This window comes from Erpetoichthys calabaricus, chromosome 1, assembly GCF_900747795.2.
Source record: "Erpetoichthys calabaricus chromosome 1, fErpCal1.3, whole genome shotgun sequence".
Classification (NCBI taxonomy): Eukaryota; Metazoa; Chordata; class Cladistia; order Polypteriformes; family Polypteridae; genus Erpetoichthys; species Erpetoichthys calabaricus.
Genome location: NC_041394.2, coordinates 318,197,926 through 318,486,283, shown reverse-complemented (window position 1 = coordinate 318,486,283; position 288,358 = coordinate 318,197,926). Strand labels below are relative to the sequence as shown.

Genomic DNA, 288,358 nt, shown 5'->3' with positions numbered 1-288,358 from the left:
CAAAAATAGTGTGACATCTCAATATCTCGGTGGCCAGGCCTGACTCCATGGAGTCATTTAGCTATGCTAAGACAACCCAAATATCACGTCAACCCACCCAAACACACACTGTCAGAAACTGAAAACCGCTTGTTAGATATTTGAAAGATCATCAAACCACATCCTACCCTGGGCGCACACCCCTTGTCAATTTGATCTGGAGCCGGGGCTGCAAGCGGCTGACATTCATTTACAATATTTTGCAATCTACCAGAGCCTTACAATGTTTTTGTGTTATATTGTTGCATTTTTATGTTAACTGCCTTGTCATGCTGCTGACAGTGAAAGGAGCTGAACCACTGGGCCTAAAACTACAGTAACCATTTGGCTATACCTGTCCCATCTAAAAATCTAACCATCTGTTTCTGTAGCCCACTTATCTGGAGATGGGTCACAGAGAAGCTGGAGCCAATCCCAGAAATCATTGGGTGCAAGCCAGGATGAACACCTGGGCCAGGCACCAATTTAGCATTGACAATCCACCTAGCATGCATATCTTGGGACTGTGGGAGAAAACTGAAGCGCCTGGAGAAATCCCACATGTACATGGTGGAGAACATGCAAACTCCTTGGAGAATGCACCTGGGATCCGAGTGCCCTTGTTGCAAGGCAGCAGCGCCACCACTGTGTGCCAACATACTGTGAAAATGATTCTACATATTAGGTTTTGTTGTACAGCCGTGATAGTATACATACTGTAATATAGAAGACTACCTGGCCATTCTCCTGTACTGCATTCTTAATTATAGGCACTGGTGGCAGCATGAAAGACCCTTCTGCATGAAGATAAGTGACGTGATATGATATTAATCTTAGTGTATTTTTCGTGTCTTCTTTTCTTAGAGTATCTTGTAATTTCCACCTTCAAGAGAAACCCCCTGGAGCAAGCCTTTAGAAGACCAAATGCAAACATCACATCCAACTATTTGATAAACCAGTACTGGATTGCAGTCAGCCATAAGGCCCCAGCGCTGATTTATGACTTTTATCTGAGGTTATGCGGACAGAAGCCCAGGTATGATCTCTTTACCTTTCTTTTACAAACATCCCACTTTTATGTACTGTGAATAAAAATAAACTGTGTGTTTATTTTGATTGTAGAGCAGCTCTGGAGGTCGGCTGCCGCTTGGTCTCAGCCTGTTTTTTCTCCCTACATGTCTTTGTGGGATTCTCTAACCCCCAATACATTGTGTGTTAGGTTAATTGCCAGCTGTGGACTGGCCTGGCATGAGGGAGTGCGGGTGTGCACTTCAGTGTACAAGAATAGACTGGCATGTGTTGTAAACTGCTCAGATGGTAGTGGACCAACAGATCTAGAAGAAGAACAGATCAGGGCTTAGTCAGGCTTTGCATAATGGCCATCAAAGAGTTTTACAGTGAAATAAGAAGAAAAGTCAGAGTGACTGGCTAAAAATGATTACCCAGAGATCAAGAGGACTAAATAACCAAAACTAGAATGCTAACCACAATTAACAGTCAATGTACTTTTCAAAGGCAAGATCGAACAACACCCTAGTAACACTTTTGTTTCTTTTATTTTGAAGTTTATGTAAGCCGCAAGGTCATTTGCCAATCTGTGCGCCACTTTCTGTTGCAGTGCTAATGTGATGACTTCATGTACCACGTCACCAACAGCCACCTTGCTACTAAAGGGCATCATTTCCATGAACAGTATGGACAAAATGGCCATGCAGTGATGTCACAAACTTAATACCACCAAAAACATTCATACTAATCCGAAATTAAATCAAAAACATTCCAGGGCAATATTTTTCTGTACCATGATAGTAGTGAACACCAACCCCCTTTTTACTAGGTCTAAAACTGCTTGCTTTGGACACAGACAGGTTAGTGAGTCGTGGGCAAGGACTGGCATGGCATCCTTGTGATTTTTAGTCCATTTGCTTAGTCAGTAGACTACGTCACAGTTTTAATTTCCACAGGCTGCTTTTCTAAGAACTAAGCAGTCCATCAGAGCACAGTAAGCACACTGAGATTTTTTTAGGCAGCTGTATTTGAAGAATTACGTACGATTTGGGGAGACAATAACATAAAATGAAATAAAAGGTTTACTATCATTGGCATGCCTGAATGTAAACAGCTCACCTCAACCATAAAGGAAGGGTTTGGTCTCTCATGTGCTTCTCGGCCTAGTCAGTTGTTATTTGCATTACTTATGAGCTCCAGCCGACCCTGAAATTACAAGTGTGAGGGCTGGACGGCCACTTGCTTCAGCGCTGTTCTTTTGTTTTTACAGGATGATGCGGATTTTCAACCGACTTCACAAATCCATGATGCTTCTCGAGTACTTCAGCAGCCAGTCATGGGAGTGGAATTCCGATAACATGAACATGCTGATGGCTCAGCTTAGTCCTGAAGACAAGAAGGTAGGCACATGATGATGTTCACTCACTTAGACTATGTTCAGACTAATTTAAATGGCATTTTTAAACTGTGGAAGAAACCGCCCCGAGGAAGACAGGAGTAGTTCAATCAATCAGTCTTCATTCAGTCACAGTTGAGTACATGGATTCCACGTTGCAAGGGAGAAGAGCAAAGTTCCATTTTTTGATTGGCTTTTTATATTTTTTTTCTTCCTCCCCCTTCCCATTATTTATCAAAAAAAAAACCATAATATTGTTTACTTAAACATTTTATTTTATTGCGTAAATTGGCCAACCGTTTCTGTTTTGTGTATGTGTCGGATGGGGCCCTAAAGATCGTCTTGTGTCAAATAGATGCATTCCTAAAGAAACTGGAAAAGGTCCTCGGTCAGCTTACTGCACTGTCTTATGACATACGCCTGTATGAATAACCTGCTGTTAGAGCTGTTAACCCTAAGTAGCTTGCAAGCAGTTAATTTTTCTTTCACAGAACAAACACAATCTTTGGTTATAATAGCATTTTCACATTTTTCATAAAAGTACAGTATATCTGCTCTAACATTACAATAGACTAAAACACAAATGACGTTACGGTTCACCTACACAGAGCATGTGCACAGCAGTGGATACGGGAAGTGGACGTGTCCTCCACACTAGACATTCAATTGCAGCTTGTGTTTACACGTAGAGAATAGAAATGTCAAATAAGACCAAAACACTTGATTGGAGTGACAATGAGGTGGAATTGTTATTGAGAGGAACTCACAAGTACAAGGCGAGCAAAGGAGCTGAGAAACTATAATGAACAGAATCTAGCAATCAGGGCGCGATTAGAGTGCGTTTTCAAAGCTTTCTGTTTTCTCCCATAGAACTGCAACACTGAGCTGATGCTTTCAGAAGTCTCCATTTTCAGGTTTAAAAACGCAGGGGTAGTGTGGACGAAAGGTGAAAACAAAGACTAATGTCACCGTTTGTAATTGAGAACAAATTAGTGTGGCTATGGGCTCAAGTTCATTCAGAGGAGAACAGCAGTGTGTTGGCCTCCGATTAATTATGAACATTATATTTTTAGATTGATAATGGCAAGTTGGTCGTTGATGTCATTGCTTTTCACTTAGTGTGCTCGTCAGGGCCGGATTAAGAGCTTTGGGGGCCCATAGCACATTTCAAATTTGGGGGCCCTTTTGGTCTGCATCATCTGAAGTTTAGATTCTGAACAGTTCAAACCGGACTAAATAATTATTTTACTCTCGATTATAAGAATCTTATAATATTTATGTGAATTTTATGTGTTGGGCCCCTAAAGTTTTGTTGTGTAAGAAATTTACAGTTTAAAAAACGTAAAGATAATATTTTTAAAGACCAGTTTTTCAATGCTACACTTTTTCATTAAATATTGGGTCCACCATTTGGGGGCCCCCAAAATTGCGGGGCCCGTAGCATATGCTACATGTGCCTATTGGTTAATCCGGCACTGGTGCTCGTCTTTCTGCTCCCTTTGAGTGCTGGATGATAGACTGAAGTGTGATCTCTTCTGATTATCCATCCATCCATCCATTTTCCAACCCACTATATCCTAACTACAGGGTCACGGGGGTCTGCTGGAGCCAGTCCTAGCCAATACAGGGCGCAAGGCAGGAAACAAATCCTGGGCAGGGCGCCAGCCCACCGCAGGGCACACCCACACACCAAGCACACACTAGGGACAATTTAGGATCGCCAATGCACCAAACCTGCATGTCTTTGGACTGTGGGAGGAAACCGGAGTACCCGGAGGAAACCCACGCATACACGGAGAGAGCATGCAAACTCCACGCAGGGAGGACCTGGAAGCGAACCACTGCGCCACCGTGCCGCCCCTCTTCTGATTAGCTCAAGTGAAAATGCTAATGTACCTCTGAGAAATGTCAAAGCAACAAAACCCATTTCCTCAAAACAACATTAAGAGAAGCGAGATTGCCTTAGTTTGGACATGTGCAGAGGAGAGATGCTGAGTATATTGGCAGGAGGATGCTAAGGAAAGAGCTGCCAGGTAAGAGAAATAGAGGAAGGCCTAAGAGAAGGTTTATGGATGTGGTGAAAGAGGACATGCAGGTGATGGGTGTGACAGAACAAGATGCAGTGGACAAAGATATGGAAGAAGATGATCTGCTGTGGCAACCCCGAACGGGAGCAGCCGAAAGAAAAAGAACATTAACATTAATAATTAATGATTCACTCGCAGTTGCCTTGTTGAACTTCTCTATAGGCCCTTTGTTACTACTAATGTTACCGTGTGATCAGCAGGCCCTATGTCAACACTCATTAATAAGTAAGCGCTGCGGCGGGGCTGAGGTGTGCACCCCGCTGACCTAAGAGTGATGCAAAAGAAATCTTCAATCTAGTCAAGAGACAACTTTTTAATTGGTGTTACACTGAAACATCAGTCAGTCAGTCATTTTCTAATCCACTTTGTCCTGAACAGGGTCACGGGGGTCTGCTGGAGCCAATCCCAGCCAACACAGGGCACAAGGCAGGAACAAATCCCGGGCAGGGCACCAGCCTACCACAGGGCACCCACACACCAAGCACACACTCTGTGCAATTTATTATCGCCAATGCACCTAACCTGCATGTCTGTGGGAGGAAACTGGAACACCCGGAGGAAGCCCACATAGACACGGGGAGAGCATGCAGACTCCTTGCAGGGAGGACCCGGGATGTGAACCCAGGTCTCCTTACTGCGAGACAGCAGCACTACCCACTGTGCCACTGTGCCTGCCCGCACTAAAAGAGTCATGTCCTAAATGGAATACTTTGAGTTATTAAGCGTCCTATGGCATCTGATCTATGCTTCAATAAATTGTAAACTCCGCAAATGACAGCAGAGACGCTCACTGAATCAGTCACTGAGAGACGCTGCACCGTTTAATTGAGGTGAACTTGCCGCATTACCGTGATTGTCGCTCCTCCAAATTCAAAGCAGGAGTCATAGCGTAAGAAGGTAGACATTCACCCTGCAATTTTTGGCTCCTGCAAAATATGCAATGAGATGTCAAAATATTTGACTCTCCACAAAGAGCCAGCCATTTTAATGACAGACTCATTTGTGACTGCTGTACCGAGAAATCCTCAGTTGTCAGTTTACTTCTGCTAGCACACATTTTTTTTTTTACACGTTGATGCTTGAAGACATCTTAGTGTGTTGTGAATTCATGTGCTTTTAACTTGGGTTTATTATAATGAAAGTTACGTGATTGTCTTGTCTTTGTAAGGTGATTTTTTGCTCTGTAGAGGTGCAGTGCTGTATATTACTAAGCTAACCGGATGACTGATTTTAAGCTTAGCTGGAGTTTTTTTTATTTTTTCTGTCCACTTGAACTTATCATCTTTTAGAAATTTAATTCAAAATGAATTCTATATTTTAAGGACTATATTTCTCTTCTGTATCTTTCTTATGTAATTGTTTATTACTTATGTATGTTTTGTATACTGTTTATCGAAATTTATTTTGTTTTTCTTTGCATGTAACACTTTGTGCTCACGCTTGTTCTGAAAACGTGCTATAGAAATACATGAGTGGCCCGTGATGGCTTATGGGTTCTCTGTTTAAAAAAATGCACCCCAGTCCACTCTGTCCATGTTTCCCAGAAACCTCCTCATCTGCTTCTGCAGCAAACTAAAACTTACAAAGAGACGGAATCAGAAAGACTTGGGGGGTCTACCACAACTACACTTCCTTGGTCCAAGTTCTCTCGCCAGTGTTTTGACTTCCTGTGAGGCTTCATTTGGTATCGGTAGCAGTTATAACGATTAGATAATCAGCTACCCTTCATGTCCTAATCAATGCCAACCTACACCATCTTATATCGAATGCCCAGGAAGAAGCGAGACAACCAACTGGTTGTGGTGAGATACCCCCAAAGTGCTGTACAATTGAACTGTTCAAAACAAGACTAAAGACTCCTTTCTATTCACTTGCTTTCTGTGACCTTCAGTAGTACTGATGGTTTCCTCATTGTGATTATGTCATCTTACTTCTGTTTATTATTTATTTTTATTTATGTTCATATATTTTTAGGGCAGCACGGTGGCGCAGTGGGTAGCGCTGCTGCCTCGCAGTTGGGAGACCTGAGGACCTGGGTTCGCTTCCCGGGTCCTCCCTGTGTGGAGTTTGCATGTTCTCCCCGTGTCTGCGTGGGTTTCCTCCGGGCACTCCGGTTTCCTCCCACAGTCCAAAGACATGCAGGTTAGGTGGATTGGCGATTCTAAATTGGCCCTAGTGTGTGCTTGGTGTGTGGGTGTGTTTGTGTGTGCCCTGCGGTGGGTTGGCGCCCTGCCCAGGATTGTTTCCTGCCTTGTGCCCTGTGTTGGCTGGGATTGGCTCCAGCAGACCCCCGTGACCCTGTGTTCGGATTCAGCGGGTTGGAAAATGGATGGATATATTTTTATTTCTATTTATGTTATTTGTTTGTTTTTCTTTTATTCTTTTATTGTAAAGCACTTTGGCCACAGCATTCCAATGTTGTAATGTGCTATATAAATTAATTGACATTGCTTTTTTGAATTACTGTGGGGCCTAGAGATGTATTTTTTGGAAAGATATTAGATGATTTTTTCCCCTAACATATTCATACATTGCAGTTTACTATTTAAGAGCTAAAAGCAGGGGCTAGCAATGCATCCTTCTTTTTTCCAACTGGCTTATCCAGTTCTTGAGTCACAGGGCGCCTGAGCTCATCCCAGCAGCATGAGACACAAGGCAGGAAGCAGTCCTGATTAGGGCGCCTGATGTTTATGTCTCAGTGTTTACGTTTTTATATTTGCATGTGCATACTGTTTATTAAAGATTATTTATAAATGTGTGCAACACTCTTGGCATTGTCAGTTGAAAAATATAAAGCCAACATCATTTTCTCAGGCCTGGTTAGGCCAATTCAGGATCGGGGTGAGTCAGCGACTATCCCAGCAGCATGTGAGGTAAGGCAGAAAGCAGCACTGGACAGGACCCCAGCCCACCACCCACACTCGCCCTGGCAGTTGCCAATTCACTTACACTTTGGGGGTGTGGGAGGAAAACTGGAGTACATGGAGGACAATTGATGTACACAAAGGGGAAATGTGCAGGGCACAGGAATCAATCCCAGGATGCCAGATCCTTGAAGCAGCTCTGCTACCCAATATATAAAAATATCTAAATTGTCAATGCTACTGTGTGAACTGAAAATGTGACTCAGTGTTTATTTTCTATAAATCTATCACATTACATCCATTTTTTTTTTACATTTCAATCAAATCCCTCCAAGGCTGTCTTTTCATGATTGCGATGTTGAGGCCTGACTGGCTGATGAGATTCCCTTCATCCTCTGCATAAGTGAAAGAGAATTCAGCGCTCGGGATTCAGATCCTCCTTAGGATTCCTTTAAGAAGAGAATTTTGGTTTCTCCTTGTGCTCCTCACTCTGTGTCTAGTGCAGCCGAGCAGACTCTAAATTCCTGCTGCTCTTGGCGCAACACCCTCGTATAAATTATCCAAAAGCCATCTGTCCTGACACGGTCTGAAAAGTCTGCTTGTTGAGCAATTTTGCTCTTGCCTGTTAACAGACAAGCTAATAAAAGGCTGCTAAATGATAAAAATGTTTAATTAGAGTAGCCATCTGCTTTAAACATCTTAAAGACTGAGCTGAGCTCAGAAAACCAAAAGTGTGCGTGGAGTCTGGTGCTCCTGACGACAGCGTTAGAGCTTCAGCGTATGCCACTGCACCATCGGGGATGTCCAGTGGCTGATTTAAAACAAGACCAAAGATAAGTGACATGGAAATGTTGCATTTGTATTCTTGGTTACAATGCAAAAATGGCTTATGGGGTCCAAAAAAATGAAAATTCATTGATAAAGACAATCAGATTAAAATTCCTAGGATGTCTGTGCCCAGATGAACCCCAGCACAGCATATACAGCAGTGGATTTCACATTTTCATTTATTCTTGTTGTTCTGCTTATAGCTGACACCTGCTTTATCAATGCAGTCTATCAGGAAATACTGCCTTTGTGTACGTTGAGTTTGGTATTCATTTTGAGTTTTTTTCGCCTATTTAGAGTCTCAACTCCTCTTTATCACTAAAGGGGCCATATTCTTGAGGTGCAGCCCCCTGGTTTGGTTCTGTAAAGTGTTTCCCCCCCCTGCAGCTTTGTGTAAATTCACACTATACAACTTTCAAAATCCCAGAATCCTTCATGATACACCACATTCTCCATTCCTATCAACCTTCATGTCCTATCAACATATACCCTTGGGGGGATCGCAGACTGACCCTGAAACTCCATGGTCTCTCAAAATAATGTGCTTAAAGTGAAGGTTTCTTTATCGTGTGACTTTAACAAGTAGAGTCACTTTTCAGTCGTTCCTGCCTCACCACCATCCCTGGTTTCTCAGGTGCACCCAATAGCCATTGCTTTCCACTGTTCTCACTGCTTGTCATGTGTCTGCTCGTTTTATTAGCAACCCTTTATTTCTTAGTCTTATTTCATATGGTAACAGTTGGCACTGTAACCAGGGCAGAGAGTTAGTACAGCGGCCTCATAAACTAAGAGCACTGCTTTCAACATTTCAACCCATTCACTCTACCCAAGTCTGCTTAGGTTGCTCTCAGGGTGCACTTGTGGTAAAGTCACCTCACTCAGTGCATGTGCCTTCGATCCAGATGAGCTTACTGCCTCTCAAACTCGCTGATGCTCTGTGGCTAGCCCCGGCTTGCTGCACCCCCATATCTGGCAGACGTGTGATCATAAGAGCCAGATGACCAGGACCTGTCGTGTGGCCTCACTGCTGTCCAGAACAATCAGGCAAAAACAACAACACTTATTTCTATAGCACATTTTCATACAAACGATGTAGGTCAAAGTGCTTTACAAGAAGTTAATGTTAAAAGAAAAGAAAAACAACACTGGTCAGGAATATTAATGACTAAGTAACAAAGACAAAAACAAATCTCTACTGAACTCAGTCCATTGAAGGCTATCATGTCTCCACGGCCCTCGAACACCATGTGCACATTTTCTTCTTCTTCTTCTTTTGGCTGCTCCCGTTAGGGGTCGCCACAGCAGATCATCTTCTTCCATATCTTTCTGTCCTCTGCATCTTGTTCTGTTACACCCATCACCTGCATGTCCTCTCTCACCACATCCATAAACCTTCTCTTAGGTCTTCCTCTTTTCCTCTTCCTTGGCAGCTCTATCCTTAACATCCTTCTCCCAATATACTCAGCATCTCTCCTCTGCACATGTCCAAACCAACGCAATCTCACCTCTCTGACTTTGTCTCCCAACTGTCCAATTCCACTCTCTTTACTTTCCTCCTCTCCTCCTGCCTCCGGACACGTCTCCCCCCTCTTCTTCTTCGGCCAACAGTAGCCCTGTTGGCTAACAGTACTGGTGGCAGACGTTGTTAACCTGGGGGCTCGACTGATCCGGTATGGAAATTTGTATTGTTGTCCGCATATTGATTTGGCAAAATTTTACACCGGATGCCCTTCCTGACGTAACCCTTCCCATTTATCCGGGCTTAGGACCAGCACAAAGCCATGTACACATTTTCTAATTTATTTTATTTCCACATCTATCTTAAAAATAAACTGCTCACACTAGCTTTCTTATAGCCAAGGTCTTGGCTCAACCCTCAGTTCACCCAGCTAACATGCCTCATCTTGATGTTAACATTCATAGAAATCCCAAAGAGGCAGGACTCTCCCTGCAACGTCCCGAGACCACCAGGCCACAATATCGCATCACTCCTTCTGTGTTCTCTACACCTCCCAGAGCAGGCATCACAGGGACATAAAGATCAGATACCCAGACCACATTAAGTGGCTCCCCTTCATTCAGACCTGCGGTGATGTTCCTCTGATGTCTTCAGGACTGTCATGCTTGTAAAAAACCTTGTGTAGCAACTTCCTACATTTGACTAGTATTAAGTCCCCAAACTTAACAAGGCAAACTTGAAACTCTAAAATTGTGTAATGGAAATATTATAAGAAAAGGAAAAGCTTGGGTTGCTGATGGAAGAGGTGTAGGAGAGGCTAACAGAGGGTGGTATCCCTGTAGTCTGAATGTGGATCTCAATGTCCCAGTGTAGAGATGGGAACACTGTGCTGTCCTTCAGATGAGATGTAAAAACGAGGTTCTGACTTTCTGTAGTCATTGAAGATCCCTGCTGGGTATCCTTTTGCAAGGAGTAGGGTGAATCCCAACGTTCTGGCTAAATTGTCCACCTTGGCCTGGTAATTCTTTCCCCTTAATCTTCCCCTGTTCCTAACTGTCCAACTGTCTCTCTCACCCTTTCACAGTTTAATAGATAATGTGTGGTGAGGTGTCTGGCCAAAAAATGGCTGCTGGCACATCATCTAAGATGATGGTGAATGTTGGTGGTGGATTTAGGTGCTTCCCACTTGCCATGTATAGTGTTTTGAGTTGTAAGAAAGCTCTGTATAAAATGTGAAGAATTATTATTATATATTAAATTGTGATATTGAACTTTCAGATATTAGTTGGTTAAACACATATGCTCTGTAACTAGTTTTAGGGTCTGCAGTGGGTTGGCACCCTGCCCAGGATTGGTTCCTGCCTTGTGCCCTGTGTTGGCTGGGATTGGCTCCAGAAGACCCCCGTGACCCTGTGTTCGGATTCAGCGGGTTGGAAAATGGATGGATGGATAGTTTTAAGGTGATTTCCGCTACAATACAAATGCAGAAATAATATAATATTATATAACATAACTAGGGGCGGCACGGTGGCGCAGTGGGTAGCGCTGCTGCCTCGCAGTTGGGTGATCTGGGGACCTGGGTTCGCTTCCCGGGTCCTCCCTGCGTGGAGTTTGCATGTTCTCCCCGTGTCTGCGTGGGTTTCCTCCGGGCGCTCCGGTTTCCTCCCACAGTCCAAAGACATGCAGGTTAGGTAGATTGGTGATTCTAAATTGGCCCTAGTGTGTGCTTGGTGTGTGGGTGTGTTTGTGTGTGTCCTGCGGTGGGTTGGCACCCTGCCCAGGATTGTTTCCTGCCTTGTGCCCTGTGTTGGCTGGGATTGGCTCCAGCAGACCCCCGTGACCCTGTGTTCGGATTCAGCGGGTTGGACAATGGATGGATGGATAATAAACTAAACTTTTTTATTGAAAGATCTAGCTAAGCCATTTGTTAATTTAAGATATTGGGCTTTTTTAGCGAAATGTGGCCTCAGCATCCATATCCACCTCTATATGCACACATCACCCTGTGCCAAGATTCTCCACTTCACACCTCCTGTGACAGGAGCAGCCACTGAGGGGTCTCCTGCTGGAGGTCTGAAGCCAGACCCTTCTCGTTCTTTGTCTCTACACACTACTGTGTACGCTAAAGGATGATTTGGACATCTTCAGTCTCAATATGAAGGTTGAGACACGCAGTTTTAGAATTCTCAGGGAGACCTCCGACATACAGGTGCCCTCGAGCAATGCCACGTTTGCATACCATGTCTGAGCATGGCTTTCGAGTGCAGGGATATTTGATTGGATCTTCTATTGAAATAAAATTCTGCATTATTTATTTGTTTATTTTTGCAGACTTTTAATTTTGATGTTCGCCAGCTGCATTGGCCTGAGTACATTGAGAACTACTGCATTGGGACTAAGAAGTATGTCCTCAATGAAGACATGTCTGGACTTCCAGCTGCAAGGCAGCACCTCAAAAAGTAAGTGGTGGGTCAGTCCTTCAGCTTTTCAGAGAAGTAAAATTTTTAAGTAAATGTGTATTAATTTTGAGTGAAAGCTGACTGTGGCTGCCTTATTCTCCATATCGAAGGAGTTGACAGAAGGAGTAAAAGGTTCAGGAGACAAGAAATGAAAACTGTGCTCACTGGGGGGCTCTTTATTGATGTACTGTATGGGCTGCAGAGAGGAGCTGAATGCCAGGATCTTGCAGGACAAAATGGTATCTGAGGAAAGAGAGGCAGAAGTCACTGCTACCACTTAACACAAACCTCCAAATATGGCAGTAGACTATTTGAATTTGGTTGATATTAACACGTCACAGAGCTAAAGTAAAGATTCAAAATATCTGGCACTTTTCTTAGTGCACCGTGTATATTTTTCCCAACACCTCACAAAGCAAAGCAAATCGTATTTTTGGTCAGTGCAAATTTTTCAGTTAATGATACCATTTTAATTAATATTACAATTGAAACACATTTGTTTAGTCATTTCATTTATATTGTTACTAGTAAAAAGTTAGGCATTGCCATGTTAGTCAGTTATATGAAATTGTTCAGTTCATCTGAAATAAGTTGTTGGTCACAGTTGGCTTGAGGCACATTACAGTAATCCCTCGCTATATCGCGCTTCGACTTTCGCGGCTTCACTCTATCTCGGATTTTATATGTAAGCATATTTAAATATATATCGCGGATTTTTTGCTGGTTCGCGTATTTCTGTGGACAATGGGTCTTTTAATTTCTGGTACATGCTTCCTCAGTTGGTTTGCCCAGTTGATTTCATACAAGGGACGCTATTGGCAGATGGTTGAGAAGCTACCCAACCAGAGCGCGTATTACCTATTAAATAAAACTCCTCAAATATATTGTGAGCACGGGGGCTCTTCGCACCCCTAGAGGATACGGCCGCTCCTCAAAAAACGCTGAAAGATTACCTTCACATTGCTGCCATCCTTGCTGGGCTTACATGTGGCTGCTTTGTCAAGCGATATGCTTCCCGCATGGTGCTTCGCATACTTAAAAGATCAAACAGCACGTATTGATTTTTGATTTTTACTTTTCTCTCTCTCTCTCTTGCTCTGACATTCTCTGATCCTGACGGAGGGGGATTGAGCAGGAGGGCTGTTTGCACACCTAGATGATACGGACGCTCATCTAAAAATGCTGAAAGATTATCTTCACGTTGCTCCCTTCCGTGCAGCTGCTTCGTGAAGCGACATGCTGCGCTGTGCTTCGCATACCTAAAAGCTCGAAGGGCACGTATTGATTTTTGATTGTTTGTTTTTCTCTGTCTCTCTCTCTCTCTCTCTTTCTCTGCTCCTGACAGAGGGGGTGTGAGCTGCCTCATTGCAACAGCTTTGTGCCATGTGGTGCTTCGCATACTTAAAAGCCAAACAGCCCTATTGATTTGTTTGCTTTTTTCTCTCTATCTCTTTGACATTATCTGCTCCTGACACACACTCCTTTAAAGAGGAAGATATGTTTGCATTCTTTTAATTGTGAGACTGAACTGTCATCTCTGTCTTGTCATGGAGCACAGTTTAAACTTTTGAAAAAGAGACAAATGTTTGTTTGCAGTGTTTGAATAACGTTCCTGCCTCTCTACAACCTCCTATGTTTCTGCGCAAATCTGTGACACAAGCATGACAATATAAAAATAACCATATAAACATATGGTTTCTACTTCGCGGATTTTCCTATTTCGCGGGGGATTCTTGAATGCAACCCCCGCGATGGAGGAGGGATTACTGTATTCCAAGCCCAGCTGACATCTCTACTAAATACATGTACAATTCCATGTGGTATACATACAGTATTGATAGATCATTAATGTGCATTTTCACACAACATATATTAATTTATTTATTAAGCTTTTATATACAATAGTAGCATTTATTTATATAATTCATAGCATCAAGAAAGCAGTGGTGTAGCTAGGAAAGGACGGTCCGCCCCAAGTGGCATTATTGGCCAAAAGGCTCAGAACACTTCACGTGTAAGCAGCAGGGTTCGGAAAAATACCACTCATGAATGAAAAAAGTAAAATTCTCTCATTTTTATCCACAAATGTTTCAAAAACAATTTTTAGACTGTCCTTCTATGACGGCATCAGACACAGCAGTTGAAATTTCTGAGACAATAACTAAAATAAACATAAACATTACACAGATAACAATTTCTAGGTTAGATAAACAACTAATTTACAATTTATAAATTTCGTTTCGTTATCAATCCGAATGCGTTTTTGCTCTGCGCAGATAACATCCCCACCTATCACTTGTACACTACACTGGTTCTGGTTTTCGCAGCATAATTATATTAAACTAATAATTAGAACATGGCTTATCAGTGTGTCTATACTATATTCTTGTCTAGTTGATGCTTATAAATAATTATATGTGGAAAATTAATGTTGTTTCTCTATATAGGAATACATCAATGCAAAATTTATCGTAATTTTTCTCTATACACCATTTTAATTTTCTATTTAGATAGGTTAACATATTCAGATATGTTGGAGGGCAGTAAGTTAAAGCATCGCCCCGCCCTGAGCGGCACGAACTCGAGCTACGCCACTGCAATAAAGTATTAAATTGTGCACACAAACACGCCGGTTTATCCATTACAAATTCTTGTTAGCACACAGCTACTCAAATAGATTTCATAGTAGGTATTTATTTCTCCCTGGTTTGAACTGACCGCCGTGGAGCAAACACAGGACAAGACGAGACTTTTTCCTACTTCCTCCCTGTTTTAAATTACCAATTTTCAAAATTCCTATCTTGCCAAGCCTGCTTAATCCAATGCAGAGTTGCAGGAGGCTGCAGCCCACATGAACTCACAAATTGGGTGAACCATCCAGCACTGTAGGCGATATTTATAAAGGGGTACACTCACTTATTACACACAATGCCCATACAAGCTCACGTAAATATTAAGGCACAAATATGCAGAGAGAAAATCAAATTTCCCTTTTTTGCTTGCATGCAAAAATGTACATGTTTTGTAATAAGACATATTTAAGGTTTATATGTTTTCCTCACATTTTTAAAATACTAGTAAAATGGGGTTTTTTTGTTTTTTAATTTAAATCCATCCTGTAAGTATTTTAGTTCAGCTGTTTACTGCCTGTGCCTAGATGAACACCTCTAGCTCTGGAAGGAAAGCAACCACAGGCTTTTAAAAAGCAGCAGGCATCTCATCACAAGACACACAGCTTAATGCTAATAATATTTAAACATGCAAAGTAACCTTTTTGTTGTTTTGTAGTATAAATATCTGCTAAACCTCTGAAGCTCTCCACACATAACAAGTAGTGATTGAAGAAATGTTATATTATAAAATCCACCATTCATTTTAACACATTTTACCTACCAGTTTGCGGGTCTTTGCATACCCATGGAGGTATGTCTCCACTTTCAGAACCACTCGTCTAACAAACACAACTTTATGTCCAAGTCCACAGTGTACTGATCAGGCAATTGCAGACATCACCATTTTCCAGCCGCCATCTTGGTCACATCCCCTAGAACTCTGGTTTGAAAGGAGCAGCGCACATTCCTTCAATGCAGACTGTTTGAAATCAACAATGTGCAAAGTGTTTAGAAAAAGGCATGCTTCTAAAATATTGTAGGGATGTAATTCTTGAAAGAAGACTTACATAAAGTGTCAAAAAACAGGACTACCAAAAACTGCGGGTACAAATTCAAATTTGATGTTTCAGTGTTGATGCTATTTTACATTCTCTTTTTATTTATCTTTCGTACTGGGTAATATGTCAAAAGTTGTCATTAGCAAAAGGGATGTCCTTGCTTTGGAGTTTAGAGCCTGTTTAAAGGCCCCTACTATACAGTCATATGAAAAAGTTTGGGAACCCCTCTTAATTCTTTGGATTTTTGTTTATCATTGGCTGAGCGTTCAAAGTAGCAACTTCCTTTTAATATATGACATGCCTTATGGAAACAGTAGTATTTCAGCAGTGACATTAAGTTTATTGGATTAACAGAAAATATGCAATATGCATCATAACAAAATTAGACAGGTGCATAAATTTGGGCACCCCAACAGAGATATTACATCAATACTTAGCTGAGCCTCCTTTTGCAAATATAACAGCCTCTAGACGCCTCCTATAGCCTTTGATGAGTGTCTGGATTCTGGATGGAGGTATTTTTGACCATTCTTCCATACAAAATCTCTCCAGTTCAGTTAAATTTGATGGCTGCTGAGCATGGACAGCCTGCTTCAAATCATCCTATAGATTTTTGATGATATTCAAGTCAGGGGACTGTGACGGCCATTCCAGAACATTGTACTTCTCCCTCTGCATGAATGCCTTTGTAGATTTCGAACTGTGTTTTGGGTCATTGTCTTGTTGGAATATCCAACCCCTGCTTAACTTCAACTTTGTGACTGATGCCTGAACATTATCCTGAAGAATTTGTTGATATTGGGTTAAATTCATCCGACCCTTGACTTTAACAAGGGCCCCAGTCCCTGAACTAGCCACACAGCCCCACAGCATGATGGAACCTCCACCAAATTTGACAATAGGTAGCAGGTGTTTTTCTTGGAATGCGGTGTTCTTCTTCCGCCATGCAAAGGGCTTTTTGTTATGACCAAATAACTCAATTTTTGTCTCATCAGTCCAAAGCACTTTGTTCCAAAATGAATCTGGCTTGTCTAAATGAGCATTTACATACAACAAGCAACTCTGTTTGTGGCCTGAGTGCAGAAAGGGCTTCTTTCTCATCACCCTGCCATTCAGATGTTCTTTGTGCAAATTGCGCTGAATTGTAAAACGATGCACAGATACACCATCTGCAGCAAGATGTTCTTGCAGGTCTTTGGAGGTGATCTGTGGGATGTCTGTCACCATTCTCACAATCCTGCGCATATGCCGCTCCTGTATTTTTCTTGGCCTGCCAGACCTGCTGGGTTTAACAGCAACTGTGCCTGTGGCCTTCCATTTCCTGATTACATTCTTTACAGTTGAAACTGACAGTTTAAACCTCTGAGAGCTTTTTGTAGCCTTCCCCTAAACCATGAGACTGAACAATCTTTGTTTTCAGATCTTTTGAGAGTTGTTTTGAGGATCCCATGTTGTCACTCTTCAGAGGAGAGTCAAAGGGAAGCACAACTTGCAATTGAGCAATTTAAATACCTTTTCTCATGATTGGACACGCCTGTCTATGAAGTTCAAGGCTTAACGAGCTAATCCAACCAATTTGGTGTTGCAAGTAATCAGCATTGAGCAGTTACATGCATTCAAATCAGCAAAATTACAAGGGGACCCACATTTTTGCACAGCCAGTTTTTCACATTTGATTTAATTTCATACAACTAAATACTGCTTCACTAAAAATCTTTGTTTGGAAACACCCCAGTACTCCTAGGAAGTGAAAGACATACCACTGTTATCGTTTTTTGTTGAAAGAGTAAATTATTATGCAGGCTGAGAGGGGTTCCTGAACTTTTTCATATGACTATAATAGAACATTCATGCATACTGACCATCTGCTCCAAGACTGGGTGCCCCTCACTCACTGAATGACCCTCAATTTGACTAAAAGGAAAGGTGCTATTAATAAAACCAGTGAACGCGTGTTAAAGCCTTTGGTGACGGCTTACTTTTAACTCAGTTTCTTTATTCTTGTTTTACTTCCAGGTTGAGGAACATTCGCTATGCCTTCAATACCATCCTGCTGGTGTTCATTTGGCGCATCTTCATTGCCCGATCGCAGATGGCTCGCAATATATGGTACTTTGTGGTCAGCCTCTGCTATAAATTCCTGTCCTACTTTAGGGCATCCAGCACACTTCGGCACTGATGGCTACCAGGACTAACAGAACCTGCCTGCCAGAAACCATTGATCCCTTTTCAAGCAGATTTCTGGACTATCTGTGCTGTATCCAGTCAATCACCATCCATTTCCCCCCCACCCCAGCAGGAGATGCTTGTCATTTTTCAGAAATAAAAGGTTTAAACATAATGGATTCTTCTAAAGTAGAAAAAAAGAGTGATATATATATATATATATATATATATGTTTATATGTATATATGTCAGCAGCCATAAAATGGCTTATGTTCAAGGATCCTGCTGTGGTGTAGTTACCAAATTTGTGATTATTTAATCCCATGACAAACATTTCCTCTCATTTTTTTATACCTCTTTTTAATGGAGTTTTTAATTTTAAAAAACAGTATATGCAAGAAATCGAGATCTTTAATCCAAATTCTCCATGTGTTTGTAATTAACTTGTTTGTTCCTAAATGCCTCGTTTTGGAGTTGAAACCACGTGCCATAAAAGGTTCATCCTTGCTCTTTCATACATGACAGAATCCAAAGGGATCGTCCCTATTGCACGCTGGATTTATTGCCTTTTCTAATTTTCATAGGTGGTCTCCTGGTGCCTGAGAATTCCGTTCATCGGGAGTCCTTTATGTCCTGGCAAAAATGGCACCACGCCAGGTGGATTCCAAGGGAGCAGGCAAACATGTTGAAGCTTCTGTTGTATTATTATGCTGCACTCCATTTCGTCCCTCAAATTTTTACCCATCCAACATCACACTCTTAGTAGCCATCAAATTGTAAAGAACGGCAGAGGTGTAAGAATCGTTATAAATATTCTGGCAAACCTAACCAGAAAAGAAAATGTGCTTCCCATTCCCATTGCCTCCCACCCAGTGGGTCGAGTCCCGAGTTATTTTTGAATCCAGGACAAAATGTGTTAAGTTGTATTTGCCAGAGTGTTGTTTAACGATTCCTAACTTCTGGACATCGATTAGAACGCCGATTTGTACAGCGGGGGACTTCACTTCTCCCTCTTGCCTTGGCCTTTCCGCTATCGCACACTGCAGGCTACAAAGGAGCTGCATCCATTTCCCTTGCCGCTTTCATTTTGTGCAGTTTGTCAACATGTTAATGTTTTGGGGGACACAGTTGCATCTGACAAAGACCCAAAAGGCAGTGCATTCGTTTTTTTCCACTGCCGATTGCAGTATGGGCAAAACCCTCAAATGTTTTCTTCATGTTTGTACTTTTCTCTCAGTGTAGCACTTTCCAGAACTCGTGGACACTGTAGCTGAGCTGTGCTGCACTCAAAAGAATTTATTAAGAAAAAACAAAACAAACAAAAGTTTCAAAGTATAGGTGTAGAGTGCCTAAAAATTGAGTATGTGCTTTACTCATACAGATGTTTGTTCGTTGTTGTATATACAAAAGAACATCTCTATTTTTTACAAATAATTTATGTATTACAAGTATTTCTTTTGTTTCGCTTTTTTAACGTGTATTACAAACATCTGAAGTGTGTACTGTGCAGTACGCTTTTTAAAGAGAGACTTTACAGTTCTGCAAATATCTGCTGTAGCCGACTACACAACTGCCTAATGGACACTGTGGAGTGGTGACCTTCCTTCAGCCTAGTTGGTTAAGTCGCTGGTGTGCAGGAGACCTGGCGGAGGGAAGGGACGGTCTGACTTCGGACCTTTCACAGTGTCTCTGACTTCACAAACACACCAGCAGATTGAAAGTGAGGATTGCCTGAGAAGTTAAAGGAAAGCTGCTCTCATCCCAAAGCCGTGAGCGATGTCATAAAGAGTCCACCCCAAGTATGTGCACGCGTGCGTATCTACTGTATGTGTTCAACCACGCACTTGCACACGCAGGCACAACACAAATTATAGCTAATGGACCGCTAGAGCTCACACAACGGTTAGACGAAATCTGCAAAGCGTCACGTCCTCCATTAGCTGGAGTACAACACCACCCACAATCCATTTTCATGACCGCTTCTTCTCTCTCCGGCGCTTCATTGAACTTGGAAGGAAAAGGATGGACTTGTAAAAGTCTGGACTGCAAGAAATGAAACCTTCTGAAGCATCTCTCATGATAACTGATCTTGAATTTTGCACAATAGTGATTTTCTATTACTTTTGATTAACGTATCAAATTGACTCGCGCCCCGTGACGCAAAACTGGATTAAGCGGGTTTGTTCTTTGTGATATGGTAACTTCAGATAGTTTTCTCTCAAGTTTTTTTAACCAAACTATAAAAGTTGTCAAGACTGAAGTGAAGCGTGCTCTTCGTAACTTCTACTTAGTTCATCATGTATTGAGGTATTGTATGGTCCAGAACACACCCTATTAAGACTTTATGGTTTAATATACGACGATGGGACGGAATTTGGTCAGTTCTGTATGGAGCAGTGGGCCTGCACACTTCCAGGTAATCTGAGAGATTCCTTCATTTCTCCAGTAGTTTACTGCATTGCAAGTTAAAGAAGCAAGGCCTTGCATGCAGGTTTCATGTAAAGTTGTTGCATATTGGATCATTTAAATTTTTTTTTTCTTAATATATCTTTTTTCTGTCTTTGGAGCTGCTTGTTACATTATGGAACTGCAGAGAGCCAATGGAATGTCCGGCCATAGCAGCACACATTCGTGCAACCCACCCACCCTCACTCACTCACAGAGGGTCAGTTAGAAATAACAAGCAGAGTGGGCCGAGAAAACACACGTGGACGTGAGGACAGACGGTCAGGTGACTGGGGCACAAATGAAAGTCTGACCCCTGTCGGCAACACTAAGCACTGTGACTGAGGTGGCTCCTGTCTGCTAGGGTGCGGAAATGTGCTAAACCATAAAATCTTAACAGGGTCGTTTTTTTTTCAGAGACAGATGGATATATGTATATGTGCGAGTCTGTCTGTGTGGATATGCTGTTTAACTGCCGTCCATAAAGTGCAGTGCGTACACGCCAGTCAACGTCCGAATACCTGACAATATCCTATGCAATATGCAGTATTCCTCTGCAGGTCCCTCGTCTTCGTGTCATTCTGTATGTAGCACCTTAGTCGAGGCCCCACCTCATCATTCTCATACCCGTGTGTTTCTTGGGTCTGTAATCGTGAATTGGCTCCTTGTGGTCACACACAGCCATCGCAGACTGAAGTGGTTACCATTATGGCATCTGTGTGTGTCTGAAGAGCGTCGGAAGGCTTTGTTAGAAAAAAACTGCACTGTGTGTGATTAGCGTCACGTGACCCGGAACACGGGGGTGGTCTTGATCCAGCAGTGGTACCAGTCTTTGTTTTGATGTTGATGAGTCTCTCCTGTAATGTCATTCACACCGATTTGGGTCTCTCCGTCTGTGACTATGAAGTAGTTTACAGGAGTGTCCACCTGTCTCTGGGGCCTTACAACATCTGCTCTTGGTTGGAGTTAGCCTGACCTCATGGTATGAAATGTGTATTATTTGTCAAAAAATAAATACGGCCCTTCCAAATTATTTGGATTTCTTTGTCATGTTTATGCTATGCTGCATATAGCTGTACTCCCGCTGCCACCCTTCAGGAGCCAGATGAATGGGCACAGGCGTATCGGATTAAACTTGTATGCATACATCGCGGACAGACATGCGGTTTGCGCAGATCTGCATGGGTTGCCCACACCATTGTGGGTTTCTTTGGTACTCCAGACAGCAGAGAGCGGGCCTTGTGATGGACTGGCACTCCTTTCTATTCCAGTGGTCCTCCAAAGTAGTGTGCAGCACAATGGAGGGGACATTCAGCAGCAGTGGTGAACAGAAGAGGAGAAACAAGACATCTTTATACGGTGGAAAGGTTTTTAGTTTGTACCATTTATTCTGAAGTGAGCCAGCAAGTTTGATCCAGAGAAGGTAAGTAGCCATGAGAAAGGTGTTTGCTATCTACTAGTGGGGTAAGTCTGTGAGCTTCATTTTAAGTGTTCCTTGTAGATCTGAGGGTATTGAATTCAAATCCGGCAATGGAACTGCTCTACCTCATCCAGTGTTTCAGAGATGGAGGTTACACGTATCATTCTTTTAAATACAATTATTGCTTACAAAAAAGTAGTGTCTTGGTAGTGATTTTCATTTTATAATCCTCTGAAGATGTTTCACAGCGAAATGACCAACAGGCGTCTGTTAACACAGCTTTCTCTCTTCTGGACAGTAAAAAAAGGGCGTCTTTCTAACCTTCTTAATATTCATTTCTGGCAAATTTGAAAGAATAAGAGAAAAAAATATTAATTTAGAGCAACAAATGTGCAGCTAATACTTGATTTTGGGTTGTTTCCACCTCAACTAAAGTCCACCATTTTTCAGCTCAAAATATACTTTAGATATATTGTCTTTCAAGCTCAGAATATGATGCCATAAAAGAAACTTATTTTTTTTAACAATCAACAGTTGAATAATTTTCACTAAATCTGATATCTCGTGGAAACAATGTGTGCTAGAGACCAAAACCAGAGTCGGCACACACCTAAATCTGGAAATTGCACAGATGTTTTTGTGCAGGAGTGTAATAAGAACTTGACAACGTCTTCATCTATAAATGCATGTAAACGCGGTCAAATATGACTAAATGTGTAAATTACAAAATGAATACATCATATAACAATAAGCAAATCTGAAAATCAAAAACAAGTGAATGAATACTTGAAAACTGCCTTAATTTGTTAATTAGGTAAATTGTGTGATTATTCAATGAACTTATTAACAGGTAATAAAAGCAAACACACTCAACAATAAAGGATGTTGTTAGGTGAGCTCCTAGGTGCCCACGCCATTCGCTGATTTGGTAGATTAGCCGCACATCGGTGGCACTTGTGGCTCCGCTCTTTCTTTTCCAAAGCCTTTTTCAAGCTCACTGCAAATGTCCGTGCATTTGGGTGCAGGGTTCACCTCTGCTTTGACAGTTGTCATTCACAAAAGAAATGGCCGGTCCCAGGCAGGTAGCGGATTTGAAGGCCAAGTGCCATTCATTTGCCTGATGCCTTAACCAATGAAGGCAACGCTGAGAGTTAACACTGAGACTTAGTGGCACTCATTCACACTCGGCGAGGTACTTCGGTTTTCTGATGAGTTTTACCATCGAGCACAGCCTCAAGTGATGGCGTATGGGCCTCTGCTTTGATGGCAGGTGACATTCAACGAGATGACTTACAACTACACAACGTAACGTAACTGCACAATTCTCCATAATCCAATGCAGGGGCTGGAGCCCATCCAGATAGCACTGGAAGCAAGACCGGGACCAGGTCATCACTGAGCCCACACACGCTCACATTCCCATCAGGCCAGTATAGAGTCAGCAATTAACCTAACCTACTTGTTTTGGGGTGGATGCTGGTCCACACAGAATAACACCAGGCATAGGTTTCAAACCCAGGATGCATTACTAGCTTCTATGCCACCAAATAACAAATTTCACAACTCAACAATATTACATCGGCAGCCATGTTTCTCTTCCATCACACAGGACAGAGTGCAGAGATCCTGCCATTTTGGATGAACCTTTCATTATAGTGAAGACTTTCCACCTTCCAGTATGGGTAACAAAATCAGGAATTCCTACCTGATCGTGGCTATGGGTTTGTACATTCCACGAGAAGCCTACAGATACATTTGTGTATGTCAAGCCAAGGCAATATTTAGGCATACAGTATCTTAGTATCTCAGATACGGTGAAATGCACTAAAGCTTTTTAGATTTTATCTTAAAATCAATTCTTTTACATTCAAAAGCATCTACAACATGTGTCAAGATATCTCAAATACATTTTTGGATTTCTCAAAATAACTTCCTGTGCTTTGCAAATATATCTTAAATCCGTTTTGGGAAATCTCACATTGACCATTGATGCATTTTTAAGGTCTCTGAAACGCATTAATGATCTCCTGTTCAATCCCATATTCTTTGTGTGTTTTAACATATTTTTGACATGTGTCTGAGATATCTCGAAATCGGCAGCAAGTTATTTTGAGATATCATGAAATGCATTACCAATATCTGAAAAATGGATGGGATGTTATTTTGCAGTTTCTGGAATTGGATTTGAGGTATCTGGAATTATCTTTCACATAGCAAACATTCATTTACTGTATCTTGAAGCAGCCTCCTGTCGTTTTAAAGATATCTTGGAATCCATTGATATGTGAAATGGAGCAGAGAATGAGCTATCATAATGCAAGTCAACGTGAAGTTATCTGAAATGCATTTTAAGATGCATTGATTATGTTTCCATACATCTGAAACTAACATCTGGACTGTTAGGAGAAATCTGAAATGCGCTTCAAGGTATCTTACAACAGCTTCCTGTGCAATTCACGATTCACAAAGGGCAGGAAGTCTCATTTTTACAGATAGTCATTTTAAGATGTATTGATATATTGGTATATTCAGCTATCTGTACTTCATGTTAAAACGCCTTAAATGCATTTCCCGATATCTTCTGATGCATTTTGAGACATCAATAGATGTGAAGTGGACTTAAAACCCAGCTAGGATTCACACCGTCGATATGACGGTGACTTATTTACTTTTTCAGAGGGGATCCCAGGAACGCACCCAGCCTTGGCCCGACTCACACACACACTCCCTCACAGAGACAAAAAAGCAACCGGTAATAAAATAGAAATAGAAGACAGTAGTAACCAATAATCAATGAAATATAACTATACAAACTATAACAATCCCAACCCAGTTCCCCTTACGGCGATACACAATTATCACAAACTCGTCAATTACAAACCACTAACAAAAACCACACACTATGAAGTCCATGAAAATGGCAACTGATGAAGTGAAATGCTGGAATTAGATTGTCCAGAGATCAACACGCTGTATATGAATGTAAAGGTCAGTCCTACCGGTATTTCCTGATGAGATGATGGCGTGTGAATGGGATCAGGAGCACTCCTTTCTTCACAGGTCCACAACTAATCCTCAGACAGTACACATGCAGCAGGGAGACACCAGACGGTCCATACACAGAAAACAGGAGACGATCCAGGACACAACAAAACCTGAAAAATGAGAAGGCAAACAGACAGGCAACTCAAGACACAAAACAACAAAGACTTTCCTTCCTGCAGAACTGGCCTCCTTGTCCCCAGCAGCCCCTGCAGCCTCAGCAGATGACCAGTCAGAGCCATTGCTAGGAGTTGAAGCTTTCACTCCACAGTAGTGCGGCTACAGATGTCACTTTGGCTTGCCAGCATTTGTGTCCCAGATCTCCTGTCAGGGGTCCGAGAGCTCAAAGCAATGAAGAACGAGGACCTGTCCTGAGACCAATCACATTGCTAATTGATCAAGGCACAGTGAAGCTCTTATTGGGTGAAATGTAACCACCAATTAATCTGATATTAGGGGGCCAAAAAAACAGAAGACCCCCACAGACAGAGGAACATCTAAACTCCATTCAGTGAGTGTGAGAATTAAGTAGTTGTCCTACAGTAGCACTGCCCACTACACCTCCATACTACCCAAAGCTTAACTTAACACTTGAATTAGTCTTCATTTTATTTACAGGAATTCATCAGCCTACATGTAACTAAGAAACGAGCAAAACCTGTTTGGCCATCACGAGGCACCAGAACCGTGTCCAGTTGAATAAGTGTCTGGAGATGGGGTGACATCATTTGGTGTTTTTTTGATAGGGAAACACTGTCTCTGGTTGTGTCTGTGGGGTTATGGGTCCACAGCTCCTTTAGCAAAGGCCAGTTTGTTAAAAATAAATAATCACCGTGCCCGCGGCTTAGCAAGGGGGCGTGGTGACTGTAGCGAGCCACAGGGCGATCTGTGGTGCGGGCGTTTCTCACCTAAGTGCACAGGTGAGAGACTGCCCACATCCGTGATTGTTCCTGTGGCTAATGGGCTGCAGCTGCTATGTCCTCTCTGCATATATAGAGAAGCCCGAGACGGTTAGAGGAAAAAAGAAGTGAAAGAGAAAGAAAGACGGAGGTTACAGGAGGAAGCAAGCAAGCAAGAGAGAGAGTGTGCGCCGGTTCGAGTGAGTGAGCGAGTGAAAGCAGGCTCGCGGCAGCTGAGCAGACAGCCTGGGGTTAGGCCGACACCCAGGGCGTAGTAGTGGTTGTCGCTCCCGCAGAGTTTGTTTCAGGAAGGACGGGAGTGACCGGGAGACGGGTGACTCTCCACATGATGCCACGGATGGCAGCGGGAGTCTGGACATGGGATATGGTGTCCTCCACGTGAGAGCCTTGGCCGTGGGAGGAAGTCCCAAGTTGTTATCTGGAGGAGCCGACCGGAGCCAAGGATCGGTGAGGCAAGTCTGACAACAGTAGCAGGAGAAGTAGGCAGAAGGTCAGCTGAAATGAGAGCGTCTCGCCTGTTGAATAGCCCAGATGGGAGTAGCAGGGGAGCCGCCAGAGTAACAAAGGACGCCGGGCTTAGTGGTTTTAACAGATTGCTTCCTGTGACATTTTACCTCGTTGTTTTTAGAGGATTTTTCTATTTATTGATTTTAACCTTCACTTTTCTTATGGATTATTTATTGAACTTTGCACTGCTGCACTTTGTTTGAACACTTGTTTTGTTTGTTTAATAAAAGCACTTTGCACATTTATTACATCATCCCCTTGCTCATTGTTATTGCCTCACTGTCTAGCTCATCGGTGACATTACCAACGGTGTTGGGTTCAAGGGCTCCCTAACAGCCGATGGGAGCACGGAGCTGAACCCGCATCATCACAGTCTCTCCAGAATGTCACATAAATGTTCATTTCAGTTCAACTCTCAGGTCTAGGACAGCCATAGTGTACAGTTAGCACTGTTGTCAGGCCTTTTCAACCACCCATTGACCACTGGAGTCCTATGGCGGAGCTTATTGTCCTCTTAGAACAGGGGTAGGCAACGTCGGTCCTGGAGTGCCACAGTATGTGCAGGTTTTTGTTCCAACCCAGTTCCTTAACGAGAACTCAATTATTGCTGATGAAGCACATATTGCTTAAGTGACATTTTAATGCTTCATTTTAGTGGTCTCGCTTGTTAAGGTTCTCCAACCTTAATTGCTTATTTCAATCTTAAACTGCTGCATTCAGTGTTTTAATTGCTCCTTATTAGCAATAAGATGTAAAAGACAAAGCAGCCAGCAGTTCTCCAGCTAGCTTTTTTCCAATTACATCTGTGTGTGTTCATCATGCACGGTTTGATTTAATAAAACACTTAATAGAAAAATGTGACAGACTAAAAATGATCTGTTTTAGGCTTCAAATCATTTGGATGATATCCTTGGAAAGGAAAAAAATCTACGATATAAAAGCCTTACATTGCACAGACTAACAAGCCATAAAATTAAATAAGGTCTGAGATTGGCAATGATTGGTTTCTAATTAAGCAATTGGGTTGAATGAAAACCTGTAGCCACTGCAGCTCACCAGGACCGACATTGCCTACCCCTGTTTTACATCTTATTGCTAATAAGGAGCAATTAAAACACTGAATGCAGCAGTTTAAGATTGAAATAAGCAATTAAGGTTGGAGAACCTTAACAAGTGAGACCACTAAAATGAAGCATTAAAATGTCACTTAAGCAATATGTGCTTCATCAGCAATAATTGACTTCTCGTCAAGGAACTGGGTTGGAACAAAAACCTGCACATACTGTGGCACTCCAGGACCGACGTTGCCTACCCCTGACTTAGAAGATTCAACTACCATCAAAAAAGAGATGCTCAACCATAACATGAATGTGATCACTCAGAACAATCAGCATTGTTGCTGCATTTTGTTGTGTGTCCCCCTTGTCCTCTTATTGATTGCTGTGTGAAGGGTCATTCCTCAAAGCTGGATGAGTATTTTTTACTACTTGCGTTTTCTGCACCGCTTCACTGACAAAGCACATCTTTAAGTGTCCTAAAAAGCCTGTGCACCACAACCTGACCACCCTTGGACTGTTTCTGATGTAAATCTCTTCTTGTGTTGTAGTCAGCTTATCCAGAGTTCTTTGCCCGTACCACTGCACATACATTGAGGAGGATGAGGCTTTTGTCCACAGTTGCCTCTTCAGCTAATCATCCTCTGCCTTTCACTGCACAGGCCCAAAGCACCCTAGTCTGTTTCTCCTCAGCCTAACACCAAGTCTTCATGTTCATTCGGCTTTCCTCTCACCCTCCAACACTCCATATGAGAATTCACATCCACAGATTGATATATCTGATCTTCCAGTTTTGCTGCATGTTTCACTTTCATCAGCCATATCTCACTCCCATTGAGCACACGACCTCTCACAATATTTTCTTTCAAAGCCAGAGAGGCTTGTATAAGAAGTCAGAAAGAGGGTTCAGCTCCTGGAATATCTTCCATGCCCCTCTCACCCTGACAATCACTGCTGTGCCCACACCTCCATCTGCACTCAGTATATCACCTAAGTAGCAGAACATGGAGCTTGATCCTTCTGTTCTCACAAAGAATATCATTATCCCATTTCATTTCTTTATTCAGCAAGTTCTCCATAACCTCCCAGTTCTCCATAATCCAGTTCCTCTAAATTACGATGTTCCCTTCAGGATTTTTCAAGCAATTTGCCTCAGCTACATTCTGTCTCTTGTCATCTGCTCCATGGTCCTGAGGACATTTCTCTTTTCCTCGTCATTCTGAAGGTCATTTGCAGACTCCAATTGTTTAACTGCTTTTCAAGCATTGTGCTTTGCTTCCTTATAGATTCTCCTTTGACCTTCCGCTGTTTTCTGCCATTCCTTATAGCACTTTCTTGTACTTCTCAAATGACATGTCAACCTCAGCCTTACAGCACCAGGTTTCCATGTCTCTCCCAAGCATAGTCTTCTTTGCTTGTTCTCAACTTGCCATTCACAACTCAGGATTCAATGTCAGTTGCTCCTGCTACCAAAGCTTCACAATACCTACTTCTGACGCTTTCCTCCTTCAGCTTACACACCTTCTGTCTCAGTACATACTTCAACTTGATCACTACAACCAAGCATCATTATGATACACAACCTTCTACAGATACCACCACCATATTTTTTATTATGTCCCGATCATCTTTCCTCAACAACATGTAATCTATCATGGTCCTTACACCACCAGAGTCCATCCATCCATCCTTTTTCCAACCCGCTGAATCCGAACACAGGGTCACAGGGATCTTCTGGAGCCAATCCCAGTGTCAAATGTTACCAGTTTGGTTTCCTATTTCTTAAACATGGTATTGCACACAACCACTTCTATTGTGCATCAGTCTTCTCACCCTCAATATTATTGGTACTGAAGCTAAAGAGTCCATGGAGTCCCTCTTAACAGCAGCACTGGTGTCTCCATGCCTATTCAAGTTACCCCCAATACAATCAGCTTTCCGTGAGGCACCCCAGATTTCACCAAACCATGGGGCGTATATGGAGCTAAAATGAACCGGTCCTTTATCAATAGTATTGTCCAGCGTTTCACTTCTCTCCTGCCACAGAAGCGTCCACCTTCCATTCTTTTTCTCCTGCACACATTTTGTCTCAGTATTATTATATTACTTCCATTTAGCGTCCTTCACACCTCTGACTCACCACCACACCTTCATCAGTCCTGCTCCTAAACTGGCCTCCCCACAGTGCCACCATCACAGATCCGTTTTCCTGTATCTGTAGGATGGCCTGTTCCCTGGGTTTCTTTTTGATGGGGGCACCCACAGGGCACTACGGACTGAAACCCACATATAATTTGTAATTTTCATCTTTCTATTTCTTTTAAGAGGAGACTTTATCCAGTCTGCAGTAGCCCACTGCCAATATTTCAAGGCCCTTTTGTAATTTAAGGAATGGCTTTCTTACTACCACTCGGCCTGTCAAACCTGCAGCACAAAGTCTCCTCTTCACAGTACAAACAGAGACTTGTTTTTTTGACCACTGTTAAGCTGTGCTTGAAGCTGTTGTGCGGTGAGGCGCCTATCAAGCAAGCTGGTGACCCTCAGAAACTTGGCTTCTGATTGGGTGGTGACTTTGGGTCTGTCAGATTTCTTCCAGTTTCCAATTGTCTTTGGATTGTGTACGACACCACTGGACTCGATGACGCTTTGATTTTTTTCTGCAATTTCTCTAAATGAAAGGCTTACACTTCTAAAGTAATAATATTCTGCCTCATTTAATTTGTTAATTGCTGTTTTCTTGCCATTACCACTGGAATTTACAACTCTCTACAGTGTAATGTTGTTCAAGTATTACTTCAGAGGGTGTAGTAACACAGTCTGTTCCAGCTCTGCTTTATGACAGGCAGAATGTTTTTAAGTAATCAACAGAAGTTGGGACACCTGTGCAAATTGTTTTCGTCAACTTGCAAGGCTTAATTTACTTTAACTGCTGCAGAACATCAGTAGGTTCTAATCTATTTGTTGTTCCCTGAAGAAGGCCTATTTGTAATATTAGAATTTTTCCTTTTTTCAGTCTTTGCTAACCTAAACTTTAAATTGAAGCCTTTGACAGTTTACTGCTTACCTTTTCACCATTTTAGATCATTCATTGCAGTTCACTTGATTAAACATGAAGAAAAACTGTAGTATTCTAAAACTTTAACGAAACACACCAGCAGAGTGTGTGTAAAAAAAAAAAAAAAAAAATGATATATATATATTTTTTACACACACACATATACATGTCTCATATCACACTTGCTCTTCAGTTCAATGAAAAATGAGTAATAATAATGCTGGCTTTTGAATCACACTGCTACAGACATTTCTCCTATGAATGCTAATACATTTAAAATACAAATCCTACCAGTGTCTAGACATTTGTCACAACAGAACAAGAGCTATCAATAATAATGGCCTTATTAAAATATATTTCCACATCTTCCCTGATGTTGACCTCATCCTGAAATTCTAAGAACAAAAGAAAAGCAGCAGTTATAATTAACATTCAACTCAAACCTCTCCAGGGTGCATTTAACTAGATTCAAAATTTGAAATGAGACCTTTCTTGCTTTACTATTCACACGATACACAATTGGATTTCCCAAGTCAAACAACATTTACAAGAAATACCTCAAGGGCATTGTGCTTTTTCCAGTGAGCATTTCCAAGTATCTGGTCTTCCTTGACTACCCCATACACTGCAGTGTAACATTCACAAATCCATGTACGGTAATCCTAGGTCACAGAGCTCTGAGAGGGAACACTCTTCTTCAGGTTCAACTTATATTAAAAGTCTCTTCAGACTTATAAGACATTTATTTAACAAAGATACCTTTGGAGCCCACCAGTCCAACCATTTACTCCAGTATTACAACAGTCCTGAGACAAAGGCTTTACAGGAGAACATCCAGCATGTAGCTGATAACGCGATGATCAGACACCAGACGGCTCCAGCTGTGGAACATCAGGTCCTCCTGTGTTGGGTCACATGGACACACCTGATACTTCGTTCCAAGTCTTGTGTGACCCTGAATTCCTGCACACTAAGAGGAACTCGCCCTGCTCACAATACTTGAACACAAGGCAATATAACTAAAAAGCTTAAACAGGCTAAAAATATTACATAAAGATTTTCTGCTACAGCGTCAGTCCATCGCAGGGTATGACTACCTACTCAAAACTCTGCAAATAAATCCATCCATCCATCCATTTTCCAACCCGCTGAATCCGAACACAGGGTCACGGGGGTCTGCTGGAGCCAATCCCAGCCAACACAGGGCACAAGGCAGGAACCAATCCTGGGCAGGGTGCCAACCCACCGCAGGACACACACAAACACACCCACACACCAAGCACACACTAGGGCCAATTTAGAATTGCCAATCTACCTAACCTGCATGTCTCTGGACTATGGGAGGAAACCGGAGCGCCTGGAGGAAACCCACGCAGACACGGGGAGAACATGCAAACTCCACACAGGGAGGACCCGGGAAGCGAACCCGGGTCTCCTAACTGCGAGGCAGCAGCGCTACCACTGCGCCACCGTGCCGCCCGGTACAAAGAATAAGAAACAAAATTAAAAAATTAGTAACGGCAACCGTTCCCACCAAGAGTGAATCTTGGGCTTGTATGAGATGCTAATGTGTAAAACTATTGCATCTGTTAAGCTATTTTTTTTTTTTTTTTGGAAAAAAAGATGGGACAATCTATATATCACAACTGTACACTCACCGTATACTCTAGGGTCAAATACCCTATAAAACTCAGTAAAGTAAATGTTAAAAGGCCATTACTTACTGTAGAATGACAATGATCCTTCTGCACATTCGTCCACCCACTCACCGACTCGCACACTGCCCACCACAGCTGGGAACTTTAAGTCAGACAAGCAGCCAGACATTCACCAATCAGATCATAGCTCCTCCCACTTCTGCACTTTACAGGTGCATTCACATTTAATGCAAAAGGCACCTACTGCAATAGCCATGTTGGTCTGTCTGTCCACCTGTCTTTTGAACTCTGGTACACTTATTCTTGAAGGAAATGTGTTGGGACAGTTAATGTGCATTGAGATTTCTTGCATACAGTGCACCATACAAAGCACTAGAGAATCTGTGAACGATTTTATTTCAAAACAGAAGAAGACTCACCCGTCAGTCACTCAGGTCCTCAGTACACTCCAGTGGAGTGCAATTGGCCTAATTGTTCTGTACTGATGCTGTCCTGCCCACGAAAACATTTAGGGTGTTTCCAAATCAGAAACCGTGGCTGGACAGTACGGTGAGGTCCCTGCTTAAAGCCCGGGATGCTGCACATAAGTCAGGCGACAGGCTGGCATATAGCAAAGCCTGAAAAGAGCTAAAAAAAAAATGGAATAAACCTGGCAAAATACAGATACTAACAGCGTATCGAGGAGTATTTTGATAACAACGACCCACGGAACATGTGGAGAGGCTTGAAGACCATAACGGATTATAAGCACAGCGATCAGCAGGTCAGCTATGACCCTAGTCTCCCTGACACCTTGAACAGTTTCTTTGCACGCTTCGATGCATCTAGCAGTAGAGAGACTGTACATCTCCCTTGGCTGGAGGAGCAGCATCAGCCTCTAGTCCTGCAACTACACCAAGTGAGTTCCACCCTGAGGAGGTTCAACACCAACAGAGCTGCAGGACAGGATAAGGTGTCGGGTAAGACACTGAAAATATGTGCTGATCAATTGGTAGGAGTCTTTCTGGACATTTTCAACCTTTCTCTACAACTTGCAATGGTCCCTATCTGCCTCAAACCCTCAAATTGTGCCAGTGCCTAAAAAATCAGCGGTCACCTGCCTTAATGATTACCGCCCCGTGGCTCTGACCCCAGTAATAATGATGTGTTTTGAGAGAATCCTCCGAAAGTTCATCAAGGATGCCATCCCTGCTGGATTTGACAACCATCAGTTCGCCTACAGGAGGAACAGATCGACAGAGGATGCTGTCGCAATAGTACTTCACACAGCCCTGACTCATCTGCAGTGCCCTAACACAGGGGTAGGCAACGTCGGTCCTGGAGTGCCACAGTATGTGCAGGTTTTTGTTCCAACCCAGTTCCTTAACGAGAACTCAATTATTGCTGATGAAGCACATATTGCTTAAGTGACATTTTAATGCTTCATTTTAGTGGTCTCGCTTGTTAAGGTTCTCCAACCTTAATTGCTTATTTCAATCTTAAACTGCTGCATTCAGTGTTTTAATTGCTCCTTATTAGCAATAAGATGTAAAACAGGGGTAGGCAATGTCGGTCCTGGTGAGCCGCAGTGGCTACAGGTTTTCATTCAACCCAATTGCTTAATTAGAAACCAATCATTGCCAATCTCAGACCTTATTTAATTTTATGGCTTGTTAGTCTGTGCAATGTAAGGTTTTTATATCGTAGATTTTTTTCCTTTCCAAGGATATCATCCAAATGATTTGAAGCCTAAAACAGATCATTTTCAGTCTGTCACATTTTTCTATTAAGTGTTTTATTAAATCAAACCGTGCATGATGAACACACACAGATGTAATTGGAAAAAAGCTAGCTGGAGAACTGCTGGCTGCTTTGTCTTTTACATCTTATTGCTAATAAGGAGCAATTAAAACACTGAATGCAGCAGTTTAAGATTGAAATAAGCAATTAAGGTTGGAGAACCTTAACAAGCGAGACCACTAAAATGAAGCATTAAAATGTCACTTAAGCAATATGTGCTTCATCAGCAATAATTGAGTTCTCGTTAAGGAACTGGGTTGGAACAAAAACCTGCACATACTGTGGCACTCCAGGACCGACGTTGCCTACCCCTGCCCTAACACTTATGTTAGGATGCTATTCGTCGATTTTAGTTCAGCGTTTAACACCGTAATCCAAGCTGGTGGACAAGCTGGTACAAAAGCTTTATAATCTGGGTCTGCCAACATCATTGTGTCTCTGGATCAGGGACTTTCTCACCAGCAGACCTCAGGTGGTTAGAATTGGAGATCGTACATCAGCCTCAATGGTTTTGAACACAAGCACGCCACAGGGTTGTGTGCTCAGCCCAGCACTCTTCATGTTATTTACACACAAATGCTCTGCCATCCACTCCACAAATATGGTTGTGAAGTTTGCGGATGATACAACCGTGGTGGGTCTCATATCAGATAATGATGAGACTCACTACAGAGAGGAGATACAACACCTAGCACTATGGTGCTCAACCAACAACCTCATCTTGAACACCAGCAAGACCAAATAGGTCATTGTGGACTATAGGAGGTCCAGAAGAACAGAACATGCTCCTATATTCATACATGAGGAGACTGTAATGTATGTGGATAATATCAAGTTCATGGGTATCCTCGTCACATCGGATCTGACCTTGTCTTTGAACACATCTCACCTGGTAAAGAAGGCCCAACAAAGTCTCTTCTTTCTCAGGTAGATGAGACGTGCTGGATTCTCCTCTCAGCTGCTCACGAACTTCTACAGATCTGCTATAGAAAGCATTCTCTGTCACAGTAATGACAGTATGGTACGGCAGCTGCACAGCACAGGACAGGAAGGACTTGGCATGGGTGGTGAGAACAGCACAGGGGATTGTGGGAAGTCCTCTCCTAGACCTGGACTCTGTATATGCTGGAGGGGTGCAGAAGGGAGCCAAATGTATAGCTGCGGATCTCACCCATCTAGGAAATGGACTGTTTGTATCACTGCCTTTGGGAAAGCGATACAGAAACATAAAAACACGTACCAGCAGACTGAAAGACAGCTTTTTCCCCAGAGCTGTGAAGTCCATCTGCCCCTGCTGATACACACACATACATCTACATCTACCTCTAGCCTGCCCCCCTGTAGACACGCACACGCACTTTCCCTCGTAATCAAACACACACACTCGTATTCCTCCCCTGCAGACCCTCGCACACAGATCACTGGTCTCTGCAGGCGTACTACCTCAGGAAAAGTCTGGTCTTGATAACAGGTGGCGCAGTGGTAGTGCTGCTGCTTTGCAGTAAGGAGACTGTGGAAGATTGTGGGGTCGCTTCCCGGTTCCTCCCTGTGTGGATAGCACTTTGAGTATTGAGAAAAGCGCTATATAAATGTAATGAATTATTATTATTAATGTTTTATTGGTGCTGTCTTTTATAGTAATGATGTTTATTTTATTATTTATAGTGTATTGTGTATTTTAAGTATTCTGCCTTGAAGCAGAGTCCTACCAACAAAAAAATTCTTTATGTGTATGCATAATGACAATAAAGAATTCTATCTATTTAAAAAAATGTTTGAAATGATAAAAGCAGACATAGATAAATTCATAAACATATCAAACAAAGACGTCTCTCTGCTGGCACAGCAGGTTCAGATTCAGTTTTGCTTGTTAATAAGGAGGCTAGAAAGTGAAGTCACATATGGAGACCCTGAACCAACTGGGCCAGTTCCATAAAAGCAGTCAAAGGCAGGGTGTGTGCTGACTCTACGGCGATGTACGCGACTGACTGGCGTGCTGATGCTCTAATTCATTTATGTACTATAAGTGATTAAGGCAGACATCACAAGCTGGTGATTTACGGATTTCATGGATACAGAAGACCTAAACAAACTGCAACCATTATGAGAACTGAACACACAATGATAAGTACAAAATATGTACAATAAATGTGAAAAATCTACTATTTGCAAAAACATACGATGCGCTAAAAAGGCACAGAAATGTCATAATCAGGGGTGCACTTTACACCATATAACTCAAACATGCCTGTCTGATCTCCTCCACTTGCTCATTACCACCTACTGATGTCCACAATGTGCCCATGAGTGGCACTGAACTCTAAAGCACAAGCTCCTGCTGAGTCTCTATGATTAACAGGAGAAAATCAGTTCAACCTGCCAGCCCAGCAAGCAGAAGGCACAAGGCAGGAACAATCCTGGACAGGACACAAGTCCATCGCAGGGTTAACACACAGACTCACCTAACCAGCATGAGGAAAGCAGGGCACCTGAAGGAAAACAACAGACACAAGGACAGTACGTGCAACTCCACGTAGGGAGGACTTGGGATGTGAACCCCAGCGTCCTCCATGGGAAGCAGCTACCACTGAGCCACTCCTGAAGTCATACATTAAATTGTCAAAACATCTCAATTCAATTTAGTGTCACAGGGGTCTGAAGCCTGTCCCGGCAGCACTGGGCAGAAAGCAGGAAGCAAACCCAGACAGGGCATCAGTCCGCCACAGTCCTCGCTCACATAACTGGGCAAGGCCAATTCGGAACCACCAGTTAAAATAAACATCTCTGGGGATATGGAATGAAAGTCATTGTATCAGAAGACGAGGAGAGAACTTAAAATCCACAAGGGCCGGGTTCAGAATTTAAACTAAGGACACTGGATCAGTGAGGCCCCACACTGCTTATGTACAGTAGTTTGCTTGATGTACACCATCCCTAAGCCAATTTTATACCCAACAACTGTGAAAAAATGGCAAGCCCTTATCAGTGCCAAAATAATGTAAGCCTATTTGGGATTACAAGCTCATGGTGGAGTTTTTATGAGAACTATACAGTGACATGCAAAGGTTTGGGCTCCCTTGCTTAAAATGTCTGTTACTGTTAATAGCTAAGTGAGCAGAAGATGAACTGATCACCAACAGGCATAAAGTTAAAGATGACACATTTGTTTCTACATTTTATGCAGTATTAGCGTATTGCTTTTGTTTTGTACAAATGTACAGTGATAAAAAGGAAAGGAGTACCATGCAAAAGTTTGGCCACCCTAAGATATTTGAGGTCTCAGACCTTCATTAGCCCGTTAGGACTACGGCTTGTTCACTTTCATCTTTAGGAAACCCCAGTTGATGCCAATTGCAATTCTCAGACTCCTCAAACCTTGTCCAAACAATCAGAAGCCATGGGCTCCCCTAAGCAGCTGCCTAGCACTCTGAAAAATAAAAGAATCGATGTTCACAAAGCAGGATGCGGCTACAAGAAGAGAGCAAAGCAGCTTTTTCCTCAGTTCATAATGTTATTAAGATGTAGCAGTTAACAGGAACAGTGGAGGTCAACTTGAGGTCTGGAAGACAAAGAAAACTTTCTGCTCATTGGATTAATAGAAAGGCACATTAAACCCCCTGTCTGACTGCAGAAGACCTTCAGGAAGATTTCACAGACTCTGGAGTGGGGGTGCACTGTTCTACTGTACAGGGTCACCTAAACAAATATGACCTTCATTTTAGGGTCAGCAGAAGAAAACCTTTCCTGCATCCTAGTCATAAACTTCAGCATCTTACAAATGAACATCTAAACAAGCCTGATGCATTATATAAACAAGTCCTGTGGACTGATGAAGTCAAAATAGAACTTTTTGGCCACAATGTGCAAAGATGTATTTGGAGAAAAAATTGTGTCAAATTCCAGGAAATTCCAGGGGTGGATTGATCAGGTTTTGGGCCTGTTCTGCAGTCAGTAGCACAGAGAACAGGTCAGTGGTAGAGGGAAGAATGGATTCATATAAACACCAGTAGTACGAGGGTGTTGTACCGTGTTAGCCATTTTGAATGTAGTGAAAAGTCAAGCAAAATGACACCTTTAATTGGCTAACTAAAAAGATTACAATATGCAAGCTTTCGAGGCAACTCAGGCCCCTTCTTCAGGCAAGAAGATGTCTTGATTACTTGCCTGAAGAAGGGGCCTAATTAAAGGTGTCATTTTGCTTGACTTTTCACTATAAACACCAGCAAATTCTGGAAGCAAACATCACATCTGTAAATAAACTTCTGCATGTCACTGTAGCAACCAACTTGGGAATTTCTTAGTGATAAATACTTTACACTGAACTCAATTTAACACTCATTAGCTAATTATGCAAATTCTAACAAAATGAGGTGGGTCATACCAAAGGAGGAGGTACCACAATGTACTAAGATTCCACACTGTTACTTCAGAATTTGAGAACAAGCAGGGGGTGGATGAACAAACAAACATTCATCTATCCATCCATTCACCTCCTAACCTGCTTATCAAGGGCAGGGACTATCATATTTAGTGTTTACAAGTACTGCAGTAAGAATATCAACAGATTTATACAAAAAGTGGGTCTCCAAGTAGCAAACATTGATAAACCTTCATTCCCTTAAAATAAAGTCCCACAATACACAGAACAAACAGCAGAAGTCAGAAAAGCTCAAGTGCTAGGTCTTTTCATAAAGGAGTGTTTAATCAGTCGCTCTAGTGCATGGTCTGTATTTTTCTAGTTATATTCTTGTATATACAGACATACAGGCTGAACACCTGGGCTACGTGATGCCAGAAGAGGTGTGTGTGTGTCTTGTCAGCAGTGGAATCTTTTTTATATATATATAATTTTATTGTAATCATTCATACAAATCGATCAATTTTTACAAAAAATAGGATTGAAAAACAAGTCGACCCCCACCCTAGCGAGAGAGAGCATGGCCAACGGGGTAAAACTTAAGGCTTGTAGACATACCTAAATTGATGAGTTTAATAGACCAGCAGAGATGAATGGAGAGGAAAAAGAGATGCGGAGATAATTGCTTCCTCGGTGCTTTAAGAGCTTATTCTAAAATTTTATTGATTATATCCTGCCAGGTTTTAAAAAAATTCTGTACAGAACCTCTAACTGTATATTTGATTTTTTCCAATTTCAAATAGTATAAAAACATCGGTTACTCACTGACTTAAAAGAGGAGCGTTAGGATTCTTCCAGTTCAGCAAAATAAGTCTGCATGCCAAAAGTGTAGTGAATGCAATCACCGTTTGTTTGTCCTTCTCCACTTTAAAAGCATCTGAAGAACATCAAACACAGCTGTTAAAGGGTTAGGTGGGATTGTGACACCAAGGCTGTCTGCATGAGAGGCACTTAAAAATTTTGGTCCAAAATGATGTCAGTTTGGTGCAGGCCCAGAACATGTGACCCAGTGAGGCTGGGACTTGATTGCAGCGTTCGCAGGTTGGATCTTGCCCTGGAAACATTTTGGACAGTTTTAGGCAAGACACATGTGCTCGATATATAAATTTTGAGTTGAATAATTGTAAGCTTTGCGCATATGGAGCTCGAGTGAAGTCTCTGCATTGCTGTTTTCCACTCCCTTTCTGATATATTAAGAGATCTTTTTCCCATTGTCCTCTTGGATCTTTGAATGGGAGGGACTGCAAAATAATTTTAAATATTGCAGAGATGGTATCTAAGTCCTTGAAATTGAGCAGTATTTTTTCCAGCATGGACGAGGGTGCAGGATGAGGAAAATCGGGCAGGTTCTGTTTAACACAGTTTCTAATTTGAAGATAGTGAAAGAAATGTATAGCTGGAAAGTTAAATTTGGAATGTAATTGTTCATAGGATGCAAAGATGTTGTCTATATAAAGATCTCTGAGCATTTTAATCCCAAATTTTTTCCAGATATTAAAAACTGCATATGTTTGCGAAGGTTGAAAGAGGTGGTTCTCTTGCAGAGGTGCCACAGATAAAAGCTTCTCCATCTTAAAATGCTTTCTATATTGGTTCCATGTCCTGAGTGACTGAAGCACATTTGGGTTATTAGTATATTGCCGATACCTTACATTTGTTGGGGCACAAAGCAGGGAATATAAAGACGTACTGCAGGATTTTACTTCTATTGCGGACCAGACCTGTGTATGTTCATCTATTTGTGTCAAGGTTTTTATAGCTTGTATGTTTGCTGCCCAGTAATAAAACTGAAAGTTAGGTAGAGTCATGCCACCTTCTGCCTTAGGTCTTTGTAGGGTCGCTCTTTGGATACGTGGATGTTCTGAGTTCCAAATAAATGAAGTTATTGTTGAATCCAATTGCTTAAAAAAATATTTACTGATGTATATTGCAATGTTTTGAAATAAAAAAAGAAGCTTAGGAAGAATATTCATCTTAACAACGTTAATTTTTCCAGCTAGAGTGAGATGAAGGGTTGACCATCTATGCAAATCTTGCTTAATTTTTTCCATACAGACGGCGAAATTTTGTTGATAAAGAGCTCTGTGTTTACTTGTGATGTTTACCCCTAGGTATTTAAACTGATCTGCAATGATAAAAGGTAGGGTGTCTAATCTAATATTATATGCTTAAGAATTCACTGGAAAGAGTACACTTTTATTCAGATTAATTCTGAGACCAGAGATCTTTTGAAATTCTGTAAGTGCTGTTAAGACCGCAGGTACAGAATTTTGTGGGTCTGATATATACAGTACCATATCATCTGTTCAGAGAAATTTTCTGTTCCAGTCCTTCTCTGATAATCCCATTTATCTGATCAGCATTTCGACAGTGAACCGCCAGTGGTTCAATTGCGATTGCAAATAGCAGTGGTGACAAGGGGCATCCTTGTCTGGTACCACATTCTAGTTTAAAGTAGTCTGAACAAATGTTGTTAATACAAACTGAAGCTTCTGGATTGGTATACAGTAGTTTGATCCATGCACAAATGTTCGGGCCAAACCTAAATTTCTCTAATGTAGTGAAAAGGTATTTCCATTCAATCATGTCAAATGCTTTTTCTGCATCCAATGATAATATTGCTATTGACTTTGTTGGTGAGTATATTACATTAAACAGGTGTCAAAGATTGGAGGATAAGTGTCGACCCTTGATAAATCCAGTCTGATCTTGTGATATTACCGAAGGCAGCACTTTCTCCATCCTTCTATGATTTTTGAGAGTATCTTAACATAATTATTCAGAAGTGAAATTGGTCTGTATGATGCACATTGTAATAAGTCCTTATTTTGTTTAGGAAAGACGATGATTAATGCTTGGCGAAAAGGTTGAGGTAGAATTTGATTGTTTCTAGCTTCTGTAAATGTTGCTAATAGGAGGGCAGCTAGCTGAGCGGAGAATTTCTTATAAAATTCTGCAGGGTAGCCATCAGGGCCTGCTGCTTTCCCACCTTTAAGTGACTTTATAGCATCTAGTAATTCTGATAGCACCAGAGGTTTATCCAGTTCCTCCGCACTCAAAGTATCTATTTGTGGTAGCTGTAATGTATCCAGAAATGCATTAGATTGTGTGTTGTCTTCTTTAAACTCAGTAGAATATAAGGATTTATAGTAGTTTCTAAATGTGTGCATTATATTTTTATGGTCAATGATTTCGTCTCTGTTCGTGTTGGTGATTACTGGGATTGCATTGCGAACTTCTTGCTTGTGGATTTGTTGAGCTAAAAGCTTATTAGCTTTCTCTCCATGTTCATAGTAATGATGTCTTGATTTATAAATTAGTTGTTCAGTTTCTTTAGTTGTCAAGAGGTTGAGTTCTAAATGCAGAGCCTGCCTTTTCCTATGTAGAGCCTTGCTTGGTTGCCTGGCATGTTCTTCATCTATTCTAGTAATTTCGCTTTTTAGTTCTGATACTTTCTTGGTTTCTAATTTATTCCTGTGGGAAAGATATGAAATAATCTGTCCTCTTAAGAAGGCCTTTAGAGTTTCCCAGAGTATTCCTGCAGAAACCTCTGAGGATGTATTTGTCTCTAGGAAGAAACTGATTTGTTTGGATATAAATTCTGCACAGTTCCCGTCTGCTAATAGAAGCGGGTTAAGACATCATCTACGAGGTGAGTGTGTGGGGCATAGTGACTTTAGCTCCAAGATCAGAGGTGCATGGTCGGAAATAACAATAGCATTGTACTTGCAAGATTTAATCATAGACAAGAAATTATTATCTATAAAGAAGTCAGCAGTGGAATCTCACAGGAAAGACACAGCACTATTATTCACAAAAAGTTCATTGAACATGTCCCGTCTGAGGTTTAAAATGTTGTTCTAAATGTTGTTTCAGGGCTCACCTTAATAAAAGGAGAAGTGTCTGTGTGTGTGTATCCACTTCAGTGCTGTGTCTCTGTTATATGCCATTTAGTATGGGGTTTGAAAAAGCAGAGCTAATGTTTAAGATACGCCATCTGTTGGACTGACAAATGCAACGCATATACTAGATGCCCTACAAAGTACCTTCCAATAGTCTGTGCATCACAAATGTTACTGCGGAATACACTGAGGTCTACATTGAATAAACAGATTTTCAACACTTCTTAGATGGGTAGCACAGCGAGCCTCATACAAAAGTTTGATTTGGCACAGATCTGTCAAATGAAAAAAAGAACAGCATAAACACAACGTCTTTACCATGCTAGCAAATCCATGGGTGAACTCTTGTGCTTTGAGAAGACTCATCTTCCAACGTGGAATGCTGCCACACAGGGAGGAAGGTCACATGTTCTATGGTGAGGAGGGAAGCAGTACACACAGTATAGAAATGGCACTTCGATTAATTTTTTTTAAGCACACAGCATGAAGTGGCTGCATGTGTGAAAAACACACAACTGCTTTCTTTGCTCAAATTCCACAGTTGCATAGAAGTTTCAAATTTTGATATTCTTCGTTTCCTGCCTTTCCTAAAGTGTCATGCACACTCTTGCAACTATTTCTTGTTGAGCAAGTCTTCTGCTCAAAAAGTTTGTTTGTTAAGCTTAAGTAGTTCTCAACTAGGATTTCCATAACCTCCATACATCATCCGAAACGGCTTTCTCCTGAGCAGGATCATATCCCAGCAATCCTAGGGTGCAAGGCAGGAACAATCCCAGAACAGGGCACCAGTCCATCGCAGGGTGGGCTTTCCTGTAACATAATCAAGATAATCCCAAAATAAAACAAATACACTTGATAACTTCAGCTTATCCCAAAAATAGTCACAAGCACACAAAAGGGAAGAGGGTGGGCAGAGAACCACTATGGATATTCAACTCACATATTGAGTCAGGAGAGCCAGTTTAACTTAATTACAGCCAAGCAATATATTGCTTACAGAAACTGTTTATGCTTTTTTAAAGATTGCTATTGTATGAACTGCCCTGCTACAATGACATCCATTAAAATCATGTGAGTAACCTGTATTTACAACGGTTACTTCAAGGTCACAAAAACACACCCAGAAAAAGACCAATGAACTTTTAAAATTCGTTAAAAACAGCAAAAACTCAAAATGGCTTTAGGTAGGCATACATACCTGCTGAGTGATCAGAGCTGTAAATGCGCTGTTGCATAAGCGGCCATGTTCTACGTCACACAAGGGAGCTGAGAGGCCCGACTGCCAATGTTTCTTTTAAAGTAGGTGCGTGTGAGCCCACTGGGCGTACAAAAGCTCTTTATATTTCAGACAGCCACATTTTCCTGCAGTGCACAATGAAGCAAGTGAGGAAGTTCATGAAACCCCACCACCTGTAGAAAGTTTACAAAAGCAAGGAAAGACAGCATAATGACCTTCCTCCCAAAATCAGTTATTAAAACTTATGTCTGGAAAGTCCACAGCTGAAATCTTTGAAAAGTGACATTAAATTGTCCGTTTTCCCCATGGCCAATCTGCATGAATGTTATTTGTTTAGAAGTAGGAAGGTCAGATTAGCCAAAAACACTCTTATTAAAATCAAGCAAATATTGAAAAGGCTAAAGAGGGTTAATGGATATTTCCATGCTGAAGAGGAAAGAACATTAAAGACACATTTGAGCTGTATAGCCTTCATCAAGCCAAAAAGCTGTGTCTTTAAACTCCTTTCCTTTTCAGTGTGGAAACATCCTTTAAGATTTTTTTCTTTACAGATGTATGCTGATGCGCAAGTACTGTATATACATTACAGTATTTGAATATATCCAAACATACCTTAAACATTCTTGTACACTGTTACATATACACATTTGAACCATATTTGATTTTTTTATTTTTACCTACAATGTATCTGCAAGGATTGGAGTTTATATGACTCATTCATAGCTGCACAACAGAAGCAGGTAAAAACGGAACTACAGCCTTCAAATGAATGCAACTCACAAAAATAGGATTCTCTGGGCATCAAAAGTGAACAGAAAGTAAAATGGGGTACAGTTCTGATTGTGTCCATGAGAAAGCACATAGAAACCCAGAGAAAATCACTGCTGATAGCTCAAACATATTAAACACAGTCATTCGTCAATGTCTTTTTGATTGGTCTTGATTAATTGTAGTTTTGGGAGTGCACTGCAACTGCCTTCAACTCTCTAAGATTATGAAAATGAAGTTTGCAGCTACAAATCATTGGAAAAGTAATGTGACAGGACCCTCAGAGTTATTAGTTATCCTGTTCCGTATCAGGTGTAGGAGAAGAACAGGCATACCAACTGGGAAGAAGGATGGTTTCTTACACAGATGAGAGAGGCCAGAGAGGAAGGACAGATGGATTGGCAGACAGGATGAAAAAAGAACTGTGTGCCCAGCCAGTGTGATAAAAAGGATGGACCAGTGCTAGCCAGGAATTGGGAGCCGTTCCATCCCCAATATGCCAAAGTGCCAGTGGTCCTTGTGTGACAGCCCAGTTGGGACACTCGCAGAGCTACTTGGAAGATGGAGTCTGGATGTGCAACCCTTTTGGGAAGAAACCTCCCTACTTTCTATATGGCCAGGTAATGTTTCCAGGAAAACACAGCATGGCACCAGAAGCATTCCCAGGTCCAGTTTAAAACAAGAGCCCGCTGCCTCACATTGAGGAGTCAGAGTCAGGTGGCAGCAGGCAACACTCAACGGGAGGAAGAAAGGAGGATTGGAAGGGTCATTTGGAAAAGTACTGAGGTTTAATAAACATCTTATTTACTGCTACAAGTGTGTTGGGCTTTACTGTGTCTTGTGTTTGGGGGCCAGTGGCACCCCCTACTAAAGATAAAGCTTAGAGAAGTGTTGTGGACTGACAGTTCATTATATACCTGATCAATGAGAAACAAAACCTTGGGTAAAGGTTAAAAGGATTTTGTTTTCTTGTTTAAACTGAAGAAATGGTAAAAAATTATGAATAGTTTAGCAGCTAAAGTATCCATTGAAAACTGCAAGAATGAATGTGCATTTAAATGATCTCATTTGATATCACTGTGATTTTTTGTCAATGACAGGATTTTTTTTAGCATATTAAATGTTGCTGCGTTTTTAAACTATCGTTTAAAATAATCTGATATGTTTGCAATAAAATGTGAAAAGCATTAAAAGCTGCAATATTAATTGAAAATGCGAATAATTATAATAAAGTCACATTTATTTTATGCCATTCATTTCCAGTGCTCTTCTATATCAAAAAAAGTAAAATGTATAGTGGCAAAATTACAGAAAAATCTGTAAATCCCTAACAGTAGCACTGAGTGTACTCCTTTATTTTGAAACTCTAAGTGGGAGCTCACATACTGTGTAGTGGTTTTAAACCACCATCACAAATAATGATTAAAGTCCATTTATATTTCTGATAGAAATGTTGTGACAATATTTACATATGTATTATGTGATAATAAAGAGTAACGCATTATACATTAAATAGATTCATTTACACAACCTCAAGAAGTAATTGCAATTGACCACAGTTCAAATGGTTCTTTTGTCACAAGCGAGATATTAAAAATACAAAATACTTTGCAACTGAAGACCTGCCAGTAAAATAGAAACACTCATTATAAAAACTGGCAAGTTTTGCCCAGTACTCATAAAGATGATTTTCACACAGATGTTTGCAGTTACATTCAATGTGTATAAAGTCTGTTTGCGTTCAATAACCTTGTAGGATCATCCATGTCATGCCCATTCCTTGAAAATCTAATGGATGAGGGAACTCTGATTGTTCATTGGGGTTTTACATCATCAGGAAAATACAATGTTAAAGGACAGCACATATTGCTTGGTACTATACATACATTTGACGTCAACTGGATCTTCTTTGCATCTGGCTTATGTACGGAACTTGCAATGCAGAAAATCAGTGAAAGGCATTGCTGTATCAGGAGGTTCACAGAGCATTCCTTCTGCTAAAGCAGTTTTCTTGTCATCATTCAACCAAGGAGTGTGTTTTTTTTTGCACTGGTAAGTAAAACTATTTATCTATCTAAAGTTTTACCAGTGACAACAGGCTTCTCAAACATTTTAGGCACAATTGAATGCAGTCATGCAGAAAATAGCACCACCAAGCTCATTAGAGGCAGACAATGTAAAATATACATATCATTCCATAACATCAATGTTCACGTAAGTAATTTAAATGACACTGACAGGCATGGCCAGTCAAATTGTGCAATCAGCCATTCTGTTCAAAACAAACTCCTCAACAGGAATGACATTTAAAATTGCCACCTCCTGCAACCCCATTGATTTGTACTGGTGTGCAACCAGCAGATGACTAGCTTAATATTCAGTGTACTCTGGCCTAGAACAGAAAAATACGAATGACAAGCAAGACTTTTAAACTAAAATAATAAAAAAAAAAGATAAATATTAGTTTTCCAATTTATTAAAGAAAAATGTCACTGTTGGGCAGATTCAGCATTATTTAAACATATGGCAGTTTTTCCCTGGGCATCAGCGCTCACAGAACTCAACAGAATAGATCAAAGAAATTTAGACAAGTTATATAAGCTCCAGGTCCCCAAAAAGAGACATGCTTCTCATAAACAGTCATGTTCACACTGCTGAGCTACTCTGGTGACTGCGTCCACCCCAGCACAGGGCACTAATTAAATTAGGAAATGGCAGTAAGAGTATGGACTGCCAACTGGCAGCTCAGAGAAGGAGTGGGACCCTGCAGCAGTACTTACTAAAAACGATGACTTCTTTTGGACAATGAGAAGAAAGATGATGGTCTCAGAAATATACTGCAATCTAATTAAAGTTATCTGATGAAATTAAATAGAAATTTGATATAAACGCACATTGGTTTACATAGGTAGATGGTATTCAGTTGGGATGTAGAAAAGACACTGTCAATAGATTTTTCTGTAGAAATTTGCAGACAAAGGGAAAGACTCACACATATTACCCCTTGTAAGGAATGACGTCAATACCAGTTCCCCTCCCTCAAAACTCACCCCAGCACCATTTAGGAGTTTAATAATAATTTGAATACATTTCTGGGATTGTGCTCCGGAATGTCTGTTCAGTCTTGTACTTACTGCAAGTTTGCAACCGCAATGCCCTCAAACTCTGGAAGTCACTTTTATTAAGCATTACACACAGCTAAACACTTTCAAATTTGAAAGATGTTAGTTGAAATTTTGTATGTCTTTTTTTTTTTTTTAATTTCTTTTTAATAGTTTTAATAGTGTTTTGTTGCCTTTAGACATTTTTTTGTAACATGCATTTCTATTCAAGTAAAATGTCTTGCACAATTAATGAGTACTGAAATTAAATCTTAGGAGGAAGGCCTGATCTCATCTCCCAAACTACTAAGCAGCAGCAGGTACGGCAGACTGGCACTCCTGCCAGGCACTTTAAATGTATACGAGGTCTGAGGAGTGTACTGTACAAAAGCATACATCATCATCATCTAGTAACTGTGGCCAGTCACAGAAACACCTTCACACTTCTTTTTACTCAGTGGGTTTAGTGTAAAGTCTCACCTGGTTATTAGAAGAGATCCTGCACTATTCCAGATGGCAAGTTTACATCAGTTATACATATCCCTTCGAAAAACTCACAAATCATAGATACAAATATACGCACACACAAGGAAATAAAGAGCATCAACCCCATTTGTATTTATGTTATTACTGTCAACATGAAGGATGCCTGCTTTTCATATCTTTAATTTGGGGAGGTTACATTAAAAAAAGATATCTGAGGACTGAAGTCCACAGAAATTTCAGAGGTCATACAGGCCAGGAACCACTGAAAAATAAAAATAGACATCATTCTTGAATTCTGAGATTTCCAAGATTTACTAATGAAATATTCATATAAATCTTTAAATAAAATTTGAAAACTTTTCAAAAATAAAAAAAATATTTCATCATTTTCATTTTGTCAAAAAGTGCAGATGTACAATCTTTAAGTGGCACTCTTATAACAGATAAAAATCAATCACAAAAGTGAGATTTGCTAGTGTCACTGAACGCACAAAAGCCAAATAATAGTTCACACCTACAAAGGACTGTCTAATACATACATCTATCCAAAGCCAAGAACCAACAAAACCAGAAACAGGAAGGTCTGCGATCTGCTACTCACGTGCTGCTTCACTTTTAATTTTACTATTGCTATAGGTGAGTGAGAAAGACAAGAACAACAACAGGTGTTTGGCCTTTAGAGGACACAAGGTGGAGAGATTAGTGACAAAAAAGCTCCTTTTAAATATAAAAATGAGTCCTTGGTATTTGTGTTTATCATTTGAACAGTAGACCGATTTAAGCAGTCTTACTAAACACAGAATTCACCAAGGTTACATTTACGATTTCAAATAAATATTCTGCAAATTCTTCACATCTATTGGTTTTAAACGTACGTAAAACAAAATTCTCAAAATATTAAAAAGACATGAAAAAATTAAGCCCTGAATAATACTGCTGCATTGTCAAGTAGCAGCTGAAAAATTTGTCCAATGTGGTTCCAATTTGAATCAAGACGCCTCCACAGGTCCATTTCATTCTATTGCACTTTTTTATATAAAAATGGGAACATTTTCTCCAACAAGACAAAATGGACTGCTAGTGTTTGCTGTTGTCATCTGTAACTAGGGATGTGTGATTGTTCATATGACCATCAAGGATGCTCACCTATAAAGAAAAAACATAGACAAATAATTAAAAAAATTCCATTTATTAAATTAAATGTAATACATACTAAATACATTAATATTTGCTCATGTTTCTCTGGGAACTCTGATTTACTGTTTGTTCAAAGAGACACTCTTAGGTAAATTAGTAACTATAAATTGACCTGGTGTGAGTGTAGGTAGTACTGCATGTCCATCATCCTGCAAAGACTGGCATTCCTATCCAAGACTGGACTATATTTCTCATAAATTAGAAAAAGTATCTGCAGACTTCACAATCACTCTGTAGAGGAGATGTTATGGTTGTGTAGACACTTAACAATGTTGTTTGTCATCCATTTTTTTAGGCATGTACTGTAAACCATCAGGTCCCTGTCACTTCCCAACACTGTCTCTTTCAGTAATCCTAAATTGGCTACTTAACTCTCAAGACTTACACTTAAATAATATAAAAATAACCAAACTGTGTGAGCATCAGTTAAGCAAATGTTATTCTAACTGGACAAATATTTTGGTCAATAAATGTCCAAATCATTCTTTTCACATATGCAATAAACTAAAATAATATGAAAAAAAATTCTACATTTTTTTCTCTTCAAAATGAAATATATTTTTTAATTGAGGCAACAGTGCTCTCCGAGTATAACTTTGGTACTTGAGGTCCTGTATCTGTAAACTTTCAAATACCCAGAATATATACTGTAGTAAGAGCTAAATGATAATTTATTCACTTTATGGACATTCTTTGGTTCAAATTAATGCATTGATTCTGCTACTAGGCTTTAATGGAAAATCTTAGTTGTATCGATTTCCATTTGGGAATGACCTTGTCAAACAGTAAGTGCTTTAAATGAAAGCGTGTGCAATTACTAACATTAACAATGACACCCATAAGTGTTAAGAACACAGGAATGTACTTTAAAAAAATGTTTACCAATGACTTAAAATAAACTTGTTACTCTAGGAAGGCTCTAGGAACAGAAAACAATACAATATATACTATACAATTTTCATCTACAGGAAATAGTACCAGGAACGCTTGGACCAATTCATGTTGTAACGCAAGCATTAACGTGCCCTGCCACTGTCTAACATCTATACTAATGCCTAATGTAACCATGAGTTAGTCATTGCCACTTCTCACAGTACAAAAACTGACAGATAATTCAATTCTACAAATGTGACTTGTACATTAATATGGATTAAACCAACAATTAGGGAAATAAAAAAATACAATCTGAACAAATTAAGGAATTCACAGAAGGAGTTTAGGAGATTCTAAGTTAAAAATTTGCTGTAAGAATAAACAGATATTACTTTAATACTTGGTGAATGCCTTAACCCAATACAAGTTACAAGATATGGGGTATCTTATAACTACCCATAAAAAAATGAAGTTTATTGCTCAGTACAAGTGAGTGGAGGGAACTAGCTGAAAGTCCAGCATTCTAGTCACTACACTCCACAAAAAGCATGTTCCTTATACATTGATTTTAATTATATATTTAAACTTCTCTAGTTCCAAAAGTAGAAAGGAAAATATTTCAGTTCAGTTTTACAGTACAATGTATAAAGAAATCAAAACAAACTTACATCTTTAGGCTTGTAAACACCCAATTTAAACCGACAGCAGACTATATCAACCAAGAAACCTACAAGTCCATGTAGCATACCTAAAATAAAAAAATAATTTAAAAGAAAAAAAAAAACGAAAAAAAAGTTAGACTAGTACAATTGTAGTAAATAAATGTGTGCTTAATTTATGATACAAGTTAGATGCCTAATCATGCAATAATGTTTTTGGAACCTGCAATAAAAATGAGAGAGCAAGAAGAGAGTGACAGAAGAAGAAAATAAAAAGAGGAAATTTGCAAGGAGAAAATCAAAGTGATGTGAATGTATGTGGCAACACCCAATGATGGTCATTACAGTCAAAGGATAAAGGACAAATTTTTATATGAAAGCAGCTTTTGGTCAAGGACTGGTTGCTACGAGTAATGATCAAATGTATGTGAGGGGCTGATCAACTAATAGTAATTAGGACAAAAGGTAACACTGAAATTTTAAATGTTAAAGAAGGTGAACCCAGGAAAAACCATAGTGATGACTGAAGGCTAAGGAATGAAAGTGGGCTGTATACTGTGTAGACTCCGTTATAATAAAAGAACTCTGATAGCAATGAACTTATTATTTGAAGGCAGAAACAAGCCTTTAATACGCAGAAGTACAAATGCACATAATAGTACCTATTTATAGTGAAGATCATCCCACTACACACATTTTGCATGGAAAAGTTTGCAAACCCCACCTCCCCCAATTTAACCGAAGGCAGTTTAAGTGACTTACTCTGCGTCACACAATCAATCTTTGTAGGGAGTTAAGAGAACAAACATAGTCCTTAAACACACAGCCTGTAGTAGTGACAGGAGCACTAATCAGGGAGACATTAACTTTAAAGCCCATATGAGAAACCAGAGACATTTTAGCACAGTATCTGTGAACTCTTAAGGAGATTAGCAGTTTTGCTTGTTTCTCTCTTGCATTTATTGTAATTGAAGGTAAAGCCACTCATAAAAGAAGAATTTTAAAATAATGATTTAAGGAAGCACACTTGGAAAAGAAAATAGATGAAAGGGAATGCAAAAAAAGTACACATTAAACTAGTTAACTTGAATGCTGCCACACTGAAAAAACAAAATTTAAGAAAAAATGAAAGTGAATTATCCAGATTTTGTTTTTTTTCTGGTTTGAAATTCTTATTAAATTGTTAATTCCTCAAGAGTGCTAGTGGCTAATTCCAAAAAAAAAAAATTAAGTCTTCATTATAATCTTTTTGGATTTGCTTTTGACAGGCCAGGCTGAATCACTTAATCAGAATGCTGTAAAACAAACATATACAATTACAAATGACTATTGTGTGGGGACATATCAGGAAAAAGTACTGTAATACATTTCATATTTTACCCTTCTAAAAATAAATTACAATGATATTCAACTAATTAACAAAAAATTCATCACCCTTGACTAACATTTAACATCAGGTATCTAAATGCAGCAAGTATCAGTTTCATTACTACTACAGCTTGATTACTAATATATTTCCTGTCTCCAATTAGAATACCTACAGTATATTAAATTCATTTCCATTTAAAAATGAGCCTAGAAAATCTGCCTTTCAAATTCAATAACAAGTGAGTTTGTTGCTTCACTGAAAGCTTATGACTCATGTGGGACTACACATAAACACAGGAGCCAGTAGAAAAAAAATACAAACTGTGATAAAAAAGAATTATTACACAATTTTACACCTTTCAGTGATCAAACATTTATCTTACCATTCATTGTTCTCCGTTTGTGATATAAACGATCTGAGCACAGATATTTTTCCACATGCTCACAAATACAAATTTCTGAGCATTAATATAGTGAAAAGTCAAGCAAAATGACACCTTTTATAGGCTAACTAAAAAGATTACAATATGCAAGCTTTCAAGGCAATTCCGGCTCCTACTTCAGGCAAGATGTAATCATTAATTGCATCTTGCCAGAAGAAGGGGCCCGAGTTGCTTCGAAAGCTTGCATATTGTAATCTTTTTAGTTAGCCAATAAAATGTGTCATTTTGCTTGACTTCTCACGACATTCATAATGGCTAACATGGTGCAACACCCTAGTACTATGAGCATTAATATAGAATTTTCTCCAATAATATTTGCCATCAATAGTGCAAAAATTAAACCAAGTGAATGAGGCTCTTCTTTTTCTCCTTTCATGCATGCCTTGTTGCTTGGCGCACACATTTTCCAAAAATTGTTATAACCATCCCTCCTTGAACCGCCACCTTATCGTGGTGGAGGGGTTTACGTGTCCCAATGATCCTAGGAGCTCTGTTGTCCGGGGCTTTATGGCCCTGGTAGGGCCACCCAAGGCAAACTGGTCCTAGGTGAGGGATGAGACAAAGAGCAGTTCAACAAACCTTCAATGATGAATCAGAACTTTGGACGACGTTTTCCCTTGCCCAGATGCGGGTCACCAGGGCCCCCCTCTGGAGCCAGGCCTGGAGGTGGGGCTCGATGGCGAGCGCCTGGTGGCCGGGCCTGCACCCATGGGGCTCGGTCAGGCACAGCCCGTAGAGGCAACGTGGGTCCCCCTTCCCATGGGCTCACCACCTATGGGAGGGGCCAAGGAGGTCGGGTACAGTGTGAGTTGGGTATTGGCCGAAGGCAGGGACCTTGGCGGTCTGATCCTCGGCTACAGAAGCTGGCTCTTGGGACGTGGAATGTCACCTCTCTGAAGGTAAAGGAGCCTGAGATAGTGCGCGAGGTTGAGAGGTTCTGGCTAGATATAGTCGGACTCACCTCGACGCACAGCTTGGACTCTGGAACCAATCTCCTTGATAGGGGCTGGACTCTCTACCACTCTGGAGTTGCCCCCGGTGAGAGGCCCCAAGCGGGTGTGGGCATACTTATTGCCCCCTGACTTGGAGCCTGTTCATTGGGGTTTACCCCGGTGGACGAGAGGCGTATGCGGCGAACAGCAGTTTGGAGTACCCACCCTTTTTGGAGTTCCTGGACGGGGTGCTAGAGGGCATACCTTCTGGGGACTCCCTCGTTCTGCTGGGAGACTTCAATGCTCACGTGGGCAATGACAGTGAGACCTGGAAGGGCGTGATTGGGAGGAATGGCCCCCCAATCTGAACCCGTGCGGTGTTTTGTTATTGGACTTCTGTGCTCGTCACGGATTGTCCATAACGAACACCATGTTCAAGCATAGCGGTGTTCATATGTGCACTTGGCACCAGGACACCCTAGGCCTCAGTTCAATGATCGAATTTGTGGTCGTGTCATCGGACTTGCGGCCGCATGTCTTGGACACTTAGGTGAAGAGAGGGGCGGAGCTGTCATCTGATCACCACCTGGTGGTGGGGGAGGATGCCGGTCAGACCTGGTAGGCCCAAACGTGTTGTGAGGGTCTGCTGGGAACGTCTGGAAGAGCCCCCTGTCAGAAGTAGCTTCAACTCCCACATCCAGCAGAACTTCGACCACATCCCGAGGGAGGTGGGGAACATTGAGTCCGAATGGGCCATGTTCCGTGCCTCTATTGTTGAGGCGGTTGACCGGAGCTGTGGCCGTAAGGTGGTTGGTGCCTGTCGTGGCGGTAATCCCCGAACCCGTTGGTGGACACCGGCGGTTAGGGATGCCGTCAAGCTGAAGAAGTCCTGCGGGAGTCTGGAGGCAGCTGATAGGTACCGGCAGGCCAAGCGGAATGCGGCTTTGGTGGTTGCTGAGGCAAAAACTCGGGCGTGGGAGGAGTTTGGGGAGGCCATGGAGAACAACTTTCGAGAACGGCTTCGAGGAGATTCTGGTCCACCATCCAGCGTCTCAGGAGGGGGAAGCAGTGCAGTGTCAACACTGTATATGGTGGGGATGGTGAGCTGCTGACCTCGACTCGGGACGTTGTGGGTCGGTGGGGGGAGTACATCGAAGACCTCCTCAATCCCAAACATGCCTTCCAATGAGGAAGCAGAGCCTGGGGACTCGGAGGTGGGCTCCCCCATCTCTGGGACTGAGGTCACCGAGGTGGTCAAAAAACGCCTTGGTGGCAGGGCCCCAGGGGTGGATGAGATACGCCCGGAGTTCCTCAAGGCTCTGGATGTTGTAGGACTGTCTTGGTCGACACACATCTGCAACATCGCATGGACATCAGGGACAATGCCTCTGGAATGGCAGACTGGGGTGGTGGTCCCCCTCTTTAAGAAGGGGGACCGGAGGGTGTGTTCCAACCACAGAGGGATCACACTCCTCAGCCTCCCTGGAAAAGTCTATTCGGGGATCCTGGAGAGAAGGGTCCGTCGGATAGTTGAACCTCGGATTCAGGAGGAACAGTGTGGTTTTCGTCCTGGTCGTGGAACAGTGGATCAGCTCTACACCCTTAGCAGAGTCCTGGAGGGTGCACGGGAGTTCACCCAACCAATCTACATGTGTTTTGTGGACTTGGAAAAGGCGTTCGACCGTGTCCCTCGGGGAATCCTGTGGGGGGTACTCCGAGAGTATGGGGTACTGGACCCCCTGATAAGGGATGTTCAGTCCCTGTACGATATGTGTCAGAGCTTGGTCCGCATTGCTGGCAGTAAGTCGAACCCATTTCCAGTGAGAGTTGGACTCCGCCAGGGCTGCCCTTTGTCACCGATTCTGTTCATAAATTTTATGGACAGAATTTCTACGCACAGCCAGGGCGTTGACAGGGTCCGGTTTGGTGGACTCAGGATTGGGTCACTGCTTTTTGCAGATGATGTTGTCCTGTTTGCTTCATCAGGCCGTGATCTTCAGCTCTCTCTGGATCAGTTCGCAGCTGAGCGTGAAGCGGCTGGGATGGGAATCAGCACCTCCAAATCCGAGGCCATGGTCCTCAGCCGAAAAAGGGTGGAATGCCCTCTCAGGGTTGGGAGCGAGATCCTGCCCCAAGTGGAGGAGTTCAAGTATCTCGGGATCTTGTTCACGAGTGAGGGAAGAATGGAGCATGAGATCGACAGGCGGATCGGTCTGTCGTGGTGAAAAAGGAGCTGAGCCGCAAGGCAAAGCTCTCAATTTACCAGTCGATCTATGTTCTTACCCTCACCTATGGTCATGAGCTATGGGTAGTGACTGAAAGAACGAGATCGCGAATACAAGCGGCTGAAATGAGTTTCCATTGCAGGGTGTCTGGGCTTTCCCTTAAAGATAGGATAAGAAGGTCAGTCATCCGGGAGGGACTCAGAGTAGAAGTCAGATGAGGTGGCTCGGGCATCTGATCAGGATGCCTCCTGGACGCCTCCCTGGTGAGGTGTTCTGGGCACGTCTAAACGGGAGGAGGCCCCGGGAAAGACTCGGGACACGTTGGAGGGACTATGTCTATTGGCTAGCCTGGGAACACCTTGGGATTCTCCTGAAAGAGCTAGAAGAAGTGGCCGGGGAGAGGGAAGTCTGGGTATCTCTGCTCAAGCTGCTGCCCCCGCGACCCGATCTTGGATAAGCGGAAGAGGATGGATGGATGGATGGCTGTAACCATTTCTTCAGATTTGCTCCCCAAATTTTCCCAAACCCTGTGATATTTGTATTTGTTCTCACCACAGGCTACATCATTACCTGGAAACTGTTACACAACATTTTAAAGGGAAGAGAGGGCTGACCCTAAATGTTGCAAATGAATATGTAACTTAAACATCCTACACAGAATTCCTGAGATCAGTTAAGATGAATTCAAATTGTCATTTGGAGAATAATTGCATATCAATAATATCTATTGTACAGACAATGAAAAGCTAAAATCAGATACTTATTCTGTTGTACCAATGTTTCCCAAACTCTGTTCTGGTGTACCACAGCATCTTCTTATTTTGGTTTGAGCTAAATTATTAATCACTTTTTCTTTAATTTAACTAAAAAATTACATCATTTTTGTTGTTTCTATTTTTAAATTTAAAGGCCCTACCCTTTTAGTTAGGTGAATAGGTTCATTTCTCATTTCTCTAAGCCTATCAGGATTTTGCTTTCTTTAATTATCTTAAAATGTATTTAAGTACCGTGGATACTCCCGTATAAGTCGAAAAATTTATGCCTTAAAATTCATTCAAAAAAACAGGGTCGACTTATCCACGAGACAACACAATTGTCCATAGAATTTGGGTAATGACATTGTACACTCAACGCTTCACGGTGTTAAGTCACCGGTCATCTGCTGTTTAACATGGTCTTTGAAATAATTATAAGCCAGCAATACTATTGCTAATTAGCTAGTTTTTTTCCAATTTCATTAAATAATTCTTTAAACTTTGAAATACTTGAATTTGAGCATTAGCTTTTGCAGGTTTTGGATAACAAACATACCATTAGCTGCCATGTGCCATCTAGCGGCCGCCATCGCGCATGCCTGTCGGCTGGTACATAGTGTTAAAGGTCGCGGGAGCAAGCCGGCATATAGCGGCTGTAATTGCACATGCCTGTTGGCCAGTACATAGTGTTAAAGGTCGCCGGAGCAAGCCGGCATCTAGCGCCTGCAATCGCACGTGCCAGTCAGCCGGTACATAGTGTTAAAGGTCGCCGGAGCAAGCCGGCATATAGTGGATACGATCATGCATGCCTGTCGGCTGGTACATAGTGTTAAAGGTCGCAAGCTGTCAAGTTTTACCCTCGACTTATATGCGGATCATAACAAATTTCGTAATTTTCGGCTTAAAAATACACTCGACTTATCTGCGAGATCGACTAATACGCGAGTATCTACGGTACTTGCTTTATGAAGAGCACATATATCTAAATAGATGTGGAGTAAACTTTTTGTTTGTGATACATTGTTATTTGCACTAGTGCCCAATGTCTATTAATTGTTCTTTGTATAATATTTAAAAACAACTAAATATCAAGAACTCTATGAGGTTACTGTTATCTTAAAAAAAAAAAAAAAAAAAAAAAAAAGCAAGACAGTATCCAAATGACAAAAAAAAAAAACAAACAAACACCAACCAATAACATCTGAATTGCCTTCAGTGTTACTGAAATAACTACAAAAAAGATGTCAAACATGCTGTGCATGAACAAAGATACAAGAATTGTGACAAGAAGAGTGGGGTAATCCTAAAAGAAGAAGCTGAAAGACCCCTAGCCGAGTACTAGAAACATTTGGAAACTGATTTCTTTCTAAGCATTAACTGATAGGACACAATCACATTTGCACGCACCACATTAACCATTTCCTTTTATTATTATGTGTTAAATACATAACAATAGTGTGAATTAAAATGTGCTGAAAGGTGTCACTTTTTTTAAAAGCAATGCCCTAAATACAACAACTTACCTGTTGTTGAAAATATTCCTCCAACAATGCCACAGAGACGGATAGCAAACTGCCAGAATGGCATGTGCTGCTCAGTAACTGTCACCATAAGGGAGCTAATGTCATATTTCATAAATATTCCAGATACACCATGGCTGCCTGCTGAGTGGTCTATCACACGTTCCTTCAGAATAAGACAGATAAATAGTTTTAATACACTGAGACCTGAAACATTTTAAATCATGTCCTAAATCAAAGATTTTTGAAAGCAATATGAATGAATCATTAAAATTGGTCTGTCACCAGCATTCTTACAGAAGATTCTAATCCACTGTGTTTACACACAGTTATATTCTGACCCTGAATTTGCCTCCAGTATCCAATTCAAGGTTGAGTTCAGAGGCAGGGTTATTGTGAAAAAAGTACAGAATCATCCAACAGAATCTTTATTTTTTAAATAAATGGCAGAATGCTGTGACTATCCACTGGATATAATGTCTACATCTACAGTTGATTTATAAAACATCTCTTCTCTCTGTGAAAGCTCAAACCCCATTACATTAAATAATAAGTAAACATGCAAGATCCATACAGACCATACTCAGATTAGAATTTGTATCCAGTGTAAACCACTCTGAATAAGAAACATTAGTAAAATAAAGCAAGATAAGATTTATTGTTGTATACACAGTACAATTAAATTCTTACCTACATGTCTCTCACAGTCTAGTAACAATATTATAATACAAACTGTGGCTCATGGACACAACATCATAGAAGATATACAACAACATACAACAGGTCTACTTTATGACCAGCAGCTCGGCTTTCCTGAAAATATGGAAGACATTGTTGTCTGTCAAAATGTAATACGTAAAATCAGGTACAAGGCAGGAACCAACTCCATAAGACGACACCAGCCTATAGCAGAGTACATATGTCCACATGGAATCAATTTAGGATTGCCAAAAAGCTTAGCCTACATTTCTCTGGGGATTTTGACAAAAAAGTAGTATACAAATTCACTTGTTTACTTTAGGTCACCCATTTAATGCATATGTACTTAATAATAATAAGCAGCGCTGCCAGACAGCACATTCACATCAGCCAAATTTCACTCACTCAACCTAAAATCGTTTGTGGGTGCAAGTAAGAAAATGCAGATGAATGTCTCAAGAGCACAAAACTCACATAAAAGGAATGCCAAAAAGAAACTGAATCACCATCCTGGTGTTGTGAAGCAGTGGTGCTACTGGCAATACAGGCCGACATGTGGAATTGGCATTAAAAAACAAAAAACGTACACAATTGTGTACATTACTAATATGCAATTTATCTACTGAGCAATAAAATTAACTGAAATAAAATTACCGTAACTTACTATTTTACAAGACATGGTTATTTTGGGGAAGGTGAGATCAGGTTTCATACAAAAATGTCACAGATCAAGGACAGTGCAAAGTTGATTATATAAATGATGTAAGAAATATGTAAAAAGAAACTTTACATTTTACATGTTGTACAACTTAACCCACATATAATCTGTCTAAAAAAACAAATTTACTTGCTACATAATGCTCTTAGTGTTTAATTAATGGGATTTTGAAACGCACAAATAGAAAAGGAAAAAAAAACCAAAAAAAAAATGCATGAGTATATCATATAAAAGGACTGAAACTTCAGTTTCAATCACTCTACTTCATCCTTATCAGGGAATAGGACTACTTGGAGTACTAACAAAAAAAGAAAAAAAACCCAGTATATATATATATATATATATATATATATATATATATACACACACACACACACACACACACACACACACACACACACACACACACACAAACACTTGGGGGATCCACTCGCCAACCCCCTGGCCTGTGCTACACCCCAACTACTTTGCATGTCTGCTGCTCACGTATGTGAATTTCACTTTCACCCAAAAACAAATCGTTTAGTTCTCGCGGATAGGCCTCTTCATTGGGAAGAAACACTACTTTTCCCTGATAGCAACACAAATAAGACAATCTACAAGTCTCTAACTTAATGTTTAAAGCCAACCAATATCTACATACTTCTGTCATATCACCTATGTCCATATATTCAATTTCTTTTCGCTGTTCCGTTATTTCACCGAGTAATAATTTCCGTTTGTTAGCGCTAATGTGATCTTTACTATCAGTTTTTTGACACTTACGAATTTTAGTACTTTCATAACCTCTAACCTGCTCTGCATGTGTATTGTGCCAACGTTTTTGAACCTCTTTACAACATTCTACTTTGTCTTCTACTCTTTGTCTTTTGTTTCCGACCCTGCTTGGAGCTGAGAGCACAGCAACTGTGTCTGACAATAGCATTCACACAAATGAGAAGTGATTGGACTGTGGGCATGGTTGTAAATGTTTGAGAGGAGGGCGGGACTTGTCAAAATCTCTTGGCAAAAAGTCTTTTCTCACGGGAGTTGAAATTGTCTCAGAGAAAGTCTCGTCCTAGGATTTCCTTTTATGATGAGAGATTATAGAGTACCTGACAAATAATACAAAGAGTACATGACACATGTTTCGCCCTAATTAGGGCTCATCAGGTGTATGCACCTTTGCTTCCTTCCCCTTGTGGTACTTAATCTCGTAAGTCAGCACTGGAGGCAAAGCCTCAGACATTACACCATGAAAGCTGGTTTGCTTACTTGACTATCTGGGTGGTCACCTACCAGTAACGCTTGTGGTTGGTCAGCAAACATCTGCCACACCCTCTCAGAAGCGAGAAGCAGATCAAAGCTATGATGAGCATCAATTAGGCAGAAACACATGTTGTGTAATCTTTGTATTACTTGACATGGACTATACTGGATTTCCGCCCACATTCCCAAAGGTGTGCAGGTTAAGTTAAATGACGACTCTAAACTGACCTTACCTGCATGTGTGAATTTGTGTGCCCCATGATGGACTGAATGGACTCCTGTCAATGTTGTTTTCCGCCTTACATTTAATACTTCTAAAATAGGCACCAGAACCACGTGACTTTGAATCAGACTCAGTGAGGTTGAAAATGTATGTTAGTTTTATTCTTTACGTGACTTACAGAAGTATGCAAAGGTTATTTTGTGAATGTCATTTGACAAAAAAAATTATATATCACAGTACACACTTGTCCCAGTAAATGTTTGCAGGCTTCTTATACAAAGAACCAAAATCTTTTGTAAATGATTACAGAATAAAAGTAATTTAATACTTATTCGATTTAATGGATATTTCAACAAGGCCATCATAAGTAAAAAGCAAGTATCTAACTCTGTAGAACATGCAAAATCCGATTGTGCTTAAAACAGAATCACTGAACAAGTGTAAGTTTTAACATGTAATATACAGTGCATCCGGAAAGTATTCACAGCGCATCACTTTTTCCACATTTTGTTATGTTACAGCCTTATTCTAAAATGGATTAAATTCATTTTTTTCCTCAGAATTCTGCACACAACACCCATAATGACAACAAGAAAAAAAGTTTACTTGAGGTTTTTGCAAATTTACTAAAAATAAAAAAACTGAGAAATCACATGTACATAAGTATTCACAGCCTTTGCACAATACTTTGTCGATGCACCTTTGGCAGCAATTACAGCCTCAAGTTGTTTTGAATATGATGCCACAAGCTTGGCACACCTATCCTTGGCCAGTTTCGCCCATTCCTTTTTGCAGCAGGTCTCAAGCTCCATCAGGCTGGATGGGAAGCGTCGGTGCACAGCCATTTTAAGATCTCTCCAGAGATATTCAATCGGATTCAAGCCTGGGCTCTGGCTGGGCCACTCAAGGACATTCACAGAGTTGTCCTGAAGCCACTCCTTTGATATCTTGGCTGTGTGCTTAGGGTCGTTGTCCTGCTGAAAGATGAATCGTCGCCCCAGTCGGAGGTCAAGAGCGCCCTGGAGCAGGTTTTCATCCAGGATGTATCTGTACATTGCTGCAGTCATCTTTCCCTTTATCCTGACTAGTCTCCCAGTTCCTGCTGCTGAAAAACATGCCCACAGCATGATGCTGCCACCACCATGCTTCACTGTAGGGATGATGCCAGGTTTCCCCCAAATGTGACGCCTGGCATGCACACCAAAGAGTTCAATCTTTGTCTCATCAGACCAGAGAATTTTCTTTCTCATGGTCTGAGAGTCCTTCAGGTGCCTTTTGGCAAACTCCAGGCGGGCTGCCATGTGCCTTTTACTAAGGAGTGGCTTCCGTCTAGCCACTCTACCATACAGGCCTGATTGGTGGATTGCTGCAGAGATGGTTGTCCTTCTGGAAGGTTCTCCTCTCTCCACAGAGGACCTCTGACAGAGTGACCATCGGGTTCTTGGTCACCTCCCTGACTAAGGCCCATCTCCTCCGATCGCTCAGTTTAGATGGCCGGCCAGCTCTAGGAAGAGTCCTGGTGGTTTTGAACTTCTTCCACTTACAGATGATGGAGGCCACTGTGCTCATTGGGACCTTCAAAGCTGCAGAAATTTTTCTGTAACCTTCCCCAGATTTGTGCCTCGAGACAATTCCTTTGACTTCATGCTTGGTTTGTGCTCTGACATGAAATGTCAACTGTGGGACCTTATATAGACAGGTGTGTGCCTTTCCAAATCATGTCCAATCAACTGAATTTACCACAGGTGGACTCCAATTAAGCTGCAGAAACATCTCAAGGATGATCAGGGGAAACAGGATGCACCTGAGCTCAATTTCGAGCTTCATGGCAAAGGCTGTGAATACTTATGTACATGTGCTTTCTCAATTTTTTTATTTTTAATAAATTTGCAAAAATCTCAAGTAAACTTTTTTCACGTTGTCATTATGGGGTGTTGTGTGTAGAATTCTGAGGAAAAAAATGAATTTAATCCATTTTGGAATAAGGCTGTAACATAACAAAATGTGGAAAAAGTGATGCGCTGCGAATATTTTCCGGATGCACTGTACACTGCATATCTTGAATGAGACGTTTGTTCACCCTTCTGAAGATGTTTGTCACCTGCAAGTGCCTGAAGGCTGGATAACCAAGATAAGCCAGCATGTTCAGCCCAAAAAATCTGCATGGTGCTGCATTTGTGCTCATTACATGCTATGATTGAGTCAGGTGCAATGCCAATTGGGTGACAGAAAAAACTGGGTCATATCCATGTACAATTTTATCACATTTTTGTGCATTTTACTGTTTTTTTTAATGTTAAATCCAGCTTTGAACAGATGTATGCCTTGCTACTGAATTTATATGCAGAAGACTAGAAATTAAAAAAGATTAACTGTCATGCTATTAAATTTGTTCTATCACCTTTACATATGGAAACCTTATTTCTGATTACTTTTAAATATTATTTAAGCATTTAAAGAGCATTTTAATCCTTTGAATTAGAGATAAAGTATATTTACATAAGATAACACCACAACAGCACAGTGCAGGTGAGAGAAAAAGGGCAGATATTCAAAGTTAGAATGTTTAAATGTTCATGTATTTAGCAGAATTTCAGCTTTCAGACCTCCCAAATACATCACAGGCTTTTGTTGATGAATAGGCTGCCAAGCAAAACCCGCTACAGAAATGCAAGGACAGCAAAAGATACTAGTGGCTGAGGTACAATCAGCAGTAAAAAAGTTAATGAGATTGGAAGCAGCTGATAACCAACAGCAAACATTATTAATCATAAAGTAAGCTAAGGTGGCTCCAGTGTTCAGGTAAGTGTAGGGTGCACACCTGTGGGGTAGGGGCATTGTAAATAAAATTTGGAATCAATGCAGGCATGGGGAGAAAGGAAAAAAAATTAAAACTGGTCACATTTAAATGCCAATGATGTTTGAAAAACAAGTAAACTAAGGTCACCTATTTATCATGTATAGCTTTAAACAAGAAATGCTTACATGAAAACACAGAGCACTGCATCATAATATATATGTGATTAGAAACAGCTTCTTAATCTGAAAGCATGCGAAAGGTGCTAGGAATACCACCATAAACACTACAAGGAAAAACACAATGAAAAAAGCTTCAGTTGTTGTTCTGACTTAACGATACAATACAATAAATACTACATTAAAACAGTAGGAGATATCCACTGAATAATCTCTGTTCTACTTATTGTGGTATTTATAAGTATGGTTCCTTTGCAGCCAACAGTCCAGATTCACTTTTGGTGAACATTAACATGCTTACAGATTACTAATAATTTAAATGGCACTATAAGACAGAAGGCTACATTTTTGGGATAACATGCATAGGGGACTCTCAGACATTTCAAGAGGGAATTCTAACCACCCCTCCCCAGTGGTCACGACACAATGGGTTGCATGGATAAAACTTTGCTAAAAGACTTCTATATAAACAGTGTGTGTATATGCACAAACAAACACATATATATTCATATATAAATAATAGATAATATATATACACTCATCGGCATGCAAAGGTTTGGGCACCCTAGCTTAAAATGTATTATTGTGAATAGATATGTGAGCAGAAGATGAACTGATCACCAAATGGTATAAAGTTAAAAAAGACAAATTTCTTTAATATTTTAAGCAAGGTTAGATTTTTATTTCCATCATTCACAAACACTAACAAAATAATGAAAAGGGCATGAAGCAAAAGTTTGGGCATGCGACATAGCCAGTACATCCTAAGACACCCTTTGGCAAGTGTCACAGCTTGTAAACGCTTTTTGTAGCCAGTTAATAGTCTTTCAATTCCTACTTAGGGTATTTTTGCCCATTCATCCTTGCAAAAGACTTCTAATTCTGCAAGATTCTCACATGTGCCGCTCTCTTGAGATCTGTCCACAGATTTTCAATGATGTTAGGTCAGGGGACTATGAGGGCCATGGCAAAACCATTAACCTGCTCCTCTTGAGAGATTCCATTATAGATTTTTGAAATGTGTTTCAAATCATTATCTTGTTGTAGAACCCATCCTCTTTTTAACTTTAGTTTTTTTTTACAGATGGTGTTATTTTTCCCTCTAGAATTTGGTGATATTTATATGAATTATTCTTCCCGCTACCAATGACATGCTCCCTGTTCTACTGACTGCAGAATAAGCCAAAGCATGATCAATCCACCCCCATGCTTAATAGTTGGAGAGGTGTTCTTTTCACCAGGCATACCTTTGCACATTGCAGCCATAACAAAGTTATATTTTGACTTTATCAGTCCACAGGACTTGCTTCCAAAATGCATCAGGCTTGTTTAGATCAGTGTTACCCAAATGCGGTCCTGGGGACCCCTGTGGCTATAGGTTTTTGTTCCAACCGGATTCCTAATCAGTGACAACACCTGATAGCACTGATCTCATTTAATTAGCTGGTATTTTTTTTTTCTTTTATTCGACATTCAGAAAAGCATAGCAGCATGATTTTTACATTTATAAGACATTTAGAAATATTTCTGCTTTTGCTCAACTCTTTTTTGTTGATTTCATTGTACTTTGCCCTTTCTCTGTGCAGTTTTTCCCCTTCGTTGTATCTTATTAATGACAATTTAAAACGAGCAGATCAGACACCCAGGCAAACAACACTGAATAATCAAAAGCTGCAACTACTTTAGAGTCAGACCCACTAATTAGTAAATAATGGATTAATTAAACAATTAGAACACCTAGAAAAATAGAATGAAAATCAAGATGAAAATACTGTTAAAAAGAAAAAAAATACATTATTCCTATATAACTGCTTGGTACATTTGAATTTTTTTTTCTTTAGCAAACTTAGTTTCCTAATTTCTATTGGGAAATATCAGTTCACTTAATTAGACCAGGAGTTCAATTAAAAACAGAAGCTGGTTGGAACAAAAACCTGTAGCCACAGGGGTTCCCCAGGACCGAGTTTGGGAAACACTGGTTTAGATGTGGTGGGTTGGCACCCTGCCCGGGATTGGTTCCTGCCTTGTGCCCTGTGTTGGCTGGGATGGGCTCCAGCAGACCCCCGTGACCCTGTGTTCGGATTCAGCGGGTTGGAAAAAGGATGGATGGATGGTTTAGATGTTCATTTGCAAACTCCAAATGCTAAATTTTGTGGCTGGGATGCAGGAAAGGTTTTCTTCTGTTGACTCTACCATGAAGGTCATATTTGTTCAGGTGTCACGGGGGCTTGGGAGTTTATTTGCCTTTCTACCAATCCAACGAGCAGTTCTTTCAGAAAGTTTTCTTGGTCTTCCAGACCTCAACATGTCTTCTACCATTCCTATTAACTGTCATTTCTTAATAACATTACGAAGTGAGGAAACAGCTACCTGAAAATGCTTTGCTATCTTGTTGTAGCCTTCTGCTGCTTTGTGAGAATCAATTATTTTATTTTCAGAGTGCTAGGCAGCTGCTTAGAGGTGCCCATGGCTGCTGATTGTTGGGATAAGGTTTGAGGAGTCAGAGCTGCAATTTGTACCACCTGGAATTTCCTAAAGATGAATGTGAACAAGCCATAGTCCTAATGGGCTAATGAAGGTCTGAGACCTCAGTAAAAGTTATCTGAGACCTCAGATATTTGGGGTGGCCAAACTTTTCAATGTATAAAACAAAAGCAATACACTAATCTTGCATAAAATGCTGTAAAAAAATGTGCCATTTTTAATGTTATGCTTTTTGGTGATCCGTTCATCTTTTGCTCACTTAACTATTCACAGTAATTATATACAGTCCTCTCCAAAAGTACTGGAACATTTGTTTTTACTGTGCACTGAAGACATTTGTGTGTGAGATCAAAAGATGAATATGAGAAGAGAGAGATCGGAGTTTCAGCTTTTATTCTCTGGCATTTACATCTAGATATGTTAAACGACACAGAACAACACAAAACATAGCACGTTTTGTATCAGACCACCAAGGGTTGGCTCCTGCCTTGTGAAAAGTGAGGTTTAGACAGGATTTGGCATACCATTTTCCTGGTACTCATAAAATTAATGGATCATTGGTCAATCAGTTTAGCACTAACAGGAGAGCCAGCAAGCAACCATCATCAGTGTATTAGTGAATACCACGTGCTTTTCCTAGAACAGTAAACTGTCTTCTCAAAAATGTAGCCATACATACAAAACTCAGACCTCATTTTACCTGTTCTGTCACTGAATACTGGTGAGTATCAGCTGAGATTTGAGAAGTGTGAAGTTTTGTTGGCACAATTGTAATAAAATACTGGAACATCTGGTTATCTGTAATAGTTATTTAAAAAAAACAAAAAAACATTGACATATTAGCAGAAGGGGAAAACACAAAAATATCAGACTCACATTTTTAAAGAGATCCCAAGGAATAAACTATCAATAACTACATTTGTTAACTAGAAAGTACCTGAAAACAGATTGGAACATTTTCTCTAGCCTAGTGGCAGCCTACAAATAATAATACAAAAAATGGCTATGTAGAAGAAGTAAATGTTGAAAAACCTCCAGTGGAACGAAGTTTAATGTCTTCTATGCAGGACTCTGTTGGGTTAGCTTTGTAAATTTCACTCAGTTGCTGATTACTTTATTTTTGACTTACAAAGCAAATAAAGTGACTTACAAAGGAAATGTTTGCACTACAACTATTCCCATACTTCTGCAGCTGGAATAACTAGCAGTTACTCAGAGTAACACAGTAAGAAAGACGTGGGGATTCAACCAAAAGCCTTACCACTTTACAGTTCTAAGCAGCCTGCACAGCATGTGTTGCAGTGTTACACATTTAGGAATTAATGCTGCCATTTAAGATCAGGCATAGCTCTTTAAAAACAGGATGACACAGACCGAAAAGCCTGCTTCTCCTCTTAAGGGATATCTCATTATCCATCAGCTATCTCTAAATTATATGCCACAAGACCACAACAGCAGCATGAAATACTTTAATTGTTTTTTTAAACAAAAATAACATGCCAAAACCCAAGTAGAAATACATAGTAAACCTGTAAAACATTTTGTGAAAGCACATGAACAAACTGAAAATGATAATCTTTTTGCTGGGTGGTTAAAACCAGCTGATTATGGAAAATGACACTGAAAGCCTGAACACCCTCCAAACACCATGTCCTACTGTTTTTTTTTTTTTTCACCCAATGTGATTAACTAGATTATGACACATTATAATCATTGTCTGAGATGTTATGACTTACTTTCTATGGAACAACCACCTAAATATTGATGTATAAGAAATACCTTAGTGTTCAAAAAATTTGGAAACACCCAGAAATGTTCATGTTTTTGATGGAAATTGATTTTTTTTTTTTTTTTTTTTTTTTTTAAATCATACTGGTATTTGGTGTGTACTATTTAAGCAGCCAACTGAGGACCTGTATAAGGCATCTTTTTCTCAAACTACAGACTCTGATGTACTTACCCTGAGTCTTTCACATCTTTTTCTATCCTAGTTAGATCCAGTTTGCACTCTTTTCTCTAAACAGTAGTGGAAACCTTTGTATGAAACCTTTATAGTTTCTTGGTAATCCACTGCATGGAATGACCTTACTTTTGCAAAACAACAATTGACCAAGGTGTTTCTTGAGAAAGCTGTTGACTCACACACTCTCTCAGTCTGTCACTCAGCAACAAAAATACTGTTTCTCATTTAGTTAAAGAGCTGGGGCACTAGGTACCTGGTAAGAAAGGACATTTTGATAAATCAATATTTATGGGTAACCCCCTCCCCATAGAAAAACTAAATTTCCCAAAATATAAAAAATGCTTTGACAGAAATTTGGTGATGTTACTGGACCCATATATTTTTTTTATTTGTCCATATCTGTCAGCAATAATACTCAAAATTTGGTACACAAAACACCATAACCAAATACATTATTTTGATCATCTGATGTGACCGAAATATCTCAAAACTATACTAATAAACAGGGGCACAGTGGTAGCGCTGCTGCCTCGCAGTTAGGAGACCCGGGTTCTCCCCGTGTCTGCGTGGGTTTCCTCCGGGCACTCCGGTTTCCTCCCACAGTCCAAAGACATGCAGGTTAGGTGGATTGGCGATTCTAAATTGGCCCTAGTGTGTGCTTGGTGTGTGGGTGTGTTTGTGTGTGTCCTGCGGTGGGTTGGCACCCTGCCCAGGATTGGTTTCTGCCTTGTGCCCTGTGTTGGCTGGGATTGGCTCCAGCAGACCCCCGTGACCCTGTGTTCGGATTCAGCGGGTTAGAAAATGGATGGATGGAAAATGAAAGCACCACACCAAATATACAGAAAACAAATCAGACAAAATCAATTTTAAAAAGCTGCCTTAGGAAATTTCCCGGGCAAAGCCAGGTAACACAGCCAATAGTAAATAATAAATAAGTCATTTCAAGCAGTAATAGTCTTTTACAACATTAGTAATGTCTTGGCTGTATTTTTAAGGCAATTTAACATTACCTTAATAAAAAAAGTTATCAATTTCAATCTAAAACATGAACATTTCTGTGGGATTTAAAAATCTGAACAATACATAATAACTGAAATATTCTTATATCCAGATAATTTTTCAGTTTTATATTTAGAATTTGAAGTAGACAGCAATAACCAATTATCAACTTATTGTTAAGTATAATCCATCTGCAAAAGTATGACTAGAAATTCCAGCTATTTTTTGTTTTTTTCTTATACAAATCTTTAACTATTCAACTATTTCTAAACAATACCATTTTAACGATTCAAACTCCGCAAACTGTAACAGATGTCACTGCTGAATCAGTACTTTAAAATTAGCAGTATAGCATTTTCATTCTGGAACTTCCAGCCACAACAGACTGACTATGCATTTCAAAGTTAATGGAAAAGCAAATTGTACAAAACTTTAAAATGACAACAGAGTAGGTTCTGACACATTTACTTTATGCTTTGAAGGAAACATTGTTGAGTCTTCAACTTAAAAGAATACTCCACCAAAAAATTGATTTCTTTATATGTTAGTTTGCTCATGTTTTCTGTAGCGACGACCAAGAAAAAATATTAATCTCATGTTTTCATGGAGAACAAAGACTCAGTATTATGTGAATCCATTTCCTGTTTATGATGTGCAAGTATTTAGAAACAAAATGTGTGCATTTTGCATGTTGTGAGCAAATTACTGAATTACTGACATGTGGATTATAAGTTGGTCACAATTAGCTTGCATCATATGATAAACTTTTTTAAAATCTTTGTTCTCCATTAAAACATGAGATTTAAGATTTTTCTCAGTCACCATTACAAAACATAGAAAAAATATAGTTGTTCAAATGAGCAAAAGTTGTTCTGTTAGGGCACCAATAATGATATGAAAATTTATATTTTTGTCTTACTTATGAAAAATCATGAATGGTTTGACCTTCATTGTACACATATTGCTAAGACTACCAACAAAAATACATACGTTTTCGGGAAATTTTTTCTGTTCCATCCAAAGGGTTAATTATTCCTGGAACAATTTCTCCAAAGGATAAATGGTCAATTCTGTGTGAAAAGTTGTATGCTATTAAGAAAAACAAAGTAAACTTTAACAACAGACTTGATGTTTTGGATAAAATGTTCCAAGGACTTTATATTAAAAAAGAAACGTTCTCAATAATGAAATGCAAAGAAGCATGAATTAGAAAAATATATTCAGACTAAACTCTGCTTTGAATGGTGTAATGAAAATGGTATGTTTAAGTAGTCCACACATCCAGAGCTGAAGCAGGACTTGGTTACTTATTGTTCATACTGTATCATTTGGGTTGCAAGACAAATAATGAACCAAATGCTCCATCTAGAGGGCAAACAATGAAATTTCCCTTACTTCTACAAGTAATGTTACTACTTAGAATGAAGTACACCACACGCTAACTAAATGGCTGTATAGTTTGTGTGTACTATCCTTAAAACACATTACAATAAATACTTCCAATTCTGAACCAGTTAAAGTACAGAAACAAACAAGAAAAAAAAACAAAAAAAAAACTCTTACTGTCATGGCTAACAAGTGCTGCCAAGTGTGCATGGCCTCTAGGGTGAGGTATAGCCCTGAAAGAAAAAGGAGGGTTAGAGTAGTGTAGAGATATTTATGTTGGTAAATACATGTACATTATGTGAAAGACCTCTGCTAAAATTTCACAGTTGTAATTGTATAAAGAATAAAAATGTAGCTAACATGGTAATCACCCAGAAATGACATGAACATTCATTAAAGAACCCTCAAGAGCCTAGTCTCAGCATTGTATCATTATTGAAAAAATACAAACCAAAGCAGTCATAAAGACTTTCATGACTCATGAAGTCTTATTCTTGAAGCAGATGCTATACTCTATGTAACAGTTTCTTTAACAACCATATGTTTGCTAACTTCTTATAGTTACAGTGTGGGGAGCAGGAAAAAAGTATAAAGGTATCAAAAGACTGCACCGCATATAGGAAAAACAATGACATCTCATATATTATTTAATTTAAATGTTATTTTATGGCAAAAAAATTAATAAAATTAATTGTCTGTTTTAAATGGTGTCATTTTCTGTTTTCATGTAAGCTAAAAACTCATGTAGTCATTTTTTTTTTAATCTTTATGCAAAATTCTTTCATGTCAAAGATGAAATGAGTGAAGCTGTGCAGCTTGGGTAAAATGACTGTGACTATAAAACATGCACATACTAAAAGGGTAAACTGCATACATAAGTAATAAATGCATCAAACAAAACAACAAAAAAAAAAAAAAAAAAACAAGCAGAAACTCATGGGCAATACCTGTAATAGAAAAAGATAAACCAGCAAAAAAAATAAGGAGCAGGACATTCTGGTTGCAATAGAGATTTATCCATCTTTGTCACAAAGATTTACAGACAAAGTGATGAAAATATTAGGCAAACGGTAGCAATGAGATTTCTTTTAAAATGTTATTCTATAGATAAGGTAAACATACAAAAGTCTGAAACATACAAAAGTCTGAAACCAAGAACAGGGTAGGAGAGTGAGTTTAAAAAGTGAAAGGCCTGAAATCTGATGCACAAGCCAGTATCTATATAATAAGGCAATACACCTCATCACTTTGCAAAATTTGTGGTTTTATATAATTATATATAGAAGTTAAAAAAAAAAAACAAAACACACTATTAATTCTTATAGTGAACTGTGGTGTGGTCTAGCCAGATGGTGGTGTCTCTCCACCCTCACTACTCAGTCCCACCCCACTAAATGTTTGGTTCTGTGTTTAGAAAGCAGTCCAAAGAAAGGATGACAGCAAAGTGCTACATCAGAAGTTGATTTTAGTGTTGGAACTCTTTAACTTTAAAGCGCACTTAACACTGAAGCCAAGAAGCACTTCTTTATGCAAAGAGTTGTGGGACATCTGAAACAAATTACAGTGGAACCTCGAGATACGATCACCTCTGTATACGAGAAATTCAAGATAAGAGGAAAGTATGAGCGAAAAATTCAGATCTAAATACGAGCATTGGCTCACGTAACGAGCCACGAGCCAGGCTGTGGGTATAGCTTGTGGCTTAGCAAGGGGGCGTGGTAGCAGTAGCGAGCCGCAGGGTGATCTGCGGTGTCTGCGTTTCTCACCTAAGTGCACAGGTGGGAAACTGCCCACATCCATGATTGTTCCTGTGGCTGATGGGCTGCAGCTGCCATGTCCTCCCCGCATATATAGAGAAGTGCGAGCCGGTTAAGGGGGAGAAGAAGTAAAAGAAAAGAGAGGAGAGGAGAGGAGAGAGAACGGAGGTTGCAGGAGGAGGCAGGAAGCAGCAGCAGTAGGAAGTCGGTGCGGGAGAGCGAGCGAGTGCAGGCGAGCCAAACAGCTGAAGCAGGACGGTGTAGAGAAGGTCAGCTGCATTAAGAGTGTCTCGCCTGTTGCAGAGCCCGCATGGGAGAAGCAGATGAGACGCTGAGGCTAACAGAGAAGCAGCACCGGGGATTGTCATCTGTTTTTTAAAGACTGCTTCTTGTTGACGTTTTAACGTCGTGTTAAAGGATTGTTATTCTTGTGTATTTTAAACCTCCACTTCACAACTGTTTTAAGGATTATTTATTAAAAAGATTTATTGAATGCTCTACTGCACTTTGGACACCTGTTTTGATTCTTTTAATAATCAGTTATATTATTTACCAGTGTTATATATTAAAGGTAGACTACAGTATATATTATTTATCAGTGTTATTTGTTAGGAAAATTGATTTTTATGTTAATATTTTTGGGGTGCGGAACGGATTAACTGGATTTCCATTATTTTCAATGGGGAAGTTTGTTCTAGATACGAGAAATTCGCTATACAAGCTCAGTGCTGGAACGAATTAAACTTGTATCTAGAGGTTCCCCTGTACAAAGTCAAGTAGTTGAAGCAAAAACCTTGACCTGGATGAGTTATTGAAACATCTTAGTTATTAGTTAAACAAACAAGCTTTACGGACTCTATGGTCTCTTCTCATTTGTACAGATTAGTGTGCATATGCAGTCATTGCAAAGAAGTTACAATGCATGAAGCAAATGATTCACCAAGCACCAGAAAAACTCGAGCTAAGGATTCCATCAGACCTTACCAAATAGTTGACTTAATTTGTGTCAACTGATAATTGCCATAGGTTGTTTCAAACATAAATGCACACTTGATACTTAGTAGTTCACCCTAATCTGGATCGGTTCACACAACACTATACAAGTAGCTGAAGGCTTACATTGATATTACCGGTAATAAAATACAGTTAAAATTTCAGGTACAGCTGGCATTTGGCTCTTGAAAACTTTTACTCTCCAAATTAAATGCTAAGGCATTTTATCTCCCACAGAGCTGTCTCAGGCAACAAACATAGCACAGACAGCAAGCATGATTATTATTTATTGCCTTCACCCAAATTAAATCGAAAAATAAATACATTTACTGTACGGATTTGAACTTTCATCTGCTCACTTGCACAAAGGGAGTTTTCTTAATAAATGCGGTTTAGTGGTCTGCTTCTGTTCCTAATGATTCCCTGGCCACTGCCATGTTAACAAGAATTGTCTAAATATGGTCAGAGGAGAAGGGAACAGGACTGGTCAACACAGACTTAATACAAGTCAGGAACAAGAATCTTTATCATATATCTATACATACAGTGCCTTGGTGTTTATTTTTCCCCCAAACATTTACCTTCTTGTAGGTAATATCACAAAGATTACAAAATTGAACTTTCCATAGTAACTTTCTCACACACATATACCAACATATATTATATAGGTGTTATTTTAGAGCCTTCTAATCTAATTTATAAAGCATAAATAAATTCAAGCCTCATTTCTATCTTCCTGAAATTGTCTTTGTATCAAAGATTAACTTGGAAAGGATTAGGAAAATGCAATTTTCATATCCTGAAAATAAAAGAAAAATCACCACTGCAAATTGAAAGTTTTATGTATTCTTGGCTTCCCACATTAGTCCCACAGCAAAGATTCTTTAAGCTTTGCTGCCACAGAGTTAATGAATCTATATGCACTCACAATCATACAGTACAGTGTAGACCTACTAACATGGAAGGGTCAAGATACAAAGCTCAAAAACATTTAATAAACAAAATGAAAATGCATATTTGAGCTAAATTAATTTATGAACACTTAACTCTTCAACTGCAGATAGGGAAAGCAAAATAAAAGGGCTAAAGCTGAATCCACAGCTTCCAATAGTACATGTTCATCCTTCATGCACCACAGACTCAAAAACCCAATTTTCAGGGACAATTCCTATCCCAAAGCTACACATTTGAACTGCAGCAAATTCATTTACCTATTCACCTTGGAGGGCTGCTTTATATAGGAGTAACAGCATGCACTTACTGGTAACATGGACAGGTAAGTATTTAAAAGCATAGTCCATATGTAAGAAACACTTTAAGTGATCTCACATGTTGATTACTTTAATTTTTTTTCAAAATAAAGATAAACTTCTACACTTAAATATGTGTGTTGATTTATCTTATTTTTCTCTGCAAACACACAAATTACCTGTACTTGTATATGTATAAACATTCCTATGTTAGTAGAATTATAACATCAGACTTGGAGACAGCACCAGTCATATCACTTGTCGACATGGCATGTGATGATAGATAGAGTTGTGGTTTGTACTACCATAAAATATACCACAATTTACACATCACCATATTTTAACAAAGCACAACAGGTTAGCTGGGAGCACTATACAAATTTAATTTAGATTCTTCAATGGGTGTTGTGTAATCTTTACAACTTAACTGAATGAAAGTCTACTGTCAGTAAGTTTTGTTGAATACTTTGTTTTGTGTACTACTCCATTTAATTGTTAAAATGCTGGAATATCATATTCTTACAAGCACAACTCTGATTCATTACTTATAATACTTTCTATAATTCAATGGGGCTGATGTACAGTTTAATCGCCTATAATTACAGGAATCCATTTTGTCACGTTTGCAGGTGTCAATTTACCTGGAAATATGGTTAATAAAGAATTATATACAACTTGTGCAATTGCTTTTAATAACGCTGGTAAAATCCCACACTGAGGACATAAAGCACATTTGGCTAACTTATCTATTTTGAAATGTTTAAACACATTATTGTTTTATTTCATCTTGAGGTGATCTATTATTTTTTTCTTTTAAAATACAAAGGGGCTTCGCTCACCAACCCCCGTGTTTGGTTTTCCGGATACACACTTCTAAGATTTTTTTTTTACAAGGTTACAAGGTTTATATTTTCCCATTCAGTGTTTTGCCATGAATTCCATTTCACTTTCCTCTCCTTTATTTACAAGGGAGGCTCCCCAATCGATATTTAAAATCCCCCAAGATCACCACATCTTCTTTATCATGCAAATGCATTATTTGGTTAAATAATATACTGTTACCTGAAATAAAACAATTTAGTGCCCTATAGTAAACTCCAGTCACTAAATGTCTTCCTTACTAACTTAACTCAGATGAGACACATAATCTCTCCAAAATGTCCTGGGTCTGCCTCGAGGTCCCTACCCAGTTGGGCTTGTCAAAAACACCTCCACAGTGAGTCATCCAGGAGGTTTTCTAATCAGAAACTGGTACCACCTCAGCAGGCAGCAGCTCTACTTTGAGCTCCTCCTGAATGTCTGTGCTTCTCACCCTATCTCTAAGGCTGAGCCCAGACACCCTGCGAAGGAAGCACATTTCTGCAACTTGCATCTGAGATCTAGCTCTTTCAGTCACTATCTAAAGCTTGTGACCAAAAGTGAAGACAGTGACGTAGATTGACCAGTTACCTGAGAGTTTTGTCTTTTGACTCAGCTCTCCCTTCACTACACCTGACCGGTACAACATCTGCATTACTGTAGATGCTGCTCGAATTCATCTGACAATATCCCACTTCCTTCTTTCCTCATTTGTTAGCAAGACCCTGAAATACTTAAACTCCTCCACTTAAGTCAGCTCTTCATCCTCAACCTGGAGAGGGAATGCCACCCTTTTCTGGATGAAAACTGTGACTTCAAACTGAACTGGATACCCTCCACTCCTTGGCTGCACCTAGAAATTCTGTCCATAAAAATTATAAACAGAATCGGTGACAGAGGGTAGCCCTAACAATAAGTATGTCTTGATCCCAGCAATGTGAAACAAGCCTCTGCTCCAGTTGTACAGGAACTGAACAGCAGCAGCAGGCTCAACACACCATACTTCCAAAGCGCACCCCCCCAAAGGATACCTTGACGAACACAGTCATATGCCTTTGCCAAATCCACAAAACACATAGACTGGTTGGGCATAATCCCATGAACTCTACATAATCATTCTAAGGGTAGAACCTGGTTCAGTGTTCTGCAACCAGGATGAAATCATCCCACAACTGAGATTCAATGAACAGCTGGATCCCCTTTTCCAGAACCCTGGCACATGCCTTTCAAAGGAGGCATGGGAGTGTGATCCCCTTAAAGCTGGAACACACCTTCCAGTGACCTTTTTTAAAGATGGGGACCACCAACACAGTTTGCCAATCCAGTGGCACTGTCCCTGACTTCCACGCAGTGATGAGTGTCAGCCATGACAGCCCAACAACATTCAGAGCCTTCAGGAACTCAGGGTGAATATCATCTAACCCCAAATCCCTGCTACCAAAATGATTTTTTTTTTTTTTTAAACTACCACAGCAACCTCGAGGAGGTCCCCAAAATGCTCAAGCATGGATGAAGAACTGCTTGCCCCAATCACTACAAGGTAAACCAACAGTCAATTTCCATGGTCTCACCAAACTCCTCCTACATCTGAAATTTTACTTCCACAACAGTCATTACCACACTTTGCACGGCTTGTCAGTACATGTCAGCTGACTCCATTGTTCTACAAGTTAAGCAAGTTTAAAAGGTCATCTGCTGCCTCCTGATGACAACCTTTACTGCTGGCGTCCACCTCTGGGTTCGGGGTTGCCATCGTGACAGGTACTAATGCCCTTATGGCTGATACTCTGCGCAGCCACCTCAGCAATGGATGCACATAACATGCCCATTCCGGTCAATGTCCCCATCCTGCCTTGGAATGCAAGAAAATTTGTACAGAGATGTGCGATAAAGAACTCTTTCAGAATTAGTAGTAGTTAAGGCAGCTTGTTTCCTTTTTTTTTGAAGATTATGCAGCTACTTAAATACTTTCCTAGTGTTTTAGTGCTAACTACACCCATTAAGCAGGCAGCTCCACTGGACTGCTACAGCAGAAAAACACAGCTATAAACACACCTTTAAGGCTATATCCACACTATTACATTTTCATTTAAAATGATGTTTTTCCAACAAAAAAAAAAAAAGATCTGTCTACACTAGCATTTTTAAATCATTTACGAAAGCATCTCCATCCACACTACCATGACTGAAAACAAATATGATGTTGATATTTGCCTACACAGCCCACGCACACTTCAGTGGAAAAATCCATAAAGAGTATTGTTAGCCACAGGATTTACCGTAATCTGAAAACTGTAGTGACCAGTGTATTACTTGGATTTTATGCATATATGCAGCATTCAAACTGTACAAAGTGAAATTTAGATGCATATAGATCAGAAATACAATAAGCACAAACAATGGAACGCAACTCTCTATGTTCGCAATTAGTCGATGTTTTTAAAAGGTTACATTTTCATACATCCACATTACAAAGGCAAGTTGCTGTTTTCAGAAGTATATGGCTCTGGAGAGAGTTTTCAAAAGTCTGCATTTTCAGGTGTTAAGAACACTGGAGTAGTGGGAACAAAAGGTCTGAATTTTTACATGAAAACATTACATCTTGCCTGAAGAAGGGGCCTGAGTTGCCACGAAAGCTTGCATATTGTAATCTTTTTAGTTAGCCAATAAAAGGTGTCATTTTGCTTGGCTTTTCTCTACATTCATAATGGCTAACACGGTACAACACCCTAGTGCTACATGAAAACATGGTAGTGTCGAAGTAGCCTAAACTAATCTCACACTGACAGTAATTAAGCAGCAGCGTTTAAATGCAACTTGGGACAGCAACTGAAACTGAAGCTTATTGCTAAAAGTATTTAGTATGCTTAAGAATGGGTGACAAGTTTTTTACTTTATTTATTACAAAAAAATACTAATTATTCAAAGAAATAGTAAAGTATAAAAATACAGGATACGCAGTACAAAGTGGGTACATGATTAAAGTAAAGAAGAGCAAAATCCCACTGTGGTATAAATTTAGAACAAACAGACATCATAGAAAATAAGCTAGCATATTTTCATCACCGGATTACAAATTTCTTCCTTGGTAACAAAACCACTACTTACTTGCCTACTGTAATATGAAAATTCCCAGCAACTTTGTTCACATAAAGATGGCCATGTATTCTGCAGGCATCTGAAGGCTGTAATGGACTGTCCTCTCTAAAAGGACAAAAATAAAATAGGAGACGGTAATTGATCAACAGTTTGTTACATTAGATAAGAAAGTCACAGATAAAGCATGCTTTAATACTACTAACAGTAATATTTAAATGGAATTATTCTAAAATAATTAATATCTCTCTATTATAAAATAAAATCTCGAGATAAGACTTTTTCCAAGAAATTTTTTCAAGTCCCACAAGACAAGACTTTTGCCAAGAGATTTTGTTAAGTCCCACCCTCCTCTCAACCATTTACAACCATGCCCAGTGTCTACTCAGCTCTCAATTCGTGTCAATGCTTTTGTCAGACATAGTTCCTGCACTCTCGGCTCTTATAAATTTTTACGTTTTCCTCAATTAAGTCCTCAATAAAAGAAGACTTATGTCAAAATCTTATTGATGAATTTCATCCCGAAGGGTTATCAACAGAAGACACGGGCAATCCTAGCACCGAGAAATGATGAAGTCAAACGGATTAACGTGAAAATTGTCGATTGTTTACACGGCAATGACGTAAAATTTTTGAGAAAAAAGTAATCCTAAGGAGGTTAATTATTTATTAATAAGAAAGCATCTACAATGTCTTTCTTTTTCATTAAAATGTAAATTAACCAAAATTTTGACTATAAACAAAAAGATTTTTAGCATATGTAATAATTACTAGAGGTAGGCAATACGGCCTCAAAATTTTATCACAATTTTTACAATAACAGTATTAATTATAGCATGAAAAAATAAATAATAAATGAACAATTACTGTAAATGAAGTAGAATAAACCTATCAAAAAAACCACTAACTTAAAGTCTGGTGGTAATGTTGAGCGTGTTCATGCGGTTTAAATAAATTCCTTAATAATCACAGATTCACAGATTAATCACAGTACTGTTCAGTTTTGCTCACTTTCAGTGAATGTTGACAACATGGCTGTTTTGTTCTTGTCTGTAAAATTACACATTCATTTGGGCATCTTTTTATGTATAAGCAGGTGTTCAATTGTAACATGACTTCTCTCTGTCCTACTTGCTGTTAGAGACAAAAATGTTCAAATACTATGGACAGGCTAGAAAAGTGTCTAGTTTTAAAATATTAAATGGATAAAAAATTCATAAAAACAGGCATAATGTCAAACCTTCAGGAAACTAAAAAAGCAGTAATAAAACAAAACAGATTGAATTTCATAAAGGATATAAAGCACAATTCAGGAGGAAAGGTTGTACAGAAGATGTAATGTCTTTTTTTTATTTTATTGATTTTATTGAGATCACACAACATTCCATACAAATAAATAAATTTTTACAAAAAACAGGATTGAAAACAAATCAACCCCCACCCCTGAAGATGTAATCTCAAGTGTGCACAGCAATCCAATCACATTTTAACATTACATATTGACAGCAAATAACATGCTGACCTTCGAGTAGAAAACACTTGCATAGTTCATTGCATGTCACTCGTGATGGGCAACAGCACAGCTTCTGTTGTTTCTGTTATTAAACCTTAGGATCATCCTTGCTTGACTTGTCAAGTCTGGCATATTATAAATGCGCTACAAGTGCAGATTTAACTGGGAGAAACCCAAGGCATTAATTTAGAGGCAATAATGCATCCTTAACAAGTAAGTGGTTTGAAAAATGCTGGACAAATTTAAACCATGGTATAAATGATATTTCTTGGCACAGAATGTATTTGGAACAAAGTTGGGAGATTATGTGAAAGTGAAGCTGTCAGGGCCAGGCTAGCTGCCAAAGCTCAGAGTACATATTATATTGGAAGGAAAAGTCCTTCATATTTTCTTTAAGGCACTAATAATGAACTAATAATGAGCTTTCAGATTGTATATTCCATTCACAATAAGGACAAAAGGATCTTTTGATTCACTACATCCATTGTGTAATTTTCATAAACTTAAGCAGCAATTTAGCAACATGCTTCAAAAGCATGCCTAATAGTGTGCCCTCACAGGCAGCATACAGACACTATACATGCAACCATTTGCTTTGTGCAATTTATTCCTCAATCAATTAAAGACATACATGTTGTTCTGTTGTGCAAAGAAATACTTTTGAAAAGTGACTGAAAAAAATGGGTAGTGCTTAAGGTCTTTAAGAACTCTTAACAGGAGAGTATAGCAATGCTTTTGATGACATTAGACAGCTATGCCCTCTAAAACATTCTTCTCTTTGGTTAAGCTAATGATTTAAGTACAATTTAAGAAGCAGCTTTAAGAACTTTTTAATGTTACACTAAGATGGGGGGAATAGGGTGTATTCAACAAAGAACTGGACTGATTGCCTCACTGTTATTATGAGACAGATTCTACTCATACTTGTTTATATGTGCTTCATAGGCTTTTAAATATGGGGTTGTAAACTCTCAAGTATATTTGGTAAGCCTGGTACCAACACAATGCCCTGACTATTTGCTCTAACACATCCACTCTTCAAACATTTCACACATTCTTGTCAATATTTGTTAAATTAGGTAATATGCATAGAACAAAGAAGACAGCAATATTAAGAAAATTTTCAATTGGACATTTTCCGTTACATTGCGGCATGGAATTTTGCACACAAACCAATAAATCTGAAAATGCCCAGTGGAGGGTAAGCGACCAGATGGTCTAGGTTATTCTGACTTTTATGATGCAGAAACGGATTATCATCAGACCTACTATTTGATTTGCTTGTTTCTGTCTTCTGACCATGGCCCTCCAGAGGTTTATTTTTCTGCTATGGCCATTGTAGGAGTTTATTTTCCTCTACTCTGTGCCAGCTGGTCAAAAATTCACATTCAGGAATCAAGAAATTCATCTACATCCTAAATCAACTGAAACTTGCTTTTTCATTAACTTTAATAACATCAAACTGTTTCCATTAAATGGGTCGCTTAGGTAAAATGCAGATAAATACTATATTAAATAGTATCTAATAAATAAATAAATAAATATTTATTAGATCTGGTTGATCTATTGTCAACCTTAATGTATAAATGTTTTAAATAGAAAACCTTTTTCTGATAAGAGTGAAGTTTTTTTTTTGCACTTTAGTGGTTAACTTTTGCTTAAAAATACCTGGTTGGTTTTGAATTTAGTGTACTTATATTTATTAGAAATTACCATAGTATTAATTAATGATAATGATCCAAGTAAATGTAGTATATCTTTGTTTTTGTTAATTAGTCTGTGGAAAGCAGCTTGTGTTGCATGTAAATGTATGATAAGGTGCTATATAAAGTTATTATTATAAGAGCAGGGGCTTATTGTCTAAAATCTGGACAATACAACAGTCTTATTATAGGCAAGCTTGTTGACATTTTATTTTTATAATTTTAGTCTTACCGAGGTGGCAAAGCTGTTGACAATCCCATAAAGGCTGTTTTGAATAAGACATCCTGGAGAGAGTGTTCTTCTTGTAATTTGCTTTGAATAAGATGAAGAGTTCTAAAAAATGAAAAGCAACTCTTGAAAATCATACTTTGAACAACTTACATTTTATAACAACTGTGACTAACCTTTAGAATAACAAAGCCATCCAGTCCAGTATTAAAATATTAAATGGATAAAATTTTCTTTGTTAATGATCAAGTCCACAAGCCTTTGTCACTCAGAACTATTCAAAAGATGGGGGTAAAGTGTATATTATCATTCCTGCCAACTACAGGTGTCAAATTACTAAGAATTTAAGATTCAAAATTTCACATTAAAAGTAAGTATATATTTGATTATATTTAAGTAGAAGTTAAAAATTCTGGGTAATAAGTGCACATTTTACCATGTGTGTTGCTTTTTTATAATAATATTTTACTTATTTTGCTCATAGGGCTTATGACTCTCAGACAGTTGCAGAAAAGAAGTGGTTGAAAGCCCCAAACTTGAATTGAATGTCACACTTAAAAATATAGCCATTTACAAAAATAAGATGGTCTGTGCACAAAAAAATGACATAATCAAAGAAAAAGCAGAATGGGACATAGTTGCCACTGTCTTCCTATACCTGCAATGCACACAAGAAAACTAGACAAAAATAGTTTGCCATTGAAACACAGTCAATCAGTTCTGTGTTTCCAAAAGCAGAATTGACCCTTCATAGATCACACACTGCTGTGGTTCTGGAGCAGTCGGTCAAGAAATAACATACAGAACTAAATTCAGTTTCTATTTTCTTTTACATTCAAAGAAAAAAAAAATCAATACTGGCGAGTTTTCTTTCATTATACTTTATTGTTTCAGGCAAAATGTCACAAGTAAGCAACAAAATAAAGGTACAGACTGCATGGGAAACTAAATATTGACTGAGGTAGCTAAAAAGTGTTGCACACATCAAAAAATTGATTTTTGCCTAGTTTTATTGGTTCCAGTAGAATATATACTCTAATGAAGGCTACTGTAGGTAACCTGCAATTAAACAACTACAGCAACATACAAGGTCTGCACTTTGAGGAGTGCGAGTCAGATGTAAGGAAATGCGCGCTTTCACTGTGACATCTGCTGTTTAGCAGCTGGGCCATGGGTAGAACCTGCAACATGCTGCTTAAGGTGAGATTCTTCTGTGGGCGACAGAAAAAGCTCCATGCCTAAAGTATTCATCACCATGGATAGGGCTGACCCACTGAAATTCTGTCTCACCCACAGACTTATACCTTGACAGCCTCTTACGTTTCAATGGTGAACTTTCATTAGCAGACATCACTAGATTTATCATCTTGTTCTAGATGTTCTGCCTCTATACTGTACAATGTGACTTTTTTTTTCTCCTGTCAATATATGAATGCAGCACAATGCCATGGATAATGAAGCATGCACTGCTAGTCCATCTGCAACGTTAGTGCAACAAGAAAATAGAACTCATTCACTCCACTTGTATAACTGGTTTGATTTTAATTGTTCTTATGTTATTTTTCGCACTTTGAATAGCTAGTGTCTATATGAGATGATGTGTATGAAAATACAGGTCAAATCAAGTCCCTTACTGATTCAATACAGTACACTATATTTTATGTTCCAATACAGGACAATTCAGTAGAACTGCCACTCATCCCTTGTAATACGGGTGTGTGTGGTTGAAGTTTGTGATCAAGAAACAACAAAGGAAACAATCGCTATTAATAGACCTGGACTCATTTGGTGCTGTTTAAGTGTGAAGCATGGTCAGATTGACCAGATTAAATTAAGGCATTTAGGAGATAAATTAAAATATGTACTCACAGAAATTTTTAACACATTATTCGCACATGTTAACATTCATTACACAGCTCCAATTACTTTAACAGAATTACAAATTAGATGAGCAGTAATTTCCTAACTAACTAAACAAAGAAAAAAACAAACTCTACTTTCTGGCTTTGGTTAAATAAACATATAAAAATACGGATCCTAGGGGAACACTTTGCCTAGCAGGTCAAGTCATAAGAATAGAATCGAGGTGTCATTATGGATTCAGAGTTACAGTATATTTTACATTATATATGAGGTGTGACAATTTAATTCTTGGAATAAACCTGTTGAAAAAATGTCTGCACATTAGCAGCTACTATCACCTCAAAATTATCTCCTTCCAAAGCTATAGCTTTAGTTTGATGGCATCGTCATTGCTGGAAACATATCTGGAACTGTTTCAGCAATATCCTGAAGTTCCTTTGTCAAATTATGCTGAATATTAGAAATGTCTGAAAATCTTTGTCCTTTCATAGCAATTTTTATTTTTGGGAATAACCAGAAATCACAAGGGGCTACGTCAGTTAAAAAGGGTGGATGATACAATACAGTATTAATTTCTTAGCATTGTCATGATGGATGATCCACTTCTAGCTTCATCGTTGACATCTTCTTGCCTCTTTCTGAACCTCTCATCCCACTCAAAGACACTTGGCTTTTTCATAGCATCCTCACCATACACCACTTTCAACAGTTGCAATGTTTCAGTAGCACAGGCAACACTACACAGCCATTCCAAGAATTAAATTGTCACACCTCAAATAAAACAAATTTTTTTCATTCAAGAAAACAGTAGGCGCATCTTCACTTAAGGTCTACAGAACAGTGGCCCTTACATTCCACATCATGAAAACCTTCGAGAGGCTGATTCTGGACTATATGAGTCTGCTTGCGAAAGACCACTTAGACCCACTATAGTTTTCTTACCAGGCAAAGACTGGAGTGGAAGATGCCATTATCTATTTTCTCCACAAGGCTGACTGCTTTCTAGGCAAAGCTGGCAGCACTGTGAGGATTGTGAATTTTTGATTTCTTAAGTGCATTCAATATCATCTAGCCATCCCTGTCAAGGGGTAATGTCAGGGATATGCAAGGAGGATGAACCTGCAGTGGTGAGGCTCAAGCAATGTGTCTCTGATGTGGGGCAATAAACATAATATCAGGTCATGTCACCTGCAGAAAATTTCTGATGATTCTGCACAAGTATTGATAAGGGGGAGGTGAGACGGAATGGGGTGTATTAATGGGGGGGGGGGGGAGGCAGAGTATAGTAAAGTGGAGAACTTTTGTTTCTTATTGCAAAGAGATCTGTCTGCATCTTAACTTCAGCAAAAACAAGGATGGTAACAAAGTGCCACTACGTCCAGTCACTACTCAGGGAGTGGATGTGGAGGTGGTGCACTGCTATAAGTAGCTGGGGGTGCACATCACTGATAGGCTGGAAAGCTTTCATGAATGATACAACACAGTATTCATTTCTTAGCCAAAATTTTGTGAAAACCGAGTGCACCATTGCTTGAAGCATTGTCATAATGAATGATTCACTTCTGGCATCATCCATTTTGACATCTTGCCCCTCTCTGAACCTCTCATCCCACTCAATGTGCTCTGTAACCCAGATAACGGAGTATAAGACAGGGTTAATTTTTAAAATTTTGTTAACATTTTTTTTTGTAAATAAATATGACTAACATTGTTGGCTAACAATCTACTGTATATAATTTTTAAAGTAGCTGTTCTGTTATCCATCTTTTCTCTCATCTGTCACGCCCACAGTCCCAACCTCAGACGGATAATCAAAGTTTTACTGTACTCCTAATGGTTTACAAAGCCCTCAACAATCTTGCATGTCACTATAATTTGGAATGGCTGTTCCCATACATCCCTAGTTAAAATATCAAATCTTTGAACACTGGAATGATCAAATTTTCAAGAATGATGCACAAAATAACTGGTGGATGGCTTTTGTTTTTATGCACCAAAAATCTACAATAACCTGGAATACCTTTGGTAAAGATATGAATGCCTAGTACTGCTTTTTTTCTAGGTCTATTAGCACAATTAAAATCGCAGAATGACCAAATGGGGAATGTATGGTCATTTAGTCTTGGAACCCCTGGAGGTTTGTTTTTTCTAGTATTCTAACCAGCTGGAATATTTCATTTCACCTCATCCCTCGCTGTCTGACCACGGCATATTTTAAAGAAAAGAGCAAATGCTGTTTAAAACATTAAAAAGTTGAGATTTGTATAAGTTGACTAATATTCAAACACAAGCTTTTATTTTACTCAAAGTATACTATGTTGGGTAAAGAGTGACCAGGAAATATACACCTTAAAAGGTTCTGTACAGGTTTCCATTGTAGCTCAGTAACAGCTCTAAAAAAAAGTACTAGATCTAAGGAGCTATAGATCAAAGTATATGCTGACAATCTATGTGTTGCAACAATATACTTTACACCATTTACAGTGCTTACTGGTAAAAACTGCTGTGTGTTGCAGTGTTTTATACAATCATACAGTCCATTGCATAACCTTAATCAATCAATATTACTCAAAGAACAAATGGTGGTAAAAATGACAGTACATTAACTATAAATAAAAAGTGCACAAATTGAACTTAGCACTTCGGCATTAATATTGATATCTATTTGTACATCTATTTGCCAACTGTTAATAATATACTTTAAAGTCTCACTGTAATATTTGTAATTCTTAAGTTTAAATGAAAACAAACAAACCAAAATATTTTAATGCAAGTGACTAAAGACTAAAAGGAGAAATGTCTGGTTTAAAAGTTACCAGAACAAGTACACTGTACCTCAAAGTATTTTCCTTAAATGTCCTTAAAAGTTTAAAACTGATAAAAAAAACATTTTTGTGGGCACTTCTTGTCATATTATTACTTAGTATTGCTAATATTATCAACATCCAGTAAGGAGAACAGTTTCCACATTGATGGCTTTAATAATGCACAATCAAGTACTTTATTGCTTCCATTTTGAAGTCCAGCAGTCCTGCCTGTATTCTTATACACTACTCATTTCAGTTTTCATTTAAAAATAAAAATCACCAAAAATAAGCAGCAAAAATGTGTATAGCATGGGGGAACAATTTGCAACACAATTCAATATATCTGTTTGCTTTTGAAAGTTCTTTTGAGATAACTGTGTTTTTTAAAGCTTTAAGTATGCATTAAAAGTATTCACTTAATGCAAGAGGAAACAAACTCCTCCCCCCCCCAAAAAACTTATGGTATGGCCGCCTGTGAATTCAATTAATATTTTAATAATATAACTTCTTACCTTTGCCAGATCTTTTGCTGAGGTGAAAGATCAAAGATCACCTGCCATTAAAATAAAAAAAATGAATAAAAAGGTTGTTAGATAATAAACAATTGACCCTAAAATTTAAAACTGCCAGTACCTCTAATATTCTATCATCTATTCCCTGTATCTGCTTTGTCCACTAAAATTTCATAGTCAGCCAAAATGGAACTAACCCTGGATAGAAGCATGTATTCCAATGGTTATATTAATGGAGCAGACTTAAGCCGATGTCACGTTACATGACATTCACTCGGAGGAGATGTCAAACTTGATTACCAGAGTTGCTGATTTTAAATCGTGTCAACTTGATGATTTAAATGACTAGAAATCATCAGGAATGTCAAATTATCCAACTGCATGAGGACTTTGAATTTTGAAATTTGTATGTGAATTTCCCCTTGGGATTAATAAAGTATCTATCCATCTATCTATCTGTCCAGCACAGGTTAACACTTACAAGGAATCCTGTACTCATCCCTTTAATTAACAGCCGCAATCTTGGGCCTTCTTTTTCTATTCTGTCATTTTACATAAAAGATGGCACAGACAGACAAGTCCTTCCTCTGTTTACATGGTCCAAAACACTTGTGTTCCTTATTCCTTACTGCAGCATTGTATGCAATGTACTTCAAGATGAGCCTTCATTTGTTGTCATCTGTCATAAACAATAAGCCTGTTTCTATGACTTGAGGCAAAACCAAACCTGTTTGATTTTGCTGGGGTGAGTCAGGGGCTAACTTGAGTTATTGGGTATGTCACACTACGAGACTGGAGGTCACAGAAGCATGGCACAATTGCTCCCTACAGGCTACAATTATATAAATGAACTCTATAACTAAAAAAAGTCATGCAGTGTGACATGGTCCTAACTTTTTTGTAGAATGTGATGTAAGGTGAGAGTGGGTTCATTTACATATTTGTAGAATGAAGATTTAAAACCTCCAAAAAAGGAAAATCGGATATCAGTGTTTTATATTGTTATTAGGAAACCAGCTGATGTTTGCCTGTTGCTGTAAACATTTTAAAGTCTTAGCATATTATAGCCATACTTATGCAACATTGTCAAATAAGCAGAATTAACTCACAATAAACTCAAAAGTAGCAAGTGCAAATTTAAAAAAATACATTTATCAGGACATTTGACCAGATGTTGCAGTGGCATTTATTTTACTAATGTACAATAACATTTAATTGACACTTTGAAGCATGCATTCCAGTAGGAGTACAACAGGTATTTTGCAGCACAATACATAATTATAGTGCTACAGCCAGAAAGAAAGCAAGACTAAAGTTGATTCTTTGTTTAAGCAGGTGGGAGAAAGATGAAACCTTTACAACCTAGGTGAAAACCAGATTTAAAAAAAAAAAAAAAAAAAAAAAAACCAACTCAGTCTCATTCAGCCATCAACATGACATGGTACACTAACATTTGGCAATAACAAGCCTTTTAAAATCATCAATTAACCCAATATGCATGTCGCTTGAGAGTGGGGGAATCTGAAATAGCCAGAGAAAATTAACATAATCACAGCAAGCGCAATAAAACTTCTCAGGATCAATGGTTTGAATGGAGCCGTTAGGCGGCAGCAGCACTGACACCACCACTATATCTGACATGTAACACACAAATATAACACTGCATAATTGAAGAATTAATTCTGAAAGGTAAGCATTCACTTCAATAAATGGACATGTCAAAAGTGATTACCAAAAAGTCTTTATGAGACTTATTTTAAAATACTTACAGGTTCATATTTTAAACCATCTGATGCTGAAACCATGGTTTCTGCTAAGTCTAAAACATCTGCTCCAACATCTTGAGGAAGGTGGAAGAGAAAAAATGATTAACAGTAATTCATTATGTAAGATATTTTGAAAAAATAAATTCATTTAATTACTTTTAAAGGGCAGAGATGACTGGACAGTACCAAAATGTTTGTGCAAATACAGTATGTTTTTAAAAACACCTTCTTTAAATAAAAAGACAATTGCTTCACTCTTTAAAATTCATTTCTTAATCCACCTATACATTTGTACAAAATGTTGTTTACTATTTCAAGTCATGGGGATGCAGCAAAAAGTACGACAGGGCATGCAAAATATTCAAAAATACAACAAGAAAAATTAGGGCCAACAATCAAGTGATAATTGAATTTCTAACAAAATTATCACACACCATAGGAATGTTAAGTTTACATGCAAAAACTTTGGGGGAAAAAAAATGAATTAGTTTAATACTTACATTGGCATCTCATTGCAACTGTAATGTCAATATTTATTCTCAATTTACTAAAAGAAAAATGATGGTATTAATTATAAAAAAAGTTAAGTGTAATTTATAAAACATTATCAGAATATAATTAAAAAATAATTTTGTGCATCAGTGAAGACACCTGACAGAAAACATCACTAAGAATAAAAAAAATACTTAGAAAATGCTTACATTTTAAATCTGTTTTAAGAAGATATATACAACTTACAGAGAATCACGTATGTTTGCCTCCCAACAGACACAGATTTTCTGTTACAGAAAGTTAAACAAGAACCTTAATCCATAGTTTAAACTACAGCTTTTAATATTTATAGACAAAGCAGCAGGTAATGTGTCAAGTAAACTTAAGTGTACATGGACAAGGTGTATTCAATACCTATTAAACTTCAATATTCTATGTTGTTTTAGTTTATTATATCTTCAACACATTGTCCACCCCGATCTGTAATGATCAGCTGTTATTTGCTTCCTTCAACTTACATCACTAAAGTCTCAGTTCCTGAGATATACTACCAGTACTACTAAAGATAAAAAAGTCTGAATTGTAGAAACTTCTGACCAACTTACAGATAGCTCTTCTATATGAATCTCTAACAAACACCACATTTGCAACTTGGGATGTTCCTCTAATGAGATTTCAATTCTTATGGATGGCACATGGCTAGAAACCAACATTTAGTGCAATTGATGACCACCACTTTATTTCTAAGACGATAAAGTAATTTATGAGTGCCAAACAAACCTATGTTTATATTCATAAAAGCACAACTTGCAGAAATCCAAAACTAATCAAGAGACACAAAAGAAACATTATAAGCTGCATGTCATTTTAATTGTTTTTCAGTTATACTGCAAGACATTCTTGATGCAATGGAGCCAGATTACACCTAACATTGTGTATGCAACTATTATATTACACATCCTAGGCTCTCTTTGATTTCTTTATTGTAAATATTCATCAATTTTTGGTGGCAGCCCAAAACACTATTTATGTTTAATTTCATTATATTTATAATACATCTTTGAAAACTTTTTTTTAACACACAAAAAAAACCCAAAAAACACACTACTGGTGGGTGGAGGGCTTACATAACAGAATGGAGAACAAGGTGCTAAATTAGTGGCTTGGATAAAAGATTGTTCCAAATCACTGTGTAAATAATTAAGGAAGTGAATGTAAATTTTAAAACATCCACTGCCCTCTTGATGAACAGAATAATGTCCTAAAGTATATTTTGACCAGAACCTGAAAAGCATTGTTAAACAAACATTCCATAAGGCATTAGTCATGTCTTATCAGAATGCGGTGACTATAGTGTTTTTCCTATATCAGTTTCTACGGACAGAAGCCTCCAAGGAATTTTCTTAGTCCACTAAAACATCAAACATATTCAGGAATATGTTCCTGCATCCACTGGTGAAACAAACAGCCTTTATTTGATGTCTGCTGAATTACAAAATAAGCAAAATGTAATCTCACTTTACATAAACAATAAATTCTTAGACACTGCTTATAGTGGAAAATCATGTACACAGGAGTGACCCTACACAGCCCCTTAACACTGCCCTAAACAGCAGCAAACTATGTTTTGATAATATCCTTAAAAATGCAAAGTATAGCTTCAAATAAAGTATATCAATGGTTTTAAATTCAATAAGGTTATTTGGCTCCTACTCCATGCACAAAGCAACAAGCAGAGACAGACACAGCACTTTGTGCAAGCTCCATACAGCAATAGTTGGGTCACAGTTTGTCGGGTGAAATCTTCATATGAGAAGATACATATCATGTGGAAGATGGAGAAATAGTGTGAGAAGGGCACTTTTAGCTTCTTGTCTTGCTACAATGTACTATTATGAATAAGATGCAGCATGAAAAGTCATACACCTGCTTCATTCTTGCACCATAACATGCCATACTGAGAGCAAGACAGAGTAATGCGGTGTTCTATTTGAAGAGAGAAGTTGGAACTTCTGAGTATCTAGTCGGAATTTTCAGCTGGAATGCCCTCTTAAGTCGGCTTTCTAACTCAAAAACTCTGGGTTAGTCTGTTAAGCCCAAGTTTGTCCAAATTCAGATTATGACGTCAATCCAACATGATAACGTACTCTGCGAATTTTAGTGAAAGCTGTTTATTAGCACTTCTGTCTAGTTATGTCTCATTAAATCAGTCATACACCACCCTATCTAGCTTACATTGATGGACATGTTACTGTGGTGTTATTAACTGCTATTTATTGCGATAGAGCAAGCACAACAAAGGTTTTCCTGGAAACATCCATATTGATTTTCTTAATGTTTTACTTGAACGCAGTCAAATCGGATGTGACATCATTCCCAGCTCCAACATCTGACATAAATGGAATGTAGCATAAGAGTACGAAAAGCACTTCTAGCACTACGAATAGCCATGCTAATTTTAAATTTTGAAATCTTTTTCCAATCTTAGGTGAATTCAAATCTGAATAGGTTTAAATAGCAAAGGCTAAGGCTGACTCTGAGTTCACATTAAATTAAGTACTTTTTAAAGAACTTCGTATCAGCTCTACAATTTGCCCAAGGACAGCTGGGAGAACCCTAGACCAAGTGTATGAAGATTTGCTCATTTGTTCTTTGGAAAAAAGACCAAGATTTTTGTTTGTAGTATAATTGCTATACATTAGGTCTGATCCAAGCATAACTACAGATATCATCCTAACAGTGCCAAATCTAATGTCAACCATGGTGACAAAGAGGCATGAAAACAAGATTAAGATTATTTTTACAAATGTGTAACAGCCTAAAGCATACTACCAATGCCTTAATGGAGTATCAGAAGACAAATAAAATCTATATTTGACACAGGCTTATTTAATTCCTATAGGCTTTAAACTACCCTCAAATACTTCCCCATCTACTGTACCTTTGAAGGAGTCTAAGCAATTCTGTGAAGAATGGACAAAATGTGCAGCATCTATAGTGACATGCAAAACTTGGCACACCCTTGCTTAAAACGTCTGTTACTGTGACTTGATAAGTGAGCAGAAGATGAACTGATAACCAAAAGTCATAAAATTAAAGAGGACACGCTTCCTATCAACATTTTGTGCAAGATTAATGTAATGTTTTTGTTTTGAACAATTGTATAGTGAAGAACGGAAAGGAGAACCATGCAAAAGTTTGGAAACACCAAGATAGCTGACGTCTCAGATAACTTTTACTGAGGTTTCGGACCTTCATTAGCCCATTAGGACTATAGCATGTTCACAATCATCTTTAGGAAACTCCAGGTGATGCAAATTGCAAAGCTGTATAAATTATCTGACTCCTCAAACCTTGCCCCAACAATCAGCAGCCCAGGGCACCTGTAGGCAGCTGCCTATCCTTCTGAAAATAAAATAATTGATGATCAGAAAGCAGGTGAAAGTTACAACAAGATAGTAAAGCATTTTCAAGTAGCTGATTTCTCAGTCCGTAAAGTTATTAAGAAATGTCAGTTAACAGGAATGGCGAGGTCAAGTTGAGGTCTGGAGGACCAAGAAAACTCATCACCAAGAAATCTCATTGGACTGCTAGAAAGGCAAATAAAACCCCCGTTTGACTGAAAAAGATCTAAAGGAAGATTTAGCAGACTCTGGAGTAGTGGTGCCCTGTTCTATTGTGCAGTGACACCAGAACAAATTTGACCCTTATGGTAGAGTCAGCAGAAGAAAACCCTTCATGCGTCCAAGTCAAAAAATTCAGCGCCGGAAGTTTGCAAATGAACATCTAAACAAGCCTAATGCATTTTGGAAACAAGTCCTGTGGACTGATGAAGTCAAAACAGAAGTTTGTGGTTGCAATGTGCAAAGGTATGCTTGGAGAAAAAAGGGTGCCGAATTCCAGGAAAAGAACACCTCTCAAACTATTAAGCATGTGGGTGGACCGATCCGGCTTTGGGCTTGTGCTGCAGCCACTGGTTGAGGGAATGATGGATTCAAATAAATACCAGCAAATTCTGGAAGCAGACATCACAGCATCCGTAAAAAAGTTGAAGTTAAAAAGAGGATGGGTCCTACAACAAGGTAATGATCCGAAACACACTTCGAAATTTATAATGAATACCTCAAGTAGCGCAAGCTGATGGCTTTGCCATGGCCCTTACAGTCCCCTGATCTAAACATCATTGGAAATCTGTGGATAGGTCTCAAAAGAGCAGTGCATGCATGAGGGCCCAAGAATCTTGCAAAATTAGAACAAATGGGCAAAAATACCCTAAGTAAGAATTGAAAAAAACTCTTAGCTGGCTACAGAAAGCATTTACAAGCTGTAATAATTGCTAAGGGGGGGGTCTTTCTACAATAAGTACTGACCATGTCAACTACCCAAACTTTTGCTTCAGGCCCTTCTTTTTTGTATTTGATACCTGTAAATAATGGAAATAAAACTTAATCTTGCTTAAAATAATAAAGAAATGTGTCATCTTTAATTTGCCTTTTGGTGATCAGTTCATCTTCTGCTTACTTAAACCATTCTCAGTAACAGTCATTTTAAGCAAAGGTGCCCAAACATTTGCATGCCAATGTATGTACCAAGTTTGATGATCCTTCTCGTAAAAGACTCATGCAAACAACAGACAAAATTGTGAGATACACCTTTTTATTTTTTTTAATGTGTAATTTTTTTGCAATAACTATATTTCTATATACTACGTATACGAAAAAGTAACAATCCAACTCTCCTGCATAATGAAATGATGCATTTTACAAAAATATAGAACAGGAGTATACTATGATAAATTGGTCCCCAAAGAACACACACAATGTATGGCAAATAAAAAGTGAATGATTTCAATGTATTTAAGAAAAAATACAAATGTAGCAATGTTACTGGCAGCAAAAGGCACAAACAGAAATCGAATGAAATAAATTAGATCAAAGCAGACTGCAATCTCATGCTAAGTGTAGCCACTGTACTTTTATGAATCTGTCAAAATCCGAGAATGCAGTTAACAAAAAAGTCAGAGCTATGTAATAAATGCAAACTAATATTCTGCAAATAGCTAAACTTGTCAGCAGGATGACACAGTACTGCAGAATTCTGCAACATAAATAATTGTGTTTGGTTCAAATGATACAACACAAAGCATGGCATACTTAGCTGCAATAACAGTTTTGAAAATAAGAGGCCACTATAGGCAAAGAACTTGAAGCAATTTAAATGACAGTTTAAAAAAAAAAATTCTATTATGTCAAACTCACCTGGTGAAATCTTTATCCACTTCATATTCATAATTCATCCAAGTATCACGATACACCAAGAACTCTAGTAAGGCAAGCACTGCCATGCTTGCAAATGCCAGTAATGAAACTGGGGAAGAAAAATAAAACAAATACCAAGAATTGATTTCTTAAACTTTAAACTTTACTGTACAATCCACTTATATTTATTGACTGGTTTAATATTTTAAAACAATATGAATAATAAATGCACAGCTTAGTTGCCTTTACATTTCTACATCAAATGCACAGACAGATTAGGTCAGAATCAGTGCTGTGGCCTAGTGGCTAACCAGCTGGACTGAAGTCTAGAAAACTGCAAATGACTCATCATCATTTTTTTTTTTTTTTAAAACACGCTGGTTAATTTAGTGGTTAATTGCCAGATTTAGGTGCATTGTGAATTAGAACCTTTATCCAGGAAAGCTCAACCTGGCAAATTGCAAGATTAATAATAAAAATGAATTGCAGGAATCTACTATTCATCATATGTTGAATAAATCGTTAAAATTACTATTTTAAGTAGGCAAAACATAATTTTAGCCTTACACATTACACCTTGGCTCAAATTCAAGAATGGCAGTCACAAGGGAGCCTTGTAATGTCTGTAGTTTAGATTACAAATATTAAAAAATGGCTTTACAAGTGAAAGTTTGTTTCAACAGCAGCATATATTTGGAAGAACTAAAAATATAGTATCTTGAAGAACTCGAGAGTGATCTGGCAACCCAGTCCTACTAGATTTTCCCCCCCATATGGATACTCTTATTCTTAATTAACTGCTAAAATAAAGGCTGAATAAGACTGATACATGCATCAAAAAGTTTTTAACTGCTATTCACTGAGTTGTAAAGAAATTTAAAGCATAATTGTAAAATTCTGTAAATTTATATTGAACTTTTTACATTTCACACATTTAAAAACATACTTACTACTCACACTAGCTTAAGAAAATATTTATAATTTAACTCCATTCTGATTTAACCTGCATTACAGCCTCTTTACAGATCTAAGATCTGTGCCAAGATATCATTTAGTATCTTGTATGAATCTGAAAAAAAAAAAAGAAAACTAATTGCATTTCTGTAAATCATCTAAATAAATAAGAAATTTGTTCACCTTCTGCAGTCAGGTTAATGCTAACAAATACATAGGGAAATGACCATACACTTTTGAAAAACATCCTTCGTTCTCAAACAGCCACTAAAGGGTTTTGATGGAGACATGTTTTAAAAGGGCTCCTGGCATCTTAATGCACTTTTGAAACAGTGAAAAATTTTCAATATTAACACAGAGAGCTCTCTAAAGCAGGAGTTACTTAGCACTCTTTAACATCCACTGGTCAGTGGAAGAAATCCATCTCAGTGGTTTGAGCAGGGATATGTAAAGCATAATGAGGTTTGTGACAGGAATAAAATCAGAGGGTGGGAAGGTGATAACAACAAAGTTTATTTCTGTAGCACATTTTCATACAAAAGATGTAGCTCAAAGAGCTTTACAACAACAGAAAGAAGTGGTTATGTGCAAAGAAAAATTAAATTTATAATGATGAAGTAGCTTCTGTATTTGCTGTTTATTTTAAGCAGTTTCCCTTTATATCTTGTAGGGTTTCCTTAGGCCAAGTTTGGGTTGGAGAAAAGGTAGGAGTTATAAAGTGATTTTTCGGGAAGATGTTAAGTTTACATAACTGGAGTTGTGCAGGTAGTTAGCAGTTTCATAATGTGACCAAAAATACAAAATATTCCATCATGGAGTACATAATAAAAGGATCCTACTGAGTAAATTTTTTAATATTTGTAATCTAAACTGCAGAAATTGGAAGGATCTATTGTGACTAAAAAAGTCATGCAAAAAACTAAATACACTCCATGATATGTTTTTCTTCTTTTCAACATACATGGGAATATCAAGATTTGTTTTTTTTTATTGAAACAGAATCTTTAGGTAAAACAGATATAGAAAACATCATGCCACATTTACATTTTGTAGTCTATAGTATAATTTAGATACACATATATGCAAAGTTAGCATGTGGAAAAAGTAAGTCCACCCCTACATTAATCCCTGCCTCAAATACTTTAAATTAGAATCAGGTGCAAATGATCAGAACATCATTAGAGAGGACCTTGAAGAAACCAGTCTTATTTAAACCCAAGACATTTTGCTCTTTGTTGTATGAAGTTTGTGTTATCAGTTATTCTGGTTGACTATATGCATACTTCCTTCCAGATTCCGTGTAAATGACACAAGTCACATTATTCAAATATTATGCCACATGCTAGAATCTAAAAAGGAGAAGGGCTTCAAACTGTATGTTTCAAGCTACATCCAAAATTACGAACATAAGATCCACATGTAATAAATAACATGTTTGAGTACAAATCAAGGTTAACACAGCGATACTGCTAACATCTGTCAATTCATGTTACAGTTTTCCTAACACCTTTGTCAAATTCAGTTTAAACAAGGAACAAAGGAAAGGTTACCATTAGGGCTCAGTGCTACAGATCCATGGGAAAAAGCCAAAAGCCTTCTAGTTTGTGCATAGGTTAACATGCAGATTAAGTACAGGCTCGTTCATGAGACAGGTTCCTATTCATCAAATCAAGCTTCTGTTAATCATTAAATACACATAACATGACCCATGAATTGGATGACGGGCTACCTCAGCGACCAAATTCAGCTTTGGATCCACCGATAGCAAAAGCATAGTGGGGCCTTTGGGTTATTATCATGACAGGCAGTGACTCAGCCATGTGTTTCATGGCAAGCAGCAAGGCAGATGCTGACAGTTAGGTACACTGCACAGGAAGAATGAAAGTCACACATAGCCAAAGAATTGGACATGTGAGCTTCGTACTCCACATTAGTGGGCTTCAAGTCCATGCAGTGCACAGTGCTGAGAAGAAAACACACACTGCTGGGTTAGGCCGGGTCAGTGTTCTCCCTAGCGTATTTTAGTTAAGCGCCTGGCTGTCATCTCACATGATATTGTGAGATGACAGCTGCAAATCTATAGGCACAGGCAGATCTAATGATCTGCACAGATGGCAAGGGACGAGCGGGTGGGTGGGCAATATTTTAGAAGCAGGATCGCAAGTGGCGAGGGGAGAGGTGCGGGACGGGATGTTGCTGATCACTCGATGCTAAAGCTAATAACAGGGACGAGGAGGAGCGGAGTTCACAAGCAAAGAGTATGGGGAGGTGGGCTTTTGAGAGAGGGGTGTACATGGTAATAGCGAGGGCGGAGCAGCTTAATACAGTAGCAAGGAGTATGGAGAGGTGGGCGGACAAGAGGGGGCTGTACATGCTAATAGCAGGAGCAGAGAGGCAGTTCATGAGCAAAGAGGATGTGGAGGTGGGCAGGCAAGAGGAGGACTGATAAAATAAAATTACTAGTGGAACCAGCCTGTCAGATATCAGAAAAAGGGTGTCAGGAAGTGACGTCTCTGTTCTCAGTGTCAGTGCAGTCTGTGTAGTGCTGCCAAGAGCACAGCTGCTCTCTTCTTGTTCAGTACATAGCAAACCAATGTATTATTATATTATATATATGTATAAAACACAGTACTGTGCAAAAGTTTTAGGCAGGTGTGAAAAAATGCTGTAAACAAAGAATGCTGTCAGAAATATAAATAATGATTGTTTATTGTTATCAATTTACAAAATGCAAAGTGAGTGAACAAAAGAAAAATCTAAATCAAATCAATATTTGGTGTTACTACCTTTTGCCTTCAAACCAGCATCAATTCTTATAGGTACACTTGCACAAAGTCTGGGATTTTGTAGGATTATAGTCAGGTGTATGATCAACCAATTATACCAAACAGGTGCTAATGATCATCAATGTCACACGTAGGTTGAAACACAGTCATTAACTGAAATAGAAACAGCTGTGTAGGAGGCTTAAAACTGGGTGAGGAACAGCCAAACTCTGCTGCCAAGGTGAGGTTGTGGAAGACAGTTTCATGTCATGGCAAGATTGAGCACAGCAACAAGACACAAGGTAGTTATACTGCATCAGCAAGGTCTCTCCCAGACAAAGATTTCAAAGCAGACTGGGGTTTCAAGATGTGCTGTTCAAGCTCTTTTGAAGAAGCACAAAGAAACGGGCAACGTTGAGGATCGTAAACGCAGTGGTCAGCCAAGGAAACTTAGTGCAGCAGATGAAAGACACATCAAGCTTATTACCCTTCGAAATCGGAAGATGTCCAGCAGTGCCATCAGCTCAGAACTGGCAGAAACCAGTGGGACCCAGGTACACCCATCTACTGTCCGGAGAAGTCTGGCCAGAAGTGGTCTTCATGGAAGAGTTGCAGCCAAAAAGCCATACCTCCGACGTGGAAACAAGGCCAAGCGATTCAAGTATGCACGAAAACATAGGAACTGGGGTGCAGAAAAATGGCAGCAGGTGCTCTGGACTGATGAGTAAAAATTTGAAATATTTGGCTGTAGCAGAAGGCAGTTTGTTCGTCGAAGGGCTGGAGAGCGGTACAATAATGAGTGTCTACAGGCAACAGTGAAGCATGGTGGAGGTTCCTTGAACGTTTGGGGCTGCATTTCTGCAAATGGAGTTGGAGATTTGGTCAGGATTAATGGTGTTCTTAATGCTGAGAAATACAGGCAGATACTTATCCATCATGCAATACCATCAGGGAGGCGTATGATAAGCTCCAAAATTATTCTGCAGCAGGACAACAACCCCAAACATACAGCCAAAGTCATTAAGAACTATCTTCAGCGTAAAGAAAAACAAGAAGTCCTGGAAGTGATGGTATGGCCCCCACAGAGCCCTGATCTCAACATCATCAAGTGTGTCTGGAATTACATGAAGAGACAGAAGGATGTGAGGAAGCCTACATCCACAGAAGATCTGTGGTTAGTTCTCCAAGATGTTTGGAACAACCTACCAGCCGAGTTCCTTCAAAAACTGTGTGCAAGTGTACCTTGATGAATTGATGCTGTTTTGAAGGCAAAGGGTGGTCACACCAAATATTGATTTGATTTAGATTTCTCTTTTGTTCATTCACTGCATTTTGTTGATTGATGAAAATAAATGATTAACACTTCAATTTTTGAAAGCATTCTTTGTTTACAGCATTTTTTCACACCTGCCTAAAACTTTTGCACAGTACTGTGTGTGTGTGTGTGTGTATATATATATATATATATATTATATATATATATATATATATATATATATATATATACACACACACACACATACAGTCGTTTAAGCATTAGGTGTGTTCTGTGTGCCAAAATCCTTGTAGCAATCACTGCGGTTCCTGTTAAAGCGACTCCCTCTGCCGTTTTTATATTTGCTCATACTGAGGGTTTTGTTAAAGTGACCCCATCCACTGTTCTTATATTTGCTCATATTTGGACCTGCGTCCATACTGCAAAAAGTGTGCATAAACCCTTGCAGCACACACTGTGTCCTGAGCAAATGTTTTGTCACTGAATTGCTGAGGGTTATGTTAAAGTGACACATCTGCCATTTCTTTTTTGTTTATATCCTGCCCTGCCGTAGTGCAAGTGTGCATTGAATATCCAACAGGCTCCCACTTTCCCACTCAAAAGTCTTATTCATAGGTACTTTTAATTTTTTCCAAATGTTTCACCAACATGAGCAAAAAAAGTGTTCAGAAACCAACACTGCTCAGTTATTTCAGAAAAGAGACACTACAAACTAATGAAGGTGCAGCGTCAACTCCTGATGTGGCAATTTCAGACAAAGACATTGCAGAGGCTGGTCCACCAGGGGAAATCTCTTCAGCACACACTCTGCCAATTGATAAATCTAAGCAATGTGGTGCTCACTGTGCATGAAATTTTCAAACAAACACCCCCCCCCCCAAGGAGGGAGTTACCTTGGGTAAACGTGCCATGCACAAGAATTCGAAAAGAAAGCTTGCTGGACCATGAAAAAAGTAAAACGCACATTGAGTCTTCTGCTGACCTTTTAGGAAAGCGTGTACTACAGCAAACTTGAATTGGTCAAATTGAAAGGTCTGTATCTATGTTAAATAACTTACAGAGAGATGCCTTTGTGGGAGCTTTAAGATCCATGCATTGGTTGGCAAAAAATAGAGTTGCCACATACAACGTTGTTTGAAAAGCTGTTGGAACAATATAATGAAATGGGTTATTCCTTTTTACAACATCTCTATGTTGGTAAAAATGCACATTACACCTCTGAAAGAATAATGCAAGAGCTGCTGGATGTCTTAGCATCAGAAATAAAGTCTAGCATACTGAAAAATATTCACACTAAAAATTTTTTCAGTATTATGTGTGATGAAACCACAGACATCTCAGTTGTAAAACTATTATTTACATTAAATATGTTTGCCAGGTAACTAAAGAGGTCAGAATTAGTTTTGTATAAACCCGCAATATGATTGATGGCAAAGCAGAGACTATAACCAACACACTGAGTGAGACTATAGGTCTCTCTAGGACTTCAATCAGGCGAATTTAAAGACTGTTCTGCCTAAACTCCACCAGCATGTTAAATTTCCGACAAGAGGAGACAATATATTGGACTTGGTATACACTAACACCAGGTCTGCATTTAGAGCAACTCCCCACCCTCACATTGGACTGTCTGATCACATTACAGTAATGCTTACTCCGGCATATATGCCATTGCTGAAGAGAACAAAGTCGGTAATAAAGCAGGTCAGAACATGGCCAGATGGAGCTACTGAAGCCCTGCAGGACTGTTTTGAGAGCACAGAATGGAGTGTCTTTAGAGAAGCGGCGACCATTGATCATCACATTGACATTAATGAGTATGCCGAAGCAGTGACAGGATACATTGACAAATGCATTGGAGATGTCACCGTCATCAAATCTGTCTCAACACGCACTAACCAGAAGCCATGGTTCACAGCAGAAGTTCACAAGCTGCTGAAAACAAGGGATGCTACCTACAAAGCCAACGACGAAGTGGCACTCAGAGCAGCTAGAACCAACCTGTCCCGAGGCATTAAGTTAGCAAAGCGGGAGTACTCAAAGAAAATTAGTGATCACTTCGCCTGCTCAAGAGATTCTCGTCGAATGTGGCAGGGCATCCAAACCATCACGGATTATAAGGCCCCACCGCATATGTGTGTTAACGACACCTCTCTTCCAGACGCTCTTAACGCTTTCTATGCCAGGTTTGTGACACAGAACAATAAACCAGCATGGAAGACCATCCCCTCGTCAGACAATCAAGTTCTGTCCCTGTCTGCAGCTAGTGTGAGAAGGACTCTCATCAGGGTCAACCCACACATAGCTGCTGGACCAGATAACATACCTGGACGTGTGCTCCTAGCTTGTGCGGACCAGCTGACTGATGTCCTAGTGGACATCTTCAACATCTCCCTGAGCCAAGCTGTTGTGCCACAATGTTTTAAAAACACCACCATCAGACCTGTCCCAAAGACAGCTACAGCCTCGGAACTCAATGACTACCGCCCAGTGGCACTCACTCCAATCATTATGAAGTGCTTTGAGCGGTTAGTTTTGAGTCACATAAAGAATCAGCTGCCCCCCAACTGGACCCTCTACAGTTTGCATATCAATCAAATCGATCAACTGACGATGCAATTTCAATGGTATTCCACCTGATCCTGTCACATCTGGATCACCGCAATGCACATGTAAGAATGCTGTTCATTGATTTCAGCTCAGCATTCAATACTATCATTCCCAGGCAGCTGATCAGTAAGCTGGATCTGCTCGGACTCAACACCTCCACCTGCAACTGGATTCTGGACTTTCTCACTGAAAGACCTCAAACAGTACAGATTGGGAATATAAGATCTAACACCATCACACTGAGCACAGGTGCCCCCCAGGGTTGTGTACTGAGCCCGCTACTCTTCACGCTGTTGACCCATAATTGCACCTCCAACTCTGACACAAACCACATTATCAAGTTCGCCAATGACACTAGAGTAGTGGGACTCATTGAGAACGACGATGATGCGGCGTACAGAGAAGAGGTGGAACGGTTGGCACTTTGGTGTAAAGACAATAATCTGTCTCTTAATGTTGAAAAGACAAAAGAGTTGATTGTTGACTTCAGGAAGACAAAGGCTGTCCATCTCCCACTCAACATTGATGGCATCACAGCAGAGAGAGTGAAGAGCACCATGTTCCTCGGTGTTCATATCACAGAGGATCTGTCCTAGACCAAAAACACCAACTATCTTACAAAAAGAGCCCAGCAGCGTCTTTACTTCCTGTGACGACAGAAGAAGGTGCACCTCCCTAAACCCATACTTACCACCTTCTACAGAGGCACCATAGAGAGCGTCCTGACCAGCTGTATTACAGTCTGGTATGGAAACTGCCATGCCTCCGACCGCAAAGCCCTTCAGAGGATTGTGCGGACTGCTGAGTGCATCATTGGCAGCTCTCTACCCAGTCTGCAGGAGATCTACACCTCACGCTGCCTTCATAAAGCCACTAGCATCATGGCTGACCCCCACCACCCCTCCCACCAATTGTTTACTCCTCTTCCATCTGGAAGACGACTCTGTAGCATCAGGAGCAGGTCTGCGAGATTGTGCAATAGTTTCTTTCCCCAAGCAGTCCAGCTCCTGAACACCATGCTGCCCTCCTCCACACTGGACTCTTTACTCCACACACTCTCTGGATTACATAATACTACTTAATACTGTATATGTTTTTTAGTTTTATATATATATATATATATATATATATATATATATATATATATATATATATATATATATATATATATTATATATATATTATTATATATATATATATATATATATATATATATATATATATATATCTTGTGTGGCGGCACGGTGGCGCAGTGGGTAGCGCTGCTGCCTCGCAGTTGGGAGATCTGGGGACCCGGGTTCACTTCCCGGGTCCTCCCTGCGTGGAGTTTGCATGTTCTCCCCGTGTCTGCGTGGGTTTCCTCCGGGCGCTCCGGTTTCCTCCCACAGTCCAAAGACATGCAGGTCAGGTGGATTGGCGATTCTCAATTGGCCCTAGTGTGTGCTTGGTGTGTGGGTGTGTTTGTGTGTGTCCTGCGGTGGGTTGGCACCCTGCCCGGGATTGGTTCCCTGCCTTGTGCCCTGTGTTGGCTGGGATTGGCTCCAGCAGACCCCCGTGACCCTGTGTTCGGATTCAGCGGGTTGGAAAATGGATGGATGGATATATCTTGTGTACTGCACCTTTTGACTCTGGAGAACGATATTTCGTCCCACTGTGTACTGTAAGTATATTGTTAGGATGACAATAAAGCTCTACTTGACTTGACTTGAAAACTGCTAATCTGGTTGGACTAGGGTCATATGGAGCGGCTGTTATGATTGGGAAACAGGTGTGGTATAACTGTTTAAAGATAAAACATCTGGACTCTTGGTCAACTACTGTGTAAACCACCAATTGGCCCTTGCAAGTGACCAAACAGCAGCTGCGGTACCTTATTTAACAAAACTGAACAACATCTTAAGGCAGCTGTTCTATTTCTTCCAAAATTCTTCAGTTAGGATGGCTGGTTTGACAGAAATTCAAAATATTCTGAACATTCCCCAGATTATGCTGAAAATGGCCAGTGACACTAGATGGCTGTCTCATGACTTTGTCATGACAGTGTATGATGAGTGTCATAGCTGCGCTGGAAAGAGAGGCCACTGAACGAAATGACATCACAGCTGAAGGATTAAGCAGATGTATTAAAACGTACAATTTTGTTTCCTCTCTGATGATGCTTTCAGACGTATTACCTTTGTTGTCCAACTTATCTAAGGCTTGGCAAAGGCAAGATGTCAATCTTACCGAAATTGAGCCAGTTTTGCTTGCCATAAAATTGTCCATCATGGATTTGAAAGACACTCCTGGGAGATATTTTCAAAGCCTTCATCATTGTCTGGCAGAAGAATGGTCGATCTCCACATTGTTTATACACAGAGTGATGTAATGTCATTCAAAACTGCAATATATGATAAATACCTAGAGACAGTTGTCAAGCACCTAGATGCAAGATTCCCTGACATGCCAATTATTTCCAGCTTTTCAAAAGTTTTCAATGCAGAAACTCACAATTCAAGTGAGTATGCTGAAATTCTTTTCGATCATTACTCCAAAAATGGTAGCCCTCCAATTTTAAAATATGAAAGTAGCAGGCAAGAATGGACAGTTGCATCAAAAATGATCAGAAGTCAATCATACAAAAATGGCAGCGGCATCAGAGCTCAAAGAGTCGTTTCCAAATTTAGCCAAACTAGCTCATATTGGGCTAGTGATCCCATTGAGCATAGCTGAATGTGAAAGGGGGTTTTATGACCTTAAAAGGATCAAGACATGTTTAAGAAATCACATGAATCAAAGCACGCTAAATAATCTCATGCTGATCTCCTTGGAGGGCCCAGATTCTGGGGACTTAGGGGAAAGCTGCAGACAAGTTGCAGACTTTCTAGGAAGAAGAATAAACGTTTAACTGAAGTCACCTTCTGCATATGCAAGTTGGCTTTGAAGAATAATTTTTTTTATTTTTCTTCATTAGGTTTCCCATACTTTTTTTTCACTGTTTTCACTTTTCTTCCCAACATCAACAATACTTGTGCCTCTTGGTTTATGTCATAACAATTGTTATTTAAAATGTGTTAGGGTTGCAGGCTCCTGAATTGGATACTCCTTAATAATAAAAATATTCTGGCACAAATGTCAAACCTTAAAAAAGGAAGTCATATTGAGCATTGGAAAATAATTAATAATAATTAACTAATAAAAATAGTGCACATTTAATTTTCCCCATCACCAAATTTCCTCGTCCTGCCCCACCCGGCTACTTTTTCATGCCACCCGGCTGGAAAAAATTTCTGGGGAGAACACTGCGGGTTTACACTTAACGAGATATGATGCGTGCGGCTGTGGATGCTACTGCTATGCAAGCACTGTACTGTTTATACTTGCACGTGCACGTTATGTAAATCTGGAAGGTTCCACTAGGTGGGAATGCGAGATTTCATCATGGAGAGAACAGGTTTGGCTTCGCTGTGTTGTGTATTGCCTGAAACACCCATTACATTCTGAGGAAACCTTACCACAATATCTCGATGGATATTTAATGATTAAATGCATCAATCCAGCTAGCACTGGGCACGAGGCAGAAACAATCCCTGGATGGGGCATCAGCTCATCACAAGGTGAATACAAGCACTCACATACACTAGCATCATTACAGCATCACCAAATCCCTTAATCTGCATATGTTTGGAAGGAAACCGGAGCACACTGTGGAAATCCACCAGGAAAACAAGTAAAATGTAATATACATAGTTTAATGCATTTCATCGTGAAAGTGTTATCAAGTATAAATCTAAGGATGCTAAATGTGCAGAGAGTTGGAATATCATAAATGTAATGTGTTCTGTGTAGCGATCTATTGCTGCTTGCTGCTGCTGTCACTTCAGGAGGAAGTTCCAGAAGCACATAGCGATTAACAACTGGGTCGGTTTTAAGATGACATTTACGACGGTCTACTCCAATGATAAAAAAACTACGAAATTTAAGTGAACATTGAGATTTAAACTGAAATATCCACTTTAATCACAAAATACACCTTTTCAGTGTGTCCCCAACTTTTTTTCTTTGTGGCTCAAATATGTCACCGTACATTCTGATGCTGTTGTGAAGGTGCAAAAGAAAAAGACAACAGCATCACAAAGCAAATAATTCTTATTTTTAACATCTTTCTTCCCTCATCTCACGACACAGCGAAACCAGACACTGTTTTCTCCCTGCGATGATTTCTTGCATGGACACCTGTTGGAATCTTTGAGACTTCCTAAGCACACACGCAGGTACATATAGACAGTACACTGCTTGCATAGCAGCAATGTCCTCAAGCTCATGCATCACATAGTGTTAAGTATATGTCCGGCCAAAAACGACCTAAGATGTAGAGGTGCGGCAAAGCCAATGTCAGTAGGCTTCAGGTCTGTCAAACTAAAGGCTACAGTAAAATCAGATGGCAAAGAAGGACATTGCAGCAGCCTCAGCAGAGTGACCTGGAGCTCTGTGTTTTGTGTGAGGCGCATCTTCAAGAACCGGAGGTCTGAGTGTTGCTAGTATAAATACAGTGCTTTAAAAAAGTATTTAGGCACCTTCACTTTTAGGTCCATTTTTCCCCCTCACCAAACAGCACTCAAAATACCCCAGAATGACAAAGCAAAGCATTGATATAAGTATTCAGACCCGTTGCTATAACACTTGAAATTTGGTTCAAACACATTCCATGCTATAATCATTGCAGAGATGTTTCTACATCTTTAGTTTGAAGTCCACCTGTGGCCAACTCAAATCGATTTAGAGTTTATGTATGCCAGACTGTTTGGCTGACTAGTAAGTGTATTGCCAATGCCTTTGAAAAGGCCCTCATCGACTGACACCAAGCCAAGCAAACAAACGTAACACATTACCTGGCAGAATGCAACCGGCATAGTTTGATTGCATGAATTAGTATACTTCTACAACACCATCCTGCAAAAAGAGGACTGACAGCGAGTGAGCACACTCCCACCATCATTCAGAACAGTTTAACTTGGATATTAAAACATGCCATGTGTAAATGATTTTTCAGTTTACATATTTGGACATCCAATAGGACACCATAATTTGATCCCATTCCTAACTGAGACAACTTACAAATGCATAACCTGAACAGTGGAATGAATGCTTTCCTCTCATCTCATTTGTAAAATTGCTTACTCTCACACATACAGTATCTGTATTCCAACCAACTTATTTCTTTATAATTTAACCCTGATTTGGATTAATTTTAAAGTAAAAACTTAATAATTGGTATAGGGAATGACCCAGGGATAGAATTTGAGAAATTAAAAACTAACAAATGTTCACATTATTACTACTATTGTGAATGGTTTTAAACTACCAAAAAAAAATAATCCAGCAATCCAAGCACATGTGCAGAACTGCTGAATTAAAATAATGAATCGCATGCACTATTTATGTTATGCTATAGTGTTGCTGAATATGTAGTAAAGCAGTGTGATCATGATCCTAGAAAAGTATCTAAACAATTAAAACTGAATGATTTCCCTAAATAAAAGCCCTACCGATGACACAGTGAAGATCTAGATTGAGAACAACAAGACACAGGCTCTCTCCAGAGCGCTCACTGAAATACTGCACAGTCAGGCTAAGTGCAACATAATGATTAGCATTTATCATTAATACAGATCACAGAAAACTACAGTGTGACCCTAGTGTTCGGTTCCATCTCAGACAACTTAGCATTTTACATCACAAGATTTTTTGCTCTGCGTATTAATTGGTGGCTGGTAGTATGCACTGCTCTCAAATAACAGTCATCCATCCATTTTTTGAAGCTACTATTTACATTTCTGGGTCGCAGTGATTCAGGACCTATCCCAGGGTGCCAGTCAAATTAATACTAATCTAAACTTAATTAGGTTACTCAGACTAGCTAGACATTAGTGGTATTAAAAAAAAAAAAAAAAAAAAGTAGGACACCAGCGGTGTTACAGACAGTGAATACTGGTCTTGGAGACACACAGAATTTGTACCTTTATATGAAAAGCAGAAACTAAACTATAGCCTTCCTAAACACCTTACCAATGAATACTTCTTGTATGTTCCTGTACACAGGATGATGGTATCACTGGAGATTTTCCAAAGGTGTGCGTCACACATTTTCAAGGTCTGGCTACAGCAATGATTTAATCTGATTAGTTAAGCAACATCTCTATACTTTAAAAACTCTAACAGATGTTCACCACCAGTCAGTGCACACCATTCAATGAATGACCCATCACATACTCCAACTGTGCAGGTTGTCAGGGCAGTAGCCATCTCAGCGATAGGCAATTGGGACAGCAATCTTGTATTCAGGATCCAGGACTACAAAATGCCTCCTTAGGGACAAACCTGAGATATGCTCTTTAGATCATATGGGACCACTGATAAGTTAAGTTTACTCCCAGAAGATATACCATCTTGATGAAAGTAGTGCCATTTAAAGAATTTTTTTTCTTCTTTTTTTATTAAACAAAAGTATGATGGTATGCATTCCGGTTTAACTTTTTCTCCTTTCGCTGGCAGTACCGAGTCAAAAAAGCAATCTTTCTATCTAATCTATCTATTAAATACCATAACATTCTTAAAATCACCATTCACTTTCAGGGTCACAAGGGATTGGAGTTTAACAGACACAGGAAGAACTCCACATGCAAAATGACCATATGCAGAACTGAACCCAGGACTACGTCAGTGAATAAGCAGGACAGACACTATGCCAGCATACTGACCCTGTACACAGATGATATTAAAATATATATCTATAAATTTATGTAAATTTTTGGATTTTATTTACACACACACACACATATATATATACTAGCTGTGTAAGCCCGTGCAGTAAAAAGCATGGGGTCCTAGAAAGTATTGAAATCATCAGAAACAAAATTGAAAAGTAGAGATGTCAGGTAATTGGATGGAACTACTTTGGGAATCTCTCATTTTGTGTTGCCGATGTGCCTTGCATCGTTTGTGCATTAAAGGCTACGTGACTGTCTTTCTTCAGAGGTTTCCTTTTGCCAGCGTGCTCGCCTTGCTTGTGTATTAGTAAAAGGGATACCGTTTTGCTGATGTGGTCGCCTCATTTCTGTATTAGCTGCTAAGCGAGCAACTCTTTGGAGGTTTCACTTTGCCGACATGTTGGCCTCGCTTGTGTATCCTCGGAGGTGCAGCCCTTACCCAGACTCCACCTCTCACTTCCAGGCCAGACAGACACACACACACTTCCACGTGTAAACATTTTTATACAAGATATACACACATATACTTACACTCATGAAAAAGTTTGGGAACCCCTCTCAGCCTGCATAATAATTTACTGCATAATAATTTACTCTACTTTCAACAAAAAAGATAACAGTGGTATGTCTTTCATTTCCTAGGAACATCCGAGTACTTTGGTGTTTTCCAAACAAAGATTTTTAGTGACGCAGTATTTAGTTGTATGAAATGAAATGCATGTAACTGCTCAATACTGATTACTTGCAACACCAAATTGGTTGGATTAGCTTGTTAAGCCTTGAACTTCATAGACAGGTGTGTCCAATCATGAGAAAAGGTATTTAAGGTGGTCAATTGCAAGTTGTGCTTCCCTTTGACTCTCCTCTGAAGAGTGACAGCATGGGATCCTTCAAAGCAACTCTCAAAAGATCTGAAAACAAAGATTGTTCAGTATCATGGTTTAGGGGACGGCTACAAAAAGCTATCTCAGAGATTTTGTTAAACCCAGGTCTGGCAGGCCATGAAAAATACAGGAGCGGCATATGCACAGGATTGTGAGAATGGTTACAGACAACCCACAGATCACCTCCAAAAACCTGCAAGAACATCTTGCTGCAGATGGTATATCTGTACATCGTTCAGCAATTCAGTGCAATTTGCACAAAGAACATCTGAATGGCAGGGTGATGAGAAAGAAGCCCTTTCTGCACTCACGCCACAAACAGAGTTGCTTGTTGTATGCAAATTCTCATTTAGACAAGCCAGATTCATTTGGAACAAACTGCTTTGGACTGATGAGACACAAATTGAGTTATTTGGTCATAACAAAAAGTGCTTTGCATGGTGGAAGAAGAACACCGCATTCCAAGAAAAACACCTGCTACCTACTGTCAAATTTGGTGGAGGTTCTATCATGCTGTGGGGCTGTGTGGCTAGTTCAGGGACTGGGGACCTTGTTAAAGTCGAGGGTCGGATGAATTCAACCCAATATCAACAAATTCTTCAGGATAATGTTCAAGCATCAGTCACAAAGTTGAAGTTACGCAGGGGTTAGATATTCCAACAAGACAATGACCCAAAACACAGTTCAAAATCTACAAAGGCATGCATGCAGAGGGAGAAGTACAATGTTCTGGAATGGCTGTCACAGTCCATTGACTTGAATATCATCGAAAATCTATAGGATGACTTGAAGCAGGCTGTCCATGCATAGCAGCCATCAAATTTAACTGAACTGGAGAGATTTTGTATGGAAGAATGGTCAAAAATACCTCCATCCAGAATCCAGACACTCATCAAAGGCTATAGGAGGCGTCTAGAGGCTGTTATATTTGCAAAAGGAGGCTTAGCGAAGTATTGGTGTAATATCTCTGTTGGGGTGCCCAAATTTATGCGCCTGTCTAATTTTGTCATGATGCATATTTTCTGTTAATCCAATAAGCTTAATGTCACTGCTGAAATACTACTGTTTCCATGAGGCATGTCATATATTAAAAGGAAGTTGCTACTTTGAAAGCTCAGCCAATGATAAACATAAATCCAAAGAATTAAGAGGGGTTCCCAAACTTTTTCATATGACTGTATATACACACACACACACATACATACATATATACATACATACATATATATATATATATATACACCCTATAGGCAACAAAATATACCAGAGCCTGGTCAGAAGGCAGGAAACAACCCAGTACATAGCAATAGTCTACCACAGGGCCCAGTCTTACTCACTCACATACAAACAAACACCCATAGTCACAGAGGGGACAATTTGGAACTGTCACAGACCCCAACGTAAAAACTTGAGTACTGGAAGAAACCCACCCAGACATGTGTAGAACATGTAAGCTCTGCACGGACAATGACCAGACACGGAGCAATGGATCAATGAAGCAACAGTGCTAATTACTGTGCCCGAATAGCAGCGAGTCTCTACAATGACTTTAAATTCAGCTTTCTGTAAAGGTGGGCTGCATGAATTAAAAAAAAAAAAAAAGAAATGATATGGAAGGTTTTCAACATACTGCTTATGGAAGGAGTATGTGGTAGCATTTCTCAACCTTTAAGTATTTGCGACCCGAGTTTTCATAAGTTTTAATCGTGCCCCCTTAACATTTTTTTGAAAGCCCACTAATACCAATTTGTTCTTTTTTAATTAATGATGGATCATTGATGCATATTTTATTATACCTACTTAACTTTTATCGACATTTATCTAACTCTATGTTTATGTTTCTAGTATCAGAATGTAGTTTAAGTTAATTTGTTTTGGTTTCAATAGATGTATTTTTCATATTTTCTTTCTTCATTCTTGTTTTCTTTTTTCACATCTTCGCGACCCCCTAGGGGGGGGCCCACCCCACAGTTTGAGAACCACTGAGCTAAACCTTTTTAGTCCACAGCTGCCAACTCCACAATTACAACCGTTTATGGTGTAAAGTACGGCGAAGAACATGACAATGAACACATGGCACTGGTTTTGGGCACATACATTTGCACAACTGAAGCTTAGGCAGGTAAAGCAACTTGTGTCGAGTCACACAGTGAGCCAGAATGTGAAGTCAACTTAAGTAATGTGGTTTCACCGTCTGTCTAAGCCATTACACATTTCACCATTAGGGGCCAAGAGACAAGGATGCTTAATTTTCTGCTAGGCTTCCTTTACCTGTGCCTCCACTGGCTGTCGTCTCTACATAGCTTTCAGGGACTTTAGGAAAAGCATCCAACTCTTTAACCAGATTGAGGGCCTTCTTCCGGTTCAGTCGCCTCATCTTCCAAGCTGTCTTCCACTTCTCCCTTCATATATCCAACCTATGCAGGAGACAATTTGTATAATTAGAATAAAGAGCCTAGACATCACTGTGGTCATGGTGCTATATAAATGATGCATTTGTTATTGTAGAGATTACTAATTGGTAGCAGGAGGACAAAGATTAAAAGTGTACATTTTACATTAACCTTTTAAAAAGAAATTAAAAAAATAAAAAAATGTATCCTTTACTGAATTAAACGTATCCAGCAGCCAATAACTGATAACTGCTTAAAATGGATAAAGCTTATCTGTACCAATTAGTTTTGTCTATCCCGGATTCAAATCCCACAGTTGGTAGATGTTCATGAAGAGCTTACATGTTCTCCTTGTGACTGTGTGTGTTTACCTCCAACATGCCAAGATAGGTTAACTAGTGGTCCTAACTTGCTTTATGTTGTTGTGAGTGGGTCCTGTGCTGGACTGACATCCCACCCAGGTGGAATTCTTCCCAGGAGGCCAATGCTTCTTGTCATGTCCCTTTGACTATGTGGGCTGAAAAAATGTAGCAATCCTATTAGTTTGTGAAGCACCATTAACCAGAGACAGCACTGCTGGCCACACTGCAATAGGAGTACAGACAATGTCGAGATCAGACCTGAAACACTGCAGCATGACACAGCTGCTCCTCAGCCTCAAGACATAACTATTTGTACCCAGAGGGAAATTTGGCTTTTTACAGAAGTTTACTAAATAAACAATGAATTGAAATATTATGATAAACAAGAAAAAAATATTCAAATAAAACCCAAAATGACAAAACAAAAAAAATGTAAAAAAAGATACAAAACTTCTGACTTGGCAGTCATAGTGGGGTATAATGCAGACATATTACTGTTGGTATAAAGAAGGATTTCTTGTCACACTTGTGACTGAATAAATCGTTGGCTTAAAGTCCTCAGTGTTAATGTGTCGGAGAGGGTATGTGCAGAATTGTCTATAATGGCACTCAGTTTTGCTTTAATTCCCTCCTTTGCTATGACCTCCAGGGGGTCCAGAGTGTGTCCCATAACCCAGTCTGCCCTTTAATTAGCTTGTTGATTCGGTAGGCCTCTCTTGAAATGATGGTACCTGCCCGGCACACCACAGTGTAGAAAATTGCACTGAGCATCACAGAGTTGTAGAAGATGTGAAGGATGTCACAACACACAATAAAAGAACAGAGTCTCCTAAGGAAAAAAAATAAAACCTGCTCTGCCCTTTCTTATATGTTCCTCAATGTTACAAGACCAGTGTCACTGATGTAGACCCCCAAGTACTTGTAGGAGTGCACCACCTCCACATCCACTCCCCTGAAAGTGACCAGACATACAGTGCATCCAGAAAGTAATCACAGCGCATCACTTTTTCCACATTTTGTTATGTTACAGCCTTATTCCAAAATGGATTAAATTAATTTTTTGTCCTCAGAATTCTACACACAACACCCCATAATGACAACATGAAAAAAGTTTACTTGAGGTTTTTGCAAATTTATTAAAAATAAAAAAACTGAGAAATCACATGTACATAAGTATTCACAGCCTTTGCCATGAAGCTCAAAATTGAGCTCAGGTGCATCCTGTTTCCCCTGATCATCCTTGAGATGTTTCTGCAGCTTAATTGGAGTCCACCTGTGGTAAATTCAGTTGGTTGGACATGATTTGGAAAGGCACACACCTGTCTATATAAGGTCCCACAGTTGATGGTTCATGTCAGAGCACAAACCAAGCATGAAGTCAAAGGAATTGTCTGTAGACCTCCGAGACAGGATTGTCTCGAGGCACAAATTTGGGGAAGGTTACAGAAAAATTTCTGCTGCTTTGAAGGTCCCAATGAGCACAGTGGCCTCCATCATTCGTAAGTGGAAGAAGTTCGAAACCACCAGGACTCCTCCTAGAGCTAGCCGGCCATCTAAACTGAGAGATTGGGGGAGAACGGCCTTAGTCAGGGAGGTGACCAAGAACCCGATGGTCACTCTGTCAGAGCTCCAGAGGTCCTCTGTGGAGAGAGGAGAACCTTCCAGGACAACCATCTCTGCAGCAATCCACCAATCAGGCCTGTATGGTAGAGTGGCCAGACAGAAGCCACTCCTTAGTAAAAGGCACATGGCAGCTCGCCTGGAGTTTGCCAAAAGGCACCTGAAGGACTCTCAGACCATGAGAAAGAAAATTCTCTGGTCTTTGTGGTCTGATGAGACAAAGATTGAACTCTTTGGTGTGAATGCCAGGCGTCACGTTTGGAGGAAACTAGGCACCGCTCATCACCAGGCCAATACCATTCCTACAGTGAAGCATGGTGGTGGCAGCATCATGCTGTGGGGATGTTTTTCAGAGGCAGGGACTGGGAGACTAGTCAGGATAAAGGGAAAGATGACTGCAGCAATGTACAGAGACATCCTGGATGAAAACCTGCTCCAGAGCGCTCCTGACCTCAGACTGGGGCGACGGTTCATCTTTCAGCAGGACAATGACCCTAAGCACACAGCCAAGATATCAAAGGAGTGGCTTCAGGACAACTCTGTGAATGTCCTTGAGTGGCCCAGCCAGAGCCCAGACTTGAATCTGATTGAACATCTCTGGAGAGATCTTAAAATAGCTGTGCACCGACGCTTCCCATCCAACCTGATGGAGCTTGAGAGGTGCTCCAAAGAGGAATGGGCGAAACTGGCCAAGGATAGGTGTGCCAAGCTTGTGGCATCATATTCAAAACGACTTGAGGCTGTAATTGCTGCCAAAGGTACATCGACAAAGTATTGAGCAAAGGCTGTGAATACTTATGTACATGTGATTTCTCAGTTTTTTTTATTTTTAATAAATTTGCAAAAACCTCAAGTAAACATTCACGTTGTCATTAAGGGGTGTTGTGTGTAGAATTCTGAGGAAAAAAATGAATTTAATCCATTTTAGAATAAGACTGTAACATAACAAAATGTGGAAAAAGTGATGCACTGTAGAGGCTCTTTGGTGCAGAGATAGTCTATATCTAGTTCCTTGTTTTTGCTGATGTTAAATTGCAGACAATTCTTTCTGCACCAATAAACAAAGTTCTCCACCCATCTCGTATGCTCATCTCCCTTATTGATTGATACGTTCCATAAGTGTAGCATCATTTAATAATTTCTTGAAAGGACCTGGTACTCTATTGATTGACTTGATTTATTAAAACTAGACAGGACTGTTCCTTGTGGTGCGCCGGTGTTCCTTCTGTTTTACACAAAGGAAGTCTGTGTCACTTTAAGCAACTTCTTCTATTTTAACTTTCTACAGTGATGTCTGCAGAATTTGTGTTCTACCAATTTTGAAATCAGTTATTTATTGGATGTAAAATAACAACTATATTAAGCGGGTTAGAAAATAACTATTTATAAAAAAAGGAAGCAGCAATAAAGTTAAAGCCATGTTTAGTCCTAATGCGTAATCCAAGCGTAGGAGTCAGGGATAAACGGTTCACGTTTTCACCACATTTAGGTTACAGCATTTCAAAAACTGCGACTTCTACCCGTTCTCAAGGCAACCGAGGTCTGTGAATGCAACTGAACGACATCCAACCCCGAGGCTGGAAGGCTTTCCGCAACAAACAGGCTGTCTGAATCAGTGCGCCACGCGTCTTACGTCCCTCCACTGTGGTCCGGTTCTGTAACAGTCACCGACTCCGTCTGATCTCCTATTGGAAAAAGCGGGTTCAGAAACTGGATGGATGGATGGATGGATGGATGAGGACACACACTGTTCATCGCTACATTCTTAGTCTGAACTTCATTCATTCATTATTCAGGTAAAGTTGTATTTCTTGCGGTTCACAACACTTTTTAATATTTCCGTCTTGCCTCTCCAGCTAATACGCTACTTACTAAGATGAGAAGTGGGGTTATTCTCTGTTTAATCAGCTTTAAAAGATTTAAAATATTGAAACCCGTTCATCTATCAGACTCCACCAGGACAACTGCCATAACTTAAACATGCGGAAAAGAACACTGATGCAACCTACGTGAGCGGCATACAGTCTGTTCGTCGAGAGCACACCAACCACCAGACAAGCAGCTCCAATCCCCTCAGACCAGAAGTGCGCCTTCAGCTGCCGGACCTGCAGACACACACAGTGCCACTCACCGGAACCTTTGCCCTTTCAACTTCCACCCTCAAACCACCACCGATGTCACACAAAGGCTGGAAGCGCGCGCGACCATCTCCGCGTCGGTCTCTAGCGCGCCATCTGCCGGTTATGTCGTTTGACTCCTAAAGATAGTCGAGCTGCTCAGCTTACTTATACAGGAGCGATTGAAGTATCTATCCCCGCATGTTTATTAACACCGGCGTTTTGAATTTTATTGTCACTGTATTGTTCTCGACATGCGTCCAGTGATTTTTGAGGCGACAAGCTGTGCTGTATTTAGTCAGGGGGAACTGAAATGAGCACAATGCGTGAGTAGAAGCTGGAAACAGTTATGCCGATGGAAATCCGGTTGCCAAAATATCATTTGGTGTAGCGTGGCTCGTATTTTCTTTTTTCGCTAAGCGTGAAGATATGGAGAGTACCTGTCCATCTGGGTTCATCAGACTGGGTGTATCTGCACCTCCAATTGTGACACCGAGGCTCTTATTTTGGAGGAAGCTGGTGAAGTGCTGGACTTCAGGAGGGTGGCCACGAGTGACAGCAGTGCTGGCATTGAGATAGGGGCAGACGTTTAGCCTGCTAAGCAGTGTCCCTTATTCGTGGTTCACACCTACACCCAGAAAGCACAACAATTAAAAAAGGCAATCAATTGCCAACACACAATCCAGCGGCAATCTGAGTTATTCAGCTGTGCTTGGAATTTTATATTATACATGGAAGTATCAAGTGGATATTTTACTTCCAGCACCAAGTGTTTTTGCAAAGAGCACACATCCAAAGAATCCAGTTAAAGCCATGCTTTAATAGAGTATCTTGCTATTTAGATGTGTGATTGTGTAATATATTTCAATAAGTGGACGGCTGAAAGTAAACGTTCATTCTGTTGTGATTGGTATGATGTTTGATATTGCATTAATGTAAAAATGCACTGCAAAAAATCATGTGTGACTAAAACCCATTGAATGTTTTATGTATTCTTTTCTTAGGTATTTTGAGGGTTATATACTGGGTCTCTGTCTAACTGAAATACCATATAGTTTTGTAATGTTCCACTAATATTGGGCACAATGTGTGAATTATTTTTGGACACATAAAACTGAAAGGGCTGAGTTTGCTCTGAACATCATGGTCCCCCCCACCCCTGCCCATGGTGTTTCGCCAGCCTTGTGCAGTGGACCCACACACCCACACAGGAGCAGCCCCAGCCCACTCTGCCCCACAGGGGGCATATTTACTAGGTGAGGTCAGAGGCTAGTATGGTGGTCATTCCAGTGGTCTGTGGTGGTAAAAGAGGAACTGAGATTTCAGACCACTTGGTCCATGCCCTTGCTGTCTGTAGGCAAGTTTCCATAAGAACTGTTGATTGTGGAGACTGGGAGTAGAAAGTCTAGGTCAGAGGCATCAAACTCCAGGCGTGGAGTGCCACAGTGGCTGCAGGTTTTCATTCCACCTCTTTTCCTAATCAGTGACTAGTTTTCACTGCTAATTAACTTCTTTTCCCTTCATTTCAAGTTTTCAGTTCTCTGCATTGATTCCTTTTTTCATTAAATGACCGGCAAACAGAAATGAGACATGAAACAAGCCAACAGATGACCAGCTAAATTGGGGCTTCAAACTCCAACTAATTTCACTCCAACCAGTTTCTTAATGAGAAGCCAACTCTTGCTGTTAATTAAACTCATTTAATGCTATGGCTTGTTGCTACTCTCATTCTGACACAGCAGACATTTCCATAACTGTTGATTTTGTTTTTTCTAAGAACACCTTCAAAATGTTTTGGAGACCTGAGAGATCAACCTTACTGAAACCTTCACCTTTCTTTATTTTCAGAGATTGTGTGATGGGCACAGGTGAGCTGGTCATGTTTTTTGTCTCACTATTGTTTGGCTGCTAATTAATAAAAAAGAGACTACTAAGGGGCCTGAGACAAGTTAATTCAAATTAAAGCAAAAGAAGTTAATTAGCAGCAAAAATTGGTCACTAATGAAGAAGATGGTTAAAATGAAAACTGCAGCCCTCTAGGACCAGAGTTTGCCACCCCTGGTCTAGGTGGTGCTGGCATCAGCTGCCAGAGTATCCCAACACAAGGGAAGGAAGACAGACAGACCTATGATATATTAAACATCCAACATCTCATCAAGGGTCTGAGAATGCTGTAGAAGGAGTAAAGGAATCGTTAGGTGGTGTGACTTCCTGACGTGAAGAACCTCAGCAGGACAAGTGCTGCAAAAACTGGAAGCAATTTTTAAAACTAAGAGTAAGATTCTCAGTAAATTGTGCCCAACTATTTGATGAAGCAAGTAAAACACAGACTGGCAGGTTATGCCACCTCAGAGTTTGTATGGTCTCTTGCTGATGACATCCCAAAGATGTGCAAGTTAAGAGGGGGCTGGCAAGTCCAAATTGGCCAGTTATGAATAATTATGCCCTGATTCACTGGGGTCAGATACTGCATTCCTTCACATCCTTTGCGGCAGTAGGAAAGTTTACAAAATTAATAAATAGTTTTGTACCAAATAGGTACACACCATGGTTTGCTTTACTTGCCTGGGTGACATGGTGGCTTAGGACCGGAGAAAAATCGCAAGAAAGAGGTCAGAGAATTCTGGAGGCCTCAGAGTCTGACATGTGTTATGAGGGACACGTCAAAATTACAGAGAAGCCAGTCTAGTCAAGGAAGTATAGAGAGGCTGAAGAGAGAAGTGGCCTTCTGGTCTTGGGCACTGGTGATATTTAACATGAGGAACATCAGTTACTAGCCTGCATTTGAGAAGACAGAACTCTGCCTGTAAGAGTGCTTGAGGCATTGATTTACAAACCAACACGGGGCCCATTTAGTGCTGTACCAAAACGACAGGAACAAACTCCACACAAACAGGTCCAATCACAGCATTTGAAGCTAGTAATCCAGAGAACTGAGACAGCATATGGCCAATTTCAGTGTTCTTTCATGTGAAACCACATAAAGAACAGTAACTGATGTTTTTAATTAGTTGAAGGACAGACAGAAAATAACATAAGTCTAACCAACAAAAAGACCATTCAGTGCATCAAATGTATTTGTGGAGTAGCAGCTATAGTGCCGCCATAACATCTGGGACAAAGCCACATTTTTTCCTTGATTTACACCTCTGCTCCACAGTTTAAAATTACAAATAAAACAATTTGGATGTGAATAAGTGCACATTACAGACTTTCACTTGAATACACTGAAGTCACACTAAGTACACATGACAACACATTTTCCACATAGGCCCCCATTTCAGGGCACCACAATGTTGTTTGGGACAATTTGCATCATAGGTGTTTGTGATTCCTCAGTGTTTCAGTGCTTCTTAAGATACCGCACCTTGCTTCTACCCTTTGGAGTCTGTAGTTGCCATTGCTCAACATGAGGATAAGACCTGTTCCAATGAAAGTCAAAGAAGCCATTATGAGCTCAAAAAACAAGAATAGAATCATTAGACATCGGTAAAACCTTGGGATTACTTAAATCAACTGTCTGGAATATCATGAAGAAGAAAGAACACCATGGTGAGCTCAGTAATCACAAAGCGACTGGTAGGCCAAGGAAGACCTCCACTGCTGATGACAGAAGAATCCTCACTGTGGTAACGAAAAAGCCCCAAATGCCTGTCTGACAGATCAGAAACAGGCTTTGGGGGCAAATGTGGACCTGTCAGAGACGACTATGTGCAGAAGACTTCATGAACAGAAATACAGAGGCCACACTACAAGATGAAAACCACTAGTTAGCTACAAAAACAGGATGGCCAGATTCCAGTTTGAGAAAAAGGACTCAAATATCCTACAGAATTCTGGAAAAAGGTCTTGTGGATAGATAAGACAAAGCTGAACCTGTACCAGAGTGATGGCAAGAACAAAATGTGGAGACAAAAAGGAACTGCTCAAGATCCTAAGCAGACCACCTTATCTGCTAAACATGGTGGTGGAGCTGTTATGGTTTGGGCATGATGGCTGCCACACTTCTCTTCACTGATGATGGAACTGCTGAGAGCAGTCGCACAAAGAATTCTAAGGTGTATAACATATTATCTGCTCAAGTTCCAGTAAATGCCTCCAAACTCACTGGATGGTGTGTCATTCAATAACAAGATAATGATTCCAAAAATACTAAGACAAAGCAGGAGAGCATCAGCAGAGAAGATCCTCAGTACCTGGTGATGTCTATGAATCACAGTCTTCAAGCAGTACCTGCCATTGCTATGTCCAAAACATTATGGTGCCTGAAATATGGGTGTGGGTCCATATAATAAAAGTGTTGTCATTTCTATGTGGCAAGACCGAAATGTATGCAAATACTCTTAAAGTCTGCAACGTGCACTCTAATCACATTTGAATTGTTTGATTCATAATTTTCAACTATGAAACAGAGGAAGAAAATCATTCTTTGTTCCAAACATTATGGAAGACACCGTAAGATGTCCCAATAGTTCATCCATATACCTATAACAGTTGTCAAGACTACAGCTGCATGACTGGATAGAAGGTACCAAGATAATAACAATATTAATCTGAAGTGTGTCTTTAAGGCATAATAATTTAGATACAGAACAAGAAAGCAGCCCTGTCAATTTTAAATACAACAAAACAGTATTGGTGGTATCTTTTCGAGAAACACCAAGTACACAAAGAAAAAGACGGGCAAAATTATTGGTGAAACAATTCATTTGTACAAATTAGCTACCAGTCAGGAGTTTAAAACCAAAACCAGAGAAACCCCAGCAGCCCCTGCAACTGCAGCTGCCCGTCCCTTTTGTCTGCCCAAACAGTAGACATCCTTAAATAACCTGATCTGAATAAAGCGATTGGTATTTGCATATTATGTTTAGAACCCAAAGAATGAGCTCATGTGGTAACACAGATCATTCAACCAGTTTGAACATTTCTGGAGAATTTGAAGGTGGCTCAAAAAAACAAAAAAAATGTAAGGATAATACTTGAAAAATACATATTAATGAAAAATCAAATTAGGTGTACATTTTTATTTGTTTTGTCCCATGGGGATTGGCAGCATAAATAAAAGTGTAATTTTGTTGCATAGCAATTAACTTGAAAATGAGCAGTTTACAAATTATGCCAACAGTTAAAACAAACAATTTTACAAGGAGGCAAAATACAAAACGCCAAGAATAAGAAGTTAAATATGGAAACAAAAACACCTCCTAGGGTACATGGGTTAAAAATAGTTACAGTTTTGCTGCGTGCCGATACAGTCTAGGTCATGATTACTCGAAGTGCACTTTCTGAAATTCTCTTCCCATCATTCTAATGCATTATCAGCTTTAGCAAATGGCCGCATGACGTTTATGAAGGGTTTGAATGTGTCAAAAACACTGTTTAATGTTTGATTTGCAAAGTGTAGTTTTTAGTTATTTGAGTCTAAACCCAGTTGCAAGCCTGCTTTGATGATAAATACTGATCTAACATACAGTTTTATAATTTTCTGGTGGCACTCACTCAGTCCACTGAAAATACGTCAACGTTAAAAAAAAAAATAGCGGCACTCCTGAGAAATGACTACAGTGACAAGTTTACAAAACGTGTACAAATTGCATCATTCATTGGCTATTCTCTTTCCAGGTTATTTCCATTCTTTTCACCATCTCCTTCTTCTTCTGCAAAGGATTTATTCTGTCCATCGGAAGTAGGAGTTTCCATTATTTCTTGAGAAAAGTCCTCAGAGCTTCGGCTAACGGTTGGTGAAATTATATCTGGGCTTGTGTCACAGGATTCTGTGCTTTGTTCTGATGTGCCAGTGGTAGTTGCTGTGCTTGGTGGAATGGGGTCAAAATAATCATCATCATCTTCAAGAATAGGAGATTCATGAATACCTTATAAAACAAATTGAAATGCAAGAAATACTGTCAGTGCTTTACCATGCATACACATTTTTAGAAATTTTTTTTTTGTAACTTTCAGTGAGAGTTGGGAGTACTTTGGCCTTATTCATAGTTGCTTCTGACTTTGTGTTGGTGTTGCTGGGAAAGACTTAGGCCTCCTGCTATCCTTACATTAAACTGATATTTATAAATATAAGGAAATGAGCACATGGTCTACAGAAATTACCAGGAATACTCAACAATCCATTAATCCATTTCCTTAAACCGCTTATCCAGCACATACGTCTCCTGAAAGTTTTGGCCGAGGCCTTGCCTTAGAAGCATCACAGAAGACAGCAACACTCTTATTCAACCTCCAGTGAACACAACTGCATGCCTTTGGAACGTAAATGAAACCTGGAGAACTTGGTCATGAAACAAGTACTTACTGTTAAATGTATCTGGGTATTGTTTTGCAATCTTGCCCTTTAGTGTTCTGTATAGACAAAAAAAGAAATGTAACTATCAAACTGGGTAAACAAGGAACACATGGACAAAATATGCGACTCTTTTGTCATTCAATGCAGCCAATGCAGCATTCAGATCAATTAAGGTTTAGGAGAAGTTTTGGAGAAAATGTGTTTATAACATCCTGGACAAAGCATCTTAGACTCAAAAGGTTTTTCTAAGGGGGTTAAATATGCAAATATTACTCAGAGATGCAGCTGTCTTAATGTTATCCTTGATAGAGTGCCAGAGTAATACCAATAAAACAAAGTAACTTTATACATGGACATTTGCTTATCTGGTTGAAGTATGCAGACACTTCTTCAGGAAGCAGCCTCTGACATTAAGTCTCAGCACCATGAATATCTCATTATTAAGGGTTACATCATCCTACTTTACCTTTCAAGAATACAGTATGTGCTTGCCCGTTATTTGCATGCTAACAGCAATATGCTAAATTTGTTCTTGTACATTCACATCTAGAAAATCTTTGTCTGAACAAACAACTGTTAGCGTATCTGTGATTATAGTGCAGGACTAAAATCTTGTATGGCATACTCCTTAGATGTCTTTGTTAATCAAGTTTCTTATATAATTGCTAGAGTCCAGAGAACCTTTGTGTGTATGATTGACAAAGTGAACCAGTGATTAAGAGGAATCTAGGATCAAGACTTTTTTCCTTTAATAGTAGCCGAAGAGGATCAGCATACACTTTGTTAGAATCTGTGTGCTTGTTGTTTTACAGCACAATAGGATTGTCTAATTTGTTGGTAATTCATATAAAATCACATTTCAGAAAAAAGCATCCCTGGCCTTAAATGGTTTTAATATATATTTTCCAATGCACAAGACTATAGTTTGCATTGTGCTTCTTCAATCCAAGGTCACTGTGAAAATATGCCCAGCTGAACAATCTGTATATTTACCAATATTTATCTTGTACCTGATCTTATTGTCTTGTGCTACTTTAAATTTTATTCCTGGGGACTTTGTAAAGCCCTTGTTATGGTGCTCTCTATATCCTGTAAGAAGATACTTTGGTTTGAAGTGGCTTAAAACTCAAGGACTGAGCTCATCTATTTGTCCATCGACATCCTAACCCTGTTACCCATTTCAGTGCAGATGAGAGTCAATGTCCATGTGGGTGGCACTGGTTACAATGTGAAAAGAAATGTGAGACAGGGCTCCAGTCCACTAGAGAGCACTCAATCACACAGGCGCACATGCACGCACGCACACGCACACACACACACACACACACACACACACACACACACACACAGGGAGGTGAATTTAGAATCTCCACTTTATACAATTCTGTCTTTTTAAAAGCCAGAATTGTGGCCCAACTTTATGTCAAACAGATGAGTAAAAACTACATTGTCAATGTAACTTTAGAACTAAATAATTTGCATATATCTAAGAAGTGTATTCCTCCAACCCATTTTCATTTTTTTGGTCATAGAAATATAATGTTACACTCTAACATTTAATGTGAATAGTTGGTCAGTACCAGCACAAATAAAACATTTTATACTGTAAAGGTTTCCAGATAATTCAATATTAGATATCCTGCTCATTAAATCTACAGGACAGTTTACCTCATTTTGACAATTCATGATAATGAATGTGCCTTTTGATCTTTCCCACCGATTATTTTTTGGAAGCTTCGCACATTTGTTCAGAGCACAACTCATCTACAGTGGTCAGTAATTTCAGGATCAAGAATGCCACGCACCTGATTCTTCGGAAGATGTTGTCAAGATCTTTCTTCATCTCAACCAAGGTGCGTGTGTGGTTCTGAAAGCGATCTGTCATTTGTTGAAGTCTGACACTTGAGAGATTGTTAAAATTTAAAAGCATCTCATTCGTCTTTTCAAATCGGTCTAACCTATACAAAAAAGGAACAATCAAGATAAAAAGGCTGCTTAAAGCTAGAATCTCATCCAGATCAAGGTTCTGTCTTGTGCCCACTGCTTCTAGGAATGGCTTAATCTGCAATAACCCCGAATCAAGTAAGTGCAAAGACAAACTGATGATTAAGAGAAACAGCATTAAATTGTAAAACAGTTATAATGTGTTGCACCACTGCAAAGTAAAAAAAAAAAAAAAAAAAACAATAGTAAAGGGCAAAGAAGCAACTGGTAATAATTACAATTAAAAGTAGGTTGTTTCTGTCAGATTTTCTTTTTTCAACCTAGGCCTGCTAAAACACTATAAGCTTAAAAGAGATTACTAACTTCTTTTTATAAATCGTAAGTCTATTTAGTAGTAGAATTGCACGGCATCCTTCCTAAGTCATGTCCTCAAAATGTGTTTATTCTTCATTGACTTTGGTATTGGCATGGCAGTGACACTGCTGTCTGCATTCCAAAGAGTTCAGTGTACAAGGCTATAATTGTAGACATTTCTGATAAATACTGTGTTGTACTACACTGTTACTGACCCAAAGTCTGCATTTTTGGATAGCAAGCTCTGAGCAAAGCTAGAAATTAAATTCCCTATTAAGGAATAATAGACAAAATACTCCATCCAAAAATGATATTTTTTATATATTTCTGACCTCATGTACTTTGTATTGGTGGCTGAGAAAAACAACATCTCATGTTTCCATGCAGAATGGACAAAAATAAGCTTATGAAATAATAGAAAGGCAACTGCAACCAGTGCTGTAAAACAGTGAATGATGTGTAAAACATTCATGGCATAAATTTTTTTTTTTTTTTTTAAATCTCAAGTTTACCTGTGTTGTATAATCCACATGTGATTAATCCAGTTGTATCGCCAAAACGTGCCAAACGTTGCTTTTTAGATAAATACTGTTAAATAATTACTTCTGGAACAATCTGTGCATTGCATAAACAGGAAATTAAAGTGAATTAATTGAAGACACGCCTTTCCCCCCCCTCGTTCATTGGTCAAGGGTCCCGTCTTCATTTCTAAAAGGCCAACCCCATGAGGCTTTATTTTCCTGTTTATGACAGGTGTAAATCATTCCATAAGCAACTGTTTAAGATTATTTTGGCTAAAAAGCATGCTTTTTTCACATTTTGAGCATACAACTAGATAACCGACATGCGACTATGTGAGGTTTTCTGTCCTTCCAATTGGACATTTTTCACATTGTTTGCTGTTGCACAGCATTGGTCACTACTAGTTTCTATTATCTAATACACATTTTTATCTCCATTCAGCAAGAGAACTTGAGAGTACATGTTTTCCTTGGCCACCACTACAAAATACAAGGGGTAGGTAACATTAAAAAAGCATCAATATTGGGTGGAGTATTCCTTTAAAATGCACATGGTATTCTGTATTCTGGATATACTCACACATTAGTATAACAGTTTTTTTATAAACCTCCATTACAGTCACTTCTGCAAAACGACCCAACGTGGGTAATAATGAAGGTACCACGCCTGTCCCAGGAAAAACATTTAGCCGACTATAGCTTCATACATTAACTGGAATTGTTGCTCTAGCAGACCTGCAATGTACATGTATTGAACCCCATTTGTACACCACTGAGTCCCAACATCTCCACCTGGATTATTCAAAAAAAATGTCAGTCAATTGGCTTCATAACCTTTTTCTGCAATAAGCAGACACCAAATAATGACAACAGCATTATAAATTCACCAATCCAATCTCCCATTTATCTTTGTATATTTCTTTAAGTAGAGCTTGAGGCCGTGAATTGCGCAGTTGCCTGCTATCCCACGCGTGTTGTAATTATATCATTATCATTATTATTATATTAACCACCACCTTCGGCCATTTCTCTTACCATTTTTATTAATAAGTTAATTGCAGTTTTGTGTCTTCTCCACTTAATGGTGCCTGAAAATGTATACTGTGAATTACCAACAACTCGAGTGAAGTTATATTGTAACTCTTTACCTTGTAATGTTTTGAACACTGCATTAGTTTATCATTGTAAAGGCCTCTCCTGATTTAACTTCCTAATAAAAGATGCTGTACGTACTAAACCTCAACTGGCAAAAGAGAGAGAAAACTGACATTTGGGGGCTTCGCGACTTTATGCTGACATTTATTTCGCTCTTTAACAAATGCAGAAGTTTGGCAGATCTCAAACCCACATGGTGAAGCGAAACTCAACGCTACACAGATGAACTTACATGTGTCTCTGAGCTTGGATGATCGCGTTAACGTCCTCAGAATTTACCATGCTCAGCATCCTCCCACAAAACATGCCAGACGCAGAGGGCTCCATAACGGCCTTCCCTTTCGACATAAATTGTACTCAACAGCCCACAGCACCAGAGTTTTCTCGAAGCAGCCTGTGTGAGGGAAATAACAGGGAGAGACGTCGGTCATTAAGGATTCCTGATGATTTATTCTGCATGCTAAACCTGTGTGTCTATCACACTGTCTCAAACGAAGAAGCACAAACCTCCTGCGTCTTCCCCTTTTCTTCCTCCACGCAGTCTTCCAGTGTACACACACAAAACAAGTTCCAAAATAATCGCCGCGGAGAGAACTTCCGCGTTGTGACGCATTTCCAAGGATTCAGCGTTCACGTGCCGCAAGAAAAGGCGGGGCTTGTCAGGACGCCACATCCGGGTAACTGCATAATCCACACGCCGACGAGTTGAGTCGTAATTGTAGCTTGCAATATCTATGATGTAGGTCTGGTAACGCCATCGGCAATTTCACTCTGTTGAAGCAGACTGTAACCATGTACCCCTCGCAGCAGCATGTGGAGTGGGGCACGGGTAAACCTGGTCGAGTTAAACGTTTCTCTCCGCCCATAATCCCCACATTCATTAATTTAAAGGTTTAACTCCGCCCATAATGCACAGGCGTCACGCCCCGTTCGGCACACTGGTAATGTAAGATTAGGGTTGGGGGAGTGTTTTTTAACTCCCAATAATGACAAATGACGGGTCAACCAAGTCGCATAAAACGTACGATTTTCATCATTTGCGTACAGATCACCAAGGTAATGGCAAACTAAACGTGGAAACTGCACGCAAGGTAATTATAAATAATAACAAAATATCTTAAACAGGTGCTTTAAAGCAAATGCACAATTAAAATACATAATTAATAATAATAATTCATTACATTTATATAGCGCTTTTCTCTGTACTCAAAGCGCTATCCACACAGGGAGGAACCGGGAAGCGAACCCACAATCAAATGCAAGAAAACATTAAAGAACATCATTATCTCTGCAACTATGTACATTATACATTATAGCGCTTAAACAAAACAATAATTGCTGAGTTTTTGCAACAAACATTTTAACAAAATTTAAGGACTGGCAGGACAATGAGAATTTTTTAATTTTCAGTTTCACCTTCCTGGACGTCTTTGCTGTGGATTCCTGTATGACATCTTATGAAATATGAGCATTAGCCTCATAGTTGAAACTCCCAGTTTGCTTAGGTAGTAGGTTTAATTGTTAGGACATTTCAGGAACCTCAGACTGAATGGGAGATCTTTTCGTTAAAACCTGCCTGACCACTACAGAACTTGGTGACGTCTAGATGTCCAGAAAGCACAGTTATTCACAGGGGCCGACTTAGGAGTAAAAAGGACCCTGGGCTTGAACCATTGTTCAGGACTCCCCATTGGTGTTTTGAGAGAACCACAGGAAAAACTAGTATGTAAGATGTCAAAGCTTAGGAGTCACCTAAACTTGAATAGGCCCTGAAAAATATCAGCAAATAGTGTGAAAGTCTGCAATAGATAGCCACAAAAACTACCAAAACCCAATGTGACATTATGAGTGACGGAGAGGAACAGAGTGTGCAAAGCCAACTATTAACATTATACACGATAGCAATCAGAGAACAGTGCACCACATGAAATATCAAAAACAAAGAGTCTGATGCATCAGCTGTTTTGAGAGAGAAAGAGAGGAATAAGGAGATATGGAAGAAAAATATTTAAAAGGATCAGTCATGAACCTAGTTATTTTTATAATATCAGATAGTTTTAGCCATTGACAAAACGTTTTCATCTTGTTATCTATATCCTGGATGGACCATAAGGCACTCTAAGTAAAGGTTTTGTTGATCAGTACAATTCAACGTCAGACTTTTGAATTATTATACAGTATATACAATACATGGAAAGAAAGCCAGCAACTCATCACGACTGACATCAGACCAGAGTGAGCACCCTGGAATTGTGTTTTAACGTGTGTCGCTGGAGGAGTTCTTGTGCACGACTGTTTAGCTTAGTCATGATTATAACTAACTGCCACCACTTATCATACCAGTGTATTTCTAGTGTTTCTTGCTGTGAGGCTGGGCATTCGTAATGGCGAATAATGTTTTTTAAGAAATTGGAATTTGAAAGTTACACTTATCCATATTGAAGGACGTACACTAATTTCAATTTCTGTGCAAGCCCTTATCATGATTCAGAGGTTTGATTGACATTTTTGCCACTGGGGACAGGGGATCGAATTGGATACAACACTAGCACTGATATCACATCTTTTCGTTCTAGGGTGCAACTTGGCAGGATCAGTTACAATCTAGTCTTGTATGGAGGAATATTTTAGACAAAATTAGATAAATAAATAAATGTAAGTGAAATATGAGCATAAATAAACAAATGTGTCATGAAATGTGAACAGCAATAAATAAATGTCTCACAAAATGTTTTTTTTTTTTTGCTTATTTACTTTTGTCAGTAATATTCTTTCAAAAATTGTTACTTTCACTTGTCAAAGCGGACTCTAGCACATGCTATGTTTTCATTGGTGAATCGTCTTTTGTCGATTACTCATGCCTCATGGAGTATGTGTGTTTGGGATGACATAAATTAGATTGCAAAACAATTAATTTGAAAAACTCTTACTGCTGCTGATGAAATGGATTCTGCTGAAGTTATCACATACCAGAGAGAAAATTGAAGATTTATCAGAAGAAATTACAATGTTGGTAGCCCTTTTAGACTATATCGATGAAACTATTTTTGAAACCATCGAACAACTGGTGCAGTAGACTAGGTGACATGCCAGTTCAGGTGACAAAGTTACCTGCGCTGGACAGCCATCCTTTGACCTTCCAGCTGAATCAATAGAACATTTTCTTTTATGCAGTATAAAAGTATGACAGATTGCAGATCTATATGGTGTATCAGAGAAGACGATCACAAGTCTAAACTGCTACAGCCAGTGCAGCTCACCATATCTCACAGTTCAGGCTACATTGACCAGTGGCTGTAATTTTGTAATGTATATACGTTTCAACAGTTTTACTTATTTATTTGAGAGGTTAATAATAATAATAATAATACATTTTATTTATATAGCGCCTTTCCCATGCTCAAGGCACTTACAGAATATAATAAAGAACGGCAGAATATACAGTATATAGCATTGTACAAACCAGATAAATAAATAAGGAAGATTAAGACAGTAAATTCTGAAGAAAAAACAGACAACATAATTGATGGTCTAGCACACACATACAGGTTACATGAGCATCTTGACAGAGAAGTAAACTGAGAGAAAGGTAATAAAGTCAAGTAGAGCTAAAAGCCTTCCTGAACAGATGAGTTTTGAGTTGTTTTTTAAAAGAATTCATGGAGTCAGCTGACCTGATTAATTTTGGTAGGTCATTCCAGAGTCTGGGCGCTATACAGCTGAAGGCCCTGTCACCCATAGAGTGTAGATTAGTGAGGGGCACAACAAGATTACCAGAATCAGAGGACCTTAGTGGGCGGGCAGGCACATAGTGATGGAGGAGGTCAGTGATGTAGTTTGGCGCGAGGTTATTTAAAGCTTTGTAGGTTATTAGTAGGATTTTATATTCGATTCTGTAGGACACAGGGAGCCAGTGAAGACGGAGCAGGATGGGTGTGATGTGCTCGCTGCTGCTGGTTTGAGTAAGGACTCTTGCAGCTGAGTTTTGAATAAGCTGGAGCTGTGATATAAGGTTATGAGGTTAGTATACTCTCTGCTTTATGTGATATATGAAATTATTGAAACAAGGTGAAAATTGTGGGACTGCATTTGCTTTAACTGCAAAGTGGACATGTCATGATATTGGCTAAGAGCAGTGTCAGATTAACATCTTGAAATAACTTGCAGCACGTTTTAGGTGGAAAATGTCACATTTAAGGACTGTCACTCCTTGGATACTGGAGCTGTTGCCTTCAGGAAGTCTCTGGCATGACTAGTTACAAAAACTGCTCGAGTTTTCACGATGACTCCATGTAGAGTACAGCAAGCAGTGCAAGGTAAGAGTCATCTTGGCAGGAAGTCGATATAATGAATACCAGAATAAGAACAGGAACACTGCACAAAAGTAAACAAACACCATAGACAACTTGGCGAAACTGTATCCCCTTTGAAACTTTACAGCGATTTAATAAATTCAGCTCATTTCAAGATTGCATAACATCATCTCCCCAATATTTACACAGTGCCTTCAGAAAGTATTCAGACCCCTTCACTTTTTATATACTTTGTTGTGTCATGGATTTAATTTTAAATAGAAAAGTTTGCCATTTCGTCCTATTAATCCCCATTCAATAACCCATAATGACAAAGTGAAAACATGTTTTCAGAAAGGTTTCCAAATCTCTCTATTATAAAAAAAATCCTGGAGAGAAACAGTAGGGCATTGAGACGTGATCTTCACGTTAAGATCACGGGAGACAGTTAAAAGGCCCACGAGGACCTTAAACATGAGACATTGTGCCAAGAGATTGACCCAGGACCGTCTCGCGATGACGTAGAACATGAGATTCTTGCAAGACACGCCCTACTTACAATCAATATCAAATAAGACAACAGGGCAGCAAAACATTCAGTCATATGAAGGATTTGATCACACACAGATCCAGGGTCTCAGCGCATGTAAAGCGTATAAGGACAATATGTTATAAATGAAACGTCGACGACTAAGCAAAGAAGAAAGCAGCACGGAGAAAAGAGACTCAAAAGCAAAAAAGAAAAAATAATCTAGGTGCAAATTCAGAAAATAAGGAAAGTAATTATCAGCCCGGAACAAGTGGAATTGAAACAAAGCACGTCCAATCGGGCTCAGAATTAAAAGACAGAGTAAAAGACAAAGTAGAACTTCATAAACACGTTCACAAACGTTGGTGCTGTACACATGCAGAGCAGATTATGAAAGCAGTGGAATTTGAAAGGCTCAAAAAAAAAAAAAAAAAAACGTATGTGCGATACAAATGTGGAGCAAGTTAAAGAATATGAAAGTAGGAAAATTAGAAAGTATAAAAAAAATATAGTAAAGATCGCAGTAGCGCAAACAAATGGAAATTATTACTCGAAAAAGGGAAAATAATCACCATGGACCAGGTGTAATTGGAAAAAAAAAGCAGGACAAAGCGAGGTCAGAAATAAAAGAGAGTAGACAACAAAGTAAAACATCATAAAGAGGTTAAAAAACAAAGGGGCTAAACACATGCAGAGCAGGTTAGAGATAATGAAAATTGGAATTCAAAAGACTCAAAAAAAAAACGTAGGCACGATACACATGCAGAGCAAAATACAGAATATGAAAGTAGAAAAAAAAATGACTGTATCTAAAAAAGAAAGTAAACATCACATTAGCGCAAAAAAAAAGAGAATTTATTACTCGGAGAAATAACTAAAAGGTGAATAGAGATCGAACATATGGACATAGGTGATATGTCAGAAGTATGTAAATATTGTAAGGCTTTGAAGTTTAAGTCAAGAGAATTTCAAAAACGTATTTTACCTCATATGCATTTATTGGTTACTTTGCAAAAAAAAAATTATTAACTGCTGATGATGTCGATCGCTTTGTCTGTGCTGAAATTCCAAACAGAGAAACCTATCCTGAATTATGGTACAAAATCATTAAACACATGTCTCACTGACCTCATTAAAAAGATTCAGTATATTGGAACTCGAAAGATTCCAAATATTGTTTTTACTGAAGTTCTGAAATAAAAGTGAAGCTAATGAAATAGCAACAATTCAAAGAATAAAAAAATCTTAAAAGTGTGTATCCGGAAAACCAAACATGGGGGTTGGTGAGCGAAGTGAGCAGGGGGCGAAGCCTCCTAGTTTATTAAAAATCAAAAACTGAAATCTCTCATATATATATGTATGGATGTGGGCTGGTTTATCCTATTGCTCCTGGCAGATCCTCTTGAACTTTGTTAGCTTGGATGTCATCTTCAGGGGCCTCATGTATAAACGGTGTGTATGCACAAAAATGTTGCATACACCTGTTTCATATCACAATATATAAAAACTAAACTTGGCCTAAAGCCACGCACAGTCTCAGGCCAGCTGAAACCATTGCGTATGTAATTGGCTAGAATTCAGTGTTTTAAAGAAATTGACATTTCTGTGTGTTGCTTAGTGTAATGGGCTATAAACTAGTGTTTTAAAGTAAAAGCAAAATTCCTGGAAAATTCTGCTATACGTTATTGTTGATGGCTATCTACAGGACATAAATATTTACCTGTTTTGCGAAAGAGTGACCTGCTTTTAATAATCAGACTACTTTGAAAAGTATCTCATCCACACACAATGTGGTGATACAGAACTACCTGCTTCCTTTGAAAATGAATGAGTTCTGGGGACATTGGTTTCTAATCAGGTACTTCTTGATAGCTGCCAACAATACTATTGTTGAACCAAATTAAATGTGTTTATACTATTATTCTGCAGAGGGAATTGGCATGCACCATTGTTTAACTGATCAAGATGTTGATCTAAGCAGAGACTGAAGCATTTATAGATTTCTAGGTAAAGGAGAATACAGTAGAACATAGAAGTACGGTCTGAGACTTGTGACTGCTGCCTGCTTCTTTTATGCTTTTTCACCATATCGCCGTGGCTACTCCCTGTAGCTACAGTGGCTTCTACCTGGCCCAGGTTCCCCTGTGCCTGAGGCCAGTAACACGTATGCAAGTTTTCTTCTTGGTTTTGCAAACTGGCATTATAGAAGTGCTACTGTTCCTGTGTGGTTTCCCTTTATTTTTTAGATTCACATCCCTGATGCGGCTTTATCAAATACACTGAAATTAACTGCTTATCATTTTTAGTTTAAGGCATCTGATTGTAATCAACCTGTAACCTTATAATGGTGAACGGCATGGCCAAACTATTCCAAATACCACAATTGCTTTAGCATTGTTACTCTCAGTGCACCACTCAGAGTATTTTACCCACTGTATCGGAGTGTGGAATCCAACCGTACAGCAGCTGCTTGGAAAGCTCTAACACAGATTGTGTTAAAAGCGGAGATAATTATTGGGATACAGCTTCTAGCACACGCTGCCTCAGCCTTGGGCACAATCTATTTGAAATTCTCCCATTCCGAAAACACTTCAGACCCTTTCCTGTAGGGACCTAGCAGTTCAGAAACAGCTATCCCAAAAGCTATGAACGTACTCAATCAGTCCATCAAGTGCTTCCAGTAGAACTGTTTGTACTTATATATGTGCATCAGTATGTGCATCTCGAGAACTGCAGGTCTGACATTGTGGTCAGCAGCACAGGAGCGCTGCAGGGGACTGTACTTTCTCCAGTCCTGTTCAGCCTATATACATCGGACTTCCAATACAATTCTGAGTCCTGCCACGTGCTGGTGACACTGCTATCGTGGGCAGGAGGAGGACGAGTATAGGAACCTAATCAAGGACTTTGTTAAATGGTGCGACTCAAACCACCTACAACTGAACACCAGCAAAACCAAGGAGCTGGTGGTGGATTTTAGGAGGCCCAGGCCCCTCATGGACCCCATGATCATCAGAGGTGACTGTGTGCAGACCTATAAATACCTGGGAGTGCAGCTGGATGATAAGTTGGACTGGACTGCCAATACTGATGCTCTGTGCAAGAGAGGACAGAGCAGACTATACTTTCTTAGAAGACTGGGGTCCTTCTACATCTGCAATAAGATGCTGCAGATGTTCTATCAGATGGTTGTGGCGAGTGCCCTCTTCTACACGGTGGTGTGCTGGGGAGGCAGCAAAAAGAAGAGGGATGCCTCACACCTGGACAAACTGGTGAGGAAGGCAGGCTCTATTGTAGGCATGGAGCTGGACAGTTTGACATCTGTGGCGAAGCGAAGGGCGCTGAGCAGGCTCCTGTCAATCATGGAGAATCCACTGAACAGTATTATCTCCAGACAGAGGAGCAGCTTCAGCAACAGCCTGCTGTCACTGTCCTGCTCCACTGAGGAGATCGTTCCTCCCCCACACTATGCGACTCTTCAATTTCACCCGGGGGAGTAAACGTTAACATTATACAAAGTTATTGTCTGTTATACCTGCATTTTTATCACTCTTTAATTTAATATTGTTTTTTATCAGTGTGCTTTTGCTGAAGTATGTGAATTTCCCCTTGGGAATTAATAAAGTATCTATCTATCTATCTTATAAGCACAATTGCCTCACTTGCATTATAGTTGTACAGTTGTAATATTGCACAACCTGAGCCACATATTCTTTCATATTGTATATTTTTCATTGTTTTTTATCTTCTTCTTATTATTGTTGTTATTTTACCTTGTTATAGGAAAATAAGTTTATGGAAGATTTGCATCTCCTTGTACCATACAAAAATAATAAAGGAATTCAATTTAATAGAAGAGAGTACATATGTACAGATGATGACGACTTGCTTTTAAGTCGATAAAGATTTCCAGGCACTATCTTCTTGGAACTCTTGATATCATTTTTAAGATAAAATGCAGTATGTATATTACATTATACAGATACATTTTTAACTTCATTTAAATATTGTATACTCTTAAATAAACGTGTGGACACAGTAGATAACAGTAGTGATGAACTGACACCCTGTTCAGAGATTGTTCTTGCGTTGCGCTGTATGCTTACTGGGACTGGCGCAACCCTGGATGGATAGATGGATGGAAAACACGAAGATATTTCAAAGTTCCTTAAAGGTTTTGAAGAATCGGCGTTCTAAACTTACAGATAGCTTGACATTTATTAAAGAGCTAATCGTGTGGCAATTGGTTACTTGGCATCGCTACCACTCCACCACCTTGCCTCGATATTTTATACATGCTTTAATTCCTATCATCATGAAAATGATATCAAGTATACATCCTAGTATTTAAATTGTTCAGAGAGCTGTAATATTATGAATGTAATGTATTCTGTGTCCGGTCGGAGGAAGAGCAAGCCCATTTAAGAAGCAAATGGTGATTCACACACATAAGAGTATATAGAACACATAGAATACAAAGCATTTACTGTGCTACTTTAGTTACGATGGGATTTGAGAAACTAATAAATTAAAAGATTTTAAGTTGAAGTTTAGGATGTCCTACTTTAATGACAAAATAAACTGTGATTAAAGTGGTAATTTCGACCTTTTTTTCCTATTGTGTCCCCATTTTTTTTTTTTTCTTTCCTCTGTCCCTTAATACACTTCCATATGACACGCAGACAGTGGGCTACGACTCACCTTTTCACGGTGACTGACATCTGACCACTTCTTTTTATTTCTGGCACTGTGTGACTTTCTGAATTTGAACTTTTGAGTTTCTCTGTCACTCGATCAACTTTCTTTTGTTGTTTATACCACTGCTTAAATCAACAAATAGTATGTTTTTCCTTGCCTCCACTTGTTATTTGCTGAAATTTTTTTTTTCATCTGTGCTTTTGCCATTGTCTTTTCACAGAACGCTGAACTTAAGAGACTATTTATATTGATATCCACATTCAAAGAGGTATAATTTTGGGTGGTGTCGGGGTGGGGTAGCAGTCACATGCATGTGCATTACATTTCACGCTAAGATTGATGTAGCAGAAAAACATGGAAGATGGCATACGCAAAGATTTACGCATTTGGATTTTTCTGTGCGTATACACATTTGTTTTTGTCCGTATGCCATGTTTTAGTGTGAATTCTACACACAGCGTTATACATGAGGCCCCAGCTCTCTTCTCAGATGTTTAATGGGGTTTAAGTCTGGGCTTTGGCTAGGCCAATCAAGAATGTTCATAGACTTGTCCCGAAGACACTCCAGCATTGTCTTGGCTGTATTCTTCTTGTCATTGTTGCGCCAAAAGATGAACCGTTGCCCTCAGTCTGAGGTCGTGCACACTTTGGAGGTTTTCTTCATGGACATCTCTATCTTTGACCACATTTATCCTTCCATCAATCCTGATCATTCTTCCTGGCCCTGCTGCTGCAAAGCAGACCCATAGCATGATATTTCCACCACCATTCTTCACTGGAAGAATGGTATTAGGCAGATGCTGCACAGTGTCAGGTCTTCACTAAACAGTTCGTGGAGGTCTGCATAGAGTCCAGTTTTTGTCTCATCAGACCAGAGCTTGTGTGAATATGATATTTCAGCATTTTATTTTTTAATAAATCTGCACAAAAAAAAAACGTTTTCACTTTGTTAAATCAGGGGTTTGAGTGTTGTTTGATAAAGGAAACAATTTAAATAAAAGTTTAGCACAAGGCTGCAAATTCACAAAATGCAAAAAAAGTTTTAAAAACCACAAATGCATAAAAAATTTCTAAACACACCTTATATATCATATTCTTCCATCCATCCTTCCATTATCCAACCTGCTATATCCTAACTACAGGGTCACGGGGGTCTGCTGGAGCCAAACCCAGCCAACACAGGGCACAAGGCAGGAAGCAAACCCTGGGCAGGTTGCTAGCCCACCGCTGGGCGCGCGCGCGCACACACACACACACACACACACACACACACACGGGACAATTTAGAATCTCCAATGCACCTAACCTGCATGTCTTTGGACTGTGGGAGGAAACCGGAGCACCTGGAGGAAATCTACGCAGACACGGGGAGAACATACAAACTCCACGCAGGGAGGACCCAGGAAGCGAACCCAGGTCCCCTAAGTGCAACGCAGCAGTGCTACCCATTGCGCCATCGTGCCACCCTCATCATATTCATACATTATGTATATTGTGAAACCCATACCACCCCCCCCCCCCCCCCAAAATGGGTGTTTGACAACACCACGTCCTGTGCTGTGCACTGAAACTCGTTAAAACAAACAGGCAGGAGTTGCTTGTACACAGTCGCTTCAACTGCAAGTTCACAGGCTCACATAACATGTCTGTTGCTTGACAGTTGATGCAGGAAACATTTAAAACCCACCTTGCTGTATGCTTGATATATAACCCAAATCTATATAAACATAAAAGGTGATACAGTGGTATGAAATCACACAGTAGGGATCACTTAGCTTTGTTTAATGTCGGCTTAATGCTGTATATTTGACAAAGGAAGCCAATGACAAAACCCTGTCCAGGAGTCGGGGCCCGAGCTGTCTGTCGATGTAGTGGAAGGCATTTGGATGACAGTATCTCCCATGCGGCCGTCGGCTTCAAAGGTGTGCTGGGCAATGTTCAAAAGCTTTATCCTCTTTCTTCACATGCAGGACCTCCCATAGGCGAGCGTATAGTTCCAAACAAGGCAACTGTGCTTTAACAAAGGTACAGTTCCATGCCAACTTAAAAAATAGAAGTAGTACACCCCCTCTCATAGTATGACTGCATGCTTTCCAGTTGTTCCAATCTGTCTTATGTCATACTGCTTGCCTAGCAGTTCTAGGTGGTGAACCCCTGTGCTAAATCCGGCTGTGCCAGCGGTGCATGTGAGCAGAAAAAAAACAGATTTATAAGATATTTGTACAGTAACATATTAACCATATGCTGACAGCAGGAGACTGTTCGTGTCTTCACTACAATAAAGCTGAATTGCTCGGAAACCTGAACTCCTCTCCTTCTCTCTTGTGCAAGTTTGTGACCCTCACATCACAATATTTCTACACACACACAACCAGACAAAAGTTGCAGAACTCATTTTTCCAGTCTTTAAATTTAAGCAGTTCAAGTCCAGTGAATAACCTGAGATTGTACAGAGGTTATCAATAAACCGCTTCAAGCGCAACTTAACAATTGTGCAATATCTTTATCTCCAATAGTTGATTTGTTCTATGCCAGAATTTCAGAGAACAGTCACCATAGCGGAGCTCCTGGTCCAGGCAAGCCTCTCTAGTTTTACAATTTTAGCAATAGCTTTCTTTATTTCCATTCAGCCTTTCAAACCTGCAGCTCAAAGTCCTCTCTTCACAGATATAAGTAACTCCAGCTTATTTTAGTGACTGTTCGGTGAGGTGTCTCTCACAATACTGGTCTTCTGTGGCTTTGGCTCTGCCAGTTTAAGTTCCTTTGGATGGCTTTCTTGGCAGGGTCTCTAAAGGAAAGACGTGCATATTTAAGGAATATAATGGTCAGTCTGTCTTCCTTTGCTAATTGTCTTTTCCCTGCAATTATATCAATATACTAGTTCATGGAGTACTGTTCAAATAATTACATTAAAAAGTTTATTAATCCCAAGGGGGAATTTAGATACATACAGCACCAGAAACAAAGAGATACAGACTAACAGGAGAAATAATACAATTAAGTAATTAGATACAGTCATATGAACAAGTCTGGGAACCCCTCTTAATTCTTTGGATTTTTGTTTATCATTGGCTGAGCTTTCAAAGTAGCAACTTCCTTTTAATATATGACATGCCTTATGGAAACAGTAGTATTTCAGCAGTGACCTTAAGTTTATTGGATTAACAGGAAATATGCATCATTACAAAATTAAACAGGTACACAAATTTGGGCACCCCAACAGAGAGATTACATCAATACTTAGTTGAGCCTCCTTTTGCAAATATAACAGCCTCTAGACGCCTCCTATAGCCTTTGATGAGTGTCTGGATTTTGGATGGAGGTATTTTTGACCATTCTTCCATACAAAATCTCTCCAGTTCAGTTAAATTTGACGGCTGCCGAGCATGGACAGCCTGCTTCAAATCATCCCATAGATTTTCAATGATATTCAAGTCAGGGGACTGTGACGGCCATTCCAGAACACTGTACTTCTCCCTCTGCAAGAATGCCTTTGTAGATTTCGAACTGTTTTGGGTCATTGTCTTGTTGGAATATCTAACCCCTGCGTAACTTCAACTTTGTGACTGATGCTTGAAAATTATCCTGAAAAATTTGTTGAAATTGAATTCATCTGTCCCTCGACTTTAACAAGGGCCCCAGTCCCTGAACTAGCCACACAGCATGATGGTACCTCCACCAAATTTGACAGTAGGTAGCAGGTGTTTTTCTTGGAATGCGGTGTTGTTCTTCCGCCATGCAAAGTGCTTTTTGTTATGACCAAATAACTCAATTTTTGTTTCATCAGTCCAAAGCAGTTTGTTCCAAATGAATATGGCTTGTCTAAATGAGCATTTGCATAAAACAAGCGACTGTTTGTGGCATGAGTGCAGAAAGGGCTTCTTTCTCATCACCCTGCCATACAGATGTTTTTTGTGCAAATTGCACCGAATTGTAGAACAATGTACAGATACACCACCTGCAGCAAGATGTTCTTGCAGGTCTTTGGAGGTGATCTGTGGGTTGTCTGTAACCATTCTCACAATAATGCACATATGCCGCTCCTGTATTTTTCTTGGCCTGCCAGACCTGCTGGGTTTAACAGCAACTGTGCCTGTGGCCTTCCATTTCCTGATTACATTCCTTATAGTTGAAACTTAACAGTTTAAACCTCCGAGATAGCTTTTTATAGCCTTCCCCTAAACCATGATACTGAACAATCTTTGTTTTCAGATCTTTTGAGAGTTGCTTCGAGGATCCCATGCTGTCAAAGGAGAGTCAAAGGGAAGCACAACTTTCAATTGACCAACTTAAACACTTTTTCTCATAGTTGGACACACCTGTCTATGAAGTTCAAGGCTTAAAGGAGCCAATCCAACCAATTTGGTGCTGCAAGTAATCAGTATTGAGCAGTTATATGCATTCAAATCAGCCAAACTACAAGGGGACCCAAATTTTTGCACAGCCAGTTTCTCTCATTTGATTTAATTTCACACAACTAAATACTGATTCACTAAAAATGTGTTCTGAAACCACCATAGTACTCAGATGTTCCTAGGAAACGAGACATATCACTGTTATCTTTTTTTGTAGACAGTTATGTGACATCAAGACATCTCCCTCCCACCTTTTGTTCCTTGAATAATCATACAGAAAAGCTGGGACTCTGGATTACAGCTAGTTACACTGTAGGTTAAGATGGAGGATTAGCTTTTTTCTCCATTATGCCGTTTTTAAGTCATTTGAAGTATTGCAAAAAATTGCCGTCTTTTGTTTGTATTTTTTTAAATGTCAGATCTTGTTCTTTTAAAGAACCCAATCAATCTCCACATCTGATTATCCCATTCAGGGAGGCAGTTATCCAGTTTTAGGGAGCCAGGGCCTGTGGAAGCAGCCGTCAACTCCAGCCGAACTCTCACGGCAACTCTTATTAACACTTTGTTAGTTTAGAGCTGCCATTTAAAAACAACAGACATTGCTTTAAAATGCATGTGAAAAATACCTGCTCCATAGGTGTACAATAATAAGATTACAAAGAGGTTGTACCTATCTTGGCAACAACCACCATGGTGCTAGTCTATTACAGGGTCTTTAAAATACAAAAGCTCTGAAATGTGCCAAAGGTGGGGGTCGGGGTGGAGTGATAGCTTTTGAATTGAATTTGTAAGATCTGTCCAAGTCCAAGTATTCTTTCTGCCTGGGGACCTCACGTTATCTGATATGTTACTGATACAAGTGCCTTGTCCACATTTGGATGTAATATAATGTAATGGATTAATGTCGGACAGGATGTAACCAAAAATTAAAACTTATTAGGTAAGTTATTTGTGAGTCCAGTTGTTTAGCATATATGCCGCTGATGTAAGGACCGTTCTTTCAGGAGGGGATTTTGGTTGATTAAAGCAGACCTGACCCGTCACTTACAGGCAAAGGCCATGAGTGATTAGAGCAGGTACACTGCACACAGAGATGGAAAGTTATGCTATTTGTGTCTTAGAATAGCTCAGTCCATATATAACATGATTCAGATGGTAGTTATTCATACCTGGCAAGTTTCATAAAAAGTTCATTGAATTTGCAAAATATGTGGGTATTTATAATGACGAGAGACTTTCTGGAGGCCAGAAGCCATCTGACACCTGGTCTCTATTGAACTGGACTTACAATAAACATTCCCCACTGAAAAACTAGATAATTGTACTGCTCCAATGGCTTGTCTGTGTCTTGGACCTGTATGTATAGATGATACTAGATTCTATTATTATGTTGGGGGTGAAACCTGCATTTTGAAGCCAGTTACATATATATCTTTTAGTACCACATTTCTCTTATCTGATTTCCACCATGTGGTTACTGAAGGGGTGTGACACACACACACGGGGAGGCACTGATCAGGTTTTTTTTTTTTTTTTTTAAAACGGGGTACATATCTAACATCTGCCCACCCATTTCCCATCTCTATTGATCCTGAGTAGGGTTGTGGGGAAGCTGGAGCTTATACCAACAAGCATTAGGTGCAAATTAGGGACAGACCCTGGCCAGGGCACCAGTCAATCACAGGGTTAACACCAAACTATTAAACACACAATATTAATTCAGGAAAAGACTGAATTCTAAACTATTCTAAATTCTAAAACTAAACTAAAAAGAAGCTGACCGGAGCTGCTGCAACAAAAGAAACAAAACTAGGCGAAGCTACATCATTTAGGGAGGCAAACTCATTCATTTTTGCCATGCTTCAACTAAGTAATATACAGAGACGGTAGAACGTAGATTAGAGACTGCAAAGTGGTGGCAAGGGAAAGCATAGGGCAGCATAGGATGACATTGAATATCAAGAGGAGGAAAAGAGTGAGGGCAGCGCCAAGGATCAAACAGTGGAAGCTGAAAAAGGAAGACTAAGGTTGAGTTCAGGGAGGAGGTAAGACTGGCACTGAGTGGCAGTGAAGAGTTACCAGATAGCTAGGCAACTAAAGCAGAAGTCGGAAGGGTGACAGCTAGAAGATGCTTGGTGTGACATCTGCACAGAGAAACACAAAACCTTGTGGTGGAATAGGGAAGTACAGAAGAGAATACAGAGAAGAGGTTGTCAAAGACGACATGGGAGAGTCAGAGATGCATAAAGCAGACAAGGAGATAAGGTTTAAGTTGAAGAGAGAAGTGGCAAAGGCTAAAGAAAAGGAGTATGATGAGGTGCATTAGAGGTTGGACACTAAGGAGGTAAAAAAAAAAAAAGACCTGTACCAATTGGCTAGACAGAGGGACCAAGCTGGGAATGATATGTAGCAAGTTAGGGTGATAAAGCATAAAGATGAAAACATACAAGCAAGGAGCAGATGTGTTTAGCAGATGGAAAGAGTACTTTGAGAGGCTGATGAATGGAGAATGAGAGAGAGGAGGTTGGATGATGTGGAGATAGTGAATCAGCAAGTGCAACGGATTAGCAAGGAGGAAGTAAGGACAGCTATGAAGAGAATGAAAAATGGAAAGGCCATTGGTCCAGATGACATACCTATGGAAACATGGAGGTGTTTAGGAGAGATGGCAGTGGAGTTTTTAACCAGATTGTTTAATGGAATCTTGGAATGTGAGAGGATGCCTGAGGAGTGGAGAAGAAGTGTACTGGTGCCGATATTTAAGAATAAGGGGGATGTGCAGGACTGCGGTAACTACAGGGGAATAAAATTGATGAGCCACAGCATGAAGTTATGGGAAAGAGTAGTGGAAGCTAGGTTAAGAAGTGAGGTGATGATTAGTAAGCAGCAGTATGGTTTCATAGCAAGAAAGAGCACCACAGATGCAATGTTTGCTCTGAGGATGTTGATGGAGAAGTTTAGAGAAGGTCAGAAGGAGTTGCATTACCTGTTTGTGGACCTGGAGAAAGCATATGACAGGGTGCCTCAAGAGGAGTTGTGGTATTGTATGAGCAAGTCGGGAGTGGCAGAGAAGTACATAAGAGTTGTACAGGATATGTACGAGGGAAGTGTGACAGTGGTGAGGTCTGCAGTAGCAGTGATGGATGCATTCAAGTTGGAGTTGGGATTACATCAGGGATCAGCACTGAGCCCTCTCACTTGCAATGGTGATGGACAGGTTGACAGACGAGATTAGACAGGAGTCCCCGTGGACTATGATGTTTGCGGATGACATTGTGATCTGTAGCTATAGTAGGGAGCAGGCTGAGGAGACCCTGAAGAGGTGGAGATATGTTCTAGAAAGGAGAGGAATGAAGGTCAGTAGGAACAAGACAGAATACATGTGTATAAATGAGATGGAGGTCAGTGGAATGGTGAGGCTGCAGGGAGTAGAGTTGGCGAAGGTGGAGGAGTTTAAATACTTTGGATCAACAGTACAGAGAAATGGGGATTGTGGAAGAGAGGTGAAAAAAAAGTGCAGGCAGGGTGGAATGGATGGAGAAGAGTGTCAGGAGTAATTTGTGACAGACGGGTATCAGCAAGAGCGAAAGGGAAGGGCTACAGGATGGTAGTGAGACCAGCTATGTTATATGGGTTGGAGACGGTGGCACTGACCAGAAAGCAGGAGACAGAGCTGGAGGTAGCAGAATTAAAGATGCTAAGATTTGCATTGGGTGTGACGATGATGGACAGGATTAGAAATGAGTACATTAGAGGGTCTGCTCAAGTTGGATGGTTGGGAGACAAAGTCAGAGAGGCGAGATTACGTTGGTTTGGACATGTGCAGAGGAGATATGCTGAGTATATTGGAAGAAGGATGCTAAGGATAGAGCTGCCAGGGAAGAGGAAAAGAGGAAGGCCTAAGAGAAGGCTTATGGATATGGTGAGAGGACATACAGGTGATGGGTGTAACAGGACAAGATGCAGAGTACAGAAAGATATGGAAGAAGATGATCCGCTGTGGCAACCCCTAACGGGAGCAGCCAAAAGAAGAAGATGATGCTTCAAAGAAAGTTTGACTTACAGTATGTCCAATAACTGCCATAGAAATTGTGCAATTTAAACAGTATTTTGGAGTCTGTTCCATTTAGTTGTTTGACTAGGCCTACTGATTTGCAAAATTTTTGCCATACTAATTTAAGATACATAATTTAAATATACATTTATGCACACCCACCCAAGCACTTAATGCCCCTTTAAATCATTTCTGAAATAGGATTACATTGTGACAAATTGCCTTTTATTGTATGCAATGTGTTAGCCTGTGATGGATAGATTGGACCGATCTAAACTGCAGAAGGCAGAAGCCTTTGGGACCTAAATCATCCAAGTCGGAGGGAACATGAAATGGCTGGTGTGGTATTCAGATTTTGGGTACCAGAAGCTAAGGGCTGTCACCTAGGAGCGTCCTTTGACATCTAAGCACACTACACAACTGCAAGAAAAACCTAGAATACCATTAAGAGCACCATCAGACTTAGAAATATTCCTCAAAGTGATAAAGTAGCAGGTTAGATTACCAGCCTCGGTGTCGAAATTCTTACTTGAATGTGAAGATATGCCCCATGAAAGGGCCAGAATAGAACTATAAAGGTTGACGTGAACATAGACATTAAGCCACCCCAAACCAACATATTTATCTAAGCTTGTTAATATGAAACAAAACCATTGCGTTGAATTAAGTGAACAACTTCATCTAAGTTCCTACATCTACATTTGTGCATATATTAGACGTTAATGGACTTGTGTATCAATGGTCAGTACCATCTGTTGTACTGCAAAATCTTTGTGTGAAGGATTTCCTACAGTATCACTACAGCACAACTTACTGCACTTTCATGCATGGGCCAAATTTCCCCATTGGGGACAAAAATTTTATCTAATTTTTAATTGCTACAAAAGGGTGCATGCAGTTTTTTTTTTTTTTTTTTTTTAGTTTCAACTCAGAAGTTAAGAATGTGCGTTGAACTTGCAGGGGAGACAGCAGTGATGGGTATAGTGCAACACAGCAGAACCACAAGCAGACAACACATAAATGTAACTACTAGTAAAGAAGTAAACTGGTTCCCCGGTAAGGAAGAAATTAAAGGACTGAAAAAAAGGTCAGGTATTGCATGCCAAATCCAAGTGTTAACACTAGTAGTGAAGGAAGATGCTATTAAACAGGTATTTAGAACATCTGTGGAAACTGTGGGTAAGGTAGGAACAAAGATGTTACCAAAAGCATGAAAACATGGGTGAGTCACATTGCTAATAGCAGGAGTACAAAGAGAAACAGCTATTTTGGTATCTAAATAAGCAAAAAGATCTTATGTTCAGTGATGGGGATTGAAAAATACTTTACATAAAGCAACAAATGCGGAATAATTTGACTTGACTGTTTTTAGAAAGGAATATTTAGAAAGAAATGTTGCAAGGTGATTAAATGGATTAAAAGAAAGCCAATAATCAGGATGTATTATATGTGAGATATGTGGGAAAGCAATTCCCTTATTTGAAGTATAATTATTTAGCTCTTTCCAGTATATTATTGTTGGTACCCTTAAATTGTTAAAGCTAATCGGTGATAATCTATTGGATACACAGAGTTAGAAATTTAGTTGAGAAAAATACAACAGCTGGTTTTGATTTAGTGCAACAATACACATTTGGTTATTAAAAAATGTGCAACACATTCATTTTAATGCCCTGTCCTGGTTTCCTTGAACAATGTTTTTTGATAAAGTACAAAAGAGACAAATACTCTCAAAACAAAACAATACTGCACGGTGTAAAGTGTGTGTCATGTTGTGTATTATATATAAAGTCCACATAATATTCAGTTGACTATTTTCTGATAAAATATTTAAGATTCTCTTATTCCTAGATATTCTCTAATAAGAGTCCTTTCAGCCTTTTCTCAACATAAGCTATGGTATAAACAACAAGTGGGGTGATACAGAGGCTACTCTGCAAAAATGAGTGTTTCCTGGTTTGGAGTTGGCATGTTCTCCCTGTGGGCTTTTCTGGATGTTGTGGTTTTCTTCAGTATTCCAGAAACATGCACATTCGGGGAACTGGCATTGCTTGTGTGTGCTCACTCTGATGGACTGGCATTTTGGCTGGGGGGGGCAGTTGGATGATCCGGCTACATATATAATATATATATATAATATATATATATTATAATTTAAATCATCTCTAGATTACTTAGAATACCTGATACAAGGTAAACAGAAGTTACACAGTACTGTATTGTTTAAGGCAAGAAAAATCTGTACATGTTCAGTACAGACAATGGGTATGCCAAACATAACACATACGTTAGCAGCAATGTAATTTTCTTTCAAAACTTAGATTTTTCATTTAATGATCTGAAAAAAATATATACAGAATAAAATGAAAACTAATTAAAAATACAAAATATAGAAAAAATAGAGAAAATATAAATTTAGTCTCGTATACACACTGTGTAAACACAGACTGCAGACATTGACGCACTTGAGGATGCTCAATAATATTGTAATGACTTGGAGGCCACAAGAAAGTCAGAAATGGAATTAGCCTCTTTATGCCAACTGCTAGCGAGTGGCCCTAAAAAGAACTGCATGGCTTTCCCAGCACGGTTTCTGCCATGCCACTCAGGTCTTAAGTGACACCCCATTCTCCTATCTACTTTGTTCCTTTGTAACCTCCTACAGTATCACCTGACTCCACCTCATTTGCGGGTCAGAGGCAACCAGTATGCCACACTGGTCGTCCCCTGACTTTCTGTAAGCTGACCTAAGCCCAGTGTCCAAATCCCAAACTTGCTGGCTGTCAAAAGCCTCTGGCTCAATGGGCTGTAGCAGGCAAGAAACGTAATCAAAGTGCCATGTCTGTTCTGCCCTTTACCTGCCATTCAATTTAAAATGAATGCTTCAGTTGGAGACATTGTTCTATGAAGTAGGTTATTCTATTTCTTTGCATCAGACAAGTCTTTTAGTTGTTGTAGGCACAGTGTTCCTCTGAAAGGAGGAAGTCTATTGCAGGGTATGTCTAAACATCACTTAATTTGCATAGATTCAGCATAGTGATCAGCACACTGCAAAATTAGTTTTGCTTTTTGGAACTTTCTGAAAATCCCAACCTCCCACCACAAACATTTTTTGATCCACAGTTGGTTGAATCCACGAATACACAGGACTGACTGTATATGCAGACAGATATGCTACAATGCCTTTTTTTCCCCATCCTTCATGTCATTAAAAAAGTACTTTTTGAAGTCTAAAGAGATACCTCAGTGCTTTATGTACAGAGCCAGCCTTAAGTTAAATTCATACATACCAAAATAGAATGTGGTTACGATGAGAGGTTTGGTTTTATTCCCTGCAAGCTAAAATGTTAACAGAATATTTGACTCTCTCTAAAATTCTAATATATGCATTATTAATTCATAATTAAAACAGTAGCTTAAAGACATTAAAGAAAAATCAGTTTCTTTATTCATATTTCATATGATCTAAACAGCTTTTGATTGAAACAATAAGGAACTTTAATAAGGAAGGGGGAAAATGCGTCTATCATCCAGCAGAGTCTATTTGTGTTAGGGACAATTATCTTAATATTTGGTTTAGCAAAGACAAATATACGATTGCATTTTTTTTTTTTTTATCAATCAAAAAAAAAAATGCAATCTATGAACCAGCATTATGTGACACATTTCTGCAGTTGTATTTCAAGACAATTAAAATACTAAACATTATCTTGAACTAACAATACATAAACATTCATACTTGGCTTACCTTAAAATTGCCAAGGGTTTTGGAAAGGACAAGCTACTTAAGTTTAATACTTGTCAAGATTGAGAGAAAATGAATTTTTTTTTTCTTTTGTAAGTAACCCTGAAATAGAAACCAACATTATCCACACTATTACATGATTGAAAAAAGTAATCTAACTGAAGGTAAAGTAAATAGTAGTGTGCATTTTTTTTTTCTCTTCACAGCCCTATTGTGCAAATGCACGGACCACATAAGACATTTTCACAGTGAGCGCAGATCAAAATCCTTAAAGAAATTCAGAATAACTTTGAAATAATAATGGTGAGTTAAAGTAAAATTGTGCAGAACCCTTAATGTTTCGAAAAGCACACATTGATGTTTCACGGGAATAAATTCACTGGTCAAGGTTCTTTAATGTGTGTGGTCATGCAAATGATTTATTATACCATAGATCAGTGTTTCCCAACCTCGACAAAACGCAGAAACATTTCTAAATGTCTTATAAATGTAAAAATCATGCTGCTGTGCTTTTCTGAATGGTGAATAAGAGAAAAATACCAGCTAATTAAATGATCATTGCTATCAGGTGTTGTCACTGATTAGGAATCTGGTTGGAACAAAACGCTTAAATTAGAGGTGAGAGTATGTTTACTCTTACTTTTGATAAATGTTATCCTTAAGGTTTGCTGCACACACGTTTGACTTCACGAGAGCTACCATCATTCTTACAGAAATACACACTACACAACTACATTTAAATATTTTATTTAAGATCTGCTGAAAGCGAGTTAAAAATTCACAACTCCTTTAGTAATGTTCATGATCCATGATCTGTAGAAAGAGACCTCTGTGTAGACAGCAGGTGCAGTAGACAAACAGTTGGCACTTCCCCAACTCACGGTACCAATAAGAAAATGCTGACCTCCTTTTTGGCATGTAAGAACACCACCTGAATCACCCTAAAACACAAGTTGAGCACATTTTAACAAGATTTCCTACAAATCAGACTAAGCCCATCTTCATACTGCCACTCTAACTCATGAGTTCAATACAATCTACAGAGAACTATGAAATTAGAGGTTTTCAAAACAGATTTAAACCAATGTTGTATTTGGTACCAGATACAACAGACACATGTAATTGAGTGGCCAGCTTTAGAATTAAGATGCATCTGTCTGAAAAAATTGTTTATTGATCCTGCATTTGCAGGGCATAGATATCTGTAAACACAACAAATTTCAGTTTCATGTAAAATCGATTTGAACAGTAAAGAGAGGAAGGAAAGGGGGGGGGGGGGGAGAACAATACTGAGTCATTTAATTGTAGTGCAACCTTCACTCAGTGTAGTTGTGTACTACATTGCAGTTTTACAAAATTAATTTCAAATAGAATGCATCAACATACTGTAGTAAATGACTTGAGTCATCAAAAAGAGTCATTTTCTGTCCCAATGTCCAATCCAAAACATGTATAACATGCTGTAAGTACTGCTTTAGAAATTAAAGAATTAGTATTTGCATACATTCTAGATCAACATTAAGCAACACTTCCCAAATTGAGATATTACAAATTTGTGATAAATTTAAATCTTTTTGGTAAATCTATTAACTGCAACAATAAAACAAAAAATCTTATGGTGAAACTTACGATGCAAGATGCAGACCCTGATGGGTCTGTGCAGAGATTAAAATGTTTCACATTTCCACCCCAATATTCAAAGCATTCCGATTGGTTTAAGAAAGAAACACTGGTTTGAATCAGGTTTCTTGGTTTTACTAAAATAAAAAAATAAAAAAAAAGTTAGATATACAGTTTATACACAGTATATACTAATACACACACAAAAATCCCCACTCACCCAACAAGGTAAAATAATCAAAGATGAAAGCCATTCTGTAACACTTAAGGATTCATCTCAGTCATGTGTTTAGCATCAATGATTTAATTTGCACTGCTTCTCAGACAGGCTATTTGCAATGACAAGGTAAACTTTAAAAGAACAAGGGAAAAGGCTAGAACTGAACTGGTTTCATGCATTTATTTCTAGCAAATGTCACAAAATACCAGTGTACTATTTTGCATCTGACTGTGAAATACTACTCCAAATGTTTAAGCCATCAATGACCGTTCACCTTAGGGTAGGAAATTATAAATGAAAATAGTAAATTGACTATTCTACAACATTTGATTATGTTACAACCAACAGTTGCCAATTATTACTCATAACAAAAAGCAGCATCAGGAGAACATGGGTGCTTAAAGCATGCATGCAGAAAGTTGAATTGAATAAGAGAAAAATGGATTGATTGCAATTTAGCGAAACTGGCACTACGAAGGAAGTCACTAGTGGTCTACTGCAAGCTTGAGAGAGTGTCTTGTTTCAAGCAGCTTCCATTTTGCTTTGAGAATTTTACAAAATACAAATTACCTTCAACTGTTATTTAAATTGTGTACTGTAGGTGGGTAAAAATCACATTGGATTTTGGGGATGAGAAATAAAAATGTGAACTACAAACAGAAAACACAAAAAGCTTTGATTCAGGGTACAGAGGTCTGCCAAAAAGGACAGGGGGACCAATTGGACTTTGCCTCCACACAAGTGGAGAATTAAAAAGAATTAAAAAACAAACCTTGGAGATTAGTCTACTGTAGTCCCCTGCTTTTATAATTTATACTCTAATTGTACTGTGGTGGGCTGGCACCCTCCCTGGGGTTTGCTCCTGCCTTGCGCCCTGTGTTGGCTGGCATTGGCTCCAGCAGACCCCCCGCGATCCTGTGTTAGTCATTGTCCAACCCGCTATATCCTGACTGACTAATTGTACAATGAGCAAATATACCAAAGTAAAATTGAAGTGAAATGGAAGCAAAAGGTCAACATTCTATAGTGGCCAAGTACAGACTTCACGGTTAACTTCTGTCACAATTCTCAGAATTATTACACATTGACTGTATAGACACCAGTTTTGGATCTTTCCACAGGGCATAGGAAATGTCTAATGGATTTAGGAAGCAAGATGCAAATTCTAAATTACAGCAGCTACAAGGTTTTAAGTGCCAATATTTTAAAATAGGTTATCCACCATGGTTGGATTAAGAATGCATTTGCACATTTTGCCCAAATACACAAAATGCCAGTTCACTTTTGAAACAGAAACCAATGACATGCCAGTTTTTATGGATGCAAGTTTCATGTAGGGATACAGAATGAACTAATAAATCAAAAGTCAGTAAGCAGCAGGTCTGGGTTTAGAAACCTCAAAAAGGGGCCATATGAACCCATAGAAATAATTTTAGAATACACAGAGGCATTTGTGTTAAAACATACTAAAAAAACCCACATATGCACACCTGAGGCTTACTTATCACTTATAATCATTGAAGACTAAATTTGCATTTTCCCTTACTACAAAACTGTCTGAAATACAAAACTGTCTGAAAAGGTAAATGGGGTGTATTAGTTTAGTCTAAAACTAAAATAATTTTATGGGTACACTAATTGTGAGAACAACAAATGAATCCTACCTTCAGGATCAACATTTCTCCATCCTGCAGTTAAACAAGACCAGTCATCGTCAATCTTAACGTCCTCTTCTGGCAGGCACACAGGAATAACAGTGTCTCCTTTAAAGTAAAAGATTCTTTAAAAATCTGGTTTTGGCAGGTTCAACATGCTTCATCATTCGTTTCCTTTACCTATATAGATTTGTGTTCTTCTCCGTGTTAATAAATGCATGTTGGTGCCCATTTGGATTTAAGGAACAGCTGAAAGGATGCAAAAACCTACCCCCACCAACGTTACTCTACATGACAACTTAATCAGAATACTTAACAGCTGCAGCCCTGCGGGAATTTCATAAGGTGTGCAAAAGAAATTGAGTCTTGAGACATGTTTTCTAGTGAAGGCTCAAATGGTTCTATGAACACAAAGAGTCTGTCAGTAACTCAAGACAGGCATTTATTTATTTAATAATATATTATATATACACATATACATACACACACACACACAATTTGAATCTGAACTTTTCCTTTCAATTGCCCAGTGTGCATCTTGTATACTGTATGCAAATATCGCATTTAGCAACCAAAAATAAACCTGCAGCTTCTGCCACTGGTGCACTGCTCCAGTGCCACTCCTGCTGAAGAAGCTGGCCCTGTTGAACACATAATTACACAATAGTTTACTGGAAATTTCCTCAATTACAAAACATTGTATTTTTAATATCTTAGTTTTAAAAAATCCAAATACTATACGGATCATTATAAAGAGAGGTCAAATCTAATTACGGAGGTGTGCAATTGAACCTTTTTAATATGTCATTATTTTACAATGCACAAACAAATACAAAACTGCCATAATACCAAAAAAGACGAGGGATTTTCTCTTTCTAGTCATTTGGCTGGTGGTTTATAAGATTAGTACACAAGTATAGGAACACCTATTAATACTACACCTTTTCCTTTGGTCTCACTGACAAAAAAAAAAAAAAAAAAAAAAAAAAAAAAAGGATGAATGGCATAATTTAAATGATTTTATTCTGGTCACTTTTTAAAATGAAAATGTAGCTTTTAATGTTTTACCATTGAGCAAAAAACACCAGATGTAAAACAACAGTGTAACAATTTATCAATATGAAATATGCTACAACATCCAGTTAGTGATTTAAAAAAAGTGGTAACAAATGTAGTTTATCTTCAATGGATGATTTATGTTACAATGTATTAACATTTAGTAATGAACACGCAAGATTAATTCAAACAAGTGTTCAGCAAAATTAGATATGCTAAAAAATTTGTGGAACCTTTCTCCAAGGTTTTATTTCTCATCAAAAGAGTTTTGACCTCTCAATTCATAACACACTGCTAAGGCTCATCTTTAGCCTGGTACGGCCTAGGCTAGAACACTATAGTTAGTTACCAAGTGCAACTTGCCTCAATCCTTTTAGGTGGAACTGAAACCTGCTAAAACAAGCCTAACATCTCAGTTTAAGTGAGGCTTACTTGCGAAGCACACTTCTTGGAATAACCTCAGGAATGCTAGCTGACTTCTTCCAAGGCAGGAATTTAAATGGACAAGGTTACTACTTCAAAACCAGTACAAGAGAAAAGATGGGGAGTCCAAATTAAAAAAAAAAAAAGACTACACAGACTTCACACACAATGAGTAAACAAAAAATAAACATATGGCCAGGTCAGCAGCTGGTTTTAAATGCTCACTGCATCTACCAGCGGGTGACAAACTCATTGCATGGGGATCCAGTGAGCTTACAGCTACACTGGCTGCAGACAACTGGTCCCTGCCTGTGTTAGCAGATGGTCGGTGCACAGCACCGTTGGGGGGTTGTCAGTGTCTCAAAAATCTCACAATATACTTAGAAATAGTTTGAATAAAATGCAATATCAGAGCAAAGAAATAGAAAAATCATTTCATACTTTATGGAAAGTGATCCTGTTTTAGAGGAATTAGGAAAATTGGATTGGTGAACTTTGATGGTGAGTGGCCTCTTTAAAATTTTTTCTAACATTCTAATGTGTCAGTAAACGAGTGTAGGCCTTTTCATAGACTGGGGCACTGTCCAGGTGTGCCTTGTGCCTGATGCTATCAAGTTAAGGTTAGGGCCATGTAGCTTAAATACTGAATTAGACTAAGCAGATTTTTGTATTTCCAAATACCTACATAAGGACATGATAATACTGAAACCCCACATAAGGGGAATTTACTTGCCAGGTTATCTTTAAAACAAAACTAATGATTCTAACTGAACTGTTATCTTGCACAGAGTTCATGTTTTGCGCCAAGCACAAGGATCCACGTGAAAACACCCTGCAAAGGAAAATACTACCACCAACTTTGTTATACAATAGTGTTTGTACTTTCATTTAGAGTTGCATGAAGCATCTGGAAAAATATGAACTAAGCTTACTGTAAGACTTCACATCACCATACCAACATTCAGTGAAGAAATGCAGAAGGAAAAAGCCTTGAAGGTGGTTGAAGGCTCTACTTTGCATAGTAGCCTAAAACCGACTTTGACAAGTTTGAATACCCAAATATCCTGGGGCCTCATGTATAACGTCGTGTGTAGAACTCACACTATAACATGGTGTAAGCACAAAAGCGGGAATGTGCGTACGCACAGAAAAATCCAGATGCAGGAATCTGTGCGTACGCAAACGTTCACGTTCTTCCACTACATAAATCCCGATCAGCGTGAAAAGTAACGCACGTGCACACGCCTTCTGTCCCGCCCCAACTCCTCCCAGAATTATGCCTCTTTGAATATGCAAATCGATATAAATAGCCTTCTGTGAAAAGACAATGGGAAAAGCACGGGGGAAAATATAAGAATTTCAGCGAATACCATGTGGAGGCAAAGGAAAAACGTACTATTTGTTGGTTTAAGCAGTGATATAATCAACAAAAGAAAGTTGATCGAGTGACACATTGTCAGAGAAATTCGAAAGCTCAAGTTCACAGTGTCCAAAATAAAAAAAGAAGTTGTCATATATCAAAGTCAGCGTGAAAAGGCGACTCATAGCGGACCGTCTGAGTGTCATATGAAAGCTTATTAGGGTACAGACAAAAAAAAATAGGCACACAGTGGGGGGGGGGGGGAAAGCACGAAATGTCAACTTTAATCTCGAAATTTCCACTTTAATCACGTAGTTTATTTTGTTATTAAAGTAGAACATCATAAACTTCATCTTAAAATTGTTTATTTTACTAGTTTCTCAAGTAGCACGTTAAATGCTTTGTTCTGTGTTTGATCTTCTATGTGCTCTGTGTGTGTGAATCACTACGTGCTTCCATTCTTTCTCCGACAGGACACAGAATCCATTACATTCGTGATATTACAGCTCTCTGAATAATTAAAATACTGAGATGTATACGTGATCATGCTTTCATTCCTATCATCTAGAAAAAGTTATTAAACATGGGAACACAGTGGCGCAGTGATTGTTCATATCTCACGCAGAGGCTTGCTGCGCCATGTGCGACCTTCGATGAAATAATTACAGAAGTACTGTCTTTTTCAAATGTACTAACCTCCAATTCCTTTCCTTACTTTGTTCTCCAAATACCCAATCAGCTCTGTAATAAACGTTAAGCCATCTGTAAGCTTAGAACGCCGATTCTTCAAAACTTTTAAGGAACATTGAAATATCTTCGTAGTACATGTTTAATTATTCTATCCGTCTATCCTTCCAGTGTTGCGTTAGCACCAGCAATAATACAGCGCAAGGCAGGAGCTATCCTTGAACTAGCTAGCGCTACGGCACTGTGTCCTCACATGTTTAATTATTAACAATACAGATTATTTAAATGAAGTTAAAGTTTTCTCTGTATACTATAAGCAACATATTTTGCTGCATTTCATCTTAAAAATGAAGCATCATACGTGCTTTATAAAGTGGCGCAGGTTGTGCAATATTATAACTGTAGTGCAAGTTTACAGTGGGGTAATTGTACTTATAAGTACAAACAGTTCTACAAGGAGCACTTGGACTGATTGAGTGCGTTTATAGTTCTAGGGATGAAACTGTTTCTGAAACGCGAGGTCCGTACAGGAAAGGCTTTGATGCGTTTGCCATGGCTGAGGTAGTGTGTGCTTGAAACTGTATACCGATAATTCTCTTTCCAATCAGCTGCTGCTGTGATTCCCCACTCAGATACAGTGATATAAATACTCCGAGTGGTGCAGTGAGAGTAAAATGGAAAAAGATGATCCGCTGTGGCAACCCTTAACGGGAGCAGCTGAAAGAAGAAGATGATACAGTGAGCGTAACAATGCTAAAGCAGTTATGGTATTTGGAATACTATGGCTATTCCCTGGACCATTATATTGCTACAGGTTAATTACAATCAGATGCATTACACTAATAAACAATATGCAGTTAATTTCAGTGTATTTATAAAGCCGCGTCAGGAATGTGGGTCTAAGAAAGAAAGGGTAACCACACAGGAACAGTAGCACTGCTTTGACGCTGGGTGCCGCCAGTCTGCAAAACCGAGCAGAGAAATTGCGTACACCTGGGTATGAGGTACCGTGGAAATGGCCGTGGCTTTACGCCAAGTTTAGGTTTTATACATCGCGATTTGAGCGTGGAAACGTTCATATGCAACATTTCTGTGCGTACACACCGTTTATACATGAGGCCCCTGGTGTCTTTATTTTACTGATAAATGTAACAATTTAAACACAACAAAGAAAAGCACCAGCTGCTCATTCTCAAATTCTGGATGCTAGGTCTTCTGGAAAAAGTGTTTTTTCCTACCAAGTTATTTTTCTTAACCCTTGCATGCTGTACAGGTCAAATTTGATCAGTTTTGACATTTGACAGTAGTAAAAAATACCCTAAATGTTATTTTAGTTTGAAATTTGATGACTTTGCCTAAAGTGACCCAAAATACACAAATGCAAATATTTTAAAGTTTCACACTGTTGTACAGGTGCTATAAATTTTTGTACATTGGGACACTTCTGAGCCAAATTTGACCCGTATCTATGGAAATGGATTTTAGATCAACCAGTGTTGATCAAATCAAGTAAAATGGAGGTTTTAGGGAATCTTGAAACTGTGGAAATGTACAAGTCATGTCTTTATATTTTAATTTTTTTATATTAAGCCACATTTGTCCAAGTTCCCGCAGAGACAGGAATCTGCTGGTCTTTGAAGGGTCATAGTAGAATCTTAAAATAGTAAAATAAATAAATAAATAAATAAACCAACCAACAGGAATCGGAATACAGGGTGCACATAAGAAACAGGTCATACAGAGGACAAAGGGTGCCTAGACACAAACAGCAGATCTGTACCTGCAAGCACAAGCACCTGCACTGTAACAAAATCTAAACAAATTAGAATCCATTTATTATGAACTTAGATTAAAACAGAGCAAAAGAGGGGTTTGGGGTCAAGATTATAAAGGCATCTGAGCTGCCATTACAGTGACTGACATTATGGCAGCAGTGGCATAGCTAGAGTTCGTGCCGCTCATGGCGGGGCAGTGCTTCATTTTGCCGCCCTCCAACATATCTGAATATGTTAACCTATTTAAATAGAAAATTAAGACAACTACAGAAAAATAATACATTTTGCATAGATTTATTCATATACAGTACAGAGAAACAGCAATAATTTTTCACATATAATTTATAAGCATCAACTAGACAAGAATATAGTATAGACGCACTGACAAGCCATGTTCTAATTATTAGTTTAATATAATTATGCTATGAAAACCAGAACCAGTGATAGGTGGGGATGCTTTCTGCACAGAGCAAGAACGCATTTCGGAATGATAATGAAATTATAAATTAGTTATCTTCCTAGAAATTACCAGTGTAATGTTAGTTTATTTTTGTTATTGCCTCATAAAACTTGCTGTGGTGTCGGATGCCGTCACAGAAGGACAGTCTAAAAATTTCTGAAGCATTTGTGGATAAAAATCAGAATTTTACTTTTCATTCATGAGTGATATTTTTCCAAACCCTGCTGCTTACACACGAATTGTACTGAGCCTTTTGGCCAATAATGCCACTCGGGGTGGACAGCCCCTTCCTAGCTATACCACTGTATGGCAGCAAGACTTACTGTGCAAGAGACCCTTGATCTGATCTTCAAAGAACCAAGCCATGACCCTTGATTACAATGCCAACCTTGACAAAGTAACGGGCACATACAGGTACTTACGCTGGCCTCTTTCAATATTACAAAGTATCTGACATATTAACCTACAATGCTTTTGTCAAATGGAGTGAGCTGAACACTACCTGGAGGGCAAGCAAGAAGAAATGGTGTAGGTTCTTTTTGGAGGAGCTAGGAAAGGCCCTTGCAAGTCCTTGCATGCAAAGAAGTGACCTTCTCCACACAGCAGCTTCAGTAGCACTGGTAAGGGGAGAATAGCAATCTGAGCCTGGCCTTGATCAACAAGTCACGCAAGAAGCCAATTCATGGGGACAAAAGAGAATGATATTATTGCGGGTAGTTAGAATTTGTTTATGATAAAGCTGGGAGGACAGTGTTTAACGGTTACACATGGTTATATAATAAATCCAAACAAACAGTTCCAGAAAGTTGACATTTTCACTTTCAATAAATATTTAAATTAATTGCTGCTATGCTAGATAAAACGGGACGCAATATTGTGTGATAGTAGAGGTTTTTCTCCAAAAATGAGTTGTAAAACCTAAAAACTTCCCTAGCTCTTCAAAACATTAAGGATCAATCATTCATTAATGTCAGATAGGCTATTTATACATTCTAAAAAGATCTGTTGTTCAAAATTCAGTATAGACAAAAATTAACCCTGACCATACTGTGAAGGCATGAAATATGAACAGAATGTAAGGGTTAAAAATACTCATGTGAAATCATCTCATCTAGTGTTATGGATAGTTTATATAATAATGTACATCAGTAATTAAATACTGACCCTATTATCTGGTACAGTATCTAGTACTGTAAGTAACTTTGGAACACCATTTTGGATTCAGACCGCTTAAGTTTAAAAAGGAAAGTAATTTCGTTTTAATTCTTGTCCTGTTAATGATTAAAATGTCCCTAAATAAAGTTCATATGCATAAGGATGCATTTCAATAGAAAATGCTATTGGTTTAATTTACTGGGTGTATTTATGACTGATTATCTTTAAACCCAGATTAAACAAATTGTACCAGATTAAAAACAACTTGCAGGCTACAACCTGATGTGCATCACTGAGCAAAGTACTCATATGTACCAACCTGTACACTTCCTGGGACTTTCATGTGTTAACTCACTTCAAGTGATCAAAGCAAAACTAACTTATTTATGTAGACAAACATGAAGTGCATCAACTAAGGTTTTAAATAGACTATTCAGGATTTAGTACAACACCCAAGACTGATCAAATGCTAATTCAGTGACCCAATATGAACTGGTAGTATCTTTGGTGGTACAAGTTTCAGTGTAAACAGAAATGTCCAGTCATAGCTATAATGCAAATTAGCCATATCTAAAAGATTTGTTCCAACATTTTAGGGATCTAGAAGACGAAAAATCTAATGTAAATAAAAGTTTACCCAGTTGAACAGGCCTGGTCAGGTGAAGTAAGATGATGTCATTAGAAGGCGGGAAACCTCCAGAGTCTTCATGTTCATACTTTTCTTTGACACTAATCTGCTGTAGAGACTCCACTTCTGAAGACAGATCATATGCACCCAACACAACTTTGTCCATTATTGTACTACAAAGAAAAAAAAAAATCAGTTTTAAATATTATAGCAAATGTTTTCTTGTACTGTAATATTCTAGTACCAAAAATAGATTTAAATGTCTATAGCAGGAAATTCTACCATTCTTCACTTTAAGTGCAGTCTATAACATTGCCTCAACATGAACTTCATAATTTGAGCTTTCACTTCTACTGTACATTTGACTATTACATACTTTTAAAAATATACACGCCAAAACACTAAAAAACTCACTGTCTCTACGGTATATGTTTACATTGATAGCTTGGCCTTGTATTACACAAAGCCATTTATCCTTTATCACAAATTCTTTTTTACTCATGAAGTCAAATTAGGTTTGTTTACAGTGGTTTTGTGCAAGTTTTAGGAGCACATTGCTGATGAGTCAAATGACATCTAACTTGACCTCAAACTGGTACATGCCATTCACCTCTCTAGATACCATTCTTAGTGTACAGACTGAAAACGCTCTGTACAGGTTGAAGTTCTGTGCCTCTCCTTATCGAAAAGAAAAACATTTTTCTTCTGCATGAAAAGGTGTTGAATTCCTGAATCCTCTAATCATTCTTAGTGTCTGTAGGCACCACACCTTCTCTAGCTAAAAATTGTTAAATCAAGAGACATTTTAATTTCATTAAGTTAGAGTACTATATAAAAACGCCAGCCTGCTGCCTCTTAAGATATATTTTGCCTACTAACAAGACTAATAGGATATATTTAACTGTATTAGACTTTTTAGTCAAATAAAATTACTACTGCTTTGTAAGAGGACAAAAACCTGAAAGAAACCAGCTTTTAGCATTCATACTTGTGCATCACATCATCAACATGTTCACTCTGTAGCTCTGTTTGGTAGCATAGCTATATAACAGTGGGAAGTAGCCATATAACCTTGTAAATAAGCTACACAAGTACTGAATAGTGATGAGCTTAATAAATATCAAAATACCTCTGCTACCTTAGTAGTGTTTAGTATTGAACCTTCCAACGCTAGTATCAAAACACAGTTTTTCCAAGAGACAGCTCAGGGACTGGATATAAAAATTCAAAAATATTGGGATTGCATTCTGATGTTGGTCACAAGATAGAAAGTCTTTGAGAGCAGGACTGAGTTGATAACACTATTCCAACCCAGGACTAACTACACTTTCATATAACCATATGCTTCACCTTCCAAGAGTATTAAAACATTAGATCACCACAGGCATTACAGGAATGGTGTCAAAGGTCAGCATTTGAGTCCAACAGAAATCTAAGGAGGAAGATAAAAATGAATAGTAGAAAATATTTTATCACTTAGTGTGCAGCTTTTGAGACTAAAAGCAGACTTTTTAGGAGCCATAAACTTCAATAAAAGGCTACACATTTTACAGGCGAACATTTTACAATTAATGTTTGAAAAACAAATTGAAATGATCGCCCATGTTGATGACCAAAATGTTTAAAAGAAAATAATAGAGGTTTATGCATCAACTGTGTACTGTGCCTAATTAAGCAATTTCAGCTGAATGTTTTAGACCTAATGAAAAGCAGATTGATGTGCTTAACAGACTAAAAATCTATTTGCTTGTTCTGATTAACAGACAGATGGAGCACAATGAGGGTAAATGGGTTGGGGGGTTGAAGCGTCCTGTAAAATTTGCTGAAGTGTTTATTTACATAAAATGTAAAACAAATTGCCAAAATTATTGCACTTACTTAAAATTACAATGCCACGGTGCAAGAACCCACTCTGGATGGATGAGGGCACCAATGCAGTAATGTATTCCATTAGCTTGCAGACTTGTTACCCATGGCATTGAGTAAGGAAAAGCCTCTATACTTTGCATTCCTTTTGCCTTTGTTTCACAGGGCCTAAATTTTGGAAAGCCACAAGGATCTAAAGACAAAAAACATTAAAAATGTAACATGTTTTACAGTGACCAGAAGTACAACATTCAAAGAATGGATTTACTGTAACCCAACGACTACAGTTCTAACTGCCTGAAGGAGTCACCATAAATTGCCGATCTAAAATTACCTAACCTTATATCACAGTATACTTTCTGAAGACATTTATAGACAAACAGTTTTGAAGAATGGAAAATCTGTACCCTCACCTGCTTACAGAAGTATTAAAACATTTTCCACACTGGAAAAAGTATATTAGGCCTAACTACAACCAACAAAAACAAGGCATCGGTATGAAGCAAACAGTATAAAATGTCAAAAACAAATTTTGTAGACATGGATGCCTACATTTGTCCATATCCTGAATTGTCGGGTTGATGTTTGTAGACTGTGTAGTATCAGAATACTCAATTCTAAAACCATGACCAACCACACTTGCATCAGTCTCCAGCACCAGTGTCACAAAATTGCCACTGGAGATGAGGTTTCGTGGGCTCTGGGTACCACTGAGTGTATCTACAAAAAAAATAATCATTATTTAATAGTTTCCTAGGAAATCTTCCTTGTTTATAGAAATAAGAGCACAGCAACATCTCACAGTTTGCAGAGTATATACAATAAAACCTATTGAAATAATGTAGAAACATCTTTCAGGAGATTTATAGTAAAAGCACAAAAGACCATACTGCTCAGGGACATCTAACCTTCCTCTGATGTGCACCATTATCCAAGCATAGAGGTACTATGCATTGCAAGCAAAATTAAATTTTTTCCCATCCCTGCTTAAATTTTTAGCAACATGCCAAGTTGGTATGCAATGTCTAAGTTCTCAAACCTCATTATGAACCAAAATAAATTTGAAATTGCATTTAGAAAAAGGCCTATTCAGTTTTGATGACTAAATGCTTTTGGATTCTGCTAGTTAAAACACCCTGTAAAAGCTATAATAAAACAGAAGATGGTTTTTATGCAACTCAGTCTAATTTGAAAATGACCTCTGTTTAAATTTGTGCATATGTGAAAGATAGTAAATGGTAGTTTGAGTGCTCCCTGAAAAATATTTTCCTTATACTTGCTGATGAACCACAGAAACTGTCTGCAGGTACCGGATTTTGGAGAAGTGTTAAGAAAGTCATCTAAAACAGGATATAACTGGGGCATTTGACTAGCCCCAGGAATAACCAATAACTGCAATAAGGATCAACTAATACAAGACATACTTCACAATTATACAATTCAGTATAATGGTATTATATTAACTAAAAATAATTGTGAATTCACCCCTATTTTCATCTTAATGCAGCAGAAGTGCACTAATTTTCCATATCAATTAACCTCTTAAAACGAAGCAACATGAATATTAGCTTTTATTAATTTAAAATAGTGGTTATTCTGATAATAGGTTGCAGATATTCACTCATAATGAAGACAAGCCGTATGTGTTGGTTTTGGTTGAAAAATTTGTGGGCCATGGTTCGGGAGTTGTTTTATTATGGGTAGAGGAGAGAGAGAGAGAGAGATATCATAATGTATTTAAAGGATGGTTGCAGACTAACCTTTCACCACTGAAAATAAACCGCTGCCACACAGTGTTTACACTCTGGCTCAGCTGCTTGTGCTGTTGGGAATGTCACTGCCCCCAGACCAGAGGCCCATCATTCCCCCAGAGTTTTGTAAGCTATTCAGGGGTAGCAGAGCTAGAGCAAAGCAACAGAGAAAAAGAGGAGATGCTACAAGCCTCTGGTGCCATATCTGTGCTAATGGGTAATATAAGATCGCTCTCAAACAAAAAGGATGAATTACCAGCATAAACAAAGAGTCGGAGGAATTATTGGGCAAGTAGTTCTGTGCACCTCACAGAGATGTGGTTACATGAACGGATTCCTGATGCTAATGTTAACATCAAGGGGGGGCTTTCATTTGGTTAGAGCAGACCAGAACAGACAGTGGGGGGGAAAAAAGGGGAGGTGGCGTCACATGAATCACATTACTATAAAGGAACATCTGTTTTGTCCAGACATTGAGCTATTAGCACTCAGCATGCAGCCATAATCTGCCCAGACATTTTTCTCATAGTGTTGTGATAGTGTAGGTTCCCCGGTCAGCTGCCATTAGTCTCTGCGGGAATTGAACTGGCAACCTCTCGATTATGAGTCAGCAAATCTTACTGCTGTACCACCCAAACAGTCATGTCACCGGCTTACCCTAAGCCAACTTCTTTTTCTTCGGTTATATTCTTGAATAAAAGTGCACTTCTTTTGTTATACTTGTACCTTTTGTGAAAGTATTTGTTTGATATTTGGACTTCAGTCACACATTATACACCATGTCTACTAAAACATGAAAATGTTTGGTTTAGCGATGTGTTTACACAGATCACACATGAATTGTATAGGCTTAATATATCATTTGGAATACATTTCTAGGCACCTCAGTATCAGATAAACCACTTGAGCACAGATATTCTTTGCGACTTGAGCTATGGCGGTGGGGGGTTTGGGGAAATAATGGATAGCTGGTTGCTTGCACTGATCAACACATTTACAACACACAAGCCAACGGAGAGGTGCAAAGGAATTTAAGGTGGGCCGGGATTACAAGTTTTTTCGTAGGCTTCAGGGATTCTAGTGTTAAGCAGGGAGTTGGACTGTATATAGGAGTCAAAACGCAGAGATGTGATCCAAAACTTGAAAGTGAGAACATAGTATAGCATTATAGGCCTCACAAACTGATGTATAGAAATTGCTAACACAGTTACCCCTCTGGTGGCAAAATGTACATCCTGGAAAAGTTTGGGGAAAACCAACTTCAGCCTACAATAAATCTGTGCATTATTACAAACTATTCCATATTGTGAATTGATTTACTAGACATGAACACGAAAGGACTAACAATTAACACTTAGTTACCACTTCTATGAAAACTAGCTCAGTTCCACAGACATAAATCACTTCCAAACAAATAATGAGGCAAGCAAATGCCAATAATGCCCACCAGAAATCTTACAATAGTGATTTAGGTCACATGTCCTCTTGTAATCAAATACTGATAATCATTAGCTTCTTTCCTTTCAATTAGCTGTGAGGACACCATGCATTCATACAACTTGATTCATTCACTATCATGGGTAGATGCAGAGTAGGTGGTTTCACATGTATACTGTATTCTACAACTTACCTATTATGACAGCATCTACATTAGGTCCATCATGAATAATCAGCTTGTCCCAGCCAGTTTTGCCATTTTCCAATGAGAAGTCCTTTACCTTTACAAGTATTCGGTGGCCAGATGTAGTGTATATTGTCCACACGCATTTTAGATTGTTGTAGTAAGGTTTCGGATAATTTGGAGATTTCAGTTCTCCAGGAAGTTCTTTAAGCAGCATGAATTCTGTACATGCAGCTAATTTGGGGAGGAAAAAAATAATCCGCATCAGTATTATAACATGTTATAGTATATATTTTTCTTACCAGCACAACCAAAAGAAAATGCTTAATTCTGATAAAATCAAATATAGCTAAAACAATTGAATAAGGATGGAATATGCAACGTACCCAGCTTCTCATTTTCTCCAAGATTATTGATAGATTCTGATAAAGAGAAACAAATGTCATCAGTTCACCTTAAGGTGATCCAATAACAGCCAACCATAGTTATGACATCCACATTCGCACCTTTCTCTTCCGAAATTTTATAACTGCCATTCGTCATCAAGTCCAGCTCTTAATATCACATGCTAAAATAACTCCTTCATTAAGATTTACCTGGTTTTAAAAATCTGCATACATAATACAGCTTGTAGCTCCTCTCTCAGTCAAATAAAATGTATCTTGATAATTGATTATTCAGGAGAATAAAATCAAGACAATTGGCTTGTAAATTACAGTGTGAGCTGTACACTTAATTGTGAAAATTTATCTTCTGAGATAAATACTGCATTAGTGATACTTAACATGCTCTTAAAATGCCAATTTTAAAGTTATTAAAACAAGGCCAATCTTTCATAAGAGTCATTTTTCTTGGTGGTTAATGCAACATTAAAAGGATAACCTAAACAGCCATTCACAATACACTCAAATGTAAGTAGAAAACTGCTAGTCCCATTAGTACTCAAAGTTTGTGATCAATGTTACAAAGAGGATTCCTAAATAATTTATGTTTTAAAAGTGCAGTCAAATGGTAGTATTTAAAATAGCATAATCATGAGCCAAGACACAATATGACCCTTTATTGGGATTAAAATGCAAGAGCAGTTTTCTTAGAATACTTGGCTAATGGCCAGATTTCACATTTGTCGTGTATTTCCAAATATCATGACTTGCCTATCCATTACCAAAGCCATATCATCCATTAAAATTTTTTCTTCATCATAATACAAGGAACTGCATACTGATCTGCTCCACACTACATCCCATTTGTAATGTTTGTTAATTTCTGATTCTCCTAAAAAGTTAGGGTTAACAAATCTTCAAGTCAGTTTATGCATTTGTTTTTTTGTAGCTGGCTCATTAAATACCAGTAGTCAAGGCAAAAATCACACAGAATGTTGCATTGTCAGCAAATTCACAAAGCGGTTTTTCTCTCCATTAGTACCTAAAGAAGAGTCTCTCAGAAATTTTAAGTGAACTGTTCTCACTTACTGAATTTTCCACCAGGCTGTATATAGTCTGATTTATAATGTGACTTTATTTTCAATTTATGACTATGAATTTGTCCACTGCAAGTGAGTGGTGATGTATGCAAGAGCTCTTCAATGAGTTGGTTACCCATTGTACTCACTACCTCTGTTCGAGGCTTTTTTAGGCAAACTGGACAAATCGGTTATTAAAGATGGACAGAGAGATGTATACACATTATGCATCCACAGTTTGCTTCAGAAATAACTCCGTTAACACCTGGTTAGATGTACTCAAAGTGCCTTGAGTCACTATACAAATACTGCACTAAAATAAAATCACATCAAGTACTTTCTGTCAACAGTACTCACTCCTTAAAACGTTCCGTGACTCTTCTGAAAAAGTGAGAACTGACCTTAAAAATTAAAAGTACTCCAGTACTAAGTGTTACATCTGGTTAGTTCATGAAAATCCCAAATTACAGAAGGACTCCCCGATTATGTGCTCTGGACTTGAATGAATGGAACCAACATTCTTTCAATGAGGGAGCAGATGAGACAGACAAAATTTTTTTAAAAATCAGGCAGGAGTGGATTTTTAAAGATCAGTCCTATGTTTAAAAAATATACACAACAAACAATGAATGTTAAATTATTTTCAAGATTAGACAACATTAAATTGATTCAGCCAGAGAACATTTCAATTCAAGATTAAAGCAACAGGCTACCATTTCTGGTGAGAAGGTTATGCCACTCTGTTCAGACCATCCTGCAGATTGTAATACAACTGAAAACCATTGCCTGTAAATATTCAATTGCCTATTAAAGCAAAAATCAAACAGTTATCCTAGCTTACCTTCTGAAACATTTAAGAAGAAATATTGCAAGACAAATCCTGAATCGGTAAAATTACAGGATGCATTGAAAACTATAGTCACTTCTGATACAGAGGATTTCACACTGGGAGGAAGACCCTCGCCATAGAAATGGCCTAGAGGGGGGGGGCAGAAAAAAAAAAAAAAAAAAAAACTAAAAAGTCACTAAAATTGCTAACAGCACAACCTGGCATCTCTATAGTATAAAATTCAAAACCACGCTTTCAAAAGGCACATTAAAAAATGCTTATATAGTAATTAGTTATCTAGTAAATCTCCTTCCTATATACTTACCCAAAAGCTTTTCACTGCTTCCTACTCCCTCAAATATATCAAGATAATCCACACAAAAGTCATGAACAACCGATGTTCTGAAGAAATTAAAGTCAATCCTTATTACAGTGTTCAGTTGGCCCACGATTCTATAACTATAACTATTGCACCAAAAGGGGAAGAACAGGATACACAAAACTAATTAGAATTTGCAGATTGCAAAACACTTTTTAAAAATTGTTCATATTTAATAAAATCGATTAGGTGTTTAATAGCACCTCTAATTTTAATAAGACAGTAAAAATGCTCTGTACACTAAGCATCGATCATCAGAGAGAGATAGAAGTTACCATGCATTAAGAGAATAGTTATTTGGATATCCAGGGGATTTTATCTCCCCATCAGCAGGTCCAAGCAACAAGACATCTTGGGCATTCAGATTAAATTCCTCTTCACTTGCCTTTTTAATCTTATGTTTTTTACCACTTGCAGAAAATTCTGAAATGTCAAAGAAAATTACTTCTTTTAGTACACTGTGTAAGGCAGAAAGATCTACCTTCAGTTCAAGTGCCAGTATGACACTAATACCACATTTCATCATAAATTTCTTATTCAAAAGGCAACTTTGATGCAAAGCTTTAAATTACAACACCTATGGACCATGGTCACATTCAAATTTCCCAAAATTTGATACACTTACCAATTTGTTTAATTGTATAATTAATAACAAAGCCTTTTCTTTTGGCTGGATGATCTGTAACAAAAATAACCTTCACTACTGAATTTTCCTGTGAGGCAGATATGGTTATGTCCCGTAAGCTTCCACAAAATCTTCCTAAAATATTTAGACGACAGGAAAAAAAACTTGAAAAGTTAAAATGAACTGTTTACTAGTCTAAAATAAAACCGCATTAACAATGATGCTGTCCAACAAACAGAATGTAGAATTTTTACTGTAATGGAACTAATGCTCATTGATCCTGAAATTCATATTAATGTATACCTCACTGAAAGAAGCCATTCATTAAAAAAACAAGAAAAGCAGAAAAATATAAAGACATGGATACTCTCGTTCCTGCACAATAAATATGAAGCAAACTTCCGAATTCTCTGAGGTGCAGGTTTATTGCTGGATTCCAAGAAAGGCATTAGTCACAAAGCAGATGATTAAACAGTCAGTCCATACTACTGACTCGTGTCCAAAACTCCCTTAACTTACCAGATATTTTAGACAGAGTCAACCATATTAATCTTGCCAGTCTGAACAAACTGTATACAATGATTCTTTCAGAAATTGGTATGGGATATCCAAACCAAGGACAAAAAACAAAAAAAAACAAAAAAAAAAAACAAAAAAAAAATCAGATATGGAATGAGAAATCACTGGTTTAAGATATCGCAAGGAAAATTCTATATCAAACAAGACTATCCTGCCGGAGTGGATATTACATGCAAAAAAAACAAACAAACAACAAAAAAAAACCCACAGCAACAACTGTGTAATATAGTGCAAAATTACTGCAGTTTGGCTTTTTATAACTTTAATGCACTTCAATATCCCATAAGTTTCCAATTGTCAATTGACGGATATCAACTGATCTTTGTTCACCATTCTAATGAATCCAGGTGCAACATAGGTAACATTTCATTTGAAATTTTATTTTGTTCATGAGTTCTAGTACGAGTGAAGTTCTCTTGGAATAAATTCTAAAAAATGGGGAACTATCTGAGGTTGGTGTTTAGCTTCTACCCCGCCATACCATAAAGCCAATTCATCTTTATAAAGAATATCCAAAGGTCATGATATGTTTTTAGATTCTAGTGCAAACCAGAATTTACTATTGCGTTAGATCATGCATACCTGGAAATTTAAGCAATGTTCTTACAGGAATAGTTTAATACATTTAAAAAAAAAAAAAAAAAAAGTGAAAAAATTCTTGTATAACTCCTAATATAGGTTCTAATTAACATCATGACTTTATAGAAATTCTATGCTGAGGGGATGATTTGGATAAGAAGCACAACAAAAAGAAGGCAATCAACAATAGGTATACAGGTTTGCCCTTGCTAGTGTACTCAGCTACATAATATATGTCTTCATAAGATTTAATATGTGAGGCTCTACATTTTCTTTTGTAGTCTTCAACTCATTATATGGGTTCACTTAAAGGTTTCAGTGTTTTTCTGTGAACCATTCCATTTAAGCTAAGTATACATGCAGCTTTGCCTTTGTACTGTGATTGCATGGGAACCATACTGTGGCTTGAAAATTAAAAGCACAATTAAGCAATCAAATTAAAAGCACAATTATGCAAAGCTGAAAGTATTGTACTCAGGTCTTTCAGAACTAATTGGTCACAAAGATTTTGTTTGATAAATTACTTCAAATATCTATAATAAGATTAATTTTTTTTTTTTTTTTTTTTTTTTTTAGTACCAGCAGGTTTAGTTGTAAGCTGTGGTCTTTAAATGTTAAAATAACTTGCCATATGCATTAACCTTTCTATACTCAAGAGGATGGCAGAGAATGAAAGCCCCTGTATCCATAGAACAATTAAGATATTGTTACTACTACATTTGTATGATGCTTTTATCCATCCATATTATGTTAAAGAATTTGCTCGACTCACACAGAAAGTCATAGGAAGGAATTACATAATCAACCTCCAGGTTAAGTTCATTTCCCCTCCCACAACAAACTGCTTGCCTAGAACTAATGACCAACACGTCCAATACACTTCTGTTTGACACTTGTTAAAGCATTCCTCTAAGTGGGCAATTTCGGTTGCTGAAGAAACCGAAACAGCAGAGATTTAATTTGAAAAATGATTTATACCATATACAGTATTTATGTATACTACAGTATGTGTTCCATGACATGCCATTATTACCATAACATTTTCCATATGTTAGAAAGCAAGTATGTTGTGTAGCCTTATTTTGGTTTAGCATTGATTTGATAGGACAATGTTGCATAGTTAAGGTAGGAAAACAACAGTTCTAGCTAAATTATAATATGGGGGAACAATGTAATTTAACACTAGAATTACCGAAGCCTACAAAAAAAAACTCGTAATTCTGGCTCACCTTAAATCCCTTCACACCTCTCTGTATGCATCTGTTGTCTTGTAAACGTGTCTATGCACAAGCAGCCTACAATCCCCACACCCACCGCCGCAGAAAGAGCGAAAAGTTCTTCCAGCTCAAGCCTAAATTTTCTGGGAGTGAGTGTGTAGGTGTGACGATGCGGGTTCTGCTCCATGCTTTTCCTACACAACCTCTGTTCCCTTCTTTCTCCCTTTTTTGTTCTACCCATTCGTTAGCTGGCTCGTGCTTCTATATGTCGAGAGGGCATAGCAGCTGTGACAAATTAGTCTCAGTAACAATCACTGATGTGGGCAGTCTCTCACCTGTGCACTTAGGCGAGAAACGCCCACACCGCAGATCGCCCTGAGACCCGCTACAGCCACAACTACCATGCCCCCTCACTAAGCGGCAAATATTTTAAAAACTGACCTTTGCTGAGAGCTGTGGACCCGCTATACCACAGTAGGGTACATAATATTTGTAACACATGCATTTCATGTGTGTTCTGTGTCTACAACAATCTATGTAAACACATTAAAACAAACAAGTTTTTCATGTTTTAGTAATAAATGACAAAATGTAGAAATGAACTGTATAATGTGTGAAGGCTGAAGTCCAAATATCAAATAAACACTCACAAAAGGGACAAGGACAATGTGAGAGCTTCCAGGGTGTAGCAGTAAGAACTGCTGACTTGTAATCAAAGTGGTGGCTAGTTTGTTTGATACCAGCTGCCTCACAAATTTACCGTTTCGAGTAGTGAGCTGCTCGTTAATATATTACAATAAAAACATACATTTGATTTGTGATTTTGTTTTTCACTTTTATTCTCAGTCACAATCACAATACAATCAGTCCCCCCCCCCACCTCAGATCTGACGCTGTTAGTTTTTATTTCAAACTGGGAATAAATATAAAAATTCTCTGATCTGGGGGGATAAAAGTTGACACAAACGCTGGTGAATCTGCCTTACTCGTATCTCATGGTCACTTGAATTTTTTTTATTCAGTTTTTTTTGAGTGTTCCTGCTCACGCTGAATTAGTATGCGCCTTATAGTCCCATAATGTCAAAGCCGCACTGACAAAAAAAAAAAAATAGGTATATATGATTTTTGGAATAATTCATTTTATGACCTGTATAGTACACTTTGGAAAATATTGTGGCACTGATGCAACATTATTCATATTCATTCACAAGCCTTCTTGCAGTTATAATCAGTGACCGCTTCTACCTGCCGCCACCCGATCTTGCCCAGTCTCCACATTTTGGTGCAAGGTGGGGGTTTTTTGTACTCCAGGACATGCAGAGGAAAGAATAGTACAGAGAACTCAGTTCCGTGCTATATGCAATAATCAAATTCAAACAACAGTATAGTAGGCTACTTGCTGACAAAGACAAAAGATGCCGACAGAGAGGTGCGAAGGGATTTAAGGTGGGACAGAATTACAAGTTTTTTCGTAGGATTTGGTAATCCCAGTGTTACAAGAAAACCTGGGAACAACAGAGGCAAGGCCAAAGCATGACCATTAAACTTTTTTCTTTTTTTTTTTTTTTTTAAAAGAAAAAAGGAAACAAGAAGCAGAGTTAATTAAATGCAATTACATATCAAAGAAGTTTAGCAAACAGATTGGACAGAAATTCTGTTTGAAAATAATCCACATAGCCTTACCCAACAAATGCCGTGCTCCATCATCAGACTCCTCACAGATGGACAAATAGGCCTTTTCGCAGTTAGGAGACTCCATTATTGAAATTTCAATAATATCCAACACCACCTGACTGTTTAAACTTGAATAAACAGTCCAGGAACAGTTAAGACAGCCATCATAGTAATAGGGATAACCAGGAGAATGAAAAGATCCTTCTGGACTTATTAATGGCTGATCATCAGGGCATTCTGTTTTATATTAAAAAAAAAAAAAACAACAATACATTGGTGCATAATCTGGCTTTTCCCTGCTATGATATGGAACACAAGATTATACATTATCTTAGGGCAGAACCCAACCATTTAGTTGCAAAACAGTTGTTGGGAAATCCACACAATGCCAGGTCAAACAAAAGTATTTGCTGCACTTTGACAGGTTTCCTGAGCTTCTCAAAAAATAAATACCGTCACTGATTTTAGTTTATAATGAAATGTGTCATGTGTAAAGTGCTTAAATTTTCCTAAACTCCTCTATATTGCCTGGGAATGGTTCCTAATGACCTGACATGCTGCGATCTTTAAAGAGAGACTGCACATTTCTGTAGTAAGCATGTTTTGCATTGATCGACGAGAAATGCATTAGAGGTAATATCAAAAGGCAGTACTGATATGCACATAAAATGTACAACAGGAATTAACCAGCTAAAAGTGAGCTTTGTGAAAGATCAATGCACTTAGAATTTGACAGGCTACTTTCCTGACTGAAGCGCAAAGGCTACAACTGTTCAATCTTATCAAGCTAGTGACCCTCCCAAAGGAAAATTTTTCAGTAATGAAAAAAATCATTTGACAAGACATATATAGACTTAGAAAACTTGATTGCCCCAAAAATAAAAAAAAGTGTCTACTATTCATAAGTTCTCCAGAAATACAGCAACAAATTAGGTAATATAAATGGATGTGAAAGTCCAATGGAGAGCAGACATTGATTAGTGCACGTTTTTCCCTCCAATTTCACAAATCAACGGACATTGACATAGCACAATTGTCCAGTCCCTGCCCACCAAAAAATGGCTTTCAAAGACATTTATTCATGAAAGGACAATATTGGCTGGTGGTTGGGGGATCTCACACACACAGCTAATCACAGGTGAAACACTTTGCAGTCTTCCAAGATAACAGGTTTTCCAAAATTTCCCAGCTATCTTTACATACTCTAACACAATTGTGTGTGAAAAATATTATACATGAATTATAAATGCTGAACTGAAAATAAGATCAGTTTATACTAGGAGTCCACACTTGGAAAAAGGAGCTCTAAACACAAGAACTTATTTTTGCACATGCAAATTAGTTGGCTAAGCAGAAGCACACGTATAGCAGTTTAAAAAACTATTGCGGGGAAGAAAAATTTGAAATGTTTAAATGTAAACATCTTGAAAACTGTTACTAGATACAGTATTGTTAATTGATTTGCCAACATGCTAAAAATGAGCTCCACCTTGAACTACATGGCAGAAAAAAAAAGGACATCAGGCAATAGAGGAAATTAAAGCTATTATCTTCCAAATTGAACTGCTATAATCTTCAGAACTTTAAAAATATTTACACAGAAATGGAGTATTAGCCCAAAGAGTATATGGACATACTGTGCAATATATAGAGCAAACAAAGTACAGCATTAGAATCTGATGGGCGTTTTTGATTTTGCAATGCTGAAACCAGGTTTAGTATTTATACTTATTTTCTACAGAAAATGCTAAGGAGGACACTAGAGAGGTTGCATGTAAAATTCTAGCCCTACTGAATGGCACCGTGCCAAAATTAAAAGCTATGATCATTATTAAGATGATTTTGAACTTGTGTACAACAGAAGTGCCCCAAAAGGAGAACAAGCACTTTTAAAATAGCCACTTTTCTTGGGGTGACCCCTCTTTGGGAGTCTCCATTTTCCCATACAAAGATACGAGAATCAAAATTCCATTCAGCTCTTATTGATGATCACTTTGAGGCCTAATTGTGTAGCAAGCAGCTCCAATAATGCCTACGAAAAAGACAACATTCAGCATTAACATGTACTACAAGTACATATCTCCATTTTTTATAGAAAACTTGCCCCTTTTATTTTACATTAACTGATGAAGACTAACAACTTCGATTAAGAGTTAAAGTGCTATATAAATCTTAAGTGGCCACTCACATTTGGCATGTTGTTAATTAAAATAAACCACTCTGTGCTAGAAATTTAACATCTAATTAAAGGAATGATGAAGGAAAGATGAGCTACCACCCCTGATATTTGCGCAAACTATTGTCCATTCTACTTGTTTACAGGACATCTGCTGATTTCAGTACATTTTGTTGTTCACTTGACCCCTATCTGGACTCCTGACATGCCTGCAAAGGATTCTGACATGTATTAACCCTTTATGCTATTTCTTTAAGATGAAAGCTATGTTACCCTAAAATTATTCTTCCACATTCCTCCCTTTGGGATGTCTTAAAGTCCCACTAAAACTAAGGACCAGTTTCCTACTGTAACTCAATTCCCAATCTGTATATAACGTGTATATACTAAATATGTCTATTTCCTTACACACTATGCCTGGCACAAAATAAAACAAAGACACAAACATTTTATTTTCAGAGAGAATATACAAACTCTACATAGGAAACAAACCATACAAAACTATATTTGTGACAAAAAAAAAAAAAAAATCTTAACCTTTAATCTAAGCCCTATTTTTCTTACCAGTTACAATTTTCCACACACTATGTAAATGGTTTACCATTCAATTATAATCCTCTATAAACTCTAAGCAAAACACTCCTACTCTAACAGCATGATGTCTAACCCAGAACCTTATCCCCAAAATAATGAATGATCATGCCTCCTCCAACCATTTCAGGTCCAAAGATCGTGTTCTCCGGAGGGAAGTCCCGTGCAGACTGGAACAAGTCGGTCTTAATTTCAGATGCACCATAATTATCTTGTTGGCTTCGTATCTTTTGAGATTCTGCTGGAAGTTCCCTCCGGGGTACAGAACGCCTTTTAGATGGGCACCAAAAAACTGTGGTAGAAATTTAACCTCTTATTAAAGAATCATCCTCTAACAGGACAAACCAGTAATCAGGCAGGAGAAAAGCTATTCATTGTATCGTTTAACTACTGTGTTTCCCTGAAACTAAATAGCAGGGTCTTATATTAATTTGTGCTCCAAAAGATGCACTAGGGCTTATTTTCAGGGGATATCTTATTTATTCATGTACAACAATATACATTTATCCAAAATACAGTCATGTCATCTTCTGGAATATTGTCATAACTCTCCAAATTCATACCCCGAATTTCAGCCAGAATTTCTTGCTACTCCAGCCGCTTTTAGGATCCTCTGGGATTGATGTGCGTGCTTCGATGTGGTGCATTTGTGGTGCTTTGATATTCAAGCATCGCATATACCCCAAAGTAATAACATGATACATTTCAAGTCTCACATACCATCTTCTGTGCCGCCTTTTTTTTTTTTTTTGCACCTTTACAATACCATCAGAATGTACGGCGGCACATTTGAGCCACAGAGAAAAAAAAAAGACATAATGAAAATGTCTATTTTGTGATTAAAGTGGAAATTTCAGCTTTAAACTCGTAATGTCCTCTTTAACCTCGTAGTTATACTTTATCATTAAAAGCAGACTGTCGTAAATGTCATCTTAAAACTGACCCAGTTGTTAAATCGCTACGCTCTTCTGGGGCTTCCTCCTGACCAGACAGCAGCGGCAAGCAGCATCGCCACACAGAACACATTAAAAATTTATAATATTCCAGTTGTCTGCACATTTAGAATTCTTAGATTTATACCTGATATCACTTTCATTATGAAATGCATTAAAAAAATGTGTTACATTTTACAGATAAATCGTTAACTATTAGCAGTATTCTTTATTTAAACAAAGTTACACATATGGTGTGGCATGGTGTTTGCATGTTTTCCTGATGGGTTTCCACAGTGTGCTCAGTTTTCCATCCAAAGACATGAAGGTTTAGGGATTTGGTGAAGCTACAATGATACCAGTGTATGTGTGCGCTTGTGTTCACCTTGCGATGAGCTGATGCCCCGTTCAGAGATTTTGTTTCTGTCTTGCACCAATGCTGCTGGAATGGGCGCATCCTCCCAAATTGATGGATGTAATCATTAAACATTTTCAGCTGACGATCTTGACTAGGTCTTATTTTTGGAGTAGGGCTAATATTACAGAGCAGCCTGAAAATCATGCTAGGGCTTATTTTCGGGGAAACAGTACTCCTCAGAAAAATGCCTCAGAGGGAGCATTCTTGTAAAGCAGTGTGACACCCCGTGTAGTGGGAATTAGGGACACCAGACTACACTCCAGGTGTCTAGTATGTGGGACCGAGCGTGACCAGGTTGATAGTGTAAGACAGGGAGACACAGACACAAAAAGGGTTGTGTTTTTGAAAAATAAGTGAGGTTTTATTTACAGGTGCACTTAAAAATAATGTCCTGCGGAATTTATATATTAATACACAGTCCAATACCGCAAGAGACACACAAAAACAGTAAGTAAATGAAGCTCAAAAATAGTGACTATATACAAAAATAAACAGTGCACCAAAACCCATAACCCAAATAAATACCTCCACCAAAATTACTCCAGAGATATTTATACACGAACAAATAGTTACAAAAATAAGGCACAAGCTGTAATGCTAGGTAAATTCAAGAACTATTCTACCGAGTACCTTTCTCCAAGAAGATCTAATCAGAAAGAACCAACCTCTAGGGGCCACGAGTCCTTTTTATATTCAGCGCCCTTGTGCCGATCAATTAAGCTGGTCAAAGTCATCTCTCTACAACCACGCGATGACGAGAACGCGTCTGCGAGAAGTGGCGTCTCCTGCCCTGCAAAAATACTATACAGTAATCCCTCACCTATTACGTTACGTTCCAGAGCCCCCCGCGATAGGTGAAAATCCGCGAAGTAGCGACCTATATTTATTTTATTATTTATACATATTTTAAGGCTTTATAAACCCTTCCCACACTCTTATAAACCTTTCTCACTCTCTTGTTAACCTTTCCCACGCTCTTATAAACACTTCCTATGCTCTTAAACACTTTCTACATTCTTAAACACCACAGACCAACACTGCACACTGCCTGCACGCAGCAATCAGACGTCGATGTGTCTGCACTCGCTTTGTGAAGGGGGGCAGCTGAACTCACGCTGAGCAGAAATGGACTTTGTGCTGCTTCTGCCAAAATGCCTGCTTGTCGCTCTGCACGTTCGGAAGGAGGAGGAGTGTGTGTGTGGGTATGTGAGGGCTGAACGCACCTTCGCTCAAACCCCCCCTCCCCGGAGGCGCAGTACGCTCCTGCCACTTCGCATTGTCAAGGGGGTGGGGAGCTGAATGAATGCTAAGGAGAAGTGGACTTTGTGCTGGCTTTGTGCTGCTTGTCGCTCTGCGTGTCAATAATTTTAAGCCTGTACATCACCAATTTTCCTGTCTCACTGTCTTGCCTTGTGTGAAGTTAAAATGTTTTATAATAGTGAGATGTTACTCATATCCTTAGCCCGACATCCACATATCATATGTGTTAAAGTGTGTTTTATAAGTTTACATGTGTTTAAAGCATGTGGGATGGGTATTTTAAGGCTTAAACTATAAAAATGTTTATTTATATGGTCTTTCTATATCACGGATTTTCTCCTGTTGCCGATGGGTCTGGAACATAACTTCCGCGCTAGGCGGGCAATCACTTGTATTTAAAAACCCGCGAAGTCGTGAATCCGCGAAAAATGAACCGCGAAGTAGCGAGGGATTACTGTAATAGTTCAAGCAGCCGGCGCGCGCGCGCATAGCTGTGCCGGCTTTTGAGACGCAAACTGCGCTTCTGCCTTAAGTTACCGTAAGCACTTTTAAATATTCATGTCCTTCCCCTGAGCTACTGCCCAGACAACTACACACATGGGATCCCTTTCTAAACCGCGGTAAACTAATACGACGACGATTCACCCTCTCTTTTACTTCTTTAGAGTTATGGGGTCGCGGGAGGCACACGCAGGAGTGGAGGACCGACAATGTCAACCCGGCCGGTTAATGGCAAGGCTGTCTCTCCACTCTACATGAGACCTACCGCGACACTCTCCAAAAGGCGCTAATAAAGGTCAGTGAAGATGTCTATCTACATTCTATAAAAAGGAAAAAGGCGAGTTTCCTTTCTTTATACTTTAACTTATTACAAACAAATGCCTCTCAACACTGCAGAGGACATTCAAAAATTTTTATTTAATTACAGGTAATGCCAGTAAGGCACATTACCACAAGCAGTCCGTTTCTCCTATCATTCCGAGCATGTTGTAACAAAGAATAGGAGGTTTATTTTATAAACTATTGAATTTACATAAAGTGTCAATTAATGTATACATTTACTCTGGTTGGTTCGTTGGTTTACACCCAAACGACTTATATAAATAAAAGTCTAGTCTATTATATTCTGGTGGTTCTTGTACTTTTTGAGATGAGCTACCACCCTTGATATTTGTGCATATAACAAATGTCCTGTAAACAAACAGAATGGACACATACTGATTTCTTTCAGTACATTTTGATGTTCACTTGACATGTTTTAACCCATTATGCTATTTAAGATAAAAGCTATGTTACGCTAAAATTATTCTTCCACAACTCCTTACAAATATTAGTAACACCCTTGTCTTAGAGCCTAGATGCTGCAAATCTATAAATATAATTCACTAAGCTGGGAGACGAGTAGCCATCCATGGAAAGCACGCCGAAAGGGGTGTGGATTCACTAAACCGCTGACAAGTAAGACGCCAATGGCACAAGCAGGAAGGAGCCACGCCCACCAACTCTTAGACCATCGGATACGACGAATAAAATCACAGAGCCACGCCCACCAACTCGGACGCGACTCCTCGGAAAACATGCCGTCATTTGTTTGTCTGTGCCACAGTCCACTTGCAGCTCTGAGCCACGTTGACTTTTCATTAGTCAACCTCAGTGGAACCTTGGTTCACACAGAGGCAGCGCCAGAGAGAGACAGAGGCACACTCGCGCTGCCTGTGAGAGCGAGCCGCGCACACAGAGGCAGCGCCAGAGAGACAGAGGCACACACAGAGGCAGCGCCAGAGAGACAGAGGCACACACACACAGGCAGCGCCAGAGAGACAGAGGCACACACACACACACAGGCAGCGCCAGAGAGACAGAGGCACACACACACACACACACACACACACACACAGGCAGCGCCAGAGAGACAGAGGCACACACAGGCAGCGCCAGAGAGACAGAGGCACACACACACACAGGCAGCGCCAGAGAGACAGAGGCACACACACACACAGGCAGCGCCAGAGAGACAGAGGCACACACACACACAGGCAGCGCCAGAGAGACAGAGGCACACACACACACAGGCAGCGCCAGAGAGACAGAGGCACACACAGGCAGCGCCAGAGAGACAGAGGCACACACAGGCAGCGCCAGAGAGACAGAGGCACACACAGGCAGCGCCAGAGAGACAGAGGCACACACACACACACACACAGGCAGCGCCAGAGAGACAGAGGCGCACACACACACAGGCAGCGCCAGAGAGACAGAGGCGCGCACACACACAGGCAGCGCCAGAGAGACAGAGGCGCGCACACACACACACACACACACAGGCAGGCAGCGCCAGAGAGAGACAGAGGCACACACACACACAGGCAGCGCCAGAGAGACAGAGGCGCGCACACACACACACACACACACACACACAGGCAGGCAGCGCCAGAGAGAGACAGAGGCACACACAGGCAGCGCAAGAGAGAGCCGCGCAATCCTTTAAAACTGAAGTTAAAACACAATGAAGGAAGCAGTCTTTAAAAACCAATAAGCCCTGTGACTCTTTTTCATTAGCGTCTCACTTGCTTCAGGCCCTGCAACAGTCGAGACGCTCTCTCTGCAGCTGACCTTCTCTGTGCCTGACTCCACTACTGTCAGTCGCCTGATTAAAAATGGCCTTTTGAAGGGGAGCTATGGACCCGCTATACCACAGGAACACATTGCCTTTGAGCCTGCTCTCGCTCACTCTAACGTACCGTCTTTCTCTCTCTCTCTCCTCACTCGCTCACACACTGCACAGGGGAGAAATGCCCGCAGTACGAGTCTACCCGGAAACCATTTCAGCCACACTTCCACGCCCCTTGCTACACTGCGAGTGCGATGATTATTTATTTAAAAATGGGCTTTTGAAGGGGAGCTGTGGACCCGCTATACCACAGGATCACCTGTGACATTGCCTTCACATTGTTTTCCTTTTATTTATGATCCTGTTGAGCAGATCAGACACCCAGGCAAACAACACTGAATAATCAATAGCTGCAACCACTTTGCCCGCCCCAACTCCTCACCTGAGTCAGTTTTGTCTGTGTTCAGCAGTGTTTCCCAAACTCGGTCCTGGTGAACCCCTGTGGCTGCAGGGTTTTGTTCCAACCAGACTCCTAATCATTAATGCCGGTGAAACTCATCCATGATAAGTCGGTTTTTCAAACGCAGATTAGTCTAGCAGGATGTAATAATCCGAGATGAATGCGCACCCTCGCGCGGAGTAAAAAGCCAATATAGAGTCTACAAAACATGATCAGCAAGTCTTTGATAGGCTGCAACAAAATGATGAAAGAACGGGCGCATTTTTTTCACACAAGCTGGGTGGGTGGGTTTTAGTTAATTAGTTACTCGAAGGATTTCAAGATTTAATATACACAAGCGGTAACACTGTAAAAGCGGCCCAAACCAGAAAAGGCGCCTGGCAAAAAGTGGCTGACAAATTAAACGCGTATGCATTGTACTTACTGAAAGCAGCGTTACGGATTTTGCAAATGTTCATTTTTTTCCCTCTGCTTAAAAAACATTAAAAAAGCAGCGTGATTATGCGGCGTATACTACGCCGCGAGTTGGTATGCAGCGTGTAAAACAGTTTGTCGCGGATAATTTGCCTTTTACTTTAAGACAAAGACAATTTCCTGTTAGACTTGCCTTTGCGATGACAATTAATAAAGCACAGGGCCAAACTTTCAAAAACATGGCTAGCGGCTCATACGCTCGCACTGATTATGTCCCTGCCCTTTGTACGCCCCCCCTCGGTACTACCATGGTCGGATGACTTGGTGGATTATATATAGAAAAGCAGCCAAAAGCGCAAACAATGAAAAGTCTACGTGACTCACACGTGCATATGGACTGTGCAAAGACGAAAATGACTCAGGTGACGAGTTGGGAGTAGACACATGAAATGTTACTTTTCTTGGTGATTTATTACATTTCAGATTTTTCAAATGTTAATTTTCTCCCTGTGCTTAAAAATCATTAAAAAAGCGGCCTGATTATGCGGCGTACGGTACGCCGCGGGTTGGCTAGTATGCAATATTAAAAAAAAAAAAAAAAAACCCACCAACCTTTTGCTAGTAAGGATTTAACCTCATGCCAAGTGTAAGGCAATGTGGTAGTTAAAATGCACAAAGTAAAACAATAAAAAAAAGTTAATATACTAGTGGAATATGTGAAAACGGGTTTAAAAGGGATGAAAGTCCACCAATATAAATAACTAAAATGAATTTAATATGTAGCACCATATGCTAGAGGCTTCAACTGATGGCAAATAGGAGCATTTGATGTGTGCTTTCACATAAATATGTATTCATCCAGTCCCCAAAAGGGGAAAGAAAAGTTAGACAGTGAAATGTGGAAGTCAATTTTTTTTTTTCTCCAAAAAAACATGCGCACGGAAAGCAGAAAGAGTGGAAGAATGGAATGATGTCAATGGAAGAAATGTGATGAATTAAACCAAGAGCATGAAGTACTAGGTTAGAAATGTATTGGTTGTGTGCAAAAGTGAGGAAGTACTTTAAGTTGTGGAAGCTGTATTGGGTTTTCGTTTTGGTTGTAGTTTGTATTCATCTGTAACTTGCCTTCTATTTGTAAAAGGTTGGATGCATGGAGAATGGAAAGCACCTACAGTATGGGGTGCTGTATTGTGTATTTAAAATCCTCAAAGATCATTGATAAAGTAGATTCAGCAACATTCTTACAGCTTAAAGGGTGAATCGTGTACTCAAAGACATTAGTGAAAATTAAGGGAAAATGCATTTAAGACTGAAGCCAGGAAGCACTTCTTCAAACAAAGGTTGTTGGACTCTGGAACAAACTAATGAGCCATGTAGTTGAAGCAGAAACCTTGGCAATCTTTAAGAATCTGGACAAGATATTGGGACAGCTTAGCTATTAGCTAAACAGGCTTCATGGAATGAATGGTCCCTAATTTGTCAAATGAGTTTACTTTTTCAAAAACTGAAGGATGTGCATTTCAGATTTCTTGTTGTGTGATGTACACAGAAAAACAAAGTGCACACTTGAATAAGTAAAGGACGGTGGGTCAAATGTCGCTGCATATTATGCCAAGTATAACAAATTGTCTGAAACTGGCTGTCTGAAATGCACTGGCAAGGCTTCTAAGTGAATTGTTAAACCAGGGTTCCCACTCCTGCACTCCAAATAAATACAGGACTTGGTGTAAGGACGACAGTGGAATGTTAATGGATTGATTATTCTAAAACATCCCCAGAATTATGAATAATTGCTTCATGAAAACAAGGGACCAGAGTGGTGGCTCTGAGGCTAAGGATCTGCGCTGGTATCCCGAAGGTTGCCGGTTCAAATCCCTGTCATTGCCAAAAGAGATCTTACTCTGCTGGACCCTTGAGCAAGGCCCTTAACCTTCACTTGCTCTAGGGGCGCTGTACAATGGCTGATCCTGTGCTCTGACCCCAAGGGGTATGCGAAAACTAAAATTCCTAATACAAGAAATTGTATAAGGCGAAAAACTTATGAACTACATGGTGGACAAAGTGTACGAGTGGACCTTCATTAAAAGAAAAGTATTACTAATACGAAAAATACTGGCTACTTTCAGCAGGTTTTCAGAAGAAAACAAAACTGCATTGCTTTCTCTCCTCCATACAAACAGGTCTATTAGGTTTGGTGTGATGCTTTTAATTTTGATTTACACAATCTGTTGGATTAGAGCAGAATGATGAATTGCAGAATCCAAGCAGTCATAGGATTTCATGTAACATATATAGGCCAATCCTTGTATAAACATTGAGAAAAATACTTCAGTGCTTATTTAATAGCATTAAGATAAGCTATGTAATATTGCCTACCTCCAGAATCCAAGGTTGCCACATTATCAGGAATAACAGACTCTTTGGCTATAAATAAAAGAATAAAATAAAATAAGACAAAACCAGGGTTTTCTTTATTAAGCATGGTGCTCAAAGCATATTTCAAATTTACCCTGTACTGCTTCAATCCAGTCTAACATAACTCTAACACGACTGAACAGCCAAGACCTTTCTCCACAGGTCAGACCACTCTGTAGCCCATACAGGGTGTATTTACCATCTTTTAGACACACTAGGGGATCTCCCACCTCACCCTGCAAAAGGACAAAATAAATACATAGAAATGCACTGAAATATCAGTTATGTGTGATAAACAAAATTTGCAGTTTCAGTGATCTAGAATACAGCCATTAGGTTTACGTGAATATCTACAATTGAAAACATTTTAAAAAGGCATAAGATCTTCATTTGAACCCCTAAAAAGAACAGTCTAACTCACCTTCTTGCTGAGCTACCTCAACTTCCTGTCTTTTTTTTTTTTTTAAAATCAGTCTGCATATTCTTTTACTAAACAAGGGAAAAAACCCACAATAAATTCCACACTGGCACTACCCACAAAACGTGATAGTGTGAATGCTATTATCTGATCTCTGTCAAAGTCTAGCAATAAAACCCTTGACAAATACTCAAAGGATAGCAAAAATGCACCAACTACATTCTTTGGAAATGTGTGTGGTGTTGTCAGACCCTTCTGCAAAACCTCTATGGAACTCCAATCTCTCCACAATTTGGTCTGGCAGACATTAATTGGGTAAAACATTACTAAAAATGCAGTGAAATGTGCAACTTCACAAAACGTATGGTACTTTTGTCTCAACCTCCTCTTTCACAAACATCTTTTGAGTGGTGTCTAAAGCAGATCACAAAAGGCAGTTTAGGCATTAAGCTATGTGTGGACAGAATCAATTAATGAATTACACAAGGGAACCCAGCCACATGGGATGCACAAACCAGTGTTTCTTTGTGTTGGTCCCAGACCCATATAAATGGGGAGGGTTACATTATGAAGGACATCCGGTATAAAATTTTGCCAGATCAGTATATGAACAACAATACAGATTTTTTCATGCCAGATTGGTCGAGGCCACATTAAAAACGGCCGCCACCAATACTGTTAACCAAAAGGGTTCTGGTATAATTGGGCTACTGTTGGCTGAAGAAGTAGAAGAGCGGGAAGGCATGTCCAGAGGCAGGAGGAGAGGAAGGCAAAGAGAGTGGAAGCGAGGGTAGGAACTTTGACTGTTTGCAGTTATGACTGGTAAGGCAAGAGAGTTAGTGGATGTGATGGAGAGAAGGAAGATCAATATAAATGTTCATGCAAGAGACTAAATTTAAGGGAAGGAAGGCCAGGTAGATCGGAGGTGGGTTCAAATTGTTCTATCATGGAGTGGATGGGAGGAGAAATGGGGTAGGAGTTATCCAGAAGGAATAGTACGTCAAGAGTGCTTTGGAGGTGAAAAGAATGTTGGACATAGTGATGATTATTAAGCTGGAAAATGAAGGTGTGATGATGAATGTTGTTAGTGCATATGCCCCACAAGTTGGGTGTTTGATGTAGGAGAAAAGATTTCTAACTAAGTTGGATGAAGTGGAGAAGAGTATGCAAGTGAGAGATTTCAATGGAAATGTTGATGAAGGGAACAGAAGAGAGGAGGAGGTGATGGGTAGGTATGGTGTCAAGGAGAGGAATACAGAAGGTCTGATGGTAGTGGATTTTGTGAAATAGGATGGGCATAACCATGGTGAATAAGTATTTTAAGAAGAGGGAGGAACAGAGTGACGTACAAGAGTGGAGGAAGATACATATAGGTTGATTATATCATATGCAGGAGGGACAGTCTAAAGTAGACCATAGACTACAAAGTGTTGGCAGAGGAAAGTGTAGTTAATCAGCATAGGACGGTGGCCTGCAGGATGACAAAGATCGAGAAGTGGAGGAGGAGGAGATGGTGAAAGCTGAAAAAGGTGGAGGTAAGATGGGCACTGGGTTGCAGTGAAGAGTTGCTAGACAGCTGGGCAACTATAGCACAAGTAGTAAGGGTGACAGCAAGAAGGGTGCTTGGCATAACATCTGGACAGAGGACAGAGGAAAAGGAAACCTTGTTGTGGAATGGGGAAGTACTGTAGAGTATACAGAGTAAGAGGTTGGCGAAGAAGTGGGATAGTCCGAGAGATGAAGAAAGTAGACAGGAGTACAAGGAGATAGGGCCTTAAGGTGAAGAGGGGCGGCGAAGGCTAAAGAAAAAAAAAAGTGTATGAGGAGTTGTATGAGAGGTTGAACACTAAGGAGGGAGAAAAGGACCTGTACACAACATATGATGCGAAGGTAGAAAATAGGATTTACGTATTATGAATCAAAAAGGGAATAATCAAAATTGCTAACATTTCTTAAATGAAACGAAACATGCAATATCACCATCAATGACTGATTTAAAGTAGCCTTTAGTGCTAATTATGCAATTTTTAAAATAAATTTAAAAACCTTAGGAGAATGGAACAGCAGAAATGGCGAGAGCCGACTGCTAAGACAAATGCATTTGAGACTAAGCCACATGAGCAAATGTCTTGCCAGTGGAATGGAACCTTTACAAATATGAAAATTTTAACTTGATTCCCACTCCTAGAAACAAAAGTTTGAATACACCAGCATCTTCTGTTGAATAAAAATGACTACATACCTGACTAAAAGCTGCAATCTCAGAACCAGGAAAGCCTGCACACAGCATTGTGTTGCTCATCTTGCCTGTTTTCATGGACTCTGAAGTAATGTTAGAGTCATGTATTGGAAGATAACATTGCTGCAACCTACTAACCATTTGTCCTAAAATGAGAGGGGAGGCATATCAGACATGAATTTACTTACCTGCAAGCATTCTTCAATGATATTACACCTAACTAGACAAAGCACAAATCTATACACAAGTTGAACAAATTCTGCTGTAGACATGAGTTTGATAATACCCAATCCAACTATAACAAACAATAATAAATCCCTTCAAAAACTTCTGGTTTTAGTCTTGATCTAAAGATTGATCTTACTCTGCTTAGGTTCTTCAATTTGAACAGGAATCCTTCAAAAAGGCTAGATTTCCACCTCCCCAACAAAAAATGCCCACAAAAAGGGGTTGTGGGGGGTAAAGAAGAAGAAGAAAAAAAAGTATTAGGGTTAGCATTGTGTATAAGGTATACCCTTGGCCTAACCCTCTTAGTTTATCTGGTCCTGGGATCAGCACCAAGCTGGGCTGGTTTGCCAACTTCCTGACTAGATTGCAGTTATTCTTTACTAGGGAAAAAAAAAATCAAAACTTCAGGCTATCACTTATACATACCATCTATAATACCTCTTCCTGTTAGGATACAGATTGAAGAGGGCTCCAATGTATTTTCTCTGTCAGGCAGACATACTGGGCTAACATATTCATTAACAATAATTTCCTGCACTTTTACCATAGCAATGTTATATTCTGAACTGTACAGGGTGAATCTGGGATGCATTAGGATATCCAACACCTCCAGGACCTACAAAGCAAACACATGGAGACTTAAAACTAGCAGTGCTGCAAGTGTGCAATATGCTTTAATAATGTACTTCTGGTCTAGTTATGATGAATACAGAAAAACATTTACATTACTCATTTCACAAGTAAAGCTCGACCTATTTTGAAATTTTAAGTTTGACTGGATAGGGGGAAGAAAAACCTAGGTAAGAGTTAAGGGTTATATTAAACAGATGGGAAGTCAAGATCAGAAGTGAAGTTTGAGGTGCAGCATGGATTTGTGGAAGGTAAATAAAAATTGTATTTCTAAGATATTTAATTGAACAAGCAATAGAAATGTAAAGGATACTGCATATATGCTTCACTGATTACACAAAGGCAATTGAAACACGAAGTGTTAAACATTTTAAAAAGTCTGCAACTTGATACAATAGATTTGATTAGTAATTAATCTATAATGGGGAAAGCAAAAATTAAGAAACAAGTATGAATATGAAGAATGGAAGTTATAAGGAATATGACAAGATACAAGTGTTCTTTTGCTATAGGAAAGGAATATATGTTTAGGAGGTGTCAATGTTACCAATGTGCAATTTGCAGATACTATATTTATTGGTGAAAATGATGAGGAACTACAGTAATGTCAGAGTAGAAGACAGTGAAGAGAAGGGACAAACAATTGGGGGGGAAAAAAAAAAAACACAACAAAGCACTGACAAAATGCCACTTAAAATATCATACAAGTGGATCCTCACTTCCTAGGTGGCATGTTAACACAAGATAGAAGTAACTAGGAAATCAGGAGAAGGACTGCTACAGCAAAATGGCTTTTGCAGTTACTGTATGGTTGTGAAAAGGAATGTGAACAATGCAATGTAAGATAGACTAGAGAGCTGTGGGAGGAAAAAAAGGGGTCATACAGCATAAAAGTATTATAGAGCACAGGTGAAAAGACATTAACTAAATGAGAAAGAACAGAATTAAAATATTTGGGATTTTTCAGAACTGAAGGCATTGAAGGTTTTGCATTACAAGTTAAAATCAATGGCAAGAAAGCATAAGGAAGGCAGAGAAAAAGCAATCAGTGGAAATGCCGTGAGAAGATTCAGGAACTAATTTTTTATTATGGAAAGGGAAACAAGTAGAAGACCATGATAACCAACATCTGCATCGAACAAGGCACTTAATGACCGAGTTAGGATTCCATGGTAATGTGGGCTTGCCTGTAAGAGAGAATTAAGGCTGCAAAAATAGTCAACTCTTTCACTGTGAACCTGCATATTTAATTGAACAGTGCATGAAGCACAAAATGCTAAATCAGATCCGTACCCATCAATAGTGGGTAGAATGTTTCCTAGGCTTTTACAAGTTTTTTTTTTTTTTTTTTAAATTTAAAAGACCAATCAGAATCAATGATCAAAATCCATTAAATTAAATACAAATCTGAGGATTCCACTTTTTTGAGCAATGGTTTACCTTAGAAAGCAGTTCTGGAGTGCGACTTACACGCATCCAGTGTTACGCATATAGGAATGGGAGAATGTGGGAGAACTTCCAATGGTAACTGAAGCAAAAAACACATCAATGCAAGACTCAAATGAAGTGGTGATCATCTACAAATGCGATGACATGAGCAGCTCCATGATTTAATACCAAAATAAAATTTATTTAGTATTTCAAATGACAAAGCACATCTCTTAAACACACTATACATCATAATCAACAAAGTACACAGCAGAACAAATAAAATGGCATACTTCATTGCTAAATACACATCTGCAAACATTAGTCATTCATGATTTTTGAAGGCAAACTACAGGTTACATTAATGAATGTTAAGTGAAAGCACATCATATACGTGAATGGTACGCTGAAGAATGTGATGTTGCGTCATAGTTATAAATCAGAACAACTTGTACAGGAGCGTAAGAAAGTCAGCTCTCACAAGAAATGTTGAAAACCACAAAACGCAGGCTTTTTAAAATTAATTTCTGAAATAAAGAATTAACGTAAAAAACTGCCAAGTTTGATTTCACAAAGCTTTAAAGTTGTGATTAATGTAAGAGGAGGGAGGGACAAATTTGGAAAATGAAAGCACTGCGAGTTCAACATTTGAAAATTTGAATTTGATTAATCCATTAAATATTACCATTTTAGTAGTATTAACTAGTTAATTATTCCAAATATAAATCTTACAAAAGCAAATATTAGGAACTTAACCAATTGATACACCAACAAACCAGACTTTAAAAACATATATTAAAAAAAAAAAAAAAAAAAAAAAAAAAAAAGCCCTTTTAAAAGGAATGATCTAAAACTATTCTAGCATTCTCTAACAGTACACATATAATAATGGCAGAATTTGTATATATAGTATGAATTTTAGGCAGTAGATTTCTGTTACTGGACAGAAAATGTCAGAATTTAGGATGGTAGAAGCCAAGATTAATCAGGTAGTTCACGACAGGTAATTCTCTATAAACCCTATGCTAAGATGTCCCCTAACCTCCCAAGAATATAAACTCTACATTTGTTATTATACTGCAAGGATACCTATCTTTGGCACAAGTTAAAATTCAAGCCTTGCATTATATTTTGATATTTATAAATACCAATACTAGCTTAGTTAAGTGATCGGTGGGTAATATTTGATGGGTATGCTGTATGCCAGTATTTTAAAGCTGTTATTTTGTTAGCATTTATACTGTATACTGTGTTATGCTGTATTACAGAAGACATTTTTCACTTTAGTTAGTGGAGAAACTTTAATAAAAGGCCATTGAATTGTATTTTTTTTGCCATGGTGATGAAAGGTATCAAATATTGTTAGGTTCTATCATATCCAGGGAGAATTAAGATACAATATTTTCTCTATAGTTTACAAACCAAGACACACACAGTCAAGACATGTTCAGATCTCAGCCTACATTTACCTGCTCAGTTTTCTCATCAAGTTGATAATCATGATCTCCAGCCACTACTTTCCAGTGACTTAATGAGGAAAAACTAGATAAAAGTAAACAGAACAGCTGTCAGTATTTAAATTATAGACTGTCTCTTGTACTAAAGTAGCAAAAAAATGCACAAAATGAACGAGCTAAAATGAATGCAAAAACCAAATAAAACTGTTTTTAGAGATCTTTATATAGACAACATATTTACATCTTTTGAACAATTACGTTAAAAATTTAACCTCCCAGCTACACATTTCTTTTACTATCTTCAAATTAGAAATTTTGTTAAACAGAAATTGCCCGATTTCCCCCACCTTGCACCCTCCACAATGCTGGAAAAAATACTGCTCAATTCCGAGGAAACAAACACTATTTCCGCAATATATAAAATCTTATTAGAGTCCCTACCTTTCAAAGATCCAAGAGGACATTGGGAAGAAGATCTCTTAATCAATATATCAGAAAAGGAGTGGAAGGTAGCAAAGCAGAGAATTCACTCGAGTTCTATATGCGCAAAGCATAGAATTATTCAACTAAAAATTATATAATCGAGCTCATCTGTCTCGCTTAAAACTGTCCAAAATGTTTCCAGGCCAGGATCCAACCTGCGAGTGCTGCAACCAAGCTCCTGCCTCACTGGGTCACATGTTCTGGGCCTGCACCAAACTAACATCATTTTGGACAAAAATTTTTAAGTGCCTCTCAGACAGCCTTAGTATCACAATCCCTCCTAACCCACTAACAGCTGTGTTTGGTGTCCTTCCAGATGGACTTGAATTGGAGAAGGACAAGCAAACGGTGATTGCATTCACTACACTCTTGGCACGCAGACTTATTTTGTTAAATTGGAAGAATCCTAACTCTCCTCTTATAAGTCAGTGGGAAACCGATGTTTTATATTATTTGAAATTGGAAAAAATCAAATTTTCAGTTAGAGGATCTGTACAAAATTTTTTCAAAACTTGGCAGGATTTAATCAATATTATTTTAGAATAAGAGAATTAACTATTATTGCATTTAACTCCCTTCTCCATCTCTTATTTATATAGATATTTACTTCTACCCTTCTTTCGTCTAATGTTGCCTTATTAAAAAGCTTAAAGAAATTTTCCTTTAGCTAAGCTCTCCTTCTCAGGGGTGGGGTTTGATTTGTTTTCAAATTTGTTGGGTTATAAATTGATCTGTTTGTATGGAATGATTACAATGAAAATTAATAAAATAAAAATATTAAAAAAAAAAAAACAAAAAAAAAACTGTTTTTAAGATTGACCACACAGGTTTTCAAACCTGTCTAGCACATAGTTACAGAAAAATTACATACCTCAGCTTGCCATTCATGTCTAAGCATTTTTTTTTTTGGTGTTCATTTTTTAAGGAAAACCTCTCAGCACCTTCAAATCCTTTCACTACCCTCTACTAAAATTAACATGCCATGTATTCCTCTCATAGTGCCTGAAATGGCCTCAACTTTAAATTCTCCAAGATCAGGAGCGAATTTATATTAGCACAGAGGCACAAACAGGGCATTCTGCTTTACGAAGGCATCATGCTTTGTTCCTGTGAGCACATGCTTGTGTGATGCTACTAGAGTTTAGCTGCGCCCTTCTGCAGCTTTTAGCTCTGCCTACCATACAATCCACCACAAAACAATGTACAACTTATTTAGCAATTTATTAAATTGTGTACATTAATGCTGAAATGCACCTCAGTCTAATCAAACTAGTACAAGCAGTTTCACGGTTTGTTGATCCCAATACATCGGAAGGGTAAGCTTTCCCAGTAGCACCACACAAACCATCAGTGAACTTGGCTGTAAGATACTTCCTTTTTAAATAGGCTTCCTTGTTTTGATTTTAAAAAAACTGAAAAATATCTGCCAGAGTACCACTTTTCCTGGGTTATACTACCAATTCTTGAAGGCGCATTAGGCCCCAAATAAGAAAAAAACACTCTTGCATGAATGTATTTTTTATATATTTAAATGTTTGTGGCTAATATAACCTCATGGTTCTCTAGCTTTAGATAGCTAGATAGGTACTTTATTAATCCCAAGGGGAAATTCACATACTCCAGCAGCAGCATATGGATACAAAAAAACAATACAGTGATTCCTCACTATATCGCGCTTCGCCTTTCGCGGCTGCACTCTATCGTGGATTTTATATGTAAGCATATTTAAATATATATCGCGGATTTTTCGCTGCTTCGCGGGTTTCTGCGGATAATGGGTCTTTTAATTTCTGGTACATGCTTCCTCAGTTGGTTTGCCCAGTTGATTTCATACAAGGGATGCTATTGGCAGATGGCTGAGAAGCTACCCAACTTACTTTTGTTTCTCTCTCTCTCTCTCTCACGCTGACTTTCTCTGATCCCGACGTAGGGGGATTGAGCAGGGGGGCTGTTCGCACACCTAGACACTACGGAGCGTCTAAAAATGCTGAAAGATTATCTTCACGTTGCTACCTTCTGTGTGCAGCTGCACGGTGCTTCGCATACTTAATAGCCAAACAGCCCTATTGATTTGTTTGGTTTTCTCTCACTTTGACATTCAGTGCTCCTGACGCACACTCCTTTTAAGAGATATGTTTGCATTCTTTTAATTGTGAGACAGAACTGTCATCTCTGTCTTGTCATGGAGCACAGTTTAAACTTTTGAAAAAGAGACAAATGTTTGTTTGCAGTGTTTGAATAACGTTCCTGTCTCTCTACAACCACCTGTGTTTCTGCGCAAATCTGTGACCCAAGCATGACAATATAAAAATAACCATATAAACATATGGTTTCTACTTCGCAGATTTTCTTATTTCGCGGGTGGCACTGGAACGCAACCCCCGCGATGGAGGAGGGATTACTGCATTAAATTAAAAAGAGTAATAAAAATGCAGGTAAAAACAGACAATAACTTTGAATAATGTTAATGTTTACCCCCCCCCCCCCGGGTGGAATTGAAGAGTCGCATAGTGTGGGGGAGGAACGATCTCCTCAGTCTGTCAGTGAAGCAGGACAGTGACAGCAGTCTGTCACTGAAGCTGCTCCTCTGTCTGGAGAGGACACTGTTTAGTGGATTCTCCATAATTGACAGGAGCCTGCTGAGCGCCCATCGCTCTGCCACGGATGTCAAACTGTCCAGCTCCATGCCTGCAATAGAGCCTGCCTTCCTCACCAGTTTGTCCAGGCGTGAGGCGTCCTTTATGCTGCCTCCCCAGCACACCACTGCGTAGAAGAGGGCACTCGCCACAACCGTCTGATAGAACATCTGCAGCATCTTATTGAAGATGTTGAAGGACGCCAGTCTTCTAAGGAAGTATAGACGGCTCGGTCCTCTCTTGCACAGAGAATCAGTATTGGCAGTCCAGTCCAATTTATCATCCAGCTGCACTCCCAGGTATTTATAGGTCTGCACCCTCTGCACACAGTCACCTCTGATGATCACAGGGTCCAGGAATGGCCTGGGCCTCCTAAAATCCACCACCAGGTCCTTGGTTTTGCTGGTGTTCAGGTGTAGGTGGTTTGAGTCGCACCATTTAACACAGTCCTTGATGAGGTTCCTATACTCCTCCTCCTGCCCACTCCTGATGCAGCCCACAATAGCAGTGTTGTCAGCGAACTTTTGCACGTGGCAGGACTCCGTTGTATTGGAAGTCTGATATATATAGGCTGAACAGGACCGGAGAAAGTACAGTCCCCTTCGGCGCTCCTGTGTTGCTTACCACAATGTCAGACCTGCAGTTTCCAAGACGCACATACTGAGATCCATAAAACAGATCAACCGAGTGTTAACATTCTAAATTAGTTCAACCATGGCTCACAAAATTGTAACTATTGATTTTCAACTAGTTTTTCCATCATCACAAAGCAGTGAGGGAAGAATGGATCTTAATTAAATGTGATCATTCAATTATTTAAGAGATTGGCATATGAAACTGTCAAAAATCTTTATCCTGCTTGTATTAAAGCGTTAATTATTCACAATCCTTAAAAGAGATTAAAGACTGGTGTCCCTTAAATATTGACTTCCAAAGAACCACTGTTTTACACTACTTGGTAATAGACTGCCTTTGTGTATGAAAAAAGTCTTTAAATAGTCTGACATTTATTTTAAACATGAGATGGAAGCTATGGTCTTATATTCTTAAAGAACACATTTTAAAAGATGCTACTGTCGCCCATCAGATTCAATCACCAATTTCTTAATAAGGAATATGCAGTGGATCGATCAAGGCTTGAAGCAGCCTAAAAGTCACCATTTCATTTTAGCTTAACAGCTGTTGGCCTGCCGGTCTTTTCCCTTGCTTTTGAATTTGAGAGTCAAGGATGTTGTGTTCTCTGAAGAAGCTGAACAAGCAAGCAGGCAGATTTTGCTTTGGGAACACAGGTGCCGAGGCTTTCAACCGAAAGAAGACTAAAGCTCGATAAGCATTCAAGGCCTTTAGTTTTGAGAACATGAGACAAGCTCTCACTTTAGCACATAAACATAAGCACTTAAATTTATATATTAAGGCTCATCAATACCTTAGGGAATAAAGTTAAAGTAAAATGCATTGTGTTAAGTGGTCTGAGCTATACAGGGGTTTAAGAGTTGATTATTGAAGGTTAGAGTCTTTTCCCTTTATTTAAGCAGATGCTTGTGAGCTCAGGGGGCGTTGGCCTGCTTCAATGCCTGGCAGCTCAGCCTCTGCCCTGGAGCGGCTGCCAATTGTCAATTCGTCATTATGAAGATTTGATAAATCAAGTTACAGCAGAATGTATTAAACTACCTATTTCCCCGAAAAAAAGAAAATTCGGGTCTTGTATTAATTTTTACTCCAAAAGTTGCACTAGGGCTTATTTTCAGGGGATGTCTTATATTTATTCATGTACAACAATCTATATTTATTCAAATACAGTCATGTCATCTTCTTCCGGAATATCGTCATAACTCTCCACATTCAAATGCGGAATTCCAGCCTGAATTTGTGACTCCAGTAGCTTTTAGGATCCTCTAGGATCGATGTGGTGAAGCAAAATGCCGATCTGGTGCTTTTATATTCAAGCATCGCATATTCCCCAACGTAATGATAATGCATTTCAAAAGTCTCAAATATCTTCTGTGCTGTCTTTTTTTTTTTTTTTTGCCCCCTTCACAACAGCATCAGAATGTACGGCAGTGTATTTGAGCCACACAGAAAAAAAAAAAAAAACAAAAACTTAAGGACGCTGGTTATCCTGCCTGGAGTTTGCATGTTTTCCTGGTGGGTTTCCACAGTGTGCTCAGTTTTTGTTCCAAAGACATGAAGATTTGGGGATTTGGTGACGATAAAATGACACTAGTGTATGTGTATGCTTGTGTTCAGCTTGCGATCTTCCAAAGCCCCGTCCAGGGATTTTGTTTCCGTCTCGCACCTGATGCTTGCTGGAATGGCCACATACCCGGATTGATGGATGTAATCGTTAAACATCCTTTTCAGAGACGTTGTGGCAAGGTGTCCTCGGAATTTAATGGATGTTTTGGGTAATACACAAGACAGCGAAGCCGAACATCTTCTCACTGTGATGATATCTTGCATTGCCACTTGGTAGAATCTTCCAGATTTACATAAAGTACGCTTGCAACAGTAAAACACCTGTGTAGCAGTAGCACCCACACCCACAGGTGAGTGCATCGCATGAAGTATAAATGCAGCATTAGGTGCCTTACTTTTCAGCGGACTGTCTTGACTAGGGCTTATTTTTGGGGTAGGGTTTATATTACAGAGCAGCCTGAAAATCATGCTAGGGTTTATTTTTGGGAAAATACACAGCCTAAAGCTAACTACCGTAAGATAACTACTAAAAGGCTATACTTTTCCTTTCTTTCAAGCAGCCAGGAAACACCATGCTTATCCACAGCTTGGCCCTTATAAGTGAAGCTGCACGATGCTGCTTATCTGCACTGCCGCCTATGATTTTAGCCTTAAAGGATGCTAGTGCAACAATAATTAAATCAAAGAATGAATTGAGAAGTCCAGTTTTCACATGCGAGTACTCCCGTTTCCAACTTAATTGCAGAACTGATTAGCAAAAGGCAATCAGTTATTTAACATCACAGGATCAGGAGCATGAGCATGCAGAGTGGAGTAATTGGGATATGCTCACCTCCAGGTGGTAAATATGTCTTGAGCCAAAACCATTATGAGAAGATGAACTGGGAAGGAAAATCTATGAGATCTACTGGGAAAGATTGTTATGAAAGAGTTTATGGGGGCAGGGTAATTGTTGTGAGAAAGTCCATAAGACCAGGTGATTGTTATGAGAAAAAGGTACAGAGTGAGGTCATTATGAAAAAGCCTCTAAAAGCAGATGGGAATCTGGGTGAGGGAGGGAAATTTTGAGATAATTATAATAAATGCAAGGCTGCCCAAGGCAAGGCTCACTTCATGAACTTAGACCGGATTTGTGCTGTGCAGTCATTTACTGTGCAATAAAGTCTAATTCTGACTGCCTTTCTGAAGACTGCTCTTTTTTTTTTTTTTGAGGAAGTAGTTTTCTCCATAAAACAGTAGACTTTTACCCAATCAGCAAGAATATCTCACACAGATTTTCTAAAGAATTTAAGAGGTGAAAGTTTTTTGCCACGTTCGATGGATTTTCCAAACATTTTTGTAAGCAATTATAGAAGTGTCTATTCCTACAAACAACTAATTTTGCATTCTTTTCAAGCACATTTTGGCTTCTGACAGAGGCTGGGTTGCAAGCCAATTGTCTAAAGCTGATCTTCTTGGAATATTAGAAATGGGGGTAACCATGCAGTCATTATAAAAGGAGTAGATAATGAATTCATATTAAAAAGGTACACAAGGTGCAAGAGAAAATTCATAAAATTTATCACTCCCCATTTGCTACTTCAAATCGTGAACTATAAAGTGTGGTGTCAAAATAATTACTTTGTTTGCCGTATCAACTGTAATGTCAATACTTGAAGCACAGCACAAAGGACTTAAGTGGCACATGCAAAATGCCACCTAGTGCGATTTCCTCACCCCCCCCGTAAAACTGATGCTGGCTGTACATTTCATGTACTGACATCTTTGCTGTTATATCAGACATATGGCACACTTTGTACAGAACTACAGAATGCCTTTAAAGTGTAGACATGCTCGTTGATGAGCAATTGTTCCTGTTGAAATGTTGCTGCATTTCACATAGTAAAAGTAACACATTATGTAAATAAGCCAACCTCGTTCGCCTTCGGGTGTCCATGCCTGGAGTAATGTATCCAGCATCCACAAGAGGGCTGCAATGTCCGATGAACAAAGGCAACACACACAAAGAAATAAGGTCATTAGGGCTAACATACTTTGTAAACAAAGGTTCCGAAATACAGAACGTGATCGAAACAGATTTACTATTTGACCTTGTTTAATAACCAGCCTTTTGTTATATTAGTATAATTTATGTATATACATGTGCACTCATGGACACTCTACTATTCCTTATTTAAAAGGAGGATTAATAATTTAGAACAAGTATGCAGGATCTGTGATTGACAGTTCAAAAAAAAAACTTTTTACTGGTCTCTTTTGGGTGGGGGTTGAATCTCATTTTGCATTGGTTTTTACATTTACTGTGGGACATTTTTGTACAGCTTTACAAAGTGGCCCAGGGAAAAGGCACCAAGGTTAGCAGTGGGAGAAAATGAACTAAAATTATACTATATTTATACCTCTAAATATCTACTATTAAAAGGCAAAGGCTGATACTCTAGCAATAATTAAAAGTCAATCTAATTTCCAAAATAAAATGCATGCTAAAAATGCAACTTACTGCTTAAAACAGGATGCAGCAGTCACTATCCACTGCCTACTGAGAATTGCTCCAGAACACCAAACAACACCTCGGTAACTCAGGCCAACATGCCAAGGGTAACTATAAGGTACAACTTGCTCCATTTTGCCAAGACAGGAATCTTTCCATTGTGCCGGTCTGGCTGTAACTCCACATGTGCCTAAAACAAAACACATACTCTTTTGTGGTCATTCTTAAATATAAGTGAACCTGCAGTTAAGTATGGAAAAAACTAGCTTTCAGGTATATGCATGCATGTTTCAGTATTCATACTGTAAATGAAGTACAGAAGATTGAAATCGGCATACAAAAAACCCACCTGTGATATGCCCTGTCACCTGGATTTCCTCGGATTTTGTTGGTTTAACTTCAATAGAATTTTGAGTGCCTACATACAGAAAAGGCAGTTAACACTGTATCTGGAGATAGTCAAAATATAGTTAAAGGTATTTCACATTATATAATAAAAGGTCATAGGCAGTCCAAATTTACATTTAGAACTGCATTGAATTTGTTCATGAAAACCGTCAGAACAAACAACACATTGACACCATAAAGAGGAACATCTGTGTGGTCTAATTTAGAATGTAAAACTTGGTAAACTACCAAATAAACCACTGCCATGATTTTGGCTGGTTTGCTTTTTGCCGAGTACCACCAACACCTTTTTGGTAACTCTGCACCTTCACCTTTGATCAAATGTTGATGTATCCCTGCACTCTTTAATTGAATGGCACTATCTATATATAAAAACACACACACACCATGGTTCCACTCCAAGCAATGAGCAGATATCTGATTCAAGTTGGCCTTAGTGTTTGCATTGTCAGCCTTTCCTCCAAAATCCAGCATGAAGGGAAATCTGACTGAACCTTTACCACCAAGTCTCAATACTAAAATATGAATTGGTGAAGAAATCCAATGTGTGACCTTTACATGGTTTAGATGTGGTCCAAGTGTTTACATATTAGGCTTGTAGAACACATGCACTGCACGCACCGTCTCTTACAACACAGTAAAGGAATAAACATGGATATCAGAGTACTGTCCTGCTGATACTCTTTAGGTATTCCCACATTATAGAATTTTGAAGCAGGGCTTGATTCCCAAAAAGTCAAGAGAAGGGATATGACCTGGGCTATGGGATTGAAGAAAAAAAAATCCAAATCTGAAACTTTGGACTGGGGCTTATTGCAAACACCTACAATAAAACTTGAACAAACATTTTTCGAAACAATGAAAACATTAAGATTTAAGACATATCTAATAACTACACTGCAGGTTATCCTCTTCCCAGTATTACAAATTATATTTAACTAGTGTAATAACCAAAGACAAAAAAATTGCAACACCTTCATGTAATCAAATCTGTAAACCACAAACTTTAAAAGTGCTTTTTCATTTCACAGCACCATCAATCTCCCAAAAGCTTTACCAGAAATTCTAGTAAACATTAAAGTTCATGCGTCACAAGCAGAAATTAATTTCCCCATGGTGTAAAAGATAATCACTGGTTGTGATTAGTTTATGAAACCAAGTAGCAAGGCATCAGCCTTCATCTTCCTCTAACCAAGCCCACTGCCCTTTTTTAAAAAAAAAACAAAAACTCATTCTACTGCACTTATCTTCCACAGCCATAAACAACTTGCATTTTGAGGGAAAACTTAATCATATACACTAAACACTAATAGCAACTTAAAAAGCAGTTTTTCCCCATTGTCTAAAAGACTAACTAATTGCATATCATTGGTAATTAAACAATTGCTTAAGGAGGTTACAAAATTTAAACCACCTTTCTTGATTTTTCACATTTATTTCTGTTTGCATTAAACTGTCCATTGCAAAGTTTTTTGGGGGGTATAAATCAGTCTTGTGCTGCAAATCTGGTGATGTGCCAGAAAATTAAGCCAGGCATTTTAAGCCATGATTTGAGAAGAATTTGAACACACAACAGGTGTCAAGAGTAGTGGCACTGTATTAGTTGCTTTGAGGAGTCTCGATGATTGTACAACTTTCAAATAATGAACATTCAAATACTGAAATATCAAATAACGAACAGTTAAATTGCTTAGTCGCAGAACCATTGTTTGCATCATCTTCCACGATTTTAATGTCGTATAAATTTACACAAAATGGCAACACACTTCCAAACTTATCAAATTTTAATTACTCCATACCCAACCAAAGATCAAAAGGAATGCAGTATCACAAAGCAGCCTAAATCAAATTTTAAAACACACACACACACAATCGGACGTGGAGAGGAAATATCCAGGCTGGCTAAAATCCACCCCAAACTATTCATTGCTATTCTGTGAAACACAGCGACTGCTCCATTATTCTTCTCCAGCTCGGGCATACTGGAATCAATATGAACATCAATCAAAAGTGGATTCTTTACCACATTTCAATCCTTCTGTTGGAGTTTCAGTAAGAATTTCTTGCCCCCAACCCACCCTACAAGATCATTTCTTAAGGCTTCTGGTCTTAGTCAAGGAATATACTTTAGTGCCCCAGTCTGAGGTCAAGAGCGCTCTGGAGCAGGTTTTCATCTAGGAGGTCTCTGTACATTGCTGCAGTCATCTTTCCCTTTATCCTGACTAGTCCCCCAGTCCCTGCCGCTGAAAAACATCCCCACAGCATGATGCTGCCACCACCATGCTTCACTGTACGGATGGTATTGGCCTGGTGATGAGCGGTGCCTGGTTTCCTCCAAACGTGATGCCTGGCATTCACACCAAAGAGTTCAATCTTTGTGTCATCAGACCAGAGAATTTTCTCTCTCATGGTCTGAGAGTCCTTCAGGTGCCTTTTGGCAAACTCCAGGTGGGCTGCCATGTGCCTTTTACTAAGGAGTAGCTTCCGTCTGGCCACTCTACCATACAGGCCAGATTGGTGGATTGCTGCAGAGATGGTTGTCCTTCTGGAAGGTTCTCCTCTCTCCACAGAGGACCTCTGGAGCTCTGACAGAGTGACCATCGGGTTCTTGGTCACCTCCCTGACTAAGGCCCTTCTCCCCCGATCGCTCAGTTTAGATGGCCGGCCAGCTCTAGGAAGAGTCCTGGTGGTTTTGAACTTCTTCCACTTACGGATGATGGAGGCCACTGTGCTCATTGGGATCTTCAAAGCAGCAGAAATTTTTCTGTAACCTTCCCCAGATTTGTGCCTTGAGACAATCCTGTCTCGGAGGTCTACAGACAATTCCTTTGACTTTATGCTTGGTTTGTGCTCTGACATGAACTATCAACTGTGGGACCTTATATAGACAGGTGTGTGCCTTTCCAAATCATGTCCAGTCAACTGAATTTACCACAGGTGGACTCCAATTAAGCTGCAGAAACATCTCAAGGATGATTAGGGGAAACAGGATGCACCTGAGCTCAATTTTGAGCTTCATGGCAAAGGCTGTGAATACTTGTGTACATGTGCTTTCTCAATTTTTTAATAAATTTGCAAAAACCTCAAGTAAACTTTTTTCACGTTGTCATTATGGGTTGTTGTATGTAGAATTCTGAGGGAAAAAATGAATTTAATCCATTTTGGAATAAGGCTGTAACATAAACAAAATGTGGAAAAAGTGATGCACTGTGAATACTTTCCGGATGCACTGTATATATATTATATACATATATTATAACAAAGCTCGTCAGTCCTATCCACTTATTTCTTCCAAAAAAAACATGTTGGGCCTTTAAAGTCCCTAAAGTCACACTACTTGGTAGCTTATTCCAAGGGTCTATCAAAAAGAAAAACTTCTGAATGGTTTGTGTGAAATTTACCTTTACGTTTCTGTGTCCCTGTATTCTTGATGAACTCATTTTAAAAACAAGTCTCAATCCACTATACTAATTCACTTCATAATTTTTTAAACGCTTCAATCATATCACCTCTTAATCTTCTTTTGCTTAAGCTGTATAGGCTCAGCGGTTTTAATCTTTCCTCATAATTCAACCCCTGTAGTCCTGGAATCAGCCTAGTCACTCTTCTCTGGACCTTTTCTAGTACTACTATGTCCTTTTTGTTGCCTGGAGACAAAAACTGCACACGGTACTCAAGATGAGGCCTCACCAGTGCATTATAAAGCTTAAGTATCACCACCTTGGATTTGTACTCCACACATTGTCCTATACAACGTAATATTGTTTGCCTTCTTAATGGCTTCTGAACACTGTCAAGAAGTCGATAGCTTAGAGAGTCTACTATGACTCCTAAATCCTTCTCATAAAGGTATACTCTCGGTTTTCCCGACCACCCACTGTGTATTCAAAGCTAACCTTACTACCTATGTGTAATACTTTACATTTACTGACATTGAAATTTAATCTCCCAAAAAACACACAGAAGTGGAGGTGATGGATTCAAGGCAAGGTGGACAGAGAGTGCAAGTTTACACTTGGTCAATGGGTCCCCCACAAGCTGCTCTGTTGCAATATACACTCCTTTAAAAGGGGAATCGATTAATTTTAATTGACATTTCCATTGGTTTACTTTGAAATGGATGCCCCAATCCTATCACTCTTTAAAATTCTTTAAATATACTAGTTGCACCTGCAGATTTTAAACAAGTTCCCCAGCTCATTTAAGAAGCCTTCAAAACATAATACCTGCATGTTAATTTTCTTCCACTTCAAGAGAAAACTCTAAAATCATTCAGTTCATTAGATGAGTCACTTAAATGTGCAGCCTAACATCCATCTTTGCCGTTTGTAATAAGTTAAAGTAAATCGCAATGTGTTTGAACTTTATCCCCCAGCCACCCCACCCCTATTTAGTCCTAGGCAGATAAACACTTTACTGAATGACGTAAATAAGTGAAATTGTAAACATTGGATAAAATTATTATATACTCAAATTTCACATTTGTACAGATTGCACATATCAATTACAAAAAAAATTTCTTGTAACAAGACTGTTATGCAATGACCATCAACAAAACTCAGACTTGTCTGTAGGGGAAAAAATTCAGGAATTGATTTACAGCAAAAATGTTTTACTCCTTTGCAACAGGATATAGCATGTTCAAGAGTAAGCAGCTACATTGAGCGAGTACTAGTTCATGATTTGACGGATGCCTTTGTCCATGGTGACTTGCAACATTTGAGATAACTGGTCACATTCCTTTTGGTTTGTCCAATTGGAGTACAGGCAGGTGAAGAGATTTGCTCATTGTCACTTACCAGGCTGTTCAAATGTAACTGAAGCTTTAAATCCTCTGAAGTGATTCTCATTGTCACTCTTGAATTCAATTAAGACTTTATTACTGCTGCTCCAAAATGGTCCAGGTATCGAAGCACCGCAGAGCTTTGCTTAAATTAAAAATAATCCATTAGCAAATACGTGTGTGTATAGTGCCATTTCAGACCAAAATAAAATCTGCAAAACAGCCCTGCTAATTATGTAAGTAGAGGAAAACGTCCTAAACTAATGCATCAGCTGGAAAATTTAGATCCAAGTACCCTTTAATAACTCCAACTTACCAATCAGCAAATGCCTTTCAAAATCATTAAAGATGCTAACAGAGTCATATGTACAGTCCAAACTTTCTTCAACTTCAAAATCAATAAATCTTATCTGAAAGATAATGTTTAAACAGAATTTGGCTGAATAAATTAACCATCTAAGCTAAACAAGAGCCTATTTCCTTCCATTAAATACAATTGACAGAAATACTGCTTTTCTCCATTATATGTGTTATAATATTGCACGTGATTCAGAAGCACTGAATTAAAACCTCAGGTTAGCTGTGGGTATGTGATTACACTGTATCAATAGGTTTATGGAACAGATTTAAAAAAAAAAAAAAACAAAAAACCCACATACAAAAAAAAAAATAAGCAGGAAAATATGCATATACCAAAAAATCCAAGTCATAAAACCCAGTGTATGCACATTTCTACACATTTGCCTGTACAAATCACAACCCTCTTGTGAACGTGTATACGTGATGCAGCTCAAATGTTGCTTGGTTTTGTATGCAGGTGGATTATTAGCATAGTTCATGTATGGTTGTTCCAGGGTGTCAATCACAACACAAAAGGCCTTCACTGGTTGATAGAATATCCTCTACCCCGACACAGTGTTGCATTCTGTAATTGAGAGCACCAAGAGCACGCGCAGCATTCTACTGCTTCTCCTCTGGGGCCAGATAGGCACAAGGCACCAGCATCAGAGTGTACCCACTATCACCTGGCACATGTAATGACTGGATTGCTGTTACAGTAAATAGAATAGGCCGTATGAAAAAGTTCAGCTAGTTACCTTTCCAACTAGCCAGTCACTACATACAGACCATCATGTCTGCCAAAGATACTTTACCTCAAAACAGAAATCACAGGTGGACCCAGGCCACCTAGCCATAACACGCAGTCTCAATCTGGCATCACAAATGACTAGTATATTAATAGACTAACTGCTAATGGTTAACAAAAGCAGCTTAATTCTTGCTTAATTCCCTTATTGCAATGAGTGCAATCAAGTACTCCAATAACTTTACGATAACCGGACACTGCTGCAAAGAGCCTTATGCTGGCAAAAACCGGTTATGTTTTATGCATCAACAGCCATAAACAAAAACAATGTAGCACCTGGGGCAGTTCATGGCTTTCCAGAACTGAGAGCTGGACAAAGTGAAGCTTGGGTAAGAAATTCTTGACCGGTCTTCCAGTTTCCCCGAGAAGACACGACAGGTAGGCTATAACAACTAATGAAAACTCAAAAAAGTTCAGTGCAAATACACAGCATTTGCCCTCTTTTAAGAGCAATAAAATACAGTCTTTGCATCATATTCATCACTTAAGATTTAATAGATCTGTTATATAAATGCACATTATAACAGCTCCGTGATATGAATTCTATGCAAGAGCTGTCATTTAGCTGGCTTGGCTGCAATTCCCTATTTAATCAAAGGTGTCATTTCCCAGTTTCTCCAAAATGCTGCATACGAATGTGTCTGAGCTGCTGCCTAGAGTATCCCTGCCTCTTAACTGAAAGGATTTAGAAATTTGAATATTTAAATTTACCTTTACTATCTGGTTCATTCCTGCCATCACTTTCCAGATACAATCTGAATTGGCAGAATAAGGAAATGGATAGTTGAAAGAGTCAATAGTGCCAGGCTGATTCAGTTTAGCGATGCTTCCACATCCTGAACCTGTTGAAACAAATATGTGCTTAGAAAACTACCACATTTAAAATGCTCAATGTTAAAGCACCATACAGAAAGAGTTCAAGAAAGTAAACAAACTAACCTGAAGTGTTTAGTTGGGAAACGTGCAACTGAAGCTTTTTTAATAGTAAGCTTACATGCTTTATGAAGATCACCATTATATACATGGATTTTCAAATAATCTTGACACCATAAAATGTATTTCAAAGTTATTGCAGTTTCAATGAGCTATACATTAGAAAGCTTTGCTGAATAACTAATCATCAAGCTGGGTTAAAAACAGTATATAGGCAAATGGGCAGAGGATGTACTTGCAGTAAAAACTATTACAGTCCTTCCAATATCACATTCTTGAGCTACTGAAGATATCTTAGAAAAGTTTAAATTCTAATTAGGGATGCAGATATGTGGACACCACATTCAAACGTGAAGAATGTTTACATATTTCCCTACTTGCAGAGTGAGGCATACTCAACCACTCTTTTTTTCACTGAATAGGTAAGGACTTAAAATAGGATTCCCCCCACCCCCATTTTAAACAACTCATTACAAAAAACAAGTTTGCATCAATAATACCTAAGGATATCTAGAGGTGCCCAAAATACAAAACATTTTGTGAACTGCATCTAGAGAATGTGCTTTACCAGATTTAAGAACAGCAGTATACTGTAGTTCAAACCCTTTTCCACTGTATGAGATATCTGAAACAAACTGTAGTTCGACTTTATTTGACTCCGTTAAGAATGGAGCTGGGGGAGTGTTGCCACATATTTTGCCTAAGTGGAGAGAAAAATAAAGGAAAAAAAAAAAAAACACACTACATTAGGAAAGCACTTTTACATCAAGACCAATACCTGAACCAAGTTACCTTATGTTAATGGACTAATGCCATCCAGTTATTTGTAAGCCTTATGGTCGTATCTTCAATTGCTAGACCTTGCTGTTCCCAATTATGATGACCCTTCAAAATTACTGAAAAAATGCATTTAAAAATGGAAGCCAAAAATCTCAATCTCATGTGTAAACGGGTATAATTTAATTAAATCCAGTTTAACAGTATAATTTTCATTCAGAAATTGCTTCAAGGTTTCTTATTTCTAATTTTTTTGATGTACGTACAGTATCATGCCTTATAGTCAAGGACTGAGATTTGCTGCTCCTTCCTGCACAACTCCAAAAGACCTTACACCTTTTAGTATTAAAGGAACAAGAGGGCATTGCCTGGTTCAATTGAACTTTTAAAGACATAAGGTATTCTTTGCTAAAGCAGATTTGATATATTGCATGTGGAGCCCAAGTTAGAGATACGGCTAGGAGCTTCTTTCCCCTTCGAGTCCTTTCTACAATTAACTGACTTGTAATTTTAAGCCTTTGTCCCATGGTAGAGTCTGCATGTCCTCTCTCTCTACTCGGGACTTGCAGGTGATGGGTGTAACATAGCAAGATGCAGGGAACAGGAAGATATGGAAACAGATCCACTGTGGCAAACCCTAAAAAGAGAGCAGCCAAAAGGTGGTACAGACTGCAGACATTTACATTTACTTAGCAAAACACTTTTATCCAAAGTGACTTAATAAAAAGTCAATTGAATAAACATCAGTCTGGTAGACTGGATGGGGAGGCTGGGTATAAAAAGGTATAAAAGTAAACTGCTCAGAACAAAAAGGTCTTCAAACACTTCGTAAATACATTGAGAGTGTCAATTTGTAAATGGATAGCTCATTCCACCAGCCAGAAGCTACACATGAAGAGGCTGGACTGAGATTGGATACCATGAAGAGAGGAAATCAAACACTATTCAACAGCAGACCTGAATGGTCAAGAGCGAGCATAGGACCGTCTTCATAAAGTTGCTAACCCATTGAGTACTATGAACAGAAACAAAATGAAGTTAGTCTTCTGAATTTAACCTGAAAACTGTAATCAATATATGGCAAATTCTGCAGACTGCCAGACTAAGAAGAAACAAACAGGAATCTTAACAGAACATGGCACTATTCTTCATATAATACGCTACCGTGGCTGTTCGTTTGTCTGTCCAGGATTTTAAATCACCTGTAGTTTGCAAACCGTTTGACCTATTGGCCTGAAATTTGGTACAAATATACTAGGGGACCTGTACTGTACGCTTTTGGGGTGATCATTGACCTCCAAGGTTATTCCTCTTATTATTTTATTTGATTGAAGAATCAACTCTAGGCAGCTAAATTGAAGACTTAAGTGCCGCTTAAGTGAAAAATGTAAAAACAACGTACTAATTGCAACACAAACACTGACTATCAGTTTTAACACAAAATGATGCAGATGAAAGAAGAGAAGAAGCGGGTCGCTAAGGTGGAGAAGAGAGCTGCTCAGGAAACGGCACGCGCATCAACCTCTGAGCCAACGAATGCTAAACTACAGAGAAAGGATGAAAAATCATGAATGCTCAGATTAAGTGTATTCGCTGCACATTATCATGCAGTGCGGTGTTACTGGTTGGACTATAAATAAAGCTTTTTTTATAATTTTACATATATATTTTATATATGCATATATGTACACTTAACACTTGTAATCAGATTTTGTACAAGTTTCATACAGTATATGCAATAGAAGCATTTAAAGTGTTGTGGTTCAATTTTCTTCTTTGACCATGTCACCACCTATGCTTAGAAAATCCTTTTTCTCTGAGTGCTTTATGTGACACATCGCAAGCAAAAAAGCAAAACGAAGCATACTAAAGGCACTTTAAATACAAACATACACATAGTAGCACTTAAAACATTTAATCTGCTTTTGAATATTTACTTATTTTTAATAGGTGAATCCCAAAGCATAAAATTGTGGTATAAATTGATAGCACTAATTCTGAACCTTGATGCTCATTGGTCAGAGAGGTTTCTTATCAGAAGCAAAGAGAGATGGGGTAGACCGATTGGTTAGTAGCAGGATTTAAAAGGGGTAGCTTTTGCTGGTTGGGTCAGTGTACAATCAATGCACTGGTGAATGCCTAAGTGTGCATAACTAAAAGTAAAAGCACTTAAGTCTAAGCATTGTCGCTGCACCAGGGACACAGGCCAAACAGATTTAGTTGAAGCCTTACTTCACAAAAAGGAAGCAAGAAGCAAAGGATCACAAGGCAATTAATTTTGTATAAAGGGGTATCTACAAGTGCATTACACAGATCAGAGAGGGGACACCAGACCATACAAACATTTCAAAATAAGGTAGCAGAGTTAAATGTAATTACTGAACAGCCAAAAGAGGGCCAAGCAATACTCTGGCTGCCCGTTTTACTTTATTTATCCATGATTTGTTATGCATGACAAAAGTAAAGTTTTCAAATACAAACCGCAATAGACACTTTTCCCACAAAGTTATGGAAGGTAGAAAGATTAGAGCGCAAACAGATATTACATGAAACCACCTCTAAAATGTAACCAAATATTGACCCAAGCCTATGCCCAAAAGAGGGGTAGGGCGATTCAGTTTATACAATACTTGGGTTTCAGTGTCTTCTGCTCTTGGACTAAAACTACAGAATGCTAAAGGCAGTCAAGAAATACAGGCTAAGTAAATTTTCATCTGTATGTCAGTTTAGTAACTACTCAGACTGTTTTTAAAGGAGAGTTATTAAACCCTCTAAATATTCTGTGGCAAGGTTTGACAATTGATCATACTGTAAATACTACGTTAAAACAGGCATAATTTAATCTTGTGAAATTACATTCTACACAAAAGTTTTCAGTAATGTTTATATCAAACCTTGCTTTATTTACTATAAAAATTAGAGATAGCATAGGCTATGCAAATCAAACTGAATTTTCACAAAAGTCACAGGTTCTTAATTTGTACTGTTAAACCCAACACATTCAGTTTCCCAATAATGTTAGATATGAGAAGTATTTGACCTCTGGAATGCTAAGATGCAATCAGACATTAGGCTTTGCATAATAATTCTTTATCACAACTAAGACAACTACTTTAGTTGAATTTACAGCAAATAAATGCTAGTATCAAATATTGAATATGTATTGAATGCAATACATGCATTCTATGGATTTCTTTGGATGGAGCAATTTACTGTCAATCACAAGGACTGATTTTTAGTTTCATTGATATGGGTGTTGAAAAAGGATATGGTAAAACTGAACAGTTTACTAAACACAAAAATTAACAAATTTATGCAAAAAACAAGCCATAGAACAGTCCATAACATTGACTTAACAGTGCAAAATGAACAGTTCTGTATATGCTTAAATAACAAAGCCTTGATTACAAGTCAAGTAAATGACTGGGACATTAAAATACTAATACTTATTGGATGGCAGAGAAGCAATGTTTGTTGCAGAGGTGGTAAGTAAACTGGAAAGAAAGGGGCAGAGACCAGTCACTGAACTGAATTTGATTAGCAGCTAGTAGCCAAACTATTACAGCCTCATGTTGAGGCAGAAACAGATGGCATTTGATTAGCCTCCATAATCTTATCTTTACTACACTGTTAATATATGTATTGATAAAACTGGACAAGTCTTAACTCTGATCTGGAGTTTCAGCATCTGAATGCTAATGTAACCAGAGGCATTTCTTCACTGTAGAAACATTTCTACTCTATACAGATATTTGTAATAAATAAAAATTAGGGATGTCAGATCAACTTGCTACTATTTGAATACATGTGAATAATTAATAGGTTTAAAATAAAAAAGCAAAAACTGACTCAAAATGTATACAAATGTTCTCCTAAAATGCAAGCACTGTGTTAATCTAAAATGATGTACAATATTCATGTATTTTACATAATACTTCCAGGACCAGCCAATTCCTATTTTTGAATAATTACATTTTTCATTAATAAAAACGTCTTCATAAATGCAAACACCCACAGCACATATTGGAGATCAGTTTTTCTATACCACTGCTGTGCTGTTGGATCTACAGTTGTGGTAACAAGGTTTTTTCATTTTAACTGCTAGTTTCATCTACCGAGCACAATGCAGTTTACAATTCTAGAGTTTTACTTTACTAAGTTAACAAATACAAGGCCAAATTGTTAATTTCCCAAATAAAAAACACATAAGTGTCAGCTGCTTTGAACAAGGGCACCTGCTAAATAAGGACAAAATACTTAAAAATAATAACAGTCTACAAAAAACAATTGAATGAACTTAACTACTAAGTAAAGTCTCACAGTGCCTCAACTTATATATATAAAAAAGAGGGGTAGGTAACATTCAATCTTTTGGATTTCTAGCAGCAAAAGGAAGCATGGGGGTAATTAAAAAATATATATATATGTTTCAGCAATTGAGTGACTGACTGACTGAATTTGGTACCTCTTTCTTTGATAACATGATTGCACGTTCAGTGAAGGGCGTGTTTGTGAACGGCCATTTTCAAGTATCATTCATTTAATAGCTGCAGTTTTCACATTCATCTTTTAAGAAACTATGCACAACTTAGGCACTTCATGCTGTGCAGGTGCACTCGGAGCAAAAAAGTGAAAAAACAGTGCCGACATCACATAGCACCCAGAATTTAACTGCATTCTAAATACACTGATTTTTAAAATGAGCATTCTTGTCAATTTTTGGCTAATTTGACAGCCCTAATAAAATGGATCTGAAAAGTATACAACAAATTTATAAAGGCATTAATTGTAATTTCCCTTTTTAATTAAAATGTTTATAAAAAGAAACTAGGTCACAAGGCTTCAAAAGTCGGTTAACACAAACACACCCCTTTTACCCAGGGTGTTTTAGAATGAGAGTTTGTTGCAACAAGTCACATAAAAATGTACTGTATACAAAAAGTAAATGAAACTACTAAATCGAAAATCTGGGACTGATCACAATAATGCCATGCAATGTCACCACTCTGTCATAAGGATACCTGCATTTACAAAAACACTGAGCATACATGCAAAGTTTAAGACCAAAACCTGTTAGTTTGTAATCTGTGCAGAAGCGCCAAAAAACTTAAATTCACTAAATCTGTATACTAGTTATATGGAATCATACCAAAGTTATTTCTGATATGGGCATCTTTGAAAGCCATGTTCCAAATTGAGATCTTCAAACTGTTACATAATAATGGAACATTGATAAAGATTCATACTTGATTACTACGGGTGTTAAGCACACTTCAAATGTAAATTACAATGAGAAATGTCTGAGCACTGCAGTTTTAAAGTAGAAAAAACAATTATATACATACACACACACTCTTATATAGTTTTATGCTTACCAAGAAGGTCTCCATTTTCTGAATAAAGAGCCAGATAGTCACTTCTGCAGAGGGGCTGTTTCTCTATGTCAAGCCAGAGGATTTTTATCTCCATTTGAAAGTCTTTAGGGACCTCAACAACCCAAGAACACACACTGTTGGGGGGAAAAAAAAAAGGCATTACAATTAAATGCCTTATGAAGAAGTTCTTTAAAAAGCTTAAAATTTACCTTCCGTTTGTGTATTCACTCCCTTGTTCCATAGGGTATCTGAGGGTTCCTGATTCACCTTCCAAGGTCATACCACGTGAATCACATTCTCCTGTTTGAATCAATGAATGGGGGTTGGCTTGCAAGAAAAAAAAAAGTTCCCTTGTGCATCCTCAAGATTCTATTGAGAATTTTAAAGTATTAATTTTAATATAAGTTAGGGAAGACTTTCTCCATGCAATAACAGATCTTAAAAACACATGGTATTCAAGTAATGTGTCATCGTCTTACGTCTGAATTACTAAAAAAAAAAAAAAAAAAAATACAATGATTAAAGTCATTTATGTAAAATTTAAAAGACTAAATGTTGTACAGGTCAAAGGGTGCAGAGAAAGAGACCGATATTTCAATACCCCTTTCAAAACGTAAAAATATGTTGCTTTTGGAGGAGGCAATGCTGTAACAGTTGGGAGTTTGGTCCATTGCTGTAGTCAATACAAGTCCGAGACCACAAAATATGTCAAGACTGAGTCAAGGGGGAGGTCAAGACCACACACACACACACTCTTCAGGACCAGAGGCGTCATGTTTAAAACATGCTATCACTCAAACATGATTTATAAAACAAACTTGGCACAAAAATTGTCTTAATGTTATGGCCAGTTTAGTTCTATGCAGCCAGTTAAGACAATGAAGAGAACAGAAAAATCTCATTTAACTACACATTTCAATGTCAGTCACATTCTCATGTTCATTAATTAATTCACATAACTGGTTTGTTCCCTTAATACAGTAGTCTTCAATATTGGCAATAATGCATAATGCGTATGCTTAATGTTAATTGCATTAGAATGTAGCCCGTTTTGTCTATAAAAAGGGTGTTGTGTCATACAATGCATAACACTAGCAAAGAGCCAAGATCACAATGATTTTTTGGCTCCTGATGAAGACTTTCAAGCCTATTTACACTTCCTAGAGCTGTCCTATTCTAGTCTCCAATTCAGCACACAACACCATTACAGAAATCAAGGAGAGATATATATAAAAAATGTATTATCTTCATGCAGAAAACATTATCCATTACTGGTTTTGATAACTGCAGGCCATTTGGGGACTAGTTCTCTTCAAAGTGAACCAGCTGACCAGTTAGGAATCTTCATTACACAATCTCATACAGACTGTATGATATGGCTCATGGATGTCTAAGATAAGTTTGATCAAGCAGACACCAAAAATCCAAATTGCAGTGACTGCTGATTTTCCTGAAGCAATCTACGCAATTGATTTGCTAAAGCACTTTCATTCAACTAATGTGATACTCCACTGTGTCTAATGTACATTGCTGTGTGGTAGCATGACTTAAACTGCTCGATAAACTGCTAGATAAGCCAAATAATTAAATTAACCTCCTCAACACTGCCTAAGACAGCTGATAGAAAACACTTTAAATTGGACACATTTGTTTTGAAAAAACTAAAGTCTAAGGCAGGCCTATTCAAATGGTGGCCCAGAAGCAACCACCGAATGGCTTAACCTGTGGTCCGCTAGGGCTCCAGACTAAAACTAAAATGATCGCAAATGCGACCAAAAATAGGTTTGGTGATCATCATTTCAACTTCGTTCACCAGTGGCGAATGAAATAATTGAAACTTTCAACTATTATATTGTAACAGATGCAAAAGGCCATTTTTTTTTATTGTTGAGCGTATCTGCCATTAACACGCATTGGTACAGGCTCCCCTTGCACATATCCCTAAGCAGCATAAAGGCTGGTTTACAGCCCACACTGGGTGTGAAGGAGTTGCAGCAAAAATTACGTCAAAGGTGGAGATGCACGCAGGAAAATATTTCAAAATACATGCCGTTGCTGAGGGGACAGCCATGAATTTTAAACGAGAGGCTGGTTACGCTTGTACCGGAATAATGAAAGAACGACGGCCTGAATTTGACGCAACTGGTCATCAAAACAAAAGGTAGACTTGCAAAACATTTGAAATTCCTTGGCCCATCATATAGGTCTACTGTAAGGAAGAGATCTTTGCTCCATGGAATTGAGCTGTCCCTTCCGATTTCACACAGGGCATACCAAGGTGCGATTGTCACCAATCTCCTTGTGTTAGGTCATTTTTGCATGTCGTTTCCATTTTGATTTAAAGCATACTCCATGTAAAATGTCAGCCTGTCCATCAGTAAACATGTACGAGCAGACGCCTGATCAACATTTCAAACACAGCGACGTGAAGAAGTCTGTTTTAAGGTTGCAGGTGTATTGTCATTTTAAACGACAGGTCTTTGATTAACAGTGGACAGTATTATGCCACTTTGTTAGTTGTTACTTCAGTCATTTTGGCATGCGCACAATGTTCTGTTACAAATAAATTCATTTTCCATGTGTATTTGTTGAAGAGCTTGTGTTAAAGTTGAAAAAATAGTAATTATAATTAATGATTTATTACTGGACACCCAAGAACTCCGTACAAAGACATTTGTAAGATAAATATGCCATGAAAGTGGATTAGTACGTGGAGCCTTGCTCTACAACATTTACTCAGGTAGCTTTTTTTTTCTGGGGGAGGAGAAAATTTCCAAAGGAAAGGCATTGTTGTGGGACTCCAATCCTCTGCAAATTTGACAGAGGTTAAATATGATATTTCAGAAGTGGAAAAAAAATATTGCTACTACCTTAGATTTTGTTCAGTTATAGTTTTTTTTTTTAAATAAATACTTTTTTTGATGTGCCTATGTCAGACATGACCAAATTTTAAAGGGATACAATGAATAAAAATTTGGTTTTAAATACATTCATTTGTGTCGATTTACCTCCTGCTTACTGGCAGCTGAAAATACCTGGCCCAGCTAAATTTATTAGTGTGAAAATCTGGCCCAACTAAATTTGTAGTTGAAAAACCCTGGTCAATGGTATCAGAATTGCAGATTTCTAAATTTATCAAAACATGCAGGACCACCATATGCATGTTCCAACTTCAGTTTCTGTTGTATTAATTTCAGTGATTGTATTCCAGACTTTTATATTTCAGCTAAGGTCCCATTGTCCTTTTTCTCCATTTTTTAATGAAAATGGTGGTCCTTAACCCATTGTGGTTAAACTGAAAATCGGTAAGACTTTACATTAAGTGTCCATAATTACACTGTAACTACTATGTAATTACCTGTATAAGTACAGTGTAACTGTGTTATTACTCCGTACTTACTGTGTAATACAAAGGCTATAGTTAATTACTCAATGGTGTCATGGTTATTCCACAGTTTATATAATTACAATGTAACAATTTATCACTGATCCAAAAACAAGTGTACTTACACAGTTACGATGTACCTGTACTTTCAAAATGTAATAAAAAGCATCAGGGTATGTAACTACAACTATGTAACAGATGTCCCATGGTCTGGGCAATTTTAATGGAGAATTGCAGGGATAACTGCATAGGTTTTTGATGAAGTTTCAAGATCCGTTTTAAATGGTGAAAACACCTTTGCAAAATGGTTAATGCTTTTGCCTCACAGATCCATTATCCTGAGATGGAACTCAGTCTGGAGATGTATGTAAATTTTGTACGTTCTACCCATGTCTCCCTAGGTCTTCTTCATGGGTTTTTACTGCCACATCCCACGGACATGTAGGATGGGTAGGATGTATGCGACTGCTGGTATGTTTGTCAGTGGGCCTTGCAATGGGATGGCTCCCCATCCTGTGCCGTTTCCTGCCTTGTGCCCGGTGACGCTTGGAATGGCTCTTCGGCCCTGTGTACCTTGATTGAATGATGCAAGTTTGGCAGTATTATGTTAGGGATGGGTAGAATAATAACCCAAAAAAATTCAACAATAAATAGTGTAACACAACTACAAGAATGTGACACATGCTTGTTTAAGCAAAACATGGCAAGGAGGTGCCCCTCTAGATTTTGCATTTTTCAGCAATAAACACATCTATTGGAAGCGATTGTACCAGCAGGATAAGTGATCATAATATAATTGCTCCCAGTCTTTTGCCAATATTACAGTGGAAAGGTATATTAAGGTCCATAAGAAATCATCAGCCATCTGATTTATGAATTTGTTGCTTCTTAAGATGCCATTAACAAAGCACACAATAAAAAAAAAAAAAAAAAAAAAAAAAAAAAAAGGGCCAGAACCTTACATACCATTGGAGTGGCCATCATTTCTCATGGACTTCTCAGAAACCTCACCAATTTAAGTAACAGTTACTATTCTCCTGACATTTTATGGCAGTGGTCAGAACAAACTACACACTATTGGAACGAGTGGTGGAAAACCATTCACATGTTTAAGTTCCCAGTAATCTTTCATGATGCACTAATAAAAGATATTCCGGGACATAATGAATGCCTGCCTGTGCGGTATCTAACTGCAGTAACATGTAGTAGGATTCACTAAGCAAAGGATTACTCAGGGGTTTTTGGAGATGGCTGCAACATATTTGCAAGCAAATAAATGTCTGATCTTTTCATCTTGATTTTCAAGTATTTTTGGTTAGTTATCTCAAATGTCGATACACATCCAGGTGAATTCATGTTTCCATAAGCTGGTAATCATTGGTAAAAAGTCTACAAGCAGAGAAGCTCCAAACATAAAATGGTTTAAGCACATGCACCAGTGTTTAGACTCAAAAGGGATATCCAAGATTGCCGACAATCAGGCACTGAAGACATCTAAAACACATGCTGGATTGGAAGAGGATTCAAATACTCTGCAGTTACGTAATACTTAGAAGGGACTTGCATAAGCACAACATGCTGACATTTACTTCCCAATCTGCATTACTTACCTAGGATCTCCCTACTTGTAAAATGTAACACCTTTGGGAACAGAATGTAATTGTCATGTATTTACAGTCATATGAAAAAGTTTGGGAACCCCTCTTAATTCTTTGGATTTTTGTTTATCATTGGCCGAGCTTTTAAAGTAGCAACTTCCTTTTAATATATGACATGCTTTATGGAAGCAGTAGTATTTCAGCAGTGACATTAAGTTTATTGGATTAACAGAAAATATGCATCATAAAATTAGACCGGTACATAAATTTGGGCACCCCAACAGATATTACATCAATACTTAGTTGAGCCTCCTTTTGCAAATATAACAGCCTCTAGACACCTCCTATAGCCTTTGATGAGTGTCTGGATGGAGGTATTTTTGACCATTCTTCCATACAAAATCTCTCCAGTTCAGTTCAATTTGATGGCTGCTGAGCATGGACAGCTTGCTTCAAATCATCCCATAGATTTGAGATAATATTCAAATCAGGGGACTGTGATGGCCATTCCAGAACATTGTACTTCTTCCTCTGCATGAATGCCTTTGTAGATTTTGAATTGTGTTTTGGGTCATTGTCTTGTTGGAATATCCAACCCCTACGTAACTTCAACTTCGTGACTGATGCTTGAACATTATCCTATTTGTTGATATTGGGTTGAATTCATCCAACCCTTGACTTTAACAAGGGCCCCAGACCCTGAACTAGCCACACAGCATGATGGAACCTCCACCAAATTTGACAGTAGGTAGCAGGTGTTTTTCTTGGAACGCGGTGTTCTTCTTCCACCATGCAAAGCTATTATTGTTATGACCAAATAACTCAATTTTTGTCTCATCAGTCCAAAGCACTTTGTACCAAAATGAATCTGGCATGTGTAAATGAGCATTTACATACAACAAGCGACTCTGTGGCATGAGTGCAGAAAGGGCTTCTTTCTCATCACCCTGCCATACAGAGGTTCTTTGTGCAAATTGCGCTGAATTGTAGAACGATGTACAAGAAGATCATGCTGCAGATGGTGTATCTGTACGTCTTTGGAGGTGATCTGTGGGTTGTCTAACCATTCTCACAATCCTGCTCATATGCCACTCCTGTATTTTTCTTGGCCTGCCAGACCTGGGTTTAACAGCAACTGTGCCTGTGGCCGTTCCATTTCCTGATTACATTCCTTACAGTTGAAACTGACAGTATAAACCTCTGAGAGAGCTTTTTGTAGCCTTCCCCTAAACCATGATACTGAACAATCTTTGTTTTCAGATCTTTTGAGAGTTGCTTTGAGGATCCCATGCTGTCACTCTTCAGAGAGTCAAAGGGAAGCGCAACTTGCAATTGACCACCTTAAATACCTTTTCTCATGATTGGACACACCTATGAAGTTGAGGGTTTAACGAGCTAATCCAACCAATTTGCTGTTGCAAGTAATCAGTATTGAGCAGTTACATGCATTCAAATCAGCAAAATTACAAAGGGACCCAAATTTTTGCACAGCCAGTTTTTCACATTTGATTTAATTTCATACAACTAAATACTGCTTCACTAAAAATCTTTGTTCGGTAAACACCCCAGTACTCTGATGTTTCTAGGAAATGAAAGACATACCACAGTTATCTTTTTTGTTGAAAGTAAAGTATTATGCAGGCTGAGAGGGGTTCCCAAACTTTTTCATATGACTGTATATTATGGTCACTGATCCTGCTGGTACAAATCGCTTCCAATAGATGTGTTTATTGCTGAAAAATGCAAAATCTAGAGGGACTCCTCCTTGCTTGTTTAAGCAAAACATGGCATGTGTCACATTCTTGTAGTTGTGTTACAATATTTATTGTTGAATTTTTTTGGGTTATTATTATACCCATCCCTACTATAATACTGCCAAACTTTCATCATTCAATCAAGGTACGCAGGGCAGAAGAGCCATTCCAAGCATCACTGGGCACAAGGCAGGAAACAGCCCAGGATGGGGAGCCATCCCATTGCAAGGTCCACTGACAAACATACCAGCACTCACACTCTCACACATATGGTCAAGCAACCCAACCTACATGTCCCTGGGATGTGTCCGTAAAACCCATGAAGATGACATAGGGAGACATGGGTAGAACATACAAATTTTACACACATATCTCCAGATAGAATTCCATCTCAGGATAATGGATCTGTGAGGCAAAAGCGTTAACCATTTTGCAAAGGTGTTTTCACCATTTAAAACAGATCTTGAAATATCATCGAAAACCTATGCAGTGATCACTGCAATTCTCCATTAAAATTGCCCAGACCATGGAACATCTGTTACATAGTTGTAGTTACATACCCTAATGTTTTTATTACATTTTGAAAGTACAGATACAATGCAACTAAGTACACTTGTTTTTGGATCAGTGATAAATTGTTACATTGTAATTATATAAACTGTGGAACAACAATGACAACTGAGTAATTAAATAGAACGTTACGTTGTATTACACTAAGTATGGAGTAATAACTCAGTTACACTACTTATACAGGTAATTAGATAGTAGTTACAGTAATTATGGACACTTAATGTAAAGTGTTACTGAATAATTCTATTTGTAAAGACTATATATATATATATATATATATATATATATATATATATATATATATACACACATATATATATATATATATATATATACACACACACACACACACTGGGGACAGCTTAAAGGCTTGGATAATTTCCCACTGAAACACGGGTGGTGCACTTTCCTAAAACTTTACCTCTTCTTCCCTTATCAGACCAGAAGATTGACTGCTTTACTACCCTTGACATAAGTTCTGGCAGAAAGAGATGGGTACAGGTGGGTGGACACCAGAAATCATCAGAGGAACTTCCACCACCTTTTCAACGCATTAACTTGCATTTTATTAGAATTACATGGGACACCCATTAGCAAAACCTAACACTTCAGCAGTCTTTTTTCTTTTTTAAAAAAAACCACGAACAAAGGAGAAAAGATGTAGGCCTAGACAGGATTTTAACAGAATTTTATTCTGTTAGGGCCAGATGTGTACATGGCCTAGAGGAGAAATAACCCAACTCATTACCAATAGACACTTTTTCCAAACCATGAGCACCATTTAAAGCAGCAATTTAAGCTTTACATAAAACACTTAACTCAAAGTTACTTATGAAAGTGTGTCAAATACAAGCTTGGCAACTACCTGCATCAAACATCTACAAAGGAAAAAGTGGAAACTCTGCTTACCTGAATCGAGAGATGCTCTGGATATAGCTTAAAATTAAATCCCACAAGTAAAGAAGGAGAAAAAAAAAAAAAAGAAAAAAGAATGAAAGGGATCATTCAACTTGAAGTTAAGCAAGCACTCTACATCAACATTTAGAGCTTTATCATATGACTTGGGGTTCATAAAGTACTACAGCTGCAAAAAAAAAAAAAAAAAAACACAAAACCTAGGGATACTCCAATCAGGTTTTTAAAGGCTGATACCAATCACTAATTTCATGTTACTTGACCAGTCAATTCAGATTTGTATCCCTTTAAAAAAAACCACACACACAAAACACTACTGCCCTGCATAGCCAAATAAAAGCCTTATTTCCTATATTAAAGTGTACTTTTATAATAACACTACACGTGTTAACCTTTTAGTTTATTAAAATTTAATTCTGTAGACTTATTGCTCAATGACCATAAAATGCAAAAATAAAATTTCCTTAAAATGTACTGTAGTGAGAAGTCAAGCAAAATGACACCTTTTATTGGTGAACTAAAAAAAAAAAAAAAAAAAAAAAAGATTACAATATGCAAGCTTTCGAGGTAACTCGGGCCCCTTCTTCAGGCAAGATGTAATGATAGATCATTTTAATATTTTTGCATCCAAAAAGTCATTTTAGTTTATTAACTTGCACTAACATAGGCCAATAGAAAAACAGCGTTTTTCATTCTCTCAGAAATAGGCGATTGGGGCTGCAACACTAGAACATTTTCACTTCTGCTTGAAGGCTCCACATGTGACAAATGCAGACTTGCGATCACTAGACGTCTCTTGGTATGTCAATACCTCTTCTCAATTTTAGTGTCTTGTTCAAGTGTTCCCAATTGCAGGCCTTTATAATCATCATCATAATACTGTGATAATCAAGTTAAACAACCCACAGTCACTTTACAAAAATTCACACTAGACGCACAGAAAGCCAGAGGGAAAAAAAAATTTGAGAGGATAGAAAACAGGAAAAGTATTACAATTACAATCTTACAGATAAAATATGAAGCAGCAGAAACGCCACAAGTATAAAGAATATAAAGGGTTAGGTCCTAATAAAAGGGAATAGAGCAAGTCAAAAGATGGTTACCCTCAAGCTACATAATGCACTTGGAATGCTGTGGTCTCGATATTACAAAAAGACACACAGGAATGTTTAAAGTACAGAGAAGGTCACCTAGGCAGATTTCAGGATTGATAAGTAGGAGCTATGAGAAAAGTTTGAGAAAGCTGATTAAAACAGACAGTTTAAAATTACTACTGTAACAGTACAGACAGGTTGCCTCAGCCTAGGAATGGCTATAGTGAGGAATCACCATCTGTATATTCAGCATTTCATCACTTAAATGACCACCAGCTTTAGTGAAAGCTGTAGTGGAGCCTATAAAAACAGCAAGCCTGCCACAGTTTGCAGAAACTCCAACTAATGCAGTAACAGTAATCATTCTATGGAAAGTGAGCTACCTATCTATCTATCTATCTAAAAGTTACCTTTTTAAAAAAAAATAAAATAAAGTGGAGACCCCCGGATATCTGCTTCAAAAATGTATAATTGTGTACAGTATCTTAAGAGCCAAGACTGATACATACAGTATATCAAAAGACTAGTACAAACATGCTTCATTCGTAAAAACCATCACCCAAAAGAAATACGCTGAAGAACATTGTTGCTTTATTACATTACAGAACCGCAAATAGGGCATAGGCATTTAGCTATCTGCAGAAGAGGAGAGTTTGTTGGTTTTTCTTTAAAAAGGCAAGAGACTTCACAGAAGTGGTGAAAGATAGGCAGCTTGTTCCACCAGCAAATTATCAGTTATTATTGGTCAAAAATCCCAGTTTAAATTAGATTTCCCTACTTATGAATGTGTGTGCAAACACCTGATCAAAGTTAGACTTGTGTGATCACTCTGCTGTTGTGCAGTGTCTCCAATTTTCTGCAAAATGTTGTCGTGAGCAAAAAAACCAACACACCTGTTACATGATTTGCAAATCTTTTCTGGAACAGACAAAGCCTGAGCCTATTCCAAGAAGGCATGATTAGCGAGTTATGTGCATATTTGGCCTCACATATTTGTGTCTTAATCTATCCAGAAACAGGCTTGGCAAAATACAAGTTTTCTGGAAGGCAATTGACGATTTCCTTGAAACCCAAGTTACTGTAACCAGATTTCACACCAATCCTGTTTTCTAGAAAAAAAGAACCAAGGATACTGGTTTTTCCAATGCATAAAATTAAACCAAAAATTACATTAAAAGCTTTAGTAATGGCTTCAAACGTGAAGGTTTTCCCCTTTATTTATTCACCATGTCACATGGAAAGGGGTCATTGCAAAAGTTCTTTTACTAGTGGGCAGTTGGTGAAAATGGCCATAGCTATCAGTCTTGCCAAAAAATATGCTGCATGGGAAAGAAATAGATGAATATTGCAACACATCAATTCACATATAGGTAAAGGATTTTAAAAATATATATTTTGCATTGCATACAAGTATGGCATTGTGCAGCCAAAGAAGCTGTGCTAACATTGGCAGTATATAATATGATAGGAAGGGAAAAAAAAAAAAAAAATAAAAAAAAACAACCAAAGAAAAAAACACGCATGTCTAGTGGAATGCATTCCAATAGAGTACAAACAACAAATAGCACTGCTATTATTCAATCCAGCAGATATTGCACATTAGACCATTAGGTCATAAACTTACAAACAAAACTTACTATTTACAAGCAGTGTCCTCTTTAAAAAAAAAAAATAAATAAAAATAAAAAATAAACCCAAACACAGTACGTAACTATAAACACCCTTTTCAGCACCAAATGACATGAGCACCTAAAGACTGATTTAAATGGAATTTAGAATTCAGACTAATAAAAAAAAAAAGTGAGCCAGCATGAAACCTCTGATGAAATCTAGTCTTATGCAAGCTTTTGTTAATACTATGCAGTAAGGAGACTGTGGAAGATTGTGGGTTCGCTTCCCGGTTCCTCCCTGTGTGGATAGCGCTTTGAGTACTGAGAAAAGCGCTATATAAATGTAATGAATTATTATTATTATTATTACTATATATGCACCCATCCTTACTGGCTAAAATTCTTTACCGGAAGAGCTGAAATTGAGCTCTGGTTAATGGAAATAATTATATTAAAAAAAAAAAAAAAAAAAAAAAAAAAAAAAAAAAAAAAAAAAAGCAGCATCAGGCCTAGTCAATTTAGGTTTAAATGTTTTCATATGCAATATATAAAATGTAAAATACAGTAATGTCGATCCTCACTTGACTGTCCTACTACAAATTGGAAGTCCCAAAAAAAAAAAAAAAAAAAAGTCTGAGGATGTACTAGTGTGTGTTATGAGCATGTAACAAAATTTTCCTAATCTTAATCTGGCAAAAGCCAAGATATGCAAAAGTCAGGTTTATGATGCTAATTAATACTGCCTTTTTTAATTGTTTAAGACTCCGGGCCCTTAATTAGCATCCAAACAAACAAAATCTGAAAATAAAGGCGGCCAGTTGATTTTTCTCAGATCCTCAAAACATAACATATTTAGGATACTCCAAGAAAAAAAAAATCAGTTTTGAAAATTGCTGCTGCGGCAGAATGAGCACACCAGCAAGCCATTGAAGTAAATAACAGGTTTAAGACTATTTCTAATTAATGAACTGATTGAGGTGATATTTGTTGGAGCTTGAGGCCCTGACTTAACTGGTCATCTGTTGGCTCATTTCATCTCATTTTGTTTGAATTGCTTCTTTCTTCCTTAAATGGTAGCCAAAGGATGTAATCTTAAAAAGGGAAAGTGTCATATAACAGAAGAAATTGGTCACTGATTAATAAGTATGAAGGAAAAACTTGCAGCCACTGTAATCCTCCATTACCAGAGTTGGACTTACTCTGCTCTAAGCACACCACTTGTAATGCTACAGAATTTCAAATTGATTAAAAAAAAAATATTTACTGAATGCCTAAAGTAGAAAATCTGCCTTGAAAGGCATAGTTGCTCCATGATGCCATTTGGACAACATTAGGGACAATGAACAATTCCTTTGGCAAAACTATGCAAGAAGTGAGAGTTTGAACAGCCATGCATATCCAGGTGCAAAAGGATTTTACATGGGCTACATAGACTGCTCCAATCCCCTTCCTAAACTGGAGCATAGAAAAGGTAAGCAAATGAAGTGAAAAATATGTATTGGTCATTAAGTCTCATTAAACATTAACTGCTTCAAAAGAATGGAGGAACGGTTGAAAAGAAATTAAAAGTTACATTTCTGCAAACAACTCAACTTACATGAAGTTTGTTCAAAGATGTAAGTCAGCAGTGCTTTCACATTTGCAAATATGCCAGGTGTTCCCGACTGATTAGGGTCATTAGTACTCCATTTTCGGGCACAACCAATGCCCCAGGAAGTGACACCCATCAAGAACCAAGGACCAGTGCCCTGTTGACAAAACAGTGGTCCTCCAGAATCTCCCTAGAATATGGAAAGGGGGTTGCAAAAGAAGCCATCAGTTACATTTTCCTGCTTTGCCCACTTCCATACAAGGAGGTTGGGTTAAATACACAAAATGTATTTGATCTATACCCATCACAATTTCCAGCCACTGAAACCAGAATATTCTAAAAAGGGTGCTTATTTAGTGTCAGAAGTGGCTTTAAAATGATTAACAGAAAGTTTCAAAAACATTATTTGAAGCTCTCTTCTGGAGTCAAAACTGCTGCAATTATGCAGTCTGTAGTCCTGAGACTTCTCTATCAAACTTGACTGTTAAGGTGAAGAAAAAAGGGCACTTTAAGAGCTTCTTCAAAACCTGGTTACTTGTAAAAATACAAAAAAGTACTGTAATTTAAATATTCAATATGCTAAATACATATATTTGGGCACTATGGCATGGAGAAATTAAAACCACACACACTATTGTCAGCAAAATGTGTTTGAACTTTACAACTAAACTATAGATCAGGGGTGGGCAAAGTCAGTTCTGGAAGGCTGCAGGATTTGGTTCCAACCCAGTTGCTTAGTTAGAAAACAATCCTTGCCAGTACTTAAATTTCATGGCTTGTTAGTGCTTCAACTCTGCCATATCAAGTCATTCACATATCCTAGATTTCTGTTTTTCCCTTTCTAAGGATATCATTCAGAAAATGATAATAAAGATTTGTAATTCTCATTCCTTCACTTTCCTTCCAAGTATTTAATTAAACCAAATAGTGCACAATAAACACACAGGTGTAAATGGAAACAAGCGAAATACAGAACCGCTGGTTTCTTGTGTCATTTGCATTTGTTACTAATAAGGAGCAATTAGAAAGCGAAAATACAGCTGCTTAAGACTAAAATGTGCAATAAGGGTTCAAAATATTAATGAAGTGTAAAAACTTGAATAATTGTGGGACTTTATAAAACGATTAGGACAGAGTCAGCAATTAACATCTTTGCATTAACATGACAACATCAACACTTGCAGACCATTTTTCCATATCCCTGGGGATGAAAGATTGCTGTAGTAAAAGAAGAGCAGTGAGGTGAAGTGTGCAGCTGGTCACGTCTTAAAATGGCTGAATCGGACAAAAATGTTTTACTGTGTGCAATTTCAAGACGCAGATTAAAATAGTCAAACATCCTTAGGATCGAATGTAAAAAAAAATTCATATTGGACTCTCCTGCATTTTAGACCAGAAAAGTATTCTAGGTATTGAATTTTTTTTTAAATATAAATTTCAACCTGAAAAATACTAAACTTGTTTAAAAGCCATAAGCGCCATCTAAGAAATTTCAGTTAAAATGCAATAATGAAGATGGTCTTTAGCACTGCAGTTTAGTATATTCAACAAGTCTTAATGTCTTTCACTTTGGGGTGTGGCAACTGTTCTGCTACATGTTGTGTAATTTTGTATTAGGAGAAGAACCCAGCCTTAACCACTCCAGGTATACTCAAGGAGAAATGAGCAATGTGGGAGACCCATATTTTTTTGAGAAGGGTTCAGCTACAGGTTGAAGACTACCTTCCACAGTCCGCCCCATGCCGTAGAAAGGGAGGAAAAAGAGCAGCTGTACAGTTTTTCAAATTTGAAGAAGGAGTTGAATACATTTCCTGACACAGAACAGTGGCAGCAGAATCAGGTATGGATTCACAGAATAAAAAGCTCAGTATATTTAAAGAAACTTTAGAGCCATTAAAACTAATGGTATGTATGATTATATATAGTGAATCTAAGCTTTTTGTGCTTATAACTGACATCCTATTTTTAAACAGATTGTTTTATTTTCTTCCTTCCTGTTTTTTAATATTTGTTTTTCATTTTTTTAACTTTAATATATTTGAGATGTTATGTAGCATATCTGCAATGTTAGCATACTATACGAAAAGTATTTAAGTTTATCGTCATTAACGTGTTAGATATCTTCGGTAACTACAGATAATGTTAAATATTCATAAAAGCACGATAGCGTTTTCTGCCAACTTAGTATTACATATTTTTGTCTTGATTTCCAGCACAACATTTCTCCAGAAAGGCAGAGAATATAAAACATTACATTGATTAAATATCAAAATTTGTACAAGTGCCCTCTTTGTTTTTTTTTTTTTTTTTTTTTTAAACAGACTACACTACAGCATCCTGCTGCCTCACCTACAGAGCCAAGAACCCCACATTGTAAAGTAAGCAGGTAATTATGCAACTATGCATGTGTAGATGACACTAGGCTACTTTACATACAAACAAGTGATTGTTAGATTTCTAAATCAGAACTTTTTAAAATACAGTTTAAAAAGTTGAGCTAACCCTGCATTTTCCAATGTTGGACAGGTTTTACTATCTACAGATGCAACAATGGCTGTGTCACTTTAGGCCATTTCCATTGTTTTTGTTAAATAGTCATTGCCAATAGTTTACTGTATATCACTAATGTTCTTCTTTGATTATTTTTTATTCTATGTATTAGGGCCCTCCAAGTCAGATGAATATCCATGACTCTATAATATGAAATGGTCATACCATCAACATGAAAATTTCAAACTATTTTTGTTTACATCTGTAGTTAATGTGTCCAGATTTCCAAATGACCATTTTGTGGTATAGAATGTGCTGTGTGTCATCCTTGAAGCCCCCTTCAATTTTAACAAGGTATGTCTCAACTTTAGTACTCTTTCACTGTAGCATTTGAGGGAGGAGGATTAGATCTGATTGTGGGTTCCCATTTTTGGCACCTTGTACAACTTGTGCTGGATACTTGTGTTATGTTTATTTCTATTGTTTACTTTTAGCATACGGTCGCTAGTGTTCAGTTTGAATGAGCTGTCAAAATATCACACCTAGGTTCCTAAGTGAAGCTTTATGATGTATGCCAAGGGGCTGAAAAGCAATATCAGACACACTCAAAGTTTCTAAACTTTAGGACACCACAATCTCAGTTATCTTCATTTAAGAAAATTCATTGCCATCCAGGTTTTAATATCATTCAAGCACTCATGGTGGATCTTATTGTCTCGCTCTGCTTCAATTTTAGTGGCATCATCAGCACAGCAATGAAAGGAGAAGCCATACTTGTTACCTTTAGGCTGAACTGTTAACTTGTATAACAAAAAGAGAACTGGTCCAAGCATGGAACCCTGCAAGTAAGAGGTGCTAAAAGAGGATGAGAACTCACCCAAGTGAACAGAAAAACCTACTATTGCTTAGATAAGATTTAAACCACTTAGGGGCATAACCTTAGATGCCGACATATTGTTCAAGGTGGGGAAAAAAAAATTTAAGATCCACAGTATCAAAAGCTTAGACAAGATCTAGCAGTACAAGAATGGCAGAATTTGAAACAGTCCAGATATTAAAAAAAAACAATAAGTGGCTGCAGCACAGCATGTTTCAAGGTAGCAGGAACACAACCAGAAACCAAGCTAGCATTTATTAATGCAATGGTACTTGGTTCAACAGAACCCTTAAGTAATCGAGAAGGGACACTGTCCAAGTGCAATTTGTAGGATTCGGGCGTTGCACCAAATCAAAAAACAAAGAATGATACAGACTCTGTGGTCAAAAAAGGCAGAACACAATACAGGAACAGATGAATCCTGAGCAGGCAAGCATGACCGATGACCTAATAACGTTAATTTAGAAGTTGGGGTATGAAACAAATGACAAATTCCTAATACAAGAAATTGTACACAGCAATGAGAGAGAGAGAGAGAGAGAGATACAATATCTACAAAGCAATTTAAGAGATTTGTCTCACTTTCTGGACAAGTACATATTTATAAGTTTAGGGTCCCAGTCTTCTGTTTAAACAGCTACACTTCACTATGTTATACATTTCTTGACTATATAACTATGACAAATCCAGAAGAATAATAAGCAAGGACTGTATCTACTTCAAACAGAGCCAATAGAAATGTAAATATCCAAATATTCACAGGAGAACAATTACGCATTGAAATGAAAAACCAGGAAAATGTTTGAAAGTTGAATTACTCCACTTGAAATTTATCAGTATTTTAATTGCTGTGTAGAACAAAATTAAGAAAACACAATTCAAGACAATGGACGATTAAGGTCCCCGTGTAACCTGGGTCATTTCAAACATTGTTCAATACAAACAATTAAGTTTTTTTTCCCTTTTATTGAGAACTCCAAGGTTTATACCTTCACTTTCATGCCTGTTGATCACTCATTTTGTAACAAATTAATGTCATTAATGGAACTTCACCTTTTATTGAACGAGGTTCCAGAAAAATTGTAAATATCAAATATTTTGAATGATAGCCTTTACTATAATAGATGTTAGAGCAACTACATTCATATTTAGTATGATGTTTCCTTAATCTAAAAATATGGTATGTCCTTAACTATCGAATCCTGAATCATGTATTATAAAATGGTTTCTAAAAAGAAAATAAACTAATTCTTGCCTCATGATAGTAAACAGGCATATTAATACCATCGTTTAGAGTTACAGGTTTAATCAACATTACTAGCTTTGCAATGAAAGCATTGCGACAGTGAACCGATGCTGGAGGCGTACCGTGGAAGCATGAATCTCCAACCAGAGGTGATAATTTTATCTTTCAGCATAAGCAGGGTAAACAGTAAATAAGTTCAAGGTTTGAAAAGCCTTAGTCTTACCTGACAAGCATCACGGCCACCTTCTGGGAAGCCAGCACATAACATAGTGAGATCCATTTCTCCAGCACCTGCATTCATCAACACTAAATTACATTCTGCAGTTGGTAGAAGGGGCAGATTAACATGCTGAAGTGTCTGTGAAACTGTTCCACCTATGGAATTAAAATAAATAAATTAAAAGCTCTAGCAGCCACAAACCTACAGCATCTTGACAAAAAAGGAACACTGGTTTGAGGTTATTCAATTACAGCTTGCTTGCTCCTCATTACAGGTTTCCTGCACTACTGAGTGAACTACAGAGATACCTTAAGGCACCAAAATCTGAGTACCGCAGAAATCCCAAATAACTGGGAACAGAAGCATACAACTTTAAAGATTAGCATAGTGGTAAAGAAGTCAGGAAGTACTTCAGGAACAGACTCACCTTCACTGGTCTTTCCCCAGCCACTAACCGTACAGAGTGTTCCGGGATGAAAGTTGGTATCAGGACTTGGAAGACAGATTGGCTGAACACTTGATGCTGTAGAGAAATAATACAGTTTGTTTAGCTCTTGGGAAGTATTCCAATAATTTAAAGTGGTTCCCAAACTCGATCATGGGGACCCCCTGTGGCTGCAGGTTTTTGTTCCAACCAGATTCACAATTGATTATCAATAACTGTTCTTAATAACAACTGATCTCATTTAATTAGCCGGGTCTTTTTCACTCTATTATTCTGCATTCAGAAAAAAAAAAACAGTATGGTTTTTACAAGACATTTAGAAATGTTTTTTTTTTCTAAAGATAAATGCTTAACTCTCTTTTCTCGTTTTCCTATTTTCCCTTTTCCTGTATAGTTTGCTCCCTTTGTTTAACCCTAATAGTGACAATTAACCAGCACTGCAGACACCAGGATGATGAAAGCAGCAACAACTTCAGTGTCACACTTGCTAATTAGTAAATAATTAAATAACTAGAACACCTGGAAAAGCAGAATGAAAATTAGCTTGAAAATACTGACTCAGGAAAAAAAAAAAAAAAAAAAAAACCAACAATACATATTCCCTGTATAACTGATTATTACATTTTCATAGAAATCTACCAAACTTAGTTTGAAATTTCTATATGGACTCCAAAAACACAGACTAATGAAGGGAATCATTATTTCCCAGTTTCTAAGAGTCCAATGAAAAACAAAAGTTGATTGGAGCAAAAACCTGCAGCCACAGTGGGTCCCCAGGATCGAGTTTGGGAACCACCGATTTAAACAATGCTGAATTTGGCCCTTTGGTACACAGGAGGACAGAAAAAGTTTTAATTTTGCCAACAATAATTGGTATCATCAGAATACAGGCATGATGCTCTGTGACTTGGAAATATATTTGAGTGAAAAAGTCTCTTTTCTTTGTGGTCCAGGTTCTGCAGCTGAAGTCTACCAAAGAACTATGTCGTCTCTAGCAATACAGAGAAAGTGACATAGTGACAAAAGACTTTTTTGGTTTAAAAAAAAAAAAAACTAGCCAAAGTACCTGGAGTTGACCAGGTATATTTGTATAATGGTTTAAGTAAGGAAGCAAATATGATTTTTAGATGCTGACCCATTGGTTATTGCTGCCTGAAATGTAAGTGTCCCATCCGTCATCTTTACTACCTCACCGAGAACTATCAATTTATCTGATCTCGGTGTTGAGAATTTACCATTTTGTATAAATTATATTCCATAACTGCAGTAACTCCTTGCTGGGGTGGAACCATGAACACTATTTATTATTTCCTGGTTTAGTGTGGTTTTTACAATTAGAGGTTTAATCCCACATTAATAAACTGAATGGCTTGTGAATGGCTGAATCATTGATATGGCATGTAAGATGGGCTAAAACTACTGGATTGTGTTTCCTCATTGGGGATAAAACTTTGAACTTCTATAAACTGTTAAGTTAAGTGTAATATACAAGCACAATTTCATGAACATTCCTACATGCAAAATTATTAAAAATCTGCTTGGTTGTTTTTGTATGACAAGCAAGCAGAACGCTGCTTATCTGTACAAATAAAAAGTAATCAATCTCATGCGTTAATATAATGAATTTATGCTCCCTTTTTAGGGGTTAAAGCTGAAATTAAAGTAAACTATGATCTGTTGTAGCTGCATGGTCTTTTTAGGATACTGCTAGTCCCCAAGACTTTAGTACAAGGAATATTGCTGATTCTAAATGCCTGAAAGAATTTCAGATTTTTAAATATTTTCATACAAGTTATGAATTATCATGGGGACATCCTTGATCAAGCATAAAAGTGTAGTCAAACCACAACTCGCACATATTCATATCATCAAGCTGTTACTATTGTAGGGACTTCTTCATGGGTCAACAAATGGAAAGGAAGACCTAGTTTATTAGAGTGGAGGCAAAGAGGTTGAAGAACTGAATTCATTCAAAGAAAAAAAAGAGTAAACTGAGCTATATACAGTTCTGGCTGTGGGAAGCATCGTCATAGAACTGCATTGGCTGTTTGTTGGAAAGGGTGTTATACACAGTGAACTAAATCAGACTCAATCACGAGATTTATCCTGCCACACTGCCATGCTCGTTGCATTCCATTCACCACACATGCTCTCTCAACCCTATCCAGCCAAGTCTGGTATCTCCGCAGTTATTGGTTCAGCAGCTTACTCCCCACCCCTTTGTTCCTGCTGGCAGTCATTTCTATAGCCATCTTGTGCCATTAAGTTCTTTATCCAGTCTCACTGCTATGACACTGCATGCATGGTAATCATAGCAGAGTCACAACATTATAATGCGCATTGACGTGACAAATACAGTATATCGTTTTCATCACTTTTGAGATTTAATATAAGACTATTTTAGTTCCATTTTAAGACTGCCAACACTGCTTTTATTTGCACTGAACTTGTTTTATCAGTTTATATCTGCTACTTGTTGTCATTTCTCAGATGCTGGCCAGCAGGTTAGGAATATCTCAGCCATATTCACTCCATCATGCCTGCCACACTGGAAGCAATTAACCAAAAGACTAAGGAGATACATTCAGCTTTCATATGGTATGGGTACACATACATAAAACAAATGTTTCTGTCAACATAAAAAGGCAATTTGCAGTAGAGTCCGGGTTTCTTCTGGTAATCGGACTAATTTGTTAAACTCCTATTGGAAAAAAGCACATAGCAAGAACAAAGCAGATTAAGTTAACTGTAAGCAAAGACATTCTGTTAACCCTCAGAATGCAGCAGAGAGGCACTACAATAGATGCTCCCTTTAAACACTGCCACTAAGGACCACTTTCAAATTGCCATGTAGGTGTTATGTCTCTTCACAGGGGACAAAGCTTGTCGACAGTCTTTCATTAGTGGTGCTCAAGGCTAAGTCTCTCATGGGGAATACTTTAACAGACATGATTGATACTTATAAAGGTAAATTGCACAGAAATGTGTGCATAACACACTGAGTTTTCGAATACACATTTTCATGCTTTTTGAGATACATATTTTCACACTCAAATACAAGCAAAGTTTTATAAAACAGACTGCTAATGAAGAATTTTCCACTAGTGACATCACGGCAATCAAAAAGTTTGATTTTAGAATTTTGAATAAAAGGGATACGCAACCCGTATTTGCTGCAAATTCCCAGCAGAAGTGCTCTGGCCAGCCAAATGCTCTATAAAAAGGTACTAAGCAACTTTCAGTAACTCAATAGTTGAAAGGGCAAACTAATTTTTTCAAAGGAGAAGCCACTTAAGACCCACTTTATATTGGCTGCCAACACCAGACTGCCTGAATTCTCCTCCTTAATACTTATGGCTAAGTTCAATCATTTTCTCTCTCTCACACCTTTAAACTTCTTTCGGCTCCCGTTAGGGGTTGCCACAGCGGATCATCTTCTTCCATATCTTCTGTCCTCTGCATCTTGTTCTGTTACACCCATCACCTGCATGTCCTCTCTCACCACATCCATAAACCTTCGCTTAGGCCTTCCTCTTACCTGGCAGCTCCATCCTTAGCATCCTTCTCCCAATATACCCAGCATCTCTCCTCTGTACATGTCCAAACCAACGCAATCTCGCCTCTCTGACTGTCTCCCAACAGTCCAACTTGAGCTGACCCTCTAATGTGCTCATTTCTAATCCTGTCCATCCACAGGGACTCCTGTCTAATCTCGTCTGTCAACCTGTCCATCACCATTACAAATAAAGGGCTCAGAGCCGATCCCGGATATAATCCCACCTCCAACTTGAATGCATCCGTCGCTCCTACTGCAGACCTCACCACTGTCACACTTCCCTCGTACATATCCTGTACAACCCTTATGTACTTCTCTGCCACTCCCGACTTCCTCATACAATACCACAGTACCTCTCGAGGCACCCTGTCATACGCTTTCTCCAGGTCCAAAACACGCAATGCAACACCTTCTGGCCTTCTCTAAACTTCTCCATCAACACCCTCAGAGCAAACATTGCATCTGTGGTGCTCTTTCTTGGCATTAAACCATACTGCTGCTCACTAATCATCTCACTTCTTAACCTAGCTTCCACTACTCTTTCCCATAACTTCATGCTGTGGCTCATCAATTTTATTCCCCTGTAGTTACTGCAGTCCTGCACATCCCCCTTATTCTTAAATATCGGCACCAGTACACTTCTTCTCCACTCCTCAGGCATCCTCTCACTTTCTAAGATTCCATTAAACAATCTGGTTAAAAACTCCATTGCCATCTCTCCTAAAAACCTCCATGCTTCCATAGGTAAGTCATCTGGACCAACGGCCTTTCCATTTTTCATCCTCTTCATAGTTGTTCTTACTTCCTCCTTACTAATCCGTTGCACTTCCTGATTCACTATCTCCACATCATCCAACCTCTTCTCTCTCTCGTTCTCTTCATTCATCATCCTCTCAAAGTACTCTTTCCATCTGCTCAACACACCCTCCTCGCTTGTGAGTACGTTTCCATCTTTATCTTTTATCACCCTAACCTGCTGCACATCTTTCCCAGCTTGGTCCCTCTGTCTAGCCCAGGGGTAGGCAACGTCGGTCCTGGTGAGCCACAGTATGTGCAGGTTTTTGTTCCAACCCAGTTCCTTAACGAGAACTCAATTATTGCTGATGAAGCTCATATTGCTTAAGTGACATTTTAATGCTTCATTTTAGTGGTCTCGCTTGTTAAGGTTCTCCAACCTTAATTGCTTATTTCAATCTTAAACTGCTGCATTCAGTGTTTTAATTGCTCCTTATTAGCAATAAGATGTAAAAGACAAAGCAGCCAGCAGTTCTCCAGCTAGCTTTTTTCCAATTACATCTGTGTGTGTTCATCATGTACGGTTTGATTTAATAAAACACTTGATAGAAAAATGTGACAGACTGAAAATGATCTGTTTTAGGCTTCAAATCATTTGGATGATATCCTTGGAAAGGAAAAAAATCTACGATATAAAAGCCTTACATTGCACAGACTAACAAGCCATAAAATTAAATAAGGTCTGAGATTGGCAATGATTGGTTTCTAATTAAGCAATTGGGTTGAATGAAAAGCTATAGCCATTGCGGCTCACCAGGACCGACATTGCCTACCCCTGTTTTACATCTTATTGCTAATAAGGAGCAATTAAAACACTGAATGCAGCAGTTTAAGATTGAAATAAGCAATTAAGGTTGGAGAACCTTAACAAGCGAGACCACTAAAATGAAGCATTAAAATGTCACTTAAGCAATATGTGCTTCATCAGCAATAATTGACTTCTCGTCAAGGAACTTTGTTGGAACAAAAACCTGCACATACTGTGGCACTCCAGGACCGACGTTGCCTACCCCTGGTCTAGCCAATCGATACAGGTCCTTTTCTCCCTCCTTTGAGTCCAACCTCTCATACAACTCATCATACACCTTTTCTTTAGCCTTCGCCACCTCTCTCTTCACCTTGCGCCTTATCTCCTTGTACTCATCTACTTTCTGCATCTTTCCGACTATCCCACTTCTTTGCCATCCTCTTCCTCTGTATATAGGAACTCTCTCACACCTTTAAACAACTTGTGCAATTTAAAAATTGCTTGGTATTTACACAGTTCAACAAATTAATGCAGTGATCAGGTCACTTTTAAACAAGCATTTTCAAAATGTAATTCTACAATTTAGCAGCTAAGCTTAAAAAGAGGTTAACTTATTCACTGGCTCAGAAAAACTACAGTTTTGTGCAAGGATTTGTAACATCTTATGCTTTTTATCAAGTACCATCATTAAAGTTTATATTTTTATAATTTTGAAAAACTTTGTATTTTTAATGGACCTTGAGTGCTGTTTTTGGTGTTCTAAAAGTGCACAGGTTACATTGTGTGGTTAAGATCAGCTAAAATCATAGCATGTTAACATGACTTAACATTACAGCACTAGAGTTTAAAGACCCTTACCAAAGACTATTTTCTCAGTGACACGGATTACACATATATCATAATTGACAGGGTTTGAGGAGTCAAACTGGGGATGTATACGATATATATCAATTTTCAGAATCTGTTCATTAGAGCTTGTCTTACGAAGATTATCGGTACCCACAACGGCGGTCACGCTGGTTACACGTAACCTAAAAAAAAGAAAAAAAACACATTAAAAGAACTGCTTATACACACACACAACATTCAAGCAGGATCACCTAGAAGTAACCTATTAATACTGTTCAGAATGCTCATGATTAAGGAACTGACATAAAAAAATCTAACTGTTTTGGTTTGGTTTAATTTAAAAAAAAAAAAAAAAAAAACGGACCTGTCAGACTGACCCAAAATAAGCCTGTTATCATGCTCAGTTACCAAGTCCAAAAATATGGAAGCCACCCACCTGGGAAAGACTACACAGCAATGAGCTGCTGTCAATATCCAATCTTCACTAATTATGCTTGCACCACAGAAATGAGAGCCTTTATTTTTAAGGGAAACCTTAAAAAAAGAATACAGCACAGTTATTACTGACACACTGCCTTCCTCTTGCACAGAGATATTCATTTCTTCATTGGTCTACTTGCCTGCCAGGGAGCAAACTCTGAAGTGCAAGGTTCCCCTCCCACTATCCTTGAGAATGTCTCAGCAGAAGCAGTCGACTCTCTACGTCCACATTTCTGGACTGTGTGCACATTTGGAGAGGTGGGGGAGACAAAAAGAAAACCCCAAACAAAAAAAACACTGTTCTTTATACATGCAGATTTAATTTGGGAAAAGGAAGCAATAGGTTTCTATAACAAACTGCTCTTAAACTTGCTTAATCCAAGAAAGTGTAGTGGGGTACAGGAGGCTATAGCAGCTGCATTCTGTAAAATGCAGGAAGCCACCTTGGTCAGGCTTCCAGTCCAATGCAGGGTCCACTTATGTACACTTACAGAGCCAATCTGAAATTGTCAATCAACATAGCCAGCTTATATATGAGATGTGGAATGGAGTCCCCTCCACAAGTGTAGGGAGGGTAGGCATGCAAACACTACACAAATAATGACTAAGCACAGGTTTTAAAAGAACTTTGAATAAGACAGAGATATCCAGTGCATCACCACAATACCCACAAGATTCAGTAGCAGTCAGTAAATGTGCCCTCTATATTACTGGTTTACATCCCACAAGAACCATGTAGCATGCAACTTTATATGAAAAGGACAGACCTCCACTTTATGCTTTTCCAGCAAAAACAACAGCATGAAAAAAATATATTTTGTGAACAGCTTCTCACAATCATTTTCAAACTAGTTCAGTTAAGCATTGCAAGGAGCCTGGGCACAGCAATGAACGCAATTATCCTGCGAGCAGTGAACGCAATTTTTATTAAAGGCTACAGATATCAAAATGATAAATGTACAGAACAAATATCGAACACTAAAAGAACTAATTGCCGAATACAATTTTAAATAAAAGGCTACAGACATATCATTGGGCCAAGGACAACGGACAAGACCAGCCATATACTTCTACATGGCCTACAAGTGACTCACCCATTGGTTTACTAGATCTCTCGGACGGGCCACCGGAAACACGATCTAAAAAAATCAACAAATCAAACTGTCAGGCTCACATAGTGAATATGACTAAATCAAACTGCAATACAAATAGTTTTAAGTTTTTAGACTGTTGGGGAGACAGTTTTCATAATGTTCGAGGTATTTGCAGATGTATGGAATTTGATTCAATAAAACATTTACGGGAAGGTTGTATGTGAAGGAGATAAAAACAACAACAAAAAAAAATCAGTAGTAGAGACGTAGGGTAGCCTCGTCATCAAGTAATAATGTATAGCGTGGGAAAGGGAAAAAAAAGTAACATTTCAACACATTTTACAATTTTATTAATGTGCGTTGGTAAATCTGGTTGTAGGTAGGTCTGCGAAACCCTAACGTGCACACCAATACACTAAGGATTCAATAAACTCACTATCACGAACAGAAAAAGGCATTCACCGATGACTTACATCGCAAACATACTTCATAAACGATGCGTGAACACCACGCGACATCTCTGCCGCTCGGCGGCGGCATTTACACTTGAACTAAATGTGGAAAAGTATACGCTTATTTAATATACACCATGGCTTTGAGTTTATTAGTTATTTCTCACTAGGCCAGAATATTTAAGCTATCAATCACCACAATAACGGCGGAATGGAAGTTTACGTGGAAGAACTGGAGTCGTTACCCACCTAAAGTTAGAAAAGCACAAATAAAAATACTCGCGAATAGCAGCATTTCCAGCCGCACTCCCATAATGAAAAGGTCGTCCTGATGTTCACCTGATACGAATATGCTATAAATGTCATGCACCACGTAACAGAGTATGGGAAGAAAAGAAACGAATAAAACAAACATAAAAACTAATTCAAGAAAGTGATAACCCACTCTAGCGCCAACTAAGAAGACTTTCAGGCAGCTACACATGCACAACCCGCTTCTTACCCTCTGCGCACGCGCCCTCAATTGCAACACCTGTGCCGTGTGAGCTAATTAGGACGCGCGCTTTGTAATTCTAGTTCAAATTTCGTTCAAGTCCGAGTCATCCTATTTAGATTGAACACATTCAGAAAAACAGGACAACCGCCGGTGTTTTCAAGGTTGGTGACGGTGCCTTCCCCCCCCCCCCAAAGTTCAACATTGTTGCATTAACTTATGTTTTCCGCCGTAGTTATGTGATTATTGCTGTTGTAGAATAAATATGGGTGGCAATGAAGATGAAGTTGAAAGAGCTTTAGGTGCCGCGAATTAAAAAAGCGAAATATACACTGAAGGAAAAGCTGGTGATGCTTTTTGTACTAACATAACCCTAATGCTAATTGGTTTAATTTTTATAACAGCTAAAAGTAAAGTTGATTTTGGATAGGCATATGACTCGAAACATCTCCAAGAATGTACTTGGGGATAAATTCACTTTTTATTTTATCTTTGGAAAAGCATTCACCTAAATGCTATTTATAACCATTCCTCTCTCTATTACCTAAACTCTTAAGCAGTTTATATTAAACGTGTTAGAAAACGGGTAGATGTTTGTTTCCAGGTAAACTTGCTACCCCATTGGTCTGTTGGTTACAACTGAAAATGATGTTGACGAGTTGCATGGTGTTGAGATGGTTTGTTTTAATACTCTGTCCTTACAATTGGAAACCCACATAGGTTTATTGGGATGATGTTAGAAGGGATTTTAATGGGGCTTACTACAGTACATGTGATGACTAGGTTAGGGTCTGGCACTACAATAACTCTTGTAGCAATTAAAGTGTGCTTTTGAAAATAATAAAGTAGCAGCTGTTACAAAAATGATAAATACCTGTTTGACAGAATTTATGTAGTAGGATTTGTAAGTTACCGTGTTTTCAGAAACTGTTAATCCTATGACCACACGGGAAACCGTACAGCCCACGTACACTCTTAAAATACTGGTTCTTTAATGGCACAATATAGTTCTTTACTGGGTTGTGTGGTTCCTCCTCGACCAATTTTATTATGGGAAGAGTTCATATGCATATGAAGTTAGATCTTTGTGCACTGAAAACTTTTTCTAATATTTTGAAACAACCTGAAATGGTTGATTTTATTGTAGGCTATCCAGTAGATCTCTAACAGAATAAGAAAACCTGAATGCTGCCTGTGTTGTTGTATGCAGCAAGAGTCCTTTTAAAATCATGAGTCACTGGTACTGGTTCACAAATCTGTTATTGTCTAGTCACGGTTCATTAAGCATGTTAAAGATCAAAATAAGGTTTCCTTCTGGAACTTTCACATGAATGGGTCTTTTTGGAACCAAAAATGGTTACTCTATGGCATTGCTCTGAATAGCCACTCTGGTACCTTTTATTTTTAAGAGTGTAGTTGCTATTTGTAGAGGAAAGTTGAAGTGCACTGTTGTGGGATGAGTGCGGTTAATAGGCGTAAAACAAACTATGAAAATTCTGACAAATTAAGATGCAGGAAACACATGGAATAAATTACAAAGTAATGTTATAGACACAAGGAGGGATCTTTAAAACTCAGTGATGTTGTTTTGGAGAAAATATGTGAATGACTGGGAGCTTTGTTGGTATGAATGGCCTGTTTTTGTCAAAATTCTCCTAATGTTCTAATCTAGTAGTTCTCAAACTCTGTCATGGAGAGCCCATTGCAGGCTGTAGGTTTTTGTTCCAAACGACTTCTGTCTTTAACTGTACTCACTAAGCAAGCTGTTATTTCCCAGTTTTTCTGTTCTGGGGTTCACATAAAAATTACAAAAAGTAAGCTTTGTAACCGTTTATTAGAATGTGTCAAGCATTTATACGGGTTAACCTCATGTTTACTTTTTTTCCTTTCAAATTTTTGTCATCATAATTTTCATTTTACTTTGTCACGTTTTATTATTTAATGCATTATTTAATAATCCGCATGATAAGTGGGTCTTACACTGAAGTAGATGCATCTTTTTTTAGCGTTTAGTGTTATTTTTGTGGATTTGTACTCCACTCACTGTTAATTGTCCTTTTATGGATACTTTTAAGCAAGTAAACTTTACAAAAAACAGGCAAATTAAAATAAAAACCATCAAAGAAGGTTACACTTTTAAAGCTTATGTGAATTTTATGAGTGGAGTATAGCAAAAGAGGATATTATGTAGTCTAGGAAGTCAGAACTATACTACATTTTAAAGGAGTGGAATCAATCCTTTCCCCAATGGACAATAATTCTAGAAATAAGATACCAGTGTATGCGTTAGCTGTTCTCTAAACACCTGGCTAAGACTATATCTTGGCTTTGTTGTCAGCAACAAAATAATTAATAAAACAAAGGGATTGCTTGGTCCTGCAAGCTTTTTTCATTAGCTTCTAGCTGATCTCATCCAGATGTTGTTGGTTTTTAGATAGATATGACTTTATTTGTCCCCAGGGGAAACTTTGGCTTTTTACAGAAGCTCTTTAAATAAGTAAATACATAAATAGGTAGATAAGTAAGCAAATAAATATAAACACACACTTTGGTCTGAACACACTCTAGAATGACTATAAAGCAAGAAAATTAAAAATAAAGAAAACTTCCCTGTTCCAGTCACAGTGAGGCATTATGCAGAAGTATTGTTGGTGTAAAGGACCCACCAGTGTCATTTCTTGACACACTTATACTGAATGAGTTGATGGCTGAAGGTCCTCCATGTTAGTGTGTTAGAAAGAGGATGTGCAGCATTGTTCATAATGGCACTCAGTAACTCTCTTCTTTGTTACTACCTCCCAGGGGTCCAGAGTGCATCCTATATCTTGGCATGCCCATTTTAATTAGCTTGTTGATTCAGTCTGCCTCTTTTGTAGTGATGTTACCATCCCAGCATACCACAGCGTAGAATATTGCATTGACCATCACAGAGTTATAAAAGATGTGGAAGATGTCACTATCCATATTAAAGCACCACAGTCTTCTAAGTAAAAAGACCCTGATCTGCCCTTTTCTTGTATAGTTCCTCTGTGTTCCAAGACCAGTCCAGCCTGTCACTGATGTGGACAACCTATACTTCCACTCCCTGAATAGTGACTGGTCATAGAGGCTCTTTGTTGTAGTGAAAGTCAATAACCAGTTCCTTGGTTTTGCTGATGTCAAGACGCAGACAATACTCTTTGCACCAAGAAACAAACTTCTCCACCTGACTCCTATATTCTGTTTCATCCCTTTTATCTATGCACCCCATAAGTACAGAACCCTGAGAATTTCTGCAGGTTACATGACCTATTGTATTTATAGTCTAAGGTGCCCAAAGAGAAGATAAAAGGAGACAGAACTGTTCCTTGTGGTGCTCCTGTGTTGCTCATATCCATATCTGAAACACTGTCCTTGAGTTCCACAAACTGTGGTATGCCTGACAGGTAGTCCATCTTGGACACCATAGGCTCCTCCAACTATATATGTCTAAGTTTACCTGTTAACAGTGATGGCTGGATGGTACTGAAGGCATTTGAGAAATAATGCTTACAGTGTTGTTCACTTACTCCAGGTGAGAATAAGCCTTCTGGAGCAGACAGACAATTGCATTCTCCACTCCAATCTTTGTCTGATCAGCAAATTGCAGTGGGTCCAGGTGGTCTACCACAAGAGGACTTGTATAGTCCAGGACCAGCCTCTCGAAGGTTTTCATGATTTGAGACATACGTGCCACTGTTTGTGTGTATGTGTGTGTGGTGTTGTGTTTTTTATAAATGTATAAATACTCAGTGGTTTCTGTCTTGAATACCCATACATTAACATTTTTTCACTGCTTTCCTGGAGTATGTGGATCACATTTCAACCAAAAAGAATTGTGCTGGATCGAATTTCAGTAGCTTTGATAATCCTGAAGGACATCTTTTCAAGAGATTTGCTTCCCTTAATCAGAATGTTGGAATGGAACATTGCATATATTTGATACACTATTGGTTTTTATGCCTTCTCTGTACAGTGAAGATCAGAACAGCAAAGAGTGATCCAGATAAAGTTAACATGTCACAATAAAAGTATATTTTAAGTGTACCATACTTTTAAGTTACAGCGCATGTTATAATTTGAATGTGTAGTTGTTTAACTGTATTATCAATGTGAATGCCTTAATTAAGTAAATTGCTATAGCCTCTGTAAGCATATGGATGCTAACAGGATAGTTGTAAAGATGTTAATCACTTGATAACTTACTTTAACCCTGCATAAATATGAGTGGTAGTAGTGAAGGTGCTTCATCCATTTTAGATCTTCGCAGTTATTTGGTTCTCAAGTTGGACCACATGAATAGACATTTAGTAATAACACCAACTTTTGGAAGTGATTACAATCCTTGCTACTCATCCATTCCTTTTAATACTATATAGACTTGGCTTGTTGCAAAGTCATGTTTCACAAAATAATTGAGACCTGTTTGTATTTTGTTGTTTATTTGAAGACTAGTTTTGGGAAGATCTATGGAGTATTCTGCTAATTCAGTGTCTTCATTAGGTTTTGATGTGTCTTTATTATGTTCACAGATTTAAATGGACTTGATTCTGTGCTGAATGAAAATTGTTTTAATGCAGCAATATCATGTATTCTGATACTTTAGATGCCATTTGTCTCTGTGAATTTGTTTGGTTTGGACATGTGCAGAGGAGAGATGTGGGATATATTGGGGGGGGAAATGATGTTGAGGAAAGAGCTGCCAGGTAAGAGGAAAAAGGGAACAGCTATGAGAGGACATGCGGGTGATGGGTGTGGCAACCCCTAACAGGAGTAGCCGAAAGAAGAAGATTAAGAGCTACTTGCCATGGTTAGAGATGCAAAAAGCATGTTCAGTTTGGTTTTAGTATAGGTAAATCCACTAAATCTGGTCAGTTTAATAATTAAGGTAAATAAGTTGGGAAGAGAACTGTCAGCATTCTGATGGAGAGAGCCGATATGGGACTGCTGTTTGCTGATGGGTTTATGAAGAAAAATGTTTTCGACAGTCATGTTATACAACAGTGGCCTGTAAACTAGAGCTTTAAAATGTCCGGAACAAGTCGCACTGAATCGTGTTTCTCCAGCAGAAACATCTTTGAAGCAGGATATACAAGTATTTGACTTGATGACACCGAGCTATATTTTGATATGCAGACCCCCGTGACCCTGTAGTTAGGATATAGCAGGTTGGGTAATAGATCGATGGATATTTACTTTGCTATATTGGAGATAGCTGCAACACCACCAACTGGACATCCCTTATCAAAATTCTGTGTAGATTGGACAAAATAAGTAAAGGTCATTTAGACTTGTTGTTGCTGGTGAATTAACACACAGGTTTTTTGGGGGGGATACAGTCCAGCTTCCATTAAGTCTGTGTTGAATGAAACATTCTTTGCAATACTAATTTAGACTTAGAGGGAATGATGTACTGTATATTTACTTCAAGATGACTGATTGAGAATGTTTTATGGAACATGGTAGAGGTTTCAAATAGGCTAATTCCCTAATTTTTGTGTGTGTGTCTGTCTCTGTCTCTATCTATCATACATATATATATATATATTTTTCAGTCTTTAGCAAGTGAATCATTAAAGCATTTGTATGACTATTTATTTAGATTATTTTTTTTTGTAAAAAATATAAAAAAGCTTTGAAAAGAAATTGACATTTAACCCAACATAGCTCATCAATCTTTACTCTACTAAGCCTTCAAAAAATATATCAAGGCAAGATTTGAAGGTCTCAAAGAACTCCTTTCTATGAATGGTGATGTAAACCCATCAATGCAATACACTTTTACAAGTTTTATGTCAAGAACTCGATATGAAATTTCAATTTTTCAAGCATTGTTAGATAACAATCAAGTACTCTAGTACGCTACAGACTTTGACTGTCTTTCTGTTGTGCATAGCAAAGTGTAAAAATTGTGTGCAAAAAACATAAGCTAATATCACTTGACGCTTTTGTCATCAGCATCTATATCTATTCTGCTTTATGATAAGCTGTTTTTCCCCCTTAATCATCAGCATGAGAACCAAACAGCATTCAACATGCTTTGTTAACATATGAAAATGTAGTAAATTTTATTTTGAATGCAGTACATTAATAACATACAGTTTGTATATGTAGCCTCTGGAGAATTAATTCTTTGGAGCAGCAACACCAGCTAAACTCCAGGGGCATTTTGTAAAATAACATTTTAACTTGCCAGAATAGCTAAGGAATATACTTAGTCTCATCAATAAGAGAGGATTACTAATACGGCAGTGTATGCATGAAATGAAAAAAAAAAATTTAGTAAAATGGCAAAATATTAGTAACAAGCAATATATTGAACCAATCGGCGAAAACGTGTTTTATATACATCAGTGGAACTTAGGTTTTCAGACTAATGACCAATTTGCTAAAGTCAAAGATACAACTGCCCCCTATGGCCAACAGGCACTTCATCTTATTCTTTATTACACTTAACATTTTTTTATTAAGCAGGTCACTTTTATAATTGCAATCACTGTGGAAGTTCATAGATGTGAAGCAATGTAAGGCAGAGCCAGCTGCATATATGTGTAGGCTTGGCGTGAGGCAGCCAGAAGCATGTGAATTATAGAATGTTGGAGTGACTTGACAGAGTAACTGAAGAAGGAGATAGAAGGTTAATCCTTGAAGGGTCCAGCTACCTGACAATGCTTAGTCCGTTCCTCTGTATCTTGCATCCACAGATTACTACAATAATTATAGGTGACTGTTTTCATTATTTTGATCCTTTTGTGTGAAGAGTTGATGTGTGTGGTTTTTTTTTTTAATTTATTTCTGAAGCCTGCCTCCATAATGTGTGTACGCATAGGTTAAAGCTTCTGTAGCGATGCACAAATTCTTCTGTGAAGTTTTTGCTTTTTCTGACTTTTGTGCGTATGCTCCATTTAAAAAAAAAAAAAAAAGAGGTCCCAGAATGCCAGGAAAAGTAAAATGAAAGTCATGATGGTGATAATGAAAGATCTAAAAATCTAGGTGAATGACAAATTCTCCCCAATAATGTATAGAAATAATTGCCATACTCCAGTGTAACTTTGGCAAATCCAGTTTTGTAATTATGGAACCAACATCAAAACTTAGTGGGAATAACCCTTTGCTTAATTAAGCCTATTAACTACAAAAGTTGGTTGGGACAAAAATCAGCAGACACAGGGGCTCCTCAGGACTGGACCAAAGAACCACAGAGTTGGTTGGTTACTTTTTAGTGAGTATGTCATTGTTAATTGACAGCTGGTCAAGAAAATAAGACCATAAGAAACAGTGAATGCTTCTGTTTTGAGACTTAAAGGAGGAGATAAAAGTTGGGCTTCATTTTAGTTAATTCACTTGATAAGATAGATACTGTAGATACTTTATTAATCCCAAGGGGAAATTCACTTACTCCAGCAGCAGCAGATTCCCAACAGTGAATATAGAAAGAAAAACCTTAAGCCACTACTGCATCCCAGGACTGAAATTGAGGAGCCCTGCTGTAGTATATGGTGCAGCATGCTCATTAACATCTAGTAGCATAGCAGTGTTCATTAACTATCTGACTAAAAGAATTATCTTAAAATGGAATAGTGAGGAATGAGCGTATGTGTTTGGGCATAAAAAGCGGTGAGGCAGGCATGCATTCGGTTCCCTTTTCATTCAGTAATAAAGTTCTTACTTGGTGTGTTTTGTTCAGTAATCATATTCCTACATTGTGAATCTTTTCCATGTGACCGTGCACAGTGAAGTGAATGATACAGTATGGTTGCCATCAGCAGGTGTTCTTCAGTTTTAGACCTGCTCTTTGTGGACCAATGTTTTTCATATTGCAGATATCCAACACCTGTCTATCTGTATGATTTTTAAAATTTTTTTATTTTTATTTTATTTTTTTAATAACAAAGGACTGACATGTCCAAGCAATTTAAATGTCATTTACCTCTGATATGGTGACTGTCGCCTTGAAGATCACTTGACATGCACTTACTGCGTCACACGTAGTTGGCAAACCACACTGACAACGACTAATGTGTTTCCAACCTGGTTTGCTAAAATATAGTAATGATTTAGGTAATATTAAAATGAGTTGGAGAGTGCTATTATTAAATATAATTTAGTTCTAACTTTGAATTGTTTGGTGGAGCTGTGCCTCATGTTTGGGGCTCTAAGGTGCCCCCTTTGTGGTCACACTGTCTACAGCACTGTTTGGTATAATCTCTCTGCAAAGTGCAAAAAGCAGCTAGACATAGTGCTGTGCACCATTTCCAAAATGACTGGATACCACTTCCTTGCTTTAGTTTTACTCATCTCTTGTGGCATGAAATGAAAAACCAGTGAGGTATGTTCTGAATTTTTGAACACAACCCACAATCTGTTCCATATCATTCCATCTGGTTAACACCTTGGGTCAAACAAGTCAAGGACTGCTAGATTTCATAGTCGTACTTATTCACAGTTGTGAGATGCATGAACTTGAACACCCATTTCTTGAGACCACTGCATTAACTTTATGAATATGTCTGAATGTTTTTGTAGGCCGTTGGAGATCTTTCCTAATAATTTTCAAACACACTTTTTTTTTTTACATTTCTTGTCTGTAGGATGAACTGTTGCCAGAGGACAACCCTGACTTTCTCTAAATTTTTGATCTCTGCCACTAACAATGTCACTCCAATTGTTTTTATTTATTTTTTTTCCTATCTTGACAATGTCTCCAAAAAATGGTTAAATATCCCAGCCTAAGAAGACTTCATGTATGAAGAATAGATTTATCTTAACAGTTCTTAAGTAGTTCCAAGAAAGGAAGGGTTAAAAAGCCAATGTATTCAAAGACCTAAAAAAAACTATATTAAACTAACAGAGCACGAATAAATAACTAGCAATTCAGGCACACTTCATCTAAGTACTAGTTTCTTTCTTTCTCCACTTCTCTCTCTACCCTTTCTCTCTATTTAGTTTAGTTTTAATTTCTCATCTTCTGGAACCTATAAGTATTCCTAACTCTCATTACAATTCGTATCTTTATAGTATTATGGGTGGATGGATATTTATTCTAATGATACCTCTATAATAACATCTGATCTGTTTCACTTTTGGTATAATTTGGCACAAATAAAGGTATATAATGCACAGTTCAATGACATCAATGAATTGTTGATTTCTGCCATATTTTTCACAATATTCATATTCCTGCTTTACAGCATGGCATGCACCACATTTAGTTTCCCATTGGGTCTTTCAGTTGTAACACCTCCTGTTACTGAGAAAAGCAACAAAGCTAGAGAGAAACCGTTTAGTGCTAATGAGTAAATGGTTGCCACACCAAATATAAATGTAGGTGTATCTATCAATAAAAAGAACGTGAGCAGTACCATTCCTTGCATGTTTCAAGATAATTCTGTTTTTATATGGATTTTCAAGTACTGATACAGACCTGCTGCAGCTACTGTCTTTTATTTGTGGTAAAGTGTCAGCAGCCCATCTATGATGGCAACTGCGCACCAATCAGCCCTTGCACATTGGTGGGTTGGAAGCATTTTTCCAACAAAAAATATTACAATTCAAATCAAGTGAAAACCAGTTTGAGATCGCCACAAGTAATGGCAAAGATGCATGTGGCGATGTCAAAGACGCCAAATTCTGTCACGGAGGAACACATTTTCCCTGAAGCCTTAATTCTAGTTTAGATTATAGGTGTTTTTCCACCTCAAACTGTTTTAGGAACCAAAGAGTTCTCTGTACAATGTAGGCCCTGAGCCACTTTTGTGTTTTGCTTTCCCACCATACAACAGGAATTGTAACTTTTATGCAAAGTATGTGCTGTGCAAAGTGGAGCATACTTGGAAATTCACAGGGCACCCCTGCACCTTTAATTCTTTGATACTATTGGGGGCAATTGTCTAACTATCTGGATTGGAAAATGTGAAGTCACATATGTTCCAATGGGATAGCAGCAATGATGGAGCTTTTTAGGTAGCTTCTCAAGAAGATACACCCTGATATAGAATGGACACACTGCATTATTCAGTGGGAGACACTGGCCAGTAAAAAGAAAAGAGCTCTGAATTAACTACCGTTCAAATGGAAGTGGTTTAAACTGAAACATTTTGTCCAAGCCTTTAAATCACAGATCTTTGTAAAGTTTTTGTCAAAACCGTGGATCGTCCGTTTATAGGAGATGGACGTCTGAAGCAGAGCTCCGCTAGCAGCGGCTTTATTTTCCCACGTATTTCATATTATTTAGAGGTATCCTGTATTTAACCCGACCAAGGAACTTCCACTACAATATACAAGCATGAGTAACAAGAAGAAAAGTCAGAAGGAACCGGAAAAGAAACTTAAAGCTGCATCAAAGTCCGGACAGACTTCTGGCCTGAGTGCAAGTGTAAGGTATGGCCTCACGGAGACTGACCTGGAACAGGCAGAAGAGTGCGCAGAATTCCTGGGACCCCGCTCCATTGTATCGTCTCCAGTTGAGAGTGAAAATGGGAGCGAAGGCGCAAGTGATACAGGTCGCGAGGGATCGCCGATTTCTGAGGATCATTCGAGACTAGAAAGGGCTCTGCAGGACGTGCTCTCATCTACTCATCGCGAGCCTGTAACAGGTGCTGCATTTTCACTTGCGGAGCACGAAAGCCGAAGCGAACTGTCCGAACTGAAAGAGATGATAGCTACACAGAAAGAGATGATCGCTACACAGTCAACTGCCATGGTTACGGCCATGAAGGAGCTTAAGAATGAGCTTAAGAAAGATAACACAAATGATCTTAAGAAGGTGGCCATTGAGCTCAAGAAGGATAACAAAGATAAGGAAACGCGTCTATTTAAACGTTTCGACGTGAACTTTAAAGGCATGTTGGAGAAATTAGTGGAACACATTGAAGAAACTAATTCCAAACTGAAAAGGCTTGATGATCATATTAATGACGTTTCAGATCAGCTGGAAGACGTTAAGCAGGGACTCACGGCTCGAGTGGAAACAGCGGACCAACTGGCATCTAACGCCGATGAAAAAGCCACAGCTGCGAACTCGGAATGCAAAAAACTTGGAGACAGACTTGCAGCCCTGGAGGATGGGTGCAGAAGAAATAATATAAGAATTGAGGGTATACCTGAGAAACGAGAAAGCTCAAGCCCAGTGAAATTTGCAGTAGAATTACTGTCTAAAATAATTGGAGATGACTTTAAACTCGACAATGAGATAGCCATGGCTTATCGCACAAAGATAACAAGCACCTTTAAACCTAGGTCTTTTATTGTCCGCTTCGAGCGACTAAGATGTAAGCTTGATGTGATGGCACTTCTCAGACACAAGCAAGAGATTATATTCGAAAATAATCTTATTCGTATTTTTCCCGACTTCTCACCATCAACAGCTGCAAAACGCAGATCCTACATCGACATTAAAAGGATTCTACGGGAAGCCGATATCAAATACAGCCTCTTGTATCCTGCCTAACTGAAAGTGGAAGTTCAAGATCGACATTATATTTTCTTCAGCAAAGAAGAAGCTGAAAAAGAATTAAAGAAGCTGTTTCCGACACTTTTTTGAAAGTTAATTAAAATTAAAGAGCCGTATTCTATCAAGGCACGGGAAGGACCTATGATCTGATCGCTGGATCCATGTTTAAAGAGACTGGTATTATAATTATACATCCCTTATTTTCTTTTTTTTTTTCTTTTTATCTGGACTTTATATGTTATATGTTTATATTTTAATTAGAGTTATAGAGTTATAGACGTGAGTGTGAAAATGTGGAAGTGATTAAAGTAGGATTCGTTTTATTTTTTTTTTTTTATTATTATTTATTTATTTTATTATTTATTTTTTATTTATTTTTTTATTTTTTTATTTTACTATACCTTAAAGTAGACTGTTTAACTTCATACCCTTGGTTTATTGCTTGTTCTACTATTTATATAATTACCATTATACTATTACAGTAGGAATTACCAGGTTTATCCTAGACTAGTTTTTAAAATCATTCCCAGGGTTGTTTTTTTTTATTTTATTTTTTTTATTTTTTTTTTAAATCTTAATATCTTAACTTAAAAGCGCTGAAGATTATTTCAAGCTTAAATATTGTTAATGAGAACATTTTCGGCAGATAGTATTAAGGATTTAACTGTAAAAGATATCTCTGTTTTAATTCTGTAACGCCGCTGCAGGGTGGGGTTTGTTTTGTTTCGGACGTGCTCTGTCTCTTCGTATGTCAGAGGACTGGAACATCGCGAAGTGGGATCTAGCCTCATGTGGGGAGGCAAAATGGGGGGGTGGGGGGATAAAGGGGGGAGAGAAGGAGAGCAGGTTATATCTAATCTATTCTTGTAATCCTTATAATTATAAATATCAATGCAACAACAGGCTAAAATGCAACAACTCATGGGGAATCTTGAAACTAAGATTAAAACTGCCATATTACCAATTAAAACTATAAATGACATTAAAAACTCAGAATCAATGTCTCCATGATGGGACAGTTAACTTTGTGAGCTGGAATGTTAAAGGCCTGAATCACGAATTAAAGAGAAAGTATGCTCTCACCTAACGGGCTTAAACGCTAAAATAGTATTTCTACAGGAGACCCACTTACTAACCAAGGATCAGTTCAGATTACAAAAAGACTGGACTGGCCAAATGTTCCATTCTAGCTTTATAAAGAAAACTAGAGGGGTGGGAATTCTCATACATAGAACAGTTCCATTTGTAGCATCAGATGTAGTGTCGGACCCTGAAGGGAGATATGTGATGGTCATGGGCAACTTATATAACAGTAAAATGATTTTGATAAATGTTTATGCACCCAATGTTGATGATAAGGAATTCATGCAAAATCTATTTGCATCCATTCCCAATGTGAACACTCATAAAATTATAATGGCTGGGGACTTTAATTGTGTTTTAAATCCACTCTTAGATAGGACTCCTGTGACAGGGGGGACGACATCTAATACTGCAAAGATAATTACACAGTTTTTAAATGATCACAACTTATCAGACCCCTGGAGGTTTCTTAACCCAAACTCGAACATATTCGTTCTACTCACCAGTGCATTATAGCTACTCAAGAATTGATTATTTTTTTATAGATAATAATTTCCTGCCTACAATTAAATCATGCAAATATGACACAATTGTTATCTCTGACCATGCCCCTCTAGTCTTGGAGCTAAAATCAATAAGCCCCTCATACTCCCCTCGCAGATGGCGTCTTAACCCTCTTTTATTGGCAGACGAGAACTGCACAGAATTTATATCCAAACAAATCAGCTTCTTCCTAGAGACAAACACGTCCACAGAGGTTTCTGCAGGAACACTCTGGGAAACTCTAAAGGCCTTCTTAAGAGGCCAGATTATTTCATATCTTTCCCATAGAAATAAATTAGAAACCAAGAAAGTGTCAGAGCTAAGAAATGAAATTACTAGAATAGATGAAGAACAAGCCAGGCGTCCAAGTGAAGCCCTTCACAGGAAAAGGCAGGCCCTGCATACAGAACTTAACATCTTAACAACTAAAGAAACTGAACAACTTATTTATAAGTCTAGACAGCATTACTATGAACACGGAGAAAAAGCTAAAAAGCTTTTAGCTCAACAAATTCATAAACAAGAAGTTCACAATGCAATACCAGTAATCACCAACAAGAATGGAGAAGAAATCATCGACCATAATAAAATAATGCACACATTTAGAGATTACTATAAGTCTTTATATTCCACTGAGCCCAAAGAAGACAACACGCAATCTAATGCATTTCTGGATAATTTACAAATACCACAAATAGATGCTTTAAGTGCTGAGGAACTGGATAAACCTCTAACGCTAACAGAATTACTAGACGCTATAAAGTCACTACAAAGCGGGAAATCATCAGGCCCTGATGGTTACCCTGTAGAGTTTTATAAGAAATTCTCCACTCAGCTAGCTCCACTCTTATTGGTAACATTTACAGAAGCTAAAGACCACCAAATACTACCTCAAACATTTCGACAAGCATTAATCACCGTCTTTCCTAAACAAAATAAGGACTTGTTACAATGTGCATCATATAGACCAATTTCACTCCTGAATAATGATGTTAAGATACTCTCAAAAATCCTAGCTAAAAGGATGGAGAAAGTGCTGCCCTCGGTAATATCACAAGATCAAACTGGATTTATTAAAGGCCGACATCTATCTTCAAATCTCCGACGCTTGTTTAATGTTATATATTCACCAGCAAAATCAAACACCCCAGAGATATTACTATCATTAGACGCAGAAAAGGCATTTGACATGATCGAATGGAATTACCTTTTCACTGCACTGGAGAAATTTGGGTTTGGCCCGAATATTTGTGTTTGGATCAAACTACTGTATACCAGTCCAGAAGCTTCAGTTTGTATTAATAAAATTTGCTCAGACTACTTTAAACTAGAACGTGGTACCAGACAAGGATGTCCCTTGTCGCCACTGTTGTTTGCAATCGCTATTGAACCACTGGCGGTTCGCTGCCGAAATTCTTATCAGATAAAGGGGATTGTCAGTGAAGGACTGGAACAGAAAATTTCTCTATATGCAGATGATATGGTCTTATATATATCGGACCCAGAAAACACTGTCCCTGCTGTTTTAACAGCACTAACAGAATTTCAAAAGATATCTGGTCTTAGAATTAATCTGAATAAAAGTATACTCTTTCCAGTGAACTCACAAGCATATAATATTAGATTAGACACCCTACCTTTTACCATAGCAGATCAGTTTAAATACCTAGGGGTAAATATCACAAGTAAACATAAAGCTCTTTATCAACAAAATTTTGGCGTCTGTATGGAAAAAATTAAGCAAGACTTGCATAGATGGTCAACCCTTCATCTCACTCTAGCCGGAAGAATTAACATTAAGATGAATATCCTTCCTAAACTTCTCTTTTTATTTCAAAACATTTCAATATATATCAATAAATCGTTTTTTTAAACAGTTAGATTCAATAATAACCTCATTCATTTGGAACTCAAAACACCCACGTATCCAAAGAGCGACCCTACAAAGACCTCAGGCAGAAGGTGGCATGGCTTTACCTAATTTTCAGTTTTATTACTGGGCAGCAAACATACAAGCCATAAAAACCTGGACACAAATAAATGCACATACCCAGGCTTGGTCTGCAATAGAAGTAAAATCCTGTAGTACTTCTTTATATTCCCTGCTCTGCTCTCCAATAAATGAAAGTTATCGCAAATATACTAATAACCCAATTGTGCTTTACTCACTCAGAATATGGAACCAAATTAGGAAGCATTTTAAGATGGAAAATCTTTTATCAGTGGCACCTCTGCAAGGGAACCACCTCTTTCAACCTTCGCAAGTATATCCAGTTTTTAATACCTGGAAAAGTTTTGGGATTAAAATGCTCAGAGATCTTTATATAGACAACATATTTACATCTTTTGAACAATTACGTTCAAAATTTAACCTCCCAGCTACACATTTCTTTTACTATCTTCAAATTAGAAATTTTGTTAAACAGAAATTGCCCGATTTCCCCCACTTTGCACCCTCCACAATGCTGGAAAAAATACTGCTCAATTCCGAGGAAACAAACACTATTTCCGCAATATATAAAATCTTATTAGAGTACCTACCTTTCAAAGATCCAAGAGGACATTGGGAAGAAGATCTCTTAATCAATATATCAGAAAAGGAGTGGAAGGTAGCAAAGCAGAGAATTCACTCGAGTTCTATATGCGCAAAGCATAGAATTATTCAACTAAAAATTATATATCGAGCTCATCTGTCTCGCTTAAAACTGTCCAAAATGTTTCCAGGCCAGGATCCAACCTGGGAGCGCTGCAACCAAGCTCCTGCCTCACTGGGTCACATGTTCTGGGCCTGCACCAAACTAACATCATTTTGGACAAAAATTTTTAAGTGCTTCTCAGACAGCCTTAGTATCACAATCCCTCCTAACCCATTAACAGCTGTGTTTGGTGTCCTTCCAGATGGACTGGAATTGGAGAAGGACAAGCAAACGGTGATTGCATTCACTACACTCTTGGCACGCAGACTTATTTTGTTAAATTGGAAGAATCCTAATTCTCCTCTTATAAGTCAGTGGGAAACCGATGTTTTATATTATTTGAAATTGGAAAAAAATCAAATTTTCAGTTAGAGGATCTGTACAAAATTTTTTTCAAAACATGGCAGGATTTAATCAATATTATTTTAGAATAAGAGAAATAACTATTATTGCATTTAACTCCCTTCTCCATCTCTTATTTATATACATATTTACTTTTCCCCTTCTTTTGTCTAATGTTGCCTTATTAAAAAGCTTAAAGAAATTTTCCTTTAGCTAAGCTCTCCTTCTCAGGGGTGGGGTTTGATTTGTTTTCAAATTTTTTGGGTTATAAATTGATCTGTTTGTATGGAATGATTACAATGAAAATTAATAAAATAAAAATATTAATAATTTAATAAATTCAATCAAAAAAAAAAAAAAAACCGTGGATCAGAGAATCTGCAACTCCTTCTTACTGAATGGATATCAAATGCTGGTCCGATTGTTTGATCTTTGTGCTTTATTGCTTTTCGAAGACCCAGAGGGGATAGCATGTCTGGCATATCTTGTTGATGTGTTTAACACACTGAATGAGCTCGGTTTATCACTACAAAGTAAAGATAAACACATCCTGAATATGTAGACCATCTGACTGGATACATAAGAAAGGTTAAATTGAAGGAGAGGAAGTGTGAGGGTGCAGATGTGTTCCATTTCTCAGTATTTGTTACCCATCCTACTACCACTGACGGAGCTCTTCTGATTAAAAGGTCCAAGCATAAGAGTCCATGCTCAGTGACATTGATACCAAGTCTGCTAAACTGGACTGGATGAGGAACTGACAACAGTAGTAACAGCCTTGCACTCGGACAGCAGGAACATCTGGTGGATGTGTCGTCAGAGCATGACCTGAAGATGAGACATTTATGGCAATGTGGAAAAGGGAAAACTCTGAGCTGAGCAAACATACATATTTCTTTTGGATCTACCTGCTTGTGTGAAGTGAATTTTTCCGCTTTGACATCAATTAAAACCAAGCAAAGGAACCGAATGAATGTTGAGAATGTTCTTATCACTGTGTCAACATTGTCTGTAGAACTCTCAAAACTTGTGAAAAACAAACAACCTCATGTGTCTTGTTAAATGTGGGATGAATCTGCTTGGTATGTCCGACTCTGCTTTTTACAGACCCACTATAATTGTCTTCTGGTTGAGAATGAATTATTGTAGTAATCTTGGGTTTATAGTTTCCTTCTTCCGTAACTATTCCCATTTTTGTATGGGGTCGCTGTTTTTTACCTTTCAAGACGCCAACCTTTCCCCATTTATCTGGGCTTGGGATCGGCCATTAAAATGGTTTATAATAATGTTTAAAATCTGTTTAACACTTTTGATCACACCAAACAGGTATTATTTTAAGTCATTTTGAAAAGGGTACAGAAGACCAAAAAGGCTTGGCTCTAAACTCTTTAGAAATTGTCTGAATCCATCCCTCTTGATGACCTGCATTGTATATAGTGATTGTGTTTGTCATGCACTGCTACTGGTTGCTTATCTTGTCACAGGGCACTTTCCTGATTTACTAATTTGGCTAATGCTACCTGAGCAAGTTTTTGTATGGTCATATTGGGGTTTTTCATGGGGTGAGATGTCTCGTGAGTCCTTTCATATTCTTTATGGTTTCATAACAAAGATGATGAAACAAGTTGGTTGTTGAAATTGATTCAACTGCCACCGACTTTTGACATATCTATCTATCTATTTTACCAATCATTATTTCTTGTTCATTTTTTTTTTTTTTTTTTTTTAAACCAACTCAAGACCACATGAGTAAACTTGAGCTACATTAGCCAGTTCAATATACAGTTGTGGATTCAGTGCCTTAAGAGCATTTTTGTGTTTTGTGTTTGTTTTTATTTATTTTTTTTGGTCATTGATATTGATTTTTAATAATTTTACAAATGTGTTGCTGTGCCATGGATATCATTCTAGAAGCACTATAAGAACACATTACAAGTGAGGTAATTTAAGCAGGCTTTGTTATAGTGTGAGCATGGACATTTTTAAATGGCTTTTGTAACTCTTCTCTTTAGCTTCCAATATTCAAACCTGCAAGGTGGTGTTTCACAAGTATTATAATATCCGTGTCATCGCAAACCACCCATAGTCTACCCATCTTGTGAAATGTAAGAGAAGTGAATTATTTACGGCCTCAATATGATCACAAACACTTTCAGCATGTTCTATAGTAACTGATTTGGCCAAACAGCACCCAACGTTTCCAATGTGGACCCTTTCAACTTAGGCAGACACATTCATTGAACAGTACCAGGTACATCTTGTAGTGCCTCTTTCTGAAGCAGGGCACATTCGCTGTATGTAGATGGTACATGGATATGGGAGTTGGTTACATTTTCTTCCACTTCTTGACTATATCCTCAGCAGAGGTCAGTTTTTTTTTGTCCACCTATGCTGAGAACCGCATGTGTAGAATCTCTCCGCTGTCTTTCTTGATTTGTTTGGTCTGTCTGACCCTAATCTACAATACTGCTGATGTACAAAACCTATATTGCAAGAGCAGAGTAAATGTATTCTACTGATTTGAAGGACTGCTGTGGTAGAAATCAAACATATTAATTAAGAAAGAAACTTCTCTCCTTTACTAGGACAAGTCTGATAAAACTTTGAGTCAGAAACCAAGCAGGAGAAAAGCTGTTCATTGCGTCTTTAATTATCTCTTCAGCAAATGCCTGAAGACTGAGCATTTATTACAGCAGTCTCTTACAAAATGATCAGGATAATAAGGGTAGAGGTCCATTTTATAAACAACTGATTTGCATAACAATGCTGAATTAATGCTTATATACTCTGGTTAAAAGACACAAGGTGCTTTAGCATAGAACACAACCAGCCTAAAATAAGTCTTTCTCCATTATATCCTTATTCTTCAATATCTCGTAAACTTCACTCTTCTTCTATTGTGAAAACTGTATAAATGCCAGCTAGCAAATTTCACTAGGTGCACAAAAGAACATTACATCAGCTAGTTTCTTAAATTGCCCCCCTGGAATATTCTGCTTGTTTACTTGACCATTTCAGCAGTCTCTTCATATTTTAAAACGACTTCTTACTGCAAACCAAAATACTAAACTACATATACCTCTAAATTATTCTCTTACACTGCATCACATTGAGTAATTACAGATTAATAAGACCATTCATAAGAGCCTGATGGACTGAATGTTCTCCACTCATTTTATCAAATGTCTTTTATTAAATTGGAGAACAGATGCATAAATGGGTTTAACTTGAAGTAAACAATGGTGCAATATCAAAAAGATTAACAGTAGTTTAGCATGTTTGGTTCAAGACATTAATACATATGTCAGTGCTTTTGAAGTGTTCCCAGTGAGTTTCATTTCAGTTTTGAGTAAAATTAGGATATTCATTTAAACTTGTTATGGCAGGCGAGTAAGGAAGAAAATACGATTTTTGTGCCGAAAGTGCAAGTTATCAGTGTAATTATTCATTAGGTAGTCAAACCCTCCCGTGTGTTACTCCATAAAAAGATGTTGGAGCATCAGAGGCTATTGTAAGACTCCCTGAAATATTATCTAGGCTTATAAAGCCAGCTGCTAAATAGTGTCATTCCACTTTGACAGGAAGTACATCCGGGTCATTCCTAAATGACCATTTCCAGGAGCCTTTGCTGCGGATGTCCACTAGCAAGCTGTGGGTTTAATGTACTTTAATAGTCCATCTTAAAAGCAAGGATCAGTTACATATACCATTCATATCCATTCCTGACTGAAACTGTCAGGGTGACCAGGGTTTTATTTAAATTATCAACTTTAGATTTAACGATGTATCAATTAAAGTTAAAGGTTACCAGCTTTCAAATAACCCTAAATCACTTATTTCATTTTCAAATACTGAATATTTTATATTAGGATTTCAATGTCAAATCCCACACTGTATGAATTTGTTCTTATTTGACTATGAAATTGAAATAAATGGTTGAATTCTTCTATAGGTTCAATATTTTTAGGATGAACTTTTCTGATGGGGAACACTTATTTATCCCATTCTTACCAAAAACAATTTCTAAAACTGGCACAGATCAAAATCAGAAGCTTCCTTGAGTCCCACTGGGCTTCTTTATAGTCTGTATGGGACAGTGGGATGTCTGACTCTTTACACATACGGGATGGTCATTGCTTAAAAAAAACAGTGTTAAATTGGTAGCCTCTCTGTGTGCTAATCAGAACGTCGTTGTGCCTTTTCTGTTTTTTTAGTTCAGCTTTAAGTTCCATTTTAACAATGCAGATCCTTTTGCTTCAGAGTGAACTTCGTTGGTATCTGGAAGGTTCCCAGTTTAAATTGTTACTGCCAGAGGGGGTTCTACAGTGTTGGACCCTTGAGCAAGGCCCTTAACCTGAATGTCGCTCCAGGGGTACTGAACAATGACTGACTCTGTGCTTGGACCTCTGAAGGACATGTGAAAAGACCTTTTCCCCTTGGGGATTAATATAGTATTTCAAATTAAAAATATATACCATTAGTAAAACAACTGTCAAAAAATTGCTGAGTACATCATAAAATAATTGCAACCTAAATGTTCCTTTTACCCCAGCTACATCAATTTGGTTAGGCCAAATGTCCATGGGTGAAATAATACAATTTTAAAGCAATAACACACAACAACCTTTGTTGCACAAAAATGCTGCAGTTGTTTTTAATACATTGGGAGGGTGTTGCTCGGAAAATGCACTAGAGGGCAGTATAAGAAAAGAAAGCATCTGGATTGAAAGAAAAAAAGAAAAAGCTCTGGCAATTTTCGTTTTCTCCGTTTATCTCTATGTAAATGAAGCAGAGGGTACACATAAGTGGTATTAGCTTTGGCAGAATGTGCTGCCATTTATCCTTTAATACTCCCATCCTGAGCGAGGGTCTGATGTAAGGAAGTCTCAGTTGCACTGAACCAGGAAAGACCAAGGTTAGAGAATACTTGTAGCCTTTCACAAATGACCTGAGTAATATTCCATAATAATTTAGCATTTTTAATTTGGTCTCCAGGCATATAGTAGCTATGATTTCATGGAAGGAATGACTCCCTCTCCTCCACTTTTTTTTCCTTTCATATGCATAAGGAAGAAACCAGTCCTGAATGAGGTGTTAATTCACCACAAATTTATTTTTGTTTATTGGTGGGGTTGGTCTGGAGTACCTTGTGACATCCATTCAGTGTCAACTTGACCAAGTGAGCATTGAAAGTTAGTGTTGATCAGGTGCAGCACTAACTGCTGTGCCACTCCACCTGTTACTTGCACATTTCTGATATACAAATATGCTGCTCTAATTTCTGCAAATGCAAGGGAGCAGGCCATTATAAATTGAGGAGACACATGAAACTGAACATTGTGTTGCACACGTCGGGGGTGGGGGGTATTGCTGATTAGGTAGAAATGTAATGCTTACAACTATGTCTGGAGCCATCAACGTAGACTAATGTGCTGTACAAATGAAGGACTTAATTAGGCAAGCAGTTCAAGCAAAGGCCAGTAGGCCTTTTTTTTTTTTAAAAAAATTTTTTTAAAAGGAGCCTGCCCCCAGGGAGCTAAACATCATACTCACTGCGAAGTTCAGAATCGGTGGATGCAAGAAGTCAAACTAAAAAAAAAAAGATTTAAATTACAAAGTGAATTAACCTCTGAACAAAAAAAAAACTGCATTGACTGTAATTCTCCCAAAGCAGAGTCTGGCCTAAAACATTTTCTTCATACAGTAGCTCCTGAGGTGGTGTCATATTGCTTTTTTTTAATCGCTTTTTAATCCATTCTATTATTTTATGTATTCTTTCTCTTTGTGTCTGTAGAGACACTTGGCCTGCTTCAGAAGTGGATGTGTTGTGACTTATGATGGACCTGTTTTTCAGACTTTTTCTATGCAAATAAAATTGTAGTCACTGGTGTTTTCAGATTGTGACTGAGGAGAATTTAAAAGGGCCCTGCATATTTGTGTGAGTGTGTGCAGTGAATGTGTCCTTCTGCAGGATGTGTAAGCTACATGTCGTCTAATTCTTTGACTAACTGAGAAGAAAGTCTCGACTATTTGCTGACAAATTTCACTAATGGGTCGGTCTCCCGGCCCTGATGTCCGGAACAATTCTTTATCACTAAAAAAATAAATCCTGAAAAAAATCAAAGAAAACTGCAGAGAATTTTAGCATTTAATTGTTGGAAAGGACATTCTTAGTGGTGGTCTGTGGTGGTTTCAGAATAGTACAGAATGGCTGCATGTCCAAGTGCAAGACCGCAGCATTGTTGTTTGAGTTCTCCCTATATCCATATTTTATTGTAATCTTATTTACAACTTGTATACAAAACTAAAGCAGAGGAATAATCAACACTCAAAGTGATCTGAAAAATTGCTTCTTGTTATAAATTGACATCTTATCATAAAGCTATCTACACTATTCGGTCTCTAATTCTTCTGTATCTATTTTGTATGTATTCATTTGTTTTATTTTATGTTATTGCCTAGACGCACAATTAAATGTTTTGATTTCTTTTGAATTTTCCGTGGCCATCTTTTGTATTCTGTAACTTTCATTCTCAATGTGCCTTATGGACCATCACTTTCACTTTCTCTGTCCTGCATTTGTTTTTTGTGTGTTTAAATCCTGCTTCATGTCTGAGTCACTCCTGTACGATTTACTTGGCTGGGGTGTTCGCCATTAGTATTCTATGAATTTGTCTGCTCCTGTATGTACTAAGCATATACATGGTGGCCATTCATACATTTAGCAGCACCAAACATAATCCAGTGAAGCTGGTGGGAAATCCACATGCAAATGTTTTTTTTTTTTTTTTTTTTTTTTGTTGCATTACCTTGGTGTATGCTGGAAAGAAGACATGCTGTATGTTCATAGAGACTCCATATTATCATGTAAGGAATTCATGGAACAATAACCCATTGTAAATGCCCATGCAAAACACAATTCAGCAATTAGTGAAAAAGTGACATACAACTGGTTCTGTGAATAATACTCCATAAACAAAGTCTTCTGTCCTTTCCCTGGAAGTTCTTACCAATGCTGTGATCAAATGGGGAAAAGTCTTTTAATTCGACACAGAGATTACCATAAACGGGTCCATCATTAGGGTACTAAATGATTTGTGGGCTCCTTTTTTATGTGACACCCATTATATATGTCAGTAATCCTAGGGGTATAACAGAAGTACCTCCTGCTCATTATCACTTACGACAGGCTATTAGAGAAAACTAACTTAACATCTATTTAGATGCAACTTATAACCAAATATACAGTACAGTATCAGTGGAGTATTTTCTTAATTGCCCAAGAGTTATTCATAGTGATATTCAATAAGCCAGCTACAGGTTTTCTTGAAGTCTTCCTTGAATTGATGTGTTGTTAAGCTATCATCCATCCATTATCCAACCCACTGAATCCGAACACAGGGTCACGGGGGTCTGCTGGAGCCAATCCCAGCCAACACAGGGCACAAGGCAGGAACCAATCCCGGGCAGGGTGCCAACCCACTGCAGTGTTAAGCTATCCCTTTTCTTTTAACCATCTGTGTGTGCACTAAGCTGGCCCTGAACAGCATTTGGAAGAAGCTACAACAACAAAAAAAAAAAAAGCGCCTTTATGAAGCGCTTACCTGTTGTGATCCTATGTGTTTATTTTTTTCCCATGCAGATTTATTTATATGATCATCCTGTGTTTCTTTTTACTTGTAGATTGCAATTCTGTACTTTTCCGTTTTATATGCAGACAAATGTGAGTGTGTTGAGCTGCAATTGAAGGAGCCGTGGGAATCTGGGTGGCATTGGAAGGTGGCCGAGGAAGCAGTCCATGGTTTCTGCAGTGGAATGACCTTTGCTTTTCACCCAAAAACAAAAAATGGTGGGTTTTTGCAATTCTAAAATCACAAAGAAAATTAATTTTAGAAACCGTTTCCCAAAACTGCATGTAAAACAACTAGTCTGTTTCATTCGTCACTAGTCCGCTGCAATAGCCTGCACTCGGGTGCGACTAATGGGATTGCCAAGCTCATTAGGGACCGACTGTGTAAAATACAAATAAATCATACCATCAGGGAAAAGGTCCATCCTTTTAAGTGGCACTGTCCTGTATGGCCAATCATGTTGTACAACCGGACATTCTGATGAGGGCAAACTCCTTCAGCATAAGTGGCATTGGGGCACTGCACAGTGGCTGATGCTTCAGCTTTCTTTTTGATTGGCAAGTGTGCAATATCTGTGTTTTTATTTTTAAATATTCAAGTCACAAATTCAGAAGTGTATTGTATTTAATACATTCAAGCATTTAATTGCATTGATTTAGAAAATTTTATTATTTTTTTATTTTATTTTTTTTTATGCATCTCCTGAAAAGACCACCATGGTTTCGGTTACATGTTTTTCAATTTCACATCCATTAAATAACTCCAAACGTTTCCAAGATATCCCAACTCTCCATAAATCCCATCAGCTTTGCACTTAAAGTTGCAGGTACTCGGTATGTAGATATTCCATTCTCATACCTGTCTTTTTGAACTGTCATCGATGTTCCCAACGACTGGCTGTCATGGCTGCTTAAATGTCACAAGTGCGGCTGTAATCGTGGCTTATATAATCCCGTTTTAAGTAATCGAGAAACACTTTGGGTTCCTTGAGCCTCAATTGTAAAATGATGTTTAGTCAAGTGAGAGTTAATCAGCCAAGTCTCGATTTCATAGGAGTGCTTTGTGGAATACACTTAGTGTGTCATTCAAAAATAGATTAATGGAAACGGACATCTGTCCCAGTGTTAATGTTAATTTCTTCTGATTGCTCAATGGCAGAGTTTGCCTTCTCTGAGAGCCTGAGCCTGTGCCAAAGTAAATGTGCGCAGTCTACAAGGAGGATTTTCAAGGGGTTCTTCTGTACTTCCAACCGCAGCACTTTGGCAGAAACCAAATCTGTATCAGGCTTCTGTCTTGACAGCATGCTGTGCTCAAAATAAAACTGATTTGCAATAAAAGAGCCATAATGTTTTAGTATTTTATTGTGTATGCTACAGAAATTTTCGAATCTAGTAGCAGATATGTATAAAACTTTTAAATTGTCCATATATTTAAAAATGTCAACAGAAGCTAAATGAATTTTGCCAATCTTTGCATGGTCTCAGCCCAAATATGTATGTACATGTAATGCTGAGCAGTCCATCACATGGCTTCTTCCCACACGGCCAAATGTTTCTTTAAACATCACATCTACAAAAGCTGATGAAGCTGCTGGTAATTTCATCCAGCTGCTCCCATCTTCACATTGAAGTGAAAGCTCTGTAAAGCAGGCCCTTGTTAAATGTTGTAATTGGAAACCGTGTTGGAGACTCGGACATTTCTGCCTCTCCAGCTTCACTTCATGATTAAAAGTCCTATTTTGGATTTCTCCTTTTTGCTGCACTCATGAGGAGGACACTTGAAGCCAGGCTTCTGAATTTCAGGATGGCACAGATTGTAAGGAATCCCTGACACTGATCGCAAGGGTAACGTTTCTGAATTCTAGTTAAGTCCGGCTGCCTGAAGGAGAACTGTCAGTTGTGAAGAGCCGCTGTCAGGTTTGTTGTGTTGTTCTGATCTGAAGGTTTCCAAGTACTGTCTTGAGTTTTGAAATAAGTATGCTGTTTATTTCTGATGTTCTATTTTAGTCTTATTTCTGTTCATTGCACCATAATTACTGTTTTTTTTGTTAGTTTAATTATGACCTTGGTTAATTACATTAACTAGATTGCAGGACTCTGAGCTCTCTTTGTAGCACCTGGGGACTGTTATGAAATGCTTATCAATTTTTTTTTATTATAAATAGCAGGATTTTTTTAAAAAATATTAACTTTTTCAGCCTTTTTGACCTTCATAGATCATTCTTAAATCTGTATTTCATGTGTTAAAATAAAATAATTGTGAAGGTATTGATTTTATTCTACATCTTATATTTCATTTATCATCCTGAGGTGCTGCTGCCATGTTTACTACTGCTTTTGAGATTCTGGTCCTTCCAGTGTAAATTTGAAAGATTCAGAGAAGTCAGGGGTAGGTTTCATTCTCAGTTTTGGCATTTTTGCCTTTGACTTGCCTATTTATTTTGCCCCATAATTTTGATATTCTAATCCTCTTTGTCATTTTTCTGGTTTTGACCTTGGCACATCTCTAACTGCATTTACTCTCTTGTAGTTTGGTGATCATCTCCTGGGGCCTCATGTATAACACCATGTGTAGAATTCACACTATAACATGGCGTACGGACAAAAGCGGAAATGTGCTTATGCACAAAAAAATCCAGATGCATAAATCTGTGGTACGCCAACTTCCATGTTCTTCCGCTACATAAATCCCTGTCAGCGTGAAAAGTAACACACATGCATGCGCCTTCTATCCTGCCCCAACCCCTCCCAGAATTATGCCTCTTAAAATATGCAAATCGGTATAAATAGCCCTTAAGCTCGGCCTTCTGTGAAAAAGACAATGGCAAATGCACGTGGGGAAAAATAGAAGAATTTCAGCAAGTACCAAGTGGAGGCAAAGATAAACATACTATTTGTTGGTTTAAACAGTGGTAAAAACCACAAAAGGAAGTTGATCGAGTGACATAGTTGTCGGAGAAACTCGAAAGCTCAAGTTCACAAAGTTGCACAGTGCCCGAAATAAAAAAGTTGTCGCATATCAAAGTCCCTGTTAAAAGGCGAGTTGTAGCCCACTGTCTGAGTGTCATATGAAAGCTTATTAGGGTACGGGGGGGGGGGGGAAGAGAAGCACGAAATGTCAACTTCAATCTCAATTTCCACTTTGCTCATGTAGTTTTATTTGTCATTAAAGTAGAAGATCATAAACTTCATCTTCAAATCATTTAATTTACTAGTTTCTCAAATCCCATCGTAACTAAAGTAGCACGTTAACTGCTTTGTTTTGTATTTATCTTCTATGTGCTCTGTGTGTGAATCACTACATGCTTCTGGGCTTTCTATTTCTCCGACGGGACACATGATCCATTACATTCATGATATTACAGCTCTCTGAATAATTTAAAATACTGAGATGTATACGTGATAACATGTTTTAACTACTATCATCATGAAAATGATATTAAACATGGGAACACGGTGGTGCAGTGATTGTTCATGCGTAACCTTTGATGAAATACATTATTGTAGCAGTACTGTCTCTTTCAAACATACTAACCCCCAATTCCTGTCCTTACTTTTCTTGCTCCAGATACCCACTCACCACACAATCAGCTCTGTAATAGACGTTAAGCCATCTGTAAGCTCAGAACGACGATTCTTCAAAACTTTTAAGGAACATTTGAAATATCCTCGTAGTACGTTTTTAATAATTCTATCCATCTATCCTTCCAGTGTCGTGTCAGCAGCAGCAAGAATACAGCATGAAGCAGGAACAGTCCCTGAACTAGCTAGCGCTGCGGCACCGTGTCCTCACATGTTTAATTATTAACAATATAGATCATTTAAATAACATTTTCTGTATAATCAACATTTTGCTGCATTTCATCTTAAAAATGATATCGTCGTCATATGTAAATACGCGCTTCATAAAGTGGCTCAGGTTGTGCAATATTATAACTGCATTGCAAGTTTACGGTGAGGTAATTGTACTTGTAAGTACAAACAGTTCTACAAGGAGCACTTGATGGACTGATTGAGTGCGTTTATAGTTCTTGGGATGAAACTGTTTCTGAACCGCGTGGTCCGTACAGGAAAGGCTTTGAAGTGTTTGCCATGTGAGAGCAGTTCAAATAGGCAGCATGGCTGAGGCAGCATGTGCTTGATGCTGTATACCGATTAATTCTCTGCTGTAGGTCTGTGATTCCCCACTCAGATACAGTGATTTAAATACTCCGAGTAGTGCAGTGAGAGTAATATGGAAAAAGATGATCCGCTGTGGCAACCCCTAATGGGAGCAGCTGAAAGAAGAAGGTTGTGAGAGTAACACTAAAGCAGTTATGGTATTTGGAATAGTTTGACCATTCCATGGACCATTATATTGTTAGAGGTTAATTACAATCAGATGCATTAAACTAATAAACAATATGCAGTTAGTTTCAGTGTATACGATAAAGCCTCGTCAGGGATGTGGATCTAAAGAAAGGGTAACCACACAGGAACAGTAGCGCTGCTTTGACACTGGGTGCCGCCAGTCTCCAAAACAGAGCGGAGAACTTGCGTACACCAGGGTTGGAGCTACTGTGGAAATGTGCGTGGCTTTATGCCAAGTTTAGGTTTTATACATTGTGATTTGAGCGTGGAAATGTTCGTACGTAACATTTTTGTGCGTACGCACCGTTTATACATGAGGCTCCTGGTCTTTTGTATTCCTCTGCAAATATCTTCTGGTTTCTATTATTGTCCATAACAGGGACTATTTAAGGGTCAATCTGCTGCTGAATCAGTGCAGTGACATTAGTTAGCATTAACGGTCTTCTTTTGCTCACCTTTATTTTGTGTGCTTTGTTACGTTTGGTGGTCTCCATTAAAAAGCTGAACCAAAAACCCAAAATGAAATGAAGTATTTCTAATTTCTCCGTTATCTGCATTGTTTGTCATTTTTCTTTTATTATTTGGATTGTAGGCCTTTTGCTTTTCTAGTTAGTTCTGTGCTGATTAAGGGTTTTTGTGTGACCAGTAGATTGACTGTTTCCCTCCCACTTTTGACATTCATTTGGGCATGCATTCATAAGTGCATACAAAAGTGAAAAAGGGGTCCCAACTAAATTTAAATTTCACCAACAGCATGCCCGATTCACAGAGGTAGTGATTAGCGTGTGCTGCTGGTGCAATTTATAGATCAATGGGCATGCTGGCTGGAGACCACAAATAGTGGAGCACCTTAAAGAGAGGTTTGGAAATGGCTAAGCTAACAAACTTTGACAGACAAAACAAAGTTTATATTAACAAGCCCATAGTCGGGGAGCAATCGCACATCATAAAAAATTTTAATTGGGAAGAAAGAGAAATTTGATGTAACTAGACAAACCGAAGACAGGAAATACAGGAGAAGTCCAAAATATCAGATTCATCTGACATACTTACAGGTTTCTTATTTATTGGCAATAAAGATATCCATTGAAGTGATTGCTCAGCATTCAGCAACAAAGTCCATGCTTTGACCTTGCAAAAAGTCTTAAAAGAAATCTCATGAGGTATTTTGTATCTACATAATCATTCTTGTGGAAAGGCAACAAGCAGAAAAGGCTGCAGAAGGAAAACGTCATAAAGCAAGAAGTGATAACCAGTGGCAAAAAATGTTAGATGAAGAGTTGCTTGAGAAGTGCATTGGGGCTTTGTCATGGTCCAAGGGTGTGGTTCAGCCAAAGACACCGGTGACCTGGGTAGAACTGATCAGATGATGATTGCTAGGGAATATAAACCGATTAGGATTCATCATTCTGTACCTTCAGAAAAATATAATTTGATAAAAACAATCTTTCAAATTATTAAAAACGAACCCTAACACACTGGAAACAGAATGAAGATGCAGCACTAACCGTATCGGATTGGTCACCTCTGAGTCCTGACCTCGACATAACTGAAGCTATGTGGCATCACTTGGACAGAATTATTTTCTCAGTTGACATAAGACTTTTTATATAGTACAATATGCTATATAAAAATTATGGTTGTATTATAGCTATCATTTTAAATATATTTGTATTCTTTCTGTGCCCCATTAGCCATGTGACTTCTACCACAGAAAGCAAAACAATGTCTGACTTTGTAGATCCTTTCATTCATTCATTCTTCAGTGTGTGTTCCAGGAGAGGTGAGTATTCAACTGATTTCTTTCTATCACACATTTTTTCATTTTAAATACTGTGACCAGTTTGGGGGCTCTCAAGGTAACCCCAGACACAAACCGCTACAATACAAGTCCAGAGTCTTTCTGAAAATGATTTAATAGACAATTTAAGGCAGTAAATGGCAGGACTAATGAACACAGGTTAATGTATGGGCCAGTAATACCATGTGGGTCTCTCATTGGTCTATCTAACCTCTCCACTCCTGCTCCTGATCTCCCTCTGCCTTCAGCCCCCTTCTTCTGGTCTCTTCTGCCTTCTTGTCCTCCTTACCTTCTTCCTCCCAACTCTAAACTAAAAGGATTCAAAAGTGTTATTAAGGAATGTCTGAAAGTTTCATCTATTCTTTCCAACAAAATCCCTTTTTGTCCTGCAGTTTTCCTTCTTTTGAACTTTTTTTTGCTGTCTCCTTCCTTTCTAGCAGATGCTGTTCTCATTAGGCAAAATGTCTGCTGGAAGCCCCCCAGTTTGCTATCCTTCTTCATTTCTGGCAAGCCTCCTTTTTAAATCTGATATTATTGAAATGATCTGCAGTCTTGATCAATAGTGTGTCCAATTCTTGTTTTTTAAGATGGCAGCCCTCTGTGTGACTGTCATGCAATCCAGTGTCCACGTAGTGGCGGTTAGTTTTTCCCTTTTTTCCCTCCGGTCTATTTCTTCCCTTGCTTTCCTTTTGATATTGTTGTTGCTTTCACCGTCATGGCTCTCTGTTCATATAAGGCAGTATCATATTAATGTGATTTACTGTGTTTTGTGATGTTTATTTCATGATTTTCATTTCATTAATAAAAACTTGACCGCACACAGAAATGACCTGATATCATAACTATATAACCATGAAGCACCACTGGGTCAGTTATAGTCCAAAAGCAAGGAGAACATCTGTTTAGGTATTTAAATTTTCACTACTGCAAGAGGACTACAATTCTCCTGACTGCCTACAGCAGCCTGACTTATTGAAGCATCTTGCTGGTGCTGCCACCTCTTGTCCTGGAGGAATGGTACAACTTCTTCCATTCCTTTCATTCTACTGTCATCCTACCTCCGCTCTCTCTTGGGTGGGTTTTTAGCATCTCTTCCAGGATGTGTTGCTGACAATCTTCTGAATGGGACACCAAACACCCCATAGTTTGTTCCACTTCTCAGATGTCCTTTGCAAAAGTCAGAGTGGGATTTGTATCATACTAGAGTTTCAAATAATGAGAACTGAATATTAAGTTAAACTTTTTTTATTTACCCACTGTTCTGACCTTTGTAATAATGTTGCAGGGAATTTAAGGATATTACTTTTTTTTTGTGCATAAAACTATTTGTTCTTCTTGAACTTGTGGATGTTTTACTCTCGTGTGGTCAATGTCTATTGTTACTAGAAATGAATCTGAAAGAGCACCTGTTGTTGAGGGCATACTGCCTGCTGTGGCTTCAGGACAAGCTGAGCTGCACAGTACGGGGTCATGAAACTCTGGACAGGACAGCAGCCATCACAGGACACATAGCAGATGTTACGATTTGTCACAGCTCTCACCCTTGGGTTTTGTGTCTTGTCCTTTTTGTTTTGTGTGTTTTTGATTCCCATTTATGTTTATCTTCTGTTAATTGTCTCTTAATTTCTGGTGATTTAATCCTTGCTTCTTTTGATAGTCTTCCTAATTCCTCTTGAATGTTGTTGATGATTACTGGAATCCCATCTGGTATTGTAGCAGTTTATGGTGATACTGGATGGTCATATTAAGCCCCTGGCTAGGATTATTCAGACTGCCATATTCTTCTTCTTATACTCCTCCCTTTGTGTTTTACCTTTTGTTTGGATTTTGTAGTCTTTGTCTCCTTTTCATGTTTTGCTTCTTTGTGTTTCTCTACATTTTTTTTGACTTTGGTTCTGTAATTTCAGATTTTGTGTACTTTTGAAACCCCTCTTTAAGGTATTTTGGTATTTAGCTTTGACTTTTGCTTTAAAACATTCTTTTTCTTCTTTCATTGAATATTAGAATCCTTTTATTTAATTCTGGACTCTTTTTATAATTTTTTTTTTCATATTTTTTTGAATATGAAGTTTTCTGTGGTTATTTTTATTATTTTGCATTACCTTTTAATTTTAATTAGTTTTTTCTCATGTGACCAAGGTTTTTGATAGTTTAGTAACGACTGACAACATGTGGAGCAGTAGTTTATTCTCATGTGGTGTTTTTCACTGCACTTACAGATTCATTGACATAAAATGGGTGACAAAGGGCTTGTGGGAGGAACTTTGTGACTTAAATTCAGCCCAAATATACATAAAAGAACTGACATTCTTGTCGCTGGTGTAGAGTCAGGTGCTTAGTTTAAAAATACAAAAGGACAGGGTGGTCCAGTATTGTCAAAAATGCGGTAAGCAGGGTTAGGAACTATTGTAAATGTGAAGCACCTAAGAAGTCCTAAACAAAAAGCCAGAACACCATGCTCAATAAGGAAGTTTCAGTCTGATCATAAATTGATATAGATTTGTCATCGTGTAATTTAGGTTGCCAGGCAAGTCCAAGGCAGACAGCATTTGAGAAGTGTGGAGTATAAAAGTGCGTATGGGAAGAAAGGAAAACAATAGCTGTAACATAATGCACTTATTTTGTCAGTCAGTCATTATCCAACCTGCTATATCCTAACCCAGGGTCACAGGGGTCTGCTGGAGCCAATCCCATCCAGCACAGGGTGTAAGGCAGGGCACACACAGGCACATACTTGGGACAATTTAGGATCGCCAATGCACCTAACCTGCATGTCTTTGGACTGTGAGAGGAAACCCATGCAGACACGGGGAGAACATGTAAACTCCACGCAGGGAGGACCTGGGAAGCGAACCCAGGTCTCCTTGCTGCTCCCACCGTGCCGTTCCCACTTATTTTGAGAAATAACATATATGTAATGTTTGTAGTGGCAGGAATAAAAGTGGGGTGTTATATTTGTTTTAATTAAATGTGAACCACTTTCTTTTAACTCGTCATACAAGCTTTTGGTTTGAGGAGGTGCGCAGGGTGTTTTATGGATGGATTTTTGTTATCCTCATCAAAAATAATCAATGTTTTGTGTGTTTCTGTCAAGTTATTTGTATTCACACTGTGTGTAGTTTGAAGGCCTTCTGTTGTACTTTTTATTTTTTGATCTTTTGAAAGCAATCTTTCAGCAATTCTGGGATCAGATTGTGGATTATTTCAATGGAATTTTGAAATGTCTAAAGTCCTAACCAGAGAGCTTGCCATATCAGTCTGTTTTTAAATTGATCAGGTTGATCTCCTAGCTGCAAGTTTTTATGGTAATGCAGTATTCACGATTCAATTATATGGAGTTTCAAGGTGCTACATTTTTAAATAGAAGAGTGAACTAATCCCCCCTGGTCCACTTGATGTACTCTGAGCAGACTGTAGATCTGAACTGAAAAATCATAAACTTAGCCTGGCACTCCTTAGGTTCTGCTTCAGTGTATGCTAATCTATGGAGCTTTCATTTGGTCATTGAAAAGATTTCACTCAGGAGGACCACAAGCTGAAGTGAGCCGTAACGACACTCCGCACAAGGTAGTACGCGTATGTGTGACTTTCTTTTATCATTCAATGTTATTATTCATCCATTTCTTTATTTTTTTTATCCACCCATTTTCTTATCGGCTTATCCAGTTTATCTTGAGCAGGATTGACCCTTGATTGGAGCACCAGGCCATAGCAGAACACACAAATGTTCAATCTGGATATTCTCTCACATTACACGTTTTCTGCACCTTCCTTTTTGCTGCTCCAGCAGTAGATTTTGATTGCTGCCTTTATTTTGGAGAATGCTGCTGATTTCACGTCATGTGTTTCAGTTCCTGTGCCTACCAAACCATTCACTTTTGTAGCCCATTAAACAGATGGCACATTGGTGTCTTTAAAAACCTGTTCTTTTAACTCACTCATCTGTTTGTTCATTTTTCAATAAAATATGCTAACACCATGGAGAATGTGTCGAGGGTGGGAAACTGTGAAGCAATAGCACCAATGATGTTGCCCATCTTTCTTTTTAACCAATAAGATGCAGTCTTTCAATTCTGTAAAGCTTCAAATATTACCTTGACGGTAGGTTCAGTATGGATGAATGCATTTTTAACATGTATAAAATAAAATTCTGTAATCGTTCTAGTCCATTAGGCACTTGGCAGCCCAGGATACCGAGATATTAAGGCTGTTAAGCCTTCAGCGTTACAAACGCATCTTTGTTTGAATTTCTTGTGCCGTAAAGGTGAAGGTCATTCAGGTCATTCTGCCAGCACAGGAGTGCAGAAAGCGCTGTGATGTGATCAAGACTACTTAAAGAGAGGCTGCCTGGCTCTTGTTTCTGACAGCCTAATCAGTGGATTCTCCTCTTCTTGCGTCCTCTCGGGACACCCTAGATATGAGCTGTCACAGTTAGTTGAATTTCAAAAGTGAAAACCAGCAAAGCGAGGGGGTGGAGAAAAGAGCAAAATAAGTCCGTTTTGGGGAAAAAAATAATTCCTAATTGGATCTTGCTTCATTGATTTGTGAAGGGAATGTGAGCGGACCCATTTTATAACACCCAGATATGCTTCATGGCTAGAGAGCCATTAGAGAGTCAGGACTGAGGAGAGAGAAGCCTCTTTTTACAGTTTCATTAACCACTTCAAAGCAAAAGGCACTGCCCCCCTTCATGGCAGGGAGTGCTACTACAGTGGTCACTGCTGCGGTCAAGTCTGCACATCATCTCAGTGTCCATGTGCTTTTCTTTAGGGTTTGGTGCTTCCTTCCACATCACGAACATTTCCCCTGTAGGTTAAACTGGCTGGAGATGAGGGAGTGTGCTCTATGATGGAGTGGGGTCCTGTCCCCCATTGATGTAAAGGAAGAGATGGTAGGAATGCAGGGAAGAGGTCCGGCTGTAAGATGCCCTATTGGGAGCACAGGAACACCTACAGGGGTCCTATGTCCCAAAAATTGACCAAGGGTTAATCACTCCAATATGGGCATGGCAACGAGGGCCAATAGTTTATCTAGAAACTCCTGCTACCTTGTATGATGAACTGGTAACCCCTTTAAGCAGCATGCAACAGTGTGAACTTGGCCCCGTGTGAGGCTATGGGTGGGCTTTGGGAGTCTGACCTGCAAGACCACCCGAGACTGCTAGCTGAAGCTGTAGCTAGAGGACCTCAGGAGCAGAACTGCCCCCAGAAAGTAGTCCAGACACCTCCCCAAGAAGGATCGATTACTTCTGGTTCAAAAGGTCAGCAGCCCTGATGAGTTTGGTGTGGAGTACAGGGATGGGCTCAGCCTGCAATGATTAAGAGGAGGAACGGGGAGCATTTGTGTGTTCTGGGAAGTCGTGGTACTGGTAATGGTGGGAGAGCTCCTGTCATGTGGTGTTAAGTACAGTACTTTTCACATCCCACATTGTTGTCTAGGCTCAGAGGGGCTGGAGATTTATTGTTTCCTTTTATTTATTTGTTTTAGTTGCTTTGTATTCTCCTTTTGTATTTTCATTTAGTTAATAAAATATGACTTTAGTCATTTGGGGACTGCTGTGCAGCATGTCTAAAAGCTGACAACATTTAATAAATCTTATTAAACAGGAATCCCTCTTTTTTTTTTTTTTTTTTTGCACAAGTGAGCCTGGACAAGATAGCATATTTATAAAATAAAACCGAGGACATCACTGTGGAAAGAAAACATTCCATCATCTGTCCAATTTGCAAACCCACTAACTCCAGCTCAGAGCCATAGGCCAGACATCAAGAGGCAATACAACGTTATAAAGCATTATAAAGCATTAACTTCCAAAGCCACTAAATGAAGTTATCAATTAAAGCAGAACAATCAGAATTGAAATCTTCTCAATGATATTTTTAATATCATCAATACCGAGATTTTGGAGGAGATTGAACCAGTGCTCTACTCTGAATGCCCCTCTCATTTTTACCCCTGACGTGCTCATCTATCCAAGCCCAGAGCTTTATATTCTTTAGCACAAATTCTTACTTCCATCAACATGTCAGACTTGCAGCACACTTCTAAAAGAATAAGCTCAGCAGGTGGGTTGTAACTGGGCTTCTTCACCAGGAAGCCACCCAGTCACTTGCTTATCACAGGCCCACTCTTAGAAGACATGGCACAGATTCTCCATTAGAGTACATGGGCAGTTTGGGATTGCAGACTGACCATTTTCATTAGTGATACTGTTCTCCATTAACTCCACTGGCTAATCCCAAGGCCCCAAGTTTGAATTCTGCAGCTCCTCAAAGAGGACAGTGACTTGGGTGGAATTCACCTGAGTGAACTCCTAAGCACTGCCAGATACTTGCTGAAAACCTTCTGAATATATTCTTGCAATTCTAGGGAACAATTAAACCGTAGATGACTTAGCTTTTGGCACTCAGGCCCCTGAACTCTGGAGTGATCCTTTCCATATTAGAATCAAAATGAAGTTATTACTGTATATTAGCATAGCACACTCTTTAGAGTTGCTTGTGAAACTGTTTATATTGTACTATTGCTTTTTTCTAGTGTTTTGCCACAAGTATCTAGTTGATTAGCATTCTTATGGTCATTTAGTTCTCAAAAGTACAAAAAAAGGGAAATTCACTTACATTTACAAAATTAGATGAATGACAAGTATAACAAGGAGAAGAAAGTGCAATGCGTGAAGTGCGTTGGTTATAGAATGCTGTGATATTTACGTCTCCAACGCTCTGCATAGCAGTCAGATATTCAGGTTACACCCCAAGTTCACAATTTGAGTCCCTTGAAGATTCAGTGTTTTTGAACCAGTTGTTGCAAACTCTGCAGTACTGTCTCCCTGATCATAAACACAAGAAGACTTTCTCCACTGGGTGGGTGCAGTCTACAAATTACAATGCAAGTATTTCCAAAGGACTTAAAACAAGATGGATGATAAGCTCTTGAAGCTGCCAGTCCTCTTTCTGAGTTCTCCACATTTTTAGACACTTCAAAGTGAAGCTGCCCCTCTGTTTTTTTTTTTTTTTTGGTAAGGCCTCAGTGTAAATGGAGTGTTAGGATACCCACAGCTTGAGGAATCCAAAGCAGCTGGGGCTGGCCACTGATGCTGACCAGGATGCGATTCTCTTGGCGCATCTCCTGATGTCCACAATACAATTTTTTTTTGTGTAATTATAGTAATCATGGTGACCACCTACTGTTAAGCCTTTGCCATTCTTTCTTTTCTGTAAGTCTTCTGAAGAGAATGTGTGGATATGTTTACCATTTAACAGTTGTCCGCTTTAGTTCTGGGAAAAAATAACATCACCTTAATGTCCCTTTGGCTAGGGTTCCCTGAGGGTTTGGAGTTCTTGGTTGTTAGCCATGAATTGAGGCGCCTGAACAACACAACTTTAACAAATGGTCAGCTGAACTACCGACAAACACAAGATGAATGGGCAGACTTGTTGCAAGACAGTCGGGTTTAACCCTAACCCTTCACATCATATATGAGGAACTGTACACAATAGCAGATCAAAATCCCCCCTTTTGAATTTGGGGAAAAAAACACCTTTGTCGTTTGCAAATATGTGAAATATTCTATAAGCTTGTGTGTCACCATTTTCATTGCCAAGCTAAACATTTTAAATGGAAAAATTGTGCGCTTTGGAGCGTCCAGTCCCTCCAATGACAGGACAAAAACAACCAAACTGACAATGGCAGATCCCCCTTAAGTGGAATAACTGGGTACATGTGAGACAACATCTGGACACAAGACTGGCACAACAAGCAATTTGCACACAGCGGGCTGCTCGAGGCTCAATCAGAGGGTCTTCCTACTTTTCAGGTGACGTCTGCAAGCTTTTTTCTTCTCATTATATTCTTCTCTTGCTCTGATATATACAGCTCTGGGTGATGGGGTGAATGGTGCTATGTCACCAGAAACAAACTAATTTTCTGTATATTGAAGTGAATTCAAAAAAGTGGTACAAACCTGAGCTTTATCTGGCACTAGTATCATCAATGCCTGTTCCATAGCAACACAACACCACATTTGTTCTGGCAATAAAGAGGTAAAGTGAACTTCTTTCACAGGGTGCATATATGACAAAAGCAGACGACCAGACCGCACAATTCATTGACTTATGCCTAGTGTGCTGTTTCCAGTCTCCCAACATCACAGTTACTGGACATCTGATTGGCTGGATCTTGTCTGTTTTGAACAGAAGATCAGTGATTACATGTAGTACATCAGTGTATTTAGTGCAGCAAGGTGCACATCATCTCATGCTGGTTCCACAAACGTGACAGTTTTCCCAAATGACCTGCACAGTCTACATATCTCCGCGTTAACAGTGAACCTATGGGCTGAGGTGGAAAGGGAGATGCAAAAATTTGGGTCCCCTTGTAATTTTGCTGATTTGAATGCATGTAACTGCTCAATGCTGATTACTTGCAACACCAAATTGGTTGGATCAGCTCGTTAAGCCTTGAACTTCATAGACAGGTGTGTCCGATCATGAGAAAAGGTATCTAAGGTGGTCAACTGCAAGTTGTGCTTCCCTTTGACTCTCCTCTGAAGAGTGACAGCTTGGGATCCTTCATAGCAACTCTCAAAAGATCTGAAAACAAAGATTGTTCAGTCTCATGGTTTAGGGGAAGGCTACAAAAAGCTCTCAGAGGTTTAAACTGTCAGTTTCAACTGTAAGGAATGTAATCAGGAAATGGAAGGCCACAGGCACAGTTGCTGTTAAACCCAGCAGGTCTGGCAGGCCAAGAAAAATACAGGAGCGGCATTTGCGCAGAATTGTGAGAATGGTTACAGTCAACTCACAGATCACCTCTAAAGACCTGCAAGAACATCTTGCTGCAGATGGTGTATCTGTACATCATTCTACAATTCAGCGCAATTTGCACAAAAAACATCTGTATGGCAGGGTGATGAGAAAGAAGCCCTTTCTGCACTCACGGCACAGAGTTTCTTGTTGTATGCAAATGCTCATTTAGACAAGCCAGATTCATTTTGGAACAAAGTGCTTTGGATTGATGAGACAAAAATTGAGTTATTTGGTCATAAAGCGTTTTGCATGGCGGAAGAACAACACCGCATTCCAAGAAAAACACCTGCTACCTACTGTCAAATTTGGTGGAGGTTCTATCATGTGGTGGGGCTGTGTGGCTAGTTTAGGGACTGGGGACCTTGTTAAAGTTGAGGGTCGGATGAATTCAACCCAATATCAACAAATTCTTCAGTATAATATTCAAGCATCAGTCACAAAGTTGAAGTTACGCAGGGGTTGGATATTCCAACAAGACAATGACCCAAAACACAGTTCGAAATCTACAAAGGCATTCATGCAGAGGGAGAAGTACGATGTTCTGGAATGGCCATCACAGTCCCCTGACTTGAATATCATTGAAAATCTATGGGATGAGTCGAAGCAGGCTGTCCATGCTCGGCAGCCATCAAATTTAACTGAACTGGAGAGATTTTGATTGGAAGAATGGTCAAAAATACCTCCATCCAGAATCCAGACACTCATCAAAGGCTATAGGAGGCGTCTAGAGGCTGTTATATTTGCAAAAGGAGGCTCAACTAAGTATTGATGTAATATCTGTTGGGGTGCCCAAATGCACCGGTCTAATTTTGTTATGATGCATATTTTCTGTTAATCTAATAAACTTAATGTCACTACTGAAATACTACTGTTTCCATAAGTCATGTCATATATTAAAAGGAAGTTGCTACTTTGAAAGCTCAGCCAATGAAACAAAAATGTAAAGAATTAAGAGGGGTTCCCAAACTTTTTCATCGTCTGGTGACTGGCTCCTAATTTATTTTCAGGTGCCAACCTCTTTGATGATCTGTGCTCAGGCCGTGTCGTTGGGATGAGATGAGAGCCTGGGATAGCCTGACTGGGTGTTGGTTTACCCTGCTGTGAGACAAAAAGAAAGGGACAGTTTAGTATTTAGCCAAATGGAGGGAGGAGGTTAAGTGCAGCAAAGGATGCTGACAAGGTAAGCTGGATAGCCTCATGGCTGCAGTGTGAGAGGCTGGAGCGCTGCACAGGAGTGATTTGTGGGTGGAGGTGGCAGTTTGAATGCGAGAAGTGTATTGGGCCAACGCACATGTCCATGGGAGGTGCCTGCACCCTGGCAGTGCTATATCACCTGCAAAAGAAGAGCAACAAGTGAGGTAGCAGTTAGTAGAAGCAGTGTGAGAGCCTGGAGCAAGTTCAGGAGAGGAGACTGGACTGTGAATTCATGTCTCACAAGTGCATGCACACACAGGAGGACTTGTTACTACATGAAAAAGGAGCTGCAATTAATAGATTGAATGCAGCAGTGTGAACTTGGCAGTGTGTGAGCCTGTGGGTGGGGTTGGGCTCAGCCTCTGTTGGTGTGGTGCATGTAAAGACTGAAGTTTAGCAACCTTCTGCTCATTCTGTGGAAGAAGGGGATACAGTATGTGGAGGTTAAGGCCTCCGGTTATCATTAAGGTGAATACAAGAACACAGGAAGGACAGACGCTGCAGTTGCTTTAGAGAATTCGGTTTGGCTGCTTGTAGTCCTCTGAAATTCCCAGAAGGGACAGAAGGTACGGCAGTGTCTGCAAAACATAGTCCTCCAAAAGACCTGATTTGGCATGAGGTCAGTGGTTGGTCATTTTTGGACAGATGATTCATTGACACCTCAGACCAGATTTTCTTCTTAGTGCTACTTCTGCGCTGTACCAGGGCGGGCTGATGGTGGCAGGCTTTGATCAGAGGGGAATAGAAAAGAAATTCAGAAAGTCTTGCTGCTAAAATGGGCTCCACTTATTTCTGTTTCTTTAGCACATAAGGTCCCAGCAATTCATGTAAAATAAGTTCTAAGAGCCAACATTTGGAAAAGTCATGTTTAACAAGCAAAGCAAAAATAAACACTCTCTAAAATGAAAGATCTTCTATTGAAAACATTACATTTAAGCAGGAAAGAATTTTTTTTAAAAAGTAAATCCTTAAAAGGTCCGTCTCCCAGGTGCGTGAATGTCAGATTGCCTCAGTCTGCACTTGTGGTTGGACACACTTATGTGACAGCTACCTACATGACCTCATGGAAGAACCTCAAGTAAACTCAGTTTATTATCAACAGGGAAAATTTTAATAGAACATGTCTGCTCCAATTTCACAACCCTTCACCAGCTAATGACACACTCAATAGTTCTTCAGGCTGGTCAGTGCCAAGTTGAACACTTACATCGGTCATATACAGAAGTATAAAATTACATTTATACACAGGGAAAATATACATTGTCACATTACCAAATTTATTTTTTAACAAAAAGTAAAAGTGTGAAAACTATGGAATCATTTTCTTTGACTCCATATTGTACTTTGCTGATGCATGTTCTGTTCTTTGGCTGGTGGGGTGTAATAATCAATAGTGAATTATTTTATATGTGATGCACGCTTTTGACCATCCATTACCTAGAGAAACACAGTGACACATTTCGATAAAAATAATATATGGGTAAGTAAGCCCACACTGTTTAGAGGCCACTGCCTAGAGACCGTCAGCATAATGGATGCATTACTCATGGCAGGCACCATTTAGAGACAAGAGGAGAGAAGCTCCATTACTTGTAGGAGTACCTGGGTAGTCGTTTACTGCAGTTGTAACCCTTGCCATGCAGTATGTTGTCATTAAACTGACCGCTCTCCATCATTGACTTTGTGGGTGACTAGAACTCCGATCACTGTCTCAATTAGACAAGGCTACGCCTGCTAGAATAAAAAGAAAAAGCAGAAAATCAATGATGTCATTTTCATTTATACATGCCACCGCATTGTCTCCTTTGGAATAATCTTCACACTCTTGGAAATTTTTGTTTTCTCCAAAATGAATATTGAAAGCTTGTTACTGTGTTTTTGTTACGTGACAGTCTCTTAAAAAAAGTAATAGAGAATTAAAAAGTGTCAAAGTACTTCCACTCAACTCAAACACACAAATATGTTACATCTGCTTGTGTCCAGTTCTTAGTAGTTCAGCTGATTCTGTTTATCCCACATGAGAATTTGGGCTCTTTTTTTTGTCTCCTGTTCTGCCCACCTGTCATACTGAAGGCTGTGGTTCCAAATGAATCTCATGGCAAATGTGGGGATAAAATATCAAAGGTAGGGGGCTGGATTGATAGGTAGGTGGGAAAAGGCCCTGTAGTGTCTGACAGCCTGAGCCCACTGAGTTTCTAAGGCCGCTCAGGTCCCATGGCATTGGTAGGACAGTGTTGGATTGGATTGCTTAGCAGTGTAGCAGAGACATGATGTTGTCTAAGCTGCTGGCTATCGTAAGCAGGTGTCACACCCTCTGTAGTGGCACCCTGGTCAACCTCCATAACACTTTCACTAATAGGCTGACTGTATCAGAGGTCAGTTTAGGGGGGGTGGGGGACTGTAGAGATTTCAGTGTTTTGTGAACATCTATTAAGAGATTTTGACCTTCATCAATACCCAGTAGTAGCTGTTTCTGGAATCATGACCTTTAAAATTGGTAAGCTTGGATTAGACCAATAACTGGACCTTCTGATGAGGCCTACAATTAGTTAACAAACCATGGACTGCCTGGGACTGAGATAGGTTGGTTAGGTATGGCAGCAAGAAAGAGAAATAAGTGCTAAAGAAATCTGAGACACTGGGGCAGCATATGGTGGGGCCAATAGTGGTGGCTATGAACAGAGGCCACTGTGCATTCTGCCTGTGTTCACTGCACTTTCTCCAACTCCTTTGGATCTGGCATACAACATTCCAAAACGGAGCATGTTAAGTCGATAGGCAACTGTAAATTGGCCCATTTTGGGTGAGTGTTCACCGTTATGGATTGATAATCCATCAAATCATGTCTGTGTTGTCTGTCCTTGAACGTTCATGTGTGTGAAGACAGTGAAACCTCCCTTTGGACTGCTACATGACGGCAACTGTTCTAGTGCAGGCCACATGGGTCAGCTGAACAATTTGGCACGACATTATTATAAAGCCATACTTTTCAGACCATTTATCCCTGAAGTGATTAATTGTGGGATTAATTTTCCTTTGAAGACATTCTGACAGACATTTCTGCTAGCTAACTTGCAACCTGAATTTTGAAAGTGATTTCCTCTCTAGTACCACTAGTTATTGTTGGTTTATCTTGTTTTGTCTTTGTTAAATATTTTTAAGTAGCACTTTGAGATTTACTACTAATATAAAGTGCCTTATAAATAAAATGAATTATTATTATTATTCTGGTAAAGGTTTGGGTACAACAACTACAGATTTTTTTTGAGCAAATTTAAATTGAAATAACTGAGCTTACTCATTTGGATTGATAAAAATTCCAGAGTGAACTCAGGGCAGCATGTGCTTAATGATTATTTATCTTGCCTCAATGTAAATAAATTTGGAGGATTTGAACGGACTTAACACATTTATGACATGAATTAAGGCTATGATGCGTGATATCGTTAGATAGGAGTGTCCAGAAGTGTATGTGAGAGAGAACTTCTTAAACTGAGTGTGTCTGTTGGCTTTTGTTGGCCCTGCAATAGTCTGACAACCCATCTAGTGTTGGGTCCTGCCCTGCACAAACAGTTGCTGGGAGGGTAGCCATTTCTTTGCAAATTTTCAATCAAATAAACAGCTTCAGAAAATAAAATAATCAACGCCACTTGTAAGCACGTCTTATTGGTAGAACTAAAAATCTGATTACTTAGCATTGGTACAATAAACCATCCTTGGTGCTGAAGAGCTATTTCACCAAAATTAAATCGCACTGTTTATTTTTTAGTATTCCAGCATGCAATGTTAGAGCCACTTTTATGATCTCATTGAAGGGAACACAAAGAAGAGGCAATCTTAAAGAAGTAAACAGTCGCCTTGACTGAACCAAGTATCGTCACAAAAAGTGATAATCAGAATACATGCTCCCTATTTCTGTCCAGTCTGCCAGCTGTTCTAATTGTATGACTATAATTTCCCATTTACAAACAAAAGGTGACATTTTTACAAAAGAAAACCACTGTAACCCACCACTATCTACAGTACCTCTGTATTTGTAATGTTTCATCCTGTCTTTTGCAGTGACCCGGCCAGCCTCCTTTATTCTCGGCACCAGATAAGAGTTCCTCCGGGGCTGTGCCAGGTGTTGCAAGGCCAACTGAAGAAGGGAATGTCCTCAAAGTGCCCTTTTCAATATGTTTGTTGCAGGTTTTAAATATTTTTGCAGTGATGCTTAGTCCTACCAATGTGGCCTATTTGCTGAAGTCTTTGACCACTGAACATAAATGGCCCATTCATTCCCTATCACTGAACCTAGGGTGAACAGTTTTTAAATTTCTGTGTAATACCAACAATACAATTCTTTGGGATGGTGGTCTCTATGAGGGTTATGTATAAAATAAAATTAAATGGATAGAACATGCCATCCACCTCTGGCCTTTTTGATGCACACTGTATCAGTCTTTTAAAAGTCCGGCCCTGAATGTTGGATGACAGTTAATTTCTGAATGTCTGTGAGACATGGAATCTCCACAGTTCCCCTACGTGTTCTGTAAAAGGTGATATTCCTGGGTGCCTCATTGGTGGACTTGTTTAATTTTTAAATGCTACTGAAACAAAGCTATTTTCAGCTCCAGTGATTCCTTGGTTTTTCTTTGATTTCCTTGCTTCAAAATGCAATTTTTAGCCAAAGTGCAGGGGAAAGTGTAATTGAAAGAGTTGCGTCCATTTGTCTCATGATGAAACAATGAGAGGTGATTTCCTCGAGTAATGAAATTCCTCCAAAGGTATTTCCACATTAAGTTCATTGTTTAAATGGGTATTTACAACAGATGGTTGAATCTGAAGTCTGAGGAAGGCAAAGGCCTATTGTTCTATGCCAACAAATTGGAAGGTTAGGAAGACAGGATGACTGAATTTAATAATAATATACTAAATAATTATTTACATTTATATAGTGCTTTTATCACTACTCAAAGTGCTCTCTCCACAGGGTGGACCCACAACATGAAACCATGATCTCTTTACTACTACTGTGCCACCTGTGCACAAAGGACTTCTTTCTTGCATGTCCACTCTTTGGCATCATGGTCAACAACGATGCATTAAAATACACAACTCCATTTTATTTAATGAAAAAAACTAATTGGCTTACCTGATCTAGCTTTATCCCTGTTACAGTGGCATTGGTTCAGCGACACTCTCAATGCCTGACACCATCCATCCATCCATTATCCAACCCACTATACCCTAACTACAGGGTCACGGGGGGTCTGCTGGAGCCAATCCCAGCCAACACAGGGCACAAGGCAGGAAACAAACCCCGGACAGGGCGCCAGCCCACCACAGATGCCTGACACTTTGTGGGGCAAAAACAAACCTTAAGAAAAACTCCAGTATAATTAGCTCTACAGTGCCCACCGTACTCCTCATCATCTCCATGACCCTCCAATAATGCTTCTCAATCCCTCTTAATCCAGTTCAGGGTTGAGGGGGGGCCAGTTGGTTGAGGGTCTATAGTCCAACTCCGTACGACTGGTACTATTCAGCTCGAGTTGAACTATTTACGCAGTCATTCAGTGTGTGAACCCTTAAATTTCCATACAGGGTCATGGAGCTCTGGAGTTTGATTCTAGGCACAATTCAGTCCTCTGTGGAGGACAGTGGATCATACAGTAAAGCCATGTAAGATACATTTTTTGACACTAATGTCTAGCTTTTATTTATTTTTTTTTTTTTTATGGATAGCTGCAATCAACTGTAGTGGCAGTAAAAAAGTCACATATGTTTAAGTCACTAAAACACACCTTCAATGCCTGGCCTAAAACTGAATGATAATATTAGAGATTTCCAGTAAGAAAATCCATGTATAATACAATCAGATGTTAGAATTTTGTTTTTTAATCAGATGGATATTTTAGAGTCTCTCTATATATTAGTGCTGTCTTTTACCAAGACAGGCCAGGCTTTGCTGTCTGCCTGTGAACAGAGCAGCTGTCATGAACAATCAGTTTCATGTACACATCTAATGAGGTCTTACAAAAAGAGGACAGGGAAAGCTTTCTCCATGGAATATCAAATCTGTGGTGAAGGACTCTGTCTAACACAAAGGGCCAGGCGCTGTCTTGTGCTTGTGATGAAATGCCGCCATACCAGTAGTGATCACTTTCCACTGAGGTGATATGATGTAGCCAAACATCACTACTAAAGGCAATGCACAATCGATGATAACAAATCAAACTGCATTCACAAACCACTAATCATTTATCAGGGATGGCTGTGTATAGAAAGTAAATGGAGTTGTGTAAAAAGGGGATACATTGTCCCTCCAAAATATAAAAAAGATTTTCTTATACATTGTTTTTCAACACTGAAAGCCTCTCAAGTAATTTGTGAAATGATTCTTCCCAAAATCACTAATCTCCTCACTTTAGTATTCACATAATTGTCTGGCTGTCTATTTTTATGACTTGTTTTTCTCTCTCTCTAGTATTTCCTTTGCCTATTCCCTCCTAAACTTTCCTTCTTTACTGGTGGTGGGGCCACATTTTCCTGGGCACCATCTGCACTCAAAGCCCTTACTAGCTGAATATGTCAAGAACAAAACCATGCAGAGCTTTCCACATCCATATCAACCTGCAAACAAAAGCAAAATGAAACTGCCAGAGGACTGGACCATACAGGGAGTCTGCTGCCATTTCCTTTTCCTCCCTTATCATTTCAATTTCAACTCTGCACTACATAACCCAAGATGCACCTGGGCAGCTTGGCAATGTGGGTGCCAGGTGGATGCAAAGGGGGTTAAGAACTCATCACAAAAATGAACTTTTTTTCTGCATCGCTGCTTCTGAGGTTAGGAGTTATCAGTGTTTTGCTTTGCAGTTTTGGACATACTGCTGTCCACTATGTTACATACTATATAATTAATAAACAATTTATAAAAACAATATCAAATTTAATTTTATAAGTTAACATAAATAGGTAAACAGAGATACCATGATTTAGTGCATGATTATTTTACATAATCTCTGCATGCTAATATAAGTTTTCAAATAAAAATATAGATTTATCAGTGTAAAAATAAATACAATATTTACAAATCAATTTTGACAAAAACAAATCGAAACTCTTCATGGAGGAGGAAGTGCTGGAATGCTGTAACACAAACATAACAAACCCTTCTCCGTTGAAACATGACGGTGTCATCAGCAATCTGATTTGAAGTCACGTTCACTGTGCATTTTGAGGCCTGCTTCCCGTGGTTATGCTAAAGCCATTAGGCACCGCAATGCAGGTAGCTTTGGAAGGAACAAGGCACAGAGAGGTGAGGGAAGCGAGGATTTGCCATGCCTTACCGCTGAAGGTACTCGACTGATAGCTTGTGCCTTTGTATTCTGATACGGATCTGCGAATAACGTGCTTTCTAAACAAATTGTCTAAGTGTATCTAAAAGCTCTAATGCAAGGAGAATAATTAAAAACAGTTTCTAAGCAAAATGATATCAATAAATAACCAAAAATAAATGTGCTGTACTAATAAAGTGAAGCCCACACAAACTCGAAATCACAGTATAATGACAGTGACATTTCACACTCCCAAATACACATGGGCTGGAAATTTACAAAATCCACAAATGATTAGCAACTTTACCCCCTTTTGGAGACTCTCATTGGAACCAACGTATGCCTTCTGTTAGGGCAGTAATGCTACACTTTGTTAACTGGCATGCGTTAATGACGTCCTCAGTGAGAGGTGACAGCACCCCCAGTCAGAAGTCACACGAGATGAGACAGCAATGAATTTATCCAAATAAGCTTCTCAGCACTTGCCATTGAATTTCTTTCTGCTGATATAATCAGGACCGTGTGTCTGACACAACATGTCATGTCCTTATTGCTGATCTTCAGCTGAAGCCGTAGGCTGTTTTTTTTTTTCTTAACATTTCACTCACAGACTTTGGTTGAACTAACCATCTCTTCAGAATGTGTGAACTTCTTACAGTCTGCATTCCTGCATGTTTCTCCTTCTTTGTTGAGGACTGATTTGGTCAAGCCAGTGGATAATGTTTCTCAACTTTGTTTCCTTGAATGCGTCTTTGTATGCGATCAAGTTTGGCCAGGTTTTCCTTAAGTAGCTTGCTGCCTGGAGTCAGCTGTAAAGCCTTCTCATAGTAAGTCCGAGCAGAATCATAGTCGCCCTGCAAACAAAAGACACCATTTACTCACAAAACTATGGAAACAAAAGCTGCCAGACTGCTCATCACTGCTAATTACTTTGCTTTTAAAATATTGTGATGACAAATAAACTGTACAGTAAATGTCATATATAAATTCATATGAGGAGTTAACATTTCACATGCATTGAAAGAAGTGATCTCAAATACTGTTATTTTTAACTACAGGGCATTCTTCACAATACCGCTTAGTCAGAAGGAGTACAACTGCAGCATGTGTGACCACAGCTTAATGCAGAGTGTCTTCTGAGGAAAAGAAGACATTTTCCCAACCTGTGATGCTGTTTTTCAGGTAAGGAAGCTAGAAACTACAAGGCTAGGTCGTTACACTCAATATAGCACCGTAGACTGGTGACATGTTTCATATTGTTTAGCACATCCATCCATTATCCAACCCGCTATATCCCAACTACAGGGTCACGGGGGTCTGCTGGAGCCAATCCCAGCCAACATAGGGCACAAGGCAGGAAACAAACCCTGGGCACGGCACCAGCCGATCACAGGGCACACACACCAAGCACACACTAGGGATAATTTAGAATCGCCAGTCCACCTAACCTGCATGTCTTTGGACTGTGGGAGGAAACTGGAGTACCCGGAGGAAAGCCACGCAGACACGGGGAGAACATACAAACTCCACGCAGGGAGGACCTGGGAAGTGAACCCGGGTCTCCTAACTGCAAGGCAGCAGCGCTACCCACTGCGCCACCGTGCCTCCCTTGTTTAGCACATGCAAATAAAAATTCCACCGTACATGTTACAGTAATAACACTACAAACTTATAAGGGGACAGGTGTGATATTAGGTAAACTCACATTTATTTGCTTGAAAGACACTTTTATCCAAAGCAACTTGCAAAACAGGTAATTTGGCAATGGTAGCGGGTTATGAATTGGCAGAAGGAGAGTACAAAATAAAGGGAACGACAAAGAAAGAATTAACTGGAAAAGAAAGAGCACCCTGAAAGATATTGTGTAAGCTGGGTTCTGAGATGTGGGAACATCTGAACTCTGGCTAAAGCAATTAATCAGCCCCAAAATCAACTGAAAGCGAATTTAACAGATACTGTATTTCTAATAATATGGCTGGGGCTGAAGACAACATACAGATTCTCAGATCCCTGATATCACGTACTTTCAGTAAGATTCTGAGAAAACAGAGTGCTTCTTATTTTTAAAAACCATAACATTTTATTCTTTGTTAATGAACTGAAATCCTTAAAGGCAGTGATATTTCAGATATATGCAGTGTTTGGTAAATACACCATGTTTTTCCATGACTTAATATGAAGAGTTATGTAAATGTTTATAGTACTGTAGGGCACATTTCACTGGTACTTAAAAACACACCTTCAATTAGAGTGTTAATAGTGACTGAAGAGACAACAATCTAAAAAAAGCACATTGATCATAAAAAAGGGTTTATCTAAAGGAGTATTCATGAAAGTGGTGTGCATTTTGGCATTTCCACTAAACTGGAACTTGACAGTCTCCCTCTAGAATAACAGTGCCTAGTCCACAGTACAGCAAATATTAAAGCCATTTGTGCACATTATCCTCTGCAAGAATCACTACATGGTGAACAATGGAGCTGTTTCTGCGAGTGCAGACTGTGGAGCTGGCCCTCTGATGTCACATACAGTATCCCCACGTGAGCACAGCCGGAGTACAGTGAGTGAACAACAAAGCAAAAGGGAATCAAGGGAAAAACCGCAATATGATATTATAATAACAGCACAAATGAGTGACAATGCAAAGGCAGCCTTCTATGAAAAAACATATGAGAGAATACAGAAGACCAAATATAAATATACTGATCAAAGAATATTGAATTATTCAAAAATATGTAATTGAATATAAAAGAACTGAACTAAACTGAAAAGATCTACATTTTTAATATTAGAAATTTCTGCAAGAGGGGAAAAAGAAAAAAATGAAAACTATGTAAGTAATAGTCTGTTAGTCTTGAGCCATAATATCAGCATGATTAAGTCCTGCATGTATTACAGCAATATATTGAATATTCATCTAGCAGCAGGTGTTCTTGGTGGCTTCTTTTATTTTCCCTCAGGTAAAATATTATTTACTTCCCTTTGTAAAATGATAAGCAGATTACTGCTAACAAGTATTACTAGGAAGTGAAAATCCCGTTAGCTGTCTGCATCTTCTTGGCAAAATTTCTGTATTATTATAAGGATAGCAGGTGTCTCAGTGGAATAAAAAAATACTCCATGTCGCCAGATATTAGAGGAATTTTAAAGAGGGCTTAAGTGCTGCAGGTCTGTCATCCCAAACGGAATCGATGAGGAAATGACACCTTAAAAAGTGTGCATTTATTCAGAAGAGACAGATCATCTGTCACTGCTGCAAATGACTACATGGAGCTGGCCTGTGCCCTGGGAAGCTTACAGTACTTGTCATTAATTTTATCAGATAACTGGAAACCTCTTTTTTTGCTTAGAATATTTCAATGAGGCAAAACCACCTTACAGGATTTAACAATCTTTAAAACTGAATCTTTTTAGAGGCTTAGCTTTATTATATATTTGTTTATAATATTTATTTTATCATATATATATATATATAAAATATTTTTTTTGTCTTCACCTTGATGTGTTGAATCCCTCCCATATTCATCCAGGCTTGAGACTGATCAGGATTCAGTTCCACTGCCAGTTTGTAGCTCTAAAAAATGAAAAGAATATATGAATGTATATGAGGAGAACAAAGCAATCGAAAAGCCAGCTGACTTTGTCATAAAAATGTTGGTCTACGTGGAGGTTTAAGGGCTGCCAGCCTTTCTCAGTTCCAGGCCCTGAGTACAGTGTGATCAGCCAAGCTACAGAACTGACCCACAGTGACATGTTTTTTTCATATTGCACTGCTTTCATATGCTTTTCATTAAGAATGACAACATCATTAGTGTATATCAGTGGCAATAAATGAATATGATATATGGATATTACATTGAGAAAAATACCTGTTAGGATTTATACCTGTTCTGTTGCTTATTTAAAATTTCCCTTACCCAATATGCGAGTCTACTAGGAATGACCCATTCACATGGCATGGATGACCTAGGGGCTGCACCTACCTTTTGATGCTGTCTCTGGGACAAGACCTAGGACACAGAACAATTCTGAAAGTCAGAGAGTCGGGACCACCATTGTTTTACATGGGCTTCTTGCAGTTGCCAATATTAAACTAACCTACCCAGGGCAGAGTCGTGGCAAGCTGCAGTCTATCCCAGCA

The 288,358-nt window shown here is 38.6% G+C and overlaps 5 protein-coding genes across 7 annotated transcripts in view; 1 reads left to right on the top strand and 4 right to left on the bottom strand.

The window, feature by feature from the left end:
* The window catches only part of si:dkey-97m3.1 (fatty acyl-CoA reductase 1), a 316,542-nt gene extending 295,400 nt beyond the window's left edge, over positions 1-21,142 (top strand). For both annotated transcript variants that reach the window (XM_028818035.2, XM_028818027.2), the window contains 4 exons: positions 883-1,054; positions 2,297-2,426; positions 11,992-12,119; positions 17,806-21,142. In XM_028818035.2, the coding sequence (XP_028673868.1) occupies positions 883-1,054; positions 2,297-2,426; positions 11,992-12,119; positions 17,806-17,968 (593 nt within the window). In that variant the 3' untranslated portion in view covers positions 17,969-21,142. The remainder of the gene's footprint in view (positions 1-882; positions 1,055-2,296; positions 2,427-11,991; positions 12,120-17,805) is intronic.
* A 25,472-nt stretch (positions 21,143-46,614) lies between these two features.
* Positions 46,615-116,302, bottom strand: ergic2 (ERGIC and golgi 2). The gene is made up of 14 exons (XM_028818014.2): positions 116,135-116,302; positions 112,022-112,167; positions 94,513-94,621; positions 89,263-89,309; positions 88,766-88,836; positions 86,997-87,037; positions 81,818-81,919; positions 78,382-78,477; positions 70,593-70,648; positions 70,020-70,118; positions 66,768-66,865; positions 57,723-57,885; positions 50,486-50,565; positions 46,615-48,893 (listed from the first exon to the last, which is right to left on the bottom strand). Exons 2-14 carry the CDS (start codon positions 112,125-112,127, stop codon positions 48,825-48,827), a joined length of 1,137 nt encoding a protein of 378 aa, XP_028673847.1. The 5' UTR covers positions 112,128-112,167; positions 116,135-116,302; the 3' UTR covers positions 46,615-48,824.
* A 4,949-nt stretch (positions 116,303-121,251) lies between these two features.
* kxd1 (KxDL motif containing 1) lies at positions 121,252-127,166 on the bottom strand. 2 transcript variants are annotated; one of them, XM_028818003.2, is made up of 5 exons: positions 127,025-127,166; positions 126,750-126,911; positions 124,349-124,501; positions 122,553-122,599; positions 121,252-122,115 (listed from the first exon to the last, which is right to left on the bottom strand). In XM_028818003.2, the coding sequence occupies exons 2-5, from the start codon at positions 126,863-126,865 to the stop codon at positions 121,850-121,852; spliced, it is 582 nt and encodes a 193-aa protein (XP_028673836.1). In that variant the 5' UTR covers positions 126,866-126,911; positions 127,025-127,166; the 3' UTR covers positions 121,252-121,849. The 2 variants fall into 2 exon arrangements, with proteins under 2 accessions (XP_028673836.1, XP_051785165.1); XM_051929205.1 differs by having other exon boundaries at positions 126,750-126,900; positions 127,021-127,133.
* Positions 127,167-148,938: 21,772 nt separating this feature from the next.
* Positions 148,939-236,943, bottom strand: LOC114663992 (ovochymase-2-like). Its single transcript, XM_051928942.1, has 35 exons — positions 236,736-236,943; positions 236,035-236,079; positions 235,081-235,178; positions 234,897-234,994; positions 234,470-234,642; positions 228,495-228,590; positions 228,071-228,222; positions 223,241-223,424; positions 218,934-218,960; positions 210,927-211,017; positions 210,718-210,851; positions 205,134-205,265; positions 204,344-204,474; positions 202,802-202,895; positions 202,502-202,630; positions 197,644-197,712; positions 197,304-197,484; positions 189,501-189,573; positions 186,400-186,589; positions 185,749-185,891; positions 183,183-183,324; positions 183,050-183,097; positions 171,821-172,048; positions 167,763-167,897; positions 167,413-167,560; positions 167,084-167,223; positions 166,771-166,905; positions 164,854-164,889; positions 164,477-164,701; positions 161,648-161,815; positions 161,108-161,288; positions 159,239-159,402; positions 151,695-151,793; positions 149,820-149,947; positions 148,939-149,131 (listed from the first exon to the last, which is right to left on the bottom strand). The coding sequence occupies exons 1-35, from the start codon at positions 236,899-236,901 to the stop codon at positions 148,961-148,963; spliced, it is 4,554 nt and encodes a 1,517-aa protein (XP_051784902.1). The 5' UTR covers positions 236,902-236,943; the 3' UTR covers positions 148,939-148,960.
* Positions 236,944-278,786: 41,843 nt separating this feature from the next.
* Positions 278,787-288,358, bottom strand: part of tmtc1 (transmembrane O-mannosyltransferase targeting cadherins 1) — a 607,165-nt gene continuing 597,593 nt past the window's right edge. Inside the window, exons 19-20 of the mRNA XM_051929219.1 lie at positions 287,714-287,791; positions 278,787-285,071 (exon numbers count right to left, since the gene is read on the bottom strand). Of these exons, the coding sequence (XP_051785179.1) occupies positions 284,922-285,071; positions 287,714-287,791 (228 nt within the window). The 3' untranslated portion in view covers positions 278,787-284,921. The remainder of the gene's footprint in view (positions 285,072-287,713; positions 287,792-288,358) is intronic.

Coding starts and splice junctions, on each gene's coding strand:
- ergic2 (XM_028818014.2), bottom strand. CDS start 112,127: ATGAGGCGACTGAACCGGAAGAAGGCCCTCAATCTGGTTAAAGAGTTG. Junction 87,038..88,765: donor ATGGTTTAAAATATGAACCT/GTAAGTATTTTA, acceptor TTTTAATGGCAG/GTGATCTTTGATCTTTCACC. Junction 48,894..50,485: donor GTGTTTACAAGCCTAAAGAT/GTAAGTTTGTTT, acceptor TTTTCTTTATAG/GTGAGCATCCTTGATGGTCA.
- kxd1 (XM_028818003.2), bottom strand. CDS start 126,865: ATGTCGAAAGGGAAGGCCGTTATGGAGCCCTCTGCGTCTGGCATGTTT. Junction 124,502..126,749: donor ATCCAAGCTCAGAGACACAT/GTAAGTTCATCT, acceptor TTTTTTGTATAG/GTTAGACCGATTTGAAAAGA. Junction 122,600..124,348: donor AACATCTTCCGAAGAATCAG/GTGCGTGGCATT, acceptor TTGTCTATACAG/AACACTAAAGGGCAAGATTG.
- LOC114663992 (XM_051928942.1), bottom strand. CDS start 236,901: ATGTTTGTTTTATTCGTTTCTTTTCTTCCCATACTCTGTTACGTGGTG. Junction 235,179..236,034: donor GAGATCTAGTAAACCAATGG/GTGAGTCACTTG, acceptor ATGTGCACACAG/TCCAGAAATGTGGACGTAGA. Junction 166,906..167,083: donor AAGCAGTGAAAAGCTTTTGG/GTAAGTATATAG, acceptor CCCCCCCTCTAG/GCCATTTCTATGGCGAGGGT.